Genomic DNA, 288,358 nt, shown 5'->3' on the forward strand with positions numbered 1-288,358 from the left:
TTTATTTAAAGTGACTCTAATATACTCTGTATTTCTGAAACTCAGAAAATGAGGTTCGATGAAGGGTAGTCCACTTGGAGAAGAAACAAAGTCGACGGCAAAGTGACACAGGGGAGCGCAGGAGCTATGCAAATTTGGCAATAACTCCTTGAGATCCTAATTGAGAACGTCCAACTGCAAGCCATAAAATAGCAACGAGGCTTTGAAAAGGTCTACCACAACAATAAACTCTTTGTTTTTATTGCATAGTTTGCATGTCATTATTTTTAACTGTTTATCATGAAAATTCCCAAACAAGCACAAAAGTAAAGAGTATGACAAACCCCCATGTGTCTCTCACCCAGCTTCAATATCCTTTAACATTTGTCAGTGTTTTTATCTCCTTTGAGAACCTGATGAAAACCATGGACCCCCCCACCTCCCACTCCCACCAAGACACACAACTGTACGTACCTTTTCAAGGGGGTTGTGGACTCCCTGAGGTGCATTCATGAGTCTCCTGGGACACGTGGGTCCTAGGTTAGGAGCTCTGGGCTGCAAGGATGCGGTAACATTGCAGTATATGGAGACTCCCCTCCCCTCCAAGCCATGAGCAAGTTCTGTTGACCCTCCGAACAGATCTCCAATAGACTCGCTTGTCTCATTCTCTGCTGCCACCATCATCTCCTGCCTGGACTCCTATAAGAGCCTCCCAACCGGCCTCCCTGTAACCACAGGACCAGGAACCGAATTTGCCGCCCCAAAATATGCATCTTCAGCCTAAGGGTTATTTTGAGCAGATGATTAGTGAGAAACAGCAGATACAGGAAGAGCTCTGAAAACCTAGCAGAAGCTACCCTTTTGTAAAGGAAATTTACATTGATAAGAGAAATCTCCATTTGTAAGGGTTCTCCCTCTCTGAGCCAGGAAGAGAAGGCTGACTCTAAATCTCTAGAAACTCAGCAATGGAGAAGGCCATGACTTAAATCTGCATAACAACTTCACCCTTGTTTACTGTACTTTTCCCAGTGACCTCCCGTAACTGACCCCATCTTAACAACAGAAGGTTAAGGCTGTTTTTCAGGGGCAAGGAGCCAGCCAGGAGCATGCACAGAAGAGAAAATTTTGACCTGCCAATCGAAACTCACCCTGCAGTGTTTCCACACACCAGCAGCCCTTCCTAATCACTTAGACTGTACCCCAAACTTTGGACGTGTGGGACAGACTTCAGAGCCCTGCTTCCTGCCTCCTTGCTGGTAGACCTCACAATAAAGCCTTTTCTTTTCTCAAAAGCTGCTGTGCCATGGTGTCAGCTTCTGTGCACAGCGGGTGGTGAGCCCTTGCTTGGTAACATCCCTGCTCCACTCTTGCCCGCCCTGCAATCCACTCTCCACACGGCAGCCAGAAACATGAATCAGACCATGTCATTTACCTACTTGAAGCCCTGCAGACTTCCCATCGCTGTGTGAATGCAATCTAAAGCCCTTCCCCCGGTGTGCAGGGCCCTGAGTGCTGTGGTACCCCTCTGCTCTCATCTCACGTTACTCTCACCCACACTCACTACTCTCTAGTCACCTTAGTCCTCGTAGGGGAGGAAAATGATTTTCCCTCTATCCTTCTAGATTCTTGGCTGAGACCCCCTGTAACAAAAGACAGATTAACAGGAGAAAAGCAAACAAAAGTTTAATAACGTGGATACCTCCTGTATACATGGGAGACGCCCAGGAAAACTGAGTTACTCTCCGAAATGGCCTGAGACACCCCCTTAAATACCATCTCCAGCTAAAGACAAAAGAAATCTTGGGTGGGATGGGGAGTCAGTTATGGGAGGTTATCAGTCAAAGCACAGGTATGGTGGTTCTGCAGATTTAAGTCACTGCCTTCTCCATTGATAAGAGTGTCTAGAGTTTTAATGTATTTCTTTTTCTTTTTTTTTTGAGGAAGATTAGCCCTGAGCTAACTGCTGCCAATCCTCCTCTTTTCGCTGAGGAAGGCTGGCCCTGAGCTAACATCTGTGCCCATCTTCCTCTACTTTATACGTGGGACGCCTACCACAGCATGGCTTTTGCCAGGCAGTGCCATGTCTGCACCCGGGATCCAAACTGGCAAACCCCGGGGCCACCGAAGCAGAACATGCGCACTTAACCACTGTGCCACTGGCCAGCCTGCGGGAATTATTTTTATGGATTCACTTCATCATTGGCTGCCTTCTAAGTAGGACATAAGCACAAGACAGTAGCTCCCTGATTTCTAAATCCTCAGACCATCCTGCACCCAGAGGAGGGGCTGCCATAGAGTGGGCACTCAATAACTATTTGTGCTTATTGTTCAACTCACCTTCTGTTAAGATTTGTCCTAATTAGAACCTTAGGACATTGGGTCAAGTCTGGCTTCCTGGCGAAAGGAAAATGGTGAGGAACCCGAGAATGTAGGAGAAGAAAAGGTAGTTGTTTTAGTCCGCTTGGGCCGCCATAACAAAATAGCACAGACTGAGTGGCTTATGTGACAGAAATGTATTTTCTCACAGTTCTGCAGGCTAGAAGTCTGAGATCGGGGTGCCAGCGTGGTCAGGTTCTGGTGAGAACTCTCTTCCTAGCTTGCAGATGGCCTCACATGGCAAACAGAGAGAGAAAGAAAGAGAGAGAGCAATCTCTCTTGTTCCTCCTCTTGTAAAGGAACTATCCCATCATGAGGGCCCCACCCTCATGACCCCATCCAATCCTAATCACCTCCCAAAGGCCCCCCTCCAAACACCATCACATTGGGGGTTAAGACTTCAACAGACGAATTTTGGGAGGACACAATTCAGTCCACTGCAGTAGCGGAATTCATTAGAAAAGGAATGAAGAGTGATTCACGGACTTTGAGCATGGACCCAACCACCATCCCATTCATTCATTTAACAAACATTTGTTGAGTTCCTAGTATGCGCTGAAATTATGGAGTTGAGCCTTGGGAAATATATAAGCATAGAGAAGACGGTGCTGGCACTCAAGGAGAGCACGTAAACATGTAAGCAGACACTATAATAAAGTATGGTGAGCACTAAATTAGAGAATTGAACAAAATGCCACCGGAGTACCCGAGAGAGAGTAGTGGCTTCTGCCTGGGGAAGGCAGCAAAGGCTTCAGGGAGGAGGTAACATCTGAGCTTTGACTTGAAGAGGGGGTAAGAGTTCACGACATGGAAAAGCAGGGCAAAGCATTCCAAACAATGGGAACAGAAGTGCATGGGTTGCTCCTCCCTCTTTTGTCCTTGCAATTTACTCATTGAAGAAGTGGACTTATTTCTCCTATAGAATGACCTGTTATGCTGCATTTTGCTTATTGCCTCCCCAGAATGTCTTTAACAGGTTCATCTTCCCCTGTACTTCCTATAAACTGGTAGTAGCATCTAGAGCTTTCTCCGAGTCAGGTTTGATTTTTTGGAAGAATACTCCATGGCTGATGTTTAAAGCTCCATCGGAAGGTACACAATATCTCCCTTTTTGTGACGTAGCCATTGATAATAAATGCCCAGATCCATACTTCATTAACGACTTGGAAAATGGTGATATTCTAATTCAAAAGTTCTCAAGCATTTTGGACTCAGAATTCTTTTATATTCTTAATAGTGAGGACTCCGAAGAGCTTTTGTTTATGTAGGTTATATCTATTGATATTTACCATGTGCAATATTAAACCTGAGAAACTTTAGAATGTATATATTAGTTCATTTTCAAGTAACAATAATAAGTATAGCACATATAACATATTATATGAGGAGCCAGCTTGGTGTCACCGCAGTTAAGTTCGCACGTTCCACTTCTCGGCCGCCCGGGGTTCACCGGTTCAGATCCCAGGTGCGGACATGGCACCACTTGGCAAGCCATGCTGTGGTAGGCGTCCCACATAGAAAGTAGAGGAAGATGGGCACAGATGTTAGCTCAGGGCCAGTCTTTCGCAGCAAAAAGAGGAGGATTGGCAGCAGTTAGCTCAGGGCTAATCTTCCTCAAAAAAAAAAAAAACTGAGAAATTTTAGGATGTGTATATTAGTTCATTTTCAAGTAACAATAAAAAGTATACCATATATAACATACTATATGAAAAATAACCAGGGGGCTGGCCCCATGGCCGAGTGGTTAAGGTCACACACTCTGATTCAGAGGCCCAGGGTTTCACCAGTTCTGATCCTGGGCACGGACATGGCACCGCTCATCAAGCCATGCTGAGGCGGCATCCCACATACCACAACTAGAAAGACCCACAACTAAAATACACAACTACGTACCGGGGGGCTCTGGGGAGAAAAAGGAAAAATTTTTTTAAATCTTAAAAAAAAAGAAAAAGAAAAAGAACCATACTTTTCAAGACAAAAACAACTAGTGAGAACAGATGTACGTTTGGGTAAATTTCTGTAATGCCTGGCTTAAGAGAAGATAGCTGAGTTCTCTTATCTTCTTCTATACTCAAACTGTTGTGAAATGTTGCTTTGATTAAAGTACATAAAGAATCCAGCCTCTCACAAATGTGTAGGTGGAAAAGGGAGGAGCATTTTAAAAGCTTCTACAGAAAATTGTGGCTATTCTTTTTTAAAAGAAGTAGTAGTTTCTTAAAGGTTAATTGGGATGCGGAATCTGAAACCACAGCAATGTACTTTTTAGACTCTGTTTCATAGAAATCTATGTTGTACTTTGAATGGATCTTTCACCCATCCATGATTTTGTAACATCATGCATTAGTCATTTCAAAAATATTGGTTCACTGAGTTATGCAAATATTGCAAATGTTGACACATTTCGTTGCACAATATCCAAAAAAAATCACAGTTGTTAATGTTACCACCAACCTCATGAGAAAAGTCTTTAAACACTGAGAAGATATTAAACTCACAGTGGTGGATACAAGTTTTCCAAAATTCCACTTTTCACTTGAAAGCTTGATTTTTATCATTGGCAATTAATACTAAGCTGTTTTCCTTGAAGTGACAAGGCTCACATCTTAATTTTCAAGAAAATGCCTGCCAAATACTGCTGTCTGAATAACCATAGTTGCCTGTCAGCGGTTCTTTTAAGTAAAAATTGTGTTCGCCAAAAAAAGTGGCTAGTTCAGCTCTCAACTAAATAATTGCGCAGTTGCTTTTCCTCAAGACAGCCATCATACTCCAGGGTACAGCAGCAGCGCCTTATCATACAGACTATTAAAAGGACGTGGACTCAAGGGTTGAGATTTAATAAAATTAATAATTTTTACTGTTTCAACAAAGACACTCTTAAGGGAAACTGACAGGGTCGTTACTGTGAACGTGGCAGTGAAGAATACAGAGACTACTAGTTCGGTCCGTACCATTGCCTTAATCCATGCTAGGGCACCAGCGCTTTTAGCCACTGTTGCTTTTCACCATCCATACCACGTCAACCCAGTGGAAAGGTAAATACCGTCTTAGTATTATTATGAAAAGAGTTTTGACTTATGGACCCCTGAAAGAATCCAGGGGCCCACACTTTGAAAACTACAGTTCTAATTTTGTAATTCCCTCTTCATTTTAAAATTAGAATACTTCTGGGGCCAGCCTGGTGGCGCAGCGGTTAAGTGTGCACATTCTGCTTCTCGGTGTCCTGGGTTTCGCCGGTTCGGATCCCGGGTGCAGACATGGCACCACTGGGCAAAAGCCATGCTGTGACAGGCGTCCCACATATAAAGTAGAGGAATATGGGCACGGATGTTAGCTCAGGGCCAGTCTTCCTCAGCAAAAAGAGGAGGATTGGCAGTAGCTAGCTCAGGGCTAATCTTCCAAAAAAAAAAAAAAGAAATAAAATTGGAATACTTCCATAGAGAGAAACTTTCCTTCATTAACTATTTGGTTTCCCTGAGCTCAGTTTGTACAAGAAAAGGCAAGTTAAATTCTTGATTTTTTCCTTTTATTTACCAGTTTAAAAAAAAATGATTCTCTAGGTGATCAATGAGAATTTTTGCTAGTTTGTTTCATTATGAACTTATGCATTTTAACATATTTGATGTATTTCTATCCATTGAAGTTATTATTGTTACTGATACTTAGCTTGTCCCATCATTTGCTAATGGGACTCTTCGCATTGACTACTGAGTCCTCTTGACATGATCCCAGCAATCTTTGGCAGCTTCCTTGCCTTCTTGTATGACAAGATGTTCTATGGTCATACTGTACTTTTCCTGACTCAGCCTTAGAATCAACCATTTCTCTAAGAGCCCTGGCTCCTTTCAGTAGGAAATGGTATTCAAAGACCATAGTCTGGGTGCTAGGACTGCTGTGCCGGTTATCAATGTATCCCCTCTTACATGCAAATTCATCCTTTTACACTGCTCTGTGAAAATGCATCTGGGCCCTTTAAATCTTTTTCCTTTGCCAGCTGGCACTGAAACATTGTCAGTAGAGGGCGCTGGACAGATATTGAGGGAAGACAGGTTTTGCTTCCTGCTTCCGGGGTGCTCTCTCAGCAGGCTCCTGCAGCATGGGTGGCATTGTCGAGTGCCAGACTCCTGCAGCCTGGGCAGCTTCTCCGATGCCCAACTCCCGTTGTGCGCAGTTGCCAGCAGGACCCAGTAATGATGGCTTTCTCAAGCACCCCAGGGGGTGAATTTCTGCCATGTTCCAGAGGGTAGATTTCCAGCAAGTTCCAGAGGGCTGTTTTCCAGAAATTTCCAGACTGTAGATTTCTAGCAACTTCCAGAATTGGGACACCACAATTTCTCTGCCATTCAGTGAGCCACAGCTGTGACCTCTCCAACACAGTGTTGATCTCAGGCCTGGGGGTAGAAGGGGGACTCTTTGTTGGGTGCTCCGTCTCAGCCCTGTTGGTAGTGATTGCACCTTATGTCTGCTACTTCTGTATTTAGAGTTATCTTTATTTCTTACTAGCGTATCCCTTGTTACCCTAATCTCCTTTTATCGTTAATCATTGTTTCTATTAAACTTTCCCTGGTCAAATTATTGTGTAATTTCTCTCTCATTGGACCCAGACTGATACAACTGCTCAATGTTACTAAGTTGGGCATTTTTGCTGTGCATTTCCATTGGCTCTAGCTAGGAAATACATACATACATACACATATATATATAATTTTTTTTTTTTTGGTGAGGAAGATTTGCCCTGAGCTAACATCCATTGCCAACCTTCCTCTTTTTTTCCATGAGGAAGATTAGCCAACATCTGTGCCAATCTTCCTCAGAAATGTACATTATTTTTAAAGAAAAATACATCAGAAGTTCATGCTGGCAGTTTCTGTTCACAAGATTAAAGAGCTTGATTTTATATTTTTTCTCTTCTATGCTGAAAATCTTGGTTCCTAATGACATTAACACAATTAATGATAAGCTTTAAGTTATATATATTATATATTAAATATATATTTAATTTAAATATCTAGTTAATATTTTTTAATATTAAATACATGTGTTTAATAATTGTAATATATAAATATGTATAATATTATCAGAAAAACAAAAACAACATATTACTCTCAGTTTAAGATTTTGTTTTTGTATTTCCTTTTTATCCTTAGGGTATATCCCATTGCTATCTTAAATCAGTTGAAATAATCTGTCTTCATGTGATTAAGCCATTAATTCAATACACAGCTCCATTTGTTTCATTTTGTTTGTGATTTTTAGATATTGCTTTTTAAATTTTTTGATTAATTTTACTTTTATAATTATGTAAGATATTGACTTGGTTCTAAAGTTAAATCTATAATTCAAAGTATCTTCTGAAAAATCTAGTCTGTCCCTCTGCTCTGTTTCCTTCCTCCTTCCATAGGTAACATTTTATTTTGTGGTCTGTCCTTTTGTTGTCTTTTTAAAATGCGGATACATACATATTTGCATCCTTCTCCCTTTCTTAGATAAACCATAGTAAACTATGTCCATTTATTTTTCCACCTTGGTTTTTTTACTTATTATATCTGGAGACTATTTCATAGCAGTGCCCTGAGATATTCTTTTTTCCCCTTTACACTTAAATAATATCTTATTGTGTAGATAGATCAGAATTTATTCAACTAGGCCCCCAATAGGCATTTGTGTTGTTTCCAGCTTTTTGCTACCATAATTAATGCTGCAATAAATATTTGTGCTTTCATCTTTTTATACTGTACTCTTGGGATAGATTCCTAAAAGTGCAAATACCAACGGAAAATGTTGTCAAACTGGATTTCTGCTACCTGATGGGAGAGAAAAGACACTTTAATGTAGTTTAAATTTGCATTTCTATTATGAGGAAGACCAAGCTCTTTCCATATGGTAAAGAGTCATTTGCATTTATCTCTCTTAAATTGATTGTTCATATCTTTAGCCTATTTTCTAGAATGTTTTTCCTTCTCTATTTTTAAAAGCTTATAATATATTAGGGATAGTAATTCTTTATCTGTGACACATGCAAGTATTTTTTCCCATTTTGTCATTTGTCTTTTTATTCTAGCTAAGGTTTTTTGGTTGGTTGTTTGGCTTTGCATGAAACAGTTATTTTAATGCAGCCGCATTTATCTATTTTTTCCTTATGGCTTTCGTATTTGGAGTCATGGTTGTAAAAGTTTTACCCTCTCTTGGATTATAGGGCAGCCCTGCTACCTAAGTGTGGTCCTCAGACGAGCAACGTAGGCATCCCGTGTTCTGTTAGAAACGCAGAGTCTCTGCTCTCCCTGCCAGACCTATTGAATCAGACTCTGCATTTTAACAAGATCTCCCTGGGTGGTTAATTTGCACATTAAAATTTGAGAAGCACTGTTCTCGAAAATTTCACCCACATTTTCTTCTAGAACTGGTGAGGTGGATAAATGGTTCTTAATTGGAAGTCATTGGTGAGTTCTTATCCACAGCTATTGAAGCAAAACACGGAAGAGATGAGGCCAACATCAGCAAAGGGTGTAGATGGAAGGTTGTCTAGACAAGCGATATTATTAAATACAGGTATGGGAATCATTTATTAAAATGGTCTTTAAAAATATATCTTTTGCAGTGCTAGGATTATTTGATCGAACTATTTATCCATCATTTTATGACAAATCTGTAGACAATATACTAGTGAAAAGGGGAGCTTTGGTTATTTTCCAAATGAATAGTGCCAGCTCTTGCTATTAAGCTTTTCACAATTCTCATGACCAGGGAGTTTGCAGAGGAAAAAACAAACCTCTTTAAGGCTTGCTGCACTGCACAAGCAAATTCTATTCCTCTCCCACAAACTGCAAAGATGGTCACGTGACCAGTGCTAAATAAATGGGTGGGTAAAGGATTCCATAGAAGGATTCTTGTCATGCCTTTGCGTCTAACACCACGTAGCCGGTTGTCAGTAATTTCCATTTCTGCCAGAATGTGTTATTCAATCTCCTTTGCCAAAAGGTTATGTAGACCTGAGTCAGTGAGAATGAAGGTACTGGAGCATTAGATCTTGACTCAGCTGTTTATAACAGCTTTTTGCATTTTTCATTGTCTTGGAATGCAAGAAGGGTTTGCAGGAATGATTAGAGCAGGAATCAGCCACCATAATATGGTGCTGTCATTCATTTTTAATACATGGGCTTGGATTCAAGAGCCACTGAGAGTTCCAAACCCTATTAGAGAGAAAAATAACCGCTCTGACGTACAAAACAGGGCCTGTGGACATGAGGAACATGCTGGTATGAATTTGACAAATGATTTCCTGCTCTAGTTCTCTTTTGACTTTTCTAGTATTTCTGAAGCAAAGTCCTTGAAATTTAGTATATCCTTTTAAACCTAGATTTTAGGTTCAGAGAAAGGTAGGTTTAAAAGGTATATGTGGGAAAACACTTCATAAACTATAAACAGCATCTTTATTTGGGTTATTGTAGTGGAATTATGGTTCACATTTCAGCTTTATAAAAGGCAGGAAATGTAATATTCCATATTGTAAAGATTACTTAGTTAATGAACTTCCCTAAATAAAGTCGCAGCTTTCTGCAACTTCCTGAAAGACGTGCTCTGCCCGGCTGTGCCTTACCTGGTGACCTATTCGTGTAGGAACGATTTCCATGAAATGTTTTCTGCAGTCATCGCATCAGCCTTTTCACAAAGATAAACTACACAGTTAAAATACTCAGTTGCTGGTTGCTCTCATAAATTGCTAGTGGCAGTGTAAATTGATATAATCCCAGAGTTTAATTTTGGAAAACTTATCAAAATTACAAATACATAAAGCTTTTGACCCGTCAACTCCACTTCTAGAGATTTATCCTACAGAAATAATTACAGATGTGTGAAATAATGTATGTACAAGACTATTTTAAACTCCAAAGATTAAAGACAACCTAAATATTCATCAGTGGGAGATGAGTTACATAAATCATGGTACATCTATGGAATACTATGCGACTATGAAAAAAAAATGAAGAAACCCTCTGTAGTAATATGGAAATATATCCAAGATATATTGTTAATGGAAAAAAGCAAGAAGCAGAACAATATAGTATGCTACCATTTAGGTAAAAGGGGTATATTGTATATACATACACAAACACAAAAGAGAAAATATATGTACACAAAGAAAAAACATGTATATATACACTAACAAAAAGCAGATACTATTGCTGCGAGGAGGAAACTGGATGTCTGGGGTAGAGGGATATGAAGGAGAATTTTCACTATACGCTCTTTCACGCTTTAAATTTACAACTAGGTGGATTCATTCCTTATTCAAAATGTTTAAATGTTGAAAAAGTCAATATATACATTTGTACTTATCTATTTCCTTTGAAACCACAATTGCCTACAGATTGTGGCGGAGTCTGACCAGTTGGCCGTATTGCCACCCCTTTGCTCCTTGCTGGCTGGACAATTTCTTCATCAGAGCCACTTCTCTGGGTTATGTGTGATCTTGCCAGTAGCCCACCTCTTCCCACAGCTCCAGTCTCTTCGAAGCACGTACAGGCTCAGCCTGACCCCAGTCCTGGGACCACACACCCACCTTGGGACCCAGCATCAAGTTGACCCAACTGCTATTTGACTCTTATGTGAGGACTGGTAAGGAGTTGCCCACATTGTTCTTGGCGAGTGGTCACCTTCCTTGTCCTGGGTATCCAACTCTCAGTGTTGGTATTTTGCCCCCTGTACAACTGGGTCCTGCCAGGCTCTTGTCATTACTTGTCCCAGGGACTAAAGTCCTTGCATCAGCTGGTAGATGTCCCTTAAATAGATTCCCTGCCTACCTGTCTGCCCACCTCAGTCTCTGAACATTGCCTTCCCCTAGAATTTTGGCCACTAAGTTCTGCCCTCTTGTTGAGAAACCCCATTTCTCTCTTCCCATGTTTGGTCCTCCCATGCTGACCATTTTATTCGTTGTTCCCTGTCAAACTCTTTAGTATGGTTGCTATTCTTACTTCCTTGCTGCGTTAGACCTGCTGGAATGAATTTTGTCTTTGTGCCTGGCGCTAGGGCACAAAGTCCAAGGTGCAGCCCAGTCTGGCCCATGCCGTTGCCCAAAACCAGACAAGCTGGACACTGGAAGCAAGTCCACTGGTAAAAACGTACATCTCTTATTGGAGGGTCTTCTGTGCCTCCTCTGAAATTTAGTCTGCTTGAAGTTTTATTTATTAAATGTCTATAATCTCTCATTCATTGGCAACATACACATTTAATGGAGGCTTACGATTTCAACGTGTAAAGACAATGCCAAGACGTAGATTAACTGTAATCGCTCACCATCACAAGAGACTTAGCAGAAGCCATGACAGGCATCACAGTGGCTTAGAACAGTGGTTCTCAGACTCGAGCGTGCACCGAGGGAGGGCTTGTTAAACTGGAGTGCTGGCCACCACTGCCAGGGGCTCTGATTCGGTATGTCTGGAGTGGGGCCAAGAATTTGTACTTTTAAAAACTTCCCAGGTGGTGCTGATGCTGCTGGTGCAGGCGCAGAGGTTAAGATGAGAAAACTGAAGTGTACAGAGGGGTTATGTGAATCGCCCAAGGTCACATAGCTAATAAGTAGTGGAACCAGAATTTTGAAGCTAGGTATGTTTTAGTCCAGAACTGTCACTACATCATTGTATACTTTTTGGTCAAAACAAAAAAAATTACAATATAAACAAATTTAAAATCTAAAATCTAAAGCAAAACATGATCTTTTTAGAATGATCATCGTGATTTAGCATTATTAAATGCATTGATTTTTTTGGCAACATCTATTTTTTCAGCAGCTTGACATTCTCCACTGAATGTTAATGCTATTAACAACTAAACATGTTTCCTCAAGAGTTTTAATTATTTTAGTTTAGAAGACAAATATTTATTGAGTATCTAATATGGTAATCAGAGATAGTAATTGTCAAAAATGTAATTAATAAACAGTACACTTCAGAAAAGCCTCTACTCTGCTCAGCAAAATAACAAATAATTAAAATTTTCTCTATTGAATTTTAATAGTTTAATGCAAAGCTATAATTTCATTGGCAATGACTCTATTGAACTTGAAATGTTCCTTGGTACTTTTTCTGGATTTTTCACAGTGGAACCTTTATGCGTTTGAAAAATTTGGAGTAAGAAATGCAAACAAGTCAGCAATTGTCTTACCCTTAAAATCACACATCTAGGAGGGTACTTACTCTATCAGTTACATGATTAAGAATAGTAAACTACGGGCTGGCCTAGCGGTGTGGTAATTGGGTTTCCATGCTCCGCTTTGACAGCCCAGGGTTTGCTGTTTCAGATCCTGGGCGCAGACCTACACACCATTCATTGAGCCATGCTGTGGCGGCATCCCACATACAAAATAATAGAGGAAGCTTGGCACACACATTAGCTCAGGGCCAATCTTCCTCACCAAAAATAAAAGAATAGTAAATTATAATTCGTTCCCCTAAAAAAAGTGCCAAAGTTATGGTGTTATCATATAAGCAGAGCAAAAATCTTTAAAGTATCATGAAATTTTGACAAGCATGTGACCAAAGGAGTCATCCATGCAGATAACATGAAAAAAATATAATTATCGCTTATGTTTTAAGACAATCCTTTATCTATTGTTAAATAATATATTTTACAATATGTAATTCCAACTGACTTCCTTATACTTGCAGCTAAGAAATGGCCAATTATTAATCCGCCTCTGCCACAGTGCTTTATCTTTACCTTACCAGCAAAGGCTTCAGAATCCTTTAGGCTGAAAAGCTAACATGCTTAGAAAGAACTGGGAAATGCTCTTGACACACCTGTGAAATATAGGTAGGCTTTTTGTGTACCTGCAAGGTTTGTTTCATTGCAACAATGAGGGCAGCAGTAACAATTGTAACAAGTATGCTCTTTGATGAAATGGAGATTCTGAATTATTCAAGGTAATTTTCCCAATAAAGTGATCTATTATGATACCAATTACATGTTTGTGTTCGTATTTTCATTGTACTATATAATTTGGTCTAGTAATGCTTAGATCATTAGACCTAAATGAAACTGCAAAACAAACAGAACGATTTATTATTGGATAGGCCATTAGAATAGAGATTAGACAATTTAGAACATTTACGGAATTTCACTCTCACCATTGTTCAGGGCACTAAGCTACAAAATAAAATTTGTGGGTCAGTACTGTAATAATAGAGTAGGCAGAATTCTAGGAGTTCCAGAAATCTGCATGGAGGTCCCACATAAAATAGAATGAAACTATATGGCTGGGCAAACAACAACTTCTGCAGAAAGAACTACCAGGAATTTGTATTCAGTCAATTCCCAGAGTTCACACAGGATCAGGGATGTTCAAGTTCTTACTAGCCCAAGGAGAGAGACTTTGATCCCAGAAATGTCATACCTTAGTGGTACAGCTAATCTAGCCCTAAAGGAAAGGTTATTCTAGACCCACCCTACAAATTCTTAAAACGAAATCATGAAGCGATCAAGGTGACCTACAAATAACCTAACTGCCTGCCAGAATGAAGTCCTACAGTATTTAAAGTAATATGGCAAATTCTAGGACTCAACTATGTAAAATTCATAATGCCTGACATCCAATCAGAAATTTCCTAGCATGCAAAGAAACAGAAAATATGACCCATAAGGAGAAAAATTAGTCAATAGAAACAGATGCAAGAATTACAAAATGATGGGGTTAACAGACAAGGATGATAGAACAGCTATTATAAATATTATCAATATAGTAAAGTAAAAATAGGAAGTATAGTAAAAGAAAATATGAACAGAATGAAAATAGAAATGTAACATATGGAAAAAAGAGCCAAATGAAAATTCTAGATTTGTAAAGCACAATACTTAAATTTATAATTTTACTTTTTGGGATTAACAGCAGATTAGACACTGCTGAAGAAAAGGCTAGAGAACTTGAAGACATAGCACACTATCCAAAATGAAGCACAAAGAGAAAAATGGCTAAGAAACAATACACAGAGACTCAACAATCTATAGGAAAATATCAAGCAGTTTAATGTATGTGCAATTGGAATCCCAAGAAAAGAGAAAGAAGGGGAACACAGAAATATTTGAGGAAATAATAGCCAAAAATTTTCCAAAATTAATTTTTAAAGTCTAATAAACCTCAGTAGGTGAATGGGTAAATAAACGTGGTACATTCAGACAATGGAATATTATTCAGTGCTAAAAAGAAATGCATTATCAAGCCATGAAAAGACATGGAGGACTCTTAAATGCATGTTACAAAGTGAAATCTGAGAATACTACATACTGCATGATTACAACTATATGACATTCTGGAAAAGACAAAACTATAGAGATAGTATGAGGCCAGCCCCATGGTCAAGTGGTTGAGTTCACACGCTCCACTTTGGTGGCCCAGGGTTCTACCACTTCAGATCCTGGGCACAGACATGGCACTGCTCGTCAAGCTATGCTGAGGCAGCGTCCCACATAGCACAACCAGAGGAACTCACAACTAGAATATACAACTATGTACTGGGGGGGTTTGGGGAGGAGAAGAAGAAAAACAAACAGATTGCAACAGATGTTAGCTCAGGTGCCAATCTTTAAAAAAACCCCAACTATTTAGAGATAGAAGAAAGATCAGTCATTGCCAGGCAGGGGTTGGGGGATGGGAGTGGAGACGAATAGGCAGAACACAGAGGATTTTAAGGGAAGTGAAAATACTTCGTATGATATTATAATGATAGATACGTCATTACACATTTGTCCAAACCCATTGAATGAACAATACCAAGAGTGAATTCTAATTTAAACTATGAACTTTGGGTGATTATAATGTTTCAATATAGGTTCATCCTTGGTAAAAAATGTACCATTTGGTAAGTGATATTGATAATGGAAGAGGCTATGCATCTATGGAGGCAAGGGGTATATGGGAAATCTCTGAACCTTCCTCTCAATTTTATTGAAAACCTAAAACTACTCTAAAAAATAAAGTCTTTTTTTAAAAAAAATCCTATAAACTCCTAGATCCAAATAGCACAACAAACCCAAAACATGATAAATACAAAGAAAACCACATCAAGACATATCAAAATCAAATTGTTAAAAAAAAAAAAAAAACAGTGATAAGGAGAAAATATTGAGAGTTCTCTGAAAGGTGACTGTCCACTTCATGAAGTATTAAACAAAGATTGTGGGCCCGCCCCGTGGCCAAGTTGTTAAGTTCGCACGCTCTGCTTCAGCGGCCAGGGGTTTCCTTGGTTTGGATCCTGGGCACGGACATGGCACCGCTCATCAGGCCACGCTGAGGTGGCATCCCACATGCCACAACTAGAAGGACCTAAAACTAAAATATACAACTATGTACTAGGGGGATTTGGGGAGAAAAAGCAGGAAAAAAAAATATTAAATAAAGTTTGTTTGTATCACCTAAAAAAAAGAGATAGAGAAAAATCTTAAAAGCAGCTAGAGAAGAAAGGCATATTACACACAAGTATACAAAGATAAACATCACCGTAGATTTTTCTTCACAGACTACGAAAGGTATAAAGGCAGGTCTTTACAGACCTGGAAAGGGGAAAAAAAGTCAACTTAGACTTCTCTACCTGGAAAATATATCCTTCAAAAATGAAGGTGAAAAAGAGTTTTCAGACAAACAAAAACAGAGGATTTGGCACCAGCACACCTGCACTACAAGAAATGTTAAAGAAGTTTTTCCAGCAGAGAGATATGATACCAGAAAGAAACTCAGATCTATACAAAGGAATGAAGAGTGCTGAAATGGTTAATATGTGCTTAAATCTAAAAGTCGTTTTTCTAATTTTTAATTCTTTTACAAGATCATTGTTTAAAGGAAAAATAATAATGATGTACTATGGGGTTTATCACATATATAGAAATTAACAGAAAGACCAGGAGGGGAGAAATGGAAGTACACTGTTGTAGCTAATTGTGCTGATACACTAAATGTAAATGGTCTAAACGCTCCAATTAAAACGCAGAAATTATCAGACATGGTTTAAAAAATAAAAAGCAAGACCCAACTATATGCTGTCTACAAGAAGCAAAAACTGATAGAAGAGAAAGAAGAAATAGATAAAGCCGAAATTATAATTGTAGATTTCAATGTAATTCCCATGGTAATTGATAAAAAAGCAGACAGAAAAATCAATAGGAGTAAAGAACACAATGTAATCATTCAACTTAATTGACATTTTTAAAATACTCTACACAACTACAGAATACACATTCTTTTCAAGTGCACATGAAACATTCACCAAAATAGACCATATGCTGGCCAATAAATTTAAGAGGATTATAATCATACAGAACATGCTCCTTAACCACAACAGAATTAAATTACAAACCAATAAGAGAAAGGTATCTGGAAAATGCCCAAATTTGGAAATTAGACAAAACATTTCTAAATAACACATGCCAAAGAAGAAATGATGAGAAAATGTTATAACTTTAAATACTTACATTAGAGGGGCCGGCCCTGTGGCTGAGTGGTTAAGTTTGCATGCTCCACTTCGGCGGCCCAGGGTTTCACTGGTGTGAATCCTGGGTGCAGACATGGCACTGCTCATCAGGCCACGCTGAGGTGGCATCCCACATGCCACAACTAGAAGGACCCTCGACTAAAATATACAACTATGTACTGGGAGGATTTGGGGAGAAAAAGAGAAAATAAAATCTTTAAATACTTACATTAGAAAAGAAGAAATATATAAAACTAATGATCTAAGCTTCCACCTTAAGAAGCTAGAAAAAGAAGAACATATTAGACCCAAAGTAATTAGAAGGAAGGGAAAAGTAAAGACAGGAACGGAAATCAATAAAATAGAAAATGGACAAACAATAAAGAAAATCAGTGAAACCCAAAGCTGGTTCTTTGAAAATGTCAATAGGGGGCCAGCCCCATGGCACCGTGATTAAGTTCTCACGTTCCACTTCGGCAGCCCGGGGTTCGTTGGTTCAGATCCCAAGTGAGGACATGGCACCGCGTGGCAAGCCATGCTGTGGTAGGTGTCCCACATATAAAGTGGAGGAAGATGGGCACAGACGTTAGCTCAGAGCCAGTCTTCCTCAGCAAAAAGAGGAAGATTGGCGGCAGTTGTTAGCTTGGGGCTAATATTCCTAAAAAAAAAAAAAAGAAAGAAAAAGAAAATGGAAAATAGCAATAAAATTGATAAACCTCCAGGTAGACTGATTAAGAACAAAAGAGAGAAGACACAAATTATCAATATGAGGAATATAAGAGAGTATATCATATAGATCATAGAGACTATATATATACATATATATAATGACAATGTCAATAAGTTTAAAAACTAGATGAAATGGACAAATTCCTTGAAAGACAAAAATTATGAAAACGGACTCAACAAGAAACAGTAAAGAAAAGCCCTATATCAATTATAAAAATTGAATTCACAAATAAGTATTCTGGGAAGAAAACTCCAGGCCCAGATGGCTTCACTGAATTCTACCAAACACATAAGGAAGATATAATACTAATCCTACTAAAATCTTTCAGAAAACAGAAGAGAAAGGAACATTTCCCAACTCCTTTTATGAGGCTAGCCTTATCCTGATATCCAAACCTTGTAAAGACATTACAAGAAAATAAAACTATGAGTATTCCTTATGACCATAGACACAAAAATCCTTAATAAAATATCAACAACTCAAATCCAGCAATATATAAAAAGGATAATACATGTGAACAAGTGGTTTTTATCTGAGAAAATAGGTTGGTTTACCATTTGAAAATCAACCAGTGAAATTGACCATATTAACAGACTAAAAAAAATCGTATAATCACCTCAATACAAAAAACCCCTACATTTGACAATTTTAGCATTCATTCATGATAAAATCTCTCAGAAAATTAGGAATAAAAGACAACTTCTTAACCTGATAAAGAACATCTATGTTCAACCTACAGCTAACGTCATATTTAACGTTAAAGAAAGAATGTTTTCCCAGTAAGACCAGGAACAGAATCAAAACACCAATCTCACCACTTCTATTTAATATTGTACTGCAAGTGCTAGTGAGCGCAATAAGTCAGGGAAAAGAAATAAATGGCACACAGATTGGAAAGTAAAAGGTAAAATTGTACTTATTCATAGATGACATGGTCATGTGCATAAAATATCCTAGGAAATTTACCACAAAGCTATTAGAACTAATAGGTAAGTTTAGCAAGTTTTCAAGAAACAAGGCAAAAATACAAAAATCAGTTATATGTCTATGTACAAGTAATGAACAATGAGAAATTGAAATTTTAAAAATACCATTTCCAATAGCATCCAAATACATGAAAGAGGAATAGATTTAACAAAACATGTTCAAGACCTATACACCAAAAACTTGAAAACATTGCATAAAAAATTAAAGAAGACAAATAAATGGAGAGATATACCATATTCACAGATTGGAAGGTTCAATATTGTTAAGATATCGGTTCTCTCCAAATTTACCTATAGATTCAATGCAATCCAAATAAAAATCCTACCAGTCTTTTTTTTTTAAAAGGAAATTAACAGGCTGTTTCTAAACTTTATGTGGAAATTCAAAGGAACTAGAATAGCCTAAACAAGTTTAAACAAGAAGAACAATGTTGGAGGTTTTACCTTACCTGATGTTAAGACTTAGTAAACCACTGGATATCCATATGGGAAAAACGCAGTTTCACCTTGCCTTATACATACAGAAAGATTAGCTCAAAGTGGACCATAGGCCTCAATGTAAAGCCTAAAATAGAAAACTTTAATAAGAGGGGAGAGAGGAGGGCAAAAAGGTAATAGGGCACATGTATACGGTAACGGATAGTATTTAGTCTCTGGGTAGTGATCATGATGTAATCTACACAGAAACTGAAATATAACGATGTACGCCTGAAATTTATATAATGTTATAAATCAGTGTTACCCCAACAAAAAATAAAATGCTCAAAAAAAAATAACTCTATGAAATTGAAAAAAAGCTTTTATAAGAAAACAGAGGAGAAATTTTTTGTGATCTTGGAATAAAGAGAGATTTCTTAGGACACGAGAAATGTGAACTGCACAAGAAAAAAATGAATACATCAAAATTAAAACTTTAATTCTAATCAAAATTAAAAACTACTGCCCATTGAAAATCACTAATAAGAAAATGCAAAAACAAGCTGTAGACTGAGAGAAAATATTCTCAATACCTATATCTGACAAAAGATTTGTATACAGAATGCATAAAGAACTCTTAAAACAGTCAAAAGAAAAAAACAGTCCCCCAAAATATAGCCAAAAACTTTGAGCAGATACTTTAGAAAAGAAGGTATACAAACGGTCTATAAATACATGAGAAGACGGTCAACATCATTGTTAATGGAAAAATGCAAACTCAGACCACAGCAAGGTACTATTGCACACCCACTAGAGGAGCTAAAATTCAAAAGACGAACAATGCTCAGAGTCGACAAGGACGTGAAGAAAGTGGAACTCTCATGCCTCGCAATTGGGAATAAAAAATGAGAACAATTTTGCAGATTCAAATGTAGACATACGCTTACCATACAATCCAGCAATTCCACTCTTAGGTATTTACCCAAAAGAAATGAAAACATACAAAGACTTGGGCACAAATGTGCATAGCAACTTTGTTCACAGGAGCCAAAAATTTGGAACAATATGAAAGTCTGTCAATAGAAAAATAGATAGAAAAATCATGGTGTATCCATATGAAGGAATACTTTTCAGAAAAACAAAAGGAATACTATTAAACAATAAAAAAGAAAAACCTATTTATACACACAACATAGATGACTCTCTGAGACGTTGTGATGAGTAATAGAAGTCAGCCATATTATGATTCCATTCATATGAAATTCTAGAATAAGTAAAACTGATCTAGAGTGACAGAAAGCAGGCCAATGGTTGTCTGGGGCCAGGGAGGAAGGTAGGCATTGACTGAAAAGATGAACAAGGGAGCTTATGGAAGGGATAGAAATATTCTATATCAGCGGTTGGCCAACCACACTCCCACGGGCCAAATCTGGCCTGCAGTCTATTTTGTACAGTCAGCTGGGAATGCCTTTTCCATTTTCCTTAAATGATTGAAAAAGCTCAAAAGAAACTTTATACAGAATTCATATTTCAGTGTCCATCAATAAACTGCTATTGGGATACAGAATACAATACAGCTGATTCTGTGTCCCAATACACCCACGCTTGTTCGTTTATGTACTGCCTATGGCTACTCTCATGCTATAACAGCAGGGTTGGGAAGTTGCAAGAGAGACCATACGGCCCACATACCTAACTATTTACTATCTGACCCTTTACAGAAAAAATGTGCTGAGCCCTGAGCTAAGCCACAAAATGCCATGCAGTTTCCACCTTGCTCACTGGCATACTCTCTCGGAGTCCTGAGCTGCCATGTAAGAAGTCTGACCACGCTGAAGCTACCCTGCTGTGGGCACCCGGGCCACAAGGGGAAACAAATGTAGGCATTCTGGCAGACAATACCGGCTGAGTCTAGACTTCAAACTATCTCATCCCAGGCACCAGATATATACATGAAAAGCATCCAAGTGATTCTCTTTGCCAGCTGTTGAAGTCATCCGCAGACATTTCAGGCTCCCAGCTGAGGCTCCAGGCATCATAGAGCAGACACAAGCCAACCCCACTGTGTCCTTTGTGCCTTCCTGATCCAACTATCATAAAATACTAGTTTTACACCACTAAGTTTGAGGTAGTTTGTTATATAGCAATGCATCACCAAAATAGATAATACCTACACCAATAAGAAAAGGATGGATAATCATGAATCTGGTTTTAATGCAGACAGACACATACACACACACACACACACACGCACACACTCACTCAAGCAAGAAACCAACCAGTAAATTTTGTTAGAGATTTCCCCCTTCAGGTTATTACCTCTTAGAGAATGAACTTTCCACAAAATTCCAGCACATAGCATCAGAAATATTCCAGGCTCTGGAGGGCCGCCACTGTGAGTCATCGTGACGCAGTCTGGGGAGAACTGGCAGAGATTGCCTTTTATTTTTATGAAAAAGAATATGTTTATTTCAGAACTGCAGGATTGGTGTACAACTTGAAAATAAATGCTGGTCACTGTATGAACAGAATAAAGGAGGAAAATTATGGGTATCTCAAAATGCATTGAAAGCATTTAGTATAATAGCCATTCACGATAAAAATTCTTAGAAAGCTCCAAATAGAAATGGGCTTCCTTAAAGTAACACCTACTAAAACCCTACAGCAAACATCACACACAACGAGAAACTATTGCAGGTTTGGAAATTGAAACAAGACAACGATGTCCACTCCTGCTGTTTAATCACCATTGTAATGTAGCCAGGACAATAAGGCCAAAAAAAATAAATGAGAAAGCAGTATGTCTAGCAAGGAAGAAATCAAACCGTCACTATTTGTTAGCAGCATGATTGTGTATGTGGAAGGTCAGCAAGGTGCAGCATAAAGTGTCAAAACACGAAGTCAGTTGCATTTTTATATGCCATCAAAAAATAATTTTTTTTTGGAGGGGCCGGCCCCGTGGCTGAGTGGTTAAGTTCCGTTGCTCTGCTTTGGTGGCCCAGCGTTTCGCCAGTTAGAATCCTGGGCGCGGACACGGCACTGCTCATAAGGTCATGCTGAGGCGGCATCCCACATGCCACAACTAGAAGGACCCACAACTAAAAATACACAACTATGTACTGGGGGCTTTGGGAGAAAAAGGAAAAAGAAAATCTTTAAAAATAATAATAATAATAATTAGGAAATGAAACTTAAAAGAAACTATATTAGCATCAAAAACACAAAATACCTAAATCTACCATAGTTGCACAAGGACTCTACAGCGAAAGCTATAAAATACCATTAATATTATTAATAGAAAGGCAAGGAAACCCAGATGGGAAGACAATATTGCGAAGATAGCAATTCTCCACAAATCCGCCAAACGTAAGCATCTATATATTGGGTCTATAAGGGCAGATTGGCTAGCTTATTCTTTTTTCCTAATAGCAATTTTAATATTTAAAGCTACCAGTGCCATTATTGAAAATATTAAGATGCTTTCATGTTGAAATGATTAAAATGACATTGGGAATAATGAATGACGTATAAAGCAAATAGCCCCCAACACTTTTTTCTTTTTTAAAAGTAGGAAAATTATAAATTATAATGGAAAGTCTTCAGAGGCATTCTTCTGGGAGACTCAGGATGGAGAAGCAGAAATACAGGGCCAGCAGGTCCTAGGAGGTGATCTATTACAAGACTTGGAGGCTCACCACCTACCTAGAAGGCTACAGAACTCTCGCCCCAGTAAAATGACCGGGAAGTTGAACTACGCTGGAACTCAGGATTCGTTTTCTTCCTGATTGTTCAAAGACTAAAGATGCCTGTGAAAATAGATCTTTATATTCTGGCAGGGAGAGTTTGCCAAGGTTGTCTGATTTTGAACCCAAATATTGCTTAAGCATTTAGGGCACAGTTCCCAATGTAGTGAGTTTTCTTCTCCCCCTTGCCAAAGTTGCATCAGGCCCTTTCAAAGCCATCTTGACTCCATTTTTCCAGCAGTATAGGTCACACACAGAGAGGTGCTTTGGTATGCAAAAGTATGCATACCAAAAAAGAACGCAAAGGTATCCTCCTGCTCCAGGAGGGAGCCCCGATGGTGCTGAAGGTTAGCCGAGCCCCAGCCTTGGCAGGGGGCTCCTTCCAGTGTGATGCTGGTCGACCTGCTGGCCTGTAGAAGAGCCTTCCTTAAGTACCAGTATAAACAGCTCACAACCCACCACGACTCCCAAGGCAAAGCTCCATGGAAGAGCTCAACAGGTTCCCCTCCCTGTCCCCACCCACAATGCACCCCAAAGCAGTAGCAAGGACTTGGGCAAAAAGGGTCCAGGTTAGCTCTGGAATAACCCTGGCGTAGAAGTGGAGATACGTCCACTCGCTCCCCCCACCACATCCCCATCAGCCTCTCATTTGCCACCAGAATAGCATTTTTCCTGCCGTCCTGTGGGTTGCTTAAACATTTTTTAGAATTCCATTTTGATTTATCCATAGTGTTCTTTGGGTGTATCTCTTTGTATAGCATTTTTAGTGGTGGTTCTAAGTATTAAATCGTATATACATAATTTATCAGTCTGCTGGTGTCAGTATTTTACCAGTTCAAGTAAAGTGTAGAAACCTTACTTCTTTTTACTACTCTTTACGCCCCCCCATTTATAACAGCATTGTCTTAAATATTTCCTCTACATACATTGAGAACTGCATAAACTAGTGTTATAATTTTCGCTTCAACCATCAAACATAATTTAGAAAACTCAAGAAGAAAATGAAAGTCTATTGTATTTACCCATATTTTTGCTCTGTCATCTTTTCTTCCTTTCTGTTGGGCCAAGATTTATTATTTTATCATTTTCTTTCCATTTAGAGAACTTCTTTTAGCCATTCAAAAGGATAGGTCTGCCGGCAAGAAATTCTCTTAGTTTTTGTCATCAGAGAATGTCTTGATTTCCCCTTCATTCCTGAATGATATTTTTGCTAACTATACAATTCTGCATTGAAAGTTTTTTTTTTTGACGAAGATCAGCCCTGAGCTAACTACTGCCAATCTTCCTCTTTTTGCTGAGGAAGGCTGGACCTGAGCTAACATCCGTGCCCATCTTCCTCCACTTTATATGTGGGACACCTACCACAGCATGGCTTGCCAAGCCGTGCCATGTCCACACCCAGGATCCAAACTGGCGAACCCCGGGCTGCCAAAGCGGAACATGCGCACTTAACCAATACGCCACCAGGCCAGCCCTCAAAGTTCTTTTCTTTGAGCACTTGAAAAATGTGCCATTTCCTTCTGGCCTCCATGGTTTCTGATGAGAAGAAATCTACCATCATTCAAATTGTTTTTCCCCTATAGGTAGTGTCATTTCTGTCCGGCTGCTTTGAAGACTTTTTCTTTGTCTTAATTTTCAGAAGTTTGGCTATGCTGAGCCTTGGCATGGATCTCTTTAGGTTTTTCCTATTTGGGGTTTGAATCTTCTTGAATCTGTAGGTTTATGCCTTTTGCCGTATTTTGGAAATTTTTAGCCATTATTTCTTTGAATACTGTTTCAGTTCCACCTTCTTACTCCTCTCCTTCTGAGACACCTGTGATCCAAACATTAGTTTTTTTGTTATAGTCTTGCATGTCTCTGAAGCGCTGTTCGTTTTTTTTCAGTTTATTTGCTCTCTGTTGTTCGGATTGGGTAATTTCTATTCTATCCTCAGATCCTCGGCTTCTGTCCTCTGTCCTCCGTATTCTGCTGTTGAGACTGCATTGATGTTTTTATTTCGGTTATTGCAATTTTTAGTTCTCAAATTTCCTTTTGTTTCTTCCTTATATCTTGGATTTCTCTGCTGAGGCTTTTTTTCTTTCCAGCATGTTTGTAATTGTTCCTTGAAGCACTTTTATGACAGCTGCTTTAAAATCCTTGTCAGATAATTCGAACAGTTCTGTCATGTTAGTTGTCTTTTCTCATTCAAATTGAGATCTTTCTGGTTCTTGGCATGACAAGTGATTCTTGATTGAATCCGGGACATATGGGACATGATGTTGTAAGATGACAAATATTAACTTAAATCTTGTGTTTTACCAAACCACCTCTGAAGTTGCTCAGGTGGGGGAAATGAGGACGCTGCTCTGCTATAGCCAGACGGAGGTGAAAGTCCGAGTTCTCCACTCAGCCTTTGTTGACGTGTGTGGGGGTGAGTTCCTCCTCACTGCTGAGCAGTGGGGGAGGTCAGGCTCCCCATAGGGCCCCACCGATGCCACCCTGGCTGGGAGGGTTAAAGGTGCTTCTTTACTGCCTTCTCTGACGCTGTGGTGGGGAGTGGCCTCATAACCACTGAGCCATGGTGAAAGTCCTGTTCCTCTGCTGGGTCTCCTCTGACACCGCCCGAGAGAGGAGATAGGGGGCCTGCTTGGGGTAGAAGTCCAGGCTCCCCATGTGATTTCCGCTGGCACTAAGGGGTGGAAGACTCCTTGTTACCCAGCAGGGATGTAAGGCCTGCCTGCCCACTCAGCCTCTCTTGATCCCACCTGAGGGCGGTGGGGCCACCTCCTGCCAGTCTGGCAAGGGTGGAAGTCTAGGTTCTCCACTTGGCCTTTGCTGGCAGAATGGGGCCACAGGTTTTTTTCTGTGGTATTTGGCTGGAGTAGAGCAATTATTGTCTAGAAGTTTTCTGTCCTGCTAGGCTATCCTTTTCCTGGTCTTTTGGCTAGGAAGAGCAGGCTTTTCCTGGAACTCTTTTTTTGGTCTGTGCCTGTTGATGTTTCTGGGTTGCTGGCCTCTCCAGCACTCAGTCAGGGAGACGTGAGACAAAAAGAAAACTCTGGGGATTTACCATCTTGTTGTTGCTTGGGTCCTGAGGCCCCTAACTGGTCTGCCTTTTTCTCTCCACCTTTCAGAGTCTGCTTATGCTTATTTTCCATATAAAAGCTAGGGAAAAGTATATTTACTCCATCTTCCCGGAAGCAGAAGTCCCAAAGGTTGTCTTTTGATATTTAGGCAGAGCCGGGACAGTATTGCTCCATTGCTCTGTACTGGGGCTTGCTGGGCCTCTTCTGTTGTAGGAGAATCCACGTGTGAATGAGAAGGAGTCTTAGAAAATGAATTATTGGATTTAAAAACAAATCTTGAAAAGATAAGTCACTGCCACAATTTTTCTGTCTCACTGCTCTCAAGATTATGTAAGACAACACAGATCCACTGGTTTGGGGGAGTGCTGAACCCAAGCTGGGGGGCTCTTTGCATGTTTTTATTGAGGTATAATTGATACACAAAAATCTGCACATGTTTAAAATGCACAATTTGAAAACTATATATACAGTTTTATATATAATATAAATATATAAGTAGTTTTATATTAATTAATTATGTATATATCCATGAAATCATCACCACAATCAATATAGTGAACATATCTTTCACCCTCAAAATTTTCCTGGTGCTCCTTTGTAATTCCTCCTTCCAGCTCCTCCCCACCTCACCCTGCCCCTGGCAACTGCTGATCTGCCTTCAGTCACTATAGGTTATTTTGCATTTTTTAGAATTTTATATAGATGGAATCATACCTTCTTCTCTGGCTTCTTTCACACAGCATAATTAGTTTGTGACTCATCCATGTTGTTGCATGTGTCAATACTTCATCCCTTTTATTGTTGAGTAGTATTCCATTGTATGGATACACCACAACTTGTTTGTCTATTCACCGGATGATGGACATCTGGGTTGTTTCCAATTTTTGGCTATTAGAGATAAAGCTGCTGTGAACACTCACATACAAGTCTTCGTATGGCTATATGCTTTCTTTTCTCTTGGGTAAATACATAGGAATAAAATAGCTAGATCATAAGGTAGGTGTATGTTTAACTTTTTAAAAACTGCCACATATTTTACAAAGTGGTTGCACCATTTTACATTTCCACCAGCAGTGTAGGAGAGTTCCAGTTCATCTGCATGCTTGCCAAAACTTGGTATAGTCAGTCTTTTTGATTTTTGCCATTCTACTAGGTATGTAGTGATATCGCATGGTTTTCATTTGCATTCCCCTAATGACAGTAATGATATTGAGCATCTTCTCAAGTGCTTTTTTGCCATCTGTATACCTTTTTTGGTGAAGTGTCTGTTCAAATTATTTGCCCTTATTTTCTAGTTTGTTTGTTTCCTTATTATTGAGTTTTAAGAGTTCTTTACATATCTTGGACACAAATTCCTTATAAAATATATGCTGTGAATTAAAAGTAGAATTACCGTGTGATCCAGCAATTTCACTTCTGGATATCAACCCCAAAACATTGAAAGCAGGAACTCAAAGAGATATTTGTATACCTATGTTCATAGCAGCATTATTCACAACAACCAAAAGGTGAAAGCAACCCATTGCTTTCCATTGATGGATAAATGGATAAATAAAATGTGGTCTATCCATAAAATGGAATGTTAGTCCACCTTAAAAGGGAAGGAAATTCTGATACATGCTACAACATGGATGAATCTTGAGGATATTATGCTAAGTGAAATAAGCCAGTCACAAAAAGACAAATACTATATGATTCCACTCATACGAGGTACCTAGAGTAGTCAAATTCACAGAGACAGAAAGTAGAATGGTGATTGCCGAGGGCGGTGGGGCAGGGAGAACAGAGAGTTGTTTAATGGGTATAGAGTTTCAGTTTTGCAAAATGAAAAGAGTTCTGGAGGTTGGTTTTACAACTATTTGAATGTACTTAACACTATTAAACTGTACACTTAAAAATGATTAAGATGGTAAATTTTGTTATGTGAATTTTGTCACAATTAAAAAATTTAGGGGCCAGCCCCATGGCATAGTGGTTAAGTTCAGCGTGCTCTGCTTCAGTGGCCCAGGTTCACGGGTTTGGATCCTGAGCGCAGACCTACACCACTTTTCAGCCATGCTGTGGTGGCAACCCACATATAAAGTGGAGGAAGATTGGCACAGATGTTAGCTCAGGGCTAATCTTCCTCAGAAAAAAAAAATTTCAATATGAATGTTTTATAAATATTTTTTTCCAGTCTGTGGCTTGTCTTTTCATTTTCTTATATCTTTCAAAGGACAAGTTTTTAATTTTGATGAAGTCCAATTTATCATTTGGGGAGGGATTATGCTTTTGGTATTGTAACTAAGAGATCTTTGCCTAACCTCAGTTCATATTTTCCTGCCTCTTTGCATGCCTAGTAATCTTTGATTCAATGCCAGACATTGTGAATTTTACCTTGTTGGGTGCTGGATATTTTTGTATTCCTATAAATATTCTTAAGCTTTGTTCTGAGATGCAGTTCATCTACCTGGACATAGTTTTATCCTTTTGGATCTTGCTGTCATGATTTGTTAGGTGTAAAGATGATTTGTTAGGTGGGTCTGGAGCAATTATCAGTTGAGGGCTAATTATTCCCCATCACTGAGGTAAGACCCTCCTGAGTACTTGAGTATCTCATAGGCAGCATATTTGTTGTTAGTGCCATCAAGTCAATTCTGACTCCTAGTGACCCTGTGTGCAGCAGAGCGGAACCCTGCCTGGTCTTTTTGCACCATCTTCTCACTTTCTGGGGCTCTATCAGACAATGCTCTGCTGCTGTTCATGGGGTTTTCATGGCCCATTTTTTCAGAAGTGGGTGGCCAGGTGCTTTTTCCTAGTCTGTCTTAGTCTGGAAGCTCTGCTGAAACCTGTCCACCATGGGTGACCCTGCTGGCATTTGAAATACTTGTGGCATAGTTTTCAGCATCACAGTAACACACAGCCACCACAGTATGACAACTGACAGATGGGTGGTGTGGTTCCTTGCCCGGGAAGTAAACCTGGGATGCAGTGTTCACAGCACCAAATCTTAACCACTAGACCACCAGGGCTGGTCATAGGCAACATATAGTTGCCTTTTAATTGAGATATTTTAAATCATTTACATGTAATATAATTTTTTATATGGTTAGGTTTGAGCCCAACATCTCAGAGTTGTCCCATCTGCTTTTTGTTCCCTTTTTCCTCTTTTTCTGATTATTTCTTTTGGTCTTAATTGAGTATTTTGTATGATTCCATTTTATCACCCTTGTTGGCTAATAGTAAAAGAGGAAGTCAAAGATTCAAAGCATAAGAAGAATTGATTGTGTTGTTATTGCCTTAAAGATGGAGGGGGCCATGTGTCAAGGAATATGGGCAGCTTCCAGGAGCCGAGAGTGGCCCCCACTGGACAGCTAGCAAGGAAACGCAGGCCTTAGTTCAACAAGCACAAGCAACTGAAGGCTGTCAATGATAAGAATTAACTTAGAAGTGGATTTTTCCCCAGAACTGCCAGACAAGAACTCTGCCTGGCCAACAACTTGATTTCAGCCTGTGACACCTTGAGCAGAGAACCTAGCCATGCTGTGCCTGACTTCTGACTTACAGGACTATGAGCTAATAAATGTGTGTTGTTTTAAGTTGCCAAATTTGTGGTAATTTGTTACGCAGCAAAAGAAAATAACTACATATTTTTTTAAATTTAGTCATTGTCTTAGGGTTTATAGTACACATATTTAACTTATCAGGCTACCTTTAAGTGACATCATATGACTTCACTTATATTATAAGAACCTTACAATAGTATACTTTCATTTGTCTCCTCTGGTCCTTTATGCTTTTGTTGCCATGCACTTAACTTTTATATATGTTATAAACCCCGTAATACACTGGGATTATTATTTTTTTTTTTTTTTCCTTTTTCTCCCCAAAGCCCCCCGGTACATAGTTGTGTATTCTTCGTTGTGGGTTCCTCTAGTTGTGGCATGTGGGACGCTGCCTCAGCGTGGCCTGACAAGCAGTGCCATGTCCGCGCCCAGGATTCGAACAGACGAAACACTGGGCCGCCTGCAGCGGAGCGCGCGAACTTAACCACTCGGCCACCGGGCCAGCCCCCACTGGGATTATTTTTGATTAAACAGTCAGTTATCCTTTAAAAAGATTTACATAATAAGAAAAAAGTCTTATATGTTTCCTCATTTAGTTAACCTGTTCTGGTGCTCTCATTCCTCTGTGTAGCTCCACGTTGCCACCTGGCATCACTTTCCTTCTGCCCGAAGGACTTCCTTTAACATTTCTTGCATTGCACGTGTGCTGGTGATGAATTCTTTCGGCTTTCATATGTCGGGGGGAAAGTGACTTTATATTGCTTTACTTTCTGAAAGATATTTTTCCCAGGTATAAAATTCTAGTTTTCTTCTTGTTTCCTGTGTTTGTTGAGTTTCCAGGATCTGTGGGTTTACAATTTTCTTGAAGTTTGGAATGTTTTGACCATTATTTCTTCAAATTTTTTTATGTCCTTCCTCCCTTTCAGGGGCTCCAGTTATCATGCACCAGACCACTGTAAGTTGTCAACATCTCACTGATGCTCTTTGAATTTTTTAAAATTCCTTTTTCTCTCTGTGTTTAATTTTGGATCGTTTCAATTACTATGTCTTCAAATTCACTAATTTCTTTCTTCTCCCAAATCATAAAGGGCACCTACAAAAGAACTTACAGCTAACATTATAGTTAATGGTGAAATATTGAACATTTTCTCCTTAAAATCAGGAACAGGGTAAGAATGCCATTTTCACCAGTTCTATTCAACATCATACTAGCATCCCGACCCAGTGCAACAAGGCAAGAAAAATAAAAGGCATACAAACCAGAAAGGAAACAGTAAAACTATGTCTATTTGCAGATGACATGATTGTTTATTTAGAAAACCCTAAGGAATACACACAACCACTACCTAATTTTTCAAAGTCACAGGATACAAAGTTAATTTTTAAAAACTTAATTGTATTTTTATATGCTACTAGCAACCAATTGCAAAATAAAATTAAAAGTGAATTTCATGTATAATAACATCAAAAAGCATGAAATACTTAGGAATAAATTTTTTTTTTTTTAGATTGGCACCTGAGCTAACAACTGTTGCCAATCTTCTTTTTTTTTCCTGCTTTTTCTCCTCAAATCCACCCAGTACATAGTTGCGTATTTTCAGTTGTGGGTCCTTCTAGTTGTGGCACGTGGGATGCCACCTCAGCATGGCCTGACGAGCGGTGCCATGTCCACGCCCAGGATCTGAACCAGTGAAACCCTGCGCTGCCAAGTGGAGTGTGTGAACTTAACCACTCGGCCCCTTAGGAATAAATTTAACATATGTAAGACCTCTACACTACAAAATATTTTTGATAGAAATTAGAGAAAAATTAAGGCAATGGGGAGATAGATCGTGTTCATGAATTGGAAGACTCAATGTTGTTAATGTGTCAATTCTCTCTAAATTGATCTATAGATTCAATGCAGTTCATATCCAAATACTAGGAGGTAATTTTGTAAATATTGAAAAGCTAGTTCTAAAGTTTATATGGAAATATAAAGGACCTAGAATATCCCAAGAATTTGAAAAGCAAGAACAAAGTTTTTTTTTTTTATTGAGTTATTGATAGGTTACAATCTTGTGAAATTTCAATTGTACATTAATGTTTGTCAGTCATGTTGTAGGTGCACCACTTCACCCTTTGTGCCCACCCCCCACCCCACCTTTCCCCTGGTATCCACTAAACTGTTCTTGGTCCATAGTTTTAAATTCCTCACATGAGTCGAGTCATACACAGATTATCTTTCTCTCGCTGGCTTATTTCACTTAACATAATTCTCTCAAGGTCCATCCATGTTATTGCAAATGGAATGATTTTGTTCTGTTTTGCAGCTGAGTAGTATTCCATTGTATATATGTACCACATCTTCTTTATCCATTCGTCTGTTGATGGGCACTTAGGTTGCTTCCACGTCTTGGCTATTGTAAACAGTGCTGCAATAAACATTGGGGTGCACAGGACTTTTGGGATTGCTGACTTCAGGCTCTTTGGATAAATACCCAGTAGTGGGATGGCTGGATCGTATGGTAGTTCTATTTTTAGTTTTTTGAGGAATCTCCATACTGTTTTCCATAGTGGCTGCACCAGTTTGCATTCCCACCAGCAGTGTATGAGGGTTCCTTTTTCTCGCAACCTCTCCAACATTAAGAACAAAGTTTGAGAACTTACACTACCTGACTTGAAGGCTTATTGTAAAGCTATGCTAATTAAGAGAGTATGGCGCGCAAATTGACAATAGAATAGAGAGCTGCAAATAGACTCACACTTATACAGTCATTTGATTTTTTACAAAAGCACCAAAACAATCCAGGAGAGAAAGGAAAGTTTGTGCAACAAATGATGCCATAATAACTGGCTATCCATATGGAAAAATATGAATGTCAACCTCTACCTCGTACCATATACAAAAATTAATCTGAGACAGATCACACACCTAAAGGTAAGTGGTAAAATCAGGCATTTTTTAAAGAAACCTTCAAAGAATATCTTCATGATTTGGGATAGATAAAGTTGGCTTAGCAGGTCACAGAAAGCAGTACCACAAAAGCAAACATTGAGAAATTAGATTTCATCAAAATTAAAAACTCTGTTCATTGAGAGACACCATTAAGAATATTGAAAGGCAATCTACAGACTAGGAAAAATTATTCAGAGAACATATATCTGACAAAGGACTGTTATGCAAGAAATATAAAGAATTCTATAACTCAGTAATAAAAAGACAAACAAGCCAACTTAAAATGGGCAAAAGATTTGAACAGATACTTATCCAAAGAAAATAAACAGGGCCCCGCCCCGTGGCACAGTCGTTAAGTTCTCACATTCTGCTTCTCAGTGGCCCAGGGTTCGCTGGTTCGGATCCCGGTTGCGGACATGGCACCGCTTGGCACACCATGCTGTGGTAGGCGTCCCACATATAAAGTAGAGGAAGACGGGCACGGATGCTAGCTCAGGGCCAGTCTTCCTCAGCAAAAAAGAGGAGGACTGGCAGTAGTTGGCTCAGGGCTAATCTTCCTCAAAAGAAAAGAAAAGAAAAGAAACAAATGGTCAATTATCACATGAAGAAGTGATCAAGTTCATTAGTCATTAGAGAAATACAAATTAAAGCCACAATGAAATACTACTATAGACCTATTAGAATGGCTACATTAAAATGACTGACAACCCTGAATGTTGGTGAGAATGTAGAGCGGCTGGAACTCTCAAATCCTGTTGGTGAGGATGTAAAATTGTATAACAACTTTGGAAAAAGATCTGGCAGTTTCTTATGAAACTAAATGTTTAATACCCTGTAACCCAGCAATTCCATTCTTAGATATTTACCCAAAAGAAATGAAAACATATGTCTACACGAAAACTTGTACATGAATATTCATAGCAGCTTTATTCATAATAGCCAAGATGAGGAAATATCGATAGGGCCATCGATGATCCCAGGTGTTCATCAATAGGAAATGGATAAACAAGCTCTCGTATATTCGTACAATGGCATACTCCTCAGAAGGAATGAACCGATAACACGCAAAAACACGAAGAATCTCAAAAACATAATGCTGAGTGAAAGAAGCCTTATACAAAAGGGTGCATACTGTATGAGTTCATTTATATGAAATTCTAGAATGAGCAAAACTGATCTATAGTGGAAAAAGTCAGAACAGTGGTTGCTTCTGGCATATGGGGTTGGGTAACGATGAGGAAAGAACATGCAGAAACTTTCATGAGTGATGGAGGTGTTCACTATCTTGATAGGGGTTTGGATAACACGTCATTTATCAAAAATCAGTGAATGTACTCTTAAAATTTTATATCAAAGAAACAAATGTTCAATTCTAGTTAATTATTTGCCTGCTGAAGTATTTAGTGGGACATGTACTGATGTCTACAGTTTACTTTAAAGTGCATTAAAAATAAGATAGATTAAGATGGATAGAGGGATGGATCAATGGATCTGTGATAAAAAAACAAGTCTGTAAAACGCTAATGGTAAAATCTAGATGGGGTATATCAAGGTGGACTATAAAATTCAACTTTGCTGTATGTTTGAAAATTTTCATAATAAAATGTTGAGAAAAAAATGACAAGAACACAGAAAAATATATAGTAAAAAGCAAAAGTCCCCTTTCTCCTGCCCCAACCTTTGCCCCTTTCCAGAATTAACCACTATTAACAGTTTGGTAGATATCATTCCCAGTCCTTTTCTTTGAATTTGCATATATGTATATGTTGAAATATATAGTGATCTTTTTAAAACATCAAAGGGATTATAATATTCACATATTGAGTAATTTGCTTTATTTACTTGATGCTTTGTCTTGGAGATCATTCCATGTCAGCACATACACATCAGCTTCTTTCTTTTTAACTGCTGCCTACTACCCCATAGAATGTGCCTTAGTTTATCCATTCCCCAGGAGAAATGTAGGTTGCTTAAATTTTTTGCTATTAAAAATTACTCTCCAAAAATCTGGGACAGATTACCCATAAAAAGGCTGCTTTTTATTATTATGTATCAATGTCTGATTCCCCACACTCTTGCCATCCAATGGGTGAAAACTGTTTTGCATTTTCCTGAGAGTGGGTGAGGTCGTGTCTCTTAATATTTTATTGGCCATGTATGTTTTTTCTTTTCTGAATTGCTTTTTCATATTCTTTGCCCTCTCCTCTTTGGATTTGACTTTTTCTAATTGATCCTTTATATATTCTAGATACAATCCTTTGTCAGTTATCATATTGAAAATATAAAAATATTATCTCCTAGTTTGTGGCTTATGGTTTCACTTTCTTTATAGTGTCCTTTGATTAACATAAGTTTTAATTTAAATGTATTCAAATGTACAAGCCTTTCTTTATGGTTTGCACTTTTTATCTCTTATTTAAGAAATTTTCCACCATCACAAGATCATAGAGACATTCTTATATTATCTCCTAAAAAGTTTTTCAGATATTTTTTCTCTGCAGCTGTATAATCTGTATAAGAAAACAGGATGACATCATGCATAGTTTTATAACCTGTTGTTCTGTCATTTAGCAATATATTTTGAACATCTTTTCATGTGAATAAATGTGTCAGTAGTGTTGTGCGTGGTGTTGCCCAGGAAACAGAGACAGAGATCTGCATGCAGGAAGTTTACTAGGTAGTGCTTTCAGGATCAACATGTATGGGGAAGGGAATGAAGTAGGTAGGATTAGACAGGAGGGCAAGCTAGGCAATGGCGCAAGAGCAACAAGGGCTCCAACTTTGTTTAGAGGGCCCTGGAACGTCTTGAACTGAAGAAAGAAGCCTGGGCCTTTAGACTCCCCTGATGTTAGATGTTGGCTGCCCCCCTCCCCCAAGGGGGCATGAAATTGGGCAAGGCAGCTGACTTCAACGGAGTACAATTCCTGGAGATAGCGGCAGCCTGTAGCACTCCCAATAGCTGGGAGTCCTCAAGGGGTATCGGAGCGGCACATCACAGAGTCTACCATAGCTAGGGTTGCTTTTGACTCCCAGCAGCAGAAAACCCATCGACCCTTGCTTCATAAGTAGGAGTCAGATTCACTTAACAGAAGGGCTGCGGTAGGTGATTGCTGGCGTCAGCAGTATCTGTCCTTTTCATCAGGAATGCAAAAACTTTCTCAGAAGTCCCCAGTAGACTTCCCCTTATATCTAAATGTCCCAAACTGGATCACAGGTCCATCCCTAGGTGCAGGGGAAGCTGGGAAAGTGGGAACAAGATTGTCATGATTTTGTGCCTGGAGCAGTGAACATCGCTGCCCTGAACAATTCTGGGTTCTGTTAACATAGAAGAAAAGGGGAAAGGATATTAGACATGCAACTAACAAGGCCTGCTGCAAACAGACCTCTACAAAATTATTTTGAATAATTGCACATGGATGTAACTTACTGAAACTATTTCCATATTGCTGGACATTTGGCTGTTTCCAGCTTTTACTGTACTGCAGTAAACATCCTTGTACCTTCCTCTGCCCATGTCCTCGATTATTTCTTCAGGATGAAATGCTACATATGTAATGGCTAGGCGGGGGAAATGTACCTTTTAAAGAATTTTGATGCAGATTACCAAGATGTACCTTAGAAAGGCTCTGCCAATTTATGTTTTTCCTGAGCAGCGAATGGAGAGGCCTATCCTTACTGATCCTGGATATTAGCATTCTCATTCACTTTCACCAATTTTATAATTCTTTTAAAAGTACCTAGTTTTCATTTGCACTTTGTTCTGATTTTTATTGGCCATATTTGCTAATCTTTGCCTTGTGGCCCACAAAAATGTGTTTTGGAGAGTTTTTGCTTTCTGGAAAGTATTGAGATATAATCAGTGTTTTGCTATTGTGCTGGGAGGGTTAATTCCAGCAGGCCTGAGTTGTTTTGCTCGTCAAGGCATGAAACATACTGAGGAACAGTGTCTCCTTTTCACCGTGGAATTTCAGGACATTATGACCCAGTTTGTTACAACTGCTTATTGATAACGATGAGAATGATGATTTGCAGGTGGTCTTGGTGTTACTGACCCCCACTCCCACCCCCCAGGCTCTGCTGTTGAGTCTGGTTACATTTCAGGAACATGGCTAGGTGTTACAAATACCTAAACATATATTCATAAATAGTATTCACAGCAGCAGGGGAGCTATGCAAAAGTACTTTATAACATGATTTTTTTTTTGTTTTTTGCTGAGGAACATTAGCCCTCAGCTAACAACATGAACATTTTTATTATCTATAAATTGTACTCTGTATAAGTGCTAAAATATTTTTAAAATATCATTCGAAAAGGTAAAAGAAGGAGAAAAAAGTAATTTTGCTAATTAATCCAATGAAGAATGATGACATGTGAATTTAGAAACATATGCCATAGCTATCTTACTGGGAAAATGGCAGTGCTGTTTTAAAAACTTTTATGAAGATGTAGTTCATGAATAATAGATCTCTAATTCCAGTTTATATTTTTAGTGAAAAAGGATTAACAGCTATTATTATAGCAAAAATAAAACCATAGTGCTATAAATCCGACAAAATAACTTGAAAATGTTACTACCTCTAAATATATGAATATGTTGTACTAAAAATTGCTGAAGTAATTTTTATGGCATTTTATATGACTCATATAATCATTGTTGCAGTTCATAATTTTTACACACATTATAGTCTTGCATGTAAGTACTAAATATTTACTAGCTCAGAAAAATATTCTCTAAGTCCACATGCACTTAAGGTTAAAGATATAGAAAAATAAATTCAAATAATCAAAAATAATATTTAATACAGTTTCTAAATTAGTAAGAGTTATCTTTGAAATACAGAGTAATAAAATAAATTAAGTTAGTGCTAAAGCATGATGTGAAAATACATGGCCATTATAAGACTATACTTAGGCATAGCTGTCAAAATAGTATAGGTTAAAAAGAATTAGACCACTCAATTCAGACAAGAATACAGAGAAAATGAGCATCTATACATAGTAGGTGGAAATGTAATGCAGGATAGCTCTTTTGTGAGCCAATTTAGCAATACATAAACAGAGCATAAAAATTATTCATACCTTTGACTTAATGAAGTCTAGTAGTCTAAGATAACAGTCCTACATCCAGAAAAACCTGTATACACAAAGATATTCGTTGCAGCATTATTTATAATGATGAAAATTACAAGCAACTTAGATGTCCAAAAATTGGAGAAGAATTAATAAATGACAAAGTCATTAAAATGTTACTTAAATGACAGTATATCTATATAATGGAGTTTAAGGAAATTGTAAAATGGAGTAAGGAAAATCTCTGTGTGTTGCTGTTAGGTGATCTGTAGGATATGTATTAACTGGAAAAAGCAAGGTGCAGAAAAGTTGTACAGTAGGGAATATATTTTGTGAATATAAACATAGGCACATATTTTCTGATATTTTTCAAAACAAAACAATGGAAAGATAAAACAAAACTAATAAAAGTGGTTTCCTAGATGGGGAGGGAGGGAATGCGGAAAGCACAAAGATGAAAGTTAGACCTCTCTGAATATACCTTGCTTTATCTTTTTGCTTTGTGTAAAAGATGGCCCCAAGGATCCCCACCCCCTGGTATTTACATCCTTGCAAGTGCCCTCTGAGTTGGTCTCTGTGACCAATAGAATTTGGTAGAAGTGATGCTAACTTCTAAGATTAGGCTCTGAAAGACCACGTGCCTTACGTTTTGCTCTTTCTTTCTTTTGAATCACTCGTTCTAGGGGAAGCCAGTTGCCCCGTTGAGCAGTCCCATGTAGTGAGGATCTAAGGTCTGCCAACCGCCACGCGGGCGAACCATCTTGGAAGCAGTTCGTACAGCCCCAGTTAAACCTCAAGATGACGGCAGCCCTGGCTGACATCTTGGCTGTCTTTCATGAGAGATTCTGAGCTAGAACCAGCCAGCTAGGCTATTCCAGATTTCTGACCCTCAGAAACCGTGGGATAGTAAATATTTGTTATTTTAAGCTGCGAAGTTTGGTTTAATTTATTATGCAGCAATAAATCACTAATACACATTGGAACCATAAAATTGTTTTAAATAATTTAAAAACTGAATATAATCGGAAAGAAAAAAAAGTAGTCCTGAAAAATTGAAGACGAACTGAAACAAGCGAACCTAATATATATCAAGTCAGTGGCAAAACTACACAGAGAATAATTATTTCAAGTGACTTGCAAACACAGTATTTTTACTGTACATCTCTAGTGGGCTGGATCTTAAGGACAAAAAGAACTGCACATAAATCTTAAATGGCATTCAGTGGTCTAATTGTTAGCAACAACATTGGTACTGTTACCCTGACACTGTTCTAGCTATGTGGTAGAATAAAGCAAATAAGTCATTATGTCAATATCATTAAGAACCAAGATTCTATACATGAGAGAAAAGAGATACAAGCACAAAATCAAAGAAATTAAGTAAAAATCCTTGAATTTTTTATTTGGATTGGAAATAGCAGTATTAATTCATAATTTATTTTTCTTTTTCTAAAAAAATGTCTTTCCGAGCTCTGTGCACTGAAAAGACACATAATAGCAATAAATACCCAGCACCCAGATTGTGGTGACTAAATATAATTTAAAACAAACATGCAGAACTCCTTAGGGAAATGGCTAATTTCAGTTCTAATGCTGGAAATGTAAAAGATGAACCTGGAATATCCTGTCTTACTAGAAATTACAGACTACAAGAGTCGTATTAAAAGACTAAGGAAGCAACTTTTTAAGGGGTTCCCAATGGCCCCAAGATAGGACAGTATGAGCATCAAAAAACATAATCACTGCAAAGTGATATATATATTTATACATCAAATATTTTAAAACTCCATGAGTTTATAATGATACTAAAAAATAAATAAAACCTCCCTGGTCACTTTTTGGAGGCAGCTAGGACACCAATTTATTAATCATAAAATTGGCAAAGAAAGGAAAAAAATGAAACATTTATCCTGCCTGAGCGTATTTCAGAGGATCCAGAATTGATGGGAAAGCTCATTATAAAAGAATTCAAGCTCTGAAAGAATGACAGGATTGGAGAATCACCATTTCATGAAGGAATGGTCGGGGTTATGGAAATGCTTTAATATTTTGATCTAAGTGGTGGTCACATGGATGCATAATATGTAAATATTCATCAAGCTGTTCACTTAATTTTTGTGCATTTTATTGTAGGTAAAGTATACCTCAATTTACTAATTTTACCTCAATTTAAAAAAGTTCTCATTGTGTCTTCCAGTGAGGAGTAATAAGAAATACACAGCATTCTATAAAATATCCTTGCAAAAAAATTGAATCTGAATCTGACCAGGGCTCCAGATGTAACTACCAGCTTACAGAAAATAAAGGGGACAGAGGAGCACGTTAAATGATACCAACAGGATACAATCAGACAAATTTAGAATATGGGACATTCTATAGGACAAATGACATAGTTTCTTTGGTGAATTAATGATACCAAAGAGAAAGGGAAGGGAGAAGGAAGTGTTATGGATCAAAAGGGACTTAAGAGACATATTAACCAAAACGATACACGGACGTTGTTTGGGCCTTGATTCTAACAAACCAATTGTGAAAAGCCCTTTTTGAGACAATCAGGAAAATTTGAACACAGACTGGGTATTAGATGATATTAAGGAATTAGTGTTAATTTTATTAGGTGTGATAATGGTATTGTGCTCTTAAAGTCCCTATCCTGGTAGATACTTAAGTATTTATGGGTGAAATCATGTCATTAGCTTTAAAATACTCCAGGGGGAGAATGTGGAGGGGAATAAGTGAAGCAAGAAAGCCAAAGTAGTAGTAACTGTTGAAGATGAGTGACAGATAAACCGGGACTCATGAGACTGTTCCCTTTATCTTTGTGCATGTTATTAAGCTGTTAAGTTATTAAACTGCACACTCACCCTTCTGTACTCTACCTTTCACTCCGGGAATGAGATTCCACCACGCACGGTTCGGCTTCGCCAGCGGCTCCCTGTTAGACTCCGCCTAGGGGGCGATAGAGGGAGACTCCAAGGCTGGAGGAGGGGGAAGGAACTTCAACTCCTTTCTGTTCTTCCTTGTTCCTTCTTGTCAGCTTCCTGCTTCTGTCAGCATCCCCCCAGGAGTATTTCTTCACCCTCGCACCAGCAGCACCTGTCCGTGTCTACAGCTGAATCCGGTTTGCAGTTTTCCAACCTTCACAGAACCAGCCTCATCACACTCCCATCAGAAACACCAGCATGAGGTGAGCAGCACCCCCTCCCCAGAGGTCTGGGCCCCAGCCCCATGGAGCCCTTCCTCCAAGCTTCTGGTTGTAATAATTCCATTCTCTTTCCTTTGTGCCTCAGCCCTGGGGGTGGGAGTGGCTTCCCGCGATCGCTCTCTTTATGATATCTTAGAGTTCTCTTTTCATTATTTGTTACCTACTTAACAACTTTATGCCTAGTTAACATTTTCTATGTTAAATCCTGTCTGTTCAAAGAACTAATATTAATATGGCTTCTGCCTCTCGACTGATCACTGACTGAGAGATACACCAGCACCCATCAGTCACTGATCCAGGGCTGCTCCCAGAGGGGTTCGTTGCCCAGCATTTCTGGGCTGCCACATGGGTGGCAAAGCCGACTCCGGCAGCAGAGCTGGCTCCAGTGGCAAGAGAAAGCCCTCGGGCGAGGTAATGCAAGAACTAGCAATTGGAATTTGGGCCAGTGTGCACTAACGTGATAAGGGAGAGCGGAGGGGGGGCGAGCATGATAGTGTTTGCTAAATGCCAAATGCTCTTTATAAAAAATTAATTTCCAATTACACAAGCATTCACTATCCTCAAAAGACAGTTATTAAGCATAAGGCTAAAGTCTTCTCAATCACCATTCCCACTCCTGATTCCCTTCTCTTCCTTTCTCCCCAGACGTAACCGCTGTTATCAGTTATCATTTACATGGGCTTTTCTACATATATATGCTTAGTCAAACATTTATGGTGTTATTTTGGAGAGTTTTGTTTTTATTTCACAGTGTACATATCTTTTTTGCAATTTGCTGTATTCACTAAACGATTTGTCTTGATGTCATTCCATATCATGACACATAGAGGCACCTCATTCTTTTTGACTGCTGCATAATATTTCCTAGTGTGCATATGCCATTGTTTATTTTGCTGTTGTCCTATGTTCACTATTAACACAATTCTGTGATTAATATTCATGTCCCTGTGTCTTTGTATCTGTTTAGGAGTAGTTCTCTAGAGTAGATAGAGAGTAGTAGAAATGCTGGGTCAGAGAGAGTACATATTTTAAAACTTGCATTAGATGTTAAAAATGTGTCCTCCGGGCCAGCCTGGTGGTGTACTGGTTAAGTTCCTGCACTCCACTTCAGGAGCCATGGGTTCAAAGGTTTGAATATTGATGCAGACCTATACACTGCTCATCAAGCCATGCTGTGGTGGCATCCCACATACAAAATAGGGGAAGATTGGCCAGATGTTAGCTCAGCAACAATCTTCCTCACCAAAAAGAAAAGACAAGTCCTCCAAAATGTAGTTCCTATTTGCAAGCTGTGGTATTGTGATTTATAATAAGAAATATATTTGTGATTTATAATAAGAAATGTAAATGAGGTCTCAGTCCCCATCCTAAAAGCTTTGGTGTTCCCTAAGTGATGAGAGCCACAAAGGCGTCTTTTGTTATGTTAATGAGATGGCTTTTGGACTGCACCTAAGGATGGGGGCTGGTTGCCAGGGGAACCAACCAATGATTAGAGGGCTGGAACTTTCAGTCCCACCCTCTGACATCCGGGGAGGGAGGGGGCTGGAGAGTGAATCAATCACCAATGGCCAATGATTTAATCAATCATGCCTATGTAATGAAGCCCCCATAAAAACCCGAAAGGATCGGGTTTGAGGAGCTTCCAGGTTGGTGAACACGTGGAGATTCAGGGAGAGTGGCGCTCCTGGAGAGGGCATGGAAGCTCTCCGCCCTTTCCCCACACATTGCCCTGTGCATCTCTTCCATCTGGCTGTTCCTGAGTTATGTCCTTTTATAATAAACCGATGATCTAGTAAGTAAAATGTTTCTCTGAGTTCTGTGAGCCGCTCTAGCAAATTAGTTGAGCCTAAGGATGGGGTCACTGGAACTTAGCCAGTCAGTCAGAAAAATACAGGTAACAACCTGGCCTTCTGACTGGTGTCTGAATTGAGTTTCGAGGGAGGGGGTCCTTGGAACTTCCAATCTATAGCTGGTCAGTCAGAAGCATGGGTAACAAGCCTGGGCTTGTGACTGGCATCTGAAGTGGAGTGAGGCTAAGGGCAGTCTTGTAGGACTGAACCCTTAACCTGTGGAATCTGATGCTATCTCTGGGTGGGTAGTGTCAGAACACAAGCAGGGAGCCGGAGAATTCCTTGGTGTTGTGTGGGAGGCCCCCCGGCCCCCGCCCCCGACACACACGCATTGGAAATTGGGTCCAGGAACCCCAAATAGTTGGTGTCAGTGAAGTGGGATTTGCTAGAACGGCGTGGCTCACAGAAACACGTGGTTTGGGAAGAGAAAGGATGAAAGGGCGGGGGATGAGGGACCTTTGATTCCTGGTGTCCACGTGGTCACCGTGGTCTGCAGCTGCAGCAGCGCTGCAATCCGTTACTCAGGTGGATCCAGCTCCCGGGGAGTTGGTTCACTGGCTGCACAAGGAAATGCAGGCTAATAAGAAAAAGGCAAAATATTCAACCCCTTGGCTATTATTACCTGTGACGGCTCAACTAAAAGTCAGAGAGAACGCTAGGTCAGACCTTGATGCTAGACCAAGCTAGATTTCAGTGAGTCTGAGCTTTGGCGGCGAGCGTCAAAGCCGCCCGCCAAGGGAAAAGTCAACACGGGGGAAGGGCGAACCCAAGAAACTGTTGAACCAGAGGGTGTAGCGTGAAGGAGCTGTTTCAGCGGCTTCCCGAGGAACCTTTACTCAAATGGATTACGGAGGGACTAACTTGGGGGCTGTGTCTTTGGGTTCCAGTGCTGCGGAGCGGAAGAGCCTGTTTGGGTTGACGCAGGACCCACAGCTCACTAGGGAACGATCCCAGATGGCTGTAGGTGATCCAGACACGGGAGGGTACTTGTGAGCAAATAGGCAGCCTGGTGGACTGGATAAAAGCCACTGTAAGGTCTGTTTACCCTGAGGAGGGGGACTGTCCATCCCCCCATGAATGCCAGGTGGAACCCCCCAGGTGAAGCAGCTGGTAGGCTTCGTATGCGAGCCCTGGGGGACTGGCCTTGTGATGACCAGGATATTCACCCGCTGAATATGCCCATTTCCCAGGTGGTGGTAAATGCTGTGGTTAAGGCGTCCCCTTCACATGGGCACTTCATATAATCTTATTACAAAACCAAAAAACAGTTCGGGGGCCTTATGAATTTGCTATTGCGGCTTCCTGAGGGTCTTATAGATGCTAATAGAAACATTAGGTTAATTAACAAGAGAATGGGAAGGGGCCTAGGGGAGAGAGAGTGCAGGGACTCTTGCCAACTAGGTGGAAATTTTTAAAATGTTGCTGAGAAATAAGATAAAGTGAATATTGCTAGGAGTGAAACAAAGAGGAAACAGAAAGGGGCGAGTCACAGGACTCCTCCCAGCAGGGTGGGAATCTTCAGATTGTTATCAAGAAATGGGACGAGGGGCCGCCCCGTGGCCGAGTGGTTAAGTTCGAGCGCTCTGCTTGGGCGACCCAGGATTTCGCTGGTTTGGATCCTGGGCGCGGACAATGGCACTGCTCATCAGGCCATGCCTAGGCGGCGTCCCACGTAGCACAACCAGAGGCACTCGCAACTGGAATATATAACTGTACTGGGGGGCTTTGGGGAGAAGAAAAAAATATATAGCACTACCTAAGATTAGGCTGGCCAAAGGGGCCCCCTGTTGGTCCCCCAATATCAAAGGGCCTCAAAAAAAGGCCGCTCTATTTACCCCAGTCTGGGGAAATTGAAAAAGCCGGAAGGGAGAGAGAGCTATGAGAGACCTGACCCACAATCGCTCGGGGCAGCGGTGGTCAGGTCTATTAATCAAGATAAAGATTGACAAAAGGGCCAGGGTCCCTTGGCTCGAGCCCTCCCTAGGAATCCAAAGCTTTTTGCACAAGAGTGGTTAAAATGGTCAAGGAGTGGAGATGAGCAGTTTCTAGGACTCACTGATACAGGAGTCTCCTGAACTGTGGTCCCAAAACCCACTGGTGAAGCCCTGACTCCTCCTGCAATTAGATGGAGAGAATATAAAAATGTCATGGGCCATAGGATTGTGAACGTTGGAATGTCTAAGCAGGAATTCTGTAAAGAAATTGTGTCAACTTTACCTAACTGTTTCACGGGAATGGATATTCTGTCTGGCTGGGGAACACCTCCCCTACCTGGTATTGTCAAACCGAAACCTGTGGATGAAGTCCTAAAGGAGGCCACATCAGGAGCACAAGAGCTGAGGGAATTACAGTAAAAGTTTGCAGGAGAATTGCATGTTGGAACAGGCTTTACGTGAGTGGTTGCGTCTCTTTTACCCAATTGTGATAGGGGCATGGACACTGTATCTGACTGGGGGATGTTTCCCCCGCCTAACATCGTAAGACAGAAGGCGCGTAAGTCCGCCCTTCAAGCGATACTCATCGGCGTGCTGAGTGGGAACCAGTAAGATGCCTGAGCCACGCTGTGGAATAGAAGCTGGAGGGCAGGTAGGGACAAATTCTCTGTGCAATGGCCCTACGCGGAGCTAGACTGGGGCTTATGGCAAGAGCCTGTGAGCGCCTCCCAGCGACCATGACTGGTCCTTTGAACAGAGAATTTCCATTTGAGCGGTAAGTCCTACCTTGCTGTTGGACGTTAATGGAAGCTACCCCGATGACCGAAGGACACACAATGATCCTGAAGCCTGGAATGCCCACAGTGTCTTGGGTGATGTCGGAGAAGCGCTCTAATGGGGCTGGCAGTGCCCAGAGGAGTTCCAAAGTAAAATGGAAATGGTTTCTCCAGGATCACGCTGCCTGGGGAAGGCAAGGGGAGATACTCACGGGCAGGGAGCCTCTCCCTGAGGACCGACTTGGGAACTGAGCGAGGAGCTGCAGGATGCTATCGTCACCTGGACAGGGCCCTGTAAACAGCTCTCGGCTGATCGACAAAGAGCTGCTTGTTTTGTGGACGCCAGTTCCACGTGGATGGACATCCTGTTTGGAAGGCTGCCACTCTGATGGAAGGAGGTAAAAACAAATCAGCTCGGTGGGCGGAACTGCATGCTGTTTTCCTGCAGTGATGGAAGAATCGAGCACTGGTAAAAGCGCCTATGTTTGGGTTTTTACTGACTCACGGCAGTGGCCAATGGCCTGGCCATATGGTCAGGCAGGAGGGCAATGGAAACCTGGCCTATTAAAGGGATGCCTGTATGGGGCACAGCCCCATGGGAATTTGAGGGTGCATTAGAGTAGGACATGCCAACGCCCATCAGAAGAACTCCCATCCAGGTCTGGAAGGTGACTGGAACAAACAAGCAGATGTCCTTGTGTACCTGCTTGAGACGGTCACCTGAGTCCGTGAGATGAGCGGACATGAGGACACCGCAGCAACGGGCTGATTCTAGAAACAGTCCTCTTGCACCCTCTGAGGCCCAAAAGGCCAATAAGCACTGTTCTGTCTGCCAGCGAGAGAGGCAGAGACTGCAGATGGCCATGCGGCAGAGTCCCTGGTGGGAAGCCCTGAGCTTAGCTGGCGAGTGAGACTGATGCTGGCAGCCCTGGGTCTACGAGCGAGTCCTCACAGGAGTCGACACCGACTCTAGACTGGGCTTTGCTTGCCTGGCGTAGGTGCAAATGCTCAGAGGATTGTGAAGGAACCGGAACAGAAGATACTGCGCCCGTTTGGACAACTGACCGTCATTTCTCCAGACCATGGGACTCACTCTGCAGCCCGTAATGTCCAACAATGGCCAGAGAGCTCCCTCAGGGGACTAGTTCCGTAGAGAATGGGAACAGGCACAGAAAACGTGGGCTGTCTAAAACGGGGAGATAAAAGCAAGAAGGGCTGGGTTACACGCCTTCACGAGTGTGCGCTCACACTCAACATGAACATGAGTGGGGCTGAAGGAGAGTCCCCACGGGATGGATTTCTCTCTTTTCCTGGTGGATCTGGAGAAGACGGGGTGGGGCCGTGCTGGTGTTGTTCCGCCCCACATCACCTCAACTTTTTTCCCCCTGCTTGATGCAGTGGTCACAGGACCAGGGCTGCAACTCCAAGGGCTGGGAGCAGAAGTGATTCCTAAGCAAGAAATGGTAACTATGTTTTTAACCCCTCTGTCAGACAGAATTCCTAAGGGCCTGATGGGGCAGGACGTGCCTCCCCCATCCGGCAACACTGCGGCTGACGGCGCAGGCAGCCGTGCTGCCCGGGGCGGGGGACAGCCCGCTGGTTCTGCGCCTGTGGCACCTTCGCTTCTCCGACAGGCAGTGGACTGAGGGAGAGGGACGTGCTAGACTAGCGTGGCTGCCTGCAGTCCAGCCCAGCATGGTGGCCGAACCGAATGTCCCTGCTGAAGGTGGGAAAGTTTGGGTATAAATGGAGAGAGAGACAAACAGTAACGGAGGGTAAGGGAGTGAATAAGTGGGTGTGTAATGAGGGAAAACCCATGTTACGTTAACATCTCAAAAGGGGCTCAGGGCCAGAGACATACTATCTCTTAGCTCGATGATGCCAGACGCCTGAAGGGGGAAGCTATGTACTGCTGAGACCACTCCTGCTATGGAACCTGGCAAGATGGAGTGGAAGCCTGCAAACCTGAGTGACCTCGGCCTGGGAGACACTCAGAGGACAGGGTGCTGGACTGGAGAGTTATTAATGACTGAATGAGAGTCCAGTAACGTGCCAGTATCTTTGGACTCGTGATTGTTTTGCTATTGGAGATGTGTGTTTGAAAGACCAGGGGGTGGATTGCAGTTTATGTATTGTGATATATAATAAGAAATATATATTTAATCTTTCTCCCCATTTCTGACACAGAGCTCCTAAAACCCTTGGAATTTCCTAAGTGATGAGAGCCACAAAGGTGTATGTTAATAAGGTGACTTTTGGAACTAACCTAAGGATAGGGGCTGGTTGCCAGGGGAACCAAACCCGTGATTCGAGGGCTGGAATTCTCAGTCCCATCTCCTGACCTCCGGGGACGAGAGAGGGGCTGGAGGTTAATCAATTACCAACGGTCAATGATTTAATCAATCATGCTTATGTAATGAAGCCCCCATAAAAACCCAAAAGGACGGGGTTGGGAGAGCTTCCTGGTCAGTGAACTCCTGGAGATGCAGGGAGAGTGGTGTGCCCTGAGAGGACGTGGCAGCTCCTCGCCCTGTCCCCACACCTTGCCCTGTGCATCTCTTCCATCTGGCTGTTCCTGAGTCATATCCTTTTGTAATAGAGCGGTGATCTAGTGAGTAAAATATTTCTCGAGTTCTGTGAACAGCTCTAGCAAATTCGTTGGACCCAAGGAGGGAGAAGTTGGAACCTAGCCAGCCATTCAGAAGTACAGGTAACAACCTGGCCTTGTGACTGGCGTCTGAATTGAGTTGCCAGGGAGGGCGTCGTTGGAACCTCCAATCTGTAGCCGGTTGGTTAGAAGCATAGGTAACAGCCTGGGCTTGTGACTGGTGGCTGAAGTGGGGGTGGGGGTGGGGACAGGCCTGTGGGACTGAGCCCTTAACCTCTGGGATCTAACGCTATCTCTGGGTGGACAGTGTCAGAACTGAGTTGAATTGTAGGACACCCTGGTGGTATAACACCGTGGGGAGAGAGCTGTTCACACCAAACACCCCATGAAGCACCAGGCACCTCCTGCCTGGTCCTGTCCAGGGGGCCACCAGGGCAGAACTACTATAATCCAGCGGGAGATACCAACACCCTCAGGGAGCCTTCGAGTGGCAGCAGTGTCTGTGGTCTCCAGCTGAGAGCAGAGTCCTACAGACTGTTGGAGTGCACTTGTTGCTGAGCACATGTGACAACCCCTAGCAACTCCTGGAAATAATTAGGTGCATTTTGTGGGGCTCTGAGGGCCTTGCATGACCAAGTGCCAGGGCAATCAGGTTATACCTAGCTTTTGTTTTATGCCATCAACAGTGGACCTGGTGCCTGAGGGAGTGGCAGCTGCCAGAGGAGAGCTAGACTGTTTATTTCAATTACCCCTAAGAATACCTGGGGCTGGGATCCATGGTGGGTTTGCCATGTGAATATCTGAAGAAAAGGTTTTTTCAGGCAGAGGAAACAGCAAAGGCCAAGGATGTGAGATAGAAATGTGCTTATGGTGTTCCAGGAACGGTAAGGAGGCTGGTTGGTACAGACGGAGTCACGGGGGCAAGGAGGGAACGAGGTCAGAGAGGTAATGATGGGGATCGCAGCTGTGTCAGCCTTCCCAGATCACTTCCTGCCCCAGCGTTGCTTTACACCTCGCATCTTTTTTAGGCCAGGCTCCTGGTTTCTTTGGTAATTCAGTTTCCTCAAAAACCTTAGTAGTCTTCTGATCTATTTGCTTCTAGGCAGTTCCATGTGCTGTAACCACATCCAAAGTTCTTTCCTAGACGTAATTGTAAAGTCTGCTTTATGTATTTGCCTCCTCGTTCCCATGCTTCTCTCTTTGCAAATTAATCACGGCTACCTTGATGCCATCTCAAACAACAGGCTTGCATGAGAGGGACACAACCACTCTAATCTGACTTTTGCTTCCGAGCTGAGTCCCTTGTTTAACTGAGGAGTCTTCATGCGTCTGTGTCAAGTGGTTGAGAGTCCCTAAGCGGCAGCTCGGGGGCTGACACTATTGCAGCTGTTAGGCTGATGGGAGATAATGCGGCCAAATGGATTTAGATGGTAAATTCAGAGACAACATAAGGAAGATCAAGATAGTGTCCGCTCCCTATGTCCCTGGTCCCACAGGGTGACACCAAACATGAGGAGCCAAATGACAGACCACCAGAACGGTATGTCACTTTGCTGTGGAGAAGCCAGTTCTAAACTAAAGCCAGGCAGTTGTACAGACAGCCACGGAAGCTGGCCTCTGTACCCTAACAGGAAAGTGGGGAAGGTGGAAGGGGTTGCCCTCCCCCAGACCAGGGAGCTGGATGAGAAATAGCCTTGTGGCAGTCTCCCACAAGATAGGGACAAGAAACTTTCTTGCAGCAACTCCCTGTCCTTATCTCCCTTTGTTCCAGGAGGAATCACAGCGTTCTGCTAAGAGTCAGGTCAGAGTGCAGACAAGCTTTGCTTCCGTGGCCTACGTGGACATGTACGAGGTCGCCAGCACGTCTGGACACAGCCCTTCTCCTACACTTTTTTACAAAAAGCCCTTTTCAGTCTTCTCTCTTGTTATTTGGGATACAGAAGCAGTCAGCTTTTCTAACCCTTTATTCCCCCAATTCTTATTTCTTTTCATTTCTGCCCTTGGATCAGTCAATTCTTGCCTAAGCTTATCTCTTTCTTGTAATACCTTGGTAAACACAGCAAGTAACCATCACTACACACTTCGAAACATTGCTTTCCGTCCTCCCCTAAAGCCATAGGTTCAGGAGGCATTTGGCCTGACTTCCTTATATTACAGTTAACATCTTAATCAAGCATTTTACTGCTGTTTAACAAGACTCTCCATCTTTCTATCCTCCAATATTAGTTCCTCATTGCTTACTGGCTCAAACACAACAGAAATTTCTTTATTGCTCATCTTTCAGTACCGAGTGAGTGACTAGCTCATTGGGATAGCCCTCCTCCTTGGAGTCATTCAGAAACCCAGGCGGACAGGGGCTTTTTATCCAACACATGGCTGCCAAGGTCACCCTTCGGGGTAAGGTACAGAGCCATCTCCGTTCTAGCAAGCTACAAGGGGAGAAAAGTATCTATAGTATGCTTGGAAAGTTTACATGGGCAGCCTGAAAGTGCCACATGAAATTTGTTCTCACATTCCATCACTTATAATTTCATCATAATGGCCACACCTAACTGCAAAGGAGGCTGGGAAATATGTGCCCAGGGAGAAGAGGAAAGCATGAATTAGGTGAGCAGCTAGCAATCTCTGCCCCACGGTGCTGTGGAGTAGTGTATTGGCAGTGCGGTTGGTGAGAAGTGGCTGAATTCTGGATTTATATTGAAGGTAGAAACATCAGAATTTGTTGACGCCAACCAAGGTTTTTGGCCTGAGTAATTGGAAGAATAGAGTTGTCGTATACCGAGATGGTAAAGACTATCAAGAACTCGGTTTTAGGCGTGTGATTTTTGAGGGGTCTGGGAACCGCTACCTGGAGACATTAAATAGTCAATTGTATATGCAGGTTTCACAGTTCAAAGGAGTGGTCAGGACTGAAAATATAAATTTTGGGGCCCTCAGGACATAGAAGTATTTAAAGTCATTGGCCAACACTAACTACAAAATTCTATATACAATAATACTGAATTTCACTCATTCTACAATGTACATTTTTTTCACATCTTCACATCTTTGAAATTGGAATACGTTTTACAACACTCAATACAGTCTTCGATTATTATGACTGACAGTGTTTTCTTTCTTTGTCAGTAGCATCTAAAATAATGATGTAGGGGCCGGCCCCGTGGCTGAGTGGTTAAGTTCGCGTGCTCTGCTTCAGTAGCCCAGGGTTTCGCCAGTTCGGATCCTGGGCGCGGACATGGCACTGCTCATCAGGCCATGCTGAGGCGGCATCCCACATGCCACAACTAGAAGGACCCACAACTAAAAATATACAACTATGCACCGGGGGGCTTTGTGGGGGTAAAAAGGAAAAATAAAATCTTTAAAAAAGAGTTTCCTAAGTTCAAAATGAAAAAAATAATAATAATGTATGTTATAATTGATGGCTCCTCAGATTCAATGAAATAGTAATAATAGCAGTAGACATGATGATGATAATATTGAGCACTTAATATTGTACGTCAGACACTGGGCTAAAGCCCCTTCCCTGATTATCTTTATATGTAGTTAGAGTATTGAAGTAAGAGCCCAGACACTGGAGCCTGACTGCATGAGTCTTAATTCTGGCTCTGAGCTACTTAACCACATGACCCTGGCCAAATGCTCAATCTATCTGTGCATGGTTTCCTCATCTCTAAAATGCGGCGATAATAGTATCTAACTTATAGGTTTATTATGAGGAGTAAAGGAATTAATACATGTAAAATGCTTAGAACAGTGCTTAAGCACATGATAACTGCTAAATTATTTGATAACGCTGTTAAAACAATGTGAAAAAGGTATGTATGTATGTAAAAATTCATCAAGCTATACTCTTTAATACATTTTACTCACATTACTGTATGCATTTTATACCACAATAAAAGAGGAAAACAAGACAAAACACAAAAGTTTAGAGGAAAAAAGATCATCTCGGGGCTGGCCCAGTGGCCAAGTGGTTAGGTTCGCACGCTCCACTTTGACGGCCCAGGGTTTCGCCAGTTTGGATCCTGGGTGTGGACATGGCACCGCTCATCAAGCCATGCTGAGGCGGCGTCCCACATGCCACAACTAGAAGGACCCACAACTGAAAATATGCAACTATGTACCGGAGGGCTGTGGGGAAAAAAAGGGAAAAATAAAATCTTTAAAAAAAAAAAAGATCATCTGTCTTCTAAACAAGAAAAAAAAAGTATATGTCCAATGATATTCAATGAAGCCTTTTTGTCTGAAATTAATATAGTTATTCCAGCTTTCTTTTGATGTGTTAGCATGGTATATCTTTCTACACCCCTTTACTTTTTTTTTTAATTTTTTTTTTTAGGAAGATTAGCCCTGAGCTAACTGCTGCCAATCCTCCTCTTTCTGCTGAGAAAGACTGGCCCTGAGCTAACATCCATGCCCATCTTTCTCTACTTTATATGTGGGATGCCTACCACAGCATGGCTTGGCAAGCGGTGCCATGTCCATACCTGGGATCCGAACCGGCAAACCCTGGGCCGCCAGTTGGAACGTGTACACTTAACTGCTGTGCCACCGGGCCAGCCCCATACATCCCTTTACTTTTAATTTATCTGTGTCTTTATATTTAAAGTGGGTTTCCTGTAGACAAGAAATAGCTGGGTCTTATTTTTTTTAATCCACTCTGACACTTTCTGTCTTTTATTTGGCGTATTTAGACCATTGATGTTTAAAGTGGTTATTGATATAGTTGGATTAATATTTACCATATTTGTTCCTTGTCTTTGTTTCCTTTTTTTCTGACTTCTCTGTTTGTTTGTTTTAAAGATTTGTATTTTTCCTTTTTCTCCCCACAGCCCCCCAGTACATAGTTGTGTATTTTTAGTTGTGGGTCCTTCTAGTTGTGGCATGTGGGATGCCGCCTCAACATGGCCTGATGAACGGTGCCATGTCTGCTCCCAGGATCCGAACCAGGAAAACCCTGAGCTGCCGAAGTGGAGTGCATGAACTTAACCACTCGGCCACGGGGCCTGCCCCTGTTTGTTTTTTGAGGTATAATTGACATACAACACTATATTAGTTTTAGGTGTACAACATAATGATTTGATATTTGTATATATTGTGAAATGGTCACCACAATAAGTCCAGCCAACATCCATCAACATACATAAAGAATTTTTTTTTTGTAATGAGAACTTTCAAGATTTACTCTCTCAGCAACCTTCAAATGTGCAATACAGTATATTAACTATAGTTGCTATGCTGTACATTACATCCCATGACTTATTTATTTTATAACTGAAAGTTTGTACCTTTTGACCCCCTTCACTCATTCTGCTCCCCTCCCCCACCTCTGGCAACGACCAATCTGTTCTCTTTATATCTATGAGCTTGTTTTTCTTTTTTAGATTCCACATACAAGTGAGATCATACGGTATTTATCTTTCTCTGTCTGACTTATTTCACTTAGCATAATGCCCTCAAGGTCCATCCACGTTGTTGCAAACAGCAAGATTTCGTTCTTTTTTGGTTGAATAACATATATATATATATACACCACATCTTCTTTATCCATTCATCTGTCGATGGACTCTTCGGTTGTTTCCATATCTTGGCTATTGTAAATAATGCTGCAATGAACATGGGGGTGCTGCCTTCTCTGGTTTTAACTGAATGTGTTATATGATTACATTTCCTCTCCTCTCTTAGCACATCAATTATACTTCTTAATTTGTTGGTTGCCATAGAGTTTGCAATATACATTTACAGCTAGGCCAAATCCACTTTTGAATAATGCTATGCCACTTCATGGGGTAGTGCAAGTACCTTATAACAAAGAATTCCCAATTCTTCCCTCTCGTTCCTTTAAACATTGCTGTCGTTCATTTCATTTATCTATAAGCTATCATACTTATTAAGTGTTGCTATTATTACTATTATTATTATTGCTAACATTATTATTTTGAACAAACTATTATCTGTTAGAGCAATTAAGAATAGGAAAAATAAAATATTTTATTTTACCTTCGTTTATCCTTCTCTAATGCTGTTTGATTTTGTACGTAGATACAAGCTTCTGACCTACATCATTTTCCTTCTTTGTGAAGCATTTCTTTTAACATTTCTTGCAAGGTAGGTCTACTGGCAACAAATCCCTTCAATTTTGCTTTATCTGAGAAAGTGTTTATTTCCACTTCACTTTTGAAGAATAATTGGCTGGATACAGAATTCTAGTTTGGTGGTTTTTTCTTTCAGTACTTTAAATATTTCACTCCACCCTTTTCTCTTCTTGTTTGCTTGGTTCCTGAAGAGAAATCCAATGTAATTCTTATTTTTGTTCCTCTATAAATAAGGTATTTTTTTCCTTTGGCTTCTTTCAAGATTTCCTCTTTGTCTTTGATTGTCTACAGTTTGAGTGTGATATGCCTATAGATTTGGGGTGGGCGCCATTTATTCTGCTTGGTATTCTCTGAGCCTCCTGGATCTGTGGTATGGTGTCTGTCATTAATATTAGAAAATTCTCAGTCTTTATTACTTCAAATATTTCTTCTGTTCCTTTTTCTTTCTTCTTCTATTTGTCCCATTATGTGTATCTTACACCTTTTGTAATTACTCCACAGTTCTTGGATATCCTGTTCTTTTTCATTCTTTTTTCCTCTTTGCATTTAAGTTTTGGAAGTTTCTGTTAACATATATTCAAGCTTACTAATTTTTTCCTTGGCTCTGTCCACTCTACTGATGAGCCCACTGAAGGCATTCTTCATTTCTGTTACCGTGTTTTTTATTTCTAGCATTTCCTTTTGATTCTTTCTTAGAATTTTCAACTCTTTGCTTACATTACTCATCTGTTCTTACATGTTGTCCACTTTTCCCACTAGAGCTCTTAGCATATTAATCATAGATTTTTTTAAAATTCCAGGTTTGATAATTCCAACATCTCTTCCATATCTGAGTTTGGTTCTAATGCTTGCTTTGTCTCTTCAAACTATGTTTTTTGCCTTTTGGTAAGCCTTGTAATTTTTGGTTGAAAGCTGGACGTGATGTACTGAGAAAAAGGAACTGAAGTAAATGGCCCTGTAGTAATGTGGTAATGTGTGGGCAAGGGGGAAGCATTCTATAGTCATATGATTAAGTCTCGGTCTTTTAGTGAGTCTGGACCCCTGAGCTGTGACCTTCACAAGTTCTTCTCATGCCTTTCCCCTGCACCCCTTTAGGTGAAACAGGAAGGCTAGAGGGGGCTGGATTTGAGTATTTCCCCTCCCCCTTGTAAAAGGTTAGAGTGCCCCCCCCCCCCCCCCAAGCATTAGGCTCTGGTAACACCCAAGGTTGTTAGGCACTGGTAAAAAAGTTTCCCTTGAGGACAAGCCTTTGTTAAGGAGAACAGAACGTTCAGGGCATTATCGAAAAGGTTAAGTTAATTTCCTCCTCCCCCTTAGGAGGGGGCCCTCCTAAGACTGGACCCCCCCCACCCCAACCCCAGCTGCAGTTTTTAACTCTCTAGTTTGTCGACACTGAGCCTCCAATTCATCAGTTACAGTGTTAAGTTTTCCTACCCTGGTACTGGCTCCAGCTGCAGGCTTCAGTTCCCAGGCTTCTGCTCTGATAAGCTGTGATTCTCTGTATTTGTATTTTCTGATGGATATAAGAGGAGTTGTTGATTTTCAGTCTGTTCAACTTTTTTCTTGTTGTGAGGATGGGAGTGTTGACTTCCAAGCTCCTTCCATGTTGGACTGGAAACTGAAAGTCAGCATTTTGTTATAATAGCAAAAGATTAAAAATGTGCCAAATGTGCATGAGTAAAGGACTGGCTTATCCAAATTATGCTGCATCCACCCAATATAATACTATGTAATCAAAAGTCAGCTCTAGATGTCCTAGCCTGCTAACATTTGCTGAATATTCTTTGAAGTGAACGAAGAACGTTTGTTTTAAAAAAGCATATGCATATACACCTACTGATCTTCAAAATAAAGAAAGATGAAATTTTACCAGATTAGTGGAAATTACACCAAAATTATGGCAGTCACATTTTAGCATTATGGGGGTTATTTGTTTCTCAATTTACCAAACATCCTTAATTTGATTGCATTATTCCTATAAATTTTTTAAGGGGCTATTCATACAAAAAACATCTGGAGGGAAGTACACAAAAATGATAGTGGTCATTGGTTTTGGTGATGGAAATAAGGAGAATTTCTCCCTTTTGCTAGACATTTTGTAATGTCATCATATTACATCTGCCATAATGTTTTTTGTTTGTGATAAACGTGCAGGTTTTGTTTGGTTTAGCCTCCTGGTGTCTAAATTAGGCAAGCTAAGTGAAAAACCCTTTTACAGAACGGTGTTTGGACCAGGCTTGCTTCTGTTGGTTATACCACCTGTTATACTACCATTTCTAGCACATATTTAAAAGCTATCATAAATCACGTTTGTGTGTGTGTGTGTGTGCGTGTGAGGAAGATTGGCCGTGAGCTAACAACACCTGTTGCCGATCTTCCTCTTTTTGCTTGAGGAAGAGTGGCCTTGAGCTAACATCTGTGCCAATCTTCCTCTATTTTGTGTGTGGGACGCCACCACAGCATGGCTGATGAGCAATGTGTAGGTCCGTGCCCAGGATGTGAGCCTGCCAACCCCATGCTGCTGAAGCAGAGTGTGCAAACTTAACCATTATGTCACCAGGCTGGCCCCATAAATCCCTCTTTTGATATGCAATCTCATGTTTGTTGAAGGACTTGACCAAGCAGAAAAGACTGGCTGATTTGGAAACAGTGTAGTTTTTCTCCAGTCCTTGAGCAAACTGAGTGAGCAGTGCAGCCACGAACCTTCTGCAGACGCTTGAGTCTGCAAACCCAAGACCAGAGCCGTGGTGGCCTAGGTCAACCCCAAAAAGAAGCAAAAGGTCCTGAAATGAGCCCACAAGTATAAAGAAGGGAGTGAATTGATGCTATAGAGTTGACAAATCATCGTTGGCATTTTTTCTAAAATGAATAAATTTTATCTAAAAGAATGAGGCAAAAAATATACCTAAGAGCCAAGAAAGAATAGCTGTATCTAGCAGTTAAAAATGCAATGTTTACAATACAAAAACAAATTAAGACAAAAAACCTCACCAATTTTGGCTGAAAGAAAGCCTCTTTGCATTTGTGAAAAGTTTGAATTGCAGAATATATTAAGACAAATAGCACTTTATTATATAGTATACATAATGCAATTATATATGAGTCTATATGTTACATATATATAATGTATATATTCTGAGCAAATGAGTCTTGTCTTAGAAGTCCTGAAGGACGTGAATCTTAACTTGAGCAGCCTGCAGTAGAATCACCTGGGGGAACCGCTTTATCTTGAACCCTTAGCCCTTCCTCTCTTGATTCTAGAAAGCTTTGTGTGAAACGGAGCCCTCGAGTCAGTCCTATGATTTTGTTATTTGCTCCAGTCATTTGCTATAATTTTGGTGTATTTTCCACTAATCTTTTAAAATGGTATTTTCTGGGGCTGGCCCCGTGGCCGAGTGGTTGAGTTCGCGCACTCCGCTTCGGCGGCCCAGGGTTTTGCCAGTTCAGATCCTGGGCGCGGACATGGCACGGCTCATCAAGCCATGCTGAGGCAGCGTTCCACATGACAGAGCCAGAAGGACCTACAACTAGAATATACAATTATATACTGGGGGACTTTGGAGAGAAGAAGAAGGGAAAAAAAAAGATTGGCAGCAGATGTTAGCTCAGGTGCCAATCTTAAAAGAAAAAAGTTGCATTTTCTTTGAAGACCGGCAGGTGTATACACATATCCTTTTTTAAAACAAACATTCACTTCCAAGGACATTCAGCAAATGTTAGCATGCTAGGACATCTAGAACTGACTTTTGATTACATAGCATTACGTGTAATACTTATAATACTTGAAGCTACTTTAATACTAAGAATGATTTAGGAGTTTAGTGACAGATTTTTCTAAAATGTTCAAAACAACTGTATTGAGAGACTAGATTGTAAATAATTCTCTTACAAATACTGTAGATTTGACAAATGCCATAAAGTTTCAGGGACTGAAATATTATGACAAAAGATGCTGCTCCTATTGCTGTTATCACTCAGGAAATTCCAAGGATTTTGGGAGCTGTGAGCCAGGAACCGTGGACAAAGACCAAATACATATGAGAAATACATTTTGTTCATCTGAATAACCAAGTTTATATTTCTTATAAATCACAGTATCGCAAGCTTATAAACAGACATGCTCATTTGCTACTAATTCATATACTACAAGATCATTAATTTGGATCTTACTAAATTAAAACATGGTATCCAGACAGAAACTGTCTAGAATTTTATGCTTGCCCTGTTATTGGAGGAAAGAAAAAAATCTAATAAGTAAAATGTTTCTCTGAATTCTGTGAGCCGCTCTAGCAAATTAATCAAAGCAAGCCTCCTTGGGAACCCCTGAATTATAACCGTTTGGTCAGAAGCATAGGTGACCTCCTGGATTTGGGACTGGCGTCTGAAGAGGGGCGGGCAGCGGTCTTGTAGGCCTGAGCCCTTAACCTGTAACCCAAAGAAGGGGTCATTCAAACCTCCAGTCTATAGGTGGTTGGTCAGAAGCACAGGTGACAACCAGGACTTGAAATTAGTATCTGAGGTAGATGGCAGTCCTGTGGGACGGACCCCTTCACCTGCGCGATCTGACGCTATCTCTGGGTGCGTAGTGTCAGAATTGAGTTGAATGGTAGGACACCCAGCTGGTGTCAGAGAGTCATTACTTGGTGATGTGAGAAAAACCACCTCCCACACACACGTTGAAATTGGTGATCAGACCTTAGGGCTTAACAGTGTTTGCTTTTTTCTGGGATATGCAATAATATTTGCAAATTAGAGTAGACTTTGAAGAAACTCTAGCAAAAGGAAGAGTTGGTCGAAAATTTGCCTTTTTACAAAACTTCCAGGCTGGCCAAGAAGAAATAGGAGCGTGTGCTAAAGCAGAAAGCAAGATGGAGCTGAAGCGTCACCAGGCTGCAATCCTGTAGAGAGACGGTCGTGAGAATTTGGCTTGATGTCTGACTTGACTTACCAAATGGTCGATTTAGACCAAAACTGCAGTGCAAATTTGATTGTGAAGGTGATTGAGAAAATCAGGTTGACTTTGCAGGTCTACATTTAAATCATGAGGCTTATATTTTAGGTAGAAAAATTGGAATCTTCTGGACAGACACGTGGACAGAGCTGAGTCAGACCACTGTTAAGGAGCTCTGAATTTACTAGAACTAGCATAGGGTCAGGAGTGAGGCACAGTGAGCAGCCCTAAATTGGGCTGAGGCACTTCACTTGTGCCACAAACTGGTGCTAGGGAAGATCCAGACTTCTCAGGAGGCGTAGATGTTATTTTCCAACTGGGAAAATATGGAGTTCTTAGACTAGATGAAATAAGCAAGACTGTGCCAGTAAAAACAAAAGGATCAGATGCTTTTGCACTGTGGTGGTTTACATAAAATACATGAAATAGAACCCTTCCAATTTGAAATAAAACCCGAGGTCCAAAAACTAGAGTAAAAGGAGTGAAATAATACTCTGGACTCTGCATCTAAGTCCCTGGCTGAGAATAGGTCAGTTTCAGAGAGGTTCTCTCACAGCAGGATGAACAGACTATTTTTAAGCATGTCTGTTCTAGGCACTGGTGTCTAAAATTCAATTGAATATCCATGAGCAATAGCATATTCTCAGCTGTGATCTTTTATATTGTACCTTGTCCTCCCTAGCTACGTTCTCTGCCTGTTGTCATCAAAGAAGATGAAATGGGACCATCTACTTAGATTCTTAGTTATCATATTTTTATATTAAAAATATTAAATCCTGTGGACTTTCCTCATTCCATTCAAATCACAAAGCCTTCTCTAGGGGACATATTATCAAAGCTGCCTCTTTTTTTTTTTTTCTTTGCTGAGGAAGATTAGCCCTGAGCTAACATCTGCACCAGTCTTCCTCCACTTTATATGTGGGTCACCACCACAGCATGGCTGACGAGTGGTGTAGGTCCATGCCCAGGATCCAATCCCATGAACCAGGGCTGCCAAAGCAGAGCACGCCAAACTTAACCACCAGGCCATGGGGCTGGCCCCACTCCCTCCTCTTTTATATTAGCTTGGTCATTAACCCAGAAAACATTTCCACAGGTATGAAGCATTTAACTCCTTGTCTATAGAACTTTGAAATTTGTAGCACTGAAAGTATTAAATACTATTAACTTATCCAGGAAATTCTGTCTATTCTTTAAGCTAAATGTCCTAGTAAACAATGAGTACACTTATCAAGCATTTCTGGAGAGAAAAATAAGAGTGCAATGGGAAACTTTATGAGGAAATATAACATAATAAGTCTTTGTCCTACAAAGGCAGAACCGGGAAGTAAAAAAATTACAATTTTAAAGTTAAAGGACAAGTGTTAGAAAAGAGAAACCAAAACAGGAAATAAGGAAGCCCTGGACTATATGGCCTTTAAACTGTGGCATTGAACCTAGCCTTTTAACTCAAGTTCATTTCCTATCCCATTAACTGAGTGGAAGGTATGAAAAGTGGGCAGTTCTGTAGGCCACACCCACCCTGGGAGCCAAGGTGTACACGGGTGCTCCACAGTGTAGGAAGGAGCTGGTTGCTGGTGAGCTTGACTTGACAGACTAGGTCTTCCTAGAACTGCTGGTGGGAGTGTAATTTATAGGCTAAACCATCTGAAATTCAATTTTTTTCCACTTTGTAAAAATTGGGGTAAAATAAGTATAACATAAAATTTACCATTTTAACCATTTTAAAGTATACCATTCATTGGTTTTAAGTACATTCATAACATTGTGCAACCATCACCACTTTCCATTTCCAGAACTTTTTCATCAGCCTAAACAGAAACGCCATTAATTACCCATTAAACAGTTACTCCCCATTCTGTCTCCCCCAGCCCCTGGTAATAACCTCTACTCTACTTGCCGTCTATGAATGTGTCTATTATAGGTGCCTCATTAAGTGGAATCACACAATATGTGACTTTTTAAGTCTAAATAATATTCCATTGTGTGTATATACCAAATTTTTTTCCCACTCATCTGTCGATGAACATTTAGACTTTCTCTGTATTTTGGCTATCGTGAATAATGCTGCTATGGACGTGGGTGAACAAGTATCCGTTTGAGCCCCTGCTTTCCATTCTTGTGAGTATATACTTAGTGGAATTGCTGGGTCATATGGTGATTTTATGTTTAGCTTTTTGAGGAACTGCCCAACTGTTTTCCACAGTGGCTGCACCGTTCTGCATTCCCACCAGCAATGTATAAGAGTTCTGGTTTCTACACATCGCTTGCCAACACTTTATTTTCCATTTCTTTGATAATAGCCATCCTAGTGGGTATGAAGTGGTATCTCATTGTGGTTTTCATTTGCATTCCCTAATGACTGGTGATGTTGAACATGTTTTCATGTGCTTATTGCAAAAAAGCCTGCTGGGATTTTCATAGGGGTGGGGTTGACTCTAGATCAATTTGGGGAGTATTGCTATCTTAACAATATTAAGTCTTCTAATCCTTGAACATGGGCTGTTTTTCCATTTATTTTGGTTATCTTTAATTTCTTTCAGTGATGTTTCATAGTTTTCAGCGTACAAATCTTGCACTTCTTTTGTTAAATTCATTCATTAGTATTTTATTCTTTTTGATGCTACTGTAAATGGAATTGTTTTCTTAATTTCACTTTCAGATTGTTTATTGCTAGTACATAAAAACATAATTGATGTTTTAATATCGATCTTATATCCTTCAACCTTGCTAAACTCGTTTATTAGCTCTAATAGTTTTTTATAATGGATTCCTCAGGAGTTTCTATTCACAGGACCATGTCATCTGCAACAGAGGTAGTTTACTTGTTCCTTTCTTACCTGGATGTCTTTTAGTTCTTTTTCTTGCCCTGGTTTGAACCACAAGTACAACGTCGAATAGAATTGGTGAGAGCAGGCAGCCTTGTTAAAGGTGCACTTTTGATAGGGTTAAAAGACCTGTGTTCAACACTTACCAATCCTGCCTGGTGACCACGGGCAAATCACTTACCCTTTCTGTTTCCTTATCTAGAATGAATGATGGCAATATCTGTTCTGGCTACCTCACAGGGTTCTGAGGATTAAATAAAACAACCATGCGCTTATCAAACCAACAGTGTACATGGATGGTAGTGTCCACCCTTTAGGAGCTCATAAGCTAGTGGAGAAGACAAGCCGTTCATGGAAGTAATTATAAAAACAAGATAAAATGTGCTATGAATTAGCGCTAGGAATTTTGTGTCTTGGACACCTTATTAGAAAATTTTTCTGGGTAAACCTTTGTATAGTCTAGTACTGTATTGAGAAATAGTTTTAAAGTTTAAGATACTAGTAATGTTTTGCTCTGTCACCCTAAATTAGCTTACATTCCACTTTAAGAACCCTTTATTACAAATTCACATAATTATAACTAAATCCAACTGTTCTATACAAAATATAATAACCTTATTTTATAGGATTTTGCTATGATTTTGCATACAAGTTGATGTCCACAAGCATTTTTAAATCAAAAGGAAATCGGTGGTAAATTAAGAACTGCATTTCTTTTCTCTTCATTTGGGCATCCGAGGGACTGTACAGAATTGTTCCAAGCCCTCCATCTATTTGAGATTAGCCTGTTAACCTTCACTTTGGAATATAAACATGTAGAAAATAGTCCATGACATAGTGAATGTCACGGGTTCACAAGGCCCTTCTGGGTTCTAACTGAATCGGGCCGATGATTTGGCAAAAGAGGCTGATCTTGCTACATTTAGTACTGCTTAGTCGCTATGCAGTCCGTGGCACTTTGTAGTTTTTTCTTTGTTGTTCTGTTTTAAGGGCACCTATGGTCGATCACAGTCGGGCTGTGCGGAAGCCCAAGTACATTCAGGTACTGCTGCTGCAGGATCATGTGAATGAGTTTCTCAGAGCACCTGCTTCCTAGGGTGGGGGGAAGGCCCCCACTCCTAACTCTCCCCCCTTCCCGCCGCAGTAGATAGCCACACCTTCCCTCTATCGGCGCGGAGCAGGTGGCCACGCTCTCGGGACCTTGTACTGCGACCGCCCCCAACGTCCCCGCCTCGTGGGCCTGGCCGGCCCAGGGGCCACGTGACGCGGGTCAGCAGTGCTGCCAAGACCCCCAGGCACCGTGGGTGCGACCGCCCCGCGCATGGGCTCCAGATCTCGTCTTTCCGCTACCCCTCCCCCCAATCCCGGAAAAGGGGGAGGCTGGTGACGTCATCATCCGGGCACTCGGCGGCGGGGCCACGGTTCACAATGGAACAAAAACAAGCGGCCCAAGTCAAACTCTGAGCGACGCAGCTGTGGCTCGCGCTGTTAACCCTGTCCTAGCCACACACCCTGCCAGTCCCGACCTCCCGGCTCCTTCTCTGGTGTGGTATGCCAGATCCTTTCGGGCCTCCCTTCCCCCACCCTTGCCCGTCCTCGTGCCACCCCTGCCCTGACACTGCTCCGGGGCCGAGGGGTATGGTACAGAGTTCCTGGCCGTAGCGCGACCCTGAAGGGCCGGCTGGAAGAAGCGGAACTGCATGAACATTCTTTACCGCATTGTCTTCCCTTCCCCCACCCCAGCTCTCCGGGTTCCAGGCGTCTCGCCAGGCCCGACTCCCCCGGCGGCACGCGCCACTCTCTGGCTCGACAGCCCTGGGCGGAGGGGGCGAAGCGGGCGCAAGCTGCAGGAGCAGCTGAGCGCCTGGAGGGTGGGCAAGGGGAGGAGGGCCGGGAGGCGGGCCCGGGGGGCGGGGCCTGTCGGGGGCGGGGCGCCTCGGGGCTTTGGGCGGTGCTGGGGCTAGTGGGAGTCTGCGCCGCCGCGCTGCTGCCGCCGCCGCCACTGCTGCTGCCGCCGTCGCTACCGCCGCCGCCACTGGCCGAGTCTTTTTTTTTTTTTTTTTGGTTTGCCGGATCCGCCATATTGACGAGGACGGGCATCCGCGGCTGCGGAAGCTAGTCTCCGCTGCCGCCGGAGCGGCAGCCTCTCCGCACCGGGCCCTGTGGGCCTCTGCCGCGCGGAGCCCCTCCCCGCCTTGCTCAGCTCCCGGGCCTCGCGGGAGCCCGCCGCCGCCGCCTCTCGCACGGGAGGCGGCCGCCTTAGCGCCCGGTGCTCGGGTCGGCGCCGGAGCGAGGAGCGAGCCGCTGCAAAGCGACCAGGCCCGGAGCGGGGACAGAGGCGGCGACCAGGGGAAGGTGAAGCCGCCACTGCGGGAGGAGGAGCAGGAGGAGGTGACGCAGGAGAAACGCACCGCCCGGAGCCCGTCTGCGCCCTGGGAGAGCCCCAGCCCGAGGGGAGAGGGGGAAGAGGGCCGCCGCCGGCGGCGGAGGAGGAGGAGGAGGCGGCCGCGGCCACCGCCGCTGCAGGGCGGGCGCGGCGAGCCGCTTGTCCCGGCGCCCCCGTGCAGCCCGCGGTCCTCCCGCCCGCAGTCCCGCGACACACTTTGTCGCCCGTCCCTCCTGGGCCTGGGATGCACCCAGGGCCGGCCCTGCCCCGGGACTGAGCCTTGCTGCCGCCTCTGAGTGCCCTGCTGCTGAAGAGAAGACGCCCGTGTCGTGCGGTGAGTAGCCAGCCGCGCCGGGACGACGCGCTTTTCCGGGGCCAACAGCTGGATCGAGGGGAGGGGAGGCGGCGAGGGGGGTGTGCGTGTGCGCGGGGCCTCCCTCCACGCCCGCGCCCGCGCCCGGGGGCTGCCCCGTGCCCCTCCGCCGCCGCAGGCCGGGGGCGCGCGGCGCGGGCGGGGGCGCGGGGCTGCGCTCCGGGCCGAGCCGGCGTCCCGGAGCGTGTGTGTGTGTGTTTTGGACTGGAAGGGAAAATGGCTGACGGCTCCGTCCCTCCCCCTCCTCCCCCTTTCCGTCCTGGCTGGGGCCGAGGGGGAGGATGGAGGCTCCCGGCGCGGCGTGCAGCCCCCGCATCCGCATCCCGGGCCAGCTCGGCGCCGGGGGCTCTTGGCCCCCGACCCTGGGGCTGCAGCCCGGCGCTCGGCGCACTCGCCGCCGCTCGCCTCCCCGGGCTCGTTCCACTTGACACCAAACGCCATTACTGAGGTGGAGTGATTTGGAGCCGGAGAGCTAGGCCTCGGCGACGCCTGGCTATCAGGCCCGACGACTTGTCCGCCTCCCCCCACCCTCCCGCGATAACCCGCAGCTTCTCCTGCGCCCTGTGGCCTGGGAGCCGGCGCCGGGTTATCGCCTCCCTCCACCTCCCGCACCCCCCTGCCTTTGCCCAGGGCCACAGCCGCGCAAGATGTTTTGCTGCCGAAATCGCTTCCAAGCCAGCCTAGATCCACCACTTTTCTATTTTTAACTGTTTCTGCAGAAATATTCGCTTGTGCGAGTTTGTGAATGATAAAGCCTTGCGATTGTTGGGATGCGAGGCTTCAGGTTTGAGAAACGGTGTATTTTTCATTCATTGTGAAATAAGCAGGTAAAGAGTTAGGGCGCAGGTGTACGCCTGTTGTGTAAGATCCGTATGCATTTCCGTGGCGACTGGAACTTATCCGGGAATTCTTAAGATGCCCGATAGAACCTGCTTAAATTAAGCATATTATTTTTTGAAAGTTTCACAGTTAGGGCGTTAATTGGATTTTCCACTGTGCAGTTTACAGGTGTGTGTAATTTCTTCGGATTGTCTTTGAATTTAACTGAGCGAGTTGTAGATGTAGGTTGAATATTCACGCTTTGATTTGGAGGGAGGGAAATATTTGTAGCGTTCTTTTACGTGGAAACTTGGGTCCCCTCAGTCTACCTAATTTTTGTTTCTATACCTTCCTTTTGAGGAAGGATCTGGGGTACCTTGATTAGGAAACTTTTTAGCAGGTACTTAACTCTCTCTTGGAGCTCATTAGCTGCTCTTAGTGATTATTTGGCAAGGGCTCGTTAACCATGACTAGCTTGGCTTGCTTAATCCGCACACTTGAACTTAAAAATAGAGACAACGTACTCTCCTTTAGGTCTCGCTGATGTACTGATTCAGTGGGCTGCCATTTTGGTTTCAGCGAATGCCTTCCAAGTTCTTAAAGATTTGTGTATTATATATACAAAGATGTCAGTATTTGTTTTCTCAATTTTAAAACTCATGTGCTTTGTCATTCTGGTGACTTTAACCCTTTAAGCTTTGTTGTTCCAATATTTCGATAGAGTGCAAACCAGAAGTATTTGTAATTGGTGTACCAAGGGTGAACTCAAAATGTTTCTGATATGTTTTGCTTTCTCTAATATAAAAATAAGACTTTCGGACCATACTTTTTTTTTTCTCCCTACCCTTTTTCCTTTATTTTTTGCACGAACGTTTAACTTGTAGTTCTTAACGTATTATCTTAATGTTCTCTTGCTGTTTCTTCCTTTTGTTTGCTGACCTTGGTAGTTTCTGAGGGGGAAAATTTCTGGAGAGATTAACAGCAAGAACAGTGCATGCGAGAATCTGAATTCTTCAGAAAGTAACTTTCAAGGGCAGATTTTACCTTTCACCAAATTATTGGGATCTCTCGTTGGTGTTCCATGGTTCTCTTGTTTTATCGATGGAATGCTCAAGTAGGATTTACTTTGGATCTTTTTTCTTCCAGGATCTTGAAATAAATTTTCTGACATCTCAAGAAGATGAGAGATTTCGTGGATATCTCCTCAAAGATAATTTTTCTTTGACGTCGTAGTAATAATGCTTACAGCTTTTGAAAATGGGTGTTTGTCATGAATTTGCTAGTTATCAGGTTCTTGATTAGTTGCACACAAGCAAGCATTCTTTTAGATTATTTTATAAGGTCAATTTTACAACTGATAAAGTTTTTATACTTTCAGAATTTTAATATTGAAACAAATCTTTGTTTAAATCAGGTTAAAGGAAGTTGTTTGAAATATATATGAGTGTGTATGTTAAAAAATTAGTCCTCTTGTCTGTCTTCTGGGTAATTACCTGGGGGGAATATCTTATTCTGTGGTTATTGAGCTAGTTGATGTTTTTTTAATTCTGAAAGAAAATAGTGCTTTGATGCTAGCCTGCAGTATATTTCCCGTTTTTCTGGTGAGTTTGCTGAATCTTGAAATTTTTTTTTTCAAAAATTGAAAAACAGAATTTTAGTTTTTATTTGCTGCTTTTAGGAGCTGTGTCTTTGAAAGCTGTTGTATTGCTAAGTGCTTGTCTTGTTTTAACAGGATGTAACGTTGGTATTTGGGAAAGGGTTAATGCTTTGGACCTCAATCTTGACTGCACATTAAAGTCACTTGGGGGAGTTTAAAAAAGATACACTGTGCCTGGGTCTCACTCCCGGAGACTGATTAATTGGTCTGATATGGGGCCTGGGCAAAGGTATATTTTAACAGCACTGTGGATAATTCTCATATGCAGTCAGGGTTGAAAACCGTTGGGTTGTTGCTGTTAGCATGTTCTTACTGAACTTTCAAATGGATAAATAAGATAGTTTTTTTCCTCAACTATTTTCAGTTATCAGCATAATTGTCATTTATTGAGCATTAATTATGTGCCCGCACTGTTAAACATTTTTCGTTTATTACCTTATGTAGATAGTGCTATCTCCATTATACAGATGAGGGACTCAGGTTGTCAGTCTCAACCAGTGGTGCTTCGACGACTGTGCCACATTAGTGAAATGACACTGGTTACTATTTTTAAAAAACATTTAGAACTTTTGGTTTGTTTCCTGTACTAGCGTAGCTTTAGATTAAAATTTTAATTAAAATATGACAATAGTCTGCAATTTGGGAGATATCTTGGTTGACCAAGGGAGATGCCAAAGCTTTGCAACAAATAGGTTCTTCCCCTTCCAGGTGTCTCCCAACATATTCAGGTTGATGGTTTAGCTGGTGAGTGTGTTTATGACTAAAATAGTGTTAGACAACTAATATTCCTAAAAGATGCAAAATCCAGGCATTTGTCTTCCAGTAACTTATTTAAATCATCCCATAAATGAACATTTAATATCATGTGAACTTCTATTATTTCAGTTTGAGAATTCCTAGTTTTATTTAGCTTAGTTAAAAATCTTAGAAACACTTAGAAAATCAGTGTAATTTTCACAAAAAGTTTTCAAAAGTAAGGCTTTCATTTTGCAGTTTTATAGTATTAGTTGATAATATAATGGAACGAATGAAACAGCAATAACAGCTCTATTTGGTGTTGATTTCTCCTAATTCCCTTGGTCCGCTGTGCTAAATTCTGTATGGGCTGGGGAAAGCTTGCTGATGAAGGATCTGTGAGCATTCTTAATGTGGCACAAGATTTATCAGAGATCTTTCTGTTGAATTAATGATCACTGTTGTCCTATTTTTTATGCTATGAAGTCTATCATAAGGAGAAAAGATTTCATGATACTTACGTGCATTGGAGTTTGAATTTATCATTTAAGCATTACTGTTGAATATAAAGTAATGGCCAGCGTAATCTACTTTGAAGGAATAAAATGTGAAAAAGTATACTGTTAAGATGAGATATCTTACCGAAATCGATTCTCCAAACGTGCCTGTGCTGGACTTGCAGGCTTCAGTGTGTGCGCACACACAATACACGTATTCGGCTGCAAATGGGTTTCCGATTCTATTTTCAGTCACTGTCCAACAGTGGTTTTCTACCTCACTTGGGGACAGAATCACATGTGGAGCTTTTCCAAAATGTATTTGCCTAGGTCTTACTCTGTGGACATTATAATTGAGTAGATTTGGGGTGGGAACTGGGTGTTAAAAAATTCAAAAGATGATTCGAATGTGCCACTGGGGATTTTTTTTTTGCAGTTCATTTTAGGGTAAGGGGAGATCTGAGACTCTGAGTTTTGTGTCCTACCATTAGGTAGTAACATTCTTGCTTGAGTTTAGTTTTTTCAGTCACACTGCCAAAAATTCCAGTGACTGAATTTGTAGTGAAAAGTTCAGAGACTACAAATATTAACACCAAATAGTTAATAGTTGAGAGAGACTGGAATTCCACTTAGGATTTTATACACGCACGCGTAAAATAGATTTGTTCATTCTCCCTTACCGAGCACCGTCTTAAGAGTTGTGGTTCCAGCTTTAATACTAACATTAATATCTGTTAAGGCATTAGTTTCCTTTTTATCCACTCAGCAAATATTTATTGGGCACCTACCATGTGCCAGACACTGTTGTAGAGATTACCATTATCCAGAAACTGACGTTGTACGAAATGAGGGGCATCGGACTGGCTGATCTCTAAAGTCCTTCCTAGCTCTAATTTTGTCATTCTTGTGTCTCATAGAAGGAGACTGAATTAAGTTGTTGTAAGAAATATACCTAGTTATGGTATAAGCCAATGGGATTTTCCTTTTACCTTTCAGTGTCTTTAAATAAGTTAAATAGAATTTTGTTCTGAGTGTCAGTCTTCTCCAGTGGACCCAGATGTCAAGTACAGTAGTAATTAATTCTTTCAGAATTCTTGCCTGTTGTCTTTAGGAATAGCTATACTTGATGTTTTTAATTTTGGGCCAGGAATTACATACTCTGGTGTCATCCCTTCCCCCTGCCATTCCTTTTCTGTATCGATGCTCTTTCAGTTCTCTCTACACTGTTTGTGTGGTTTTCTGTCTTTTTGTTTGTTTTGTGGTGTTCAGATGCTTTGATTAATTTTGTCCTCCGAATTCTTTCAGGTTGGTGGCGTCCCTCTGATGAGACTCAAGATCCTAAGTCGCTGATGTATCCCTAGCCCCTAGAAAGTGCTTGGCACACAGACATTCAGTAACTATTTGTTGGATGAATAATCAGTTCACGATATTATACTTCCAGTATGATTTCTCTATTTCTTTGCTAATTCTCCTTATTACTTGGAGTCACTTAACTTCATCTGATAATCCTTTTATGATTGAGCAGTCCTGGAAGGAATCTTAGATCTAGTCAAACTCCTTGTTTTTCAGATGAGGAACATGGCTCAAAGAGGTGAAGTAACTTGACTAAGGTAGCGTGCATAGACTGCCTTCTGAATGAAGGTATTTCCGTATCTAACAAGTCACATTAATTACTAAATTCTTTGAATTCCATTACCTTTGTGGTCACTCTCATAAAATTCACACTTAACTCTATCCCTCATAATACATGCTAAGGTCAGGGCTTCTGTCCTTTACGTTTGTGTATTAGAGAGCACATATAATAGGGTTGTTGACAGTAACTGCTTGATTGCCTTAATGGCAAAATCTGGGGGAGTATTTGACTTCACTGCCTGGAACTACTTGTACAAAATTTATGTATTGTCATATATGGCCCTTTTCAGTTTAGCCTTTCTGTAATTGATCAGTTGTGTAAGGTTTCAAAACTTTAGATCCATATTGACCAACCGTTATCCAAGGAATTGTTTTCCTTGGGATGATTTGGAGCTGGGTGTCTTGGATTTCATCCTCAACCACAGAGCCTGGGAAGTGCGAAGAGAAGGAAATTTAGGAAGAAAAGGAGTAGGAGAAGTCTTCCTTTCCTGTCCTATTTCTGCCCATTTCCTTCCTACTGACTTTGGTGGTTATTGAGAGTTGTAAGTGTAGGTTGTTGGTTACATTTCTCTTTTCTGGTCTTTTGTCTCAGCTAGTTACTTAGAACTTCTAAGCAAGTCTACTCAATTAACCTGGATACCAGAGAGCAGGAAATTAGTATATAGTGTTCGCCCCATGTTCTACCTAACAGAGTATTTCGTCTCTGATCAAGGTAGTGTAGAAAGATTTGGTTGCTAACACCTGAGTTCAGAGCAGGGATCAGCAAACTTTTTCTGTAAAGGGCCAGATTATAAATATGTCAGGCTTTGCGTGCTAAGAGGCAAAATCGAGGATATTGGGTAAATTTTCTATCAATGAAGTTCGAAATACAACGATAATTGAGTACTCTTATTGGTAATTCAGGTCTAATGAGAATAGAATTGGGGAGGCCTAATAATACAGTATTTTGTCTAATTGGGGTTTAAAGTTAGTATTACTTGTTATCAAATTGATTGTAAATGTTCCCCTGTGAAATCCGTTCTCAGCTCATGGGCTGTACGAAAACAGGAGGCTGGCTTTGGTCTGACCATAGTTTGCCAGCCTTTGTTTAGAGCAGTGGTTTTCAAGCCCTGAGGGCTTGTTAAAACAGATTACTGGGCCCTGCCCCCAGAGTTTGATTCAGTAAGTATGGAATAGGGCCCGAGAATATGCATTTCTAACAAATTCCCAAGTATGGACCCACCCTGGGAGAATTACTGTTTTAGAGATGAATTCCAGCATATCCTGCTTTTCTTCAGGCTTATCGCTTGATCTAATTTTTCTTGAATCTTTATTTTGTACTTTATTTTAAATTCATCACTTATATATTAAATGCCTATTATGTGCTAGGTATAGGTGATAGGGATACAAGGTGAGCAAAACAGAATTGTCGCTGTCATAGATACTGGTTAAGAGTGAATTTAAAAATCACTTTCCACAAACCCTTTAGAGCTAGAGTCTGTGAGACAAAGAGCGCCATTTTGAAAGCAGGGCAGTGGTGTTTCATACTCATGTTAAAGGGAAGCTAAATTGGAAGGAGACGTTATTAAAATATTTCAATAATTTGATGTCTTTGGGGATAATGTTCTGTATAAATGAATTTTTCAGAACATCAAAGCTTACTTTTAAATACTTAAACCAGTGTATTATTTGACGGGAAGCTTTCTAAAGAGGTTATGTACTTTCTTTTTATAATTTTTATCTGATTATGAAGTTAATGTATTGTTAAGAAAAAGTTTGGGGAGCATGAGGGAATAAAAGCAAAAAGTGAAACACCCAAACTCCACCTCTGATAATTCCATCATGTAGAAGCAACCACGTTAGTAGATGTGTGTTAAATCAAAAGTTCTCATCAGTTAGGTAATCAGATTACTAAGTTATGTTTCCTTATGTCCTTTGCCTCTACTTACTCCTGCCTCAGGACTTGAGTGTGTGCCATTTGTTCATCCTGCTTCAGAGACACTGTTTTCATTTTCCTCCTCCCTCCTCCAGTTTTCTTTTTTTGGGGGTATTGCTTTTATAAATACTGCTCAAAACTCTCATCATGAAGTTGATTTATTGTTTTGCTGAGGAAGATTAGCCCTGAGCTAACATTTGTGCCAGTCTTCCTCCACTTTATATGTGGGTCACCGCCTCAGCATGGCTCATGAGTGGTGTAGGTTCACACCCAGGATCCAAACCCTTGAACCCTGGGCCACTGAAGTGGAGTACGCTAAGCTTAACCTCTGTGCCACAGGGCCAGCCCCATGAAGTTGATTTTAATACAACTTTCCAACCTAATTTCCCATCGTCTTTTATTTATTTCTTCCCCCATCCTCCATTTACTGGACTCTACCAATTCTCCAGGAACACCTTATGTTCCCAGTTCTGTTACTGTGCTTCTTCAGTGTCCTTTTCAGAGGCTGCTTGTTCTTTGCTGGTGCCAGCTACACCATGAACATAATTGAATTGCTCTTTGGCCTCTTTGATTTTATACACCTGTCGCTTACCATCTTCAGTGGCTCTGGAGGTTTACAGGATGGTTCACATACACACTAAAAGGCCCCAGGCTTTTTTGAATTAATGTTTTTGCTTTTTTTTTTTTAAGATATCTCATTTTCTCAATAATGGTTATTTTCACTGTTGTCAGTTGTGGTTCCAGTCCTAATTTCCTCCTTTCTTTTTAATGTGCTGTGGACTGGGAAACGAGATAACAGTGCACATTACAAATGTGTATATAAAGAATGAGGATCTCTTACAAGAACTTTGTAATGAGCTCTGCTTCCTGTTTCTATACCTTTTTCCATTGAAAAATGTTAGCTAGTCCTCAGCTGTGATACATTTGACTTTTGTATAGTCTCTGTTTAATACAATATATGTTAACCCTGAAGCTCCCTTCCTTAAGTCAGATTCAGAGTTCTGTCCATTAGCTGATGAAAGAAGTTTCTTTTTATTGCCTGCCTGAGAACAGTTCTGTTTCAGCAGTCTGGCTGTCTTTGTACATTAGTGTCTTGTATGTTAATTTGCAAGTTCAGTTGTATTTTGTTCTTTTATAAAAATGAGTGGAAAACAAAAGTGCATCAGCTGGAGGTCTCAAACTTAATATCCTTGAGACAGGGAACTAATTAGGGATATGAATCTTTAACCTTAGCGTGTTAGGTTGTGCTCATTGGTTATGTTGGTTGATTTTGTTCAATGGTGAATGAAATAATTACAACGAAACAGCAAAGTATGGCAAATGTCTAATAAAGTTTATATGTGAACGGTGAAGTGTAATTAGGGATTTTTAATACTTTCCTGCACTCTGACTCTGAGAGTTGGAAAAACCCCTAGAAACATGTGAATCTGTTGTTTGGCTTTGAAATATGTGACTTCTGTCACATTTTCAGGACTGCATTATGTATGAAGAGGGACTGCCTCTGCATAGTGTTTGCCCAAACTCTTGTGGAAGTGATTACAGAAAATATCATTTCCTTCTATTTAATCATTAGTATGTATATATCTGTTTACTGTGTCCTAATGTAGATAAATATCAACTATCCAAAATTCTTGAGAGTTTTTGACTCGGAGCCTGCTGAGCTGGGGCGAGAGGGATTGTGGGTCCAGACTGAGGGCTGGAAGAAGAACAGACTGTAGTGCCTGCAGGTGTATTTCTTGTCTGATGGTGGATGTCGTTATGCGAGCGATATAAATGTCAGATGTCTTGAATTACTCCTACTCAAGGGTTACCTTAGTTATCCTCAGTCCATCCTGGGAAGAAGAATCGTCAGTGAAAGGAGAATCAGGGAAAGATTCTTTGGCTAATGTTCATCTCACAGCCACAAGAATCACGCTCTTCAAGTACCTCCTTATCTCTTCCTGCTCTCTCTCCAGACACTCCTCAGAACTCTTACCATGCCAGTCCTACCCAAAAAATGTCATTTTGATACAATTCCAATCTACTTTTCCAAAGTTGTTTCTCGTTCTCCCGCCTAATCCGACTGTCCATGGTTGAAACAGATGCCTTTAGCCTTTCCTTTTCCCATGGCTCTGCTCTGTCTCCTCTTTATGGCTCGCCTGCAATGCCCAGCTCACGTGCTGGCTTCATGAAGTGTTTTCTGATTCTCTCTAGTTGGAACTGGTCTTTACTTTCTCTGAATTCTGGTAACTTTTTTTATGCTTTTCTTTTGGTCTTAACTCATTCTACTACATTTTCTTTTCTTTGTGTTTCTTCAGAAACAGCCCCTGTGAAGGTGGCTCTGAGAAGTTTCCTGAGACTCAGTTGATAGTCTCTAAGTCTGAACTGTCCTTTGTGGGTGGTTAGAGCCTCCCTCAGTCTGATGAGCCACTGTAGTGGGTAGTGAAGAGCTCTAACCTCAGTCAAAAGGCTTGGGTTACAATTGTAACTATTCTATCAACTAGTGAGCCAGTTATTTAACCTCGACGAAATTGTAAAATGAAAGATTTGAACTGGGCAATTGCTGTCTTATAACAATTGAATTCATTCATTTAGTCCCATTCTAGCACAGGGGCATACAAAGATGATTAATCCTTACTTTTTAGGCTGTAATGTTAGTGGGCCAGACAATTAATTATATAGTGTGATAAGTGCTGTATTAAATGGAGTTCTGAAAAATGGAATGGTAGAAGAGATGATGAAATTCTCGTTTGGGGTTGAGTGAGTTTTGCTGGTCTTCGAAGGTGTCCTATTTGGTGGCCCTGTGAATTGGAGCAGGGACTTCTGGGCAAAGGGAGCAATTTGAGATTAGGGTTTTTAACCACAATACTTTGCGCCAGATAATTCTTTGTTTGGGGTGCTGTCCTATTGCTCTCTGGCCCGTCCCTATGAGATACCAGTAATATTCCTTCCCCTCAGTTGTGACAACTAAAATTGTCTCCAGACAGTGCCAAATGTGCCTTGGGGTCAAAATTTGAGAACCACTACTTGAAATGGAGGAATGGAAGTGTCAGTATAGTGTTTTTACAGAAAAGCCAGCAGAATGTAGAAGGAACACTGGAGATACTGGGAGGGAAGGATTATGGGAGATGAGACTAGAAGGGTAGTTTGAGTGAGGCTGGATCACAAGGGATGACCTTAAATGCCATGTTGGGGCACTTTAACGTTTTGTTCAGGTAACGAGATGGGCCTTCAGGTTTAAGTGAAAGGAGAGAGGATTAGATTTGTGTTTGTTTTTTGGAAGGTAATTCCTATGGCAGCATGGAGGGCGCGTTGGAGAGTTGGGTGGCAGAGGGATTGAGACAGCGTTTGAATAGTTCGGCTGAGAGATGGCTTAGGGCATGGAGTAAAGGAGTGAGGTGCCTGGGACTCCCCTTTATGAGGGAGGTGCTGCTAGTTTGACTTTGGCTTCTCTGTTGTTGAGCGGGGTGCTGAGCTGCAGAGCAGAAGACCTTGATTGTCTTTTCCTTCTTCAGCTCCTTCTCCCATCCCCAGTTCCCTTTCCCCACTGAGAGCTGCTGTCGAGATCTGTTGGAAGGTCATCTAGAGAAAGCAGTCTGGGTTATAGAATGACTGTATTTTCCTAATGTGGCTCCGGTACTTAACAGTGGATTATCAAAGCACATGCCTTCCTTACCACCCCCTACCCCAGCTGTAGGAGCTAGGATCTCAAATCCCGAGAACGTTAACTGTGGGCTCTCCATAGTTTGTATAGGTGTTATTTTACAGCTTTTAAAACAGATGGATACACAAGAATGGGTGAATAATCTTATTATTTAAATAGTTGCAATAAATTTTATTGGCTCCTATTTTGGAGGTTTTTTTGTTTGTTTTAAGCCAGCGGTCGTATCTTAAGTGAAAGTGGTGTGTTCAGTGGGAGGGAAGTGGACTCTGAGTCAGGGGCTGTATTTTAGTTTCAGTTATCCTGCTCTCTGTGTGTGAAGTCACTTAACTAACCTCTTGGGTCCTCACTACTCTTGTCTGTAAAATCCCAAGGTGTGGACAAGAGATGACTTAAGCTCCCCTTTTTTTTTTTTTAGGAGTTAGTAAATTTCATCTTTTATCCCTAGAGATGTGGAGAAAACTGGAGTCTGAAGAAGAGAAATTTTCAAGTAAAGGAAAATAGGAAAGGTAAAATGGGTTAGTAGGTTTAGGAGTTGTTGGATTGACAAGTAGAGGGAGGGATAATATTATAATTGGAATGTTTCCTCTCCCTTGTTTTTCTTTTGTGTCTGTCTGTCTGGAGGGCTTTATTTTATTGAGAGTCCTGTGGGTTAATTGTGCTTGTAGTGTGAATTTAGAGACCACAGACTTTCTCTGCTGACAGAGCAGCTTAAAGTTTGGTTAAGTGTTCATCTGAGGTCTAGTTTAAGCTTTAATAACTTACTGCTGTTAAAAAGTGATGTAGCTTGCTAGGGAAAATAATATTCAGGGGAAGTTGTTTTTTCTGAATTGAGGATGAAAGTATGCAGATAAATATAGTAGCAGTGATTTCGTCTGGCACAGATGGTTTCAGAGAAAATGTTGATACCTACTTTTTCATCACTGTAAGACAAGTAGCAAAAGAAGCTTACTGCTTTTATCGTCTGTCATTAGGCCAGCCTTTCTCAAACTTACTGGTCTGAGGACCCCTTTATAATTATTGAGAACCCCAAAGAGCTTTTGTTTATGTGGGGTTATATTCGTTGATATTTACTATATTAAAAATTAAAGTGGAAGCATTTTAGAAATTTGTGTCTGCATTTAAAAATAACAAAACTAACTGCATGTTAATGTAAATAATACTTTTACAGAAAATAACTTTTCCAAAGCAAAAATTAGAAGAGTGGCATTATTTTTGCAAATATCTATATCTGGCTTAATCGAAGACAGCTGGATTCTGTATATGCTTCTGCCTTCAATCTGTTGTGATATAATACATCATGTAGCCTCTGGAAGAACTCTACAGTATGCCTGAGAGAGAATGACAGTAACAATGGCAAATAACATCTTATTATGAAAATAATTTTGATCTCTTGAATCTCCTGAAAGGTCTCAGTGGACCACACTTTAAGAACCAGTGCCTTAGGCTCCCAGGGGAAGTTTGACATTATCTTTTGACTGGCTTACCTCCTATAATATATAACTTGCATACTGTCAAGTCCACAGATCTTAAGTGTGTAGCTTGATGAATTTTTACAAATGTGCACATCTGTATAACTACTGTTGAGATCAACATACAGAACGTTCCCAGTGTCTCAGAAGGCTGCCTCGTCGCTCTACCGCCACCCCCCAAAACGATATTCTGACTTCTGTCTTTCAATGAATTAGTTATGCCTGTTACTGAACTTCATATAAATGGGATGATACAGTATGCACTCTTGTGTCTCGTTTCTTTTGCCAAACACATAATTGATTAGTTTCTTCTTTTTCATTGCTATGTAGTCATTGTATGAAATATACCATGATTTATTTAGCCATTCTGCTGTGGGTGGACATTCAGATTGTTTACAGTGTTTTCACTAATTATAAAGTCTTGCCGTGATAATTTTAGTACATGTTTCTTAGGCACCTTTGGTACACACCCAGAAGTGGAATGGCTGGGTTATAGGGAATGTGTGTGTGTAGCTTTAGTAGATACTGCCAAATAGGTTTCCCCAGTAGTTGACTGGACCGGTTTAGAATCCTACAGCAATGTAGTTCAGGTTGCTCTTCCTTATCAGCACTTAGTATTGTTAGTCCTTTTAATTTTAGCCATTTTTGTGGAGATTTAGGAAGATCTAATTGTGGCTTAAATATTCATTTACCTGTGTCTAATGATGTTTAGAACCTTTTCGTGTGCTTGTTGGTCTTTTGGCTGTTTAAATTCTTGCTTGCCTATAAAATCTGAAGTTTGGCCCGTAGACAGCTTGAAGTCTCTTGTAGCTCAAAATCACTAGTTGAATGAATTCTCTGAAATAAGAGATTTTAAAAAATGAACTTAATTGATCTCTTAGTGATAAGGGGTTAAGTATTCCTAATAATTTTTTAAAAAATATATGTGTTTGGCTTTAGAATGTGTCTGTAAAGATCTTTGCTCTTGAGAAATTCAGTACTTCATATTAAAATCTGGCCTTTAGAAATAAACCAGGAAGACAAGAAATAACAAGTGTTGGTGAGGATGTAGAGAAAAGGGAACCCTGTGCACTGTTGGTGAGAATGTAAATTGGTGTAGCCACTATGGAAAACAGTATGGACGTTCCTCAAAAAATTAAAAATAGGGGCTGGCCCAATGGCGTAGTGGTTAAGTTCACATGCTCTCCTTTGGTGGCCCAGGGTTCACAGGTTCAGGTCCCAGGCACGGGCCTAGCACTGCTTGTCAAGCCATGATGTGGCAGCATCCCACACAAAATAGAGGAAGATCAGCATAGATCTTAGTTCGGTGGCAGTCTTCCTCAGGCAAAAAAAAGGGGGAAGGTTGGCATTGGATGTTAGCTCAGGGCCAATTTTCCTCACCAAGCTAAAAAATAAATAAATAAATAGAACTACCATACAACCAGCAATTCCACTTAGTCATATTTATCCGTCTGAAGAAAACGAAAACACCATCTTGAAAAGATATGTGCACCCCCATGTTCATTGCAGCACTATTTACAATAGCCAAGATATAGAAACAACCTAAGTGTCCATTGATGGATGAATGGATAAAGAAATTGTAGTATCTATATACAAGGGAATATTATTCAGCCATGAAAAAAAAAAGGAATGAAATCTTGCCATTTGGGACATCATGCATGGACCTCGAGGACATTATGCTAAGTGAAATAAGTCAGAGAAAGACAAATACCATATGATCTCTCATATGTGGAATCTAGGGAAAAAACCCAGCCTCACAGATGACAGAGAACAGGTTGTGGTGGCCAGAGGCAGGAAGTAGAGGGCGGGAGAAATGGATGAAGGGGGTCAAAAAGTAAAAAAATAAAATCATATATTGAATCTCAAATAAAAGAGAAAGAAAACAGGAAGCTTATTCTATTCTTTTTCTGTTCCACTGTTCAGGACTTTTTTATATATCCCAATAAATGTCTAAGCTTAACTATCATTCTTTTTTGTGTGAAATTCACACTTGTGAAATTCATTTTAAAGAATTTCCTTGCTACCTTGCTCCTCTGAGGGTGCCTAGACTGGTAACTTCCTTAAGGGCAGAACTGAGTCTTGTTTACTATTCTATCTTTCCAGGGTCTAGCACAAAGTAAGTATTCAGTCGTCACCAAGACAAGTTCTTTTTCCTACATATTTTTCACCCTTTAATTATTTAGCCAGATTTCGCATGATTGCATATATTTTACTCACCAGTGAACTTTTTGTATAGGCCAAATTTTCTTGGTTAAAATTTAACACCTAATGCCAGAGATAGGAGAAACGAGGTTATGCGTACCGCTCAGAGTGCTTGCCGTGACTGGCGCTGGTCTTTTGCTAGTTACTCTGAACTGCTGTTACATTGACTGCAGTAGGCCGTTCCCTTCTCCAGCCCTACACACGCTCACTTGGCCTACTACTCATCCTTATCCTTTAAGATTCAGCTCAAATGTTTGAGCAGCTTTTGTAGATATTCTCTACCCTCATGGAACTTATTCCCCCTCCCACCAAACTTTTTATTAAGGAAAAATCAAACATACAGGCAGATGTCACTTTATCGTGCTTTACTTTACTGTGCTTTGCAGATACTGCATTTTTTACAAATTGAAGATTGGTAGCAAGCCTGTGTCAAGCAAGTCTCTTGGCACCATTTGTCCAATAGCATTTGCTCATTTCCTGTTTCTGTCGCATTTCAGTAATTCTCGCAGTATTTCCAACATTTTCATCATTATTACTGTATTTGTTATGGTGATCTGTGATCACTGATCTTTGATGTTGCTACTGTAATTGTTTGGGGCACCACGAACCGCGCCCATGTGAGCTGGTGAACTTAATCAGTGAATGTTGCGTGTGCTCTGACTGCTCCACCCGCCGGCCGATCCCTTGTCTCTCTCCCCCTCCTCAGGCCTCCCTGCTCCCTGAGACAACAATGTTGAAATTGGGCCAGTGAATAACCCTACAGTGGCCTCTAAGTGTTCAAGTGAAAAGAGGAGTCACACGTCTCTCACTTTCAATCAAAAGCCAGAAATGATGAAGTTTAGTGAGGAAGGCATGTCAAAAGTCAAGATGAGCCAGAAACTAGGCCTCTTGCGCCAGTTAGCCAAGTTGTGAACGCAAAGGAAAAGTTCTTGAAGGAAATTTAAAAGCGCTACTCCAGTGAACACATGAATGATAAGAAAGTGAAACAGCCTTATCGCTGATATGGAGAAAGTTTTAGTGGTCTGGATAGAAGATCAACCAGCCACAACATTGCCTTAAGCCAAAGCCTAATCCAGAGCAAGGCCCTAACTCTTGTCAATTCTATGAAGGCTGAAAGAGGTGAGGAAGCTGCAGAAGAAAGGTTTGAAGCTAGCAGAGGTTGGTTCATGAGGTTTAAGGAAAGAAGCCGTCTCTGTAACATCAAAGTGCAAGGGGAAGCAGCAAGTTTCCAGAAGATCTAGGTAAGATAACAAAGCTGGCTACATTAAACAACAGATTTTCAATGCAGACAAAACAGCCTTCCATTGGAAGAAGATGCCATCTAGGACTTTGATAGCTAGAGAGGAGAAGTCAATGCCTGGCTTCAAAGCTTCAAAGGACAGGCTGACTCTCTTGTTAGGGGCTAATGCAGCTGGTGACTTTAAGTTGAAGCCAGTGTTCATTTACCATCCTGAAAACCCTCAAACTGAAGAATTATGCTAAATCTACTCAGCCTGTGTTCTGGAAATGGAACCACAAAGCCTGGATGACAGCTCATCTGTTTACAACATGGTTTACTGAATATTTTAAGCCCACTGTTGAGACCAACTGCTCAGAAAAGAAGGTTCCTTTCAAAATATGACTGCTCATTGACAATGCAAATGGTCACCCAAGAGCGCTGATGGAGATGTGCAACGAGATGAATGTTTTCATGCCTGCTAACACCACATCCATTCTGCAGCCCGTGGGTCAAGGAGTAATTTCGACTTTCAAGCCTTATTATTTAAGAAATACATTTCATAAGGCTATGGCTGCCAAAGGTAGTGATTCCTCTGTTGGATATGGGCAAAGTAAATTGAAAACCTTCGGAAGGATTCTTGAGGTGGAATCTACTCCTGGTGAAGGTGCTGAGAAGATTGTTGAAATGACACCAAAGGATTTAGAATGTTAGATAAACTTAGCTGATAAAGCAGTGACAGAGTTTGAGAGGATTGACTCCAATTTTGAAAGTAAGTCTGTGGGTAAAATGCCGTCAAGCAGCATTGCATGCTGCAGACAAATCGATTTGTTTGTGAAAAGAAGAGTCCGTCGATGAGGCAGACTTCATTGTGGTCTTGTTTTAGGAAGTTGCCACAGCCATCCCAGCCTTCAGGAACCGCCACCCTGATCAGTCAACAGCCACCAACACCGAGGCAAGACCCTCCGCCAGCAAAAAGATTACTGCTCACTGAAGGCTCAGATGATGCTTAGCGTTTTTCACCAATAAAGTATTTTTTAATTAAAGTATATAGTTTTTTTTAGACATAATGCTATTGCACACTTAATATACTATAGTGTAAACATAACTTTTATATGCACTGGGAAACAAAAAAATTGGTGTGACTCACTTTATTGTAATATTCCATTTTTTGCTGTGATCCGGAAGCAAAGCTACACTGTCTCTGAGGTCTCCCTGTGCACAGCTGTAGATCAGCTCCCATCAGCTGGCTTCAGTGCGTGGCTATTCTTTTTTATGTACACTCTCCATTCTGAAGCAAATCCCAGACAACATTTCATTTTAAATATTTTAGTATATCCCAGTCTAATTTAGATGTTTTTCCTTGATGCTCACATTGCCCTTCTCTGTTGTAAGTTACAGGTTCTTAATTTAGTTTTTCCTTATTCTCTTAGTCTATTTTGTATACCTCTCACAACAATAGGAAATACTTAGCACCTATATGTGAGGAACTGTAAAATTGCTTCACATGCATAAAAAGTGTTTTTATTCTTACAACAATCCTAAAAGGTAGATAGCACTATCTCCATTCTGTATAGAAGGAAACCAGGGCAGGGATGTTAAGGAACTTGTGCAGCTTGGACACCTAGATAAGTAGCAGAAAAGGAATTCAACTGAGGCAGTGTATCTTCAGTCTGTACTGGAAACCACTACACTATATAGTGTCTGAGTGAATGAGCTCTGTTAGTATTTTTTCCTTGTTATTTGGCCTTTTGCCTTGCATTTGCTAGTAGCACACAGGCATTATTTGCTCTTTCATAAAATACAGCTAGAAGGGACCTTAGCATGCAGCTCTCCCCCTGTTTTTTGCTGAGGAAGATTTGCCCTGAGCTAGCAACACCTGTTGCCAATCTTCCTGTTTTTGCTTGAGGGAGATTGTCCCTGAGCTAACATCTGTGCCAGTTGTTCTCTATTTTGTACATGGGTTGCCACCACAGCATGGCTGACGAGTGATGTAGGTCCGTGCCTGGGATCTGAACCCATGAACCCGGACCGCCGAAGCAGAGCACGCCTAACTTAACCACTATGCCACCAGGCCTGTCCAGCTCTCCTATTTTAGAGATGAAGTTCCCTTGCCTTTGGCTCTTCTGCTTTTCATTTCATTTGTGATTTGTCAAAATTGTCTACCTCTGGCCTCTTTGTTTAATGATAGTCTCTCAATATAATAAGGGGGAAAGTGCCATAATTGAATTAGAATGTTTTATTTTTATATATTTTACATTACATTTAAAAATTTTAATGTTGAGTTTTCATTTTTGCTTCAACATTGTATTCTTTAAAAATTTCATTTTCAGTAACTTGACATAGCTTTCACTTTTGATTATTAGCCTTTATGGTGTACTGTTGAGTATTATTTGGAAACTTTAGGATTGTATGAAGACATACAGACTTTAAAGGATACTTTTTCTCTTAGATCTCTCTTAATAGAATCTACATGTATAAAACTACATTACACAAACTGTGCAAATGTCCAGCTACTGAATGCATAAATAAGATGTGTACCTTATAATGGAGTATTTTTCAACAGTAGAAAGAAATGAAGTACTGATGTATGCTACAACTTGGATGAACCTTGAAAATAATTATGCCAAGTGAAAGAAGTCAGTCACAAAAGACTCCATATTGTATGATATTATTTGTGTAAAATGTCCAGAATAGGCAAATCTATAAAGAGAAAAAGTAAATTGGCTTGGGGCCGGGGGTGAGGGAAGAGGGAATACGGAGTGACTGCTACTGATGAGTATGGGGTTTCTTTTGGGGGTGATGAGACTGTTCTAAAATTGATTGTGGTGATAGCTGTACCACTGAATGAACTGAAAACAATTGAATTGTACACTTGGAATGATTTGTGTGGTATGTGAATTATATCAAGGCTGTTATTTAAAAAACTACTATATGTAACTTAAAATACAGTGAAGATAATCTCATTGACTAAAAGGAATTTCACATTCTTTGGTTTCCTTTTCAAAGTCTATTCTATAATTGTGACTTAATCTAATTGTGAAAGATTCAGACAAAAAGAGTACCCACTGGATGCACATTGAAAATGGTAATTATTGATAAGCTATCTGCCTTGCTTAAAATCCTGACTAAATGAGATGAGGTCTCTGTTTTCATTGTATTGGAGCAGTATTTCATGACGGGATTAGTAACTTCTAAGTGTTAAGTAATTTTGATAAAGATTGCTAAGAGCTGTTAGTAGCTTGAGTTGTTTATCTTAACCTGTCATCTAACAAAGAGTATACTGATAAGTAGGCATACCTTCTGTGACATTTGGTATGTGACTATGTCTAATATTTTAAGTCAACATTGCTCACTTGCTTATTGTTAATAGGCTGATTTGTTTAGGGACTGGAATTTATTGGGACCTTGCACCCTTTGTAAGGATTCAATAAATAAAGGAATATTTAAGTAAAAGTTTATCTTTCTTTTGACAAGTGATCTGGGTGTATGTACACTATAAATCTCAGTATTTTGAAGGATTATAGTGTGGAAAATAGTGAATATTTTCTGTTTGAGTGGGCAGAACTATAACCAATAGGGATCAGTGACAAGGGAAATAGACACTTGACTCAGAAGAAAGATCTTCCTATTGACAGCAATGGACTTCACGTTGTTCTAACAGAAAACATTCAAGGGGAGATTAGTTGTAGAATTCCTACATTTGGAGCAGTTAATTTCCAAAGCTTCCTAGTCTTTGAGCACCCCCACCCAATCCGTGCAAGCTTCTAGCCTTTTAAGTACCTCTTTGGTACCCTTTTTGTGCTCAGGTTAAAACAAGTATTTTCTTTTTAAAACAAGTCTGTTTTCATTTTTATGATATTCTTAAACATCAATACATGTATTTTGGGCTGTCTAGATGATTGCCTCGTGATCAAGACCTGCCACACCATTTCGGTACTTAGGTTAACTTTGTTTTTAATGCATTGGTGCTCAGTTGTACCGTTTGTGATTTGTGGGATAATGAGAACAATAGAAGCCAACTTAACATAGATGATGTCAGAGCACACCATGTGTACAGAGTGATATAGTAATTCAAGTAGGAGATCTGAGTCTCCCATATGCCATATGATGGTAGTAGGAGAGCCATGCAAAACTCAGGAACCCATGCTTTAGCAGTCAGTAATACACTGCCATCTGTCACACTATATTAATAGTAATAGTTTTGTTTGTATTTAGTTTGTAAATTTGTTGTGTAGAAGAGCAATAAGCATAAGGAGTTTAATTCTAATTTCATTTTTGCATATATTTAGCAGTATTAAAATAGAACGTAACTTAAATTAGTTTTTAGAAATTCTGTTAAGGTAGAACCAGAACTGGCAGGCTTGAGCCAGCTTAGTACTGTTGATGGAAATCTGGTGCTTGGAGTAAGATGGAGAGAACTGGGACTCCAATTCCACATTTACTGGGTTATTTCCCTGTTTATTAAATGAAAAATGTGCTTATGTTTCTACCTAAAAGGGTTCATTTGTTCATTCTCTTACTCAACAGATAATTATTAAGTTGTGTAGCACTGCATAATTTTGATGTCTCGTTACCAGTTTCTTCAGTTTCCCTATTGTCACATTTTCTTTAGAGTTAGCACAAATTCTGATAGGAATACTGTGCTATGAATTGTCTTACAGATGGTAAGATATCTTTGGAACTTTTTTAAAAGGACAAAATTTTGAAATGTAGGATTCTGTGTTATTGCAGTAGACTAATAAAAGCAGCTATGTTAGCAAAACTGTTGAAGCTGTTTGTTTTAAAGATCAATGTGAGCAGTTGCGATATGTCTATCAGGAGCAGAGAATTCTGGTAATGTGTAGTTGGGAGGATGCTTCTCGCCTGGACTGATCTAGAGCTCATGTTCGTAGGGAGTCTGGGAAGGTTCAGAAATAACTGTCGAGAGTACATAATAATATAATGAGCCTTTCAGGGGAGAAATAGCCAGCATTTGTAGAACCCCTGCTATTTGTTGGGTGTCTTCTATGTGCTAGGCACTTCACATACATTCTCCTCTTAAGCCTTCCCAGCAATTTCTGAAGATGTTAGCCTCCTTGAGAGAAAAAAAATGGTACTTCGAGTTGAAGCATTATCTTTATAGGCATATCTGTTATGTTACAGTTGCTGAAAAACCTCATGTTTTGCAAAATCACGCACCCAGAAGACTTCTGGGGAAAAATAGTATTAAGAAGAAACCGATCACTCGGAAGCTGTGTAACTTTGTAATTAGAGCACTAACAAAAACAATAAAAATTCTAATAAATAGCACAGTTAAAAAGATCCTAAATTCCTGACAAACTATAGTAAATATAGGACTTTAGAAAAGGTAACGTAATGGATCCCTTCCATGCAGAGAGGGGTTGAGGTTACTGAGTTAGGAACACAGGGCTGAAATAAATGCAGAAAGATCAGGGAGAACAGTCTTAAGTACTGCAAGACAGAGCGTGTGGCCAGACTGAGCCAAGAAGAATGTGCCGTGATAGCTACCTGGGCCCAAACCTTTATCTCCCGCCCTCATGCTGCACTCAGCTGCTGTTACTTAGAGCAAGACATTAATGTGTTGAGGGGGAAATTGCTTATGAATTAATGGAACTTGCAGGTGTATTTACTGGCATTTGCCAATGAGCTAAATCCCATTACAAAACTACATCTTTTGTAGCTGAACAGACTTCATATTGACCAAGTCTTTTCACTCCTAAACCCACACTCAGGTTCCATCCTTAGTACTAAATTACGAATAGTTGTCTTTAAAGTGTTTCACCTCCCCTCATGGACTGTTATTTGAGAGGAAAGGGAACTAATATTTAACTGGACACCTTTTGACATTTAAAGATAATTGTTACCTCATTTAATCACAACTATAGCCTTGTTTCCTCAGGTGAGGACACTGAGCCCCAAAGAGGTTTGGGAACTTTGCCTGAGATCACCCAGTAAGTACCAGAGTAGAAATTTAAATTCATGTATTTCTGATTCCAAAACTTGCTTTTGTATACCATACTGCTTCTGGCAAAATAATTTTACGAGGCCTTTAAACAAGAGTGGTTGATAACACACCTAAAAAGGTTGGTGAAGTCATTCTATTTCTCTTCTCTATGATCTCTCCTCCAAAGCACTGAAATAGACAAAAATAATGATTGATGTAGCTTAGCAAGGGGATGAGCAGAGCCGTTGGTACCAAGGTGTCTAGATTTGAAATCTGGATTTGCTAGCCTCGTCTCCTATTAGCTAGTTCATCCTAGTCAGATTACCTCTATGCACATCAGTTTTTACCATCTGGAAAATGGCAATAATGAGTACTTATCTTAGAAATCTTTTGAATACTAAATAAGTTAAATAGATTAAAACACTTTAAATGATACCTGGCACATGGTAAGTACTCCATAATGTTCATAAATGTTAACTGATTTGTCACCCCCATTGCTTTTATCTTCCGTTTTGGTTCTTTCTTTTCTCCTCTTATTCCATACTGTTTTCCTGATTTCTCCCCTCCCTCCCCATCTCTTCTCATCATTGATTTGAAATAGATTAAATATGGATTGTAGTTACTGAATATTGATGTTTTTAATACTTTGTGAGTTTTCATTGATGTTTTGGGTGTATATGTTTAGATGCCTGTTGTTAGCAGGGCTAGACCGTTTTAAAAAGTAGTGGTTCATGAGGACTTATGTTTTATTTCCTAAGGTAAGTGCTGTGGAGCTGAATACATAGGGTATACTACTTTAGTCTCATCTTTTGTGTATGCCTAAATTTCTTGCATTTTATATAAACATTGTGAAAAACAAGAAAAGAAATAGTGTTTCAGTGACTACATCTTGCCCTAGTTTTATTTTGTCTTTAAGGAGAATTCAGGATTTTTATTACTTGTAGATGTCAGGATTTTATATTAGGAAAATCAACTGAGTAACTAGTAGTGGTTTGGATATGATTACTGTGCCAAAATAAATTTCCCCATATTTGTGAATTTCCCAAATTTCCGTCAGTTGAATTCTAATTTTATTCTACTGTGTTCAACTTGGGACATACTTTCAATCCTTTAAGTTTATTGATTTACAGCCGAGCATATGGTCCTGGAGAATGTTCGTGTGCACTCAAGAAGAATGCATATTCATTCCGCTGTTGTTGGCTAGGATGTTCTAGAGATGTCTGTATGGTCTAGTTGGTGTATGGTGTTGTTAAAGTCTTCTCTTTCCTTGTTGATCTTTTGCTTAGTTGTTCTATCCATTATTGAAAGTAGAGAGTTGAAATCTTCAACTATTGTCGAATTGTCTATTTCCCCCTCCTTTTCTGTCATTTTTTGCTCCATGTAGTTTTGAAGCTCTGTTAGGTTGCATATATATATATATTTTTTATAGTTGTTACATCTTCTTGATGAGTGGACCCTTTTATTATTATAAAACGTTCCTCTTTAGTAATTTTCTTGTCATAGTCTTTTTTTCTGATAAATGTATAGCCACTCCAGCTTTCTTATGGTTGCTGTTTTGTATGATGCATGTTTTTCCATCCTTTTACTTTCAACCAATTTGTATTCTTGAATCTAAAATCCATCTCCCATTGACAGCATGTGGTTGGATTTTCCTTTTTAAATCCAGTCCATCTCTGCATTTTGATTGGATTTTATAAGCCATTCACATTTAATGTCATTATCAATATAGCCTGATTTATGTCTGCCATTTTACTTTGTTTTCTGTATCTTATGCCTTTTTTTGTTCCTCTCCTCCTCCTCTACTGATTTCTTTGGCCTTAAGTGAATATTTTTTAATGTTATATTTTAATTCCTTTTAATTTTTTCACTGTATTTTTTGTTAATGTTCTTTTAACACATTTATTGAAATATTCACATACCATACAATTCATTCATTTAAAGTGTACAATGGTTTTTGGGCCATCATTTTTAAAAATTGTGTTAAAACGATTATATCACAAAATTTGCTATTTTCACCTTTTTTTTTTTTAATATTTTATTTTTCCTTTTTCTCCCCAAAGCCCCCCGGTACATAGTTGTGTAATTTTAGCTGTGGGTCCTTCTAGTTGTGTCATATGGGATGACGCCTCAGCATGGCTTGTTGAGCGGTGCCATATCCGCACCCAGGATTCGAACCGGTGAAACCCTGGGCCACCAAAGTGGAGCATGTGAACTTAACAGCTTGGCCACAGGGCTGGCCCCTATTTTCGCCATTTTAAGTGTACAACTTAGTGGCATTATTTACATTCACAGTGTTGTACAACCATCACCATTATTTCCAAAACTTGTTCATCACTCCAAAGAGAAATTCTGTAACTGTTAACCAGTAATTCTCCATCTTCCCTTTCCCCCAGCCACTAGTAACCTCTACTTTCTGTCTCTGAATTTGCCTGTGCCAGACAATCATATAAGTGGGATCATACAGTGTTTGTCCTTTTGTATTTGGCTTATTTCACTTAGCATAGTGTTTTCAAGGCTCATCCATGTTGTAGCATGTATCAGAACTATATTCCTTTTTATGGCTGAAAAATATCCTATTGTGTATATATACTACATTTTGTTCATCAGTTGGTAGATATTTTGGTTGTTTACATGTTTTGGCTAGTATGAATAATGCTGCTGTAAACATTTGTGTACAAGTTTTAGATATGGGCTTTTTATTTCTCTTGGATATATACATAGGAGTGGAATGACTGGGTTGTATGTTAATTCTGTTTAACTTTTTGAGGAACTACCAAACTGTTTTTTAAAGGGCCTTACCTAAAAGTACCATTTTACATTCCTGCTATCAGTATTTGAAGGTTCCAATTTCTCCACATCCTCACCAGCACTTTTTATCTGTTCCTCTTATTTTGGTTGTAAAATACACCTAATGTAAAATTTACCATTTTAACCATTTTTGAGTGTACAGGTCAGTGGCATTAAGTACGTTCACATTGTTGTGCAGCCATCACCACCATCCATCTGTATAACTTTTTTCCCAACTGAAACTCTGTGCCCATGAAACACTAACTCCCCATGTCCCCTTCTCACCCCAGTCCCTGATAACCACCATGCTATTTTTGGTCTCTGAATTTGACTACTTTGTACCACATATAAGTACAATCCAACAATATTTGTCTCTCTGTGACTGGCTTATTTCACTTAGCATAATGTCTTCAGAGTTCATCTATGTTGTAGCACGTGTCCATTTCCTTTTTAAAGCTGACTGATATTCCATTGCTGGTGTATACCACATTTTGTTTATTCACTCATCTGTTGATGGACAATTGGATTACTTCTACCTTTTGGCTGTTGTGAATAATGCTATTATGAACATGGATGTAGAGATATTTGTTTGAGCCCTTGTTTTCAATTCTTTTTGGTATATACCCAGCAGTGAAATTGTTGGGTCGTCTGGTACTTCTATGTTGAATTTTTTTGAGGAACTACCATACCATTTTCCACAGTGGCTGCACCTTTTCACGTTCCCACCAGCAATGCACAAAGGTTTCGATTTCAGTACATCTTTGCCAACATGTTTTTTTCCCCTGTCTTAATGATAACCATCCTAGTGGGTGTATCTCACTGGGGTTTTTGATTTGCATTTCCCTAATAGCTAATGTTGAGCATCTTTTCATGTGCTTACTGGCCATTTGTATATCTTCTTTGGAGAAATGCCTATTAAGATCCTTTGTAACCCCCCCCCTTTTTTTTTTTGCTGAGGAAGATTTGCCCTGAGCTAACATCTGTGCCAGTCTTCCTCTATTTTGTATGTGGGTCACCACCACAGCATGGCCAACAAGTGGTGTAGGTTCATGCCCAGGAACCAAACCCAGGCCAAACTTAACCACTAGACCACAGGGCCAGCCCCCTCCTTTGCCAATTTTTAAGTTGGGTTGTCTTTTTATTACAATCATGTGCCACGTAACATTTCAGTCAATGGCAGACTGCATATATGACAGTGGGTCCTATAAGATTAGTACCATATAGCCCATGTGTGCTGTACCATCTGGCTTTGTGTAAGTACACTTGATGTTTGCACGACAACAGAATTGCCTAACTGCATTTCTCAGAATGTATCACCATTGTTAAGCAATGTATGACTGTATTGAGTTGTCTGAGTTCTTTGTATTTTCTGGATACAGGTCCCTTAATAGATTCATGATTTGTAATTTTTGTTTTTCCTCATTTTATCGGTTCTTGTAACTGTCCTTCTAGTGCCCTTTGAAGCAGAAAAATTTTTAACTTTGATGAAATCCATTTAATCTGTTTTGTTGCTCCTGTTTTTGATGTCATATCTGTAAGAATCCATTGCTAAATCCTGGGTTATGGAGATTTACCCCTATGTTTTCTCCTAAGAATTTTATAGTTTTTCATCTTATGTTTATTTCTTTGATCTATCTTGACTTAATTCATTCTATTTGAGAAATATCTTTCTATATGTAATAGGCCCAATCGTGTATTATATACATATTGTTTTATACAATGCTTTTTAAATCAGAGACGAATGGAGAAGAAATGTATTTATACTGTTTGTAATTGTATTTACCAGTGCTCTTTCACTGGGGATTAGGTCTGCCAAGCCCCTTATGCTCTCGTGCTAGAAGTTGATTTCTGACTTCGTTTTTGAAAAGTTTCATTTTGAATTTTGGTTGACAGGTTTTTTTCTTGCAGTACTTTGAATATCTCATCCCAGTGCCTTCTGTCCTCCATGTTTTCTGATGAGAAATCAGCTGCTAATCTTATTGAGGAACGTTTACATGTGATGATTTCCTTTTTCTTGTGTTTGAGATTTCCTTTGTATTTGGCTTTGCCATTTTGATTATGATGTTTCTCAGTCTGGTCTCTCTGCATTTATCCTACTTGTTTGTTGAGTTTCTTAGATGTGTAGATTACCGTTTTCTTTGAATTTGGGGTAGTTTGGGCCATAATTTCTTCAAATACCTCTTCCTTTCTTTTTTGGAACTCCATTATGCATATGTTGATATGCTTAATCATGTCCCACCTTTCTCTCAAACTCTACTCGTTTGTGTCTCTCTGTTCTTCAGATTGCTTAATCTGGTGATCTGCCTTCTAGTTTGCTCATTGTTTGTTCTGACAGTTCGTATCTTCTGTTGAACCACTTCAGGGGATTTTTCATTCCAGTTATTGTACTTTTTGACTCCAGAATTTTCATTTGGTTGGGGTTTTTTTCTGTTAATGTCTAACTCTTTTATCTCTATTGATAGTCTGTTTAAACATCATCATCCTATTTTCCTTTAGCTCTTTGAACATACTCATAATAGCTGTTTTGAAGTCTTTGCTAAGTCTGACATGTGGACCCTCTCAAAACCAGTTTCTTTTGCCTGCTTAACCCTCCCCCCCTCCCCCGCCAGTGTATGGGCCACACTTTCCTGTTTCTTTGCACATCTTGTAATTTTTTTGGTGAAAACTGGACCTTTCGTAGAACGTAGCAACTTTGGATACTGATTCCCCACTGCTCCCCATCCACAGGGGCTTCTTGTGATTTGCTTGCTTATTTGCCTAGTGACTGGCTAGAGTGCTTTAATGAAGTCTATATAAGTCTATTTTCCCTGCAATGTGCAGCCTGTGATTTTGCTCTTCAGAGCCTTAGTCATGCACTCTGTCACCCTGGGATGACAGTGTTTTTAGCCATAATATCTCTGTTAGGTGTCACCCTCTGTTGGTATCACTTGCAAATGTTAGTCTCCACTAATTGTTGGCTGATGGCTCTGTTATTTAAAGTGATGCCCTGGGATTTAATTGTCCCACAGTCTGATCCAATTCATTTTTCCTGCTTTCCAGAGAATCTTTGCGGTCAGTCTTTGAGATTTGTTCTGACCCCTGAGAGGCGTCTTAGCTGTCTTTTCCCTGGTTCTTTCTGGTAAACTGCTACCTGGTTTAAAGTTTAGCTTGTTCATCTCTTGAAACAACCTTCCTCTTAATTGCTTATTGCCTCAGTCTCCATTGTTTTCTAGTGCACCCTCAGGCTTCAACTTCTCTGTCCTCTGTTCTAAATAAGTCAGTTCACTTTGAGAGAACTTCAAAGCTCTCTTATGGTCTGCCTCTCCCCGGGGCAAAACCATTGCTTCAGAACTGGGGTGCAACAATGGCCCATTTCTGTCTGTGATACCCCAGCTTCCTGAGCAGGGTGCTGGGTGGGAGTGGCAGCCTCTGGTCTTCTCAGCTTGTCTCTCCTGATGTAGACCCTCAGTCTTATGAGTGAGACGGAGTGGAAGCCAGTAGGACCACATTATTCTTGATCTGCTGAACCTGGGGTTGAGGTTCTGCTCCACAAGTGGGGCCTGGATGGAGGAAAAGAGCCCAAGACTTGTCAGCCCCTCTTGCTTGCAATAGAGGCTCTGTGCAGCTCAGAGTTGGGGTTGATGAGAGATGCTGACTGCCTTCCTCTCCTGGGGAGGTACCTTGACTGGGAGTTTGGGGAGAGAGCCCTGTGTTCTTGGCTGCACCCACCTGGAATGGAGCTTCTTTCCTACTGAGCTGGCTCAAAATGCCAGACTCTGTTCTTACTGAGATAGAATGGATTTTCTTTAGTGTTTCTTCATTTGCTGTATACTTTTAGGACAATTTCTAGAGACTTTAATTTTTTTTCTTAATAATTTTCACCACTTATGGTTGTTTCACTGGGCAGAGTGTCCAGAACGTCTGATGCTACCATTCCAGAAATCATTTTTAATTTAAAACTACTCATTGCCTACAGCAACTTAAAAAGTCGTGTTTGAGAACGCCTTGGAAAGGATGCTGGAATTTATTAAAGCTTTTATATACATATAAAAGCCTCCAGTACCTTAATTGTGTACATACGACTTGACAGACACTTAGTATGGAGACATTTTGAATAAGTGTGTTTGGCTGATTACTTAGCATTTCTAAATGAATAGATTTCTGCTGCCACAAAGTTTAGAACGCAGAACGCCTTTCTATTGTGATGACTTCTAAGAAGTAGCAGTAGATGTACATAGTGATTTAGTGACAAAAACTAGGAGTGTATGTGTGTTTAATAGTGGTGCTAATAGAATGTGGGCATTTAGCTCAAGTCATAGATTTGAATTTAAGAAAAATTAATTGGATATCTTCATTTGCATTAGCCTGAGTTATTGATTGGACATGATACTGTCTAGAGCTAGCATCACACTTGGCTCTGCGGGGGACACCTGTGCTTAATATAGCTGCCTTGACTGGTTTTGTGTATAATTTAGCATAATAATGTGTGATAAGAATGATGAGTCCCGTGCTAATGATAATGGCAGTGCTGGTGGAGCTAGGAAAAGAAAGGCCTTTACTCTTGAGCAAAGGCTACATTTGGAAATTACTTAGGGATATTTAGGTTTGTAGCTGTGGACTCAGCTATTGAAAATAACTTGCTGGGTTTCAAACTCCTTAACATATGAAATCTCGTCTCCCCATTGAAGAAGTTTTTATAACATGTTTTTTGATTATGCCATATTTTTTAAGGAATATAGCTGTTGCGTTTTAGAAGAGAATTCTGTGGTATGTAGCTGTTAATGATGATGTAGAAGAAGAGTTAACATGGGGAAATTGTAAATTAAGTGAAAAATCCAGTTTTTTAAGATATGGTTCTGCATCAGAAATATTTTGATAGAGTTTATCTTGGAAGTGGGGCTGTGGTGAGATTAATAGTAGTTTTTTCCACCATGGTTAATGTATGGCCTGGTTGTTAAAGCTGTAGAAGCCTGCAGCTTGTACTCCCTGGGTTAGAATCCTGGCTCTACCACTTTGCCTGCCTGTTCACTCTGCCCCAGTTTCTTTACTCCTGAAATGGAGCTAATAATAGACCTGGTCTGAGGCTTGGATCAATTTATACATATAAGCTGCTTAGAATAGTGCATGACACAAAGTAAACTCAAATGTTAGCTATTATCATCACTATTAATAAGAAAGATTTTATTTAAAATTTAGGGTATGTCACCTGGTGCTGATAATACTGAAATTGGGGAACGAGCGACAACTTTGAAAAAATAGGGCAGATTGTGAATGACCCTGAATAATAGTACTTACGTAAAAGGTGGAGAGAAGGAAGCCACTCAAGGTTTGAGAGACTGAAAGTGTTAGGAGATTAATTGAGCGCTAATATACCAAACAGGTTGGTAGTGCGGAGACCAGGCAAGTTGCTGTTAAAATTGGAGTCTAGCCTAGGGTATGAATGGGGGTAGGAAAGATAATGTTGGACACATCATGAAGAGGAGTTGATGGAGATAGGAAGGCAGAGGCTGTTGACCTTGTCGATTTTACTACCCCCCCCCCCTCCGCTGCCATTTTTGTTTTGAGCACCTACCTGTTGTGTGCCAAGGAATCTTTGGGATTCAATGATGAACAAAGTTCATCTAGTTTCTGCCCTTAGAGAGTTTGAGTTTTTGGTAGGGAGAGAGATCATCACACAGGTGCTATGAAAGAAAAGTGCGGTGGCCCAGGAGAGTCAAGAGCTGGTGAATCAGTATGGGCAAAACTAAGCAGGCTGCTTGTACAAAGGCCCCAGAGTTGGCATGAGAGAGTACATTTGGAAGGAACAACAGGAAGGTGAGTTAGAACAAGCTTTGAGTTGGGGTAGTTGCAAGATGAGGTTGGAGTTGGGTGTGCGAGGGCCTTCTAGACCTTTAGAGAAGTATTTTGGCCTTCATCCTGGTCTTTGAAGATTTTTACGCAGTGGAGGGCTGTGATGTCATATGGTTTGCATTTTAATAAGACTCATAGTGGTCATTTCTAACGCCAGAAAAGATAAAACATAATTGGAGGGGTGGACGCAGGCCTGACAGTAACCATGCTATTTTTTTTTTTTTGAAGGAAGATTAGCCCTGAGCTAATATCTATCGCCAATCCTCCTCTTTTTGCTGAGGAAGACTGGCCCTGAGCTAACATCCGTGCCCATCTTCCTCTACTTTATATGTGGGACGCCTAGCACAGGATGACTTGCCAAGCGGTGCCATGTCCGCACCTGGGATCCGGGCCGGCCCTAGTAACCATGCTTTTAAGAGAAAGATCAGTCCCTTATCCATGTCCCCCTTTTTTCCCCTCTTGATTTTCTGCCTTCAGAGAGAACATCAGTATCTTGGGAGCTGTAGAGAACCATTATGGTATAATGGAAGAGGCAGTGGCTTTGGAGTCTTAACACATGTCACTAACTGCCATCTTGGATAAGGTCAAGTTACTTAATCTCTTAGCTTCTGTTTATGTCTGTTAAATTGACTGATAGCCGTGTGGGACAGGTATCCTGATGATTAAATGAGGTTATACAAATAAAGCACCTACTACTGTGCCCTGATACACAAGTGCTCATAACTTTTCTAGAGTAATGAGAAAATGTATAAATGTAGAGTAATGAACAAATTAAGATGGGACAGGAGAAGTGGGCGGAGCGAAATGGCGGGGTGAGCTGACCCGGGATTCTCTCCCCTCCAAAATACAACAGAAGATTGGAAGAACTGAATTTCAGAGAATAAACATAATGCCAGCTCGTTAGAGACCTACAATACCAAGAAGGCGGAGATCATAAACCTTGCAGACGGCCTCAGAGGCGCTGGAACGGTAGGAGAGGACATCACTCCCTTCCCGAGAGTCTGCAATCGCTGCCGCGTGGGTCAGAAAGGAGCGGGGGAGGGGCCACGCGACTGGGGGATCATCCAGGACTCCTGACGCAGATTCAGTGGAGACCCACTGACGGGGGGAAAGCTTCTGTCCGCGGGGACCCTATAAATCAAGGACCTTGGGAGACCAGAGAACAGAACTGATCTGAACCCAGACCGGCGGGTGTGAGTAACAGCCCCTCCCCCCCAACAAAGCCAGTGGGCGCAGCCATCTTGCCCCAAGGCGGAGAGCTAACACGCCGCTCTCGACCCCCATCTAGTGGCGACAGGCTGTAACTGCAACCGAATTCTACCACCATGGGAAAAAACTGCTCCTCTACCATCCAGCAATTTATAAAAGCCCCAGACCAGAAGGAAAACAATAAAAACACAGAATTAAGTCCTGAGGACTTGGAATTAGGTAAACTAAGTGATAATGAATTCAGAGCAGCTATAATAAAAAAACTCAATGAGGTAGAGAGAAAGATAGAGAAACAAGCCGAGTTCTGGAGTTACTTCACAAAAGAGATTGAAATCATAAAGAAGAATCAAACAGAATTACTTGAGATGAAAAACACAATGGACCAGATAAAACAGAATACGGATTCCCTGAATGCCCGTATAGACCACATAGAGGAGCAAATCAGCATAATCGAGGACAGACAGGTTGAATGGCACCAGACAGAGGAAGAAAGAGAACTAAGAATTAAAAAAAGTGAGGAAAATCTCCGAGAGAGAATGGATTCAATGAGGAGTAAGAACATAAGGATCATAGGAATTCCCGAGAATATGGAAAAGGAAAATGGAGCAGAAAGTGTGCTTAACGAAATTATTGAAGAGAACTTCCCAAATCTAGGGATCAACGGAGAAATGTGTGTAGAGGAGGGTTTTAGATCTCCTAGATTTGTCAGTGTAAAAAGACCCACCGCAAGGCACATAATAGTAAAGTTGGCAAATAGGAATGATAAAGAAAGAATACTCAGGGAAGTAAGAAAAAAAAAAGAGAATAACCTGTAAAGGAGCCCCTATCAGACTGTCAGCAGATTTCACTACAGAAACCCTACAAGCTAGGAGAGAATGGAGTGATAGATTCAAAGCTTTAAAGGATAAAAATCTTCAGCCAAGAATACTCTATCCAGCAAGAATTTCCTTCAGATATGAGGGAGAAATTAAATGTTTTCCAGACAAACAAAAGGTAAGGGAATTTGTAACTAAAAGCCCTCCATTACAAGAAATCCTCAAGAAGGCTCTCATACTTGAAAAAAGAAAAAAGGGAGAAAGGGGTCACAATCCACAGACTTGGGAGACCGATGGATAGAACCAGAACAGGATAGCAAATATTCAACTATAGCATTAGGGTAAAAATAAGGAAACTACCAAAACAAGGACGATCTTAGCACTCTAACTACAAATTAATAAGACGAGTTGGAATAAAAAATGAAAATAATTATTTAGGAGGGGAAGAACAAAGGGTCTAAATCAGTATTGGTCGAGTAAGAGACCACCAGAGAATAGACTATCTTATACATGAGATTCTAAATACAAACTTCAAGGTAGACACTAAAATAAAGCACAGAACAGAGTCACAAATCATAGATAAGGAAAAATCTAAGAAACCCAGCATAAGAAATTGCAGTATTAAATGGGTAGTCTAAAGCACACAGGAAAAGAAACACAGGAAAACAAGATAATGAGCGACAGATCGACAGCATTAAGTCCACATGCATCAATAGTCACTCTCAATGTGAACGGATTGAACTCTCCAATAAAAAGACCCAGAGTGGCAAAATGGATTAAAGAACAAGATCCAACAATTTGTTGCCTCCAGGAAACACACCTCAGCCCCAAGGACAAACACAGACTCAGGGTGAAGGGGTGGAGGACAATACTTCAAGCAAATAGCAAGGGAAAAAAGGCAGGTGTTGCAATTCTCATATCAGACCAAGTGGATTTCAAAATAAGACAGATAAAGAGAGACACAGAGGGACAATATATAATGATCAAAGGGACACTTCATCAAGAAGAAATAACGCTTATAAATATCTATGCACCCAACACAGGAGCACCAAGATTCATAAAGCAACTATTAACAGACCTAAAGGAAGATGTTAAAAATAACACAATAATAGTAGGGGACCTCAACACCCCACTCACATCAATGGACAGATCATCCAGACAGAAAATCAACAAGGAAATAGTGGAGCTGAATGAAAAACTAAAACAATTGGACTCAATAGACATATATAGATCACTCCAGCCTGAAGGAGCTGAATACACATTCTTCTCAAGTGCACATGGAACATTCTCTAGGATAGACCATATGTTGGGAAACAAGGCAAGCCTCTGCAAATTTAAAAAAATTGAAATAATAACAAGCATGTTCTCAGATCATAGTGCTATAAGGCTAGAAATTAATTACAAGAAAAAAGCTGAGAAAGGCACAAAGATGTGGAGACTAAACAACACACTACTGAACAAGCAATGGATCATTGAAGAAATTAAAGAAGAAATAAAAAAATACCTGGAAACAAATGAAAATGATAGCATGCCATACCAACTCATATGGGATACAGCAAAAGCTGTATTAAGAGGAAAATTCATCACAATACAGGCACATCTTAACAAACAAGAAAAATCCCAAATAAGCAACCTTAAAGCACACCTAACTGAACTAGAGAAAAAAGAACAAATGAAGCCCAAAGTCAGCAGGAGAGAAATAATAAAAATCAGAGCAGAAATAAATACTATTGAAATGAAAAAGGCAGTAGAAAGGATCAATGAGACAAAGAGCTGGTTTTTTGAGAAGATAAATAAAATTGACAAACCACTAGCCAGACTTACAAAGAAAAAAGGGGAGAAAGCTCAAATCAACAAAATCAGAAATGAGCGAGGAGAAATAACAACAGACTCTGCAGAAATACAATGGATTATAAGAGAATACTACAAAAAACTATATGCCAACAGAATGGATAACCTAGAGGAAATGGATAAATTCCTGGACTCCTACAATCTCCCAAAGCTCACTCAAGAAGAGGCAATTTGAACAGACCCATCACAAGGAAAGAGATTGAAACAGCAATCAAAAACATCCCAAAGAATAAAACCCCAGGACCAGATGGCTTTCCTGGGGAATTCTACCAAACTTTCAGAGAGGATTTAATACCTATCCTTTTCAAGCTATTCCAAAAAATTAGGGAAGATGGAACACTTCCTAACACATTCTATGAGGCCAACATCACGCTGATCCCAAAACCTGACAAGGACACCACAAAAAAAGAGAACTACAGGCCAATATCACTGATGAACATAGATGCAAAAATTCTAAACAAAATTTTGGCAACCAGAATTCAGCAATTCATCAAAAGACTCATACATCAGGATCAGGTGGGATTCATACCAGAGACACAGGGATGGTTCAACATCCGCAAATCAATCAATGTGATACACCACATCAACAAACTGAGGAATAAAAACCACATGATCATCTCAATAGATGCAGAGAAGGCATTTGACAAGATCCAACAGCCATTTATGATAAAAACTCTGAAGAAAATGGGCGTAGAAGGAAACTACCTCAACATAATAAAGGCCATATACGACAAACCCATAGCCAACATCATACTCAATGGGCAAAAACTGAACCCCATCCCCCTGAAAACAGGAACAAGACAAGCATGCCCTCTATCACCACTCTTATTTAACATAGTACTGGAGGTCCTGGCCAGAGCAATCAGGCAAGAAAAAGGAATAAAAGGAATCCAAATAGGGAGGGAAGAAGTGAAACTCTCGCTGTTTGCAGACGACATGATCTTATATATAGAAAACCCCAAAGAATCCATTGGAAAACAGTTAGAAGTAATCAACAACTACAGCAAAGTTGCAGGGTATAAAATCAATTTGCATAAATCAGTAGCATTCCTATACTCCAGTAATGAACCAATAGAAAAAGAACTCAAGAATACAATACCATTCACAATCGCAACAAAAAGAATAAAATACCTTGGGGTAAATTTAACTAAGGAAGTGAAGGACCTATATAATGAAAATTACAAGGCCTTTCTGAGAGAATTGGATGACGACGTAAGGAGATGGAAAGACATTCCATGTACATGGATTGGAAGAATAAACATAGTTAAAATGTCCATTCTACCTAAAGCAATCTACAGATTCAACGCCATCCCAATCAGAATCCCCATGGCATTCTTTACAGAATTAGAACAAAGAATCGTAAAATTCATATGGGGCAACAAAAGACCCCGAATTGCTAAGGCAATCCTGAGAAAAAAGAACAAAACGGGAGGCATCACAATCCCTGACTTCAAAACATACTACAAAGCTACAGTAATCAAAACAGCATGGTACTGGTACAAAAACAGGTGCACAGATCAATGGAACAGAATTGAAAACCCAGAAATAAAAGCACACATCTATGGACAGCTTATCTTTGACAAAGGAGCTGAGGGCATACAATGGAGAAAAGAAAGTCTTTTCAACAAATGGTGCTGGGAAAACTGGAAAGCCACATGTAAAAGAATGAAAATTGACCATTCTTTTTCACCATTCACCAAAATAAACTCAAAATGGATTAAAGACCTAAAGGTGAGACCTGAAACCATAAGGCTTCTGGAAGAAAACGTAGGCAGTACACTCTTTGACATCAGTATTAAAAGGATCTTTTCGGACACCATGCCTTCTCAGAGAAGGGAAACAATAGAAAGAATAAACAAATGGGACTTCATCAGATTAAAGAGCTTCTCCAAGGCAAATGAAAACAGGATTGAAACAAAAAAACAACCCACGAACTGGGAAAAAATATTTGCAAGTCATATATCTGACAAAGGCTTAATATCCTTAATATATAAAGAACTCTCACAACTCAACCACAAAACATCAAACAACCCAATCAAAAAATGGGCTGGAGACATGAACAGACATTTCTCCAAAGAAGATATACGGATGGCCAATAGGCACATGAAAAGATGCTCATCATCGCTGATCATCAGGGAAATGCAAATCAAAACTACACTAAGATATCACCTTACACCCGTTAGAATGACAAAAATATCTAAAACTAATAGCAACAAATGTTGGAGAGGTTGCGGAGAAGAAGGAACCCTCATACACTGCTGGTGGGAATGCAAAGTGGTGCAGCCACTATGGAAAACAGTATGGAGATTCCTCAAAAAACTAAAAATAGCACTACCATACGATCCAGCCATCCCACTACTGGGTATTTATCCAAAGAGCCTGAAGTCAGCAATCCCAAAAGTCCTGTGCACCCCAATGTTTATTGCAGCACTGTTTACAATAGCCAAGACGTGGAAGCAACCTAAGTGCCCATCAACAGACGAATGGATAAAGAAGATGTGGTACATATATACAATGGAATACTACTCAGCTGCAAAACAGAACAAAATCATTCCATTTGCAATAACATGGATGGACCTTGAGAGAATTATGTTAAGTGAAATAAGTCAGGGAGAGAAATATAATCTGTGTATGACTCCACTCATGAGGAATTTAAAACTATGGACCAAGAACAGTTTAGTGGATACCAGGGGAAAGGTGGGGTGGGGGGTGAGCACAAAGGGTGAAGTGGTGCACCTACAACATGACTGACAAACATTAATGTACAATTGAAATTTCACAAGATTGTAACCTATCAATAACTCAATAATAATAATAAAAAAAAAGATGGGACAGGAAAGGAGCCTGTGGTATTGTGATTTTTAATAAGAAATATATACTTGGTCTTCACCCCAGTTTCTGGCCCAGAGCTTTTAAAAGTGTTGGAATTTCTTAAGTGGTAAGAGCCATAAAGGTGTCTTTTGTTATGTTAATGATGCGACTCTGAAAGCTCCTAGGCCCCCCTGGGATGGGGGCTGGTTGCCAGGGGAACCTGGATAGTTGGTACTTTCTGTCCTGCCCCTGCACCCCCCTTGGGGGAGGGGATCAGGGCTAGATCTTGAGCTCAATCCTCTTGGACCACCGATTTAATCAATTGTGCCTGTGTAATAAAGCCCCCATAAAAACCCAAAAGGACGGGGTTGGGAGAGCTTCCTGGTCAGTGAACTCCTGGAGATGCAGGGAGAGTGGTGTGCCCTGAGAGGACGTGGCAGCTCCTCGCCCTGTCCCCACACCTTGCCCTGTGCATCTCTTCCATCTGGCTATTCCTGAGTCATATCCTTTTGTAATAGAGCGGTGATCTAGTGAGTAAAATATTTCTCGAGTTCTGTGAACAGCTCTAGCAAATTCGTTGGACCCAAGGAGGGAGAAGTTGGAGCCTAGCCAGCCATTTCAGAAGTACAGGTAACAACCTGGCCTTGTGACTGGCATCTGAATTGAGTTGCCAGGGAGGGCGTCATTGGAACCTCCAATCTATAGCCAGTTGGTTAGAAGCGTAGGTAACAGCCTGGGCTTGTGACTGGTGGCTGAAGTGGGGGTGGGGGTGGGGACAGGCCTGTGGGACTGAGCCCTTAACCTGTGGGATCTGACGCTGTCTCTGGGTGGGCAGTGTCAGAATTGAGTTGAATTGTAGGACACCCAGCTGGTGTGAAGAATTGCTTAGTGTGTGGGGGGAAAACCCACACATTGTAATGGGGTGCAGAATCGTAGAACCACAGAGAAAGTTTGAATGGAAGGGAACCAACAAGTCCAGAAAACAAAAAAATTCCTTGGATAGCATAAATACTGAAACCTGTTTTGCCTTACCCACTAGAGTGGTTATAGATCCTAGTGTCTGAATATAACTGAAGTGTGTCACAAGTAATAATAATGAGTAGTTGAGTAATTAGTGAAAACAAATATAATACCAGTGTTTGCAAATGAGATTACCTAAAAATTAGAGTCAGAGTGTCCCTCAATAATTATTTTTACTCACGTATCAATATATTTTCTTCGAAGGAATTTTAAAAAACCCTGGAAGTTCAGCTCTTACATAGATAATTAACAGCACGTGAGTGTTTTGTTACTTCTTTTGTGTTGTGTTTCATACACTTTTGGGGTTTTGGCAATTTCTCTGTATCTATGAGAATGTGTCAAGCCTGCAGTACCCTGTGTCATTCTCATGTTGTGGTAGAAAAGCTGCCACGTAGGATAGGATATTTCTTCCAGACAATAATGCATAAAAAGTTGGCCTTTAAGCATATTGAATCTGTCATAGCGACAGAAATTCCAATTTAAAATTCAAAAAGGTCTGAGTACTATTGGCTTAAAAAATAAGTATTTTCATGCTCTAAAGTGGTGGTTATTTTGAAATAAAACTGAGTACTTAAAAGATCCTTCAGAGTGGATTATAATAAAGATGGAACAATTATTTATACATTTTACATTAAAACTTTGTCAACATAATTTAAGTTCTGCCTTCTTTGTATGCTAGTGTAATAATTGCAAAATAATAGTTTGTCTAAGGCAGTTGTAAGTAGTTTTAATTTTTAGTGATCAGCAAAAGTAGTGAGGTGTAGTGCCTAGTGAAGGCTGAAAGTACAGCTTGTGTTTCACAGTTATGTCTCTCACTGGTAAGTCAAGTATTTTAAGAAGGGAAAACCAAGGGTTGTGGATGTCAGTCAAACATACAAGGCATTAGAAAGGAAAACAAATAATTGAATAGTTTTTCCCCTTTGACTTTGGTACATAAAACCAGAATAGGTAAAAGTCACGGGTTAATTTCCATGGATGAGTTTAAGCATGATCCGTCAAATTGTTTTCTAAGAAGCTCAGCTCATTTTGATGCCTGGTAAGGGAAGTAATTTGGGGGCGTGTTGGAGCTGTTGCTTCTTTATTGTTTCTATCCTCAATCTGTAATGTTAATTCCTCAAGAGCAGAGAGTTGTGCACTGCCATATTCCCTTATGCTGAAAACAATATGTGGCCCATTGTAGATGGCTTAGCACATATTTCTTGAATGATTAAGCTTTGAGTTTTTATTTAAACATAGATGTTTTTTTGGATGAAGAGAGAAAAATTTAGAAAGAGACGAATTCTTTAAGTATCCTGGGATCATAGATACGGAATTGTAGAGAAGAGAGGTTCAGTGTGCTGTACAAAAGGAGAGAGAGATTCTGGAATACAGGAAAGTTTGAGCAGAGATGGAGTGACTGGGTAGAGAAGGACTAGTGTTTGTCCTGAGAGTTTGTCTGATATTAGGCCCCTCCTTGAAAGCAGCTGTAGAAATTCAGTTCTGCAGAGTTTAAAATAAATAGAAATGGTTGCCTCTTATGAAATAGAATACTAGGTTATTTAAAAGAACATGATGTTACCCTTTTATCCAGGTAAAAATGATGCTTTTCCCATCTTGGAAGATGTTGAGATGCTAAGTTTGTGAAAAAATGCTGTGTATTCTAAAGGCAGTCTCATACTGCCATTTTGGTTAGGTTTTGCATTGCAGGAAATCCAATATGCATTCCGGTAAAATCTGAATGAAGGGGAGGGAGGGCAGTGACCCTTAAAGTACTTTTGTTTTTCTAAAATAAAACTTTAAGCTTTATGTAAAGCTTAAAACTTTACTTCATATACTAAATTTTCACACTGATTTGCTTGAGCCTTCCTATGGGAAGGGTTTGTTGTTATGTCGAATTCTAAATGATTTGAATGATTATTGAGTTGCTCAGTTCTGTGTAGGATACTGCTGCTCTGACTTGGTAGAAAGCTTGTTCTAGCCCCGTTAGATAATGCCTAAATATCCTTGACTTGGAAAACCAGCTCCCTTAGAGCCTTGAGACTGCTTCTTGAAATCAGGTAAAGCAGTGTGGTACCCATCTGTTAACTCCACTTGGATTGAATGGGATTTAAGAAAGGTGGCGGTGTTATTCTTGGATAACTTAGTTGTAGTGCATCTTTGATATTTTTTTTCCATTCAAACCGTTCCAAATTATATCTGAAAACGTTATTTTCAAATTCTTAAACTTCAAATATTCAAGAACCCAGTACATTATAGAAACGGAAAAGAAAATTACATTTTTTGAGAATTACTGTGTGTTTGGTGTTTGCGAAACATGTTTATTAAAAAAAATTCTCCTGGTGTTTTTGTGCGTAGCTTTATCTCAGTTTTAAAGACCTGGAAAAATAGTGAGAGTGGTTGTTACTGGCCTTTAGGCTAGGCAGCTTGTAAGCAGCAGACGTGAGATTTTGCAGGAGTTATGTTTGAATCCAGAAATAATTTTTTTATTGCTCCATACCTATTTCTTGCTCTTAATCTCTCAAGGTAGCAAATGAGGAAAAGGTTTCCAATTCTTTTTTTTTTTTTCTTTTTTCTCCCCAAAGCTCCCCACTACATAGTTGTATATTCTTAGTTGTGGGTCCTTCTAGTTGTGGCATGTGGGATGCTGCCTCAGCATGGCTCCATGAGCGGTGCCATGTCTGCGCCCAGGATTCGAACCTACAAAACACTGGGCCGCCTGCAGCGGAGCCCGCAAACCTAACCACTCAGCCACGGGGTCGGTCCCAAGGTTTCCAATTCTTATGTAGTGGTAGGGAGGTAGCTGTTAAAAATAGTAGAGTAGAGCAGAGTATGCTATGCTGAGACCTGACGTTCTTGCCCAGCAGTACTGGAAATCTAGAAATGTGGAGAACTTGACAGGTAGAAGAAACCGAGAAACCGAGAGAGAGAAAGGTGAGACTATGTGAGGTAGGGATGGCAAGCAACTTGAGGCTTTGCTGATGGAATGTTCTGCAAGAAGCAGATGATTTAGTTCTGTGGGTCTGAGAGCAAAGTTGTTTTCGTTTGGGGGAGAGGTTACACGCTACCACCTTTTCCATTTACCTTAAAGTTATTTTGTTTAAAGGGATAGTCCCCTGGTTATCCATAGAATATTTCTGTCTAGAATAATTGAGCCCCTGACTTTTGTCAGATATTTTTGATTTGTCTATAGATGGAGGGTTATTGGGATATGTATAGATGCAAGGATTTTGAGCATAAACAAAACAACACAAGAATATAATTTTAAGTTATTTTAAATCAAATGATCTGCAAAGCAAGAGAGCAGTCCGTGCTATATATAACTGTGGGGAAAATATATATGACAAAATAGACCATTTTAATCATTTTTAAGTGTACTGGTCACAGTGGTATTAAGTACATTCACATTGTTGTGCACCCGTCTCCACCATCCGTCTCCAGAACCTTTTCATTTTCCCAGCCTGAACTCTGTACCCCTTAGATAATAATTCCCTGTTCCCCTTCCCCAATCCCTGATAACCACCGTTCTGCTTTCTGTCTCTAGGAGTGTAGGTGCCTCATGTAAGTGGAATCATGGGATATTTGTCCCTTTGTAACTGGCTTATTTCACTTAGCATAATGTCCTCAAGGTTCATCCATGTTATAGCAGGTGTTGTAATTTCTTTCCTTTTTCATGCTAAATAATATTCAGTTGTATGTATATTCCACATTTTGTTTATCCGTTCATTCATCCTCGGGTTACTTCCTGGAAAGACTTTTTACGGAGAGAGAGTATGTTTTAATGGACAAGATAATAAAATTAATTCTAGACTTTCCTACCTGTGCTTTGGTTAAGTCACTCCTTAGAGCCTTGGTTTTCTAATTTATAGAAAAATACCACAAATTCTGTGTAAACTGTGAAGATTTATCCAAAACAATACCTCTTCGATGTTGATGTGCCTCAGGACTCATCCCCTCTGCCCAACTTGCCCCACATCTGGGAATATATGATGCTGCTTCCCACCCCCGCCCCCGAGATCGTGACCGCTTCACTCTCAGAAGGACGTGGGAGGGAGTAGAGGTTGTGTTTATTTTGGGGGAGAGGGAGAAAAACCCTCCCAGGTGATGCTAATGAATCCATCTTCTCGCACCCCTTGTGAATACCTAGAACCAGTCAACTAAGGTTCACAGTCTTGTGGCACCACAGTCTCGTGGCACGTTAGAACCAGTCACTGGGGGAGATTTTTTGAAAAGTACTGATGCCTAGACTTCACTCCCAAATATTGTAATTTATTCAATCTGGAGACTGGTTTGGAGGTCAATGTTTTTTAAAGCACGTCAGGCGATTTTACTATGCAGCTAATGATGAGGCCCATTGGTCTAATGAATAGAGAATTGAGGGTTTGGTTGCTTTCCTGTACACCTTTGTTAGTCAGGTAGCGAAGAATTCCTTGTTAAACACTTGTAGTCTGTAGCCTTGTCTTGGCTCTGGGAGTGCCTGTAGCTAAAACCTTGTCAAAAGTGGGATGTCAGGGTCACTTGACAAATTCAGTTGTATCGGAGTAGCAGTATATAGTTTGAACCCTCTCCAAAGAAAAGTTGACCCAAAGTTTTGAAGTTTCTGTTAAAACCACTTGTGAGGTTGTTTTAAAAATGGTTTATAATGCCCTAGTATCCGTGATAAATGTTAGTTGTGTAATCCTTTCTGAAATGTTTTTGAAAATCAGATTTTATTACCTGGTTTATGTCTTGAGTATACACATTTTTAAGGTGCATTTAAGGCATTGGCAAATTGAAGACAGTTTTCGCCATTCCATAATTGAATTAACAAGGCAACTAACTAAGTGCCTTGATAATGTCTTTTGAATCCCAGGAGAAAAGTGAAATATTATGTCATAAGGCTTTACTTGTATGTTTTCTTGATATAACAGCTGATGTGCCATTATCAGTTTATGAAGTTGAATAAAGCATTCATGAAACTGTAGCTTTTCACCTTGCCCTCTCATTTATATAGCCACCTCCTCCTAACTAGATTGACTGGTAATATTTTATTTGAACAGTTCCTTTATTTGTGTTTTTTATATCTAAAACAAATGTACTTTTTCCTTCTATTTGTAGGTTATGCAATGGTCTCTGCAAGATGGTTTATTCTTGAATTGGAGCTTTTTAAGACTGACAAATGCTGGTACTTCATCTTCTATAAGTGGACTATAATTTCTTTTCTCAAGACAACTACATAAGCAGACAAAATTGCAAAGATCTGCCCTGTGTCGAGTATGACAGCCACGACTCGTGGCTCTCCAGTAGGAGGGAATGACAGCCAGGGCCAGGCTCCTGACGGACAGTCTCAGCCACCCCTCCAACAGAATCAGGTAGGACGTTTAAGATACTAGTTAAAGCTACGTGGGTATTTATACGGTGGGATACTAAATAATGCAGCATGTTCTGAATAATTTGCAAAGTAACCATAAAACTGTTATTTTAAGAAAAGTAAATGGAAGTCTTACATAGTAACAAGAAAGCTCAAGTGCTATATAGATGGTGATGCTTGAATATGTAGCCCTTCTTCTGGTGTCTTATAGTGACATTCATCGTTAAATTAAGTATTTAAGCCCTGTGTCAATTCCGGAGCAAAGCATTAAATCATTTAGCGTAGCCTGGAAGGTTAAGAGCACAGACTCAAGTCTACTGCTTGTCTTCAAATTTCAGCTTTGCGCCACACTAGCTTTATGACTCTGGGTAAATTAATATAGCCTCCAAGCCTCAGCTGTTCATGTGTGAAATGGGGATAACAGTAGTGTAACTACTTGGTAGGATTGTTAAGAGGATCAAGTGCAATAATGTTTGCTAAGAGCTTAAAATAGATTTTGGCATTAAGATTTTGTGTTGGCCTCATAACTCATAGGGTAGTAGTCTTTCTTTTTCTATTCTCTGGATGAATTTGTGTAAGATTTCTATTTCTTCATTAATCATTTGGAAGATTTTACCGTGAAACCATCTAGCCTCAGGTTTTATTTGCGGAAAGGTTTTAATTGCACATCTAACTTTTCTTTTAATAAGGGAATTTTCTGATTTGTGTGTGTGTGTCTTTTGGTAAGTTGTGTTTTTCAAGGAATTTGTCTATTTCATCTAGATTGTCAGATTTGTTGGGGTAAAGTTGTTTATAATACCCTTTTTATTTGTTTAATGTCTTAAGATCTGTGGTAACATCTCCTTTTTCATTTCTGATACTGCTAATTTGTATTCTCTCTCTGCTAGGAATTTATCAATTTCATTAAACCTTCCTCCAAACTAACTTTTGGCTTTAATATTCTCCCCTCCCCACTTGTTTGCTTTTACCCTTATCTCTTTGTTTGTTTTATTTCCTTTGGATTTGGATTGCTGTTCTTTTTCTCGTTTCTTGAAAGTTCAATAATTGATTTTTCAACCTTCTTTTCTAATTTATACAGTTTTATATTGCAAAACATAAAACTGAATAAGACAGACATACTAAAATTTGTGATATGCAGCTCAGACAGCGCCTAGAGGTGAATTTATAGCTGAGGTACATGCACGTGAATCACAAACGTGCTGCTTACAGCTGGTATGTGTTTATCTAGAATTCTGTAGGGATAAGTTTTTAGGCAAAGATATTGTTATTGCACGGGGCTTACATTTGTCATTTCTCGATAAGTTTTGATTGTCCAGCTCTTACAGATTAGATACTCTCTATTACAAGTATGCTAGAAAAGAGCTGCGCATGCGCTCTCCCTCTGCTCCCCCCATTTCTTCCTCTCCCTCTGCCATTTTAGAGAAGTGAGTGAGTCAGGTTTTAATTTTTTTTTCCCCAAATAAATGTGTCAGCTTTATTTCCTTTCCTCTCTGGTTCCCACTTTTAAGACATAAAATACTTAAGTATATTGTCACAGGTCTTGGACAGAGTTGTTAAGTCTTTCCTGTGTCATAAATTTGTTAGTCAGTGTTCAGGTTTCTTTAAACATAGTCAAAGGTTTGTGTTGGATGCCAGAGATTTCTATTTTTAAACCAGGAGCTAGTAGTTAGAGTTGCAGTATCTTTCGCTCTCTCTTTTCCGTGTTATACTTGCATTGTACATGGACTCCTAACATCTTTTGCATTGTTTGTGGCTTGTATGACTTTAGACAAAAATTAAACCTCTATTCTAAACTTACTTTTATTTTAAAGTGTTGGTGATAATTTTTAGAGCTCTTGGGTTTGTGATATTCAACTTAACATAATGCCTCCACATTATGTCCTAATAGTTGTTTATGTGTTTGAAGATGACTGGTAATTAAAACAACAGAGGAACAAACGAATTCCATTCTTAACTCTCTGTAGAATCCCTCGCTCTTTCAGTTTCTTATTCTCTACTTTTTAATGTTAGGATTTAAGTTATTTCACGAGATTTAACACTACTGGACCAAGAGAACGCAACCATAGCATTTAATCACTGCCAATTTAAGGGTCACTTTTGGAATATGCTTTTTACATATTGGCATAAAGGGAATTTCTCCAATCAGTCTGGTTTTTCACCTAATGTATGATATTGCTTTAAAAGGGCGTTCCCACAGGAGAGAATTTTGGGCTCTAATGTGTGGTAAAACTCAGTGATAAATGAAATAGCCTCTGCGAAGGCACTGTGTGATGAACACTCTTGGGTGCTGCTATTGGGAGGGTATAAACTTTCTGGAATGGAATTTGGCAAAATATATGTCAGTGGCCCTAAAAAAAACCACTTTATGCTGTTGTTGTAGTAATTACATTTCCAGGATCCTATTGTAAGGAAAACTTGAAGTTCAGTACAAAGATTTATATATGAGAAGATTCATTACAGCTCTCTTTATGTTGGCAATAAAAATCGCAAAATACTAAATGTTCCTTAATTTTGTTTAATTCATTTGATACCCTGTGGCCATTAATCAACTTTAAAAAAAATATTCTTAATGATGTGGGAAAATACTCAAATGTTAAATGGACACAGACTTAAGCAGGTATAATCCCAATTTTATTGAAAATTCATGCATATACATAGGCGGCTTTTTGTTTTTTCACTGGTAGAACAAAGATTATAAGGAAATAATTGAAAATGTCATTGGCTCTTATCTGTCGGTGTGGTATTACAGGTGTTTTAATTGTTATTTTTGTCTTTACGATTTTTATGAGCATGTATGTAATATTTATATATACTGGAAGGGGAGGTTTTTTTTTTAAATAATAAAGCAGACTTCCTAAATTACGTATTTCACATACAAATACTTATATTAGGCTTCTAAAACTGGAATTCTGTGCTGCTGTAGATTCTTTTTCCTTGAGACTAGCTCTGTAGCACCTGCACGGTGTTCACCATCTTAAGTAGAAGTTCGCCATTTAGTTACACATTGGTTCTACATGTTCGTATATACACTGTGTAAGTGAGGAGGATTAATGGTGGTGTACCCAGCTGTCTTCAATACAGACGTTTACTTATGTACCTAATAGGTGCTAAAATGATAGGGAAAAGGGCCATCAGTCTACAGTGGGTAGAAAATTCAAGAACAGAGAAGTAAAAATCAGCTTAAAATTTAGATTGGTTTCAGTTTGAAAGGGAGAATACCATCTGCTTTCTAAATTAAGAATAAAAGTCATAAAGTTCGTTCATTTAGTTGCAAAATATTATGCACAGCTAACATAGGGTGGTAAGAGAAAAATGTGCTAAAAAGGAAGAATGAAAGAATAAAATTAGCCTTATTAGTTGAAAATGACATGAACTATTTAGAAACCACAATCATAAAGTTTTTAATAATTGGATAATAGTTTGAGACTAGGGAAATTACAGAGTAAAATTTTTCCCCCTTTAAATTAAAAAATAAAACTTATAAGTCGAACTTTTTAATCTGTAAAATGTGATTTCATATTTGTATAGTAATTTCTATTATGACAGGGCTTATATAATGGGAAACGTAAGCAGAGAAGCAGTGTACATTGTGGTTAAGAACACCAACTTTAGAATTAGACCTGGATTCAAATCCTGACCAGACTTGGAGCTGTGTGACCTTGGGCCAATTACTTATTGTTGGAGTTTTTCCTATCTGTTAAATGGCAGTAGAATACTTCCTTATGCTGTTGAGAATCAATTGAAATTATTTTAAAGCAAAGTCACACAGAGACTGCCTGAAACATCAGAAGTTTACAATGATCGTATCTTCTTTAAAAATTTACGTTGTTTCCCCCTGATCTGTGCTGGTGTTTGAGTTATTAGATGTTATAGAAACCTAAATCTGGAATATCTGATTTTTAATTAAGACTTCATCGCCTGATTCTTCCAATGAAAATTCCCCGGCAACTCCCCCAGATGAGCAAGGTCAAGGTGATGCCCCACCACAGCTTGAAGATGAGGAACCTGCATTTCCACATACTGACCTGGCAAAGTTAGACGACATGATCAATAGGTGAGTTGATTTTGTCTTGTTTTTTAGTGTGTGTCGTACGTAGGAAAACCAACTGAATTTCTCAGCATAGTAATTAGTAGTAGATAAGAGAGTGAACAGGAATATCACAGTAACCACACTGCCTCCTTAATAGCCTTGACATCTTAGTCATTGCCAAGTGCTCTGTAACCCATGGTTCTTTGTGGATTTTAAAAATGAAAGGGAGTAACGATGTCAATGGTTTTCAGATTGACGATGACCCTAGCTGGTATGTTTTCTGTAGTAGAGCCATATGTGTGATTTCCATTTTTGAGAGTTTATGAAGATTTTTTCCTTACTAGTGTGTTGGCTGCTGGGGTTGCTAGATGACTTTAGTAATTTTTGCATGGCCCTGAGGTAAACCAGGCTGTAAGGAGATTGAGTTCCTTGGAGCCTGCCCCTCGTGAACCCTTGCCTAGGCTGAGGCATTTAACCATCTCAGCGATTTGTTTCTCTTGATCTTCATCTCGGGGCAGTTCAGAGTGTAAGTTTTCACACTTGTAGGACAAACATCTCTCCCCCGCACACACGCACTTTGGTTATTTGGAGGAAGACTCTGAGAGAGTGAAAATTTAAGCTTAGGTGCAGGGAATTAGAAAGAATTAAAGAAGATAAGGGAAAAGCATCTCCAAAGAGGAAAGCAAGGAAAACACACTTATGGGCACTTGCCTTACTGAGTTGTTTTGTTGTATTTCACTTTCTAAAAAATAGCTTAACACCATTACATGTAATGACAGGGGAAATAGAAACATTGTGTGTTGTTTCATTTTGTTTTAATTCTGATTACATAAGTATGCATTGTTAAACATAGAAATATATTATGTTGATAAAGTTCTCTATAATTTCTTCCTTACATACACACATCCCAACCAAAAATTCCTAACAATCAGGAGTACATTCTTCCAGAATATCTTTCTGTTTATTATCATATGTATTGATTTTTCTACAAATATAGGATTTTTACTATAATATCATTTTATGACTTGCTTTTCTCACTTCATTTATCTTCAGTATTTTTTCTATGAATAAATATATATATAATTCATTGTTTTTAATGGTATTTTTGAAAGAACACATTAAATGTGATTCTGGCACATGCCTATAGTAATGGCATATAATGAATTATAGTCAAACAAAGAAAAATTATGTGAAGTTGTTTGTAATGTCCCTGGCGTCATTCTCTATAGCAGAGACATCATAGCGAGTGATTGTGCAGTGCTGCCTTTTGTCTGGTGATGGGTGATTGTTAGTAAAGTGTACCTATGTGGATTCGAGGATGAAGTTGCATATTAGCAAATCCTCAGGGGAAGAGAAATACAAATGATGTTTTTTATCTAAATAAAAACAAGGGCAAAGATAGTATACATTGCTTTCTAATAGATTATGTGATCATGGAGCACTTTTTATCAAAACGAGAGTTCTTGGGGCAGTGGGTGAAGTTGAGTGGTGGTGAGGAGGAAGGGGTAAGAAAAAGGATGGACTCTAGATGATTGGGCTGCCAGCCACTGGGACCACAGGAAACCCCACCTGGGCGTGTGCTGCATCCTTGTTTGAGGGTGCAAGGGTGCCTTTGGATTCATCGAGACTTGGAGAGCCAGGTTTCACTTAACCTTCAGGAAAAGTTGAGGAATTATGATGAATTGAGGCAGAAATCAGTCATCTGCCACCTAAACTTTTTCTTGGTGAAGAAGTTGAAGACAACTAAGAGGTTCATCATAATGTCTCCTCTAACCTGAATCCTGAAAGAGCACTTTCCTATGAACTTTCACAATAGGTATCAATTAATTAATATTTGATTATGTAATAGTTTGATATTCTGTTATTAAAATAATTTCATTTTTTCCCTCTCATTGCTATATGTTTGACAGTTCCTTAAAAAAAATCTTTTTGTAGACACAACTTTTTGTAGAGACAACAGATGTCACTTAGTCCCACAAAGCAGATAGTCTGTGAACCTTTGTTTTACTATTTTAATGTTATTTTAATATTTAATATTTTCATGCTGATATAAGTGAGTAATTAGTAACTCATTTATAGTGCCTCTTTTAGTGTGCAACCAATAAACATCTTTTTATATTATTAAAACTCTTAGGCCTCGATGGGTGGTTCCAGTTTTGCCAAAAGGGGAATTAGAAGTGCTTTTAGAAGCTGCTATTGATCTTAGTAAAAAAGGTAAGTTTGGATGTTGTTATGCTTTCCAAAATGTGTGCTACTACATACACTTTCATTTCATCCCTGAAAACTTTGTTTTCCTCTCTTATAAACACTTACTGTATATTCCTAGATTAGAACTTGTAACTAAGCTTTCTTCTTCTTTTTTTCTTTTTAGATTTTTTTTATTTTTCCTTTTTCTCCCTAAAGCCCCCGGTACATAGTTGTATATTTTTAATTGTGGCATGTGGGACACTGCCTCAGCTTAGCCTGACGAGTGGTGCCATGTCCGCGCCCTGGATCCGAACTGGTGAAACCCTGGGCCGCCGAAGCGGAGTGCACAAACTTAACCACGAGGCCAGCCCCTAACTAAGCTTTCTTGATACGGCTTATGATACATATCTAGAGTGAGAGTTTATATCCTTTGGACAGCCTTCAGGGGTATTTGTGAACTCTCTGAAGCTATACTTAAAATTTGTGTATATTCCAAATTTGTGTGTATTCATATTTAAAGTAAACTCTCTAGCTCATATGTTGATTATTTTTTTAATGCACAGAAAATCTTTGATTTTTCTCTAAAAGAAAAAAAACTTGAAAGATGAGGTTCTATTTTTTTTTTAATTTTTATTGAGTTAATGATAGGTTACAATCTTGTGAAATTTCAGTTGTACATTATTGTCTGTCAGTCGTGTTGTAGGTGCACCCCTTCACCCTTTGTGTCCACCCCCCACCCCACCTTTCCCCTGGTAGCCACTAATCTGTTCTCTCTGTCCACGTTTTTAAATTCCTCATATGAGTGGAGTCATACAGAGATTATCCTTCTCTAACTGGCTTATTTTAACATAATTCCCTCAAGGTCCATCCATGTTCTTGCAAATGGGATGATTTTGTTCTTTTTTTACAGCTGAGTAGTATTCCGTTGTATATACCACATCTTCTTTATCCAATCATCTGTTGATGGGCATTTAGGTTGCTTCCACGTCTTGGCTATTGTAAATAATGCTGCAGTGAACATTGGGGTGCATGGGACTTTTGGAATTGCTGACTTCAAGCTCTTAGTGGGATACCTGGGTCGTATGGTAATTCTATTTTTAATTTTTTGAGGAATCCCCATACTGTTTTCCACAGTGGCTGCACCGGTTTGCATTCCCACCAGCAGTGTATGAGGGTTCCTTTTTCTCCACAACCTCTCCAACATTTGTTACTATTTGTTTTAGTTATTTTTATCATTCTAATGGGTGTAAGGTGATATCTTAGTGTAGTTTTGATTTGCATTTCCCTGATGCACAGCGATGATGAACATCTTTTCATGTGCCTATTGGCCATCCGTATATCTTCTTTGGAGAAATGTCTGTTTATATCCTCTGCCCATTGTTTGATCAGGTGGTTTGTCTTTTTGTTGTTGGGTTGTGTGAATTCTTTATATATTTTGGAGATTAACTCCTTGTCAGATATATGATTTGCAAATATTTTCTCCTGGTTAGTGGATTGTCTTTTAGTTTTGTTCCTGGTTTCCTTTGCCTTGCTGAAGCTCTTTAGTCTGATGTAGTCTCCTTTGTTTATTTTTCTTTTCTTTACCTTGCCTGAGTAGACATGGTACTCGATACTTTTAAGACCGATGTCAAAGATTGTACTGCCTATATTTTCTTCTAGAAGTTTTATGGTTTCACATCTTGCTTTCAAGTCTTTAATCCATTTTGAGTTAATTTTTGTGTATGGTGAAGTATAATGGTCTGGTTTGTTTTGTTTTGTTTTTTAAAGCTTCATAGGTTTTTTTTTTTTTACAGGCTTTTTTGGTAAGGAAGATTGGCCCTGAACTAACATCTCTTGCCAATCTTCCTCTTTTTTTTGTTCTCCCCACAGCCCCAGTACATAGTTGTATATCCTAGTTGTAATTCCTTCTAGTTCTTCTGTGTGGGATGTCACCACAACATGGCTTGACAAGCAGTGTGTAGGTCCGTGCCCAGGATCTGAACTGGCAAATCCCAGGCTGCCAAAGCAGAGTGTGCAAACTTAACCACTATGCCATCAGGCCGGCCCCTTCTTTCATTCTTTTGCATGTGGCTGTCCAGTTTTCCCAGCACCATTTATGGAAAAGACTTTCCTTTCTCCATTGTATGTTCTTGGCTCCCTTGTTGAAGAGCTGTCCATAGACGTGTGGTTTTATTTCTGGGCTCTCACTCCTGTTCCATTGATCTGTGTGTCTGTTTTTGTGCCAGTACCGTGCTGTTTTGATTACTGTAGCTTTGTAGTATATTTTGAAATCAGGGATTGTGATGCCTCCAGCTTTGTTCTTTTTTCTCTGGATTGCTTTAGCTATTTGGGGTCTTTTATTGCCCTATGTGAATTTTAGGATTCTTTGTTCTATTTCCGTGGAGAATGTCACTGGGATTCTGAATGGGATTTCATTGAATCTGTAGATTGCTTTAGGTAGTATGGAAATTTTAACTATGTTTATTCTTCCAATCCATGAGCCTGGAACCTCTTTGCATTTCTTTATGTCATCATCAGTTTCTCTCAATAATGTCTTATAGTTTTCATTGTATAGGTCTTTCACTTCTTTGGTTAAATTTATACCTAGGTATTTTCAGAGAGTAAAACGCTATGAAGTATTTAGATTCCCTATCACATGGTACTGGTAACCATTTTGTGTTTAAGGTCCTGTGTCATAATTTGAAATATTTTCAATTCATCTTAATATTGCTTGATTTAATGTACTTTTATAAAGTTAAGTATTTTTGAAGTTCATTCAAGGTTATTTTTGTTTCTGAATCAGTTACCTTTTGACACATAGGAACTTTGATAATACTTGCAATATGATTACCTTTTTGACCTCTCACAATAGATAATGCTGTGAGTTTTTTTCCAAGGCTAGTCTGCATTTGTTAGCTGTCAGTGAACAGTTTACAATTATTTGTTACCTTTTATCATATAATTGGACATTGAAAGGTAATCAGAGAAATGTTTTGTTTACATTAATTTTTCTTCCCTTTTCTTAGGCCTTGATGTTAAAAGTGAAGCATGTCAGCGATTTTTTCGAGATGGACTAACAATATCATTCACTAAAATCCTTACAGATGAGGCAGTGAGTGGCTGGAAGTTTGAAATTCATGTGAGTCTTGCATTTGATTTTAAAAAATCAGATTTACATGGTGATACTTGTGAGTGTTTTCTCATTTATATATACATAAAATGTATATTTGGTTATATATTTGATCCGTCAATTGAATTAAAGGGTCTCAAAATGAGAAACTTTTAAAATAGCTTTTATAAATTACACTTTATATTGACGGAAGTATGATCATTTAGAATGTGAGATTTAGAGTTAGGAAACTTTGGTTTACTTTGTCTCCTGGGTTCTCAAGTGCCTTGTGACCTTAAGTCACCACATTTCATTGAAAATATGATGGTATCAATTTTGAGATGTACCAATCACTCATTTTATGTACCACTAAGGAAGAGAAACACCCAAGCTGAGGAATCTAATATCTGGGACACAAAGGGGTCAATGCAGAGCAATGAAGTTAACCATACAGAAAGAGACAGCAAAGAAATCTATATGTCTCAACCTTTGCACCAGTTAGATGGGGGAAAATATCTTTAAAATTTAAACCACAAGGCAGTATTCAAACAGTTTTGTAGTCTGAATTCAAATTATAAGTGTGATACAAAAAATCCTCAAACGGAGAATTTAAACTGGTCTCAGTTTGGTGGTGTCCCCAAGTGACTGGCAAAAGCAAAGACAAATCTTCTCTACAAACACCTTCAGTCTAGGAAAATGGACTATGCATTGATTATAAGATACAGTCAGATTCCAGAGATCTTAAAAAGTGAAAAAATGTGCATCTTAGATTGATGAAATGCCCTAGTTACTCCAAGTCTCTGTTCCTTGTTTATACTGTGGAAATAGGGTCATAATTTGTGAAGGAGGTACTTTTGTGCTCTGAACTGTTTCTCACAGAGAACGATAGCATAAAAATCCCAACTTCTCCTGATTCAACATGTAACTTTATAGGTATAGAAATGGAAATTTTGGAAGTCGTGTCAGACTTTTGCATTGAGGCTTAGATAGCAAATGTACTCCTTGAATAATTAATATGTTGTTTAGATTTTAGAATTATTGCCTCTAGTGTATAAATTCCAAAGGAAAAACAATGGTAATTTGCATCATGTTTGTGGACATAGAGTAGTGCCTACTTGATTTTATAAGCCATTACAAATGGCTTTTGAAAGTAGGTAGTATATATAAATTATAAAATAAATGCTAATTTGTCTTTCTTGATATATCAGTTTGGTCCTCCTATTAGTGAAATGAAACATAATTCAAATGATTTGTATAGAAAAATAGATCATTATTAAGATATAATTAATTAAGATGGGAAACATTTCTGTTTGGAATTGTAGTGTTTTGATCTTATAAATCACCTTTTTCCTTTATATAACAGAGGTGTATTATCAACAATACTCACCGCCTGGTGGAGCTATGTGTGGCCAAGTTGTCCCAAGACTGGTTTCCACTTTTAGAACTTCTCTCCATGGCCTTAAATCCTCATTGCAAATTCCATATCTACAATGGTACACGTCCATGTGAATCCGTTTCCTCAAATGTTCAGTTGCCTGAAGATGAACTCTTTGCTCGTTCACCAGACCCTCGATCACCAAAAGTGCGTTGGTTTGTTATTTTCAAAATTAAATATTATAGTTACTTTGCTCTGCCACAAAACTTTAAATGATCTGAACCTCCTGTTAAGATGGGGAAGAATAATTTCATATTACTCTTAAAAGGATTCTGCATTATTTTGTATTTTAGAATCTTTTTTCCCCCCTCAGCTTTATTGAGATGTAGTTGGCAAATAAAATTATTATTTTTTCTTTCTTTTTTTTCGTTCTCCATGTAGTTAGTCACCATTGTCTTCTGCCTAGCCTCTTGGCAAATAGACATAATTTGGGTTAATATGAAACAGACGATGTTTTTCCTTTTAAATACGAGTAGAGTAGGTGGTTACTTCTTTGACCAAAGCCATGATTATTTTAGACATTCTAAGATTTTGACTCCCAGATCAAGTACATCCTATAAATGTCTAATAATGTCATAAAACTAAAATTATAGAAATTATAAATGAAAGCAAAATAGTTAAGTGTTAATGAAATATATTTTATATACATAAATGTGAAAGTTCTCCAGGATAAATTTTCTATAGCAACATAAACAGTATACACTTTAAACAATGTTTCCCTAAACTATATTTCTTTTACTAAGTTTTAAATAATTAACAATATATAGTTTTCAAATTTCAGATTTTAGGGAGACATTTTTAATATTATGGGCCTTATAAAACCAGCCAGGAAGATTTGAATTTATACATACAATGCTTGGTTTCTTCTGTCAAAGGTGGCTATCATCAGGGTGTGTTGAACTTAGAGCTGAGATTTTCAGGTATTTCCCAAGGGTCATGTTATCTAATTCAGGCTTACTTTTATTTAAGTAAATCAAATTAATGTCTAAATAATGTCAGTCTCCGAAATATACCTGTATTCCTTTTTTATTTTATTTTTTGCTCTATAGGTCAGTAAAGAGACTCACAGAGAATAACTTGATTTAAGATGGTTTCTGGTTGAAGATATTTTTATATTTTCCTTTGAAGCCTAGCTCTTCTTGAGTATTACTACTGAGTATTCCTAATTTCTTAAATATACGTTGCTGCTGAAAACATGAGAAGATTAGCTTTAGACTAACTCTTTACTTTGTGCATGTGTGCTATTTTATATATATCATATGTAACTGTTGAGTATATCAGCCTAATAGTTTCATTCCAGTTATTGGAGAAATAAAAATACATACTGCATAATGAATATGTACTATCTTAGAATTGCTGAATACCAAAAGGGACCTGGTGAATTAAATGCTCAGATTTTTAATTGTTTTGAATAAGCTTTTTAAGACCAAATAAAAATGTAGGAAAATCCTGTAATTATATAGAAATATGGTAGTTGATTTATTAGAGAATTTGATTTAGATTATCATAAAATCATATCAAAACTACCCTTAGCTACAATATTCTCTCTTTAAAGCATTTACCTTTTATTTAGCATTTACCTTTGTCTTGGACCTGTGTTTTTTTGTTTTTAAATCATTGTAGAAATTATTTTTCCTTAAGGCTTAGTAGACAAATTGCCCCCCCTTGTTTTTCCCTCAGTGGCTTCTAAAATGTGGCCGTTTAGAAGAAAGCAAGGTATAAAAGGTTGTCTTGAGTACATAAATTTTTAGATGCATTTGATTCTTATACAGTCAGCCCTCCATATCCATGGGTTCCACATCTGCACATTCAACTAACTGCCTGTCGAAAGGCCTACGGTGGTTCTGTCCGGACTGAATATGTACAGACCTTTTTTTCTTGTCTTTACTCACTGAACCATACAGTAAAACAACGATTTACATTGTATTAGGTGTTATAAGTAATGTAGAGATTATTTAAAGTATACAGGAGGATGTGCGTTGGTTACATGCAAATACCATGCCATTTTATGTTAGGGACTTGAGCATCCTTGGACTTGGGTGTCTGCGGGGGAGGGAGGATCCTAGAACCAGTCCCCCATGGATACTGAGGGACAACTGTATCCATATACTCTTTTAATTCATTTTAAGTTTTTACATATAGGCGTACGTTTCACTACACGAAACGTTCCATAGCGCAGCTGCATTGGTCTCCGAGATGCTGCTATTCCTTAGGGCAAAGATTGAAAGACAGTCCATACTATTCTGTCGTCGCACCTCTGCGATGAGAACTGGGTTCATTCACGTGAGTCAGCGAAAGCATGAAGCAGCATATTCTAGTTAGGACCAACAGATAGAATACCAGGGGTTAGTTTTTAATGGATAGATCACTCTTGGGCTTTAAGACTATTATTTATATGGAATTTTTAGTTATTTAAAACTACCACAAAAAATGAATTCAAACATTATCTTGGGTTACCAAATATCTTACTTTTCTTAAACAGTTTTTTTACTCCCTTACATTTTTTAAAACATATTTTTAGATAATCAGAAGATATTGTACAATGATGGGATTGCTGAAATAGAAGCATGGCTTCTCATTTCTGCTCACCAGCTATATTGGTATAAACAGCCAGCTGTGCCGTAGCCATCTGATCTGTACTGCTGCTGATCTTCTCTGTCGCAGACAGGATTACTGTGAAGAATATGCACTGGTTTTGTGTTTTTTTCAAAGATGGGTTTACATAATAATTTTCTTGTAATGAATTTCCTGTTCCTAGTATGTTCCAATCAAGAACTTACTTCAGATAGTACTTGTTTTCCCCCCTAAAAGCAGGAAGTTAACATTTTTCATTTACTGTTTTGCAGGGTTGGCTAGTGGATCTTCTCAACAAATTCGGCACTTTAAATGGGTTCCAGATTTTGCATGATCGTTTTATTAATGGATCAGCATTAAATGTTCAAATAATTGCAGCTCTTATTAAGTAAGTTATGTTTTAGAATGAATTTTAAGTGCATTATAGAAATTGCTACTTTATTGCTTAATAAAAATTGAGTTTCTTTTTTCGAGCATGGTTTCTTCTTTAATTGGTAACTTGGATTTTTTAAAGTAATATTAATAATCTGAGTTCAGTCCTAGTTGATTTTAAGAAATTGAGTATTACAAGAATTTTTTGTCTTTCCTATTTCAGACCATTTGGACAGTGCTATGAGTTTCTCACTCTTCATACAGTGAAAAAGTACTTTCTTCCAGTAATAGAAATGGTTCCACAGTTTTTAGAAAACTTAACTGATGAAGAACTGAAAAAAGAAGCAAAGAATGAAGCCAAGAATGATGCCCTTTCAATGATTATTAAATCTTTGAAGAATTTGGCTTCAAGGGTTCCAGGACAAGAGGAAACTGTAAAAAATTTAGAAATATTTAGGTTAAAAATGATACTTAGGTAAGATATTTACCTCTTGAAATAATTATGTGAACATTTAGAATCATACTTAACTCTGAATTTCTCTTCTAGATTATTGCAAATTTCTTCTTTCAATGGGAAGATGAACGCCCTGAATGAGGTTAACAAGGTGATATCTAGTGTCTCGTACTACACTCATCGGCATGGTAACCCTGAGGAGGAGGAGTGGCTCACGGCTGAACGAATGGCAGTAAGTCCGTGGATTCTTCTTTCATGAATAAGAATCTACCTAAGGCAAAATTTAGAATAGCTTTACATAAGTTAGCAATATTAACATTTTAAAGAAAACCATGAAATTGGGAGGTGTTTGGATTGATTTACAACTCTGTTAATCCTAAGAATTTTTTTAAGATTTTATTTTTCCTTTTTCTCCCAAATCCCCTCAGTACATAGTTGTATATTTTACTTGTGAATCCTTCTAGTTGTGGCATGAAGGACGCTGCCTCAGCGTGGCCTGATGAGTGGTGCCATGTCCATGCCCAGCATCCAAACCGGCGAAACCCTGGGCCGCTTCAGCGGAGCATGCGAACTTAACCACTGGGCCACGGGGCTGGCCCCCTAAGAATTTTTTGTAGTAACATAGTTTATTATTTGGTGGTGATACTGGTAGTAGCATAGCACATCTGAATGTTGGTGTTTGAAGGAATTATTAGCTTGCTGTGGGGAGTTGGTTGAAATGGAGTAGATAAAGGTGATCTTGGGAATAGATTGGGTAGTATCTAGTACCTAATAAATGAAGTGGCCTATTTTTCATTTGACCAATTCCACTTAAAAGATTTTAAATTAGGATATATAATTACTGGAATAAGATCTGCATGGATTAATGTTTTATCATTTTAAGAACTGCACTTAAAGTTGCATCATTTTGACATTGAAAATTTAGGAAACTTTATTTACCATAGACATTTGTATATGTTGTAGTTTTAAAATGAATAAGTATGCCCCTTAAAAAATATTGGTTGAGTAACTTTAGTGCCTGCTGTCTGACAGTACTGGGGAGACATCTGTAAAAGAACTGTCCTTGCCCTGAAGGCGGCCTCGGTTTCATAGGGGAGACAGTGCTTAGAATGTCATCAGAAGTATGTGGAGGATGCCTAGACACTGGCCTCGTATTAGGGGTCAGGTGGTAGACATTTGGTTTTGTGTATGTGATTCGCCTGTCCACCTTGTGGGAAGTCAAGCACAGAGCTACTCATAGTGTGTTCCAAGGGCTGGTTCTGGTCCTTGAGCTGTTGCCAGTCCTACATGAGTACAGGAAATAGCATTAAGTGTTTAGAAACTTTCAGAGCAATTTTATATTGTCACGTTTTTAGTGTATTTTACAAAAATGTCTGCCTGCAACAGATTAGAAATAAAAAGGTACCTTTAACAATTGAAAAGTATACTTTTCTAGCACATTTTGGTGCTAAATACTTTTTATTCTCATTCGCTTGAATACTGTATAATCATACAGTGGGGACTATTACCTTTTTGTATCATAAGTTATAGTGTAATATCTATTGGTATAGATATTAAATAAATGCCAAACAACATTGCATAGTATTATAGAAACACAGACGTGGGAAGCATACAGCCTTGATTCAGATTCCAGTTCCAATTCCAATACTTCCAAGCCTGTTTACCGTTCTGTAGCAGGATAATACATCCCTCGTTAGGATTGTTTGGAAGATTCAGGAGCTAATGGATAAGCAATACTAGTGTAATTGGTTAATAAGTAAAAGCAAAAAATAGCCTTTTCACCCAAATCAAAACTCGTATAAGGAATCCAAAGACTCTAAAATAGGTCATGTTCCCACCCTGTTTAAACCGTGGTGATTGCTGTGCTTAGGTAATATTTTTCTGAGTAAATGCTGGAGTAGAATCTTTAATGCTTTCACCGTTTGTAATTCCTGGAAGCATTTCTGTATGTGCAAAATTAAATTGTTTTTAATGAAGCTATTTCCATGAAGTTACTGTGATCTTTTCCTAATTTTGTATTAAAACACCTAAGCATATTACATGAGTGTATTGTATTTTGTGAGTGCTTTTCAGTTCCTACTAATGTTGTTGAAAAGTGTGAACAATACTTTATTTTTCTAAAAGCTGTGTTGTAGTTTCTGCTTTGAAAACAATTTTTGACTTCTATTTAGGAATGGATCCAGCAGAACAATATCTTATCCATAGTCTTGCGAGATAGTCTTCATCAACCGCAATATGTAGAAAAGCTGGAGAAGATTCTTCGTTTTGTCATCAAAGAAAAGGCTCTGACCTTACAAGATCTTGATAATATCTGGGCGGCACAGGTAAGCAATTTAAGTTGGTGGTATTTGGTTTGTAAAAGAAAGATACTAAAAGCCAAAGAAATATAGTAGTCGTGAAATGGGATGAAGGCTTATATTGTTTGAGTTTTTGTATGTTTAGGTGCTTGTTTTCAGAAATCCTGCCAAGAATCTTTTTGAAATAGCCACTAATATTTTAAAAATGAAAATATTTCATCATCTACTCTATGTTTTTGGTAAAAGTTGGCAGTTTGTAGATGGTTTTAAATCAGAGGTAAACAGTAAAATAGTTAGGAATGTCTATTGAAAGAGCATAAGACATCTGTAATTGATTTCTTCATAAACTTAATACGAAGACAACTCCAATGCCTGCAGAGTCACTAACCCACTAGATCCCTTGCCGAGACTGTGGGATGTAAAGGATGCATAGCTTGTCAGAAGGCCAGTCACCTTTTTGGTTTCACAGCTAGAAACTTTATAATTCCTTTGATTATCTTAATGACAAGTTTCTGCTCATGGATCACTCGGGAAGTATGGAGTTCTAGGTTACAAAGCTTTGTTTTTTGAGTATATAGCCACCAAGAAAACATTCAGTTTTGCCTTTGAGTGTTTAAAATTCCAGTTTTGAAACAATACCATTGGTGTGCTTTATTTTTCTCCTCTTGCAGTGTTAAAATTGGCACACTAAATTCAATAAACTAATAAAGTTCACATCACTTCCCAAGGTATACATTAACCATGTATATCAAGAAATTGAATTGTCAGGTTTTAGGTGGCAGTTCTGAAGCATGTAAAATGTTAGTTTTCTTATGTTACACCGTAAGATGAAGGAGATGGGAATGCTTCATTAATTTAATAGTTGTCAGCAGGCAGTAGACACTACTTATCTGCTGTTCAGATTCTAGTATCCTATGATGTTCTTTGTCTTTTCAATAGGCAGGGAAACATGAAGCCATTGTGAAGAATGTACATGATCTACTGGCAAAGCTGGCATGGGATTTTTCTCCTGAACAACTTGATCATCTTTTTGATTGCTTTAAGGTAATAGTTAACAAAGTAAAGTATTACCATTTCATTTTTAATAGAATTAATTCATTAGATCTGTGAGTAGCTCTTAGCCAAGAAATATTTAAATAGAAATCATTAAATAGTCTCTAGTGTGAAGGAATTGGCCATTGTTTTCTTTTCCAATGAGAACTTGATGTTCATTTTTGTAATAGTAGCCCTCATAAACAAGGATTTTCTTTTAACTCAGGTTGTCAATTTGGACTTATTTCCTGTAGCAGTTTGTATTTTTATTATAGGTTCAGGTGAAGTGTAGGACTGTGGGGAAGAATGATTAGTTACAATGGAAACTGAGGAGGAGACAGCAAGGGATGAGCAGGGCCTCGGTATTCTGGGGTGATATGCATAGGCAGATTGGAAATGTAATTCATAAGGTAGCCCGAGAGCCCCTGCAGTCACACCTGCATTGGTGCCGTCATGTCGTGTAGTAGTCTCTCTCCACTTGCTGGTATTGGGTTTGTAAAAGCCAAATGATTGGTGAATTTGTGGATTAAGAAAATAGGACCTTATAAGGTGTTCCATTAACAATTTGCATTAGATCACAGAGGTATGTTGTGTAGAAATAACATTTCTACTGCCTGCTGGTAGGAACACAAGTTGCTACAACCTCTTTGGAAAATAGTTTGGTATTTCTGGAGAAGCGTAAGATTCTCATGACTCATCAGTTTGACTTCTGAATATATACTCTAGGGAAACTTCTGCAACTGCTGCACACGTGCAACAGGATACATGTTCAGCATTTGTAGTGGAATTATTTAATAACAAAAAATCGCTATGTAGAGTGGATCAATAAATTGTGGAATGTTCATATAATGAAACAATTCACGATAATGAGAAGGCAAATTCTAGCAACTCAACCACATACATGGTTGAAGAAAGGAATGAAGTCACACAAGTATTCATATGCCTTGATTGCATTAACATAAACTGCAGGAATAGACCCAGCTGGCTTCTGGAGTGCTGCTTATCATGTGTTATTTTTGACCTGGGTAGTAGTTACACAGGTGTTTACATTACACACTATAATGTATATATTTATACCTTCCTTGATATGTATTTCACCATAGGAGAAAAAAAATAATACCAATTATTGGTTTCCACCGCAGATTAATTAAATCCACATTGCTAGATATGGGGCCTAGGAGTCTGTATTTTTAAGACAGATTCTCAGATGAATCTTAAGCACATTAACGTTGTAAATCACTGCCTTATGGAGAAATTCAGTTTCAAGTACCTCAAAGGCACCTGAGGAGAGAATAGAATCAGTTATCATGGGTGCGCTAAAGTTAATTGCCATTCACTTTTAATCTTGAGATGACTTCTGAAATGGTGGTGCGTGACCAATGATTGCCATGATGGGAGAAAGAAAGAAGAGGTGGACTGTCATTACATTCGCTGAACACGCCTCTTTTAAGGATGGTCTAAATGCAGTCATAGTCTAAATATAAAAATCTCTTATCTATTTTTCCCCCCTTTGGCTTAACAGATGTTTATTGAGCACTTGTTTGGTAACAAGCACTATTTTTTGAAGTGTTGGTAAATCAAGCAATTCTTATGGAATGCGCCTTAACTTCTTTCTACTAAAGCCAAGTCAAAGGAAACATGAAGTCCAGGTCACTTTGCAGTTCTTTATAGACTGCAACCAGATGATTTCAAACTTGTTGATTGGACTTTGCTGACGTATGTGCCTCGTCTAGTTTTTAAATGTTTGAATTCTAAGTAAGTCTTGGTTCTTCAGAGCGGTCCCACCAGTTTGCGGTCCCACCAAGAGTTTCACATCCTTGTCAACACTTGTTTTTGTCAGAACTCTGGATTTTTGACAGTCTGCTTGGTGTGAAATGTTACGTCATTGAGGTATTGGTTTTTATATCCTTGATCATTATGAGGTTGAATATCTTTTCATATGTTTGTATTCTTTTTTGTGTGTGTGAAAAGCCTTATTCAAGTCTTTTGCCTAATTTTTCGCTATCGGATTGTTTGTATTTTTCTTGTTGATTCGTAGGAATTCTTGACATATTCTGAATGCTAGTTCTTATCAGTTCAGGTGTTGCAAATAATTTCTCCCACTTTGTGGTTGTCTTTTATATTCTCCTTATGGTAGTTTTTTGTTTTCTCTTTTGTTTTTTCACTGAGAATGATTTGCCGTGAGCTAACATCTATTGCCAGTCTTCCTCTTTTTTTGCTTGAAGAAGATTCACGCTGAGCTAACATCTGTGCCAGTCTACCTCTGTTTTGTATGTGGGTTGCCACTGCAGTATGACCACTGATGCGTGGTCTAGGTCGTTGCCCACTGAAGCGGAGCGTGCCAAGCTTAACCAGTAGGCCGTAGGGCCTGCCCCATCCTTACAGTGGTTTTTGATGAACAGATGTTCTTAATTGATTTCTCCTTTTTATATGTAATTATTTTACTATATATCCCTTAGAGATGAGTACACAAAAAATTCACAATAGCATTGTCATACCTAAAAAGCGAATAATTCCATAATATCATCAGATAGTGTTAAAACTTCCAGTTGTCTCAGATCATACTTTATTTTTGATGTTTGTTTCCATCAGGATCCATACTTTGTAACTGGTTGCATATGTGTTTCAAGTCTCTTCGAATCTGTAGTTTCCCCCTTTATCTTTTTCTTTCCTTGCAATTTATTTGTTGACGAAAGTGGATTGATTGTTGCCTTTTTGTATGTCAAAAGTAGAATATAATTCCCCCTCCTTGTGCTAGAATACATTATAGGTTTCGATGTGCTCTTCCTTCAGGAGGCATGCAATGCTGGGTTAGCTCTCTTTTTAAGATCTTCTTAATTTTAATCTTTCAGTCTTATACACTTAGTAGTTTTCATATTCCTTTCCTAATTTTGAGCGGCTAGGAGGAATTGAAAGGATGCATTCAAGTCATTTTCCAAGACATCCTGTATTTATTTCAAACGTCTGTGTAATAATTCCATTGTAAGGATTTTCTGTAATTAATCATCCTTCTACTGTTTGCCACTAGTTTGATTTCAGTTTATTTTCTAAGAAACACTGATTAGCCACTTTAAACATATAGTTTTCCTTATTGCATGCTGACCTCTACCCACTAGATGCCACTAGCAAATACCTCTCCCCCCTAATTGTATAAACTGGGCTTTTTGAAAAATAGCATTTTAGAGAGGGTTTTTTCCATTTTAGAGTTTAAAATGAGTATTTCATCTTCCAAATTTAAATAGCATTGTATCATTTCTATCTCAGTTAGAAATTATTTTTCTTGGTTAATAGCAAACCTTGCCACAGACTTTTGTTTTCAAATGCGTAATATGCGTTGCTCTATAAGCAGCTTTTTTCATTTATTATGAAAATTGTTCTCTATCTAATCGTCTGTATCATCTCTTAAGATAACTTAAAAGTCACAAATAGACTGAATCTAAGGCAGTGGTTTTCAACACGGGTTGATCTGTGGCCACCGTGCCCCCCTCCCGATATTTGGCAATATCTGGAGACATTTTTGGTTGTCACAGCTAGATGGAGGAGTTGCTACTGGCTTCCATTAGGTAGAGGCCAGAGATGCTGCTAAACTTCCTACAATGCATGGGACAGACCCCCACGACAAAGAATTTTCCTGCCCAAATGTCAGTAGTACCAAGGTTGAGAAAGCCTGATCCTGAGGTATTTAACTATAAATGGAGATTCCTGTTTCCTGCAGTTTGCCTTATCTCTCAGGTATCACTTAAATAATCGTGTGCTCAGCTATGTTGTTTTTCCAATCCAGTGACACTTATTTTAAGCAGTGAGAAATAAATATGTTTTCATGTCATTTAAAAATTTTTTCTAGGCCAGTTGGACAAATGCAAGTAAAAAGCAACGTGAAAAACTACTTGAGCTGATACGCCGTCTTGCAGAAGATGACAAAGATGGTGTGATGGCACACAAAGTGTTGAACCTCCTCTGGAACCTGGCCCACAGTGATGATGTGCCTGTAGACATCATGGACCTGGCTCTCAGTGCCCACATAAAAATACTAGATTATAGTTGTTCCCAGGTAAGTGTGTGCTGCTTTGTTTGCTTTTTTTTTTTTTTTTTAAAGATTGGCACCTGAGCTAACAGCTGTTGCCAATCTTTTTGTTGTTGTTGTTGTTTATTTGTTTCTTTTGCTTTTTATCCCAAATCTCCCCAGTACATAGTTGTATGTTTTAGTTGTGGGTCCTTCTAGTTGTGGCATGTGGGATGCCGCCTCAACATGGCCTGATGAGCGGGGCCATGTCCGCACCCAGGATCCGAACTGGCGAAACCCTGGGCCATCGAAGTGGTGCTTGCAAACTTAACCAGTCGGCCACAGGGCCAGCCCCTGCTTTGTTCACTTTTTGTGACCCTTCACAATTAGGATAGCTTAGATACAGAATAGTTCCAGGTTTTTCTGACATTGTCGTTTTTGAAGTGACTTGAAAATTATTTTCTTCATGTAAGTCTGCCTTCCTCTTCCTAGGTCTCTATGTCAAAGTTTTGTGTATCATCTGAAAAGCATTTTAGTCTCCTTGGGAGCAAGACAATATAAACAAAACAGGTTATGTAGTGGTAGTACTGTCAAATGTTTGCTGCTGAAATACCAGTTTCAAATAGATCCTAAGATACTAAAGCTGGGGCCGGCCCGTGGCCTAGTGGTTAAGTTCGCACACTCCACTTCGGCGGCCCAGGGATTTGCTGGTTCAGATCCTGGGTGCAGACACGGCGCTGCTCGTCAAGCCGTGTTGTGGCAGCATCCTGGGTGCCACAACTAGAAGGACCTACAACTACAATATACAACTATGTACCAGTGGGCTTTGGGAGAAAAAGGAAAAATGAAATCTTTAAAAAAAAAAAAGCTGTTTAAGGACTTTAAAGGTAAGAGAAGTTAGGTTTTCTTTGCTCTTAGGGAAGTTAAGAAAAATTAGTAGAATTTCCTAAACAATAAAACATTATTGCCTTTCCTGTGAGCAAATCACACAGCAGCTCCCCTGCATTCTGATTTGTCAAGTGTGTATCTTTTAACTCATGGTAAAATGAACGTTGCTGAATAACTGATTTCCCACTTGTTAAGCCTGTTTGCTATACTGGTGAGCTGCAATTTAGGTAAGGTTAAAGAAAAGAAGCTCACGTAGGTGTATGTGATTCAGATGCTACTCCCTTTTTGCCTATACTTGCTTGTGACAGTTCATTAACTATTTGGTATATCAAATAGTAATAAGAACTTTGTGTTTAAATTATTTCATTGAACAGAGATACATATGCACAAATAATTCAAACTTAAAATTGTTGGGTACACAAACCTGCATTTCTGATTACTATTGACTTAGGGGAAGGAGTAAAGTAAATGAGGAGAGAAGTAAAATATCGTATGTGAGATAATTTTGAGTTTAGAACATTATTTTTTAACTGCTTATACTGTTTCTATTCCTTTCTCTCCCTCTGTGTATGTGGATATGTCCTTATTTTGATTTTTGCTGAATTTTTTAAACTTATTTGCCATACCATTATTTTCTTGGTAGAATACAAATTTTCAATGTTCCTCACTGTGCTAAAAAACCTATATAGAGTAACAATTAGGGTTGTATGTTATTGCTCAATTTTATTATGTGATAGAGTCTCTTAAAATATTGGATAAAAGCTAAACGCCCACCTTCTGTGTGCCTAATATTTAGGATCTATACCTTTGTGTGGATATATCTGAGTCCAGGTCATGTTGAGCTTTTATTACAGTATTTTACGCTTTTGGAGTTTTGGTAGTAAATGTGAAATACAAAGGTACTTAAAGCAGCTTTTTCTTTTTAATTACTATTAAACTTTTTATTGCGCTTATGGCAAAATGTATGTGATGCGAACCTTACAAGAAAAGCTCTATTTTGTAATTCTCAAAATAAGTTGTGAAGGCGGGATTCTCTTGAGTATTGACCTATATAAAACAGTGTAATTGTTTGTTTAAGGACCGTGACACACAGAAGATCCAGTGGATAGATCGCTTTATAGAAGAACTTCGTACTAATGACAAATGGGTTATTCCCGCGCTGAAGCAAATCAGAGAAATCTGTAGTTTGTTTGGTGAAGCACCTCAAAATTTGAGGTAAGGCTTTTAACAGAGAATTTCAATATTTTCATTGATGTATTTTATTGAAAAGAAACAACATTATCAGTTGTAAAAGCAAATTTTAAAAAAGAAAATTAGAGTGGGGTGACAGGAGGCTGAGAGAAGGGTTAATGTGGATGAAAGAAGATTCCTGTATCATATACAGCTCTGATTTTATTAACGAGGAAATAAGCCACAATTAAGTGAGAAGTATCAGAATCAAGATGATAATACTGCCTTTCAAAAGGTTCTTGGTTCACAATTATCTCTATTTCCAGCAAGTATGACGGACAGTTTCATGGCATGTGTTGTATCTGTTAATCTCATTTATCATTTCATTTTATCTTTCTTGCTTTGTTTTCTCTTTGTGCAGTGGCCATCCTTTCTATCTCGTATTATATATTTCTCATAGACCTTATTGTTTCCTTAATTGGCTCACTCTGAAATATTTAACATTTTAGTAACTTCAAAACATCATACTACAGAAGCTTTCAAAGTAAAATAAACCTGTTTCTTATTTTTTTAAAATAGTTAATTTTTAAATTTAATTTCAGAGATTAGACTGCAAGTATGTTTAAATTATGAAAGATATAAAAATACGTTTTTCTGATTTATTTTAGCTAAATTTCTGTTAAATAGCTGTCTTTGAATACATTATCTTACATGCCAAATTCTAGTTACCGGAATAATTTGTCTTTGTATTTTCTGGTTATAAGAGTTGCAACTGATAACATGCAAAGGAAGAATAAGGAAGAGAGAGAGCTAGGTATAGTGCAAAGAATATTAACAGTGGAGTTAGGATTCCTGGGCATGACTCTTGTGTGTAACCAGTCGTATCATCTTGTAAAGATTCTCTAATCTGAAGACATATATTTTTCTGTGTATAAAATTAAATGATTACCAAGATCTTTTACAGCTCTAGATTATTATGATTTATGCCTAAGGCAGAAGTAGAAAAGTTCGTGTATACTTTGGTTTTAACAGTTGAACTTTGTATCATTTTTTCCCAAAGCTGGATAAATAATATGAAATTAGAAAAGCTATAGGGATAAACAGTGGAGAAAATTCAGACGTATATCTTATTAACAGTAACATTTATTTGAGGGACGTATTTTGATTGCGTTTTGCCCGCTGTACATAGTGCCTCTTGGCCTTTCTCAAGTGAATTCATCTGTTGTAGATAGACACAGTAGCTTACATACTCTTCCTAAGGAGCAGTGGCTTCATCTCCACAAGAGTACTCATGGCTATGAAAGTTGATTGATGTCCCTGTAGGTGGCAAAACAGGTTGGCAAGGGACTAGATACCTTTCTGGTGCTATCTCTGGGCAAACTTGGCTACAAACCAAGTGTCCCAGAATGTGCCGTTAATGGATAATAAATAAAGCTTTACTGAAAGCATTTTCTTTGATTAAATTCTTCACTGCAATTAAAGCATAATCTTTGTAGTGCTAATCTTGCAAGGGGTGTTTCTATTTTATAATTCTGGGAATAATCATGTGAGTTTATACAAGTGCTGTGGTACTACTGTAGTATAGGAGGAAATAGCAGTCATTGAAGTAGACTCCCATGGTTTGAAATTGGAGAATGTTAATGCATAGTTTTCACGTGAAAAAGAATAATGGGATAAACGTCTCATTTTTCGACACATCAATTATTTTCTTTTAAATTGCTTGATATTGTCATTAGAGTAAATGGCCAAAAGTGTAATTCAGTTATAAAGGAAACCATTCTAAGTTTTTAAATTAGTAGGTAAGAATTTAGAGTTTATAAGCTCTTGTGATTACAACAGAGTTTAATTGCCTAATTATATTGTTAAGTTCTTCTCGTTTCAGTCAAACTCAGCGAAGTCCCCATGTATTTTATCGCCATGACTTAATCAATCAACTTCAGCACAATCATGCTCTAGTTACTTTGGTAGCAGAAAACCTCGCAACTTATATGGAAAGCATGAGACTGTATGCTAGAGGTATGTATTGTAAGCTGGCGTGAACTATGGAGAAGAACAGCAACTTCCTTACTAGCATCCTTTGGGGGCGTTAATTACCTTAGGAATGACAACAGAGGTATTTTTAAAGATACAAGATAATTGGGTTTATAAATTGTGTTTCTTTTAGAGTTTATGATCCACTTTACTCCCAACTCTTACACGCCCTAAATTCCAGGCCAGCATTCCAAGGCTCTTTACTAAGTGCGTGCCTTCCCCACTCTCTTTGTAAATTCATTTCTTTTTGTTCCCTGCCTGGGAACTCTGCCTGTCTATACTACAATTGGTTGTTACCTTCTTAGGTATGTACTTGCCTCATTTTCAACCTTTGTTTCCTTGCTACCACCACCTTTATCTTTTCAAGAAAACTTATTGAGGTCTATTCTTTTTTTTAAAGATTTTATTTTTCCTTTTTCTCCCAAAGACCCCCGAGTACACAATTGTGTATTTTTAGTTGTGGGTCCTTCTAGTTGTGGTATGTGGGGTGCCGCCTCAGCATGGCTTGACGAGCGGTACCATGTCTGTGCCCAGTATTCGAACCACCGAAACCCTGGTCCGCTGAAGCAGAGTGCGTGAACTTAACCACTTGGCCACAGGGCCGGCCCCTGTTCTTGAATATATTATAATCTAATAATCTGTTATAATCCTAAATCTATGTTTCATATAAGTGCTTCAGACTTTATTAATTAAAATTTCACAAGAATAGAGATGCAAGGCTTCAAGAATCCACATGTTTAATCGGTTTCCAAAATGTGAATTTGTCTAGCCATATTAGGGTAAAGTTTCCTGTGGTTTCAACATCCAGTCTTTAAGTGCCTGCCATATGTGGAAGTCTGTTTCAGTGCTCTTTTGCCCTCTGACAGTTGTGTCTGAGTTTGTGCTAGAGTACAGATGGGTTCTTAGTACATATTCCTCTGTCTTACGCCAGATTCGTAGGTCCCAAAAACTAGTTTATAGGCTTGTTTGTTCCCGAAGCTGTAGAAATTAAACTTTATGTTACCAGTGTTAAAGATAGACTTGAGCATAATGGTTACTGAACACACCACTCGCATAACATGGTATAATAGAATCTGCAGAAGCCAATAGTAGATATTAAAAATGAGGATACTTCTGATACTCATTATTTAAAGAGTAGACTCTTGGCATTATTGAATAAAACCCCAAGGTGCTTATAAATCATGAGAGTTATGCTTAACACATATAGTATGTACATTCCCATATAAAATTCAGATAAACATAATTGAAAAATTAAGCAGGTCTTCATATACCCCTAGTGATTTTGTTGACCTATTCTTCCATTTACCTCCTCTGGGCCTGCTGAGTCCTAGTAGGCAGTAGGTTGTAGAGCTAGGTAAGCAGTCTATGCATCAGGCAGCTGGTAAGCACCAGGTAATGATCTTTTATCATTTCAATCCTAAGGTTTTTCTACGCAGCATGATAGAACAATCAGGGCAGTGTAGGCATGTGACCCTGTGAATTATATTCTGTACCAAATGCAAGCAAAATCAGAGAGTGGCACAAAAGGTTTCCATGTAGTTATACCCAAGTATGCAAGCATCTGGGCTCAGTTTAACCTAACTCCAGTTTTGTGTTATGGTCTCTTCTTTCTGGTACAAAGCCCTCACAGATGGCAATGCATGCCTTCCCTCAGAATGGAACATAAATCATATGTGCTGCAGTGCTGATTTTTACTTGCTTCACTTGTACATGGTGTTTCACTTAATTTTATCATCAGAGGTTGGGGACCCTGTTATCAGGGCAATCAGGAGATGGTGCATGTGCATTTCAGCTTCACTCGAGTTTTCTGCTCTGTTGTAGTCAAATTCTACATGAATCATTGCTTCATCTCAATTTCATGGCCACAAGAATGTTTTCAGTCTTCAGTTTCACCTCCTTTTGTTGTCTGTATCTCCACAAAGTAAGAGATGTGAATCTGCATGGTCAGATTGCCTCGATTTGAAACGTGACCCAAACATTAGCTCTGTGACCTTGGAGAAGTTATTTATGCTAGAACAATGCCTGGCACTTAGTAAACTCTTGAATTTTTGTTCTTATTGATATGTTCGCTTGAATTCATTGACACCCTTTTCTCCCCTGCCTTCTGTTTCTCCTACCTTTGATACCTTTTCATCCTGTATTACAGTACTCTGCTGAAAAATACTGATCAGTCTACAGATACTTAAATATGGGGCGGAAAGTAATTTTTAAAACTAGTAAAATTCTCCTGTTAAACTTTTCACAGCATTAAATCACTTCTGTGGTAACATCAACCAATTTGTGAATTTGCAATTCTAAATTAAATTATAATTCTGCCTCCATATAATAAAAATGTTGCATGGATCCCATTAGGTATGAGACATTTTATTTAGCCGAATAACTCGTGCCTCCACAGTTCAATGATAATCTCAATTTCTGATAACTTTTTCACCAATATTAAGTTTTTGTTCTGCCCATATTTCATCTCCACTATCATCCTCGGCTCTGGGAAAACATTTCGTCAGTTGTATGGTCAGCTGATCCTACCTCTTGTTCTAACAGTAGTTAGTGAAAGTAATGAACTTATTATTATTCTCTACAGTATTGACTCGTGTTCTTACTACTAGTGCTTTTAGGCACTGGTACTTAACAAATCCTTTCTTAAAAGCTTTTTATGTGTATATAGCAAAGTGTAAAACCGTCTTTCAGTTTTCGCTCAAGGTTTACTTCATTGGTAGGATAGTCATTGTACTGACTTGAACACTTATGGGAAGTTTTATTTACCATTTTTCCTGTTTTGTGGATAGAGTTGGAGGACTTGTCTTCATTGCACATCCCATTTTTGCATTCCGTTTTCTAAGAACTGCCACTTTGAATGACCTCTTCCCCAGTCTCTTACATCCAAAACTGGCAGTTTTTAAGAACTCTTGATGAGTTGTCATTCACCAACTGTGCTCTGTGTTAGGATGCACATCCTAGGCTAGATTTTCTCGGTAGTGCTGGCTCATTCCTACACATCAGCCGTGAAATACTGTTAAGTCTGTGTGGGTTCTTTGTGATTTAAAAACATTAAACTAGTATCCATTTTATGAACCATTTATAGTTCTCTGGAGTAATGGCTATTTCCAGGCTTGGTGCAGGGACAGTACAAGATGATCCTTGACCATCTGATTCTAGAAAGTGAGAAAGTGCTTGAGGAATCATAGTGACATGTCAAAGAAACACAGGAGTTGGCTCTCACTGGCCAAAACTGGGTCAAAAGAAATAATGAAAATAACTAAACCCATTAAGTGAAATATGAACCCTTCAGTCTATACCGAAAGAAAGGAAAATACCAACTAATAAATATAGAACATATGATGATGATAAAAAACCGAGGGATGAGGGATTTAACTTCTGGAGTGGTGGGAATAAGATGCCCATTGGACCTTCTCCTTAACAAAACAACCATTTAACTAGAGATAATTATTTTAAAAATAATCATTTAAAGTATATGGGAATTGTCTTAAGGGGGTACAGCAAATGGGGAAACATTTACTCAAGAAAATCTACGAAATCGCAGAAGGAACAGCAAGAATCTATAGCATTTGAGCCACACCTCACTCCCTTCTGCCGGTCTAGGGCTGTGGTTCCACCACAGGAAGGGCAAGCTATTGGTATTTGTCTTCCCCTGTCCTGTGTTGCAGAAACTCTATTCTAGGCAATCATGGCAGGAGGACTAAGACTCGCTTATCTTACCCAGCGCCTACTCATAGGGCGGAAGCTTTACTCCAGGTATGGCAGGCTGAGAATACTGGAGTCCTGGTTACCCCTGCTACAGCTTGCTCAGAAGATAGAAGTTCCATGCCAGGAGGGGCATACTGAGAAAACCGGGGGCTATGACCAGCACCACTCATAGAGCCAGGGGTATCACTCTGAGAGAAGCTTCCTGCTGTGTTGCCACCAGCTCCTATGCGGTGGTACAGAAGTTCTGCCCAGTCAGAGAGACAAGCTGTGAGAATGAAGAGCTCAGCAGTTAGGCTTGAAGAGACTAACTTTATTTGGACCGGATCATGCCATTCCTAAGGGTGTTATCAAAACCAGTGGAAATTTTGGCGCAGAGCAATTAAGAGGGTACTTGTAGCTCCGTGTACTCATATCAACAAGCAAAAACAGCTGAGCAACCAGCAGTTTAACAGAGAGATCTAGATAAAGAAACAACCAAGGTGAGCCCTCCTGGGCTCAGTCAGGCCAGGGAGGTCAGGAATGCTGTGCACATGCATTCGACTGCACCCATTCAGAAGCAGTCAGAGCAGGACGTGTGGGACAAGTTGTATGCATTACACAATCTACACATAGATCCATCAACAAAGGCTCGAAGCTTCACTAGCACAGGTACTTAAATTCAACTTCTGACCAAATACTGCATGAATGATAAACTACCCAGACCCAGGGGCAACCACTAGGAAGCTTGCTTAAAATATAATTGCATGTATCCCTGGCAGTCTGGAAGACTACATGTCATGCCCAAGACTGCACCCTCTCAGGAGTAATTGGAAAGAGAATATCTGAGCTACCAGTCCCTGACTGAATGTGAAACAAAGGAATAAACTCCTTGGACAGTGATGGTAAATTCCAGACCACACACGTGTCCAATGATAAGGGTGAAAATCTAACTTGCCAAAGGGACTTACTTAAGCACAACCTTTGAGCAATAAGGGGATTATGCTGACCCAGGAGCAACCCATAGGTAGCCAGGCTAAAAGATAAGAACAAGGGGAAAGCACTGTGGATGAGATAGACTTCACAGAGTTAGTGAAGCCCCGTCACTAAACAGCCAGGCAAACAGTGTCACCCTGGGAGGGTGTGGTGTCTGTCTCCAAGTTGCTACAATATATCTAAGATTCCTGTATTTTAACAAAAAAAGATGCCAAGTGTCACCCATACATACACAGACAACAGAAACTGCCTCTGAAGGGGCCCAGATGGTGGACTTTGGAGACAGATACTTGAAAGTAGCTGTTACAAGTATGTCACAGAAATTAATGAACTCTTGTCTAAAGAATTAAAGGAAGGTATCATGACATTGTTTTAGTTAAAAATGCCAGTACAGAGATAGAAACTATTTTAAAAAAGAAAGAACGAAGCAAATGGAAATTTTGGAGTTGAAAAGTACAATAGCCAAAATGAAAATTTCACTAGGGGCTGAACAGTAGATTTGAGGGGCAGAAGAAAGAATTGGTGAGTTATAGATCAGTAGAGATTACACAGTCTGAAGAACAAGGGAAAGAGGATGAATAAAAATGAATAGATTCTTAGGGAAGTATGGGACAGCATTAATAGTGCCAACAGGGGCTGGCCCTATGGCCGAGTGGTTAACTTCACATGCTCCGTTTTGGCGGCCCAGGGTTTCATTGGTTCGGATCCTGGGTGTGGATGTGGCATCACTCATCAGGCCATGCTGAGGTGGCATCCCACATTGCACAACTAGAAGGATCTACAACTAGAATATGTAACTATGTACCGGGGGGCTTTGGGGAGAAGAAGGAAAAGAAGAAAAAAGATTGGCAACAATTGTTAGCTCAGGTGCCAATCTTTTAAAAAAAGAAAAGAAAAATGCCAACACATGTAATGGGAATACCAGAAGGATAGGGGGGAGAGAGAAGGGGGCGGAAAAACATAATTGCTGAAAGCTTCCCAAATTCAGTGAAAGACATTAACCTACACATCCAAGAAGCTCGACTCCAAGTAGGTTAAATGCAGAGAGACTCAGGTGCAGACACATCATAGTAAAAAAGAAAACCTTGAAGGTAGTAAGAGAGAAATGACTGTTCGTCCATAAGGAAACCCTAATAAAAATAACAACTGATTTCTTATGAGAACATTCGAGGCCAGAAGGCAATAGGACAACATATCACAGTGCTCGGGGCAGGGGAGGAACCTGACAACTAAGATTCTTTTATTCAGCAAAACTGTCTTTCAGAAACGAAGGCAGGATAAAGACATTCCCAGATAAATGCTGAGAAAATTTGTTGCTAGCAGATGTGCCTTCCAAGGAATACTAAAGGAAGTGACACCAGATAGTAATACAAAGCTGCAGAAAAAAGGAAATTTGGAAATTTTGCAAGTGTATGGAAATTATATACTCCTAACTAACCAGTGGGTCAAGGAAGAAATGACAGAGCCAGCCGTGATGGCCTAGTGGTTAAAGTTCGGCACTCACTACTTTCGTGGCCCAGGTTTGCTTCCTGGTCGTGGAACCACACCACCTGTCAGTTGCCATTCTGTGGTGGCAGCTCACATAGAAGAACTAGAACAACAAGGATATACAAACATAAACTGAGGCTTTGGGGAGGTAAAAACCTAAAAAAAGAGGAAGGTTGGCAACAGATATTAGCTCAGGGCGAATCTTTCCCTGTTAAAAAAAAGAAGAAGAAGAAAGGACAAGTGAAAGGAGAATATACGGAGATGAATGAAAACACAAAATGCCAAAACTTATAGAGCATTGCTAAATCAGTGCTTAGAAGAAAATTTATGGCTCTGAATGCCTGTATTAAGGAAGGAGGCAAATCAGTAACTAACTTTTCACCTTCAGAAACTAGAATAGAGCAAACTAAACCCACCCAAAGCTAGAAGGAGGAAGGAAATAATGGTTAGAGTGGAAATAAATGAAATAGGGAAGAGGAAAATGCAGAAAATCAATGAAGCTGAAAGCTGGTTCTTTGAAAAGATCAGCACAATTGACAGATCTTTAGCTAGGCTAAGAGGACTCAATTATGAAAATCAAAAATGAGAAGGCATCACTACCAACCTTACAAAAAGAAAAAGTATGAGAGAATAGCAAATTACTGAAATTGACTCAAGAAGCAATTAAAAAGTTGAATAGGTATAACAAGTAAAGATTGAATTAATAATCAAAAGACATTCTCACTGAGAAGCCCAGGACCAAATGGCTTCATTGGTGAATTTTACTGAGCATTTAAAGAATTAACACTGATCCTTCAGAACTTCTTTCCAAAAAAATAAAAGAACACTTCCCAACTCATTCTATGAAACTTATTGCCCTGATATTTAAAAAAAGCACAAAGACATCAAGAAAATTACAGCCCACTATCCTTTGTGAATATATACTCAGAAGTCCTCAAAAAAGACCAGGGACTGGGGTCGGCATCATGGCTGGGTGGTTAAGCTCGCACTCTCTGCTTCAGGGGCCCAGGGTTTCACTGGTTCAGGTCCTGGGTGCAGACCTAGCACCACTCCTCAAGCCATGCTGAGGTGGCGTCCCATGTAGCAGAACTAGAAGGACCTACAACTAGCATATACACCTATGTACTCGGGGGCTTTGGGGAGAAGGGGGGGAAAAGGAAAATTGGCAACAGATGGTTAGTTCAGGGCCAGTCTTTAAAAAGAAAAGGAAAAATGAATTCAGCAACATACAGAAAGTATGCTCCGTGACCCAATGGAATGTGTCCCTGGATCACAGTGTTGATTTGACACCCAAAAGTCAATTGTAATATACCATATTAATAGACCAAACGGACCAAAATTACATGATCTTTTCAGTAAATGCAGAAAAAGCATTTGACAAAATCTAACACTTTTCATTGTAAGAAAACATTCAACAGACTAGGAATGGAAAGGAATTTCTCCAGCTAATGAAGGGCATCTTGAAAAACCCACAGCTAACATCATACTTAATGGTGGAAGACTGTCTCCTTTACCCCTGGGATCACTTCTATTTAACATTCTACTGGAGATTCTAGCCACGGCAACTAGCCAAGGAAGAGAAAGAAGCATCTTGTTTGGAAAGGAAGTAAAGCTATCTCTAATCACAGATAACATTATTTTGTGTATAGAAAATCTTAAAGAATCCACTAAAGTCTGTTAAAACTAATAAATGAGTTCAGCTAGGTTGCAAACGTTAATATCAATATACGAAAATCAGTTGTCTTTCTATACACTAGCAATGAACAACCTGAAAATGAAATTAAGAAATTAATTCCATTTACAATAGCTGTAAAAAGCATAAAATACTTGGGGATAACTTGAACAAAAGAAGTATAGAACTTGTACACTGAAAACTATAAAGGAACATTGTTAAGCAATTTAAAGATCTAAAAACATGGGAGGACGTCCCATTTTCATGGAATGGAAGACTTAATATTGTTACGATGGCAATACTCAACAAAATTCCTGTAAAAATACCCCAATTTGGGGCTGGCCCCGTGGCCGAGCGGTTAAGTTCATGCGCTCCACTGCAGGCGGCCCAGTGTTTCGTTGGTTCGAATCCTGGGCGCGGACATGGCACTGCTCATCAAACCATGCTGAGGGAGCATCCCACATGCCACAACTAGAAGGACCCACAATGAAGAGTATACAACTATGCACCGGGGGGCTTTGGGGAGAAAAAGGAAAAAATAAAATCTTTAAAAAAAAAAACCCCAATTTTTTCTTTTTACAGACATTGCCAAGTTGATTCTCAAAATCATGGAAATGTAAGGCACCCTAATTGCCAAAACAATCTTGATGATAAAAACCAAAGTTGGCTGACTCATACTTCCTATTCAAAACTTAGTACAAAATAATAGTAATTAAGATGGTGTCATACTGACATAAGGATAGATGTATGCATCAGTGAAATGTAATTGACAGTCCAGAAATAAACCGTTTTGTTTATGGTCAATTGATTTTTATAAGGGTGCCAAGAATATTCAGTGGGAAAGAAATAGGTCTCTCATAAATGTTGCTGGAAAAACTGGATACCCACATCTAAAAGAATGAAATTGAATCCCCTACCTCACACCATGCACAAAAATTAACTCAAAATGGATCATAGGATTAAAAGTAAAACTCTTAGGAAAAAAATAGGAAGAAATCTTTGTGGCCTTGGGTTACACAATGCAAAATTGTTAGGGGGGAAAAGTGACATATTGGACTATGCCAAAACTAAGAGAAAAATAGTAACTTTACAGTGGAGAAACCTGGTGGAAACCACCTTGACCAAATGCTCAAAGAAATGGGCTGAGGATCTGTATAAACACTTATCCAAAGATGTATAGATGGCCAATGGGCACATTAAAAATTGCTCAGTATCATTAGTTATTAGGGAAATACAAATCAAAACCACACTGAGATATTAGATACCTATCTACTAGGATGACAAAACTAAAGACAACAGCAAGTGTTGGCAGGAATGTGGACAAATTGGCGCCTTCGTATGTTTCTTCTGGGATCATAAAGTAGTACAGCCACCTTGCTAAACAAATTGGCAGTTCCACAAAAGGGTAAACTTAGACTTTACCATATGATCCACTCCTAGTTATATACCCAAGTGAAATGAAAACACAGATCCATGCAAAAGCTTGTACATGAATGTTCATAACAGCATTGTTCATTATAGCCACAAGGTGGAAACACCCTAATGTCCATCATTTGATGAATGGATAAACAATATGTCATATATCCATACAATGGAATACTATTCAGTGATAAAAAGGATGCTACAGCATGGATGAACCCTGAAAAATATTAAGCTAAGTGGAAAAAAAACAGGAAAGACCACATATTGTATGATTCCATTTGTATGACATGTCTCAAATAGACTAAGGGCTGGGGACAGGAGAAAATGGGGAATGATTGTGCAGGACTTCTTTTTGAGTTCATGCAAAATCTTGTAAAAGTAGATTGTGATGGTGGTTACACAGCTCTGACTATATTAAAAACCATTGAATTGTACATTTTAAGTGGGTGGATTTTATGGTATTTCAATTATGTCTCAATAAAGATGCTTATTAAAAAGGTAGCCTTCTCTTTTATAATGAATTCTGAAAAGAACTCTAGACAACCTGCAGTTTATAATGACAAGAAACTGTTAGCTTTAGCATAGATACTTGAGTTAATTTAGTCTCATCTAATTTCTCCTCCTCTTTTCAGTGGGGTATCTACTAGCTAGGCAGCATGAGTAAAAAATGGATCATCCTCTTTATTTGACTACTAACTAATCACAGTATTTGTTTGGTGCTCACTGTTTACAAGGAAAACCAACCATCTTGTTTCTGTTTTGACAGCCCGGAAGCTTCTCTGTAGCAAAGTGTAAGGCCTCTCCATTCCTATTTAGCATAGAGGGATCTTCGTATTTCTTGACTTTTGACTTTCATTGAATGTTTTCAGAATTTTTCCCTGTGTTCAGAGTCCCAGTTCTTGAAACATCTGGCACCTAAATAAAAAAGGAGGAATGCTGAAACTATTGGGTAAAAGTTTGATAGGAAACAAGATTATTTTCATAGTCTCGAAGTGTCTCCCCACAGATTATTTACTGATTATGAAGAGAAAAATAGTAACCTTAGAGTGGAGAGACACCTGGTGAAAACCACTTTGACCAAGTGATCAAAGTTAACATTACGAATATTGCCACAAAGTGAGATGATGTTACTCCTGATAATGATACACTGAGGAGGACCACTTCTATGGTTCTTTGCCAAAGTGCCTAGCCTGGATCTAATCATGTGGAAGCATCAGAGAAGCCCAAATTAAGCAATATGCAACAAAATTGGCTCATAGTTTCCTAAAAAGTCGAGAAACACAAAGAAAGGATAATGAGTTGTCCAGATTAAAGAATAGAAAGGCGCGAGAACTAATTGCAATGTGTATTTAATATGGGATTTGGAGAAAAGAAAGTATAAATGGACATTATTGAGAGAATTAAAATTGTGTGGAGGTATTTTTGGGAGGGTGGTTGGGCAAGGATGCTACTGGAATCTAGTGGATAGAGGCCTGGGTTGCTGGTAGATGTCCTAAAATACACAGGACAGTTCCACACAACAAAGCATTATCCAGCTCAAAATGTTGATAGTGTGCTGTTGAGAAACCTTGGGTTAGATAATAGTATGGTATCAGTGTTAATTTGATAAGTGTACTGTGGTTATGTAAAAAAATGTCCTCCTTATTCAGAAATGTTCATTGAAGTATTTAGGGGTAAAGGGACGTGTCTCCAACTCTAAAATGATTGAGAAATATACATACACATGCATGCACGTGTAGCAACTAATGAAGCAAATGGGGCAAAAGGTGAACAACTGGCGAATATGGGTAAAGATTATAAGGGAATTTTTATATTGTTTTTGAAACTTGTCAAGTTGGAAATTATTAAAATTTAGCATTTCCCCTAAAAAAGAACTTGCCGAGTGAACAAAGCTTACATAAACTCCTTGTTTTCAAAAAAAAGAGCAGCTGAAGTCTATTGTTTATTCAGGTACTTCAAGACTAGCGCTCTGAAACAGAAATTTTCTGCATAGTAAAATAGAATTTGATATTTTCTCCAGTTTCTTGAGAAAATTTCTTGTGAAGTAATGCTTCAGGTCTTGAGGCCCGTTGAAATTGACTTTCATGAAAGTAGACGATATGTGTTTAGGACTTGGGTAGATGATAATATATGTGGAAGTAGAAAGTAGTTAGTCATAATGTATTGGGCTTCTTTTCTTCACCAAAGCATCAAAAGCAGATGTTTCTAAACATTGTAAATATTCCATCTTTACGACATGTCAAGATTTTGTTCAGAGAAGAAACCTTACTGTTTTTGAAGACTTCGATTAGCTTTACTATTTCCAAAGGGTCTCATACAATTAGAATTCTATGAGACCAGCCCACACGTACCGTAAGGTCCAGGATCTGGTATGGAAATGTTAGTAACCAATGCTAAAAGGAAATTACACAATTTCTTATTCCTCTATAATGTGCCTGAACTTTCTGGAAGAGGACTTGTCAGAGCATTTGCTTCAGCTTTCTTGTACTCCAAACCACAAATCAACTTGACCATTTCTGGGGCATACAGCTTTTTCCAATAAAATTTAAAAAACAAGAAACTGTCCATGGTATTTTTAGGACAGTAGGTGCTTTTTAAGATGTTCTGCTGTGCTCTTTCATTGCAAGCGCCTTTTCACCCATTGTATGCTGTGATGAAAGTGAAACCAAAGAGTTTGCTCACTTTATTTTATTTTTTAGTTCTTTTTATAAAGGAATTTCCAACTTAAAGGGTAGATTTTCTTGAACTTCTGTCTGAAACTTTCATAACATGCTGGTGATAACTGTTACGATAACTTCATTATATAGAGTAGCATCTTGTGTTACTCTAACTTCGTAGGTAGAAATTAGTAATATAACTTATTTTTATAACTTTTTTTTTCCTCCATAATGACAGTTTTCAGTATAACAGGAAGGAAATTGAAGAAAAAGCTTTGTCTTGGTGGTTAGTTTATGTTCACAGACCCCTCAGGTCAGTTTTGGGCTGTGATCAGAAATTTCTTCATTGTGTATGAAGATTGGGCGAAGGGGTTGTGGTGAAAAATTATTTGACAGCACATTAAACAGATCACTTTCTTTTGGTTATATAAAAGGAAAGTTTATTTTTGTGGGGAATAGGAGATGGGTAGAAACCACCAATAATTAATTAATAGACTTCAGGTTGCCTTTTAATGATAAAGGATTAATGACTTTTTAACTGACTTAATTTCCTTTGGTTAAAGTCAGCAGTGATGTGGGTGTCCATGTGTATAATGCCTGATTTTTCTTTATTTGCAGACCATGAAGACTATGACCCACAAACTGTGAGGCTGGGAAGTAGATATAGTCATGTTCAAGAAGTCCAAGAACGGCTTAACTTCCTTAGGTTTGTTTTAAAGAATTAGTGTTGCTCTCTTTAAGACACAGATAAAGAATGCCAAGTTAATATGCTGTATAGCTAGGTCTTTGTTAGGTGGCCTTTTCCCCTTGGCACTTTTTATTTTCCAACATGGAGATCATTACCTAAAAGTCACCGAACATTTCCCTATCTGTTCATTATTAAATATTTTAAATGACTGGCTGACTTTTAGCTTGTCGTCTTCACAGTGTTTGAAGGGAACACATTTTAAGCTTTTGTATAGACTTCTGTTATTCATATTTGCTTACGCTGAAAATGCTTATTTTTTAAAGAACAAATTTTTGTATTTTGACACAACTGACTAGAGAACCATACTGACCTTAATGATATCATAGACACTAAGGAAATGGAGCCCAAAGGCTGCTGAACCAGCGCCCCAAAAGAGTGGTTGAGTCCTGTGGTGCCTTGTGTATCCTAGCAGTGGCTGACCAAGGCCGTCTGAAGTCGTGCGTTAATGCTGTTATTCTGATGGCGATGAGGAAAAGAGGTCTATTGCCTTAAGCCGAAGCTAAATGTAGTCCCAGACTAGATTTGCTCAGTGATGATTTAGCTTTTAATGATAACACCCTTATAGATTTGAAATTAAACCTTTTGATGCCGAGAGGTTTCTTGTGAATTCGGAAACCACATCATATAGCAAAAGAGCTTATTCAGATCATGAGTGTGCTAAGGGAACTGCGCAGATTAGATCTATTATGTTTATTATTTCAACACACTGGGGAATTTTCTCCTGGGCTGTGTTAATTATGGGCTCAAGTTTATTGAACTGTGTGCTTACTTTTTGGGAAACATTTACATAGGTAGTTAAATAATTTTAACTTCAGGAAAAACTCTAGCCACCAGATTTTAAGAAATCTGACATTTTGTTTAAAATGAAGTGTTTTGTGTGTGTCTGTTTTGTTTTTCAACCACCTGGATAGAAGGACCTACCTCCCCAGATTGAGAATCACTGCCATCGTGAGCCATTGTTACTGATTGGTGTATGTTGTATCCCTTAGATTTCCTAGAAGAGAAAAGTTGTTAAGAGTTCCTTTTGCTATATTAAAGTTTGGAATCAGAAGACTTATTCTAGCCCCTGCTCTATTAGTACCTGTCTACATGACCTACAGCAACTCAATCAAGGGAAGAGAACTAACTTCAGCCACTGTACACTCGACCTGTGTTAAACCCTTTACATTTGCATTGAATCCTCATAGCAATGCATTCAGGGAGGTATTATGCCCATTTGATTAGTAAGAAAGCTGAGATTCACATTCTTGTTTGAAATCACACAGCCAGTATGTAATGGCATTGCACTCTGCAACCAAGTCTGACTTCAGAGGTTGCGCTCTTTCTATTCAGTGATTTTTCAAACCTACCTTGGAGCCTTAGGCTTCTAAGGAGCTTCCTCCAAGGTGTCTGAACAAGCAGTGGAGGTTTTGTTCCCATTTCTCCTTTCTTTCCTCCTCCTGCTCTTCCCAACAACTGGAGCAGCTCTGCTTTCATTTTATACGTCAGACTTCCAAATGGAATTTTTGCTTGAAAAAAGTTTTCTGCTGTTGTCTTTAAAAACGGCAATTAAACTTTGAAAACAACTGTACGTGCGTTTGATCATCACATTGGATCTCAGTTTCTTCTCTGTAAATTAGGGTGGCAAGGTTAGGTAGGACTAGGTGCTAGAAGCCACCTTCAGGGTCTGCAATCCTGTGAGAATATCAAAGACCCTAGGATTGAGACCTCAAAATGCTTTGAAATGGAGAGGACATTAAGTACATGCCCCATACTCTGTAACTGGGTGTGGAGCCACCATAGTGTTAGCCAAAAATTATTTGTTCTCACAATAAAATGAGGTGTTCTCTTTCTTTGTCATTCAAAGATAATGGCAGGCAGGGCGGGTGGATGAATGCTAAAAGAAATAGAAAACTTAATGAAGAAAGAGAGGTTAGTTGTAACAATTCACTTTCATTATTGTCATATTTTAATGACCAAACCAACAGTCACAAAAAAGACCCTAGAGAACATCACTGAATAATCGATAAGCCTCCTGTTGAATATTGACATAAAAAGTTTAACTCATGTGTAGGTTATTGTGCTTAATGTGGCCAGATACTGAGTGATGAATATTAGGTCATCATAAAGTATTAAAACTGAAGCAGTTTTAACTCTTAAATGTCAGTGAGTTGGTATGTGTGAAAGTGGCTTGGTAGAATACCTCATTCTCCAGTGATGTCGTGTAAGCAGAATGCTAAAACGCAAACAGCGTATTAAACGTGCTTGCAAAAGGACTGGTTTCAAAGACTAAACTTTAAATTCAAGAAACAAATCTTTTATTCAGTTTAGGTGCAGTCATCTAGCAGAATTCCTGGCACATCGTAGGTGCCCAATATGTGCTTGTTAAATAAATGAATTAATATGGGGTACTTGTTTAGTACCAGATAAAGGTTGAGAAATAAGTTCTTTTAAATGTCAATGAGAACTGACATCTTTTTACCTGTAGTTAAAATATAATTGCGGTAAATGGTTTATATTTCGCTTATATATATATAGATAGATTGTCTTTCAAGATAAAAATTATGTATGTCTAATTGCTAATTTTTTATGTTTTTCCAAGATTTTTATTGAAGGATGGCCAACTGTGGCTGTGTGCTCCTCAGGCAAAACAAATCTGGAAATGCTTAGCAGAGAATGCAGTTTACCTTTGTGACCGTGAAGCCTGTTTTAAGTGGTATTCCAAGTTGATGGGGGATGAACCAGACTTGGATCCTGATATTAATAAGGACTTCTTTGAAAGTAATGTGCTTCAGCTTGATCCTTCCCTATTAACTGAAAATGGGATGAAATGTTTTGAGCGATTCTTCAAAGCTGTGAATTGTCGAGAAGGAAAACTAGTAGCAAAAAGGAGAGCATATATGATGGATGATTTGGAGTTAATAGGATTAGATTACCTTTGGAGGGTAAGTGGAAACTAGGAACTTTGTAGACAGTTGTTTCTGATGTAGTTTTTCAAATAGGTAAGGAATCACAATTTTGCAAATAAAGTTTATGTATGTATGCTGCTCTGATGCTTGTCCCAGGAGGTGGTGATCGTTCATCTTTATACTATTGTTCATGTCATTTGTCATCGGGTTTTTTCTTCTCTCTCTCCCTTTCCCTCCCTCTCCTTCTGCCCCACTGCTGCTCCTTTTGTCTTGACTTAGAATCTGTCTGTTCCAGACGTGTTTAGGAGTGCACTAACCATACAAATCTTTCATGCCTCCCCATGGAAGTTATTGTTCTTCCCTTTTTTCATTCAATGTAGATCTATTTCTTCTCTTCAATGTTAATTTTAGGGTATTATACATTTAATACTAAAATAAATAGAGGACAGAAGAGAAGACTTGACTTAGAAGGTATTATGATTGTCTACTTTATTGGCACTGTTTAACTTGGTATTTTTAAGTACCTGAGGGAGTAAAATATTATCATCTATTTAAGGGTAATCTTTTCACTTTTGTAGTAACATATATATATATTTTTAATAGAGATATTATTGATGTAGAACATTAGTTTAAGGTGTATAACATAATGATTCGATATATGTATATATTAGAAGATGTTCACCACAATACTGGTTAACATCCATCGCCACATATAGTTACAATTTGTTTTTCTTGTGATGAGAACTTTTAAGATTTACTCAGCAACTTTCAGATATGCAGTATAGTATTATTAATTATAGTTGCCGTGCTGTACATTGCATCCCTAGGAGTTACTTGTTTTATAACTGAAAGTTTGTACCTTTTGACTCCCTTCACCCATTCGGTCCACTCCCCAGCCCCTGCCTCGTAACCACTGATCTGTTCTTTGTATCTGAGTTCGGTTGTTTGTGGGTTTTGTTGTTGTTTTTTAGATTCCACGTATAAGTGAGATCATGTGGTATTTGTCTTTCTCTGATTTATTTCACTTAGCATAATGCCCTCAAGGCCCATTCATGTTGTAGCAATGTACGATTAATATATTATTCCTATCTTTAAAAATATGTTCTGTTCACAGCAGTTCATATTATTCTTTGGATGGGAAATATTTTTCTTGCAAACAGACTAAGATGTTTACTGTAGTATTTGATTGTTCAAACTTTTTTTTAAGTGGTTTTCAACATATTTAAACAGAAACCCTTTTTAAAAATCAAAATTTATGTAATACTCCAAAATGTAAAACTAATTGAAGTAACAAGGGAAAGCCCTTGTTTTCCTGCTCCGTCTGCCTGTGCTTCAGCCCCTGCCGCCTCCCCAAGCCTATTACAGGGTCAGCCCTAAGACACTTCCGCCAAGCCCTAGAGTTCCACACGTAGTTTGAAAACCACTGCTAGAATTAGATGAGTGCTAAAGATCTGTAGAAATGGAATAAGTAGCCTTTTATACTAAGCTATTTCATGTAATCTTTTATTTCCTCTTAACCAATTTGAATTCCTCCTTTAACGTCTCACAGCTTGGCTCCCAAGGTGTTCAGTGCACGGTTAAATAATAGTGGTAAAAGCATATTTTATCCTTACTAAAATGTGTCTTCTATTCTTAAATTCCTTTATTGAAAGACTTGAGTTTTGCATTTACTATTCTTCCTTTTGGTCTGTTTTCACACCTTAATTTTACTTGATTTACTTGGTTATCAAAGTCAGTCGACCCTTAAATTATTGAATACTGTATTAGAAATAACTGAGGGTATGGTTTGAATTGAATTAAACCCATTTTAGTTTGATGCCCAACTGAAATATTTCTTGAAAGGTATTTACGCTTGAATCTTTTTGAATCTAGGTCGTGATTCAGAGTAATGATGATATTGCCAGCAGAGCTATAGATCTCCTTAAAGAGATATACACAAACCTTGGTCCAAGGCTGCAGGTCAATCAGGTGAGTATTGAAGTGCATTAAAACTTCCACAAATTGGAATTCTGATTGAAGAACTCTTGCTGATAAGAGTTTTTCCTTTAATTCAAAGTTAACTAGAAATTGTTTGTTTCATCTCTTATTAAAATATACCTAAAATATTTGGTCCATATTTCACCCATACAAAATGCTGTCTAAGTGAGTGTTGTTTTGGTGCTTATCTTGAAGTGATGGTTTTGATAAGGAGGGCGGATATTCTCAGTCTACCCTCCTTATCCGTGGGTTCTGCATCCATGAATTCAACCAGCTACAGATCTGAAGGCCTACGATGGTTGTGTCCATACTGAACGTGTACAGGCTTTTTTTTCTTTTCTTTATTCCATAAACAATACAGTATAACTACTCACATAGCATTTACATTGTATTAGGTATTATAAGTAACCTAGAGATGACTGAAAGTACACGGGAGGCTATGCGTAGGTTATATGCAAATACTGCATCATTTTCTGTGAGGAACTTGAGCATCCACAGACACCGAGGGGCGACTGTGAGTATAGCAAGAGGTTTTGACTGAATTTCTTTTGATTCTAACACCGAATCCTCAAGTTCATTTTTGGGGTATCTAGTTTATACTTGTTAACTTACATAACTCTAGCTTCCTTTGACAAAACAGTGTGTTTTATTATCACTATAGACTGTCTGGTTAAATATGGTGTGGTTTATTGAGAGCTACCTCTAAATTACTTGTTCCCATCATTAATGTTTATATATATGTTTAACTTTCACATTTCAAAGCAACTTGAACTCTTTATTTGACACATTGCTTGTAGGTTGTGATCCATGAAGACTTCATTCAGTCTTGCTTTGATCGTTTGAAAGCCTCATATGACACGTTGTGTGTTTTGGATGGTGACAAAGACAGTATTAATTGTGCAAGACAGGAAGCTGTTCGAATGGTTCGAGTATTAACTGTGTTAAGAGAGTATATAAATGAGTGTGACAGCGATTATCACGAGGAAAGAACAATTCTACCTATGTCAAGGTTTGTGAATAACTGATCACTGATCTACTAGTTGTCTTTCTTAATTATTTGGTATTTTCCTAGCCATTTTATCTTCAGAAAGTGACAGTATACAGGAAAAAGGAGACTGGGGAAAGTTTTTGTTTTTGAAAATGTTGATGTCTTGCCCATTAAAAACATTTGCATCTTATAGAATCTACTTTCTTTTTTTGTTTTTGCTTTTGTTATTTTGCTGAGGAAGGTTCACCCTGAGTGAATCTGTGTCAATCTTCCTTCATTTTGTATGTGAGTGGCTGTGGACAAAGTGTAGATCTGCCCCCAGCAACTGAACCCGGGCTGCTGAAGCAGATTGCATTGAACTTAACCACTAGGCCACAGGCCGGCCCTTAGAATCTTTTTAATGGTAGACCTTTGTTTGTTTTCCAGGGTCTGTTTTGTGTGTTCCTGTGTGGGTTTTTGTAGGGCATTCTCATTCATTAAGACTAGTCTGCTCTTCTCATTCTTTTTTTGCCGTTGACTTTATTGCCTGTGAAGTGTCATCAGGGATATTTCGCAGTTGAAGTGTTTTGATGCAGTTTGTTTACACTGTTACAAATAATAGAATAGTCTTTTGGAAAGTAATTGGAAAGAGTTCTTAAAAGCCACCTTGAGAAGATAGCCAGTAAAGCAAGAAATATTTTCAAATGGTCTACTAACATTTCTCCTAAGGTCTCACCAGTTAGTAATTCAAATAGTTATAATTTAGAGATGTCTATAGAATGAGTGCCATCAGTATTTGTTTTAAAGGGTTCTCTTTCTTTCTTTCTTTTTTTTTTTTGGAGGAAGATTAGCCCTGAGCTAACTGCTGCCAATCCTCTTCTTTTTGCTGAGGAAGACTGGCCCTGAGCTAACATCCATGCCCATCTTCCTCTACTTTATATGTGGGACGCCTACCACAGCATGGCGTGCCAAGCGGTGCCGTTTCCGCACCCGGGATCCGAACCGGCGAACCCCAGGCCGCCAAAGCAGAACGTGTGCACTTAACTGCTGTGCCATCAGGCTTGCCCCAAGAGTTCTCTTTCTTAACCATGAAATTATTTAAAGTCACTCCTTGAATATCATTTTTATCTTATGCATCTTGCAAGAAGATAATATAGTAACATAAATATCATTTTGGGGGATGAAGTTTGATATTAAGACTTTTTCAGAAAAAATGTACATCTTAGCATTTTTGTTGTTAGTCTCAAGATGAAGTTTATCTTCCACATTTAAAAATAGTGAGTTGGGATTTTATAGCATAAAAACATTGATGTATTACTCACGTCTCTGTTTTAATTTCTTAAAACTTAGACTCCTCATTTTCTGCAACCACAGGGACAAGAGTAACAGCAATGGAATATGATTGTTGTGTTTTGAAGATTACTTGTAGTACTTGTAGTTGAAAGGAGCAATAGATTTTTTTTCTAAGAACCTAAAAATAAGTATCTTCAACTCTCTTCTCTTGTTTAATAAGATATTCAATATTAAATTCCTAGCTTTATTTTCTTTACAAGAAGCTTTGAAAATCTGCTGAATATAATGTTTTCCCTTTTTTTCCTCCAGAGCTTTCCGTGGTAAACACCTCTCTTTTATAGTTCGATTTCCAAACCAGGGCAGGCAGGTTGATGACTTGGACGTATGGTCTCATACAAATGATACAATTGGTTCAGTACGACGATATATTCTCAATCGTATTAAAGCCAATGTAGCGCATACAAAAATTGAGCTCTTTGTGGGCGGTGAACTGATAGATCCTGCAGATGATAGGAAGTTGATTGGACAATTAAACTTAAAAGATAAGTCGGTAAGTATCTATAATTAAATTTTCAAGAAAATCAAGCCTGAGACTTTTTCATTTCAGTATTCATCTTTCATTCAAAAAATGTTAGTTGAGTATCTGTTATATCTGAGGCTCTGTATTAGGTGTTTGGATTATAACACGAAATAAGACAGGCATCATGGTACCTACAACATAGCAGAAGAAAGTAGTTCTAAAACTATTTAAGTGATTATGTTAGACAACATTTATGGTATTTCTAGAAGTATAGTGTGTAGTTTTTTTATTTCTTGGTATGTCACTAACGTCTGTTTTGTATATTTTTTTCTTGTCTTTGATACTAACATAGTATATCATTTTCAGCTAATTACAGCCAAACTTACACAGATAAGTTCCAATATGCCTTCAAGCCCTGATAGCTCTTCTGATTCCTCAACTGGATCTCCTGGAAACCATGGTAATCATTACAGTGATGGTCCTAACCCGGAAGTGGAAAGCTGTTTGCCCGGGGTGGTGAGTAGATAGTTTTGAGCTACTGTATGCAAGGCATTATGCTAGGTTCTTCAAGAACATAGAAGTATGTAGAATAGTTTTTTTCTTAAGCAGCTTATGATTTAATGTGAGAAAACATCAAATAACTGTACAGTTAACCATCAACTTCAGAATGGATCCCTCTGAGGGGATTTTAACTTGGTTGAGATTTAAAATGACGTTTCCCTGTAGATACAGTATTGCTATGTTTACATAAAGTTAATCTGTTATACAACTTAATTATAACTATTGAATATGTAAATTTAGAGAAATACCACTGTGTTTTGTATTCGTACCACAAAAATGAATCCTCCTTCAGAATAAGAATTTTAATGGCTTTAATAATACCAGCCACTCCAGTGTCAGAAGGATTGGCTGCCTACAGCAGTTAGGTTAGGAATTTAACTATTAGTGGGCATGGCAGCCTTTTGTATATACAGAGTCTAACTTGTTTGTATGAGAGAAGTAGTTTAACAAAATAGTAAAAGAGCTATCACACAGAGATTACTGGAGTTGCCTTGGATAATGTATTCAGTCTGCATCACGAAGGATTTGTAAAGGTGAGAAGATAGGGAAGGCAAACCATTTCAGAGCAGTGGAGATGAACAAACAATTTATGTGTGGGCTCTTTGGGGGACGTATAATTTACAGGTAAATATTTTGTGTATTTTATATTCTAGATAATGTCACTGCATCCCAGATACATCTCTTTCCTTTGGCAAGTTGCGGACTTAGGCAGCAGCCTGAATATGCCGCCTCTTAGAGATGGAGCAAGAGTACTTATGAAACTTATGCCACCTGGTAAGAATTTCTTTAAAAATAATAATAATGTTAATAAAACACATACTGGACAATAATGGGGTATGTTAGCAAGTTCTGTTCCTAGATAGAACATGCTTTGTGGTATACACCAGAATAGGAGTTGGCAAACTATAGCCCACAGACCAAATCCAGCCCACTGCCTGTTTTTGTACAGACCATGGGCTAAGGATGGTTTGTTCGTTTTTAAATGGCTGAAGAAAAAAATCAAAACAATCATATTTTTTGATTCATGAAAACTATATGAAATTTAAATTTTAGTATCCATAAACCAAGGTTTATTGGTGTACAGCCATGCTCAGTCACTTACATACTGTCTATAGCTGCTTGTATCTTAAAGCAGCGGAGCTCGGTAGTTGTGGCAGAGACCATGAGGCCTACAAAGTCGTAAATATTTACTGTCTGGCCCTTTACAGGAAACCTTTGCTGACCCCTGGACTATATTTTGGGTCATGTGTCGTCTATAGCATTGTTCCTTTTTTATTCCTTAGAAACACCCACTTAACTCTTGACTCCCACATCCTCCCAGCTTTTGTTTAAATTCACATTCAGCATTTTCGTTTTCAAGAGTGTGAAAAGTAGTTCACTGGAATACTGACACCTTTTTTTCCTGGATTTCATAATTTCCCCTTTTCAGTGTTTTGATCTCCTATACAACTATCACTGATTGTTCCCACATGTGCTCTCATAACCTCTCAAAGTCATTTTCCATTAATATGTGCATTGTATAATATGTCAGCTCCACCGTTATCCTAGAACTTTTCTTCTTCCTCCTCTCATCTGATTGTTGTTTGCTACGTGGCTACCTTTTGGGGGCTTCTTTCTTCACCTTTCCTATGGTGTATCCCTGTCACTGGCTCTTAGGCCTTTCTTGAGGTTCTCTCTCATTTTGCTGAAGCATGCCCTCCTGCAGTTATCTCAGAAAGGGCACATGGGAGATAGTTTTGTTTTTTGTTTTTGAGATATTGCTTATCTGAATGTAGCTAAAACCTCACATTTGATTCGTAGTTTGGGTATAGAATTCTAAGTTAGACATTCACCCTGTCTACTTGGTAATGTTGCTGGTGTGAAGACCAAAACCCACCTGTTTTCTCTTCCTTTGTGTGTGATCTCTGTTTCTGGAAGTTTGGGTTTGAAATTTCATGATGAGATGACTTGGAGTAGGTCTGTTTTGTGGTGGGCCTAGAGAGTCCTTATTTGTGAGAGAGATGTATTCTTTCTTTGCTCATTTTCTTCTGAGCGTTTTGCTTTTTGTGTGTCTTTAAAATGTCTATGACTGTGGTGTTGGCTTGACTAAATCTGTTTTTCTTACCTTGTCTGTCTCCTTTCTCTCATTAACTTTATTCCATCTTTGGGGTTGTTTTCTTAGCTCTTTCCAGCTCTTCTGTTGACTTTTCGCACCCAGATATTCTAGTGTTAAATTTTCCAGGCCTTCCTCCAAGTGATCCCCTTCCATATGATTTTGTTTTCCATGAACACATTTCAGTGTTTCTGCTCTAATGTATGTTTTCCTCCAAAACCTAATGTTTTGCAAAATTAGGCATTAAAAGTAACAGGGTTTGTTGAAAAAAAGAGAGTTGGGGCAGATCATTCAATTCTGTACAACTTAAAAAAAAAATTTGTTTCTTTTTTAAACGTTTACAACCTTACAGAAAAGTTGGAAGTACAATTTAAGAACTTCTTTGAGAACCATGTGAGAGTAATTGGCTGGTCTGATGTCCCATCGCCCTTAAACACTTTATTGTGTATTCCCAACAAACAAAGATGTTTGTATAGCCAAAATGCAGCCGTCTAAACCAGGGCGTTAACATTGATTCATTACTACTATCTAGTTAGCAATCCCCATTAAAGGTTCTTCAGTACTCTCCTTTAGAGCAAAAAGATCCAATTCATAAATCATGTATTGTACTTAGTTGACATGTATCTCCTTAGTTTCCTTCTGGAGTAGTTCCTCATTCTATCTTTGACTTTCATCACCTTGACAGTTTTGAGGATTATAGGCCAGCTATTTTGTAGAATATCCTTCACCTTAGATTTATCTCTTTTCATCATGCTAAGCTTCCCATAGGCACGAGGGAACGCCACAGAAGTGAGCCTCTGTTCTTCCCAGTGCTTCCTGTCACGTGGGCAATTTCAGGTTTTCCCTTTACTGCCGATGAGCACTGTGGATCGCTTGAGCATTTGCCATGCTTCTCCACTTTAAAATAACTCTTTTCCCTTTCTTATTAAGTATTATGTGGGGAGGTACTTTGAAACTGTTTATGCTGTTCCCCATCAGGCTTTCCATTTGTTCTTTCATTTATAACTCTATAAACTCATGGTTTCCTGTTATATTCAAGAGGTTATAATCCGTCACTATGATTGATTTGGATGCTCAAATTATCTCTAATTTGGCCAGTGGGAGCCTCTTCAAGCTGATTTCCGTGTTATTTTCACATATTCCCGTCATTCTTTGAGCACTTGTGTGCTTTCTGGCTCACGATCTTCCAGCCTAACATCATGTGCTCTCTCTGCCGCAGTCTGCAGTGAGCCGTTTCTCTAGGGAGCCCTGGTTGCTTTTCCTGGAAAATAATATTTAGAAGGGAAGAGCACTATTGTGCTCATTGCTATTGGTATGTTGCTGCTCCTGGGCTCTCGTTGGATAGAACTAAGCAATATGTGTATGTACATCCACATTTACATCTGTATTTTATACATCCATCCATATGTATACACACACATATGGATACATAGATTAAAAACTCATATCATAGAGTCATACCAGTTCCTTCAATTCAAGTCTGATATCACAAGGTTCATTTTCGTTTTCTCCCTTTCCGTATTTGTAACTCCCTTCTCTGACAGTGAACAACCTGGGTCCCGTTACCCTTTAATGTATTTTCCTATTTAATCAGCCCTCCTTATGTAATCAGTCATCTCTACACCCATGCATTTCTCTGTGTGGAAGGACTCTGGCTTTCAGTTTATCGAGCGTGTGTATTTTATATTCATTCATGCTGAGCCTCACTGCACCACATGGACACCCTCCTCACTCTGCCTGAGTTGAATCCTCATGCTGAGCTACCCCATTGTTTGTACTTTCTTCCTCTCCTACTTGGCTTCTTAGTCGCTACGTGGGAATGTGCCCCACCGTGTGGACATCCTCCTCACCCTGCTTGGGCTCTTACACCCTAGGCTAGGCAGCCCTTTCACATCGAGTTTAAACAGGTTGCTAATAAAAATAATTAGTATCTTCGGTGGTAACTTGGACAGCACACGCAGGTAGTTCATTGTGGCCGAAGGCTGCCTCAGGAGATAATAAAAAGACATGAAACCAATAAAGAGAAAATGCTGGCTTGACAGTGCTGAGATAATACAGATGGAAGTGGAACTCTGAGACAGATGGGCTACCATTAAGGTGGGCACAGCACAAGGGAAAATCTGCCAAGAGTGTTGAAAGTCTGGAAGTACACCTTCCAGGATGAGCCCCAGGTCCAGGTGCTCACTTTTAATTTTCCTGGAAGAGAAAAAGGGGTTCTTCCTGTGCAGCTGCCAGGCTGAGGGGTTTTTGTTTGGTTGGCTTTGGTTTTAGTTGTTGTTGGAAATTACAATTCTTCTCCTGCCGTACTGACTCCCATTGCCTGGGCACAATCACATATGAACACACTTCACCATTTTACTGACATGGTTCTATTTGCCAATTGAAAATGAGCTAATTGGGGTTCTGGAAACACACGTTACCACATAAGAGACTGTACTTATTTCTCTGGAGGCTATTACTGATAGATGTTTTATTTGTTTTCTCCTGTTTCTTGCGTGTCTCTTGTGTTCAAAGAGGGTTTTTTTTCCTGTTAAAGAAAACTTTTTCTATTGAAGTAATTTCAAACTTACAAAGAATAGTACAATCTCAGTTACCCTTCCCCAATCAATAGTTAACATTTTGCCATAGTTGTTCTATTGTTCTATGATAGGATTTTTTTCTAACCTTTACAGAACAAGTTGTAAATACCATATCTTTTTATCCGTAAATACTTAGTGCTTTCTAAGAACAAGGACGTTCTGTTATTACCACAGTATTAAACAAAATCAGAAAATTTAACATTGATACATTACTATTATCTGATTTACAGACTGTACTAATATTTTACTACTTTTCCCAATAATGTTCCTTATAACAGTGTGTTCTGGTTGAGGGTCCAATTGATGTTCATACATAGCATGATTAGTTAGTATATCTCTTTAATCTGCAACAGTTCCTCAGTCTTTGTCTTTTATAACCTTGGTGGTTTTGAAAAGCACAGATCAGTTTGATGTCGAATGTGTCTCTTTGGATTTTGTCTGTTTCCTGATGATTATATACAGGTTGTGCTTTTTTTTCCCTCCCCAAAGCCCCAGTACATAGTTGTATATTCTAGTTGTAGGTCCTTCTAGTTCTTCTAGGTGGGACGCCACCACAGCATGGCTACTGACAGACAAGTGGTGTGGTTCCACGCCCAGGAACCAAACCCGGGCCACTCAAGTGGAGCGTGCCAAACTTTAACCACTAGGCCATCAGGGCTGCCTCAGTTGTACGTTTTTTGCCAGACTGCTAATGTGATGCTCTGTCTTCCTCAGAGCATCACACCAGGAGGCACATATCAGTTTGTCCCTAATGGTGACATTATCACCGATGACTTAATTGATGTCTACCAGGTTTCTCCTCTGCAAAGTTATTTTTCCTTTTGTGGGGAGATGCTTTGATACTCTGTAACTTTTTCCTCATCAGACTTTTACTTACTGATTTTATCATTCATTGTGATTACTGCCTGAATCAGTTTTCCTATGATGATTGCAAAATGATTTTGTTTTAAGTTGGTCGTTCTTTATGCATTTATTAGTTGGTATTCTATAAGATAGAGCTTTACCTTCTCCCCTATTTGTTATGTATCATCACTATTTACTCATGGATTCTTATTTTATCCATTGGACTATAATCATTATTTATTTTGTTGCTGTTGTCCCAGATATGGTCAGTGGATGGACCCACTGTTTTTTTACATAGACCCAATGCCCTTTTTATATTGCCTCATCATTTTTTGAGTACTTTCTTACTTTCTGACACAAGATGTTTAAAGCTCTTCTAGTACTTTCTGTATCCCAGCCCTGGAATCAGCCATTTCTCCTTTTGGCGAGAGAGAGGATATTTAGAAACCAAAATCTGAGGGCTAAATTGTGCTCATTACTACAAGGATGTCCTTGTTTCTAGGTCTTTTCATTGGACTGAGGAAGTAATACACACATCTCTATCAATTTTTGTATCTGTCTCTATTAGGAAAAAACAAACATAGATTCATACTGGTGTTAATCCAGCTTCTTGGTCTTTCTCCATTCCATATTTGTATCTATCTCTACATTAGTGAGGAATCTGCTCCCCAACCTAGTTGATCTTTTCAGGGATGGGGGGGCACAGAGTAGAAACTCGCTTCTTATACAGACCTCAGCCACTCTGTTTTTAGGTCTTTGATTGATCTGTAACTTCTCAAGTACCTGTTGTTTTCATACCCTTAGATTTTCTAGAATTTGGTGGGGTGCTAACTTATGCTCTCCTCCTCCCTCTAACCCCGCAAGTGCTTCTTGGTTCAGCTGAGCCAGCTATCTACCTTCTATCCCCTCTACTCCTTCAGTGATTCACTGACATCTCTCCAGTGTTCCTTCATCTCCTGTTTGTTTGTTTATCCTTTTGAGTTTATATATTTTATATTCACTTATTCTCATTTTAGTGGGGTTTGTGGGTGCATTGCTGATACGGTTCAATAATTGGTCCAGTTCATTTTTAAAACTGTCTTGTTTCCATTATCACCTTTTTCTGAAGTAAACACCCTGTTAGCCTTTCCCATCTTGCTTTCTGATCCCTGTGGGACAGATTCAGTTCAAATATTACTTAGATTCTTGATTAAGGTTTCTCTCAACGATTTAATTTAATCCTTGTCTGTTGTATTGTTTAGAATTTGTATTTTATTTACTAGTAGCTGAGTAACAGTTGTTGCTTTATGTATGCAAATTCAACCTTCAGAACGTATTTTAACATAAACCCACTTCAGAATCCCTGATCTTGTGATTTGAGCATAATGCCACCAGATGGCAGGAGTGAGCTCTCGCCAGGCAGCTCAAGCAAGAAATTTGAGGGTGGTTTTTTTTTTCATATTTTATATAGTCAAAGTATAGTACCTAAATTTGAAACAGCCAACTTTGAAATAGCCAGTAATGATTGTATTATAGTAGACAAATCATAGGCTTTGGACTCAAATGGACTTGAGTGCAAATCCTGCTTCTTCTAGTTGCTACCACGTGGCCTTAGACACAAATTTTTTTAGTTTTTCAGAGCTTCCTTAGCTGTAAAACTGGCCTTAATAACTACTTCATAGAATCGCAGGGACTCACTGGGGTGATGTATGGAGAACCCTTAGCCCAGACTGGTATTTAATCAGTATTCAACAAATGTTAATTTACTCTGTGTCACTGTCGTTGCTGCATACACGTCTGAGCGAGCACACACACACTTCTTTGAGAAAGGAAGCAGGGGCTCTCTGAAAAGGAAGTAGGTATAAATTTTGTTTCTAGCTATGTAACATTTGGATAATCATTTAGTGTTTGTGCACATGTGCGTGTATTTTAAAGTGGGGGGGGACCAAGATGGAATTAGTAGCTTTTTTTCTAGTCCTTAGCTTTACCTCTGTTAGTTCATTCTGACTGCCTGAAGTCAAGCACTTCCATTATGATTTACGATTAAACTTAGAACTTTTATAGTCTTCTCTGTAGGTAATTTAATCTCTTGTAACCTTCACTGTACTCAGGCGCTCCTGTAACCTTTCTGGTACTACTTACATCTGGAAAACAGACTCTCGCTTGATACTGAGTGGTTAAAACGTATAGTGCGATACCAAGCAGAAGGACTTGCTTTTCCTCTTCAGAGCTTTTTTTTTTTTCCTAGAAGTTTGGTCTGACTAATATCTTAAAATATGCCAAAGTCTATTATAAGCGCTTTACACTTGTTCCCTCATTTAAACCTCACAACATTCCTCTGAGGGAATTACTATTTTTATCTGTATTTTAAAGATGGGAAAACTGACGCACAGAGAGAGTAAGTTACTTGATCAGGGACACGTAGCTTAAATGACAGTTCTCAGGTTCAGATGCATGCACTTGGGCTTCACAGTTTCTGCTGTTAACCCGTGTTACTGCTCATCATTTTCTATACTTTTAAATAATCCACTGTTAGAATCATATAATCGATTAGGCTAAAATATCTTTTAAAAACACTAGAAAGGGGGGCTGGCCCCGTGGCCGAGTGGTTAAGTTCGCACGCTTCGCTGCAGGCGACCCAGTGTTTCGTTGGTTCAAATCCTGGGCGCGGACATGGCACTGCTCGTCAAACCACGCTGAGGCAGCGTCCCACATGCCACAACTAGAAGGGCCCACAATGTCCCGGGGGGCTTTGGGGAGAAAAAGGAAAAAAATAAAAAATCTGAAAACACTAGAAAGGAATAAACTAAAATCTTACTATATCTGGATGACAGGATTATGGGTGGTTTAAATTTTTCTGTTTTCCGTATTTTGTAAAGTGAACATGTCTAATCAGGGACCTAAAATGCTTTAGGTTCATGAATGCTAAAGGTCGAATGGCCACTACTGATGATTTGGTTGAGATCCCTCAGGTGAATAAACTATAATCCAACAAAATGAAATGATTGGCTTAGAATTTACTGCTTCCTTTTCTTAGAGCTCTTATTTCTTTTCTCCTGCTCTCTTTTGCTTCCATCCTTCACTGAGAATATTTTTCACCGAAGCAGGACATTCTCAAATATAACACATGAATTGGTTTGTTTTTGGAGAGTAATTTGGTTATGTGTGTCAGAAGTCTTGGATCTTGCAGTTCTTTCTGCTCTCAGGTTTTTTTTCCTGATGAAATAATTGCAAAGATTTAGCTGCTAGGACCTTTAAGTAGTAAAACAAAATTGTGGAAAAAGCCTAAATGCCCAATAATAGAGATTAAACTTGGTATACTGGTAAAAATGATATGATGTCATTTTAAACGTTAATTAAAAATGAAAACAAAGAGGAAGATTGGCAACAGATATTAGCTCAGGGCAAATCTTTCCCTGGGTGGAAAAAAAAAATGTAGGAGATGAATATTTAATAACATGAGAAGATATTCACAAGTGTTACATTATAAAAATTTAATATTTCATTTAGTTATATGTCACTATCCCTTCAGAATAGGGAAAACCAACAATTTTAACACAAATTGAAGATTTTTTGTATTTCCAGGCCTGTAAAAATTAGCTCACCCTAAGGAAATTATAGTAATTTTCAGTTATCATCTTTATTCTTCAAAAAAAGCTTTTACTTAAAAAAAATTCTTGTTTATCAAGTGGTGTTTTAGTCATAGGGCATTTACTTTGGGAATAGTTTGATTATCAAAGTACTTTCTAAAGTTGATTGACTGTTCTTAACTTTTGAGTGTTGGTATTATCTTTTTTTTTCTTACTGTATCTTTTCACTGTGATTTAAAAGAAATTCATCTTTTAATATTATGACCAAAAAAAATCAAAACTATGCTTACTCTAAGGCGAACATTAGGCACTATGCATTTTTTTCTTTGCTTTTTTTTTTTTTTTTTTTTAATATTTCCTTTTTAAGGTTCCGTTTCTAGGATACCACTAAGGCTCTTTGAGTAAAACAAACCGGTTAATACATAGTGTCATGGAAGTGAACAGTAGAGAAGTTGGAGAGCAGAGCTTGTCGTTTTTTCTCTTTTGGTATTTTCTTCTGTCTCCAGTGGCTGAGGAGAGCATGTAGATTTGAGGCTCGTGAGTAGCAGGAGACTGATTCCTTTGTGCTTCGGTTGACTGATGAAGGAGCCCTGCTGGATTTGGATTTTGATTTTTTCTTTTTTAATCCAGATCTGGTTATGTCTTGAAGTTTGAGCCTATAACTCAACTGAATTGATTGTTACTCCATACTAAAGTAGTCTTCAGAATATCAAAAGTGAAATATTAGGAGCATATCAATTATGTTTTGTTTTTAAAAGACTGTCTCTTTTTTTCTTACAGATAGCACAACAATAGAAAAATTAAGAGCTATTTGTTTGGACCACGCTAAACTTGGAGAAAGCAGCCTTAGTCCATCTCTTGACTCACTTTTCTTTGGTCCTTCGGCCTCACAAGTGCTCTACCTAACAGAGGTTGGTTTTTTCCTTTTAAATTTCTTTCATGTTCTTTAAATTTGACCTTTTATGTGGTAATGTGAAGAACATGGATAAAATTGTAATGAAATACTTTTGAAATGGTCAAAAATGTCTTAGCAATGATGATAGGGAAAAGAGAAGTTGCCTTTTTACAACCTTTTAATACAGTCCTTCTCCTTTTTCTTCCAGGTAGTCTATGCCTTGTTAATGCCTGCTGGTGCACCTCTGGCTGACGATTCCTCTGATTTTCAATTTCATTTCTTGAAAAGTGGTGGCCTACCCCTCGTTCTGAGTATGCTAACCAGAAATAACTTCCTACCAAATGCAGATATGGAAACTCGAAGGGGTGCCTACCTCAATGCTCTTAAAATAGCCAAACTGTTGCTAACTGCCATTGGCTATGGCCACGTTCGAGCTGTAGCAGAAGCTTGTCAGCCAGGTGTGGAAGGCGTGAATCCCATGTCATCGGTAATACCGACGTTTTAAAAATCTTCTTTATAACAACAGATGGTGATTTTTAAAATTAAACTCAGCAACTTTTAAAGTATACCATTCAAAGTAGATTCAAAATGTTTCAAGTTCCATTATAGTGGTACCTCCTTTTAGAGATTTCCTTCTCTTAAATTATATTTGTATGAAAAGTGCAAGCGCTTTTCACTGACTACACTCGGAGAGGACAGTTCCCCACTACCCCCTTACATCCTGTTTGACTTTCAATTATTTTAAACCCAATAAAAGTTCCAGATGAATCTCTTGTTAACTTGTACTTGGCAGATGCATAGCGACACAAATGGTAATAAAGATGCAGTTGAGTTAGCCTGTTGCCAGCGTCTCTTCCCACCCTGACGGGCTTCAACTCCAGTTTGGAGCTTATTTTGACTCCGTCTTTGCCTTGGTGGCATCTTGGATCCATTTCTCCAAAAGTTCTCAAGACATGCCAGAATTTGATGCCTATTAATGAGAGGTCAAACTATGCATGTAATTCTGACTAAAATTTGATTTATTTGCAGCATAAGTTTTGGTTTACCGAGTTACTGATAGAAGATAAAATCTTCAGTAATATAGATTTTCTTTTTTAGAAATGTCTTAGATCTTAGAGAGCTTGGAATGTTAGTGAGATATATTATCAGATAATATCACATGGAATTGTGATAGCACTTATAATAGTTCTAGGTGTGATAGTGATACTGTGGTTATGTTTAAAAGAAAGAGCTGGTGCTGGCCCCATGGCCGACTGCTTTCATTCACACCCTCCACTTCGGCAGCCCAGGGTTTCACTGGTTCGGATCCTGGGCGCGGACATGGCACTGCTTGTCAGGCCATGCTGAGGTGGTGTCCGACATGCCACAACTAGAAGGACTCACAACTAAAAATACACAACTATGTACTGGCGGGCTTTGGGGAGAAGAATATAAAAAAAAAGAGCTTCCCTCTTTTTTTAAAAAAATAATTGCTGAAATATTTGCAGATGAAATTATCTGATAATCCAGGATCTGCTTCAGAATAATCCTGGGATAGAGAGGGGATGGAAAGTGAGGGAGAGTGGCTAGGTAAAACAGTTTTGGTTCTCTGTTCATAATTGTTGAAGCTGGGAAATGGGTACATGGGAGTTCATAATACTATTCTCTCCACTTTCATATATGTTAGAAATTTTCCATTAAAAAAGATAATGAAAAAAATGAACTAAGTTTTATGTTGTTTTGTATTAAGGGTCCCATATTTATTAGGATAAGAAAAGTGGTTCTTTCTAAGATAAAAACAGGTTCTTATCGTGATCTCTGACACAGGTGCTTAATGAAGCACACAGAAAACAATTACAATGCTTTCCTCTTTCACTTTTCTCCAATATTTATTCAGAAAATGTGCCACTGTAGATACAAAGGTACACGAGAGCCTCTAGTCTTAAAGAGCACACAGTCAGTAGGGAGCTAAAAGCAAAATTAGTACAACAGACATGTCTTAAATACTGTTGTGGAAATACAATATAGAGAAAGGGGAGTTACAACTTGAAAGGCAGTCTGAATTGCCTCGCTTAAAAGTCATATGTTTGTTCTTGGGGATTTAAGAAGTTGGTTATGCTAGTCAGTAAAACACTGGTACCTTTCATACATTAGTATTTTCATTCTGTCACTGATATTCCTTAATCTTTCTCCTGTTCAAAGGAGAATTTGATGACCAGAGGGAATGGGACCAGGGTCTGCCCAGGAGCAGCATGTAAAAGATGTGGAGTACTTGACTGAATCTCTAGATAGGGTTGGAACCAGTTAGTCCAGTTACAAGTTATGCTGATCCCAGACTAAGATTGATGTAGAATGGGGGTTTACAGAGGGATAATGTGGCACTCCAGTGCACAAGAAAAAGAGGAAACCTACGTTGCTGGCATTGTGAAGTGCTTTTTGTGTAAGTCACCATGGGTTGTACAGTACATGTATGGAAGAGTGATGATGGGTGAGGAGCAAATGATTGGGTCTGGTTAAGTACAAATTATTTTCTCCAGGTGAAATGTTATCTTTTTTCAGGTCAACCAAGTTACTCATGATCAAGCCGTGGTGCTACAAAGTGCCCTTCAGAGCATTCCAAATCCATCATCTGAATGCATGCTTAGAAACGTGTCAATTCGTCTTGCTCAGCAAATATCTGATGAGGTTAGTATTAAACCTTTAAAGCTCTGAAATCCTAGAAGGTTTATTTCTTTCTACTTTTGACCCTCTCTTTAATTTAGAAAGAGCCCTTACCACAATTTGGTGCTTGATTTTCCTAGGCCCACTTACTTTAATCGCTGTCTCAGTCTAGATAAAATTCCCTTAACATGAACTTTATCGAATATTAATATTAGTACTTTCTGGTTTTGATTATCTTTATGTAAAATAAACAGCATCATTTTAAAGTATATAATTCAATGAATTTTGACAAATGCATGTATGTGTGAAACCACTGACGCAATCAAGACACAGAACATTTCCATCACTCTTTCCATATGCCCCTTTGCAGTCCATTTTTCTGTCTCCCTCTGGCTCCAGGTAACCACTGATCTTTTGCCACTATATAGTAGTTTTCATTTTTTAGAATTTTATGCAAGTGAAATATCATACAAGTGTGTGTGCTTTTGTGTCTGGCTTCTGTAACTCAGAATAATGGCTGAGAATGATCTGTATTTTGCGGACCATTAGTCCATTCCTTTTTATTGCTGAGTAGTATCCCATTATGAATATTCCACGTTGTTTATCAGCGTACTTGGTGAAGGACATTGGATTGTTTCCCCTTTTTGGCTGTGAATAAACCTGCTGCGAGCATTCTGTACAAGTGTTTGTATGGACATAGGTTTTTATTTCTCTTGGGTAAAAACACTAGGCTTGCAATGGTTGGATCACCTTTGTAGTCTTTTTAAGAGTCTTCTGAAAGTAGTTCAGTAGTCCCCCCTTTTCCTCAGGGAGACATTCCAAGACCCCCAGTGGATGCCTAAATCCTCGAATAGTGCCAAACCCTATGTACACTCTGTTTTTTCCTATATGTACATATGACTATGATGAAGTTTAATTTATAAATTAGGCACAGTAGAAGATTAACAACAGTAACTTCTCTTCAGCATATTCGAATTATCAGCATCACTACTCTTGCACTTTGAGGCCATTATTAAGTAAAACAAAGGTTACTTGAACACAGGCACTGCAATACTGAGACAATTGATCTGATAACTGAGGTGGCTACTAAATGGCTAAAAGGCAGGTAAGGTATACCGCGTGGATACGCTGGCCAAAGGGATGATTCATGTCCTGGGTGGGATGGAGCAGGACAGCGAGAGATTTCATCACACAACTCAGGATGGCGCACAATTTAAAACTTATGAATTGTTTATTTCTGGAATTTTCCGTTTACTATTTTCGGACCATGGTTGACTACAAGTAACTGAAACCTCGGAGAGTGAAACCGCAGATAATGGGGGGACTACTATATAGAGCCAGATAATAACTTGGAGAGCATACTTTTTGGTGTTGCTCTTAAACTAAACAATGGGACAAAGGCAACTTGGGAACCTAAAGACAGTGGTACTCCTTCACAGCCCTTCCTGTTTCCTTTACAGGGAGAAGAAACGTTTTTGCTTGTCTAATGATTATTCCACTCTCACACTCTGTCAATAGTTTTAATTACTCTTTATCTTGCAGGCTTCAAGATATATGCCGGATATTTGTGTAATTAGAGCTATACAAAAAATTACCTGGGCATCAGGATGTGGGGCATTACAGCTAGTATTTAGCCCAAATGAAGAAATCACTAAAATTTATGAGAAGGTAAGAGTTACCACAGAAATATATTCCTTTTAAATAAATGTTTGTGTGTGAGGCTGAATTATGATGTCTGCTATCTTTAAAAATCCAATCATTTGCATCTTAATGATTGAAAATTAACTAGTAGCTATAATTAAGATGAGAATACAGTAAAGCTTTACTTTGAAAATAAAGTACTTCAGAATCCTGCCATGAGCCCCCCCCCCTGCCCCGCCCTTTTTTTCCCTCTTCCCAAAGCCCCGGTGCATAGTTGTATATCATAGTTGTTAAGTCATTCTAGTTCTTCTATGTGGGATGCCACCACAGCATGGCTTGACGAACGGTGTGTAGGTGCACCCCTAGGATCCTAACCAGTGAACCCTGGGCTGCCAAAGCAGAGTACACGAACTTAACCACTACGCCACTCGGCCAGTTCCCTCCTTTTTTTTTCCTTTCTTTTTAATATGCACCAGTTTTTTCTACTTCTCACTGGGGCCAGACATAATTGTCTCATACTAAATTTACTTTGTCCCATTCTCTTTATTCTTCTTTGATCATCTTTCTGTCCTGTGTGAATTTTAGTTTAGGTAACTGTCAGTTTTAGTATCGTGGCATTTAAGTATTTTTGATTCTCTTAAAGCAGTCAAAAGTAGGAAGAGTATCAGTCGATTAGGTATCATCCCTGACCTCTCGTTAGGGTTAAGCAAATTATTTGCAGAAGAGAGGCTATGTTTAACTCTGATTTCTTATCATTTGTACCTGCCTCTGAAGCCACTGCTGCAAATTTAGAAGAGGAAATTAAGTTACAGGAACTTTTCTGGCTGGGTAGAGCTTACCTTTTGTGGCCAGCATAACCCTGATTTGCCCAGGATATATGTTGGTGTCCTCTGGTATCTGTCTGGTATAGTGCTGGCTGTTCAGTCAGCTGCTATTTCAATGCCTATTCATTTTCAGGCATGTACTGTAGTTATTTTTGAAACAGTAAGATTAGAATTTATTAGCTATCTACGCAAGTATATTTTAGGTTATAAAACCTTCAAAACCTTCCTAAACAATTGTCCAAGGCAGTTGCTTTCAAATAAAATGGCACTTTAGGTAAGCTACGTAATGGAACCCAGCCAGAAATATCTAATTGCACTGCTGGAGTGGTTCTTGAGAAAGGAATGATTGTTGGTTCAGAAGGTCTCCAGGAGCCTGAAGCACAAAGAATCTGGTGGTGTGCTCAGTGGGTTCCTTCGGCCCTCCTTGGGACATAGCAAAATACTGTAGTTAGACTTCACTGTCTATTATAGTCATTTCCATACTATTCCAAAGGGGCCTCAAGAGTTGCAGGAAAGAGGCCGAGGCCAAATGGTTTAAACGAGTAGGTAAGTTTTAAGCACTAACTTGAAGTTGTATGAGATTTTTTTCTTAAATGCATCTCTAGGTAATTTGCCCGACTGTAATTTTACAGACCAATGCAGGCAATGAGCCGGACTTGGAAGATGAACAGGTTTGCTGTGAAGCATTGGAAGTGATGACGTTATGTTTTGCCTTGATTCCAACAGCCTTAGATGCTCTTAGTAAAGAAAAGGCTTGGCAGACATTCATTATTGACTTACTATTACACTGTCACAGCAAGTAAGTGTCTTCTTTAATTGTAATAAACTTATTTTTGTAAGCAGAAATGAGTTAATTTATGCTGGCAGAATTTATCCCAGAATTCAAATATTTATTGTCTCCATAGCCCATTAATGTTTAGGAAATTTTTATTTAACCATGTTTTGTGTAGAGCTAAATTTGTTTGGTTTTAGTCTCTGCAAAATGCCAACGTCAATTGTCAAAGTAAAATTAATTTTTCGTTAATTTCAGAATTTAGTTTCTCCTAAGAGGTATATATATTTTAAGCCATTTTTAAAATCTGGTTTACAAGATTTAAATAGGATATCAGCTGCCTATCTCAGATACCTAGATGACCAGGTTTCTGGGTTTTTTTGGTCTTTTTTTGTTTTTTATTGAAGTTGTTAATTCAGTATGAAATTCGCAAGGCAGGTTTATGGTAAGAACTGTACACTTTACACTGAGAGTTAAGACCAACTATAAAGCCCTAATTTCAATTCAAGAGCATTTAATTAATTACGTTTATTTTGTTTCGGGCTTCTGTTTATTCATGTTGGTCAGATTTTTAGAAAATGTTGGTTTCCATCCTCTTATGTCAATCTCATCCTGACCTTCATAAGGTAACTTTTTAAACTCGAGTGCTAATTAGTGCCACTGTTATGTGTAATTAATCTCTTATATACATTTTGTGAAAAGAGAAAATGTTCACTTTGTTTATTCTGTCACATGCCATTGTGAGGAATCCCTGATGAAAAGCTATTGTAAAGTCAAAATAAGTATTTTGCTAAAATGAAGCCTAATGATAAGTGAAACTTTTTAAAAAAAAATGTACATGATATAAGGGAGTAGGTTCAACTTGCTAACTCCAGAGGATGCTATAAAGTGATTTAGTGGGCCTCAAGTGGGAATGTCTATTATTTTAGAAATTCCTTGGTAATTTTCTTGAAGACATCTAGTCCAGCCTATTCAGAAAATCCTTTGACAGGATCCCCCCAGAAAAGGTTGAGCTTGCTATCTCCTTGAGAAGACGTTATCATCATTGGCCAGCTACGTATGTTACGAAAGATAAATAGGTTGAGTAAGTCCAGTTGCATTTAAAGAGGAAAGATGATTAGCTAACAGTTTAAATCAAGTCAAACCTGGAGGTAACAGATTTCTTATTTATGTTGATTTTTTAAAAAATCTTAAACTATTTAGGGAACTTATTTCACTTCCTTGGCTACTGAGCGTTAAGGAACTTGGTTTAACAGGTTCCCTCTACCCTTTGTGAAAATTCCCCTTGTAGGAAGTTAGAACCGTTTCTCTCCTCTCCTCCCTGAAACTTGGCACACAATGAAATACTCTACTGTAGCAGCACTTTGTCTCGTTACGCCTGTCATCCTGTCTTCAGCACCAAAGGGAGTCTTCTAAGCTTAAGATCTTTTTGAGCTTTAGGTATCTGATTTTCTTGTCTAGTACTGATTCTTACCCTGCCCTGTAGTTTTCAATCATGTTGTAACCTGACCTGAACATTATTTGTTATCATTGCCTTTTTAAAATCGGAATCCCGAAACACATCTGGCCCCGAGGGTTTCAGATAGGGATTGTGGGCATATATACACGAGGCTGCCCTTCAGGTAGGGTTTATACTTGAATAATCGCATTACTAACCAGTATAGCTATTTACAGATCATTTCCCACATAGATTTTCTCACTTAATTCTGTAGCAACTGAGAAGTAGATTTTGCTGATGGAGGGCCTAAGACTGAAGTTAAATGACAAGGTCATATCTCTTGAGTTCTAACTTATTTCTGCCACACAATCTGACTCTGTGTAATTATAATCCCCCAGCAAATTATATGAGTTCTTACGGTGTGCTTAGCAATTGTCAAGCTTGTCCAAAGTCAAATAAGATAGTTTCTGCACTCGAGGAACTTTGAGACAGAAATTAGTGTCATAAAAGGGAAAAAGTGCTTTGGAAATCGGAGGAGGAATTCAAGTTATTTTCTTCCTGGAAGGAGCACAAGTGAAGGTTCTGTGCAGAATGTAGCATGTGAGCTTATGTTTGCATAAGATTTATGTGTGCGTAAAAATGTAAGATGGACATTGGTGGTGTCCTCTCTCACACCTTCACTCCCCGTTGTCTTGTTTTTACTTCGTGTATTTTTGGATTCCATACACTTTTCTCCTTGCTACTTCTTCCCCTGTCTAAGCACCCAGCGCCCATTACCTGGACAACTGCAGTATCCTTAATCTTCCCACGCCTAGTGTTGCACGACTAAGGTGTTACTCTGATCTGTGGACCACACTGCAGACCAAGTGATCTTTGCAAAATATGATCATGTTGTTTTCCTGCTTAAAATCTTTCCATGTCTTCCCATTGCCTTTAAATTAAGTCTAAACATTTAAATTTGATTTATAGGCACTCCACAGTTTGACTCTTGGTTCTAATCATAAGTTTCAACTTAAATGCCACATTTTCCATTAAGTTTTCCTTATCCCCAGACTCGGAAGGTTTCCCAGACATCTGTTCCTATTAGATGAGATCTGCTTCCACCTCGTAACACTGACTTTATTTTATTGTAATCACTCACAATCAGATTTGTATTCCTTTAGGTGGATATGGTTTTTTCCAGCCCCTTCCAGCACCCGTTGCTTTATACCCTGCCTATTTAACTCCTTGTGTTACCTCTCTAATGCATGGAGGCAGTTGAGTTTGCCACTCCTGGCATAGTGCTTTCAGGACAGAGCCGAGTAGCCTGGTTTGATGTGTAGAAAAGAGGAGTAAAAGATAATACTGTAAAGGAGATTAGTAGGAGTCAGTTTACAGAAAGCCTTTGATGCTGAGATCTAAGTAGTGTTAGATTTTAATATGGTAGGCAGTCTCATTGTTAAATAATTTATCGAGTACCTATTATGTACTAGGCTCTATTCTAGCTACTGGGGATATAACAAACAAAACAGACAAAATGTCAGCCTTCTTGGAGTCTACATACTATTGGGGGTGAGGAGTAGGGAGGGAAGACATACAGGAAAATATATTGTGTGTAGGTAGTAATAAATGCTATAGAGAGAAATAAAGCAGGAAAGAGGATAAGGAGTGGGGGCTTAGTGTCATTCGGTTTTATATAGGATAGTCAGAGAAGGCTTCCCTAAGCAAGTGACCTTTAAACAAAGCTCTGAAAGAGTATCATTCGTGTAGAGAATGGAGGAAGTGTGTTTTAAGCAGAAGGAACAACAGGTGTAAATGTCCCAAGGTAGGGACATGCCTGACATGTTAAGGAACAGCAGGGAGCCCAGTGTGGCTGGAGCAGAGTGCATGAGGGAGGGCACTTGTAGGGGGTAAGATCACAGAAGTAACAAGCAGCCTGTAAGGATCTTAGACATCATTGTGAGGACACTGACTTTTACCCTAAGTGAGATTGGAATCCATAGGAGGGTTTTGAGCAGAGGAATGATGTGGTCTGAGTTAACATTTTAAGTTTGTTCTGGTTGCTTTATTGAAAATAAGTTATAGAGTGGCAGGAAAAGCAGACTGTTTCATTAATCCAAAGAATAGATGTCCGAGACTGGAAACATGGCAGTGATATGGTAGAAGTGGTAAGAAGTGATCAGATTTTGAGTATTTTGTGAAGATACTGGCAACAGGATTTGTTGATAGACATGTGTTTCATTTGAAGCGTTAAAGAGGTCTGCATGTGTGACAGGTTTCATCAGGAACTGACAAGCACCAGCTCTTTATAGACCCCTACTCTATTGGGGCTGCATGCCTAACTTTTTAAAAAATAAACTAGGGCAGCATGAATAACATAATACCTTTGAAAATCTGATAAACATTAATGACCTTATCCCAGAAAACTAGGCACTCTTGACTTCGATTTTCTTGGGTTCCACCAAACTCAACCCAAAGCTTCTAAAGTCCTTCTGGTTTATAGGACCATGTACGGGTTTCAGAAACCTAAAAAATATCTAGGAAGAGGTTGGTACACAGAAGATTCAGGTTCTTTACATTGAACTGTAAATTTGCTTCTAAGCTCTCTGTCAGCTAGCACAAAGACGGAAACATAGCTAACCGTGAAATGTAGTTTGTAATGTCTGTAAGATACACAAATGCTTAAGTTAGCACACATCTTCCATATGTCAGATGTTGTTCTAGGTGCCAGAAACTCTGGCATCAATAAAGCAGAGCCCTGCCCTGAAAGAGGTTACTTTCTACTGGAGACAGACCACCATCTTATAAACAAAAATAGTATTTATACGTTTGATAACTGGTTCTTGGCACCTAGTGAATGCGAAACACTATTCTAGATTCTAGAGGGAATATTGTATAATACAGTGGTTCTCATCTTTAGCGTGCGTTGGAATCATCTGAAGGATTTATGAAAATACAGGTTGCTGGGACCCACCGTCAGTGTTTCTCATTCAGCAGGTCTGAGATAGAGCCTGAGGTTTTGTATGTTTAACAAGTTCCCAGATGATCCTGATGCTGATGTGGGGACCATGCTCTGGGAACTGCTGGTATAATCTAAGGGACATATGCAGCAATGTCCTTATTGTAATTGCAGCAGAATTCCTGTAGAGTTGTTTGCCTCAAAGCCCAATTGAATAAAAATCCTGTGGAAGGCCAAAAAGATGCATAATGCTCACTGTAGACCATCCTGTACCTAGAGGAGCATTTCCAGCCTGTTCCAGAAAAGGGGTATTAGAAGGTATCCCTCAAACTCTTCGGTGGCAATTTGAGACTATAGTTCTTGACGCACAGCCTAAGTTCATCTGTTATGTGTTGCTGGCTTAAGGGAGTGTTACCTCATATTTTTACTTAGAATTTACCTACTCCTTATTCCCACCCCCACCCCCAAGAGAGAACAGTGTTGGCATCTTTTCTTTTTTTTTATTTCAGAACTGTTCGCCAGGTGGCACAGGAGCAATTCTTTTTAATGTGCACCAGATGTTGCATGGGACACAGGCCTCTGCTTTTCTTCATTACTCTGCTCTTTACCGTTTTGGGGGTGAGATCTTTTAATATGTTTATCAATGTAATTCCTTGTTTAAACAAGGAACATTCAGGAATTTATGGTTTTAGCTGATATTAAAGTTAGAGCAGCTGGGGGGTGAGGTGACTGGGCACATCTGTATGGTGATGGATAGTAATTAGTCTTTGGGTGGTGAACATGGTGTGGTCCACACAGAAATCGAAATAGAGTGATGTACACCTGAAATTTATATAATGTTATAAACTAATGTTACCTCAATAAAAGAAAAAGAGAAAATCAAAGTGGCCCCACAACTTCGGAAAATGAGGACCAGAATATAGGTCATTGTATCCCCAGACCACTAGCTATTTTAGTAGTTGTTTGTTGTTATGGAAATAATTTTTTTATGGACAAATAAGATTGAGCAATGTCTAAATTTTATTTTTCAGAATTTTGTTGTATTTGTCATTTTCGATGTGTGATCATAAATATTTTCTTTCTTACCTAAAAAAGTTAGAGCAGTCCATATTTATTTAATAAATAAAATATTAGTGATTTCCCATACTCTTTTAGTCACCTATTCTAGTTTTTAAAAAGTGGATTCTAAGCACGGACATAAAAAATTCATATTATTCTACTTTATTGTTTCAGAGCACAGCGAGAGAGAGAGCTAAACATTCAGGCGACTACTTCACTCTTTTAAGGCATCTTCTTAATTATGCTTACAACAGTAATATTAATATACCCAACGCTGAAGTTCTTCTCAATAATGAAATTGATTGGCTTAAAAGAATTAGGGTAAGTTGCATTAGGTACTGTGTTTACCATATCAATAAGTAGTATTTTATTAATAGTTTGTAGTTTTGAGCATTTTGGTTAAATGAAAAACACCAAAGAGTAATAAAAAGGACCAAAGAAGACAAGCTCTGTTGGTAAATAGTAGTAACTGATGATTCACAGAATAAATGCATAACTAGTTTTGTAAAATGCTTTGTTTTACTGGAGATTTGGAATACTGATTTTCAGCTGCTTCCATTTGAGAATCTTCGGCCTTTTTGCATATTTTCATCTTTTAAAAAGAATTCTTGAATTGTTGTCATCAAAATATACTAGCACTTAATTTAACTCTTGATCTTAACACCTGATAATCTTAGAATTGTATAAGAATATATTTCTGAAGAGATTTGCAGCTTTTAGCATTTCTTCTAGTAGTTTGTAAAGCCTACTTCTAGAAAGTTCTAGAGAACTTAAACTTGCTTAGAATAGAAAAGTTTGGGGAAATCCTCATGTCCTTCCAGCCCTCTCTTATTCTGGCTTCTCCCTCCATCTCTACCTCCCTTTCGTAAGTTAGGCATTTGGCATTTTGTCTTTGGCAGGATGATGTTAAAAGAACCGGTGAAACGGGTGTTGAAGAGACGATCTTGGAAGGCCACCTTGGGGTAACAAAAGAGTTACTGGCCTTTCAAACCCCTGAGAAAAAGTATCATATTGGTTGTGAAAAAGGAGGTGCTAATCTCATTAAAGTAAGTTCTGTTGTCCTGGTCCTAAACTAGATATCATAACTTTCTAAATGTTTATTAGAAAGTTATATCATAACTTTCTAAATGTTTATTAGAAAGTTATATCATAACATTCTAAATGTTTGTTAGCAAATCTGTCAGATTAATTTATAGTGTCATATCAGTATATTATCTTGATCTTTTTTCTACTTTTTAAGAATCAATGTGGAGGTTATAGTAATGTTTAAAATATAATTTCTGAGTTTTGTATAAATAAAATTTCAATACAATGTATTTTATAAAGTAAATAAGCACTATTTTTCTCTTGGGAAAATCTGAGTTTTTCACTTCGTTGAACTTTTCAAAATGAGATAAACCTCTGTTTTGTAAGATTGTGCTGCTTGTTTATCGTATTTCTTTAATGAGTTTCTTCACATTCATAGTAACTCAAGAAAAAAAATTAGCATTATTTTTATTTAAAACGTAAGTTTTTTAAGTGTTACAATCAGATTGCTCTTGATACTTAAATTTTTAGCCTGAGAAACTGGGTGTATTTGTTAATTATAGTAAATAGTGTTTTGAAGTGAGATCTTTTTGTTAGAAAATCCAAGTTTTCTGAGATGTAATGAGATCTTGAATTCTGATGGTAATTTAACATTATTTCCTTCTAAGAGACATTTTTCTTTCCTTAAAAAAAAATGTATATACATAACTTTCTGTATGTCACATATTTATATATAAATGTCATGTAAGTATGTATAACGTATAACATAGTGATTATGTATGTCATTGTTAATACGTAATCCTTTTTTCAACTCTTGTAGGAATTAATTGATGATTTCATCTTCCCTGCATCCAATGTTTACCTGCAGTATATGAGAAATGGAGAGCTGCCAGCCGAGCAGGCTATTCCAGTCTGTAGTTCACCAGCTACCATTAATGCTGGTTTTGAGTTACTTGTAGCATTAGCTGTTGGCTGTGTGAGGAATCTCAAACAGATTGTAGATTCTTTGACTGAAATGTATTACATTGGCACAGCAATAACTAGTAAGTATTTTAAAGTACAAAGTTGTGATGACAATTCTCTTATGTGTTCAAATCCTGTTTTCCTGTTTTTCTTTTAATAAACATCTTCAACTCATGTTTTTCTATCTGCGAAGCTTAAGGATACAGTTGATTATAGTAAATCCTTAAGAACATGTCAGCCTATTTTTTGATACTTGTATTTCAGAATATAAGGATGTTTTTAATAACATTTTAGGAGATTCTGATTCAACTGACTGCTTAAAAGGTTAGACCTTAGGCTATTTATTTTACCAAATGTATATATAGTAAGGCAGGTTTTGTTTTAACTTAAAGGGGGGTTTTTTGTTTGTTCATTTTTTCAAACTAATCCACACTTTGACTTATTTAGTTTTCAATAAGTTTAAACCCCCAAGGGATATGGCATCCCAAGGAGTCTGTGTCCAGTGGCCCTGGCAGAAAGGTTGCTTTGGAATTTGGCATGGACCATGTCACTGTTTTCATGGGCATGAGTTATCTTTCCCCAGATTCCTCTGGTTTTGTTCAGTTTGCGGCCATGAGTCACTGTGTTGTTCTTTGCTTTTGTACACATGAGTACCTCTCTTAAATACGTAGAATTCAATTTCACCTTGGGCATGAACACCTTCAGTTTTAGGAAGAGGAGCTATGTGCTCCCTCTGGTTTTATAGCCAACAAAAGATAGAAAAAATAGCCTTGGACCACAGCTTTCCAGATGTATTTGCTGTTTTAGAAATCCTCTTCCCAGCACACCTCCACAGGCTCCAAGATGGCAGAAAGAGAAAGTCCACTTGTGTTTTCTGGTTTTTGGGTTTTTTTGGTGAGGAAGACTGGCCCTGAGCTAACATCTTTGCCAACCTTCCTCTATTTTGTATGTGAGATGCTGCCACAGCGTGCCTGATGAGCCATGGTAGGTAGGTCCACACCCAGGACCCACCTGGGTGAACCCACAAACCCTGGGCCACTGAAGGGGAGTGTGCAAACTTAACCGCTATGCCACTGGGTCAGCCCCTAGGCCTCTTGTTTGTAAGTAGTACATTTGCATGGTAAAAATTTCAAGTACCAAAGACAGTATATACTAAAAAGTATGTTTCCTGCCCATTCCAGTCTCCCAGTCCCCCATTGATAACTGTAACCAATATCCTCAGTTCATGTCTGTCCTCCCAGCATCTCTGTGTATGAAAGATCTTTTTTGTTTAGTTTTTTAACCACAGATTAGCATGTAGTACACACATTGTTCTTCACTTTCTTTTCCCCCAATATATCTGTGATTGTTCACTATCAACACACAAATATTTACCTAGTTTCATTTATTGGCTATATACCTTTCAGTTCAATATGCTATAATTTGTTTAACCGGTCCTGTAGACACTTGATAGTATGGTAGAGGGAGATGTATGGTGATTTACAATTCTCTCAGAACTTTCAAATCCACTATCTCATTTGCTCCTCAAAATATCATTGTGATTATAGGCAAAGCAGGTGTTACTCTTATTACTAAATTAAAAAAAAAATTAAAGTTCATAATGACTAAACAGTAAAGCTAAAAAGTAAGGTTAACACGTAGAAATCAGCATCATACCATCTTGTGAGATTGCCATAGAACAACTCCAGATAAAACGTGGGTTCGTGGATGCTGGGGTAAGAACCTGTGGAGTGGTACGTGTTCTTGTATACTTAGGTTTGTGGAGGGTGAGGTGCACGCTTGGAGCACTGCTTCAGGCAACTATAGGAGTGTGCACTTGATGGTGATGTTAATTTATCAACTAATAGAGCTAAAAGTGGACAAAATGGTTCTATGCATACTACAAGAATCTTTTATCTTCTCTCAGCTTGTGAAGCACTTACTGAGTGGGAATATCTGCCACCTGTTGGGCCCCGCCCACCCAAAGGATTTGTGGGGCTGAAGAATGCTGGTGCTACTTGTTATATGAATTCTGTGATTCAGCAACTCTACATGATTCCCTCCATCAGGAACGGTATTCTTGCAATTGAAGGCACAGGTAGTGATGTAGATGATGATATGTCTGGGGATGAGAAGCAGGACAATGAGGTAAATTTTATTTAGTGCTTTTGTTTTCTGTGTTTGAAGTTCTGATGCTAGATCCGGTTGTTCTCTCTTAGAGAGTGTGGTACTTTCATTGCACCCGTTGACGTGTATTTGAAAATAAAGCTAGACTCTTCCAGCGTGACTGCTACCTCTTGATGTAATATAGTGCTCACTGTCTCCCACACTTTAAACTAGAGTTAATTTTTATGACAGTTAGGTATCTTTAAAGCAACAGTTAATATACTCACTTTTCTGTATGAACTGTTTAGTATAATCTGGAGTTTGTATAATGATAAGAATCTTCATTTTTAATAATAGTTTAAATTATATTTTTACTTTTCTATTTGATGTTTTAAATTATATATTTCCATTAATTTACGCCAAGTTGTATACTATACCAGTTTCATTATCCGTGCTTACTGTTAGGTTAGTTTTACATTTACCCAACATCATAGCTCTTCTTGCGTAGGGAACAAACTTCTCTCTGTTTTAAATATTATGTGGTCTCTTGGCAAAATTAAGGCTGCCTACGAAGTAGAGAAAATGCAGAAAAAAGCTATGGGAAAGTTCAGGCTGTGGTGGTGGATCAGAGTTGACATGACTATGGCATGGCTCTTTAAAGAAGAGAATATGGCAAGACTTAAGTTGTAGTCATGTGTCTATCCACCCTCCATTGCTTTGTTTTTATTTTACCTTTTCCTGTTCATAGTGTTGCTGAGAATCTGGAGTGTGTTCTAATTGTAGTAAATATCTTGAATGGTTCTTTTCTCTTTCAGTCACTGGAACTATTTGCTCTGAGGTAGTTTATCATTTACAGACCTTCTGAAACATACGCTTGCCTCAACTCTTGTCCCAGATCTACTGAAGCACGTCATTCAGAAGTTGGGGTCTAAGCGTTTTTACTTTTTTTAAAAAGGCTTCATAGGGGATGCTGACACCCATGCCTGGTTAAGAACCACTGCTCTGAGTGAAAATTGAAATTGAAATTCTAGTTCTGTAGCCCATCACATCTCTGAGATGTTGAGTTAATCACAAGTAGAGATAGCTAATTGTACCAGCAAGAAGTAAACAAGGCAGGCAAAATATGATACAATTTGAAATAAGGTGTCCCACCTCTACTCTCATGGTACCCTCTACTCTCTGTTGTCTCGGCACCCACTGCACTGTGGGTTTCTTCAGTTTTTTGTTTTTTGCCTCTGTGCTCGTTTCCTTCTCTAGATTTCAGCTTTCTCATTGTAGGGACTAGATATTGTCTATTTCTATATCAGAGTTCTCAGACCTTTGATCTGCCACCAGCATTCTCTATCTCAAAGAATTTGACTATTCTAGGTACCTCATATAGGTGGAGTCATATATTATTTGTCCTTTTCTGATTGGCTTATTTCACTGAACATAATGTTCTCAAGGTTTATCCATGTCATAGCATGTGTCATAATTTCCTTTTTAAGGCTGAATAATATTCCATCGTATGGGTATACCACATTTTGTTTATCCATTTATCTATCGATGGACACTTGGGTTGCTTCTGCCTTTTGGGCTATTGGGAATCATGCTGCTATGAACATGAGTGTACAGGTACCTCTTTGAGACCTTCCCTTGAGTACTTTTGGGTGTAAACTCAGAAGTGGAATTGCTGGATCATGTAGTAATTCTATTCTTAGTGTTTTGAGGAACTGCTGTCCATAGTGGCTGCATCAATTTGTATTCCCATCAACAGTGCACAAGGGTTCCAATTTCTTTGTACAAAAGTTTTTAATTTTCATGAGGTTCAATATATCTCTTTTTGTTTCATTGCTTGTGCCCTTGGTATCATATCCAGTAAATCATGGCTGAATCCAATGTTGTGGCGCTTTTACCCTCTGGTTTCTTTTGAGAGTTTCATAGTTTTAGCTCTTGCGTACAGGTGTTTGATCCCTGTTGAGTTAATTTTTGTACACAGTGTTAGGGAAGAGTTCAACTTGATTCTTTTGCTTATGGATATCTAATTTTTCCACCACCATTTGTTGAAGAGTGCTACTGCTGTTAATATGTATATTTTATTGAATTTTATTGAATGTTTACACTTCTGAGTGCTTTATATACATTATCTCATAATCCTCACAACAGCTACATGAAGACTGTATATCCCTATTTACACATGAGGAAACTGATGCTTAGAAAAGTTAAGTAACTTACTTGCTCTAAGATACTTAGCTTCTAAGTGGCAGAGCCTGCCTTTGTGTCCAGTTCAGTCTTAGTTAATCACTGAACTCTACTCCGGTATATTATCTAGCTCTCCAGTACATAGGATTATTCCTTTATGACCACTCCTTATGCGAAGTGGTGGGAATAAGCACCAATATTATAAATTAAAATTTATAAATTAAAAGTTAAGTGCTTTGGAGATAAGAAATAGAGGTACAGATCATTCTGTTTGGCATTTGTTTCAACATATTTTATCATACTTTAAAGTTAGATTCACTCAGTAATGATCTTTTTTACTTCTAGAGCAATGTTGATCCCAGAGATGATGTATTTGGATATCCTCAACAATTTGAAGACAAACCAGCATTAAGTAAAACAGAAGATAGGAAAGAGTACAATATTGGTGTTCTAAGACACCTTCAAGTCATCTTTGGTCATTTAGCTGCTTCTCGACTACAGTACTATGTGCCAAGAGGATTTTGGAAACAGTTCAGGTAAACTATGGATGGAGAATAATAAGGATACTGCTTAAACCTTTATGAACATCTCAATACACTAATGTTAAACTTCTAAAGTATATGTTGGAAGGCATTTTTTATTTAATATTCAAGCAATAGTAATATTCAAACCCTGCTTCTCAGTTGTTGTTTTTTTTGTCATTGTCCCCAAAGGAGGATGTAGAAAGTGTCATAGTAAGGAGAGGCAGCATTCTGTAGTCTCTGAAGATGTTAATAACTTTTTATTTGGAAAACTTCTAATATATATAGAAGTAGAGAGAATAGTATAAACCCTTATGTATTCATCACCCAACTTCAACAGTTGTCAGCTCATGGGCAATCTTATTTAATCTTCTTCTTTCCAGATTGTTCTGAAGCAAATCTTAAATACATAGTTTCATCCATAAATATTTCAGTATGTATCTCTCTTTTTTTAAACATAACCATGATACTATCATGTCTTTTAAAAATTCCTTAATATTCTTGTTAGTGTTGGAATTTACCCAATTTTCTCAATTATTTTTTACTGTTTTTTGAAATCAGGATCCAAGTGAAGTCCATATATGGCAGATGTAGGTATGACTCTTGAGTCTCTTCTAATCTTTTGAGGAAGACTAGTCCTGAGCTAACGTCCACCGCCAGTCCTCCTCTTTTTGCTGAGGAAGACTGACCCTGAGCTAACGTCCGTGCCCATCTTCCTGTACTTTATACATGGGACGCCTGCCACAGCATGGCTTGATAAGCAGTGCCATGTCCGCACCAGGGATCCAAACCGGCGAACCCCATGCCGCCGAAGCAGAGCGTGCAAACTCAACCACTACGCCATTGGGCCAGTCCCTCTTCTAATCTTTTTTCACCCTTGGAATTATTTGTTGAAAGCAAAAAATAAAACAGGTAGTTTACCCTGTAAATTTTCCCACCATCTCGATTTTATTAATGGGATCCCTGTGGTATTTTAGTATTTTCTAGTTTCCTCAGTCCCCTGTATTTCCTATAAATAGATAGTGAGATATAGAGGCTTGATCACATTGAGGTGTTGTTTTTCTTTTTTTGGAATGGATAGTCAAAGCTGCTTCTTAGGTGGTAACGTTTAACGTTTACCTCGGTGAGGAGAGGTATAGTGTCTGTCTCTTCCCCTTCTTATGATAACAGCCATTGATCATCGTTGCCTAAATACAGTATTTCATTGGGGTTACAAAGTGGCAATATTCTAATTTTATATTAGCTGGACTAGATCTCAAAAGGGAAACTTTCCTTCACCAACTGTTTGACCATTCTAGTGTGCAATTTTATAAGAAAGGTGGGATAAATTTGTTTTCTCTTCTGTTTTTTTATTTTAAAAAATCCTTGATTGCACTTTGACTTGATTTATTTCACTTTTTTTTAATCATTGCCTGTTATGTGTCATGCGCTGTTAAAATACAACACTACAACCACAGAACTCTTTACCATGTAGGAACAAAGCTATAATCCTTCATAACAGTGGGTTTTAAAATAATACTCCTTAGAATGCCTTCCCGGGATCTCCCAGACAGCTGAGAACGGGGCAGCAAAGGCTCACCTGGCACTGCCACTCCCGTCCACCTTCCCTGCTTCGACCAGAGCAGCTCCTTTCCCTACAAGGATGCTACTTGGATTTCTTTTTGAAACCAATGCTTTATAGTACGATAGTCTACCTATGACTTCTCATGTAAATTCCTCTGACACCCCTGCCTAGGCCCCTACTTAATCTGTATTCCCGGCTTGCCTGCACCACCCTTCTTCCCGCCTCTGCTCTTGCTCCTTCAGTCCTATCACGTGGCACACCCTCGCCCTCCTCTCTCGCTGTTCTGTTCTCTTTCCTTCCCTAGCTGGTCCCATCTCTGCCATAAGGCTATTAGCATTTCTGTTCTTCCTCTTCCAAATTACTCTCATGCTTTTTGATCTTTTATCTCAAAATTTGTCATTTAGTTAATAGTTTTCTCTCTTCTTAGAATGCATTTGCATTTTTGACTTCTCATTTACTCCCTGTGCTAGTGGATCTTGCAGTTTGTGTAGACGAGCACTTTGGGATTATCCACACTTTAGATATGAAATACAGTCCTGATACATGTGGGTTAGTTAACCACATTCCCCTCCCCAGCCCTAATTTTTTATTTGGAAAAATTTCAAACCAACAGAAAAGGTGAAGAAGTAGTACAATAATCACCTTTATGTTATATTCTTTACCCAGATTACCAATTGTTAACATTTTGCCATATTTGCTGGTATGTATACTTGGGTTTTGGTTTTTGTTTGATTTTTTTTTCCTAAACCAGTTGATACTAAGTTGTAAACACGATACTTTACCCCCGTACATGCTTCAACATTTATCTTCTAAGAATAAGGACATTTTCCTACTTATGTATAATACAATTATCACACCCACAGAATTTAATGTTGATTAACAATGTCTAATATTCATCAATGTGTATTCCAATTTCCCCGAAATATTCTTTATGACTTTTGTTCCCCCCCCCCCCCCCCCCGATCCTAGTCTGATACCCTGGAAGGAATCACAAGAATTTGGTTGTTAACTCTTTAGTTTTCTCTAAAACAGTGACTTTTGTGGCACTGAAATTTTTGAAGAGTCTAAGCCAGTTGTCTTGCGGTGTCTCACTTTCTTGATTTGTGCAGTTGTTTCTTCATGATTTGATTCAGTTAAACATGTTTTTGTTTTTTTGGCAAGAAAATTGTGTAGGTGATGTTATATGCCTCAGTTGCACTGCGTTCGGAGGCATGTGGTATCAGTTTATCTGATTATTGGTGAGATTTACTTTGATCACTTGGGTTCTTAACAGACCTCTCATTGTAAAGGTGCCTTTTCCCTTTTGTAGTTAATAGTTGACTACTTTTGAAATTATGAGGAGTTGACTGCAATTTCAAAGTAAATAGAATGGATTGGTGTCATCTCCAATAGTGAAACAAATAGATTTTAACAAATAATTATGTATTTTCTTTTAAACTCACTATATGCAAATTTAAAGTCTAAAATCTAATTGGAATGAGATTATCTGCTACATAGAAAAAGTGTTACACAAGAATTTATCAATAGACAATTAGTACCTCTAGCATATTTAAAATACATTTGTCGGTGATGGATGGCAACTAGACTGGATGGTGCACACGATGTAGTCTACACAGAAGTCAAAATATAATGATGTACACCTGATATTTACCTAATGTTATAAACCAACATTGCCTCAATAAAAATTAAATTTAAAAAGAGAAGAAATGCATTTTTCATATCTCTCGCTTAAAATGAATTCACTTATATTCTCTATGTATATTACTCTGTAAATACAAAATTCGATGTCATTGATAGTTTCCAACAGTGCCTAATTTTTAGCAGTATCAGTTCTCATTTTGTGGTATACACAATTGATAGTTTGTTTTCTCAGGATTGATTTGCCTAATTTAAGTCCTCAGTTTATTCGAAAGAGGTCAACTCTGGAGCAAGTCAGATCTTCTCTTTTCACTTGGGAAAATCAATGTAATTCAGAGTAAATAGATATAACCTTTGCACTGTATCTATAACCCGAAATTTAAAGAAAAAGGGAAGAAAGAAAACAGTAATTATAACATCTACGTAAGAGTGAGGTCCACCACCCCATTTTAATAGCATCTTCAGTTGGATTCAAAATGCACGCATATACCATATCAGTTAAAGCAGCCATCCTTCTTAGAGCCATACTGTCCATCACCCGCCCCAGTAGTTTCATGGTAATTCTTCCCGCTGTAGTACTGCTTTTACTGTGAGCCTCACTTTCTCCCCCACTGCACTCTGTGCAGAAAGAGCATTTTTTTTCCTAATTCCTCATGTAATTAAGGAATATAATCTGAGTTAAATACTGTCATTTGTGATTATATTGCTTTTTTTCCCTGAAAAATATTTGTGTATACTGTTTGGGAGTATTGCACATTACATATTTTATTCCATCCCTTCTTAGGCTTTGGGGTGAGCCTGTTAATCTGCGTGAGCAACATGATGCTTTAGAATTTTTTAATTCCTTGGTGGATAGTTTAGATGAAGCTTTGAAAGCCTTAGGACATCCAGCTATGCTAAGTAAAGTCTTAGGAGGTTCCTTTGCTGATCAGAAGATTTGCCAAGGCTGCCCACATAGGTAAGTGCCAGTTAGATATTTAAAGTGTATGTTGTACTGTTTATTTGCTAACTAAGATTTTTACTAGTAATTATATATAAAAGTGAAGTATACCACCAATTACTAAATACCTGAGACTGGATGAATTATATACTGTACATACCTTAGCAATGGGCGGGGGGGTTGTTTGTTTTTTGCCATAACTTTTGGTTCCTTTTACTCCACTTAGTCTCTTAACTATTTCATACTCTTACCTTCTTTCACGTATGGTCGTTCCTGGGGAAATAAAATGGCATTTTACATATAGCCACAGGTGTTACTTTATAAATTTGCCCTTTATTTTAGAATTAATATATTTACAATATTATAATTATTTTAAGTTTAGAAGATGACAGCCAGACATGGAGGACTATTTCCTATACAAGTGAAATACTGACTTTTAAAATAGCATTGATTATTGTCGTTATCCTTAAAGTATGTTTTCCACACAAAACGTTCACAGCAAGAGTTGCGTAAACAAATGTTGTTTTGACTTAAAAGGGAAATTGTTTGATTAAGGGCCCTTACTGAAAATAGTTAAATAACTGTTAAAGTTCATTCCTGATAGATTCACATTTATCCCTATTACATGGAAGTTTTGCTTTGAAACTTCTCTTGTATGTTATCAATTAATGTTGGTTTGAAATCTTCTTTCACCAAAATATCACAGTAAGATAGTATTTTCTACAAGCCCAAACAGTATTATTTGTAGTCATGGGTTGTGTGTATATGTGGTTGGCAGGGGTGCTCCATTTTTGAACATGGGGAAATGAGTGGGGGAGAGGTAATACTATATACAAGAGAAATTTCCATTGGGTTATAACATTCCTTCAAAACGAGAGCATGTAATTGTTCACGTAGCCTGGACAACTTTTCATCCTTATGAAAGACCTTTTGTATTAGGTGGGCAGTACAATTATCCTTTTAACCTCTTGTTTTTGATTACAGATAGAATGGCCAACTTTCTGGTCATCTGTTCTTGTCAGTCCTTCTAGCTTTGTTTTAGACAGTTTTCTTTTTTTTTTTTTTTTTAAAGATTGGCACCTGAGCTAACAACTGTTGCCAATCTTCTTTTTTTTTTTTTTTTTTTTCCCTCTGCTTTTTCTCCCCAAAGCCCCCCAGTACATAGTTATATATTCTAGATGTGGGTCCTTCTAGTTGTGGCATGTGGGACGCCGCCTCAGCTGGCTTGATGAGTGGTGCCATGTCTGCTCCCAGGATCCGAACTGGCGAAACCCTGGGCCACAGAAGCGGAATGTGCGAACCTAACCACTCGGCCACGGGACCAGCCCCTAGACAGTTTTCAAAATTATTTGGAAGTTCTTGGTTTTCTTTGCTAGGTGAAAATGTCCAGAGAGCATGATCTTAAAGATCCCCAAAGTTCAAATCCCTGCTCTATAACTAGTCTTGTTCTGGTTATATTGCAGAAGGTAACAGTCCCGAGTCTATCTGTTTTAAGGCATTATTTGTCTAGAACGGGTAATAAACTGTGGACCGTGGGTCAATTCCAGTCTGACGTCTGTCTCCGTAAGGCTTTATTGGAACGTCCCCACCCCTTTGCCTGTTGTCTCGCTGCTTTCACTATAACAGCAGAGTGGTCGAGTGGTTGCACAGAGACTTCATGGTCCTCAAAAGTGTGTGATATTACTGCCTGGCCTTTTACAGAAAAACTTTGCACATTTCTTGTCTTGGAACGTCCTACTTTTTAACTGGAGTTATAAGGTCTGACTTCCTTTTTCTCTTCTATGGGCTGTTCCCCGATTATAGTAGCAATTTGCTTAATATCCACTTCATATTCCATTCATGTCACTTATAAATGCCTTTTGTGCACCTGTCTTTTCTCCCTAACTAATTGAAAAGCCCTAAATATGAGGGACTATCTTAACATTGACTATTCCACAGTGCTTTACACATGGAAGGCATCCTCAATATATTTGTTGAATGAATGAATTGGATGTTTGAGAATGTACTCCCCACGTCCCATGTTCTGAATTTATGAATGTCTCATCAGAAATCTGAAAATTCCTTTGGTGGGAAATTGCCGGAATATGAGATTCTGGCTCCTACTCAGATTGCTTATCCTCTGTTTGTGTTCAAACTTGTGCTTGAGTAAGGTTTCCATTACAGAAAAGGAGGAACATTTAAAAATTCAGCCCAGTGATAGTTTAAAATATCCTTTTCAGAAGTTGATGAATTCATGCTTTGGCCTTGGCATGAATTACTATCTAAATAGATAACGGAGGAAGCAGCATGGTAGACTATAAAGAGCTGAAGCTGTGACACCAGACAGACCAGGCTTCAAAACACCGTTTTGCCTAATCTTGACCAAATTAATCTTTCTGAACCTCTGTCCCCTCATCTCTGAAGTGGAGCTCCTGATAGTGCTCTAGCAGGCTTGTCATGAAGGCTGAGAACCTGGTCTATATAGTGTGTAAACAACCTAATGTGATGCCCAGCACAGGATAAGTTAACCAATAAATATTTACTGTCATTTTCTGATAACATTCTCTGACTTACAGGTTTTGTATTATATTGTAAATATTGCAAATGTAGTTTTCGGTAAGTCCATAACTAACTAAAATGTTTTAAAAACTAAGGAATAAGTCCATTTTGGTTGTTTCTTAAATATCTTTAGATACGAGTGTGAAGAATCTTTTACGACTTTGAATGTAGACATTAGAAATCACCAAAATCTTCTTGATTCTTTGGAACAATATGTCAAAGGAGATTTATTAGAAGGTGCAAATGCATATCATTGTGAAAAGTGTAATAAAAAGGTACGAATTATCCAGTTTTCTTTAAAATACTTATGACTAAATTTAATGGATTTGCAAGAAGCTGGTTGTTTTGGTCTGTCTTCAGCAGTCCCCCTCCTTGTGTCCCCTACCCTGCTTTGTTATAGTGGTAGCAGAGAGGTAGTTAAGATAACGGATTTAAAGACTTATCAGGGAAAGAAGATCGAGAGAAAGTTGTGCCAGAAGGGCTAGGGAAAACAGGTAAATAAGAGTGGGTGAATCATTTTAGAGGTCTTACTATCACATTCTCTTTTCTGAATTACACATTTTCCGTCTGTACCCAGTCAAACTGCGGTTGAACTCCTCGCCATTACAGAGCCCACAGCAGAAAGCATTTCTTCTCTCATGTCCAGAGTTACTTGTGAAGACCAAGACATTTGCTGAGACCATTACTTTATTCAGCCACATAAGATTTCTTCTCCCACCTGTGTTTTTAAACCACTTGGATCCGACTTTTAGACCCACCTGCTTAGTTTTTATCTGTGGGCACTTAACAGCTCTTGGGGGGAGAGAGTTCACACATACGGAAAGTAAATAACGTGTATCTTTCTGGGCTTCCTCCCCTCTCACCTCCAAGTCCCTCTGCTGTGACGTTATACACCATTTAAAGAGAGCTTTTAAAGTCTAGAGGTTGAGACCTTGAGTTGTAGAGCCGTACTGCCTCCCACCCACCCACAGCTCTGAGACTTGAGGCCAGTTACTTAACCTCTTTGCTACTCGTAATCCTCATCTTAAGGTTCAGTGGTACTGGGAAGCACTTAGCATATTACCTGGCACCTGATTTCCCAGTAACTGTTAGCTGCTTTATTCTCTTTCTTCAGTTTGCTCACAGCGGACCACTTTCATTAGAATAACAGTAAATATCAAACAAGTAATGGTGAGATAGCAATGACAATATGGAAACCAGGCAGCGAGTAACGTCTATATCACTAATTTTTGCAATTTGTAATAAATGGCATAAGCCATTTTCATATTATTTTAGTTAACGTTTTGAAAAATAGCAACTGTGGCAGCATTACCTTGATTATGTTCATTATCCTCTATTTGTTTAGTTTACACTTATAATTTCAGATTAGTCTTAAGAGAATTTAATAATAGAATTTTAAAGTTCATTTGTTTTTTGCAGTGGATTATAAGAGAACATCCAGTAACTCACTCTGTTTATTTTAGGTTGATACTGTAAAGCGCTTGCTAATTAAAAAATTACCTCCTGTTCTTGCTATCCAATTAAAACGATTCGACTATGACTGGGAAAGAGAATGTGCAATCAAGTTCAATGATTATTTTGAATTTCCTCGAGAGCTGGACATGGAACCTTACACAGTTGCAGGTGTTGCAAAGCTGGAAGGAGATAATGTGAACCCAGAGAGTCAGTTGATACAACAGAACGAGCAGTCTGAAAGTGAGACGGCAGGAAGCACAAGATACAGACTTGTGGGTGTGCTTGTACACAGTGGTCAAGCGAGTGGGGGACATTATTATTCTTATATCATTCAAAGGAATGGTGGAGATGGTGAGAGAAACCGCTGGTATAAATTTGATGATGGAGATGTAACAGAGTGTAAAATGGATGATGATGAAGAAATGAAAAACCAGTGCTTTGGTGGGGAGTACATGGGAGAAGTATTTGATCACATGATGAAACGCATGTCCTACAGGCGCCAGAAAAGGTGGTGGAATGCGTATATACTTTTTTATGAACGATTGGACACAATAGACCAAGGTGATGAGTTGATAAAATATATATCAGAGCTTGCTATCAGCACAAGGCCCCATCAGATCGTTATGCCATCAGCCATTGAGAGAAGTGTTCGGAAACAGAATGTGCAGTTCATGCATAACCGAATGCAGTACAGTTTGGAGTATTTTCAGTTTATGAAAAAACTGCTTACATGTAATAGTGTTTACTTAAATCCTCCTCCAGGTAAGTATCAAGCAGTCAGCTTCTTGATGATAAAGCATAATTCTTATTTTACTTGTGGGATTTCTTCGCAGGCATTAACATGTTTGTTTGTTTGTTTTACTTTGGGTTGTTTTAAAGTCATTTCAGATGACTACAGTCATGCGTCGCGTACTGACATTTCGCTCAGCCACGACCCGCATGCACCACGGTGGTCTCATAGATTAGGACCATGTAGCCTAGGTGTGTGGTAGGCTGTACCATCTAGGTTTGTGTAAGTGCACTCTGTGGTGTTCACACAACGACAAAATCGCCTAACAATGCATTTCTCAGAACATAGCCCCATCGTTAAGGGCGCGTGACTGTGTTGTCTTTGAGCGGTATATATTGTCTTGCTATTTGGAAACAGAGGAGTTTTTGTTGATTTTAACAGTTTGTTTTTGACTCAAGCATTAGTTTGAAACGTGCTTTAGTGAACTGCTAAGAATTATTTCATAAGCAACCTGAGAGAGGTTTTAGCAAAGTTAGGACTTCTGAAAATTAGTGGAAATGCAGACTTGGTTGAAAATGGGGCTTGAACATAGATACTTGAACTTTTTTTAATCTGCATTTTATTTATAGGGCAAGATCACCTGTTGCCTGAAGCAGAAGAAATCACTATGATTAGTATTCAGCTTGCTGCTAGGTTCCTCTTTACCACGGGATTCCACACCAAGAAGATAATCCGCGGCTCTGCCAGTGATTGGTACACTGCTTTGACTTCTCATTCCTCTTACACTAACATTTAGTTTGGTTCTTGAATATGCTGCTTGATTCTTGCCAAACCATGATAATTCTTTTTTCAGCTTTGGAATGTAGAATAAAAAACTTGGTAGCAGTGAGAGAAATGCATCTTGAAATAATTACTTAGATTAAACATGGCCTTTGGTCATTCAAAAACTGGCTTCTCGTTGTATTACTTTGTATCGTGTTGTTTACATCTCTGTACAAAAGATTATAGGATGATGCTTAAAAGTCTAAGCTATTTAACCATGAAATTATTAAGTTTTGGCATCCCTAGATTAAATTCTGCTATAGATTAAAAAGGTAAAAAATTAAAATGTTTCATGATTATGGAAGGACAGAAGCCATCGTGACAGCTTGATGTAACAGTTTATACTTACTTATCCGATGTAAGATGTTCGTGGAAGGTGGAGGGGTGGATATTGTTTTGTCGTAACACCTAGGAAGAGTCTGGTAATGGATCTGTAGAGAACTGAATAAGCTTTTGTCTATCTATTTTGTCACTCTGAGAACAGACCAAGTCATAGTATTCATCTGTCCTTTTAATATCAGTACTAGAAGCAACCATTGCTGGTTTGCTCACTCGGGTAGTAAAAGAAGATCTTTGATTTTTATTTGGTTCATAGAAAGAGACCCATCCGTATACTATAAGAAACATGTTACTGAATTGATACTCAGAGATTCTTGTTTGCTTTGCCTTAGGTATGATGCATTGTGTATTCTCCTTCGTCACAGCAAGAACGTACGTTTTTGGTTTGCTCATAATGTCCTTTTTAATGTTTCAAATCGTTTCTCTGAATACCTTCTGGAGTGCCCTAGTGCAGAAGTGAGGGGTGCATTTGCAAAACTTATAGTTTTTATTGCACATTTTTCCTTGCAAGATGGACCGTGTCCTTCACCTTTTGCATCTCCTGGACCTTCTAGTCAGGTATGCACAGCTTTCTTTCTAAGGATTAAATGCTTACAAATTAATTCTGTCTCCTGGAATTTTAAGTCACAAATATGTATACATCTAATTGATATGTTTACCTAACGTGTGTGCACGTGAACACACACAACACACAATCTGATGTATATGAGTTCCGTTAAAAGTACTTCAGGGGCCAGCCCAATGGCATAGTGGTTAGGTTTGCACGCTTAGCTTTGGCAGCCCAGGGTTTGCAGGTTCATGTCCCAGATGTGGACCTGCACACTGCTCATCAAGCCATGCTGTGGCAGTGTCCCACATATGAAATAGAGGAAGATCGGTACAGATGTTAACTTAGCAACAGTCTTCCTCAAGCAAAAAATGGAAGACTGGCAACAGATGTTAGCTCAGGGCCAGTCTTCTGAAAAAGTATGGCACAGCAATGAATAGTGATTAATTGGGTCTTTAAAAACATAACAAAATTTTCTCTGTTCATTCAGTTTCATGCAGTGGCTTAATTATACACTTACTGTAATATAAATGATTTTTAAAGTCTTTTTAAAATGAACTTGCATTTAAAAAAAAATTAGAACAGCACGAAGGCTCTGTAATGAAATCTACCTGGGATCTTCATTCCCCTTCCCAAGAAGTAATCCTTTTTTAATAGTTCTTTGTGGTTTTTTTCTTTTTCGTTGCTGAGGAAGATTCACCCTGAGCTAACATCCATTGCCAGTCTTACTCTTTTTTCTTTTTTATGTTTGCCACCACCCATAGCATGGCTGCTAACAGATGAGTGGCGTAGGTCCGTGCCAGGGCCACTGCAGCAGAGCACACCAAACTTAACCGCTAGGTCACTGGGGCTGGCCCTTTAATAGTTTTCTTGTGTGATCAGTCCTTCCAGAAACTTCTGCTTATATTCTCTGTATGTGTGTGTGTGTGAGAGAGTATGTATATCCCTTTCTTATGTAAATAGAATTATGTCATACCTGCACCTTGTTGCTGAAAAAACAGCCAATGTTTTATCCTTTATAGGCTTATGACAACTTAAGCCTGAGCGATCATTTGCTAAGAGCAGTACTAAATCTCTTGAGAAGAGAAGTTTCGGAGCATGGGCGTCATTTACAGCAATATTTCAACCTGTTTGTAATGTATGCCAATTTAGGTAAGAATTCGTTTTCATAGTTCTGTTTTAATGTATTATATGAAGTGATGAAGTCATTTAAGTCAAGTGATGAAACGTAACCTGATCTGGAATAGAAACAATATTCCATAAAACCTAGTGTGAATTTTATCTGAAACTTTTTTTGACTGTACTTTTCACCTTGTACTTGATAGTTATTTATGCATTTTCTTATGTCTGTAGTAGACACAGGTCAGGATCTGTGTGTTAATCATATCTTTATCTCCTAAAGCAGTGCTGCCAGATGTCTCTGGTTTTTGAAAATACTAATTCCTAGGCCTCATCTCACACCAGCTGAATCGTAATTCTCCGAGCTGGTGAAAGGAACCCATGTTTTCAGAAGGTCCAGGTGCTCGTGATACTCACCAAGTTTGGGTGGAGGACTTAGTTTGTACATAAGTGTTTGTTGAGGTAAACTAAATTAAAATTAAGGATAATACAAATGGTCACTTAAGGGATTCAGTTCAATCACCCTGTTACTGACATGGTACAGCCTCTGTATAACAGCAGTCTCCTCCTCACAGTAACCTGCTCTTCATAGCATCACCTGATCATTTGTTTCCAGTGATTCTATAATACTTACCTAAAAAGTATGCTATACTATCTCAGGCTTACCCTCTTGTTTTTCATAACATTCAGATTTTTGTGTTGCTCTCTGACTAGATTGCAAAGATCAGAGCTTTGCACGATAGCATTCAGCAAATGTTTGTTGAACCAACAGATGGATAGTTAGGAATATCATTTTGGTGTTTGTTAATTGGCTTGGGGGTTTAACTTTCCTATAATTGAAATTATTAAGAATTACAAATGTTAGTGCACTGGTCCCAAATGACTAATTCACTGAGACATTCCAGTTAGAACTTTAGTGATGATAATGTATATTTAGCCAGATTGGGAACTGATTCAGAGACTTAGCAGATAGTTTTGAATAACTTCTTAAAAGTAAAAAAAATTTTACCTATTAATAAGTTCTGTACCCAAACATCCCTGTGATTCCAGGTTTTTTCTATGTGAACTTACTAATCACCAACTGATCAGTGGCCCTTTTGACATAACATTCTCCTTTCTGTGTGTCTCCTTTTCCCTTTCCTTTCATGCTGGAGATGCTTGGGTATCTGTAGTTGAGAAGGAAGAGAATGTTTATTACATAAACAAGCATATGTGGAATCTGTATTTCAAACTTAGAAATGCCAGATTTAGGCCATCACAAAAATCCTCTTCTGTTTAACTCCCTTTTTAGCTATTGCCTGTTCACAAAGCATACGTCATTGATCCATAATATAATCTAATTAAAATTTCCCTGCTAAAAGCAAATATGTGTCTATAAACTTTAATATGAAATCCTTAAGACAGATATGTTTTGGGGTTCACAATTGTTTGGATTTAAGAAAGGTAAGGCAGTTCATATACCATGTGTCATGTAACATCCCTTTAGCAGGATCTGAGGCAGCACCTTATAGTCATACATATTAATATTTCTGTGATAAAACATGGATATTCACACTGAGAGGATAAATGAAGACCATAAATAGCTTCTTGTCGGTTCAAGCCACGTGTTCTCACCAAACACATTTCGATACCAACTTTATGAAAGAACTTTGTTTATATTCATGATAAGAGCTTTTTGAATCTCAGGATTTCAGATACGGGACTGTGAACCTGTATTATACTTCTGGGAACATGACAGTAAATAAGACAATCTACTGTCTAATGGGGTATAGAAGCAAATCAAAAGGTAGTTGCTATAAAGTATGTTGATGGCTGTAACAGAGAAAATACAAAGTGCTCTGGAAGTACATCGTGGTACCTGATCAGATGTGGGGAGTACAGGAACTTAATGGAGAAGTTGATGTGGGAATTGGTTGGTTGAGTTTTCTATCCAGAGTGAACAGCAGATGCAAAGACTTTGGAACAAACTCAGCATGGCTCATTGGCGGAAACAGAAGTTATTCCGTCTGGCAAATTGGTGTAAGATGGGGATGGCAGGAGTGGTGAGCAGGATTCTCTGATGGTGCTATTTTGGCAAGCCTTGTGAGGGATTCGAGAGTTTACCCTGAGAGCAGTGGTGAGCCATTGTAGAGTTTTGAATAGACATATCTTCTAGAAAGATCACTCTGGCTACAGTGTGGAATGGATTACAGGGGGAGTAAGCTAGCGATTGTTAAAATGATCTGTAGGCAGAAGATCATTGTGGCCTGTATTGGGGATGCAGTGAGAGGGACAGGAATAGGACAGATTCTGATGCTTTTTATCAGGGGTCGAGTCAGGGGGATTTGGTGATTGGATATACAGGGGAGGGGAACACAGAAGAGATGTTAAGAATGATGCCCAGGATTCTGACTTGATGAACTGAGCAGAGATTGGTGCTGTGTGCTGAGAGGGGAAACACCTGAGGAAGAACAGGGATGGGGGAGAAAAATGATGAGTTCATTTTGGGCAAATTGAGTTTGAGCCTGTGGCACCCAAATGGAGATGTCCAGTAGAACAGTAAGATGAATCATCTGAGTGGAAGTAGCTGAAACTTGAAGCCCTTAGAGTAGATTTGATCGTCCAGGGAAGGCATACAGTGTGCGGTGATAACGTGGCCTGGTAACTTTGAGGAGCAGCAGTTGTCAAGAGACAGGGGAAGGGGGACTTAACAAATGAGACCAAGGAGAAGAGGTAGAAAGAAAGGAGGAGGAAGTGGCTATGGTTTGAGAACGATTCCTTAGCTTTACAACAGGAAAGAGGGCAGAAACCAGATTGGCATGGGTTGAGGAGTGGGAAAATGAGAAAGTAGAGACCAAACTTACGCATCTTTTTCAAGAGGCTTGACTGTGGAAGAAAGAAGAGAGACAGCAGTTAACAAAAAAATTCTTACTTCTCGGGGTGGGGCTGGCCCAGTGGCGCAACGGTTAAGTGCGCACGTTCCTCTTCAGCAGCCCGGGGTTCGCTGGTTCAGATCCCGGGTGCGGACATGGCACCACTTGGCAAAAGCCATGCTGGTGGTAGGCGTCCCACATACAAAGTAGAGGAAGATGGGCGTGGATGTTAGCTCAGGGCCAGTCTTCCTCAGCAAAAAAAAAGAGGAAGATTGGCAGCAGTTAGCTCAGGGATAGTCTTCCTCAAAAAGAAAAAAATTCTTTTTTTTTTTTTTTTTTTAAATTTTATTTTTTCCTTTTTCTCCCCAAAGCCCCCCGGTACATAGTTGTATATTCTTCGTTCTGGGTCCTTCTAGTTGTGGCATGTGGGACGCTGCCTCAGCGTGGTTTGATGAGCAGTGCCATGTCTGTGCCCAGGATTCGAACCAACGAAACACTGGGCCACCTGCAGCAGAGCAGACGAACTTAACCACTCGGCCACTGGGCCAGCCCCTAATTTAGTTTTTATCATGCTACCTAATGAGGAGGATTGTAATATATGTTAGTCCCCCAGACTCTCCAGGCCATAAAAAGTGTTCATCTTTCTTATGGCCCAGTATGATTGGAGTGTCATGGTCATACTTAAATACAGTTATACTAACTCAGTGGGTTTTCTGTTCTGGTTAAATAATTCTCTGAATGCTCAGTAAATGATCATAAAAGTTATAGAAAAATATTTTTTAGATAACTACTTTATTATGAAGCCATTGCCTTCCTAATTCTTTCCTCTCGTATAATTCTTATCCCTCATTTCCCACTTCTCCCTTCCTTGTAGGTGTGGCGGAGAAGACACAGCTTCTGAAATTGAGCGTACCTGCTACGTTCATGCTTGTGTCTTTAGATGAAGGTCCAGGTCCTCCAATCAAATATCAGTATGCTGAATTGGGCAAATTATACTCAGTAGTGTCACAGCTGATCCGCTGTTGCAATGTCTCATCGAGAATGCAGTCTTCAATCAATGGTAAAGTTGAATACTGTGTTCTGTACATTGGTTTTAAAATACTGCTGAGCGTATGCAGGACTTGATTAAAAGTAATTCTGAAGATGTTTACGTATAAAACAAGAGTCTCAAAGGACCATACTTTGGAATATTTTATAGTATTTTTGAGTCGTATGCCTTTTTCACTTATTTAAGGAGCTCTATTTCTGTCTACTTGCTGCTGAGGATACCTTGTTTATGAGGTAGTTTAACAATTATATAGGTAAATGCCAGTGTTGTCATTTAAATTTTACATTTTATCATCTTGGTATATCTGATCATTGTAATGCCTAATATATTACTTTCTTCATTGTACTTAGGAAACTTAAAATGTTATTTTTCTAAAAGAAAAAACTCAGAAGCTGTTTTCTATGGTGAAAGCTGTATGTTACTGTGGAGAAGCCTATTAGTTTTTCATTGATGACAAATCTGTATTCTAGGTAATCCTCCTCTTCCCAATCCTTTTGGTGATCCTAATTTGTCACAGCCTATAATGCCAATTCAGCAGAATGTGGCAGACATTTTATTTGTGAGAACAAGTTATGTGAAGAAAATCATTGAGGACTGCAGTAACTCAGAGGAAACTGTCAAATTGCTTCGTTTTTGCTGCTGGGAGAATCCTCAGTTCTCATCTACTGTCCTCAGTGAACTTCTCTGGCAGGTTAAAGGAACATAAACATTCGTATGTCTCTATAATTGGATTTGTTACTCCTTTAATTAAGTTATTCACCATGTCTTACCTGTTTTTAGGTTGCGTATTCCTACACTTATGAGCTCCGGCCCTATCTGGATCTGCTTTTGCAGATCTTACTGATTGAGGACTCCTGGCAGACTCACAGGTAGATAGCCCTTTGTGATTACTTGCCCAGCTGTAGTCAGAACTGAAATTGCCAGTCAGCATATATGATTTTTTACCTCTTGGAGAGCTGATAAATGTTTTATCTTAAATAAAAACTTAAGACAAGAATCAATAAGTTCGCACCTTCCCACACAATTTTATTTCATTTTTTATTCTTTTCTCATTGCCCAAGTTGCATACTTAATATACTCTTTTCTTACAATTGACTATTTTTTAAATTAAGGAAAACTAGCTTTTGGTGACTATTTTAATTTCATTAATGATGCCCTAGGGTTGTTTTAGGATTAGATTACATTAGTTGGGGTGTTTTTTGTTGTTTTTTGGGCTTTTTGGGGGGGGTGTTTTTGCTGAGGAAGAATCACCCTGAGCTAACATCTGTGCCAATTTCCCCTATTTTGTGTGTGGGTCACTGCCACAGCTTGGCTGCCAATGAGTAGTGTAGGTCTTGTATCCAGGAACCAAACCCAGGCTGCTGAAGCAGATCACACCAAACTTAACCACTAGGCCCCAGGACCAGCCCAGATTACATTAGTTTTAGAATTAGTCACAAGAGATAACATTTGGTTATCTAGAAATAGTCCTTAGGTAAGTATAGTCAATTCCCATTATTCGTGATAGTTACATTCTGTAAATTCATTTGGAACACCAAATGAAACACACTCTTAGCAGAAACACAGGGTTAGGTTCCTACAGGCCTCCAGTTACATTTTTTTTTATCAACCAGTCAATATATAACCTTTTGTTATGTGTGTTTCTGTTTAAAGACACCATATTTAATATATATTGGTGACTCGTTAATGCTGCACTCATGATAACTCAGTATCTGAACAAAGCTTATCTAACACGTTATTTTCTCTGCGAGGCACATCACAGCCTTCTTGGGCTTAGGAATACTAGATAGCACTTCAGCAGTACACATTTGAGGTCCATCGTAAACAGTGAAATCAACAGAAAGCACAAAAATATGGAAAGGGCGGCACTAAATAGACAAAAGGACACTTGTTTACAGAGTGAGCTGAAACACGCAGAGCGTCACTTTGTTCTACTTCAGCTGAGAACATGGTGTTTTGGGCAACTCATTTTTTGCCGCCGTGCACATGACCATGAAGGCACCTTGAGTGTTGATTTTTACCGTTATAAATAAAGTTGAGCAAGTAGGCAAATTCACAAATATGGAATCTGTGAATAATGAGCATCAACTATAATTTGGTTTCCAGTATATGAGAAGTTTAGAGTGCAATTTTTTCTTTCTTTTTTTTTTAAGAACTAAGACTATCCAGACTATCCCACAGGCTTCTTCTAGAGGTCCTCTATTTGTTTATTTACAGTAAAAGCTTAATATATTATCTTTAATCCCAAGAGTTATACTGATGATGATAAACTATGGAATTAGGTGACAGCTCTGCCAGATTTTATAGCTTCCCTCCCCACATGAACATTAGTATCATAGTTTATATAGATTTTAAATTGTTTCCCAAAATAATATACTGCCTCCCATCTGTCAATATAATAAGTAAAACAGAAGCTTGAAAACAAGTTCTGTAACAACAAAGTGCTTAAAGAGAAATTACAGTCTTGAATCTTAGTGGAGATTGCAAATGCCAGAATTCATGAATTAATATTTTCAAATTATCTCCAAAATTACCATCATAGATTTCAAATAGTCAAATTAATATTGTAAAAATACATTAAACCAGGGGGCCAGCTCTGTGGCATAGTGGTTAAGTTCAGCATGCTCCACTTCGGCAGCCCAGGTTCGCAGGCTCAGATCCTGGGTACAGACCTACACCATTCATCAGCTATGCTGTGGTGGCAACCCACACATAAAGTGGAGGAAGATTGGCACAGATGTTAGCTCAGGGCTAATCTTCCTCGGAAAAAGAAAAAAAAAACATTAAACCAGAAATCAATTTTCATGAGACAGAAAATTTAGTAGTTCCAAAACTATAGATAGCCATTTATTTTGCACACTATGCAGCAGCCTTTTCAATATGATCAAAGGATTTGAAACTTTTCTTAAGAGTTGGTTTTAATGGAGTCTAACTTTTACTATTTTTTAAAAAAAAATATTTTAGGCATTTTTACCTTTAAACCAGTTAGTCACATCTTAGCCACCTTGTTTCATTAGAGCAAGTGATAAAGGTAAAGAAGGCACATATGCTGGATTAAACATGGGCAGTTGACTTTTGTGTGACGAGATTGTAAGGTATTGTTATTATAAGTCGCTTGGCCCAAGCTCGAAAATAATCTTCTCATGGTGAGCTTTTTTAGTTGGTTCAGTGAACATGTTCAAATATTTATGGAGCATCTGCCATGTGCCTGGCGCAGCTAGGCATTGGGGAGTAAGGCAGACAAAGATAATATTGATAAAAAATAGCATATAAATGCAGTTAATACTAATGGGAAGAAAACATGATGTGGCAGAAATGGCTTACACTTCATCATCACTTGACAAAACTGAAGGTAAAAACGGAATATACACTGACTGCAGTGTTTCAGATTAAACAGCGAGAAGCCTCTATATGGTTGATTATTTGGTCGGAAATGATTAAATTTTTGCAAAATTGCTGAAGTAATAATTTCCAAACAAAACATTTTATGAATGTGTGTAATTCAAAAAACTACTTGCATTTTGATTTGGAACATTCTATTAAGTAAAATACGTGGTGTACATAAGATTTTTTTTTTTTTTTTTCCTTTGGTAAGATTTTATTTTTCCTTTTTCACCAAAGCCCCCTGGTACATATTGGTATATTTTTAGTTGTGGGTCCTTCTAGCTGTGGCATGTGGGACACCGCCTCAGCATGGCCTGATGAGCGATGCCATGTCCACACCCAGGATCCAAACCAGCGAGACCCTGGGCCGTCGAAGCGGAGCATGCAAACTTAACCACTTGGCCGCGGGGCCGGCCTCTTTTTTTTTTTTTTTTTACTGACTGTACAGGTAATGTTTCTTTTTTGAGATAAAATTCACCATTTTTAGGGTATTATGTTAAGTGAAATAAGTCAGTTAGAGAAAGACGAACTCTGTTTGACTCCATTCATAGGTGGAAGTTAAACATACAGACAGAGAACTGATTGGTGGTTACCAGGGGAAAGGGGGGGTGGGGGATGAAGTGGTACATCTACAACATGACTAACAATAATGTACAACTGAAATTTCACAAGGTTGTAAACTATCATAATCTTAATAAAAAGTTAAAAAAAAGAGTCACCATTTTTACCATTTTAAAGCATGCAGTTCAGTGGCTTTTAGTACATTCACAGTGTTGTGCAACCACTAACCACTATCTAATTCCCGAACATTTTCATCACTGCAAAAGGAAACCCCATGCAGTCACTCCCTATTCCCCCATCCCCCAGCAGCCACTGATAGGCTTTCTGTCTCTATGGATTTGTCTGTCCACAGGCAAAATGTCTAGGATTTGCCTGGACACTTCATGTGAATGGAATCGTACAATGTGTCCTTACGTGTCTGGCTTCTTTCACTTAGTATAATGTTTTCAAGTTCATCCATGTTAGAGCATGTCAATACTTCATTCCTTTTTATGGCTGAATAATACTCCACTGTGTGGATATACCACATTTTATTTATCCATTCATCCATTAATAGACACTTGGGTTGTTTCCACCTTTTGACTCTTGTGATAATGCTGCTGTGGACGTTTGTGTTCAAGTTTTTGCTTTAACTCTAGTTTTCAATTGTCTTGGATATCTATACCTTGGAGTAGAATTGCAGGCAGATAATGGAGGGGGAAGGGTCTCCGTTTTTTTCTAAGCTTTTTTTTTTTTAATTGCAAAATATTCACAACATAAAATTTACCATTTTAGCCATTTTCAAGCATACGGTTCAGTGGTAATTAAGTACATCAGCAGTGTTGCGTCACCATCACCACTGTCTGCCCCCAGAACTTGTTCATCATCCCAAATTGAAACTATACCCATTCAACCACCTCCTCATTCCTCTCCCTCCAGCCCCTGGTGTAACCACTGTTCTTTCTGATTTCGCCTGGTCCACATACCTCATATAAATGGAATCGTACAACATTTGTCCTTTTGTGTTGATTTTACTTAATGTCTTCAAGGCTCATCCGTGTTGTAGTGTGTCCAAATTCCATTCCTTTTTAAGGCTGAATAATATTCCACTGTATGGATATACCACATTTTGTTTACTGTCAGGTAATGTTTTTCACACAAAAGAAACTAGGAATGTTTTTGCCCCTACAATCATTTTTTGATTTGTTAGAGGGGGAAGAACAAGAAATCATTAACTGTATATTCTGTTTGGCAAGAGCTAAAATGAAATCAGCCAAATTGTACTATTGCTGGTGAAAATTGCTTTGCCTCCCATGTATTCTCATTATTAGAATTCAAGTTAATTTTATACTTCCAAATTATATCGCTGTTTCATCGTTACTGGATCCTAACTTACCTTCAGAAATGCAGTTTTATAAACAGAACTGACTTGAAGCAAATTCTTCTCAAGTACAACAGCTATAAACCCAGTTGTTAACTTTAATTTTTAAAAGTCTCTTACTCTCAGTGCCCTGAATTCTCTTCTGGTAATGTATTTGAATGAGATGTATAGCAAAAGGCTTTCGGATTGGTAATGAGTTGGTAAGAGTACAGACTCCAGAGTCAGACTGCTGGGCAGCTGTACGACCTTGGGCAAGCTGTTTGACCTCTCCGCACCCATTCTTATCTCTTCAAGGCTTTTCGTAACAGTACCTACTGTCTAGCATTAGATGACAAGACTACACCAAAGACATTTATTGAGCAGCTCATAGTAGGCACTCAGTAAATGTTAGCTGCTATGTGATTTTGGAAGTTGTTATTTTGTAATCTGGTTCTCTTTCAGAATTCATAATGCACTTAAAGGAATCCCAGATGACCGAGATGGGCTCTTCGACACAATCCAGCGCTCTAAGAATCACTATCAGAAAAGAGCATACCAGTGTATAAAATGCATGGTAGCTCTCTTCAGCAATTGTCCTGTTGCTTACCAGATTCTCCAGGTGAGGGCTTTGGGGTTTTTTACTAATTTTGTAGAAATCTGAATCAGAATTAAGGATTCTGTTTTAAAAGATGAGAATTTGGAGTTGTTGTTGTAAGTTAACTTTGAAAAGCATTCTGAAACCTTTGATGTATTTTTTTAATTTCTTTTGAAGGGCAATGGAGATCTTAAAAGAAAGTGGACCTGGGCAGTGGAATGGCTTGGAGATGAACTTGAAAGACGACCATACACTGGCAATCCTCAGTACACGTACAACAATTGGTCTCCTCCGGTGCAAAGCAATGAAACGTCCAATGGTTATTTCCTGGAGAGATCGCATAGCGCTAGGATGACACTTGCAAAAGCTTGTGAACTCTGTCCAGAGGAGGTAAAAAAAGCCGCCAGTGTGCAGCAGATAGGAATGGAAGAAAGCAAAGTAATTCTTTACTTTATAGGCCAGTGTTTATGTATTAATGATAATGTAAAAAAAATATGTTTAAGTTTTGTTTGTTTTAATGTTTGCTTCATGTGGCCTTAAGTTGATGAGGGAGCCTTCTTTTAGAGAAATTTCTGTGAAATTGCCTGAAACGTAGCATTTCTAAGAGAACCCAGATTAGGTTTTTTTCAGTTGCTTTATTTGTTTATCTGCGGTAAAAGGAAAGTTTTTAGTGGGTCAGTTTTGTAGATGTTTTTTAAAACATTTATTTTGAATCCAAAAAAAAACAGAAATAAATTTGAATTTGCCTACAAAATTCTTTATCTTTACGTATTTTCGATTAGGAGCCAGATGACCAAGATGCCCCAGATGAGCATGAGTCGCCTCCGCCTGAAGACGCCCCGTTATACCCCCACTCCCCTGGCTCTCAGTATCAGCAGGTGAGTAGGCCTTGGTCTGGGTTTTGTCCCTGACCCCATGTTATGCTTGCATGAAAGCATGGCTAGGTTTGGTCGTGACCGTAAAGTTCCAGAGGGACTATCTAAGCTAGCTTTGGGGGCATGATCAGAAGAGGAGTGGCTGCAGTGGGGTCCGTGTGGCGTGTTGGAACTGGCCCCGGGGTGTTTTCCTTGTCAAATAGGTGCCCCTCTTGTACTAGTAATTAAAGGTAGTAAAACTGTGTGATAATTCCCGGCAACGTAGAATGATAACCTTTAGTACCATGGATTATGACGGCATTTTCTGTTAGGCTAAATCTGCAGATGGATTCCGAAGACATTAAGATGTGGCAATGAAGGAAGAAGATCTTAGGTTACTTAGCCTAACCAAGACTTCAGTGACACAAAAATTGTTGGAAAAAATTCAAGGATTTGACAGATTTCCATAAAACTTCCTGTAAAATCAAGAACTAAATAAATTAAAGTGAAATTTAGGTGCAGGACTCTCTAAATGAGGACTTCTTTTTCTGAAACCCAGATGTGACTAATTCAGACCTTTTGAGGCAGTGGTGCTCAAACTCCATTGAGCATCAGAATCCCCTGGTGGTTTTGTTACAGCACAGAGTTCTGGGGCGGGACCAGAAATTCCACATTTCTAACAAGTTCCCAGGGGATGCCACTGCTGGTCTCGGAACCATACTTTCAGAAATACTATTTAAGGTATTCTTCTTATATTTCAGCATGGAAATAGAAGCATGCTGAATAGTTAGAAAATGCATATTCACTGTATTTATTTTCATAATACAAACAGTAGAAAGTAAAGCCTAAAATCTTCTTGGCTTGGCTGGTGAGAATGTGCAGAAAACTCAGGAGGGTTCAGGGATTGTGAAAGGTTGAGGAACCAAATCCACAAGGGGAAAAATTACTTTCCACGGCCCTGAGGAAGCTCATATGTTAGTAATGCCTGGTTAATCCATTATTATCTTCAGCATTGTTTTCTTTCCATTGACATCATTCGGTGTTCAGGATTATTGCTTATGCCGACTTCAAACGCTGAAATCAGATTTATCATTTGGAAGTTTCAGGATGCTTGGAAGAGTCGGAATAGATGTAGTCTAGCTCACAAATCTCTTTTTTTTGTGAATATTTGTGACCATGAGCTGTGATCCCTTGTTTGTCGAACTTGGGTCTAAATAACGTTTGGCACTAAAAGTCTCTTTGGCCAAAGATTTATACAGACCTACACTGCTCTTATTTGGGGCTTTGGGGTTTGCATTTAGGGTAGCTTTTCTCTTTTCAAACCAATTATTTTTTCTTTTCACCATTATCCCAAGTGTATTTACTCTTTGTAAGTCCCAAGAATAAAAGAAATGTGTACATTTCCACAAACTTCAGCCCGTGATTAAGTTTAGTATGTGGGAAGTTTTAACGTGCCGCTCTCTCCTCCCCTCCCAGAATAACCATGTGCATGGACAGCCATACACGGGCCCAGCAGCACATCACATGAACAACCCTCAGAGAACCGGCCAACGAGCACAAGAAAACTATGAAGGCAGTGAAGAAGTAGCCCCGCCTCAGACAAAGGATCAGTGAAATGCGCGTAGTGAACTGGTTCCACCAAGACTGTGCACCCAGGCCTTACAGTCCAACCTTTTTCTGTGTCTGGCTAATATTTAAAACTAGAAAAACTATTCCTAATCAACATGGAGTGGAGAGTTTATTCACTGTCTTATCTGCAGAAATTTGCTGTCAATATATAACCCGCCTGCAGTGGAAAGTGTATAGTGTTTTGTAATAAATGGCCTGATGCTAATGTGTAAATGGCAAAGGTGTATATAGTATATTAATGTTTGACTGTTAATTCTTAAGCAAGAAACTTTTTTCTTGATGAGACTCACAAATCTACAAAAACTACAAAAGTTAATTTTCTTGTTATACCCATTGCACTCTGCAACCAGTGTTGCCTGCCTCATGGCAGTTGGATCAACTCCTTTACAAAAACAAAAAATAAACCAACAGCAACAAAACAGAGCCCATCCATGTCAACCACACCAATAGTTTCATGTTAATTCTTTGCCACTGGAGTCAGTTTTACTATGCGCAATGTAAGGCTGGTAACCTTTAAATTATTTGGTTGATGTGGAAAATTGGTGATGTAACATTGTTTCTAGATCTTTTTCATTGCCTTTTTATTCTGATATTAGGTTAATCACTTTGAAGCTATAGTTATGCTGTAACATTTAGCATGGCTTCACACCAGGGTAGTGTAGCCAACGAGGAAAAAATTACCATAATGACAGCAGTTGTCCCGGTGTGACAGCTGTGTTGCTCAGAGCTTTTCCTTACACCTAGAATATAAAATATAAAACAAGGGGAGAAATGTGATAAACAGGTGGTTTTTCAGTTACACATATGTTGCTTACATCTAATGTTTGACAGTTCAATCTCTGGGTGGGATAAAGAAACTTAAGTATCAGTGATGGGAATTTTAAAAGATTTAAAACAAATATGCAAAACTTTGCTGTGCCCGGCTGCTCGGCGCGTCATAGAAGACTGTGTTTGGTGTGCTTGTTTTGTTTCTTTGGTAGAGCTCGTTAGGTGAATCTTGTAAAACTTTCCTCCTGCTGGAGCCCAGTGAAGTGGAAGTCGTCAGAAGCCTGCAGTGCTTGGAGCACCATTGCACCAAGATGTCTGGCTGGCTTTCCCTTCGGTCACAGTTTTACTTGAAAGCAAGAATTGTCCTCGCTCCTTTTCCATTATTCCAAAAATTTTAACGTTCGAAGCAGGGTCTAATTAAAAAGGAAACTACTGGTTAGTTAATATAATTGAGGTATCATAATTTCAGAATAAACATTTAATTAAAGATAGGGAACTCAGTTAATACTGTATTTAAAAGAGAATTGGTAACTTGAATGTGTGTAATTTTTTGGAACCTGTCTAAAAACCAAATACCCCTGCAAACAGATACAGTCCACCCTATTCTATTTAAATATTTTGCTGTTTTATTTTATAGAAATTATTTTGCTGAATTCACAAATAGAATTTGATTTAAGAAGAACTTTTTGTCCTGTGGTGTGTTTTTGGTTTTTTGGTTACTTTTTTGTCCTTTTTTTTTTTTTTCCTGAAGGACTGCATATTAAAATTAATTCTGTGCATAACATGCCAAGGCATGACACTGAATTCAGGGGTTCAGTCACATCGAGTTTTTGTGCACAGAAAGATTTGACCTTTGGCCCATTACTAAAGATTTAGAGAAAACAGGATGTTGACACTGTAAAAGTTTCCTAACATAATCAATCTTGTACTTTTTGTATGTTTTTTATATACATGTATATTTAATGAGCACAAGCTTGGTTGTATTTTTTACAATTCAGTTAATAGGAAAATGTCTTGTCAAAAAGGCTGTAGTTGGAACTGAACAAAGCAGAAACAAAAGTGAGAATTGCATTATTTTGTGATTAAAAGGGGCAGGTATTTAAGATCAAGCTTTGGGTATCTTATTTGCAGTCCTCTGAGTCAACCTATGATCCTAGGTTTTCTGTAACATTAGTAAATTTTGACACCAGATAGATCCTGTTTTTACCTTAAGTGTATTACACCTGAATTTGTTGAGTTTGAGCAAAAGCTGTACGCAGTTTGCAATTCCAATTGGTAATTTTAATTTAAAAGTTCCTCAATTCCTAGCTTCCTTAACAATGAGCAGAATAGGTTAACTTTATTTGGACAAGTTGCTATCCTTAAATATATCCTCTCTCCATCTGAGAGGTGGTTTTTATATTTCCTGCTCCTTAACAAAAGTATGTAATGTACTTAATTTAAAAACTTTGCTGACATCCTAGACACGAAAAACTTGACATTTTAAAAGGCTGTGAATTTTTCTTCTTGGAGGGAGATCCCACCTTGGTTGCTTTGAGTTTGAGCCCCCTTGTGCCAGGTGAGGGCTTGTGAAGCATGTTCCCTCCACTGGAGGAACATGGTCTGTGTTGTGACCAGGATCGAGGTAAAGTGAATGGAGAGAGTTATTTTTGTTTGTTTGTTTGTGCAAATTATTTTCTATATTTAACTCTTGAGCAAGCATTAATGTATAACCGGAAATTTTAAGATGCATGTTATTGTAAGAGCAACATAGTGGTGATTTTGAGGTTTTTTCTGAACATAAATGGCACATTTTAAACTTCAAGTCTTCAAAGTGCCTAAAGATTATTTAATTCTCCCTCAACTGATTTCTTGAGCCATATATATATTTCCTACTTTAAATTGTTTGTTGCAGAATCGCTAGTCTTCCTTGCAAAGAAGTAACCCCAGAATTCTAAATGGCATGATTACTTTCTAGAAGACAGTAGAATCTCTTAACACAAAGACTGAAGATATTTTTGTTGTTAATCTCTGCGAACAAGGGCTTGGCCCTGCCGGCTCTAAGTGTTTCAGTGCACAACTTGGTAAAGACCATATTGCTGCTGTTTCTAAGCCCTCCACCAACCAAATTTTCGTGTTCAACATGGTAGAGGCGGAAATAAGAACATAGTCATATTTGGGGTTTTTGTCTTTCGTTGATTTTTCTCTCTGATAATTTCCCAACCTTGTGTCTTCTAGCTGTTATGAATACAAATTTAGAATTATTAAAATGTTTTATATTTTTTTCATGATTAACTTTTATTAGTGAATAAGTATTTAATCCTAGTAGTTAAAAAGATGAAGAGCCTTTTTTTATTTGAATTACATTTGTAAATGGAAGCAACAGTCGGAATATTCATGTGACCACTCCAGAATAGTCCCTTTCAGTGTTTTCTTAGTATTTTTCCAGCTTATGTTCTCCCATGAACTCTTACTTTGCTGAACTTTGTGGTTAATTTGGTGGCTATATCCTGCCTTACTTAGAATCATAACTGGGTAAGCAAATTGCCTTTTCATTATAAGTGCCCCGTTCTGGCCTCGAGTTTGAAAGTTGGACATGACTGCTGAGAGAGGCACACAGCACTCCCCTCCCTCCAGTTTTTGTGTCACTGAGAAAAAAACCATTCAGTACTGGCTTCATGGGAGAGCTCAGCCAAAATTGGTCCTGCACCTCTGTGAGTGTTTAGTGTTCGAAAATAAGGTTTTGGGTGTGATAAATCACCACAGGAGTGCTAAATGTATTACGAACTTTCTGCCGATTGTATTTATAATGATTATTTTACGTTTGCAGAAATGTAGCACTGTTCCTCCAGATTTATAGGTTTAAGAAAAAAGGGGGAAAGGTGCACCATGTTTTAAACTTGCAAATGAGTGAAATTTTATTTTGAAATCCAGATTCCCAGAAGGCAATTTCACCACCCAGCTCACACACTTCTCAGCCTTTTACGAGCCGACAGACTGAAGACTGTCCACAGGTCCTAAGATTTAGCGCACACAAAAATAAAACTTTATAAAGTAAATTTCGGTTTTCCCTTTTATTTATTAAAACAAGGTTTCTAAACGGAAGGTAAATTAGAGGTGTAATAGATTTGAAGGGAACTTAAAAAGGGAAATGTTGACAAGTAGGGGATTCGGCCCTCATTGTGTGTGTCACGTCTCAGCAGTGCCAAAGCTAAGTTGTGATTCCAGTTGCTGGCCTACCTTTCATTCTAAAACCAAGATTCGGCAGACACTTCGCTGTTTCAAGGTTCATTTAAATAATCAGAAATAAAGGAGGTCACATGTTTTGAGGGGAGTTAGAGAAGGGAAGATTCAGGTAATTCAACAGCACGTGCCATCTGCTCTGCTTTTTAGTATCTGAAAAGTATTTCTTTGTTGCCGTGTTCCAAAGAAATAGGACTTCCGTAGAAACCTGTTGGTCCTTCCCTAAAGTTGGGTTACTTCAAGCACTGCTGCTAAAGAAAGACACACATCCCAGATTTTCATCAGATTTTATGTATTCCTTAAAAACAGAATCAGAGAAGTAATATTTAACACACTAGTGTCCTGCAGTTTGGGAAACTCCAGTTGCATTGCACCGTTTGAATTCCAAGTATTTTTACCTGCATGAATCATTTAATATTAACATAGCCACCGATATTTTGAACTCCTTCATTGTAATCTGATAATTTACAGGTAGGTAAGAAATCGACGGCTCAATTTTTATCTGTATACCTCAAAGTTTAAAGTTGGGGTTACATAAAAGGTTTTAATAACTCTTTCTTTAGGGATGTGAAGTGTCAAGGCAAGTGTTCTCAAACCATACTAAGAAACTGCTCCATAAAACAAATTTCAGGCCCATGTAAAAGTCAGTTGATTATTTTAAAGGCATGCCATTAAGATGGGTGGAACTCACGAGTAGGATGGGACTGCTTTTAGCTGTCCTCTGAAAACGAGAGAAGTCATCTCACTGCTCAGTGTTAGGATATACTGCATTTCATCGAGTCACAGGTGCGCCAGTAAGCAAACTCACTGACTGAGGGATATTAAAAGGGGAATCCCATTTGGTAGTAATCCATGTCATGGCAAATACCTTTTTAATATCTGAAAATAGAAGTTTTTCATTGTAGTGGGTTTTTCTCACTTTGCCCGTTTTTCCATTAACCTGATGGAATACAGTAACCCTATTTTTATGTGTGATTAGTAACAAAGCTGGCCACTTTACAAGTTTATGAGGAAAAACCTTGATGGAACTAAAGCTTTAAGGAGTCGTCTATTAACGGAGTGCCGTACATAAGCAGTCCTTTTGACATAGTCGGTGTCGTAGCCCCCCCCGTTGTCTTTTCACATCCATTATAGTTAAGACACCAAGCAGACTTTCTGGCTCCACCAGTGTTCTGCAGCTGCCCTGGCCTCATTTTTGACCGTCAGAGCACTCCTTGTCAGAGAAGGATAGCAGCCAGCTTCCTTGCCCTTCTCACCCCTACCCTCCCTCCCCAAAGGTAACATTAGTGGGCGCCACCTTGCAAGATGGTAAGAATTGTATTCATTTTCTATTTTCAATTGTGTAGATGTAAAAGCATCCAAAATGGACGCTTTGGACCCTGGAAAGTTTTTCCATGAGTCCTCTGGAGGGATTCACTTGGGTGAGGATTAGAAAGGTATTCTTACAGTGTTGCTGTGAGCCACCTCCATTCTGTCAAGTTCTCATCCAGTCCCCCGCCCATCCAAACACTGGGTACACCTTTGGAATTCAGAAGTCAAGATAATGCGCGGTCTTAAATCTGGTGATGGGGGGTGGAGCAGAGAAGGAAGCGTTTGCATCACGAAGGTTCAGAATCTCCCGCTGGATCTGCCCAAGCACCGCCTGCCCCGCGGCTGTCGGCAAGAGGAAGCGTTTGCAGAGCGCCAAGGAAGTAGTCAACACTCAGGGCTGTGGAAGAAAAGCCCTTCGTCATCCACTTCCTGTACGTTTAGGATGCGTCCCTGACACAGTTCTTGATGTCAGTCAGTGTGTGCTGTTGGGTGAAAAGGGAAACAGCTTTTTCAGGCTGTGTGTTTAAAATCACAAAGCTAGATGGTGACTGCTTAAATTTGGCGAGTACCTTCCCTTATTGAAAATATTAATCAGTAGTACTAGTAATTAGTTCTTTCAGCCATCTACTTTCAGGGTGTCTTCTTAAGCATTTAGTATAAATTCTTTCTTAGCCAAATGGACCTTATGCAGATTCCCAAAAGGCTGTGTTAAACATCTGACTTAGTCAAAGACTGAGACCATGAATGTACCAAAGAGATTTTTTTTAAAGCTACTAAGTTTTAAATCCCAAGCTCTTAAATTGTCGTTAGTCTTCTCTATTGCCCCAAGGTTGGCATTTCCCATTAAAAAGCAAAAACCAAAAATTCAAATTTGCCGTAAAATACGAACAAATGAGTCTTTCTAATAGCCACTGGAGCTTGGTTTAGTAATTGTCCCTAGTAACGTAACTGCAAGATAAACTGGATGTCCGGTTATTGTTTAGCACTTAGCGATGACACAGCATTAGACGCTTAAAGTGAGCTGCTTACACTGAGGTTAGCAGATACTCCATTCTTACAGGGAAAAGAATCTAACCTACTGTTTTGGAAGGAGTGCAGGCGGAGAAGAATGTAGTGTTGAAAAACCCTTAGGACTCGTGATAAAATAGAAATGGCTATAGGATGTCTCTCTCCTCGCGTTTTTGTCTCTAGAAAAGCACAGTGCCAAGTAACCAGGAGCAACACTTATATTTTCAGGTGCTTCTGAGCGGTAATAATTTATCAATATGCAATTCACATTTCAGTTTTTAATTGTCACTCTGCTATGCCAAAGTGTGATGGGCAATAGTCAACACAAAATCAGTTGGAGGCTGAAATGTAAGAAGAGTAATAATTTATATCATAGGGAAGCTGGCTTAACTCTAGAATGCTTACATTTAAATGCTTTTTTAAAGTCAAGAATGAACTGAAAATGGAAAGCTAGAACCAAAGGAAGATGTAGATAATGTCATACCTGAATCTCCTATGAAATCTTGACGTTTGGTGTTAGGCTGGTTTAACAGCAGTTAGTAAAACTTGGCCTTCTAAACTTGATTAGTGAATAAGGGAAAAAAAAGTAAGGTTTGTTTTTTGTGTTCTGAATTTGTTTACAGATGTATATATTAAATCTGAAATGTGGTGCTATATTTTGTGTCTAGATTAAAAGAGAAAATACAGGGGCCAGCCCAGTGGCATAGCAGTTAAGTTCACACTCTCCACTTCGGTGGCCCCAGGTTTGCCAGTTCGGATCCTGGGCGTGGACCCACACACCGCTCATCAAGCCATGCTGTGGTGGCATCCCACATAGAGGAACTAGAAGGACTTACAACTAGGATATACAACTGTGTACTTGGGCTTTGGGGAGGAAAAAAAAGGAAAATTGGCAACAGATGTTAACTCAGAGCCAATCTTCCTCACCAAAAAGCATACAAAAAAAAAGGCTTTGCTTTAAAAAAAAAAGAAAATAGGGATTCTTCCAAGATGGCGCCGTGAGTAGTCCTCTTTGTCTCTCGCCCTTCGAGTCTACAATTATTTGGACACTTATCGCTTGACAAGGGATATCCAGACAGCATCTCAGGACGTCTGAGACACCCACGCGACTATACATCGGAAGGCGGACGGACTTTCCTCCGGGAGGATGTGGAAATAGGTGAAAACTCTCCGACCCCGACGGGCAGCCTAGTACCCGCAAGCGGCTTTCTTCCAACGGACGCCCCCAGAGGATCCACACACATCTAGGGCAGGAGCGAGAACACAACAGAGGAGCGACGGTGGAAACAGGTGACCAGAACCCTACTTAAACCCCCCGCAATTACTCCTAAACGCAGAGGGAAACTTTGGAGTTGCACACCTGAGCCCGCGGGGAGAGTCTCTCCCCGCCATTGGCGGGGAGACCCGGCCTGGTGCTCGGGGCGCCCGGAGGGTCCCAGAGAGAGACACGGTGGGCACGGAGGTCTCCCAGCTGCCGTTGCCCGCCCCGTGGGACTAGGGATTGCCGGAGATCTCGGAGAGGACCGGGGCGGGGGATCTTTCAAAGGCGGGTCCGGCGACCCGGTGGGGAAGCGCCGGAGCTCCGCCAGGCAGCAGACAAAACTCTCTGTCTGCCGGTAGCAGAGGGGCCACGCTGAGCATTCAGAGCTCCCGGCAGAGGCCCGGACAGAAGCCCAGAGGGCGGGGCGACCCCCAGCTGCCTTTGCCCGCCCCGTGGGACTAGGGATTGCCGGAGATCTCGGAGAGGACCGGGGCGGGGGAATTTTCAAAGGCCGGATCGGCGACCCGGAGGGGAAGTGCCGGAGCTCCCCCAGGCAGCAGACAAAACTCTCTGTCTGCCGGTAGCAGAGGGGCCACGCTGAGCATTCAGAGCTCCCGGCAGAGGCCCGGAGAGAAGCCCAGAGGGCGGGGCGACCCCCAGCTGCCGTTGCCCGCCCCGTGGGACTAGGGATTGCCGGAGATCTCGGAGAGGACCGGGGCGGGGGAACTTTCAAAGGCGGGTCCGGCGATCCGGTGGAGAAGCGCCGGAGCTCCGCCCGGGCAGCAGACAAAACTCTCTGTCTGCCAGTAGCAGAGGGGCCACGCTGAGCATTCAGAGCTCCCGGCAGAGGCCCGGAGAGAAGCCCAGAGGGCGGGGCGACCCCCAGCTGCCGTTGCCCGCCCCGTGGGACTAGGGATTGCCGGAGATCTCGGAGAGGACCGGGGCGGGGGAACATTCAAAGGCGGGTCCGGCGATCCGGTGGAGAAGCGCCGGAGCTCCGCCCGGGCAGCAGACAAAACTCTCTGTCTGCCGGTAGCAGAGGGGCCACGCTGAGCATTCAGAGCTCCCGGCAGAGGCCCAGAGAGAAGCCCAGAGGGCGGGGCGACCCCCAGCTGCCGTTGCCCACCAGGTGAGGCTAGGGATTGCCGGAGATCTCGGAGAGGACTGGGGCTGGAGAGAGTTCCAGAGACCCAGCTTAGTAGCCTAGGGGGAAACCCTACAGGCTCACAGAAGCCTTAGGGAAAGCCTCTGCACAGCACCAGTAGAAGGCACCCAGCCGCCAGCCACAAGGCTGGAAGACCCCAGGGCAAAAGCAGCATAGCTAGGTGTACTAACCACAGACTGTAGAATATGCCAATAGCTCTCCTGCGACCCATAGAGGACAAGTGAGATTTGGTGGGTGCCGACAGCAACCGAGCGACAAATAAAAGTGATCCCACCCCTGGCCGCTGGAAAAGCCCATAACACCGTTGCAGACCCCAAGGAGAGAGCGCATCTAGGTGGGCAACAACAGTAGGCACCTGCAGTCTGAAGCCCCCCGTGACGGCCCCCACGGCAGAGGAGGGAATCCAAAGGGCCACTGTGGCTACGAAGAGGGGCCCAGGCCCAGTTAGCAACTACGGACAGGGTTCCTGGTTGGTGAAGTATAAACAGCTGCTCCCCCCACCGCAGCAGCTGAAACAAGTGAAAGGAGCAACTAAACTCTATCTCCATGCGGAGGCACAAATCAACATCATCAAGCAATATGAAAAAATACATCAAATCTCCAGAACAGAAAGAAAGTAACAAATACACAGAAAACAATCCCAAAGAAAATGAGATATATAACCTAAATGATGATGACTTCAAAACAGCCATCATTAAAATACTCACTGAGTTAAGAGAGAATTCTGACCGACAACTCAACGAGTTCAGGAGCTATGTCACAAAAGAGTTTGATACGATAAAGAAGAACCAAACAGAAATACTGGAAATGAAGAACACAATAGAGGAGATTAAGAAAAATCTAGATGCTCTGAACAGTAGGGCCGATAATATGGAGGAAAGAATTAGCAATTTGGAAGATGGCAATATAGAATTGTTGCAGGCAGAGGAGGAGAGAGAAGCAAGACTTAAAAGAAATGAAGAAACTCTCCGAGAATTATCAGACACAATTAGGAGATGCAACGTAAGGATTATAGGTATACCAGAGGGAGAAGAGAAGGAGAAAGGGGCAGAAAACCTATTCAAAGAAATAATGGCTGAGAACTTCCCAAATCTGGTGAGGGAGATGGATCTTCAGGTGACAGAAGCCAATAGATCTCCAAACTTTATCAATGCAAGAAGACCAACTCCACGGCATATAGTAGTGAAGCTAGCAAAAGTCAACGACAAGGAGAAAATATTAAGGACAGCCAGGCAAAAGAAACTAACCTACAAAGGAACCCCCATCAGGCTATCAGCAGATTTCTCAGCAGAAACTTTACAGGCTAGAACAGAGTGGAATGATATATTCAAAAATCTGAAGGACAAAAACCTACAGCCGAGAATTCTCTACCCAGCGAAAATATCCTTCAAATACGATGGAGAAATAAAAACTTTCCCAGATAAACAAAAATTAAGGGAGTTCATTGCCACAAAACCTCCTCTTCAGGAAATCCTCAGGAAAACCCTCATTCCTGAAAAATCCAAAAAAGGAAAGGGACTACAAAACCAAGAGCAGAGGAGATAAGTAGAAGGACAACAACAGAGAGTAGCAGCTCTACATCAGAACAGATTAAACCATGGGACGAGAAACAAAGGAAACTGAAGAAAACCGGAAAACAAGACACAAAATGGTAGTGGTAGGCCACCACGTCTCAATAATCACTCTAAATGTAAACGGATTGAACTCCCCAATCAAAAGACACAGAGTGGCAGGATGGATCAAAGAACAAGATCCAACAATATGCTGCCTCCAGGAAACACACCTCAGCCCCAAAGACAAACACAGACTCAGAGTGAAGGGATGGAGAACAATACTCCAAGCTAATAATGAACAAAAGAAAGCAGGTGTCGCTATACTAATATCAGACAAGGTAGATTTCAAAGCAAAACAGATAAAGAAAGACAAAGAGGGACAGTATATAATGATAAAAGGGACTCTCCACCAAGAAGACATAACACTTATAAATATATACGCACCCAACACAGGAGCACCAAAATTTGTAAAGCAACTCTTAATAGAACTAAAAGAAGACATCAACAACAATACAATAATAGTAGGGGACCTCAACACACCATTAACACCAATGGACAGAACATCCAGACAGAAAATCAACAAGGAAATAATAGAATTAAATGAAAAATTAGACCAGATGGACTTAATAGATATATATAGAACACTTCATCCAAAAACAGCAGGTTACACATTCTTCTCAAGTGCACATGGAACATTCTCAAGGATTGACCATATTTTGGGAACCAAAGCAAACATCAATAAATACAAGAGAGTTGAAATAATATCAAGCATCTTTTCTGATCATAACGCTATTAAACTAGAAATCAACTACAAGAAAAAAGCAGAGAAAGGTGCAAAAATGTGGAGACTAAACAACACGCTTCTCAACAAACAATGGATCATTGAAGAAATTAAAGAAGAAATCAAATATTATCTGGAGACAAATGAAAATGAGAACACGACATACCAAATCATTTGGGATGCAGCAAAAGCAGTCCTAAGAGGGAAATTCATCGCAATACAGGCTCACCTCACTAAACAAGAAAAAGCTCACGTAAGCAACCTCAAACGACACCTAACAGAACTAGAAAAAGAAGAACAAACAAGGCCCAGAGTCAGTAGAAGGAGGGAAATAATAAAAATAAGAGCAGAAATAAACGATATTGAAACAAAAAAGACAATAGAAAGGATCAATGAAACAAAGAGTTGGTTCTTCGAAAGAATTAACAAAATTGACAAACCCCTAGCCAGACTCACCAAGAAAAGAAGAGAGAAATCGCAAATTAATAAAATCAGGAATGACAGAGGAGAAATCACAACAGATACCAATGAAATACAAGAGATCATAAGAGAATACTATGAAAAACTATATGCCAACAAATTGAACAACCTGGAAGAAATGGACAAATTCCTAGACTCCTACAATCTCCCCAAACTGAATCAGGAAGAAATGGAGAATCTGAATAGACCAATCACAAGTAAGGAAATAGAAACGGTAATCAAAAACCTCCCCAAAAACAAGAGTCCAGGACCAGACGGCTTCTCTGGAGAATTCTACCAAACATTCAAAGAAGACTTAATACCTATTCTCCTCAAACTGTTCCAGAAAATTGAGAAAGATGGAGAACTCCCTAACACATTCTATGAAGCCAACATCACTCTGATCCCCAAACCTGACAAGGACAACACAAAGAAGGAGAACTACAGGCCGATATCACTGATGAACATAGATGCAAAAATCCTCAACAAAATTTTGGCAAACCGATTACAGCAATACATCAAAAAGATTATACACCATGATCAAGTGGGATTTATACCAGGGACACAGGGATGGTTCAACATCCGCAAGTCAATCAACGTGATACACTACATTAACAAAATGAAAACCAAAAACCACATGATCATCTCAATAGATGCAGAGAAAGCATTCGACAAGATCCAACACCCATTTATGATAAAAACCCTCAGTAAAATGGGTATAGAAGGAAAGTACCTCAACATAATAAAGGCCATATATGATAGACCCACAGCCAACATCATACTCAATGGACAAAAGCTGAAAGCCATCCCTCTGAGGACAGGAACAAGACAAGGGTGCCCACTTTCACCACTCCTATTCAACATAGTTCTGGAGGTGCTGGCCAGAGCAATTCGGCAGGAAAAAGAAATAAAAGGAATCCAAATAGGTAACGAAGAAGTAAAACTCTCGTTGTTTGCAGACGACATGATCTTATACATAGAAAACCCCAAAGAATCCACAGAAAAACTATTAGAAATAATCAACAACTACAGCAAAGTAGCAGGGTATAAAATTAACGTGCATAAATCAGTAGCATTTCTATACACTAACAATAAACTAACAGAAAAAGAACTCAAGAACTCTATCCCATTCACAATAGCAACGAAAAGAATAAAATACCTTGGGATAAACTTAACCAAGGAAGTGAAGGATCTATACAATGAAAACTACAAGACTCTCTTGAAAGAAATAGGCGATGACATAAAGAGATGGAAAGACATCCCTTGCACATGGATCGGAAGAATAAACATAGTTAAAATGTCCATACTACCTAAAGCAATATACAGATTCAATGCTATCCCAATCAGAATCCCAAGAACATTCTTCACAGAAATTGAACAAACAATCCTAAAATTCATATGGGGCAACAAAAGACCGCGAATTGCTAAAGCAATCCTGAGCAAGAAAAACAAAGCCGGCGGAATCACAATCCCCGATTTCAAAACATACTACAAAGCTACAGTGATCAAAACAGCATGGTACTGGTACAAAAACAGGTCCACAGATCAATGGAACAGAATTGAAAGCCCAGAGATAAAACCACACATCTATGGACAGCTAATCTTCGACAAAGGAGCAGAGGGCCTACAATGGAGAAAAGAAAGTCTCTTCAACAAATGGTGCTGGGAAAACTGGACAGCCACATGCAAAAGATTGAAAATTGACCATTCTTTTTCTCCACACACCAAAATAAACTCAAAATGGATCAAAGACCTAAAGATTAGGCCTGAGACAATAAGTCTTTTGGAAGAGAATATAGGCAGTACACTCTTTGACATCAGTTTCAAAAGAATCTTTTCGGACACTGTAACTCCTCAGTTGAGGGAAACAATAGAAAGAATAAACAAATGGGACTTCATCAGACTAAAGAGCTTCTTCAAGGCAAGGGAAAACAGGATTGAAACAAAAAAACAGCTCACTAATTGGGAAAAAATATTTACAAGCCACTTATCCGACAAAGGGTTAATCTCCATAATATACAAAGAACTCACACTGCTTAACAACAAAAAAACAAACAACCCGATCAAAAAATGGGCAGAGGACATGAACAGACATTTCTCAAAAGAAGATATGAATATGGCCAATAGACACATGAAAAGATGTTCATCATCGCTAATCATCAGGGAAATGCAAATCAAAACTACACTAAGATATCACCTTACCCCCGTTAGATTGGCAAAAACATCCAAAACCAAGAACGACAAATGTTGGAGGGGTTGTGGAGAAAGAGGAACCCTCATACACTGTTGGTGGGAATGCAAACTGGTACAGCCACTATGGAAAACAGTATGGAGATTTCTCAAAAAGTTAAAAATAGAAATACCCTATGACCCAGCCATCCCATTACTGGGTATCTATCCTAAGAACCTGATATCAGATATCTCAAGAGTCCGTTGCACCCCTATGTTCATTGCAGCATTATTTACAATAGCCAAGACGTGGAACCAGCCTACATGCCCAGAAACTAATGATTGGATAAAGAAGATGTGGTATATATACACAATGGAATACTACTCAGCCATAAAAAAAGACGAAATTGGCCCATTCACAACAATGTGGATGGACCTCGAGGGTATTATGTTAAGCAAAATAAGTCAGTCAGAGAAAGACGAACTCTATATGACTCCACTCATAGGTGGAAATTAGTATATTGAGAAGGAGATCTGATTGGTGGTTACCAGGGAAAAGGGGGGGTGGGGGGAGGGTACGGAGGGGGAAGTGGTGTACCCACAACATGACTAACAAAAATGTACAACTGAAATCTCACAAGGTTGTAATCTATCATAACATTAATAAAAAAAAAAAAAAAAAAAAAAAAAAAGAAAATACAGCTGCCTAAAATAATATATTATCCCGTAATTTAAAAGATGCTATCTGTGTATCAACTGCAATAGTTCTTTGCCAAGCCTTTAGTGTGAGCCCCCCTCCGGCAAGGGACAGCTTTTCTTAGGAATTTGATGTGAGGTTACAACTTGAAAACTGACATATGCTTTTTACTTTTTCTTGGCTCTGATTTAAAAATCGGTACATCGAAAAGTTATACTGAAGCGTTTCTGGTAGCTCAGATGAGGGGTTTCTTGTAGCCACTACTTGGAATGAGAAGAAAAAGCGCTAATGTGATCTTCAAAAAACAGGTCTGTTTGGGGGCCGGCCCGATGGCGCAGCAGTTAAGTTTGCACATTCTGCTTCTCTGCAGCCTGGAGTTCGCTGGTTCAGATCCCAGGTATGGACATGGCACTGCTTGGCAAAAGCCATGCTGTGCTAGGCGTCCCACGTATAAAGTAGAGGAAGATGGGCATGGATGTTAGCTCAGGGCCAGTCTTCCTCAGCAAAAAGAGGAGGATTGGCAGCACTTAGCTCAGGGCTAATCTTCCTCAAAAAAAAAAAAAAACAGGTCCGTGGGGAAAAGAAAATTGCAACTCATTTTCAAGTGACAGCAGGATGTGCCCTGACCCAGCAGCAATCCGTGCAATTTCCTCGGCAGCTGTAAACTGTGAATGTCCCGGGCCCCGGTGGTGACTTCAGTACCACACCAAACGGAAGAGGCGAGCCTGTGAGCTCTGTGCTCTTGCCTAGCCAAATAGCAAGGCCCGAACTGAGAAAGCAGGCTCTCCTTGTGTGTGGTTCTTAGGTTGGATCTCAACTATGAATGTTTTCCCCCTGAAAAAGTAATAAGCTTGTCAGGGCTGGCCCCGTGGCCGAGTGGTTAAGTTCGCGCGCTCCGCTGCAGGTGGCCCAGTGTTTCGTTGGTTCGAATCCTGGGCGCGGACATGGCACTGCTCATCAGACCACGCTGAGGCAGCATCCCACATGCCACAACTAGAAGGACCCACAACGAAGAATATACAATTATGTACCCGGGGGCTTTGGGGAGAAAAAGGAAAAAATAAAATCTTTAAAAAAAAAAAGTAATAAGCTTGTCTATTCATATTAAACCTTACCATGATAATTTTGATTAAAGACCCACCTCCTTTAAAGATTTCTGAAATGGTCTAAACTACACATCGGTAGCCTCGGGGCAGGAATTTTTCTCATTTGCATTTCACTGGTCTTTATTAAAACAAGTTTTAGACAGAAGTTAACGCTGCTATAACGGTCTCTCAGAAATGATAATATTACGAACACGGGCACTGAGAAAATAACGTAAAGAAAGGAGTTGAGGCTAGTTCTCAGAGCTGAAGCACACGTGCTCTGTGCGAAGTGCACTTCTCCCTCAAACTCAGATTTTTTTTCTCCCCAAAGTCCAGGTACACAGTTGTATATTCTAGTTGTGAGTCCTTCTAGTTCTGTGTGAGCCGCCACCACAGCAGGGCTACTGACAGACGGGTGGTGTGGTTCCATGCCCAGGAACCAAACCCAGGCCACCAAAGTGGAATGTGCTGAACTTTAACTGGTAAGCCATCAGGGCTGGCTCTCAAACTCAAATTCTTTTGATAATGCCTTAAATTGCATTCTGTCCCAGTTGCTCTCTTGATTTGAATATGGGGACTTGGGGCCCAACTTGGCCTCTGGAAAGTTCTGGTCTCTGTCCCCAGGTGCACAGTCATTAATCCTGTGTAAAGTCATTTGTATTTGTATTGGTCCAGAGAAATGCTAGTGTCAGGCATGTCCTTGCTAGATTTTTTCAGTGTAATGTGTCTTCTTATAAGAAACGTCAACTTTCTTTACAGACACAGTTGATGCAACTTTCATGTGTAAAGAAAGGCAGCTGATAAAATCTCTCAGCTTAGAATTAAAATTGAAAATTGCTAAGTTTAGGATTGCCTGTAAATAAAATCTTACATTGAGCTGGTCACCTGGATAGGTTGATACAACCCCAAGTGGTTTGTTTGTCCTATATTTACTTTTTTTCTTTAATATCTTATTCAGATTTTGAACATATACACATTTAAGGAATATTATTTTGTCCAACTTTGGCCACTTCTCTTTATATTTGTTTGAATCAATTTGCATTGAAAATGATTGAACTCTTTGCTGTTCTAACGCTTCTGTAGACTTGAACTTGCTTTCCTTTTTCTAATGTTATAAAATCAAGAAACCAGCAAGGGCCACAGTGGCCCTTAAGAAAGGCCTGGAGGAGCTGGCCCCATGGCGTAGTGGTTAAGTTCGGCACACTCCAGTGGCCTGGGTTTGGATCCTGGGCATGGACCTACACCATTTGTCGGCCATGCCGTGGTGGCGACTGGCACAGATGTTAGCTCAGGGCTAATCTTCCTCAGCAAAACAAAATAAAAGAAAAAAAGAAAGGCCTGGAGCCAGACAAAAACAGCAGGGACACTTCACACAAGTACTAGCACGTCACTAGTTCTCTGGCTCTGCTCTTGTAATAAGCCTTTCCATATCAGTGAAGCTGTAAACAAATCATAGGATAGAATTTTATATTCAGACAAAGGGAGTCTGCTCAATTTGGGCTATTTACTAAAGTGTGTGGATGACACTGTTGGACACGTGACAGGTGCCCCAGGAAGACCTGATGATTTCTGCTGAGTTGGGTCAAGAACCTGCCCCACCTCAAGCGGGACAGCCTCACTGGCACCCTCATCCCAAATATGGTCCTGAAAGCCGGGCCTGAGGGGCCCCTTTGAACCTGGAAGTTCTTCCGACCTGTTACAGGATTGATCTTAAATTGTAAAAGAAAAAGAAAAAGGCAACCCAGGCTTAGCTGTCATGATGGAAGCAAGCCATAAAATATGCTTGTTAGAAAGCCATAGATGGGTGTAAAGTTGTCTTGGTTTTCATTTATTAGTTTTAGCTGCCTGGTACCAAGCTACTGTTGAGTGGCAAAGAGGACTATTTAATTTCACTTGTTTCACTGCTCAGCATTTGATGGAGAATGGGGGTAACGGCAAAAAAATAACATTAAATAAGAAGCAAGAACTCAGTGAGGGACTTCAAGTGTGCAACTAGGTCCCCAGCGCCGGGGCGTGACTGTGTGTGCATGTAAACGTAGCTACACGTATGGTGAGTTTAAACTCATTACCTTCAAAACATGAAAAATCATTGAGTGGTCATGAGAGAAGAAAGAAAGTTAAAGCTACAAATTAAGACAATCAGAAGAAAACCTTGTGTACAATTCTGTCATATCCACTCCTACCGTGAAAAAGATGCTGTTGTCGATTTGCACTGCCCTAAGGCTGGCGGAATTAAAGCTCCAGATTGTCTGAGAAGGAAACTCCGTTTATACTGGAATGCCATATACAGATTTTGTTGTCATCTAAGCTATTAAACTTTAAAACTTTAGGTTTAAAACTGCATGAGGATCCTAGTCTATATGTCGTCAAATGAGTTTTGACCCAATTTTCACATAGAGACTTAAAAAGAGACCTTTTTGGGGGCTGGCCCTGTGGCCGAGTGGTTAAGTTTGTGCGCTCCGCTGCAGGCGGCCCAGTGTTTTGTTGGTTCGAGTCCTGGGCGCGGACATGGCACTGCTCATCAAACCACGCTGAGGCAGCCTCCCACGTGCCACAACTAGAAGGACCCACAACGAAGAATATACAACTATGTACCGGGGGGCTTTGGGGAGAAAAAGGAAAAAAATAAAATCTTTAAAAAAAAAAGAGACCTTTTTGTTGTTAAACGATTTACGCTACATTAGAGGGATTGAATCTCCACGTGGGCAGAAACACTGCTGGATTGTTGTTTTTGCTAAGTATGTGAGTTAATACAGTTGGGGGCGTTGTATGGGGTGACTTATAAGCATACACAGGGTGACTTCTGCAAGGCAGTGGGGCTTCAAAGCTGCTCTGAGGGCTGCGCTGGAATGGCTGAATGAGGATTATCCGGGGAACTTTTTAAAAACCCACCTTCTGGATCCCTCTCCTGGGAACTGAGTACAGGTGTAGCATGGCCAGGAATCTAACATTGTTTAAGTTCCCCATGTAACGGCAGTTGGGTTTGACAACTATTTCCATAGCGCCCTGCTGTTCTTAAAGGGGGGGGGGGGGCGGTACCAAACTTTAAAAATATACAGAAGTATACAAATAGATCACTCATGTACCTACTACCTGGAACTCGCATATTTACTTCAAGTCGTATTTTCATTAAGACAAGTCAGCTACTATAATAAAGCGCTGCCCCGCCGCCCCCCCCCCCCCCCCCCCCCCGCACCGTCCTCAGTCTCATTCCCTCCCCCTCCTTCAGGAGCCTCCACCGTCACGATTCGTCGTGCATCCTTCGGGCGCAGTTTGTAACGGTGCCCAGGCTTCCTGACAGTTGGCCAAGCCGGGATGCCGCAGCACCCCCAGGTGGGGAATTTCACAGGGAAAACTCGAAGTAGTGTTTCACCAGAGAAGGACTAGGAGGCTCTTCCTTAAAGAATTCCAAGAAAAAAGAAAAAGACTTGGTAAATTCAGGAACATTGACAACGTTCTGTGTGAGCAAAATGACCTTAGCGTAGTATTTTCTAGGCAAAGGTGTCGAAGTCCAAAGGAATTGATGGGGTTTCTCCAGAAGCCGGAGCGGGTCTGGGTTAGAAGTGGCGTTCTTCTCCAGTCGTGGGCTATGACACGACTGCCTTCTGCCACTTGTGGAAACAAGATTTCTAGTCATCCCATCTTCCTCACGTGTGGTTAGAGTCCCGGGAGCAACAAGAGGATGCTTTCTGTGTCTGTCGCATTTTCCTTTTAAAAAAGGAAAGTACTGAGCCCCAGCTTTGCGGCAAGGGGTCTTTGATTCCGCGTGAGACAATTCTTCTAGAATTAAGCCTGCAATCCCAGCAACCCAACTTGACGACATCCCCCAAACAAATAATGACAAATGAAATAGCACTGCGAGCCATCTGTTCGAGTTGGTGCATTTCGCCTCTGGTGTTTATAAACCTGCTTCAATAAAAAGCAAAAACAAAGCCCAGAGTTTTGCAAAAAGCATGGTTGGGTGAGCAGCCAAAGCAATCTCCATCTCAGAAAGAATCACAACTTAATTTATTTTTACCCAAGATGTTTTGGTAACGCGTGACTTGCTTTAGAGCAAGAAATGCAGCGTGCTCTGGGATTGCTGGGGCCCCGCTCCCTTTGAAGAAAAGCAAGGAAAATATGGAGATGGCACAACTTTGAGGTTATGTTTTTATGTTGAAATTTGGCTTTGTTGCTGAAATTAGCAATAAGAATCTTCTGGAACAACGGCCTAACTAGTTCACCAAGTGGCTCTTGGTAATGCATGGGAAAAGACTTTCATGGATGATAATGGTGGTTTGCTTTACTTGCTGTTCGCTTTGGGAAATTCCAATGGGGATTTGTTTCCTATTGATTCGCTAAATGATTATCAAAGATAGTATTATATTTATTTTGTCTTTTCTGTAGAAGAGGACACATGAGAAGATTGAATTCTTTAGTTCTCAGCCAGCAGTAGGACGGCCCTAATCCTTCCAACCCCATAAGGGAGGTGAAAATAGCCTCATCTTCTACGTGGAGAAATTTCAGCTCAAAGGGCTTAAAAGAGTCCTCTGGAGTTGCTCAGCAGGGAGAGAGAAAAACGAGAAATTGCTTTCTTTGTATTAAACTATTGGTCAAATAAATAAAACGAACGGGAGGTAACATTTCGAATGGACTACATGGTTTACGAACACGGCGCTGGCAATCTGTCAGCGTTTCATCGTGAAAGGTTTCACTTGCAGCATTGGGGACAAAAATAGATGGTTTTACTTCTTTGAGGAGATCATTGGCATTTCACAGCTCTGTGGCTACTATTTGTTAATCAATTGTACCCCCCGCAAGATAACAGCCACATCCCCAGAGGAGAAAATATTGAAGATGTTTTTGTCCAGAAACAGGTTACGCTATCTTTCAGAAAACAAAGGAAAAAATTGAGCTTTAAATTTACACAATGTTATGTGTCAAATATATTTCAATAGAAAAAATTGAGCTGCAAGGATTAAAGTTATCCTGAAGAGATGATATTGGTAAATAGAATCTCATAAGTGTTGCATTTTGAAATATGTGATATTTTTTCTTCTGCTGTCTAAATTTACTACCAAAGCAGAAAATCTAATGAAATTGCATAAAACTGGAAATGCAGAAAATACAACAAGCGCAACTTCCGTAGTTTTCATGGCCTCTAATAAATGAGATCTGCGGTGCCGCAGGTTCCAGAGAAAGCTCCATTTTCAGGATTTTTTAAATGATTTTTTAACAATGAAAACCCGTTTGAGAATGAAGGCCTGGCAGACAATTCTATTTCATGTTGAGAGAGTAAAGAACATTCTTGCTTGAAACTGTAAGCGTAAGGAAATGAATTTTGAAGCGTCTCGGCCTGGATCATGTCATTTCTCCAGGTTTTCTGTATCCTCCGTCTGTCTCTCCTCTGCCATATCACTAATAACAGTTCCCATATTGGACATCTTGCTGACTCCCTCCCCCTCCACCGGCCCTGGTGTGAGTCCCTCTGCGCCAGGAGCGAGAGCACCGCGGGAACGAGATTGAGTAACAGTGCTTTCTTGAGGATTCCAACCCAGACAGCGTGACCCCAGAGTGCAAACTCAGGCGCCTGGGCATTAAATGGATCAAACCTTTGTATCAGAGCTTTGGTCAGCTGGGACCGACTCGACTAATGCAGCAAACAGATGTTTCAACCACACAATAATTTGAGTTATGATCTGTATGTCAGATCTGCTTGCTAACACAGAAGCACTTATTTTTGTAACAGCGGTGTAATAACAACACGCAGAATTCTTAATAAGTTGGTTTCCTGTATTGGAGAAAAACAAGTCGACGCCGGTACTAGATGGTTTTGTGCCCCTCTATCGATCTATCCCTTTAGCCTGTCAACTAATTTCGGGTAAAAAATTAGAAAGCTCCCTCTATGTGACTAGTTCTCAGCTAGGCCGGATGTTACCATTTCAGGAGCTGGAAAGCAGCCCCGTTTGCTCATTAGCATAAACCCACTTGATTGCACGGGCATTCTGCCCTGGAAGAAAATACATTTTCCCCCCCTCGGGACTCAAAGCTATTTTCATTTGGAATGAAAATAAATACAGCCCATAAGCATCATTTTTTCCCCTAAATTGGCTCGTGTAGGGGAAAATAAAGGTTGCTCACCACTAATATGGAGATTTCTAGAAGCTACAAGAAGTTCTGATTTGAGCAGCATGATTTCTAATTAAGCAAAGACCCCGTGAATGCCTGATGAAGAAAACTGGGGGGATGGGGGGGATATGTAGGTCAAAGGGTACAAATTTCCAGTTACAAGAAGAACACGTTCTAAGGGTCTAATGTACAGCATGGTGCCTAGTTAATAACATGGCATTACGTACTTGAAAGTTGTTGAAAGTAAATCTTCAGCATTCTGACCACACCAAAAAAAAAAGTGTTAACTATGTGAGAGGATGGATGTAATTATGTTGATCTTGGTAATCATTCCACAATGTCTGTATAGCAAATCATCATGTTAGGGGCCGGCCTGGTGGTGCAGCAGTTAAGTGCGCACGTTCTGCTTCGGTGGCCTGGGGTTCAAGTTTCGGATCCTGGGTTCAGCCATGGCACTGCTTGGCAAGCCGTGCTGTGGTAGGAGTCCCACATATAAAGTAGAGGAAGATGGGCACGGATGTTAGCTCAGGGCCAGTCTTCCTCAGCAAAAAAAAAAAAAAAAAGGATTGGCAGTAGTTAGCTCAGGGCTAATCTTCTTCAAAAAAAGAAAAAAAATCATCATGTTATGCACTTTAAGTATATACATTATATTTGTCTGTTATTCCTCAATAAAGATTTAAAAAAAATTTTTTTTAAGATTTATTTTCCCTTTTTCTCCCCAAAGTCCCCCAGTACATAGTTGTATATTTCAGTTGTGGGTCCTTCTAGTTGTGGCATGTGGGACGCTGCCTCAGCATGGCCTGATGAGCGGTGCCATGTCCGCGCCCAGGATCCCAACCGGCAAAACCCTGGGCCACCGAAGCGGAGCACGAACTTAACCACTCGGCCACGGGGTCGGCTCTCCTAAAGATTTTTTTAAAAATCTTGGAATTGGAAGAACAATTGAAGAAGGAAACAGGAAAACCAGATGGGAGGCTCCCAGGGGCCCTGGGGGTGAGATTTAGGGCAGGGGTTTCGAAACACTGGGCTGGTCCCCAAACCTCATACTCTGAGGATTTGTCTGGTTGGAATGAGGCAGAATGAGAGAAATTAGGACAAAATAGTAAGATCTTCATAAAACTGAATTTTCCCCATTTAAAAGACCGTCCTATGAGGCTGGGCTCTTTGAATCTTTTGAAATTCAAATGCCTGTCCTCATATGATCGTGGTAGTGGTGGGGTGCTGTTTTTTGCTTCTCTAACTTGGGAGAACACGAAGTAGGCAAGCCAATGTTGGTCCCCTTTAAAAAACAAAATGAAACCCGGAGAGCAGCTGTCTCTGGCAGTCAGTAAATGCTGAATTCCAAATGAGGCGAGCTGGCATGGGGCTGCTCCTGTTCACTTCAACAGGCGATCTAGAGTCTTGCAAAGGCAGGGTGGGAGGAGAGGACAGAGGCGGCTTCATTTCCTGTAACTAGAGGCCTGGACAGGTCACAGGACCCCAGGCCATCCAATCCTAGCTTGATAGGCTTTGTTCACTGATCGCCGACCTGCCTGTGGATTTGGGGAGAGTTCCCCTTCAGGGCCCTTTGGCTACCTTTTCTAGGACTGGCAATCACAATTTGCCCATCTCCCTTGGCAAGGAAGAGTCTGCTTGTCCAGGCAGGGCCTCCCCAGTCACTTCCCAGCCCACATACACACACAGTCTCCCCATTCTTGCTGCATCTCAGGGCCTGGGCAGACTGGCTGCGCTGAGTAGGGAGATGGCCCTTCACAGTCTCCCCTCCCCCTTTTCCTGGGCTGGTCGTGGCCTACATGTCCCACCCTCCAATCATTTATACAAGTTGTCATCCAAAAGAGAGTAAATAAAGATAGAAACATGCAGGATCATGTTCCTCCAGGCCCCTCTACCTTCCAGAATTTCCCGTCGTCCCTGGCCTGTGCCCCCTCTCGTCATGGCAGCAGCCAGACCAGCCTTGTTCTTTGCCCCAGGGATGTAATGGCAGAAAGAGAAAAAGGAGCTGCTTCTGGCCTCTGAGTTGTGAAGGCCTAGCCCCTGAGAAGAAGCAAAAATAACTCCGGGTGGACTCTCTCTGTTTGAGGTGGTGCCTGATGAGTGCGAGCCCCCAGACCACACGAAGGTTCCCTGGGCTGGGGTGGGAGGCAGGGGGAGGTGTAGGCGCCGGAAGACCTGCTCACAGCCGGGCATTAGCAGAGAGCACTGGACCCAGAGAGGCGGGCAGATGAGGGCAGGACACAGACGAAAAGGTCTATGTGTTTCTGTTCACAGTGGCCAAAAGGTGGAAAGAGCCTGAGTGCCCATCAATAGATGAAGGGACAGACAAAATACGGTGCATCCACACGGTGGAATACTACTCAGCCCTAACACGGAATGAAGCACGGATACGTGCTGTGACACGGCCGACCTTTGGAAACATTACACTGAGCGAAAGGAGCCACACACAAAGGAGCACATGTTGTATGATTCCATCCACACGAAATGTCCAGGATAGGCAAATCTATAAGGACAGAGGGTAGGGGGGGCCTGGTGGCACAGTGGTTAAGTTCGAACATTCTGCTTCGGCAGCCCGGGGTTCGCCGGTTCAGATCCCAGGTGCGGACATGGCACCGCTTGGCAAAAGCCATGCTGTGCTAGGCGTCCCACCTATAAAGTAGGGGAAGATGGGCACGGATGTTAGCTCAGGGCCAGTCTTCCTCAGCAAAAAGAGGAGGATTGGCAGTAGTTAGCTCAGGACTAATCTTCCTCAAAAAAAAACTAAAATAAAATAAGGAGAGAGTAGATTGGTGGTTGCCAGGAGCTGGGAGAGGGGAACGGGGAGTGACTGCTAATGGTATGGGTTTCCTTTTGAGGTGATGAAAATGTTCTGGAACTAGGTAATGTCAATGGTTGTACAACATTGTGAATGTACTTTTTTTAAAGATTTTATTATTTTTCCTTTTTCTCCCCAAAGTCCCCCAGTTACATAGTTGCATTTTATTTTTTTAAGATTTTATTTTTTTCCTTCTTCTTCCCAAAGCCCCCCGGTACATGGTTGCATATTTTTAGTTGTGGGTCCTTCTAGTTATGGCATGTGGGACGCGGCCTCAGCGTGGCTTGATGAGCGCGGCCATGTCCACGCCCAGGATCCAAACCGGCAAAACTCTGGGCTACCGAAGCAGAGCATTCCAACTTAGCCACTAGGCCATGGGGCCGGCCCCAATTGTACCCTTTTAAATGAGGATGACTTTTATGTTATAGCTATTTTACCACAATAAAAAAATACGTATGCCTTCCCTGTGTGCTCTTGCCCCCCCCCCCCCCCCCCCCACACACACACACACTGGTTCCAGGCACAAAGGGCCAGGCCCAGCAGCCTCCCACCCCTGAACCGGGGCTGTCCCAGGGTTCCGCTGCGGGGACTGACAATTGTCATATTCATCAGAGTGATTTTCTCGCCTAAATCCTTTGCTTCTGCCTCACCGGCCCACCCCTTCTCCCCTGACATGGGAGGGGAGCGCCGGACAGTCCCCCCGAGGCCCCTCCCGCCCCTGAGGCCCAGAGGTCACAGAGGAAATCCCCTTGAAGACACAGCTATCACATGGTCCCAGATGGCAGCCAGTCACCCTCTGAGGGCCCTCACCCTCTGAGGGGCCTGGGCGTAGGCCGAGCCCTCCTCCCGGCGCTTGGCCCGACCTCCAAAGGGGGGCTCTGCGGAACCCCCAGATCGGGCGCCGCCGCCAACACACACCCTGCGGGGAGGGCGGCCGCTGGGGGCCCTGCGCCCCCCCGCCCAACGAGCACCGGTGGTCACCTGCGGGGCGCCCCATCCCAGACACCCCAAATCCAGAGCCGGAGGCCCGTGCGCTTCGAGATCCTGCAGGGCTGCAAAGTCCCCGGGGGTGAGGGGCGGTGGCTGATGGCAGGGAAGGCCCCTCGCAGCCCTCAGCAGGGGTCACGGCCCTGAAAACGCTGCCGTGCACCCCAAGCAGCTCCACGACCGTCGACGGGGAAGCCGGCTCGCTCCCGGAGGCCCCCGCCCCCTCCCGAGCAGCCGTTCAAAGCCCAGGGGGCTGCGTGAGGCCCCGCCGGCTCCCCCGCTGCCCGCCCGCTGGGACGTTTCGCGCGGAGCACGATGGCGCGCAAAGCGTCGGCGGGTCCCGGAGCCCGTGCAGCCGCCAGACACCGCCCCGGCCGGCGGGGCTGTGACGCCCCCTGGAGGCCGCGGGCTTCCACCTGCGCGGCGGCGGCCGGCAGGGGCGGGACCCGGGCGGGCGCACCGAGGGCGAAGCATCCGTTCAAGGTCACAGGCAGACCCAGATCCGAGCCTTCCGGAAGCGGCCCCTGGGGATTCCGCTGCCGCTTGTTAATTTAAAGCAAAAAGAACCCTCGCACACTCATACCTACATAGAGCTAATGATGCTGAAGGGTCGGGGCCCCTCATTTGCAGAAGACCCTTGGTGGGGCCCCAGAAATATATTCATCTGGTCGTAGGTGTTTGTAAAATCTGCAGATGCGAACTGCAAATTGGCTAACATCTGTATTGGACTGTCATCGGTTAAGATCGTTCTCTTCCCACCCTGACTGTCACCCTCCCCCTCCGGCCCTGTAGCAGTGGAGGGGCCTTGGGCCTCGGGGAGCTGGCGAAGGGGAAGTTGAGTTGGGGAAACATTTAGTGTGACTTTCATGGGATCTGTTTACATAGCGAGTTATTACTGGCCATCCTGGGGTAAGAATGACTTCCAGGAATAATCCCACTGCCCACCTGGCGTCATGACGCTGAGCTCTACAGCAGCTGGGACGGAGGAGGAGAAACAAGGTTTGAAATGTACAGAGCCGGAAGCTAGTCTGTGGAAAATTCTTCCAATTATCAAATGCCTAAATTTGTGAGCAGATCAAAACGGAAGATTTTTCTGTCAGGAATATCATCAATAATGCAGTGAATATAATGGCAAACTTCCTGTAAAATGAAATTGTTTTCAAGTGTGTCTATATGTAACCAATAGAAACTATTCTGGCACGAAGTAAATTGCAGCAAAATCTTTTTCAGATCGTACCAAAAGGGAAAGAGAAATTTTGAATAGAGGTAATATATATGAGTTTTTGGATTGTATAATAATCTACTTGATGAGAAGAAGTGAAGTATTTGAACACAGTGGGAAAGAATTTAAATTTCTTGCTGATTTGGCCAGAATACTGACATTGACAAAGATAACATAAATCTCAAACCAGACTTCTACAAGTTGGTTGGTGAATATCGTCAATTCAGAGTATTTAAGATTGGTCTCTGAATACGAAACTTCGATACGCCCTGAAAATTTACAACTTTATATTGAAAGAAACTTGATAGAGGTTTCCCCAAATTTGACAGCCGTCCTAAAAACGTATACAGCATTACTAATAACAAATTGTAAAGCTGCAAGTTTTCTAAACCATCAATAACGTAAACCAAATCTGCATCAACCATGCTAGAAGAAAACCAGAATGAATTATCTTTCTATCCTCTTGCTGGAAAATGATATTACAAAATTGTCGTCACGTGAAAAGGCAATCAGAGTCTACAGCCAAAAATTGTAGGGCAGAAAATTGTTGTAAGAGTTTGTCAAGCAGTTAACAAAACCTTATGTCAGTTTTCTGAATCATATGAGATTTGAGATCTTTCTCAGCTTTTAAAGTGTTATTATTGTGTTTTCTTTCTGATTCTAAATAACCTTCCTTTCCTACCTAATTCTGTGTTCATAATTTTCTTTCCTTTTTTTTTTTTTTTGCTGAGGAAGACTAGGCCTGAGCTAACATCCGTGCCCATCTTCCTCTACTTTATATGTGGGACACCTGCCACACCATGGCTTGATGAGCAGTGCCATGTCCACACCCGGGATTGGAACCGGCGAACCTGGGCCCCGGAGAAGCAGAAGTGCGTGCTTAACCGCTGCGCCACCAGGCTGGCCCCTCTGTTTTCTGTTTAAAGGCCCCCCAAATTACACAATCTTCAGAAAGCGAAAAACCCTGGATCCATCCCACACATAAATGTGCACCCCGCCCCCCCGCACACCCCCCCCATCTCACATACAGAACTAAGAACTGTGGGCTCACGGGGTAAAAAGAGGCACAAGACCCCTCCCCTAGAAAATTCACAGAATCACAAAATTACCACAGATTTATTAAAAGCTTGATCTAATGAGAATTATTTTTACTAATGAAGCTAATTTTACTAACCAAGCTAATTTTCCTGTTGGTTCCCCCAGTGCCTTCCATTCTTTTAGTGTCACCACCAAAGAAACTGCAGAGGACAGCTTTGGGCCATTATTTCACATTCCCTTCGACAGAAGGACTGCTTTTTCTTCCTCGTTAGTCTCTTGGGTATTTTAAGATTGTCATCATCTGTTATGCAAAAAAAAAAAAAAAAAATCAAACTTTCATTTTTTACCTTAATATTTCATGAGCTAAACTTCTTTTACTTTGTTCTATTGACATTTGTAGAAAGAGTTTTTTTGAAGTCTGTTGCTCGGGGTTAAGCGGGTGCAACCTGAAGAGAGGGAGGCACCGTGTCCATTTGAATGCACAATAATAGCCTCGTAGGTAGGGAGCTTCCAGTCCCACGATGGTTTTTTCCTGTCAGGCTGTACTAGAAGAAATATAAGAGGCATAAGGCTATGCCAGATGGTGAAAAATAGGTTTACAGCACCAAAATAGTGCTGTTTTTATTAAAAACTAGGCTAGTATTGAATGCCAGAAGGCGTGAAACCCAGCTCTGAGTAAGAATCGCCGCATTTAGCATGAATCTTGGCCCTTCTGAACCTCCCACCCGGCAAAGCAAGGTGGGCCCACCAGCCCGCCTGGGGTGCTGCTGCAGGGCCCCCGCACAGGATCCCGGAGACTCACGGGAAAGGCGTGGGCCTGCTTCTCGGGGGGCCAGCTGGGCTCCCCAGCCGCTTCCTATCCCCACGCCCCCCACCATTACACCGGAAGTCCTCAGCCAGCCGCCTTGTGACTCACTCCTCTTTCCTTCATGCTGGATTCTGCTGTCCAAGAACCCAGAGGCTGGAACCTTGAATCTGGTGAGGCTGGAACCTTGACCTCCAAGGCGTTCTAGGCTTCTCCAGCATCAGTGAGGCTAACAGCTATCTCCAAAAGTTTTCCCGAAACCCATTAGCAACCAGTGTCTCTCAAACTCTGCAACTAAGGGAAACCAGCACCGGAGAGGGTAGGCTCCTCACCAAGAAGGTCCTTCTTGACCTCCATCACCACGCTCTGAGTCAGTTAGCTTTTGCTGCCAAACAAACCCGCCACAAAGCTTAGCGCCTTAAGACGCCGACTGTTAGTTTAGCTCTCCACTCTGCGGACTGGCAACCTGGGCTGAGCTCCGCCGAGGCCCCCGGCTCACGCCGGCGTCTGCAATATCCGCGGCCGGATGGGCTGGGGGTCCGGGACCCTCTCGGCTGGTCAGATCGTCTTTCTTCCGCACGGTCTCGCATCCTCCCGCAGGCTAGCCTGGGTTTGTTCACAGGGAGGCGGCTGGGTTGCAAGCCCAAACAGAAAAACGCTCAAGGCTTCTTGAGATCGGCCTGGACAGGGACCACGTTTTATATTCGGTTGGTCAGAGCCGGTTCCAAGACCAGCCCAGGTCCAAGGGCTCCACCGCTTGATGGGAGGAGCCACTCTGCGTTGAAAAGGGGCGCAGGTACAGGGAGGGTAACAGTTGGGGCCATGTGTTTTCTTTAAAATTGTGGTATTATGGTAAAATACACATAACATAAAAATTACCATTTTATCCATCTTTAGGTGTACAGTTCACATTGCCATTAAATACACTCATTCACACTGCTATGCCACCGTCACCACCATCCCTTTCCAGAACTTTTCCTTTGAGACTTTTCTTATTAAATGCTACCTTCCATTCATTTAGCACTTTCACAGTTGGAACAGGACCATTTTTTTTCACTGCCCTAAGAGTCCTCTGTGCTCGCCCATTCACTCCTCCTCTCCCCAGCCCCCAGCCCCCAGCAACCGCTCATCTGTTTACTGTCTCCATAGTTTTGCCTTTTCCAGAATGTCATAGAGTGAATCATACAGTATGTAGCCTTTTCACATTGGCTTCTTTCACTTCATAATATGCTAAGGTTCCTCCATGTCTTTTCATGACTTGACAGCTCATTTCTTTTTAGCGCTGAATCGTATTCCACTGTCTGGAGGAACCACAGTTTATTTATCCCTTCACCTGCTGAAAGACATCTTGGTTGCTTCTGAGTTTTGGTAACTACGAATAACCTGCTATAAACATCCATGTGCAGGTTTTCGTGTGGATGTAAGTCTTCAACTCCTTTGGGTAAATACCCAGGAGCACAATTGCTAGGTCGTATGATAAATCTGTATGTTTAATTTTTTAAGAAACTGCCAAACTGTCTTCCAAAGTGGCCGTACCATTTTGCATTCTCACCGGCAGTGAAGGAGAGTTGCCGCTGTTCCACATCCTCGCCAGCATTAGATGTTGTCAACTCCGGAACTTTTCATCATCCCCAGCAGAAACTCTGTACCCGTTAAACAGTGACTGTCCCCTCCCCCTTCCCCAGCCCCTGGTGGCCTCTATTCTACTGTCTGTCTCTATGAATTCGACTATTCTAGATATCTCATATAAGTGGAATTGTGGCCATTTTTGCAAACAGGGTGTCCCCTACTTTTAAAAACAGGTAGGTTTATGGGGCTCCGAGTTCTTCATCATCCACTTCTTTTTTTTTGAGGAAGATCAGCCCTGAGCTAACATCTGCCAATCCTCCTCTTTTTGCTGAGGAAGACTGGCCCTGAGCTAACATCCATGCCCATCTTCCTCTACTTTATATGTGGGATGCCTACCACAGCATGGCTTGCCAAGCGGTGCCATGTCCACACCCGGGATCTGAACCGGCGAACCCTGGGCCGCCGAAGTGGAATGTGCGCACTTAACTGCTGCGCCACCAGGCCGGCCCCATCATCCACTTCTGTCTCGCCTTCTGGACGCAGCCATCCTTCCCAGAGTCACGTGTAATCTCCAAGACGCCTGGCCTCCTAGGGTGTGGTAATGGGAGATCTGATTCTGCCTGAAGCTCGGGGTTCAACTTGGACTTGGGTATGGTGGTGAGTGCCACAGGCAACTTAGCTCAGACCTGCTCAGGCCCCTCTCTCTGTCCCTTCGTGTCAGTTCCTTCACACTCCAGGGAGCAGGCATGATGCCTGTGACATGCCCCAGCTGGCCAGGTCATGGGGGGGATCAAGAGCCCCACTTACTGCGTAGACCCACTGTACTCTCTGCACCCACGTGCTGTCTCCCTGAGCTCACCTAGCAGACAGCAGTGTGGCTGGCCTCTGCCGCATGGTGCCCTGGACACAAAGCTGTGGAGACCCTGGGGAGGGAACTACTGAGGCGCCCTATCCCATTCATTGACCTTCAACCCCCCTGTGATAACAGTGTGACCTCCCAGCCTAGCACAGAGGAGAGGTGGGAGGGAAAGGGATGTGGAGAAAGGGAGAGAGAGGAAAAGCAGAATGAGGAGTGTGCAGTAAAGAATGACCCTTGCCCAAAGAAAGGTCTGCCCTTTGCCCCTAGCTCCTGGGAGGTGATCTCTAAACCCCTGGAATGTCTTGCCTGACAACAGTGTCTGTTTACCTGGGGGCCCTGCGCCACACCAGATAGCCAAACAATGTGATTTCTGGTGGGAGCTTTGGGTCACACAGTATCGGCTCAGCCTCCAGAGGGTGGGCAACCAGCCATGCCTATGTGACTGAGCCCCAGTAAGAACTCTGGACATCAAGGCTTGGGTGAGCTTTCTGGTTGGCAATACTCCATGGGTGTTGTCACATATAGGTGCTGGGAGGAGTTCATGACACCACTAGGAGAGCACAACTGGAAGCTCTGTGTTTGGACCTCTCTGGACTCTGCCCCGAGTCTCTTCCCTTGACTGATTTTAATTGGTATCCTTTCACTGTAACCATGAGTATAACAGCTTCAGGTAAGTTCTGTAAGTTCTGCAAATAATCAAACCTGAGGGTGGTCTTGGGGACCCCTGAACTCTGCAGTTGGTGTTGGAAGTGAGGGTGGTCTTGTAGATTGTTGCCTAGTTTTACAAGGGGGTGCACAGAAGGAGCTATCCTGTTAATAGTAAATGCAAGAATAATGGTCATAGCGCCCTGGGTCAGATGGGGCACAGAGACGTGTTTGGGAAAAGCTTCACGATGGTGGCCCAAGGAGAATCACAAGTTCAGTTCACACTTGTATTGGTTGCACTGGTGTTGGAGAAACTACCTTCGTGAAACCTCATTTGGTGAAGTGGAGAAGCATGTGGCCACAGTGAGTGTTGAGATCTCTGTCCTTGTGTTCCACACCAACAGAGGACCTGTTAAGTTCAATATAGGGATACAGCTGGTCAGGAGAAATTTGGTGGGCTGGAAGAGACTGCCATTATATCCAAACCCAGTGTGCCATTAGAATGTTTGATGTAACATGTGAGAGTTACTTACAAGAACGTGCCTAACTGATATAGAGATCTGGTACAAGCGTGTGAAAACATCCCCATCACGTTGTTTGACAACAAAGTGAAAATTAACGACAGGAAATTTAAGGCAAAATCCATCACCTTCCATTGAAAGAAGAATCTTCAGTACTATGACATTTCTTGCTAAAAGTAAGTACAACTTTGAAAAGTTCGTCCTTTGGCTTGTTTTCAAACTACCTGGAGACCCTAACTTGGTGTTTGTCCCCATGCCTGCTCTTGCCCCCACGGACCCAGCCTGGGCAGTACAGCGTGAGGCTGGGGGGGCAGGGCCCCCGCAGTGCGCCCTGACACATCATCCCCACAGGTATCAGGTACCTCCATCCTTTTGTGGCTGATGGGCTGCTAATAATGCATGTGCCTTCTGCAAATTAGACCTGCATCTTTATTTTCAAGTGCCTGATAGGAAAAGATAGGTTTGGATTCAAAATCTATTCCCGTTGCTACCAGAAATGTCAATGTGTCATCTGTCCACAAAAGGAAGAACTGCCAGCCTCTTTAAATATAATTCCAACTGTTGCGCAATTTTAAATGGATGATAAACAAAAATGTCACTTGCTTACCTGTGCTAACAAAGTTTCTCCTTGATGGTGACCATCAAGCATTCGAAGTGTTCATCATTACAAAGCCTAGATTAGGAATCGTGTGTGGCTTTTGCAAGCATAAATCCTCATATAAAAAGTTATGTTGATGAAAGTAAACTGTGGCAGATTGTTAAAGGCCACCAATCTCTCCCATGCTAGTATTCACTTTGCAATGTGTCCCTCCCCTTTGTTCCTCCCATCCAGAAATATCCACGGCGATATTCCTCTATCCCTCCCACCCCAGAGTCTGGGCTGGCCTTGTGACTACTTGCTTTGGCCAACCGAAGAGGGCGGAAGTGACTTGGGACTCCCACTGTCAGGAAGCTTGAGGCCTTGATTCTCTTTGAAGGCTCTGGTTGTCACATAAGGAAGTCCATCTAGCCTTCTAGAGCATGAGAAGCCATGGAGGAGAGACCTGAGGGTCCTAGTCCACAGGCAGACACAGGACTGAGGCCTTCCCGGGCCTCCCAGCCCAGCTGACCCTCCCTCCTGAGTCCAGTCAAACAAGCAAAGGAAGTGCCCAGCCAACCACCACAGTCCTGAGAAAAAATGCACTATTGTTGTTTGGGGACATGAGGCCTTGAGACGGCTTGTTACACAGCAAAGGCTGACTAAAACACAAGCTCAACTTGACACTAAAAAGTGCAAGAGACAACAGGAGGGGGAAGTGGCTGGGGGTGGAGATGCAACAAACCCAGCCCCACCTTGACAGTTGCTGCAGCTGGGGGTTCATGATCTACTCCTCTATTTTCGTATATGTTTGAAATTTTCCATAGTAAAAGCTAAAAAATAAAAGGGAAGCTTGGAAAAATTTCACTAGAAAAATATATATACACACTTGCCATTTAACACCTTTTCTAATAGTTTGTATTTAATTTCTTTACATGATTGCATGATACACAGAATGAAATACATTCCTTTCCCACCAGACCCCATTTGGACCCTCCAAGTACTCTCCAGTTCACCGCTGAAGGTCACAGAGATATTATCTACATTTTCTGGGTGTGTCACGAGGTGAACAAGGATGAGGCCTGGTGAACAAGGCGAACAAGGTTGTGGGCCTGACCCCACCTCCAAAACCCACTGCAAAGGCTGCTCTCGCCCCCTCCCCGCCGGGCGAGGCTCCAGCACTGCAGGAGCCCGGGTCCCCAGGCCCAGGCGCGGGCTGGGAGGGGGCGACCGGGAAGTGCAGCCTCGCGGGCAGCCGGCTCGTCCCGCTCCTTTCCCCGCCTGCCGCCGCCCGGGCTCGCCTGCCCGACGGCGCGGGCTGCGGCCTCGGGGTGGGGGTGGGGGTGCTGGGAGGGGCCGGAAAAGGCGGGCCAGCCTCGATTACGAACCGTTCCAAGTCATCCGGGGCGGGGCCAGAAGCTTCTCTCGGATCGATCGGGCCATCCTTCGATCCCCGCGTCCCTCCTTGCGAGGGGACGGGTGGCAGGCGCGCCGCCCTGGGGCTCACGGTCGCACTGGGGCGCCCAGGCTTTGGGGAGCGGAGACCCCCTGCCCCTCGGAGTCACACTCTCCGGGAGCCCCGGCACCCCTGGGCTCCCGTCCTCGACTACTGTAAGCCCCGCACCGTGGGATCCGAGGAGCCCGAGGCAGCCCCGAAGTGAAGGGGCGCACACGGGTGGCCGGTGGCGGCGGCCGGCGCGGTCCCCAGGAGGGCGCCGGGCGGGGTGGGGGTGGGGATGGGGGTGAGGGCGGGGAGGCGCGGCGAGCGCCCCCGAGGCCGTCTAGAACCCGAGTCTCAACCTCCTTGTTGATACCGTCCCCGCTTCCAAAGACGTTTGGAATGACTGATGCGGGTCCTCCGGCCTCGAAGCCACCCTCCCAGTAAGCCCTCTTTCCTTCCAAGGACGCCCAGCACCCGCAGGGGGAGCAGGGAGGGAGGGGTGAGCGGGGGGAGGGAGGGAGAGGAATGACTCGCATTGGCCCCGCGCGTCCGCAGCGGAAGATGCTGCCACCCGGGCCCGGCCCCCTCCCCCGGGCCCGGCGTTCCTGCTCCCCACGCCAGGGCCAGGCTGCAGACAAGTGAGCACACAGAACAGGGGAGCAGAACATAAACAAGGTTATTCTATTACTTCCTTTTTATTTTTTTGCACACGAATTAATAAACTACTGCATCCGGGGGGAAAAAGCAGAATCCAAACATCCTCTCGGTTGCCATTTAGTTATATAAGAAGGACGCATTCAGGATGGTTGGCAGTAAGAATTCCTCCAACGCCACGCTCCAAATCAGAGCCCCTGCTCCGGCCTTGAGTCCAAAGGGACAGCGGCGCCAGCACAGCACAGAAAGTGGGGCAGAGTTCTGCCGGCTAAGGTTCCTGCTCCTGGGGGCGCAACTGCCCCATGTCACAGAACTAGGCCCAGCTGAAAGGCACCATCCCCACACACCTCCTCGTAGGCCCCCCTCCCACACACGCGCACGCACAGACACATTCGCTTCCTTGCAGGGATGGGTTCCAGCAGCTTCCTTTGTGCCACGGTCCCACCTCCAGCCCCCATGGCCAGAGTTGCTGGAGCAGGGAGCTGACATCTGCCCCAAGATACTGGGCCACCAGAGTCCCCTTGCCCAGGAATTTAGAATTGGAATGGAGAAAAAGAAAGTGTCTGCGCAGAGGGAGAGACCATTCTGTGTAAATAGGGGAGCAGTGGGAGGCTGCGGCCCCCAGGAGGCGGAGGGAGCACCCTAGGGTAGGAGGCTGAGGGAGGAAGACAGAGGGAATCAAGAGATGCTGGCATAGATGGGGCAGGCCGCAGGAACTCCGCCTCAGCCTGTGCTCCCTGCCGCCTTCCAGGCCTGTCTGAGGTCCACTGCAGCATCCTCCCATCTTCCATAACAATAATTCCCGTCTTGTGGTTCACCAGGCACCTATGACCAAGAAACTGAGGTTCAGTGAGCTTGAAACTTCTGTTACTTGCACTCAGTGGAGTTTGAAATAACATGTCCTCAAATCAAAGCTTTCTCATTTTACTTTTTTTCAAAAATAGCTTTTACGTGTTAGAGCAGTTTTCGGTTCATAGCAAGATCGAGAGGAAGGTACAGAGATTTCCCATATCGCCCCTGCCCTAATACATGCACAGCCTCCCCCGTTATCAACATCCCCCACCAGAGTGGTGCATTTGTTACCACGGATGAACCCTCCACCGACACATCGTCATCACCCAGAGTCCGTAGTTCACCCTGGACTTCACTCTCAGTGTCGGCCATTCTATGGGACTGGACAAATATGTAATGACATGTATCTCTCATGACAGGATCAAAAATAGTTTCGTTGTCCCAAAAATCCTCTGTGCTCTGCCTCTTCACCACCCCACCCCAGCAGCCACTGCTCCTTTGACCGTCTCCACAGTTTCGTCTTTTCTAGAATGCCATGTAGTTGGAGCTATACAGTATGCAGCCTTTCAGATTGGCCTCTTTCACTTTGTAACTCGCTTTGCTTTCATGGGCAATGTTTCCTGCTTACCTTTTTCCAACCCTTCTCTTATTTAGTGTGCACCATATATAATACCTTCCAATTGTGGGAAACAGCTTTTTTCAGGCCTGCAAATAAATTGGAATCAAATGTTTTTCCTTTGGGAAAAGGGAAAATAACACTGAATACTGGAAACTAGAAATCGCAGCATTTCTAGTTTCAGCCACAGTCCATCCTGTCTAGGGCATTCTCTGACATCATCTTCCAGAGCAGGGATGTTACAAACCCAGGACACATGCTCAGCATAGCGGCTGCTCTGCCCAGGGATGGGCATGACCCCGAGGCCTGGCCTCCAGGAACCGTCCCGAGGGCTCCTCTGTGCAGCCCGGCAGCAGCGCAGTCCCATTTGCAGTGAGAAGAGCCCCGCAATGCTCCGCATGGAGGCAAAGCCACGACCCTGTTCCGGGGCGCCTGGAAAGACTCATCATGCCATCTTCCTCTGGAGGTCGGGAGCACCATGCTGCCGACAGGGGCTTCCTCCTGAGTCCCCACACGTCTCTGCAGCATTCTCCCATCAACCATGATAAGAACAACGACAAGAGCAGCTGACATTTGCTGACTGCTAATTGTATGCCCGGCACCTTGCCAAGCACTTGATATGGATTTATTTAATCCTCACAACCTTATGAGGTAGATACTAGGAGTATGCCCCAGTTTGTAATTGAGGAAGCTGAGGCACAGAAAAGTTAAGTTACATGCTCAAGGTCACACAGCTTGCAAGTGGCCTAACGAGGATTTGAGTCCAGACTGTATTTCCCGAGGTTCCACTGTTAAGCCCTGGACTGTGATGGGAAGATATTAGTTATATATGGCTGTGTGATTACTCCGAAATGTAGCAGCTTAAAACAACGGGCAGGTATTATGGCACATGATTTCTGAGGGGGAGGACCCTGGGCGCTCGGGCTCAGGGGTCTGTGGGGAGGGCTGCAGTCAGGCTGTGGGCCAGGGCTGCGCTCTGCCAAGACTTGCCTGGGCCCGGAGGATCTGCCGCTGAGCTCACTCATGCGGCTGTTGGCAGGAGGCCTCAGTTCCTTGCCTGGGCCTCTCCACAGGCCTACTCTGGGGACACTTGCCCCAGTGTGAGTGACGAGGGGGGAAGAGAGATTGAGAGATGAGCCACTCTGCCTTTTATGACCTAGTCTCCCAATAGCATGTCACTTCTGTCTTCTATTAAAGTCCAGCCCACCCCAGCAGGAGGGGATTACAGACAGGTGTGGCCCAGGAAGCAGAGACCCCTGGAGGCCATCTTGGAGGCTGGGTACCGCAGGTGTGAAGAGAAGCTAAACAGAGACGGAGCTTGCCCTCAGAACAACCTTAAACCTGCTCTAGAGGTGACAGCAAAAAGCTACCTAGCCCTGTGCAAGTGTTGGTCACCACACCACAAGCCCTTGCCCTGTGTCTGACACAGTTCACCAGGCACTAAGACTCATCTAGAACATGAGTTCTGTGTGGACAGGTTCTATGTCTTAGATGCCAAATGGCGGTCAGGCTTCCATGAATATTTTTAATTGACTGACACTAAAGAAGTAAAAGATGCACTCACTGCTCTTAGAAAGTTAACCCGGTTTTAAAAAATCTGAATTACATTCATTTGCATACTTTTTGTGGTAAAAAACAAATAACACAAAGTTTACCACTTGAACCATTTTTAAGTGTACCGTTTAGTGTAATCAAATACAGTCACATTGTTGTGCAACCATCATCACCATCCATCTCTAGAAGTTTTTGATCACCCCAGATTGAAACTCTGTGCCCCTTAAACACTGACTCCCCACGCCCCTCCTCCTCGTAGCCCCTGGCAACCACCATCCTACTTTCTGTCTCTATGAGTTTGGCAACTCTAGGTATCTGATACAAGCGGGACCATACGATATTTGTCCTTCTGTGTCTGGCTTATTTTACTTAGCGTAATGTCTTCAAGGTTCATCCGTGTTGTAGCATGTGTCAGAATTTCATTCCTTTTTAAGGCTGAATAATATTCCATTGTATGTATATACCACATTTTATCTATTCATCCATGAGTGGACATTTGGGTTGCTGCCATGTTTTGGCTATTGTGAATAATGCTGCTATGAACATGGGTGTGCAAATCCCTGTTTGAGCCCTCGTTTTCAGTTCTTTTGAGTGTATACCCAGAAGTGGAATTGCTGGATCATCTAGTAATTCTATGTTTAATTATTATTTTTTTTTTCAGGAAGATTAGCCCTGAGCTAACTGCCGCCAATCCTCCTCTTTTTGCTGAGGAAGACTGGCCCTGAGCGAACATCCATGCCCATCTTCCTCTACTTTATACATGGGATGCCTACCACAGCATGGCTTGCCAAGCGGTGCCATGTCCACACCCGGGATCCGAACCGCTGCCAAGAAGCGGAACGTGTGCACTTAACCACTGTGCCACCGGGCCGGCCCTAATTTTTTTTTATGTTTAGTTTTTGAGGAACCACCATACTGTTTTCCTAACAACCTAGTTGTAGCAATAATAAATGCTACCAGGTTTTGGATCCTTGTGCTAGGCCCTTTGCACACTTTACCTCAAACCAACACTGCCAGGTAATGTTATCCTCACTTTTCAACAGATGAGCTAATTTGCTCAATATCACACAATTAGTTGGGAGATACACAACACGGGTTGATCACTTAGCAAGGCAAGTGGCTACAAGTCCAGTTTAATGAAACACAATTTCAGTCCAAAAAACTTGAGGCCACAGAGTGTAGTTATCTATGGAAAGTTCCTGAACGTAAGTGGTGAACCAAATTTTGCAGATGTTCCACGATCAGGCGTACAGTGGGGATCTAGGAAGCACTTGACAGCAGAAGAGGCCACAACCCCGCCTCAAACCCCAGGGGTCTGTGTGCGAATCTCTTCTCTGGGCTTGCCAGGGCCTCCAGACAGCACGCCTATTTGCCAGAGACTTTTTGAGCACCATCGGCCCAAGTGGCAGAGCAGCTGTACTGAAGCCTTGACTGTCGCAGAGCCGTCTCTTGCTCTGCATCCCCTCAGAACTGGCTGCCTCTGGGTTATTTGGCAATTGGGTCAGAGCAGCTGGCTCGAATGGGGTGTGTGTTGCCCCTAAAATCCAAAATGACACCAAACAGTGTGCCTTTTTCTTGACAGTAGGTGGTACAATGTGCTACAACTTGTTTCACTTTGGAAGTGACATCCCACTTCCTTGAGGTGGTAGTGAAACCAGGGGCCAACTTGCTTTAGCTATGCTCAGTTAGCTGTCTGTTTGCAAAGTAGTTAGATAGTGCACTACTAAGCCCACCCTATGGAGACTGTAGGGGAGGAAGACTTTTCCTCTGCCTAGTGTGGGTTCGTCTGGCTGGAGAACAAATTAAATTCACAGGAGACAGAATAGCAGAAGAAAATTAAACAAAGCTTTATGAGGACCATGGCCTGGGGCCTTTCTTCCCGAAGGAAGAAAGGGCACTGAAGAAGTGGGGTGCACAGAGTGGTTATATACCCCCAAACGGGGTGTTTCACATGTGATTGAAACGTCCCTCCCACAGTAGTCACAAGATTGCCCTGTGGGCACAGCACTTGATGGACACAGCAGGTAGTGGGTCTGCTATCTCAGAGGGCATAGCAGGAGGCAAGTCTATTGTCTTGAGCTGGGTGGTCACAGGTGAGCGCAGCAATCAGTTCCTAGCCTAAGGAAAGATGCTTAATCCAGAAGGAAATGCCAATGTTGGGAGGGGGAGGGAAGTCAGTTACAGGAGGTTACCAGACAAGCACAATAAACAAATGCAGATTTAAGTCCTTGCCTTCCCTGTTGATTAACAGTTTCTAGAGACAAGGGCATCTCCCCTTCTTCCTGGTACAGAGGGAGATATCTTTACAGATGGAGAGTTCCTTTACAATGTAAATATCTCTTACAAAGGGTAAGTAAATTCTACTTTCCAGTTGTTTTCCTGTCTGCAAAGGAACCAGCCTCAAATAATCATCATGCCAAAGAGACATATCTTGGGGTGGCCAATTCCAGGTCCCCACAAGAACATCTCTGACACTTGGGTCACCATGGTAATGGGTGCTTAATTTTCTCAGGAACTGAGAGTTGACTCTGTGTCCAGTTCAGGCTGGTTAAGACCATCGACTCATCAACTGGCCCTGAGAGGATGACCGATAGGTGACCTTTTGATGTCAGGGAGCTGAAAACTCCACCCTCAGATCATGGTAACTCTGCCATCTTGTGAACATGCAGCCTATGAAGAGCCATGAAGCTGGATTACACTTGTGCAGATCATGAACTGCCTCACTTCTCCTCACCTCCAATCATCTATTCCTACACTTCACACCGCCCTGCACCCTTATCCCATAAATATCCCTAATCCGCATTTTTCGGGGAGGCGGATTTGAGATTGGTTCTCCTGTCTCCTCACTTGACTGCCTGTGATTAAACCCTTTCTCTTTCAATCTTGTTGTCTTAGTGATTGGTATAATCGTGTGGTGGGCAAAATGAACCTGGTTCAGGGGCCGCCCGTTGGCGCAACAGTTAACTGCGCACGTTCCATTTCAGCAGCCCGGGGGTTGCTGGTTCAGATCCCGGGTGCGGACATGGCACCACTTGGCAAAAGCCATGCTGTGGTAGGCGTCCCACGTATAAAGTAGAGGAAGACAGGCACAGATGTTAGCTCAGGGCCAGTTTGCCTCAGCAAAAAGAGGAGGATTGGCAGCGGATGTTAGCTCAGGGCTAATCTTCCTGAAAAAAAAAAAAATGAACCTGGTTCAGTAACAGTAGGAATTTCTGTAAGTGAATAGTAAATCAAATTTTCAAGAAGTGATGAGAAAGGAGAGGGAAGGGAGAGAATGGCATTCTTGGCAGAGTAAGGGCAGCAGAGACACGGTGACGCAGACAAGTAAATTACAAATGATTTACCAAGTGGATGCATGAAGAGAGAGCAAAGAAGCTCATGGGAAAGAGGCCGGAGATAGAAGAGAAGAAGGAGAGAGAGGTGGCAGAACAGGACTAAGTGAGCTTTAGGATATGCGTTCTGTGTGACCCAGCAAGTCCCCTCCTGGACGTGCGTATTGAGGGTCTCCAGACCACCCCCAGGTTCAATGACTCCCTGGGAGGGCTCACAGGACTCAGCATATAATTGTCTTCACAGCTAAGATTGATCACAGTGAAAGGACGCAAAGCACGATCAGCACAGGGAGGAGGAGCATGGGATGAGGTCAAGGGGAGACCAGGCACAAGTTTCCAAGAGTCTTCTCCCTGTGGGGTCACACAGGACATGCCTCCTTCCCCCAGCAATGAGTTGTGACAACACGTGTGAAATGTTGTCCACCAGGGAAGCTCATTAGAAACTCAGCGCCCAGGATTTTTGTTGGGGGCTGGTCACATAGTCACCCTCTGCCTGTCAGGTACCCAAATTCCAGACTCCCAGAAGGAAAGCAGGTGTTCAGCATAGACCTCAATGTTTGCAAACATCTAGGCATGATGAGCCACCCTCATCAGCTGGAATGGTGGGAGCTCTCCTGAAATCCAAGTTCCCAGACGCCAGCCAAGGGCCAACTTTGCAAGCAGGCCTTTCTAAGGATAAGCAGTCAGGCCTGCCGTGTTAACCCCTTTTTGTATAACGTGTATCCCACGGGACTGCTCACAGGTCTGAAGCCGGGTTCCTGAACGTTACTATAAATATTCAATAAGAACATGATTACCCTTCAGCCTTGCTCCCAACACAGACGCAGATGAAAAGACGACGGATGAAAAGCTCCCTGGCAGGGATTCCCAGGTAATCTGGGCATCCGTCACCCAGGACGTGGTTCGGTATCGTGGGGGCACATCCTGGAATATCACACAGCAATTAGAAGCAGGGCATTATATGTACAGGTAGTAACAGGAATGGATCTGAAAAACCTAGTGCTCAGTGAAAAAAGGTAAAAAACAGGAGCAAATATATAACCCAATACCATTAGTGTAGATTTAAAATTTATACATACGGGTGCCATTTATCTAAATTTCAGAAACAGAAAACCTAATCTGTGCTGTTGTAAATCCAGATACAAATTACCCTTGGAGAGGTAATGATTTAAAGGAAGCGTGAGGCACTTCTGGAGCGTTGGTCATGTTCTTTTGCTTGAGCTGGAAGCTGGTTACACAGGTGTGTTCACTTTGTGAAAGTCTATCCAGCTGTGCACTTATGATGTGTGCATTTTTCCGTATGTATGTTACACAGCTATACAAATTACATTAAAACAAAAACTAGGGGCCAGCCCCGTGGGCGAATGGTTAAGTTCGCGCGCTCCGCTGCAGCGGCCCCGGGTTTCGTTCGTTTGAATCCTGCGTGTGGACATGGCACAGCTCATCAGGCCATGCTGAGGCGGCGTCCCAAATGCCACAACTAGAAGGACCCACAACTAAAAATACACAGCTATGTACCAGGGGGCTTTGGGAGAAAAAGGAAAAATAAAAATCTTTAAAACAAAAACTATATTCACAGGAAAACAGGAATACCCATTTTGCGAGAGAATAAGTGAAGGAAAAGATATACACTAAAATGATTGTCTGTGGGGGGAGGGGAGCGGGAGTGCGGATTGGAAATACAATGAAATAAACACACGTGAGCGTCCGCACATGCACACACACAACAGGCCTTCTGTGGATCAATGTTGTTACTATGCACAAACAGAGGAGTATTATTAATTTGACCCTCTGCACCTGAGATTGTTACCACACAAAGTTGGGGTTGGTTTTCTTGCCTGATGTACATTAAAAAAGCCAATTATTTTGGTATCAGCCTTTGGGAAAAGCCATGTAGCTTTATTTTGCGAGATGGATGTGCAAGGAGACGGGGGCATGTGCCTCAGATCTGTCTCCCCGATCCAGAGTTTGGGGCACAATTTATGGGATGAAGTGTGGCGGTAGATGATTGGAGGTAAGGAGATCGGAGGTAAGAAGTGAGGTAATTGATGACCTGCTCAAGCGTGGTCAAGCTTCGTGCCTCTTCACAGGACATGTGTTCACAAAATGGTGGCCTATGATCCGAGGGTGGAGTTTTTCACTCCTTGACGTCAAAAAGGTCACTTATCGAGCATTTGTGCAGGCCCAGTTGATGGGTTGGTGGTCTCAACCAGCCTGAACTGGACAATGGGTCTTGGTTTCTGAAAGACAACTCTTATTTGCTCTGTTGATAAGATGGGGTCACTTGAACTGGTCCTGGAGGGCTTGCAGTTACAAGGTTGAAAACAAAAAGAATGATGCAAAAAAGCTCTACTTCTGGTCTCGCCATTCAGAGGACCCACTGTAGAACTTGACTTCTTTGCCGTGTTTATGAGTCTGTCTCCATCTACCCAGTTTCCTCAGGGATTAGTGACCCCCACCCCCACACTCTCCCCAACCGGGAAGAGCTCTGGGGTTACCTAGCAGTGCTGAGATCCCAGAGGGCCCGCCAGCCTAGCTCCAGAACTGCTCTGGTCCACGCTAACCCTGCTGAGTGACTCAGCGAGGAAGAAAGAAGCACTCTAATCAAATCCCCGGAAAGAATTAAAAGAGCTTTGCGAGTTCTCACCCTTGAGCTGCATCCGAAACCCCTGGAGGGCTTATTAAAACCCAAAGTGCTGGGCCCCACCCCCAGAGTTTCTGATTCAATAGGTCTCGGCTGAGGCCAGAGAATTTGCATTTCTAACAAGTTCTAGGTGCTGCTGCTGCTGGTGGTCCTGGAAGCTCACCTTGAGGACCACTGATGCTACAAAGGAAGAGGAGGAGAAGTATAGCTACCAGCCATTTCTGATTAGCAAGCTTTCCTTCCCCGGGGCTACCCAAGGTTCCAGAACAAACCTCAGCCCAGCTGCTATCTAACTGGGTGGTACGGCCTGAGGAGTGGAGCGAGTCCCACAGACAATGGAGGAAGCTTTGCGAAGGGGAGGTATGTGGGCTTGGAGACATCAACAGGCAACTTCTGCAAGCAGCCCCACCCTCCATCCTGTGCAAGAGGTGATGGGCTGAGCTTTCAGAGAAGTCTGGGCCACAGCCAAGTTCACTAGAGTGGTAGTCTGAGGGAAATGTGGGTGCACATCCAAGAAGGGGGTTCCCTCGGTAATTACGTCATGGCCCTACTCAAAGGAAGAACATGTTACAGACGGGAGTGGGCAGTGGGCAGCCTAGCCCGGGGCTTCCTAACCTTTTCACGCACCAAAAATGATAATATTTGCATTATTCATTTGAGAGTGCCTATAAGAGGCTTGGTAAAAGAAAAAACTATTACATTTTCTTTATAGCATAAAATTATGGTAATAAAAAAGGACTGGTGATGATATAAAACATTGACTTTATATAAAATTCAAATAAAATTACCATAAAACGTACAACCATCAGTTCTTGGGGCAGGCCTGTGGCCCATTCCCAGCACCTAGAGAGCCACGGCACTTGGGCTGGCAAGAGAGCTCCAGAGCCCACCGGCCCACACAGCAGGAATCTGGCAGTGTCCCACCTGCTGGGGGTGAGACAAGCCGGCTGAGAAGTCCCCGTGTGGTGGTGTATTGGTTAGCTATGGCTGTGTAACAAAACTTAGCTTAAAACAACAATGAGCACTTATTATCTGACAAGAGATTCTCACATATTGATGTATATGGGGTAGCTATTCTTCTTCAAAACTGATTCAGCTTGAATAGAGAAGTCTGACTTATGGCCTATCGCACATACATAGAACATCTGCTTTAACCATTAAAGTAAGAATGCACTCTCTTAAGATAAGATTGCATGCTTCCTTCCTAGGCAATGCCCTATTCGTACTCCTGAAGTTCCCTTTCCAGGACATCAGGGTCATGTTGATCTGTTAATTTGCAGCTGAATACCTTTTTGAAACTCTGATGAAAATGTATCCTGGGCATGTTTAATGGATGTTCTTTGTTCTAAAAAGATGTAAGACTTACTGAAAACCATATATGTCCAGAACGCTTTCTTCCTTTGTGGATACTGCCTTCCCGGATTGTAATCCTCACCCTGGCTCAAGTAAAACTCACTTTTCTCTCTTATCTAGAGAAGGGTTATTGGTTATTTTGCCTCGACATATCTTACAATGTCTGTAGGTCAGGAGTCTGGCAGTGGCTCTCAGGGTGCTTCTGACTTGGGGTCTCTCACAAGGTTGCAGTAAAGCTTGGGCTGCAGTCTCTGGGGACTTGACTGGGGCTGGCGTATCCACTTCCAAGATGGCTGACGCATGTGGCTGGCTGTTGGCAGAGGCCCCAGTTCTTCACCACATGGGCCTCTCCATAAGACTGTGAGAGTGTCCTCATAGCATGGCAGTTGGCTCTCCCCAGAATGAGTGATCCGAGAGAGAGTGAGGCAAAAGCTGCTGTGTCCCTTATGGCCTAACCTCAGAAGCCATGCACTGTCACTTCCACAGTATCCTATCGCCTATACAGGCCAGCCCTATTCATTGTGACAGGGGTGTACACAAGAGAGTGAACACCAAGGGATGGGGATCCTTGGGGCCATCTTTGAGGCTCCTGCCACAGGTGGACAGTTAAGGCTCTGCACTCATACTCTGGCCTGCGTGTACTATTCCTCCGGGCTATTCTCTTTCCTAAACTCTGATTTTGTGCTTGCTTTACCAGTTAGGATTAGATATGGCTGGTAAAACAGAAAACAAATAAGTGACTTAAACAAGATAGAAGTTGATTTCTCTTGCATTCAAAAGAAGTCCAGAGATAAGCAGACCAAGGCTGATATGGTGGCTCCACAGGCATCTGGGACCCAGGTTCTTTCTATCTTTCTACTCCTTCATCCTTAGGGCATGACTTCCACCCCTCAGATCACAAAACTGTTGCTGGAATTGTATCATCACAGCGACATTCTAGGCAGGAGGTAGGGGAAGGGGAAGGGACAAAAGACCTTTCCTAGAAACCTCACCCATCAGCTTCCACTTACATCCCAATGGTCATCCTTGGATGCAAGGGAGGCTGGGAACGTCTTTTTCTATGTGGCACATTGCTACCCCCAATAATATCAGAGTACTGTTGGTAAAGGGGAAGGGAGAAAGGGCGCTGGGTAGGCACGTCTGCCACTTTAGCTAAGCAAGCTTCCCACAAGACAATTTGGCCTCCACGTTTCCTTTGTTCAGAACAGGAGGGCTCTTAATGGGGAACATGGATGTTTCTGGTCCATGTAAACTTACGTTCAGCGTAAAGGAACATGTCCTTCTTTAAGTCAATATAGTGGCACCCAGATTACATAGCAGATTCGGGGCCTTAGGATATTCAAAGACAGTGCTTGGCTTGATGGTGGGGGTCTTGCAATCTTTTTCAGGCTGGCAGTCCTGGGGACTGGAGTCCAGCCCCTCACTGTGCCACCCAGCCAGCTCTCTTGTGTCTAGCCACCTTCCCAGGGCTCTGCCACGGAGCAGAGCACCCTGACTGCTCACAAGATTGCCGACCTCTATCCCTCCATCTGTCCTTGGGATTCTCTGCCCCCTCGTGCCCACTCCGAGGGACGCTCCTCCTTCCCTGCTCCTCCCTTGTCACCTAGCAGGACCTCTTCTGTCAGCCTAGGCTTTTCCTAAAGACTGGAAAGAGGACTTGCCTTGGGCAGCTCAGCTTTCCTCCCTCTAAAGCTCCTGAGGCAAGGAACTACGCAGGCCTGGCTAGGCCTCCCCAGAGGGCGTATCAAATAATAGTTCAGTACATTATCCTGCTTTGAGTGACAGGGCGAGATCAACCCGGTGTCAACACAAATAACCAGTAACCATTCTAGACATAGAAGAGATAAGGTGACTGTCACTGGAGCCAGGCTGAGGATTGTAACCCGGGAGAGCAGCCTTCACAAAGGAAGAAAGCGCTCTGGAGAAGCGTGATTTTCACTACAGTTTCATGCCTTTTTAGAACAAAGGACATGCATTAAACATGCCCAGACTGCATTTCAAAGAGATCTTCAGTTGCAGATTAGCAGGTCGCCATGACCCTGATGTCTGGGAAAGGAAACTTATCTTCAGGAGTCCTGGTACTGGCCTGTAGGAAAGGAAGCGTGCATCCTTATCTTCAGAGAGAGCATTCTTTCACCTTGAGATAATGTCCAGTGCATTCTTTACTTCAATGCTTACAGCAGATGCACAATGTATGCTTGACAGCCCATTAATCAGGCTTCTTTAGTTCAAACTCAGTCAGGTTGAATCCAGAATAGCTAGCCCATATCCCTCAATATGTGAACATTTCTTATCACTGGGAGTGCCACGGAGCTTAAACTTTATTCTGCAGGCATGGGAAGCTACTGGAGTTTTCTCGAGAAGGAAAGTGACGTGACCAGAGGTACCTTTGAGAAAAATGATTCTGGAGGCAGCAGGGAGACTGGACCGGAGTGGGGAAACGTGAAAGCAAGGAGTGGGGAGGTGCCTGCCAGATTCTCACGGAGAAACGATGAGGCAGTCAAGGTGATATCTTCACAGGGATTTTCGTTATAGAATTGACAGAATGTAGGGACATCGGAAGTGGGAGACGTTGACACAAAATAACCAACCGCCATCTTATAGATAAGAGAGAGAAGGTGAATTTTACTTGAGCCAGAGTGAGCATTATAACCCAGGAAGGCAGTATCCACAAAAGAAGAAAGTGTTCCAGAGGAGCATGGTTTTCAGTGCAGTCTTCGATCTTTTTAGAACAAAGAACATACATTAAATACTCTCAGGATACATATTCATCAAAGTTTCAAAGAGGTATTCAGTTGCAAATTAGCAGGTCAACAATACCCTGTGTTGGCAAAGGGACTAATATGGACATTACCAATAGGGTGTTACTAATAGGGCATTAGTGACAAGGCATAGGAGGGGAAGTATGCATTCTTGTCTTAAGAGAGTGTATTCTTGGGGCTGGCCCCGTGGCCGAGTGGTTAAGTTCGCGTGCTCCGCTGCAGGCGGCCCAGTGTTTCGTTGATTCGAATCCTGGGCGCGGACATGGCACTGCTCATCAAGCCACGCTGAGGCAGCGTCCCACATGCCACAACTAGAAGGACCCACAATGAAGAATATACAACTATGTACTGGAGGGCTTTGGGGAGAAAAAGGGAAAAAAAATAAAATCTTAAAAAAACAAAAGAGAGTGTATTCTTTAATGGTTAAAACAGATGTACAGTGTATGTTTAATAGGCCATAAGTCAGGCTTCTTCTTCTCCTTTTTTTTGGTGAGGAATATTAGCCCTGAGTTAACATCTGTGCCAATCTTCCTCTATTTTGTATGTGGGATGCTTCCACAGCATGGCTTGATGAGCGGTGTGTAGGTCTGCACCCAGGATCCGAACCTGTGAACCCCAGGCCACTGAAGCAGAGCACGTGAACTTAATCACTACGCCACCAGGCTAGCCCCCTGTAAGTCAGGCTTCTCCCATTCAAGTTGAATCAGTTTTGAACCAGAAGTTACCCCATATACCTCAATATGTGAAAATCTCTTGTCAGAGATATAAAGAGAAGAGAGTAAAAAGTGAGCCTACATTTTCCACCTTCAGTGGCTGGAGAATGATTTCTAGCATTTATTGAGCACTTCTCAGATACCTGACACTGTTCTAAGCACTTTATGTGCACTAATTCTTTTTTTTTTTTTTTTGAGGAAGATTAGCCCTGAGCTAACTGCTGCCAGTCCTCCTCTTTTTGCTGAGGAAGACTGGCCCTGAGCTAACATCCATGCCCATCTTCCTCTACTTTATATGTGGGACGCCTACCACAGTATGGCTTGCTGAGCAGTGCCATGTCCACAACCAGGATTTGAACCGGCGAACCCCCGGCCGCCTAAGTGGAACATGTGCACTTAACCGCTGCGCCACCCGGCCGGCCCCAGCACTAATTCATTTAATCCTCCTTCAGTGAGTCTAATTATTACCACCATTCTCATTTTACAGATAAGGAAACTGAGGCTCCAACAGGTTAACTTGCCCAAGGACACATAACTCGTAAGTGGAGGAGCTGGGACACAAATTCAGGCAGTTTAGCTTGACACTGTACCCTTAAGCATTAGGCTCTACCATAGCGTGCGACAGTCCTAGAGATGTCGTTCATGATGTCTGCCAATTCTCAGCACCTTCTGAGTGAGACTGTCCCACCCGCAGCCCCTGGAAGGTTTTTTAGTGGACACCTGACTCCACCCTACTCCCTTGGCAAAAGCTGATTGGACCAGAGTGAGCATGTGACCTGAGACAAGTAAATCCACAGGCTGAATGGCATCCTGTGAGGTGGCCTGCAAGAGAAGATGAGCCCGGACAGATTTCCTCTCACTGGGGATTGAGACTAGGACACACTGGGGGACTCATCAGTTAACTAAAGGAGCAGAAGCTAAAAGGTCACGATGTGGGTGGGCCACGAGTAAGCAGAGGTTATGAGGGAACAGAAGGGATGAATGAGTAAGCAGAGGACGTGGTCATCAGGGAGAGAACACAGCGGATCCCCAGGAGCAGGGGAGCAGCTGTGAGATGGCGGCCTGGAGGTGTCTCAGGCTCTGGGTACCCGGCCTCCTTTCTGCCTCTTGCGGCCTAACGAGGCCTTGAGGCCTGACTCCCTAATTGCCCCACATGGAACCTACAGGTGACCTCACTGAGGAGTAACTGTCTCCTATAACCTAAAAAGTCCCAGTTCGACTGGAGATGTTGTCAGCAGAGACAGGCACAACAGGAAGAGGAGGAGCTGAGGAAGCGGCTGTCCAGAGGGGGCTTTGAAAAACTCTGACATATTTCTGGAAATCTAGAAGGCCACTTTAAATGGGTGAACTATATGATATGTAAATTATCTTAATAAAGTTGCTTAAAAAAAAGAAATGCTGGGGCTCGCCCTGTGGCCGAGTGGTTAAGTTCATGCGCTCCGCTGCAGGCGGCCCAGTGTTTCATTGGTTCGAATCCTGGGCGTAGACATGGCACTGCTTATCAAACCACGCTGAGGCAGCGTCCCACATGCCACAACTAGAAGGACCCACAACGAAGAATACACAACTATGTACTGGGGGGCTTTGGGGAGAAAAAGGAAAAAAAAAATCTTAAAAAAAAAAGAAATGCTTCACCACTTCATACTTTACACTGAATTTTCTGATTTTAAAAAACGTGCCCATTTGGTGTTGTAGAAGATGTAGAGAAAAGGGAACCCTCACACACTGCTGGTGGGAGTGCAAACTGGTGCAGCCACTGCGGAAAACAGTATAGAGATTTCTCAAAAAATTAACAATAGAAATATCATACAATCCAGCTATCCCACTACTGGGTATTTACCCAGAGAACTTGAAATCAACAATACAAAGAGATATATGCACCCCAATGTTCACTGCAGCATTATTCACAATAGCCAAGATGTGGAAGCAACCCAAGTGCCCATCAACAGATGATTGGATAAAGAAGATGTCGTGTATATAAATATATACAGCCATAAAAAATGCAAAATTGTCCCATTTGCAACAACATGGATGGACCTTGAGGGTATTATGTTAAGCAAAATAAGCCAGACAGAGAAAGACATGATTTCACTCAGATGTAGAAGATAAACACACACATGGATAAGAAGAACAGATTAGTGGTTACCAGAGGGGACGAGGTGGGGGGAGGGCGAAGGGGGTAGAGGGCACATATGTAAGGTGATGGATAAAAACCAGACACTTAGTAGCGAACATGATGCAGTCTATACAGAAACTGATACATAATAACACACACTTCAAATGCACACAATGTTATAAGCCAATATGACCTTAACAAAATAACTTTTTAAAAATGTGCTCATTCAGGGGTTGGTCCCATGGCATAGCGGTTGAGTTTGGCACACTCCATTTCAGCAGCCTGGGTTCACGGGTTCAGATCCCGGGCATGGACCTACACCACACATCAGCCATGCTGTGGCAGCGACCCCCATATAAAGTGGAGGAAGACTGGCACAGATGTGAGCTCAGGGCTAATCTTCCTCAGGGAAAAAAAAGTGCTCATTTGGAAAAATATTAATCAAGATTAAATAATTATTTAAGCCAAATATTGATGTTGCTAGCCACTAAAATTCACTGAAATTTATTAAATTGCTGATGGTTGGCTTAACGAAATTCTTTCTTTTTTTTTTTTTAAAGGTTTTTTTTCCCTTTTTCTCCCCAAAGCCCCCCGGTACATAGTTGTATATTCTTCGTTGTGGGTCCTTCTAGTTGTGGCATGTGGGATGCTGCCTCAGCATGGTTTGATGAGCAGTACCATGTCCGCACCCAGGATTTGAACCAATGAAACACCAGGCCGCCTGCAGCGGAGCGCGCAAACTTAACCACTCGGCCACGGGGCCAGCCCCAATGAAATTATTTCTAAGGTCAAAAGTAAATTTGCTCCTATGAAAGTAGACCATTATCTTTCCCCATGCACAAAAATAGACTCAAAATGGACCAAAGACTTGAAGGTAAGACCTGAAACCATAAAACTTCTGGAAGAGAATATAGGGAGTACATTCTTTGATATCAGACTTAAAAGGATCTTTTCGAATACCATGTCTACTTAGACAAGGGAAACAAAAGGAAAAATAAACAAGTGGGACTTCATCAGACTAAAGAGCTTCTGGAAGGCAAAGGAAACCAAGATCAAAATGAAAAAACAACCCACCAACTGGGAGAAAATATTTGCAAATCATATATCTGATAAGGGGTTAATCTCCATAATATATAAAGAGCTCACACAAATGAACTACCAAAAAACAAACAACTCAATCAAAAAGTGGGCAGAAGACATGAACAGACATTTTTCCAAAGAAGATATACAGATGGCCAACAGGCACATGAAAAGATGCTCAACATCACTTATCATCAGGGAAATGCAAACCAAAACTACACTTAGATACCATCTTACACCCATTAGAATGGCTATAATCACCAAGACGAATAACAACAAATGTTGGAGAGGTTGTGGAGAAAAGGGAACCTTCATCCACTGCTGGTGGGAATGCAAACTGGTTCAGCCACTGTGGAAAACAGTATGGAGATTTCTCAAAAAATTAAAAATAGAAATACCATATGACCCAGCTATCTCACTACTAGGTATTTACCCAAAGAACCTGAAATCAACAATTCAAAGAGACTTATGCACCCCTATGTTCATTGCAGCATTACTCACAATAGCCAAGACGTGGAAGCAACCCAAGTGCCCATCGACTGATGACTGGATAAAGAAGATGTGGTATATATACACAATGGAATACTACTCAGCCAGAAAAAAGACAAAATTGTCCCATTTGAAACCACATGGATGAAGTTTGAGGGCATCATGTTAAGCAAAATAAGCCAGACAGAGAAAGACAAACACCAGATGATTTCACTCATATGTGGAATATAAACAAACTTACTGACAAAGAGAATAAATTAGTGGTTATGGGGGGAAGGGAGGTGGAGGGTGGGCACAAGGGGTGAAGGGGCATACTTACATGGTGTATGACAAACAATAATGTACAACTGAAATCCCACTGTTATAAGCTATTACGACCACAATAAAAATAAATAAAAAAATATTAAATTCTCTCCTCAAATAAGATGTAAAAATATGATTGTACAGCACATGGAATTTTCAATAGACTCTCAGCATAAATAGAAATTAGAAGAAGCAATCATGGCAAAATGTTGACATTTGATGAAGCTAGGTGCTGGGTACATGGGTATTTGTTATATTATTTTCTCAACATTTCAAACACTGAAAATATTTCATGACAAAAATTTAAAAGAAAACAGAGTGCCACTACACACCAATTAGAATGGCTAAAATTAGACTGACAATACCAAGTGCTGACAAGGATATGGAGCAACTGGATCACTCATACCCTGCTGACAGGAATGTCAAATGTTACAGCAACTCTGGAAAATGATTTAGCACTTCTTTATCAATTTAAAGAGAGAATCACCATATGACTTGGCCATTTTATTCTTAGATATTTACCCAAGAGAAATGAAAACATATGTCCACCCAAATACTTGTATACAAAGGCTCCTGGCAGCTTTATTCATGATAGCTTAAAAAAAATTGGAAGTAGCACAAAATCCATCAACAGTTAAACGGATAGACAAATTGTGGTATAACCACATGATGGAATACTACTCATCAATAAAAAGGGATGAGCTATTGACACACGCAACAACACGGACGAATCTCCAAAAACAGGCCAAGTGAGAAAAACAAGACACAAAAAGGTACTTACTGTATGATTCCATTTGTATGGAAGTCTAGAAAGACAAATTTAATGTAGAATGACAGAAAGCAGATCCATGGCTGCCTGGGGATGGGGGTGGCAGGAGAAGTTTGGGAAGGAACAGGATGGAACTTTTCAGGGTAATGAAACCTTTACCTTGATTGTGATGGTGGTTACACGTGTGTGTACATTCGTCAAAACTCATCCAAATGTGCACTTAAAGTTGGTTCATTTGCTTGTAGATAAAGTATACTTTAATACAATTGGTTTTTAAAAAAGAATACGGAATGCATGGAAGGTGTCCAGGAGACTTGTGTTTGAGCCATGTATCAGCTTGTAGTGGCTCTGGGGCAAGAAGGAGATGAGAGACGTGATATGGCCTCGGACAGAGGCTGCACTAAGGTCACAATTCGGGGTTTTAGTTTTTCAAGGACAGATCACATGTACAGCCTGTGAGGATCAAGTCTGGTGCAGGAGAGAGAAAACAGAGGAGAGACTAGGGAAGTCGTGAAGGGCCTCAGAGATGGCTACCCAGAAGGACGGGTTCAAGGGCACAGGTGCTGGGCCAGCTTTGGGAAGGTGCACGCCACTCAGCCAGTCTCTGCATCAGGAAGGACCTGACAGGCATGGAGACACCCAGGAGCTGAGAGTTCCCCAGGCCTGGGTGGAGGAGGGCCCAGTCACGTGGCGGCCTGCGCTGGGGGAGCCTGCGGCCGGGGAGAAGCACGAGGCTCGGAACCTGCCGTTAGGAGGAGCAGGAGCACGGAGCCGCCTGGTTCACGTCCAAGGATTCGCAGAAATAAAGCTGAAGCTCATTACTCAGTAATGAAGCCAGTCAGTGTGTTTATGGATTTTACCCTGGCAACCTGGGAGCAAAGCGGAGAAACGAACATTTCAAACGCCAGTTCCCTCCAGCCCCCTGGACCGCGCTGGCTTCTCCCACCGGCGGGTCTCCAGCGGGTGGGGAGGCTGGAGCGCAGCCCCGGTGCCCGCGTCCCGGGGCCTCTGCTTGGGTGTCTCTCAGCTGCTGTGCACTTGGCCCCCTCAGACCCCTGGCCAGGCCCCGGGTTGGTGGGGGGGGGGGGGGGGGGGGGGGGGGGCGGGGGGTATATTTACTCTGCTGACTGCCAGCCACCAAGTCCCCTCTGCTCAAGGAGGAGAATCGCCAGAAGTTGCAGCGGGTCAGCTTCCTCTGGGGCCCTAACCTTTTGTCTGGCGCCACCCCCCCCCCACCCCGCTTCTCACTCGTCCCCTGGGGTGTGAGCGAAAGCAGACCCCTTCCCTCCTCCAAAGTAGGAAAACCCTCCTCTTCTGAAGTGACTTTCAGCCGGAGCACAGGCACTTTTCATGTAATCCATCACATTGCATCCTCTGCTGGAGTTTTTTCATCTTTAATTATCTTGTGATTACAAAATGACATGCTCCTTGGAAGACGTTCAAACAGTGTGGAAATGTATAATATAGAATATTCTCTGCGCTTCCACCTTGCAGAAAGAACCCCTGCTCACTCTGGTCTATATTCCTTAGGATATATACATATATTCTTATATATAAGAATGTACTTATTTTGGTTTTTTTTATTGTGATAAAACATACATGACATTTTAAAAATGTATAACATTGTATAAAATATAAAAATAAAAAATTTTAAATTTTTATAAAATTTAAAATAAAAATTTAAATTTACCATTTTAACCATTTTTAAGCACATAGTTCAGTGGCATGAAGTACATTCACGTTATTGTACAACCATCACCACCATCCATCTCCAGAACTTTTTCATTTTTCCGAACTGAAACTCTATACCTCATTCTCTCCTCTCCCCAGCCCTCGGCAACCACCATTCTACTTTCTGTCTCTGTGAGTTTGGCTACTCTAGGGACCCCATATAAGGAGAATCACACAGGATTTGTCCTTTTGTGACTAGCTTATTTCACATAGTAGAATGTCTTCAAGTTTCATCCGTGTTGTAGCATGTGTCAGAATTTCATTCGTTTTTAGGGCTGAATGAGATTCCATTGTATGGCTATACCACATTTTGTTTATCCATTCATCCATTGATGGACATTTGGGTTGTTTGCATGAGAACGTATTCTTATACATAAGAATTTATTTTGGGCCAGCCTGGTGGCACAGTGGTTAAGCCTGCACATTCCACTTTGGCGACCTGGGGTTTGCTGGTTTGGATCCCGGGTGCAGACATGGCACCACTTGGCAAGCCATGCTGTGGTAGGCGTCCCACATATAAAGTGGAGGAAGATGGGCACAGGTGTTAGCTCAGGGTCAGCCTTCCTCAGCAAAAAGAGGAGGATGGGTGGCAGATGTTAGCTCAGAGCTGATCTTCCTCAAAAAAAAAAAAAAAGAATTTATTCTTACATGGAAGATCAGTTAATCCCGTTGATTCTCTCTCTCACCTCGATCTAGTGTTTACACAGAAGGATCAGCAGGCATGCCTTCTCGCCTTCCGTGTCCATAATCCATAATCAGGTGGCCCCCTAGGCCAAGCCCCTCTGACATTCTGTATCCTGTAGTGCTTTTTGCCTCTGTCCCACTGATTTTGCCTTTCTTCTACCAGTTTCTATTGCCTAAAACTCTCCGTGCTCCCCCTGCCTAGCCAATCCCTTCTTGGCCTCCCCAACTCATCCAACTCTCCCCTCGTCCAGTGGCTCCTGCTGTTTGTATCCACAGCAGCACTTTACAGATTAGCACATAATTTACCTCTTTTTTTTCTTCTTTTTCTTCTCCCCAAAGTCCCCAAGTATATAGTTGCATATTCTAGTTGTAGGTCCTTCTGGTTGTGCTATGTGGGATGCTGCCTCAGCACGGCTTGATGAGCAATGCTACGTCCACGCCCAGGATCTGAACCAGCAAAACCCTTGAATATGTAGTTGTTGTCTCTATATTCTCCCTGGCTTTAAGTTCAATACTTGGCACAGAGATTTATGGAGGACTGATTCCATAGGATCCTGAGAGCTTGGCCAAACAAGTTAGAGTCAGTGCTGGGGGGCATTCTTAAGCATGGCAGTGACAAAACCAAGCAGTATTTTATACAGATTTGTGTTTCCTATGGTGGAAAAAAACTAAACTAAACTAAATATCCTTTGCAAGCCCTAAGAACTGTGGCTTTCTCTCCAGATCTGGTTAACACTCCCCATCTCATCAATATATGGACAATACACATTTACTGCACATTTGGGGTTGGCATTCAGACAGGACTACAAAGTCATTATGGAGGCCTTGTGGCACAGGACTGGACAGGAGTCAGCAGAATTGAGAGGAAAGTATGCTGGAAGAGATTTGAAAATCATATGCAATCGCTATGAACAAGTTTATGTCAATAAATTTGGAAAATTAGATGAAAGAAACAATCTTGTAATGTAAAACAACAAAATCAATTCAATAGGAAATGGAATATCAGAATAAAACAATAACTTAAAAAAAATTAAACAGGGGGGCTGGCCCCGTGGCTGAGTGGTCAAGTTCGTGTGCTCTGCTGCAGGTGGCCCAGTGTTTCATTAGTTCGAATCCTGGGTGCGGACATGGCACTGCTCATCAAGCCATGCTGAGGCAGCGTCCCACATGCCACAACTAGAAGGACCCACAACGAAGAATATACAACTATGTACTGGGGGGCTTTGGGGAGAAAAAGGAAAAAAATAAAATCTTTAAAAAAAAAAATTAAACAGGGGGCCAGCCCGGTGGCGCAGTGGTTAAGTGTGCATGTTCTGCTTCAGCGGCCCAGGGTTTGCCAGTTCAGATCCCGGGTGCAGACGTGGCACCACGTGGCAAGCCATGTTGTGGTAGGCATCCCACATATAAAGTAGAGGAGGATGGGCACGGATGTTAGCTCAGGGCCAGTCTTCCTCAGTCTCTCCCAAAGCCCCCACTCTGCCATCTACAAAAGAAAGAAAGAAAAAGAGAAAGAAAGAAAGAGAAAGAAAGGAAAAAAGGAAGGAAGGAAGGAAGAGAACCAGGTTCAGACACTTTCATGGATGTATTTTACCCAATCTTCAAAAAACAGGAAATCCTACCTTATATAAATTGTTACATAAAATAGAAAAGAAGGAAAGCTGCCCAACTCATTTTATGGGGCTATTAGAATCTTGATATCCATATCAGACAAGTACAATAAGAAGACAGGAAAGAAATGGACTAAACTAACTTATGAATGCAAATTCAAAAATCCTGAATAAAATATTAGTAAGTTGAATCCAGCAGTATATAAGACATTAAAACATTATGGATGCCAAGCAGAGCTATTGCAGGAATGCAAGGATGGTTCAACATCAGCAAATCTATCATGGAATTCACAGTGTTGATAGAAGAAAGACAAAAGAACACTGGTGTGGGCATTAGGAGACAGAGTTAAGTTCTATCTTTGTTCAGCCATTAACTAGTTGTATAACCTTTTGCCACCCCCCTCCCTCTTCCAAAGGGGTTCTCAGGAGGGGCTCTTCACTGAGAAGGGGAGCACAGCTTTGAGAAGCAGCCTGCTCCCCTCCCTGCTCCATGTTCTTCACCTGTAAAATGAAGAAATATTCTAATTTCATGATTTTATAAGCTTTGTGAAAAAACACAATGGAGTTCAACCAAACAAGAAGGGAAAAATTGCTGTGTAGCTGGGTCTTGGCTAAGTAATTGTGTCCATGGTGCTGGTGGGCTCCTCAGAGGAGGTCAGGCCCACAGTGCCACCCTGTGGCCTGTCAGGAAATGCATAAAAGGCATAAACACCACGAGAGCAGACTGATTGCAGACAAGAAGAAATAAATTTGGACCACATACAGTGGTGAATGATGGAAGTACATATCGCCACTGAAATAGTTTTGAAAACAAAACAAAACTGAGGGGCCGGCCCAGCGGTGTGGTGGTTAAGTTCACATGTTCCTCTTCAGCAGCCCAGGGTTCGCTGGTTCAGATCCTGGGTGTGGACATGGCACCGCTTGTCAAGCCATGCTGTGGTAGGTGTCCCACATATAAAGTAGAGGAAGATAGGCACGGATGTTAGCTCAGGGCCAGTCTTCCTCAGTGAAAAGAGGAGGATTGGTGGCAGATGTTAGCTCAGAGCTAATCTTCCTCAAAAAAGCCCACAAAAAGCAAAAAAAAACCAAAACTGAATCCGATCAAGCCTCTAGATCTGCATTGTCCAATGCAATAGTCACTGGTTGCATGTGGCTATTTATATTTAACTGAATTAAAATTACATGAAGTTAAAAATTCAGTTTCTTAGGGGCCAGCCCTGTGGCTGAGTGGTTAAGTTCGCTTGCTCTGCTGCAGCAGCCCGGGTTTTCACTAGTTTGGATCCTGGGCACAGACATGGCACTGCTCATCAGGCCACGTTGAGGTGGCATTCCATATGCCACAACCAGAAGGACCTGCAACTAAGATATACAACTATGTACCAGGGGGGATTTGGGGAGATAAAGCAGAAAAAAAAAAAAAAAAAAGATTGGCCACAGTTGTTAGCTCAGGTGCCAATCTTTAAAAAAAAAAAAATTCAGTTTCTTAGACAATGGCCACATCTCAAGTGCTCAATACCCATATGTGGCTAGTGGTTACCATATTGGACAGTGCAGATATAGAACATTTCTGTCATTGCAGAAAGTTCTATTTGACAGCACTGGCCTAGCTCTAACTACCAGTTTACAGGAAATACAGAGGACAGAGGAACACGTCAAACCATACCATGAGGATGCACTAAGCAATATTCAGGCTTTGGGAAACTCTTATGGACAAATTATCCAGTTTCTTCAACAATGACAACAAATTGCAAGAAAAAAATGAGATGGAAGGTCAACCTATAGACTGACAGACTTAAGAAACATATCAGCCAAATGCAATGTATGGACTTATTTATAGCTTGATTCAAACGAACTATTAAAATTGTATAAGACAATTGGGAAAACGTGAACACTGACTAGATAGTTGACGATCTGGACTGATTATTGTTATAGGGAGCATTAATGGTATTGTAGTTATGTTCTTTTATTAAAGTCTTAACTCTTAGAGATACATTGAAAAATCTGCAGATGAAATGCTATGATGTCTGGGATTTGCGTCAAAGCATTCTGAGGTGGGGAAGTGAGTGAAAGTATAGAGGATATAAGATTGGCCATGAGTTGATAATTTTTTAAACTGGGGCATAAGTACATAGGGGTTTATTATACTGTTTTCTCTACTTGGGTATATGTTGAAATTTTTCATTATAAAAAGTTGAAACGTTTTTAAATAAAAGTTTATGCATAAATACGTACAGCTGCTTTCCTTGTGGCACCACACTTCACATCGGACCGAATCCAGGGAACCCACAGGAAGAGAAGAGGAGATGGAGCAAGGGCGTTCCTAGAACAGCAGGCCCACTGCAGGTCGACTCTCAGCCACGTGGCAAAGGAGAGAAAGAAAAGAGAAGCTGGGATGATGAGAAGAGGTAAGAAAAGAGAGGAGGGGTTGTGGAAAGAGAGTTCTACAGACAAGGTAGGGAGAGGAGAGCAAGCCGAGAGGAGGCACAAGAACACTGGGAGTCAGGCCGGCTGTTGGCTGCAGAAGAGCCACTGTTTCTGGGAGACATCGGCCTGTCCCCTCACCCCCGGGGTGGCCTCACCACCACACAGTCCAATCCTTGGCAATGGAGTGGAGAGACAGCATGCATTTCCAGGCCTCTTGCCCCCCAGGCGTCCTCCTCTGGACCTATTCTAATCCGCCTCTGTCTCTCGTAACGGAGTCCACGTTCCTCAGCACGGCATTCAAGGCCCGTACAACCTGCCTCTCTCCCCCTGCACATACACCCCTCTCCAGCTGTCCTTTCCACCTGCTTTGTACTCTTCTTCAACCCCGGCTGCCATGTCATGTCTCTCAGCCTTGGCACAGGCCTGGAATGTTCTCTTCCCAGCCTCTTTACCCAAAGACTCCATCTGCTTCTTAAAAACCCAACTCAAACTGTCTGTCCACTGGGGAGCTGTAGCAGACACTTTGGGAGCCCCACCCAGAACCCCCGAGATCGCTTTAACCAGTTCACCGGCTGTTCTCTGAGTGGTCCGGGTGCTGCTGCTAATGGTCCACACCTGCAACCTTGACCTGCTTGCCCTTAGGTGATTGAGCCACTCAGGCCACAGGGTCCTCAGAGGAGGCATCTTCAAGGAGTGATTCGGACAGGGGCATTAAAGCTCCTTTCCCTCGTCTCAGGGCAGGACACATTCTGAGGGACAAGGTGTGCTCTGCAGCCACCCGTGGGATCCGGCTGAGTCTAGGCTTCTGAAAGCTCGTCCTTGCTGGGCTTCTTCTCCTTCCCTCGCCTGCTTCCCTCACTCCCTTGCAGCAGACACACATGCGCGCACACACATGCACACACACTAACACACACGCATGCGCACACACAGTTTATGCCTCTCTCGATTTTCAGCCTCAGAGCACAGTGTGGTAATTATAAGTTTATTTCTGCCCGAGGCAGAAACCCAGTGTCATAAATATTTGTTTCCTCCATCCGACCTGGAATGGTCGAAACCAAAAAGATCCTGGCTTGAAGTACCCACTGCAGAGGATTTGCAAGTGCTGGAGCTACTGGTTAACAAAGGAAGCCTTTTGACAGCTTGGTCCAAGCTGTGTAGGAAAAAGTTAAAAAAAGACAGAGTTCCTGTGGATTTTCACAGCCAAGCTAAGTCACTAGAATTCGGCTTGGGGACCTCTTTGGCTGACAACTGCCTGGTGTTACTGCAACCACTAGGCTGTTTTGGAAGAGAGTGTTGCGTCTCTCAGCATGTTGAGGAGAACCATCTCGAATGATGCTGAGACCGTGTCTGACGGAGGGTTCATTAGGGTTGCGACTATGGAGACACTGCTCCGGGGCTGCGGGGCATGCTGCCTGCTCTTCAGAGGGTGGAGCCCCAAACCCGGAGCCAGGAAGCTACTAAGCATGCGTCAAGACGAAGGAGGGAGGCAGAGGGGACAGGGTAGCCAAGGGTCCAGGCCAGCTTTACCAGTCCCCACGGGAGGTCCTGAGCTAGTTCCAAGAATGTAACTGGAAGGTCGTCTATGCTTGGCTCGTACATAATGAAACACTACTTTTATTGAGTCTCCTTGAAAATCCGTTCAGTGGACATTACCTGGATGTGATGGTTTATTTTATATGTCAACTTGACTGGGCCATGGGTACCCAAATTTTTGGTCAAACATGATTCTGGGTGTATCCCTGGGAGTGTTTTTGGATGAGCTTAACCCTTGAATCAGTAGACTGAATAAAGCAGATCGATTTTCCCAATGTGGGTGGGCCTCATCCAATCAGTTGAAGGCCTGAGTAGAACAAAAAGGCTGAGTAAGGGGGAACTCCTCCTGCCTGACCGCCTTTGAACCAGGACATTGTTTTTTTTCCGCCTTCAGATTGGAACTGAAACATCGGCTCTTCTTGGGTCTCGAGACTGCTGTCACTTGGACTGGAAGGACACCATTGGCTCTGTGGGTCTCCAGCTTGCCCACTGCAGATCTTGGGACTTGTCAGCCTCCATAATTGCATGAGCCAATTCCTTATAATAAACCTCTTTCTATATATATGCATACACATCCTATTGGTTCTGTTTTTCTGGAGAACCCTAACACACTGGATAAATAAACCCCGTTACTAGATAAATACTCCAGGAGGCCCCATGACTTTCCAGCTCAGTCCCTGGTAATACACAGCCTTATAGTCCCTCAAAGTCACAAACACAGCCTCTCTTCCATAATTAGAGTCTCCAGCCCAAGATAATCTTCATAACTTCTCCCCTCCCCCTGCTCAGGCCTGCTTCCGGTTGGACTCCTCCATCAGTCAGTAGGCGTGGCTGGCTCCCGTCTACTTCTCCACCTTGCACTTCCCCTTCCCTCCCCCTCTCCAGCTCCTCAGGGGCAGGGTGGAGTGGAGGGAGGCATGGTGGCTCTCGTGACCTGGTTCTCTCTCTGGGCCTGGCAGGTGTCCAAAGCTGATTCTTTCTCTCCTGGGAGTTTTCCTGGGCTCTTCAAAGATTCTCACTGGGGGGTCCTCTCCTCATCCCTGGGCCTTGGGCAGTGCCCTCCGACTTCTTAATGTCTCCTCACTCCCCAAACCGGAAGTCCTCTTGGGCAGTCTGTAAGACAACCCCAAGGAGGCTGTCTCCTTTGAGGGCCAAGGAAGCACCCAGACAGCCTTTCTGCCAACACACTCTGGAAGGGTAGGCTGATCCAGTGCTGCAGTGCTCGCTGTCTTGGCCACCATGGCAATGAGCCCACTGTCATCTGCCCTTTAGAAGTCCCAGGTGGGAGCAGACCCCCGGCCAAAGGCCGCTTTAGCCTTCTCAAGTGTGGAGCTGACACGGGTCCTCTATGGCCCAGGACAGCAGTGTGTCCCTCTGCTGTACTCACACCTCGCACCTCTCGCTCCGGCCCTGGGCTTCTTTGTGGCTGGGTGGGGGCCGGGGGAACCCACTGTGGCACTCTGACATGTGTGCAAACACCCTGGGGGTGGCCCTTGACCTCTTCGGGCTTGGAGCCTGGGCATAAATACCATCTTTTTCCATCCCTTGGCCAGACAACTCTGAGGCTCCTCAGAAAGTGCCAGGTGACATCAGGCCCAGTTACCTACAATAATGATGAGCTGGGATTGGTGTTCCCTACCTCCCTGTTTCACTCTTCCCTGTCGTCACTCCTGTTCCTTGGGACCATGCGACACATAAACTGTGCAAGGCAGCCATTTCTTCAGGCTCCGCTTTCAGGGGATGGTGAGGAGACAGCTCAGACGGCCACCTCACTAGGCTTTGGGTTAAAAGGCACTCCCTCCCCGCATCCATCCTCCCCCACACAACTTCTCATTTTTAGGGGTGGGTGGGGCCTCAGACACAGCAACCACTCCCGCCGTGCCCCCTAAATCTCTTCATCTATTTTCCTCTTCCCACTCTCGGACTTTTCCTATCCTTGACTCCCCAGATTCGCTGAATGGGTCTGGGAACCATTTCTTTTGTAAATCTCTCTCTGGTGATCCATGCCAACTTGGCATCTCACTCTGAAAGTTCATATTTACTGTAACTTGGTGTCTCTGTAGAAGCTTCCTTTTTCATACCCTGTCACACACTAATCATTTAACCCAGAGTTCCTTTTCCGGAACACAATGATGTCTGGTTTTTTTAGTGTACGTAACACGACTTCCAGCTCTCCTACCATCCTGGTTGCCTCCGCCCGCCCTCGGACCTGTTCCGAGTTGGGTTACTGACGTCAGTCTGAAACTATGCCCACTCCCTCCTCACTGCTTTGGCACGAATGAGGCGCTCTCCACCTCAGACCTGACTGGCCGACAGTGGATGGTTACCTCTGTCTCAATACTCTGCAGCGGGAAATGCAGTCTAAGGCTGTGTTCGTTTTAGCAGCCACGTCGTCTGGCTACTTAGTAGCTCCTGATCCCTGTTTCCTAATGCCCGCCGGACGGTTCCACGTGGATACCTGCAGTTCCTCACACGAACAAGCCCGCAGTGGCTCATGATGCCCTCCCGCTGAGCTCTGCGGGTCTCGGTGGATGGAGTCATCCAAACAGTGTCCCAGGCTAGCCCCCTCAGAGACTTTCCTAAGGCTCTGACTCCTCCTCCCCTCCCCATCTGATCCCACCTGTCCCCAGATCCTCTGTGTCCTACGCCTCAGACATCTCCCATCTCTCCGTCCTGCAGCCTCCTCTGACCTCCTATCTCTAGTTATCTTTCTCCAAGTCAGCTCAGATCACTTTTAGGGTTAGAAACTTCTGCAGCCTTTTTTGTGGCTGTATGATCAGCAAGCTTTCAATTCGTGAGCAAGAGATACGAGTCTTCACAAACTGGCCTCCTCAGCCTCAGCCTGTGCCCACGTGTGAGGTCCAGGGAGGAGGTCTTCCCCCAAGGTCGATGCCTCCAGTCCAGTGGGACTGTGGAGTGAAGCTCTATGTCCCTCTCCACTTCCACTGCCAGGTCCCTGAATTCCGGTTTCTGACAGCAGCCCGGCAGGCATGCTTTTCCAGTCCTCAGGTATTACTTTCTGCTTTCTCTCTCTCTCTCTTTTTTTTTTAAAGATTGGCACCTGAGCTAACAATTGTTGCCAATCTTTTTTTTTTTTCCTGCTTTTTCTCCCCAAATCCCCCCAGTGCATAGTTGCATATTTTAGTTATGGGTCCTTCCAGTTGTGGCATGTGGGACGCCGCCTCAGCATGGCCTGATGAGCGGTGCCATGTCTGCACCCAGGATCCGAACCTGCGAAACCCTGGGCCGCTGAAGCGGAGCACGCGAACTTAACCACTCGGCCACGGGGCCGGCCCCTGCTCTCGTTTTATTCCTGTATTGAGTCAGGTTTCTCAATGATGACTGCTTGCTATTAATTTTCAAAGTCTCAGGGTCGTGCTGACTGCATCCAAATAAGAGTCACCTGAGTACATGCTCCTCCACCCCCTTGGGAGCACCGAGCGGCCAAGGCTCATTCGGAAGCTACACAAGTGGCCTGCCTGCTCCACTCTCCCCACCCTGGCTCTGAGGGCAGGGCTCTGGAGCACCGTGATCTCCTCCACCACACCTCTCAGTTGTCGATGTCATCCCGCGAGACTAACCTGGGCGCTTTCAAAGTACTTGCTGGGTCTATGGATCTGCGGAGGCTGATGGGCAGGCCCAGCCTGCTCTTGGAGTGGCAAAGGGGACTCTGGCACCACTGGAGTATTGCAAAGAGTGACCAGATCCACAGAGTGAGAGCCACCTGGACTGTGGGTGGACAGTTCTTTTTTTTTTTTTTTTTTGAGGAAGATTAGCCCTGAGCTAACTACTGCCAATCCTCTTTTTGCTGAGGAAGACTGGCCCTGAGCTAACATCCATGCCCATCTTCCTCTCCTTTATACGTGGGATGCCTACCACAGCATGGCTTTTGCCAAGCAGTGCCATGTCCGCACCCGGGATCCAAACCAGTGAACCCCGGGCCACCGAGAAGTGGAGTGTGTGAACTTAACTGCTGCACCACCGGGCCGGCCCCCTGGGTGGACAGTTCTTAACGCGGGACCTATGAACTCCTGGGTGGTGAATCCCTAGAAATTATTGGTAAAATATGACAATGGGTATTTGTGCTTCTTGGGAGGAGATTCACAATTTTCACCAGCTTCTCAAAGGGATTTGTGACACAAATGAGGTTCAGAGAAGTAGAACAAAGGGGCCTTACAGAACCACTACTTTGTGAGAATATGTTTCATCCTGATTATATCAGTAATCTGTATTCACTGTAAAGCTGAAAAATAAGAAGAGAGTAAAGAAGACTAAAATCACCCTTGATTCCAGCATCCAGAGAGAACCATGTGGACATTTTAGCGCGCAGCCCTCTTACCGTTTCTTTGTGCAAACATAAGCACACATTGTCCCTCTAAATCTGGGCAAGATGCTGCTTTGTGACCAGCTTCTTTCCACTTAAAATACCATGGACATTTTCCCAGCTCATTAAATATCCTCCCAGAACTATGACTTAAATGACTTCATAGTATTCAATCATTTGGGTGCCTTATTTATTTTACGTTGCTTTCTGGGTTTTTTTTTTTTTTTTGATATTATAAATAACATTGTGATAAACATCCACTTACATACATTTAAAAAATATTTTTGTTTTCTCTTAATACAATTCTAGAAGTGAAATTTTTGAATTAAAGAGTGTGAATGCTTTTATTTAAGGATTTGATATTGACAAATTATTCTCTATAAAGGTTGACTGCAATTTATTCTTCCACAGCAGCTTGGGAGAATTCATATTCCTTTGCATCCTCATGTGATCAATAATCGTTGGGTGTTATCTTCTTGGGGGACTGGGAGGGGAATATTTGCAATTTGATGGGTGACATATGGCATCGCAGGTTTTACTGGCGTCTCCTGTGGAAGCTGGTCCATGCTCTAGCTGTGGATTGCACACTTAACATTGCCTGAGAATTTGCTTTAGAGTTTTGGCAATCCTTTGACAGGTGCTATGCAACAGAAGATGACTCTGCTTTTTTTCGTCTGTTTAGGAGACCTGAGACATGGTGACAGCTTAATTCCAGGCAGTAATTAGATTCCACGAAATTGAGTGGCAGCAAATAAATATCTGGTAGTTCTTTAAAAAGATTCTCTCTTCTCACTTCCAGCTTAAGTCAAAATTTCTGTGTCCTGTGAAAGTTTAAGAATTGTGGCTCATCCCAGAGCTCCCCTGACATGCTCTAATTTTCTGGATAATTCGAGGGAAAATGAGCATGTCTGAATAAAAGCCATTCATAATTAACAAACATCTGCATAAAGGCATTTCTTATTTTACATAACCGACATGTTGGGGATTCCAGAATGTTGTATGTAACTAAAATCCTATTTCTAATTTCTCTAGGATTGCCCAGGGTGATTTGGCTTGTAAAGTAAATAAGAACATTTGTTGCAAATCCACATTTTTGTTTAGCTGGGGTGCTGACCGTCATTTCGCCAGTCAGTTGGCTTACGGGAGCTTACGTGTGAAGGGCATTGTTCTAGGAGCTGTGGGAGGGATTTTGCTTTTGGTTTTGGGTCTCGGTCCTGTCCCTTGGGGCTTTATGGAACAGTGTGGCAGAGTCCCTGACCGGCTGGGTCTCCTACTGTCCCTCCTTCTTGCTGGGGGCACTGCTGCTGTCACAACTGTTCCCACTGTCTTTTCCGCCATTGGGTACCAACAGCCGGAAGGGCACAGCTGAGGGAAAGCAGATAGATGTGGAAAATGACCCCAGAGGTCACCAGTCCAGACAGTAGTGTCCCAAAACTGGCCAGCAATGTTAACCAGCAGTTTCTGTTTAAATGGAAACGTGTTCCTAAAGGGAAATTCCTGCCCCTCTGTGGTTTACAGTAAGGCTAAAGGTCTACACGGATGGAGACGGCATGGCAGGGAGACCAGCAACTTGGTCCTGAACCAACACAGAACATTCCTTAAAGCCCCCACCAACTTTGCTTTTCAATACCTTAAGGTAATGCGACCACAGCCAAGTTCACGACATGACTCCACGGAAAGAAGGAAACAAGCAGGCAAGAGTCAGATACAAATGGGGCGTGTTCACAAAATGCCATTTTGAAGTTTGTGGTTTGGAGCTTGGAATGTTTTTTCCCAGAGAAAAACAGAGCAATGTTTAAAATGGTTGTTAGATTCTTGGGCCAGACCTCAGAATTCTATATAATTCATATTATGGCTGAAATACCCATCTTTTATAATGGAAACTCAGTAGCAAACAAAATGTCATTTTGCAATAATAATTCAAAAAAAACAAAGAAAAGATGTCAAAACAGAAAATAAGACAGGTTTTATTCATCTGAAGCATTAGTGCTTAAAGAAATCAGACTTAGGGGCTGGCCCCATGGCCAAGTGGTTAAGTTCGCGCGCTCCGCTTCAGCGGCCCAGGGTTTCGCTCGGTTCGGATCCTGGGCGTGGACATGGTACCGCTCATCAGGCCGCTGAGGCGGCATCCCACATGCCACAACTAGAAGGACCCACAACTAAAAATACACAACTATGTACCAGGGGGCTTTAGGGAGCAAAAGGAAAAATAAAATCTTAAAAAAGAAATCAGACAATAGAAAGCAGGGAAGAAGCCACCAACTTTGGGGAAGATTTTAATAGGTACTTCTGGGACCCCTCAAAGGGTTTAGGACTTGAAGTCACAGGTTCTTTTTGTCTAATTTTACTTCACAATTTATGGCCTTTCTTTCTTTTTTTTTTTGAGGAAGATTAGCCCTGGGCTAACTATTGCCAGTCCTCCTCTTTTTGCTGAGGAAGACTGGCCCTGAGCTAACATCGTGCCCGTCTTCCTCTACTTTACACGTGGGACGCCTACCACAGCATGGCTGTTGCCAAGCGGTGCCATGTCCACACCCGGGATCCAAACCGGCGAACCCTGAGCTGCCAAAGCAGAACATGCGCACTTAACTGCTGTGCCACCAGGCTGGCCCCTGGCCTTTCTTTTTTAAATACAATCATAACACTAAAACCACTCTGATTTAACATCAGCCATGATCAGGAGGGGTTTGGGCTCCTACATGGAATTAAAAGAGGGGGAGATTTGACTGAAGTAACTACATACTGGTTGGAAAGAAGCTCTAGGAGATAAAGGGGAAAAGTGAAAGAGGCCTTAAGTGATAAAAGATCGTCTGAGGTGGAATTACTTCGCCCAACATGATGGCAGATGGTGGTGAGGAGAAAGCATAGTGAGGGTGAAGAACGCTTGGGTCCACCAGTGCCCTGGGCCTGCAGGATGGCTCCAGCCAAGCCTGAGAGCTTGGGTGCTGTCCCTAGAGTGTTGGCAAAGGGATGCAAGGCACCACGTGCGTCCAGCCATTCACTGCCAAGACCTGCTTCAATACCCGGTGTTTGAAGCTGAGCACGTGCCGGCTCTGTAGTTTATCAGAGCTCCTCGCCACAGATGCTGCCTCCCCAGTGGACTGGGATTCATGCTCTTGCATCCTGGCTGACCCTGGGACTTGCTTTTTGGCTAATAGAATGCTGTGGAATGACACTGCATGACTTCCAAGGCTAGATCCTTAGAAGTCTTGCAGCTACCACCTAGGTCTCCCGGAATCCGCGCTCTAGGGGAAGCCAGCTGCCCTGCTGGCTTAGGGCAGGCCAAGCTCTCTTAGACTGCTATACCGTAAGGAAGCCCACAGCTGCGTTCCAGCCACTCCAGCCCAGGTGCCAGACGTGAGGGAAGAAGATTCAGGGAAGTCCCGCCTTATCTGCCATTTGACTGCAACCGAATTCAGAACCTCAAGGATGAACCACGTAGCTGAGCCTGTTATCATCCCCCAGAACTATGAGGAATACTAAATAAATGGTTGTTCTAAGCCACTAACTTTTGGGGTGTCGTTTACACAGCAAGAGATAACCGGCCCCCAGATTAAGCCCAAAACTTGCTTTCCTACAAAGCACACCACCATTTCAGTTCCAAACTACTGTCTAACTCCCATGCGGACGTGTTGCCACGTCCTTCCATGTGCTTCGTGCAAGGGAACCTCAAGAATCCCCCAGCATGCTCAGCTTTTAGACCTCGATTCGTTTCTCCTTAAATCTCACTTGTGGGCCCTTTGCTACGTTAGAAGGCTAATGATTACAATTAAGGAAAAGAAATTAATAACGGCCAGGAACCTCTTCTGTGAATAAAGGTAACATTAGCTACTCGTAGCCTTCTAGTGGGGCAGCCTTGGTGGAACCCCGGAAGTAACCCTGGGCCAGCGTTCCGTAGCTGACTGGAGAAACAGCTTTCTGTCTCTACAATTTCACTGCTATTAGTTAAAATCTCTCACATGTTTCTCTATGATCTCTTTCTAAGAACCGGGTCCTTCTGGAGACAGAGCAGTGCAGGTGTGTTTCAGAGCCTCGCTTGAGGAATTAAGTAAAGAAAGACCATCTGGGCACACTGCCCGAGATTCTTTGCGCTGTGGAAGCGACTTTAACAAAGCAGCCATTTTCTTGGTGAGTTTTCACTGAGTCGTTGTTTTTATGACAAGGTTGGTAGACTCATTGTTGAACAAATCTACAAATTAAGACAGTCGAGACAACACAGTCGTCGAGCTGACCAAGAGATCCCAGGTTCACCAATTCCTTCCTCTCAGAACAACGACACATGTGTTGATGTTAGAGGAGTTGACAAGACACAAAGACTCTGGCCCAGGTCAGTTCCCTCTACAAGGCAGGTCATCAACAGCAGTCGCTTTCCTCCTCTACCTGGAATACTGTCATGAAACACAGATGGTACTCAAAAATGTCTGCCTAATGAATGCATCTGTGACTTAGAAGCCCTGAAACTGAGTACCTTGGAGTCAGGTAACCCACAGGGACACTATAAATAGGCAGGCTTAACACAGCTCCATTCATGCTGTAATTGAGTTACACCCTAGCTAACTATACAGGGTATTCATCTAGGCTGGAAAGAGGCAAAAATATAGAATGTCATCAAGGACATCTTCAGAATAAAAAAAGTATCTACGTTTCCAGACTTTGTGGACACCCCTGTATATTGACATCAAACATTTCTGATCTTTTACCGGTTTGACCTGGGAGGCTGTAACAACTTTTCTGTTTTGGAAGGCTTTGTTCAAAACCTTGTGTGGCATAAACCCTGTTGTCAGCACTGCCAAGGAGCCTCGCACAGAGGAGGGACTCAGAAGTGACAAAGGTGCTTGTGAGCCGGCTGTGACAGCTGGTTTCTCTTGGGCTCCCGGGAGGCATTGCGAGGACAGAAGCAGGCAGCCCGAGAAGCAGCAGGAGGACCAACGGCCGGTCCCTCAGAAGCAGTAATGGTGACAGTGATGGCAGGGAAGGCAGGAGTGGAACAAGACGGGGCCTGGTCCCACCCCTACAGCTGCCAACTCTCAGGTCTTTCTCAAGAAACATTTCCATTCCCCAAAGGGAACTTGCCTTTCTTTTCTCTCTGCTTCACCACCCAACCAGCGTGAGGTGTCATGTCAAACTGGAGGACCTAGGAGAACTGTCCTTGCTATGGACTGAATATTTGTATCCCCCCCATTCATATGTTGAAATCCTAACCCACCATGCGACAGTAGTAGGAGGTGGGGCCTGTGGGAGCCCTCCTGAATGGGATCAGTGCCTTACGAAAGGGACCCCAGAGAGCTTCCTAGCCCCACCACCGTGTGAGGACACAGCGAGAAGATGGCCGTCTATGAATCAGGAAGCGAGTTCTCACCAGACACCAAATCTGCCGGTGCCTTGATCTTGGACTTCCAGCGTCCAGAACCGTGAGAAACACACGTGTACTGGTTATGAGGTACCCAGTCTGTGGTATTTTGTTACAGCAGCCCTAACGGACCAAGACAGTTCTCCAGCTGTCCTTGTGATGAGGTCAAGAAATAAAACAAGTAGGTTGTGATGGTTAATTAACTACCAAGTAAGGAGGCCCAGCTGCTAGTAAGGTTAGGTTAATTGAAGAGCATAATTGTCCAATAAACCTTTGCGGGAAATGACAGAAGGGAGGTTCAGCATGTATGTTGCTGACTAGCTCACATTTCTGACATTCTATTAACCTTCCAGGATCCTCAGAAAACAGTTCATCCAACATTTGTCAGGAGAGTTTACCAAGGAGGAAGGTGATGATGATTTCAATAACCAGGAAGGAAGGAGAGGAGAAAGAACCGGTACTGGGTCTTTAAAGAAGTCTGCTCGCGCTGTTACCGCCACGAAACGATAACAAAAGGATTACAACTTTAAAGGCGCCTTTGAGGGCTCTGGATATATTTTAACTGCCTCGAGGTTCTCACACATCATGACGTAAGAAGCAGTATTTAAAAGAGAGGGCGTGCATAAAGAAAAAACCAAGTTGCAAGTGAGAAAGGCTGACTGGTTTCATTTTTTAAATAACTTTTAATACTGAAATAATTATAAATTCACAAGAAGTTGCATAATTATAGTACAAGAAAACCAGGAAGTGTACAATCCACAAGCCTTATTCAGATTTCGCCAGTTTTACGTGTGTGTGTGTGTGTGTGTGTGTGTAGCTCTATGCAATGCTATCACGTGTTGCTTTGTGCAACCACCATGATGAAGACAAGGAGCCCTACCATCTCCAGGATGCTCCATCAGCTTATCCCTCCATAGCCACATCCATTCCCCTCACCTCCCCATCCCTAACCCCCCGCAATACTAAGCTGTTCTCCAGGTCGAGAATTATGTAATCCCACGAATGTCGTATAAACGGAATCATGCAGTGTGTATCCTTTTGAGGTTGGCTTTTTTTCTTCACTCAACATAATTCCCTGAAGATCTGTCCACGTTGTTATGTGTATCAACATGTCTCAGTCAGCATGGGCTGCTGTAACAGAATACCATAGACTGGGTGGCTTAAACAATAGACCTTTATTTCTCACAGTTCTGGAGTCCGGAAGTCCACGATCAAGGTGCTAGCATACTCAGTTCTTGGTGAGGGCCCTCTTTCTGGCTTGCGGACGGCAGCCTTCTTGGTGTACCCTCACATGGCCTTTCCTCTGTGCGAGGGGGGTGGGGGAGAGGGAGGTGGGAGAGCTCTGATGTCTCTTCCTCTTCCTATAAGAGCACTAATCCCATAATGAGGGCAGCACCCTCATGACCTCATCTAAACCTAATTACCTCCCAAAGGCCCCACCTCCAAACACCATCACATCGGGAGTTAGGGCTTCAACAGATGAACTTTGGGGGCGCACAAACATTCAGTCCATGATATAATAGTTCCTTCCTTTTTATTGCCGAGTATTCCATGGTACGGTGTAACAGTGTGTTTGACCAGTCACCCACTGGAGGACATTTCGGTAGCTTTCAGTCTTTGGCTATTACAAATAAAGTTGCTATGAACATTTGTGTAGAAGTTTCTGTGTGAAAATAAGTTTTCATTTCTCTGGGATAAATGCCTGAGTGCAAGTGCTGGGTCATGTGATACGCCCATTTTTAGGTCTGAAAGGACCTGCTCAATTGTTTTCCAGAGTGGCTGCATTATTTTACATTCCCACCAGCAATGTATGAGAGATCCCATTTCTTTGCATCTTCTTCAGCATTTGGTGTTGTCACTATTTTTTCTTTTAGCCATTCTGATAGGTATGTGATGCTATCTCACTTTTTTTTTAATTTTTAAAATTTCTTTCTTTCTTTTTTTTAAGATTGGCACCTGAACTAACAACGTAGCCAATCTTTTTCTTTTTCTGCTTTTTCTCCCCAAATCCCCCCAGTATATAGTTGTGTGTATATATATATATATATATAATTTTTTTTTTTGGAAGATTAGCCCTGAGCTAACATCTGCTGCCAATCCTCCTTTTTGCTGAGGAAGACTGGCCCTGAGCTAACATCCATGCCCATCTTCCTCTACTTTATATGTGGGATGCCTACCATAGCATGGCTTGCCAAGCGGTGCCATGTCTGCGCCCAGGATCCGAACCAGTGAACCCCGGGCCGCCAAAGTGGAACATGCACACTTAACTGCTGTGCCACCGGGCCGGCCCCTAGTTGTATATTTTATTTTAGCTGTGAGTCCTTTTAGTTGTGGCATGTGGGATGCCGCCTCAGCGTGGCCTGATGAGCAGTACCATGTCCACGCCCAGGATCCAAACCAATGAAACCCTGGGCGGCCGAAGCGGAGAGCACGAACTTAACCACTTGGCCACAGGGCTGGCCCCTCACTGTGGTTTTAATTTGTATTTCTCTAATGACTAAGGATGTTGATCATCTTTTCATGTGCTTATTTGCCATCTATATATCCCCTTCAGTGAAATATCTGCTCATGTCTTTTCCCCATTTTCTAATTGGATTGTTTATTACCATTGAGGTTTGAGAGCTCTTTATATATTCTAGACACAAGTCCTTTGTCAGATGTGTGATTTGCAAATATTTTCTCCCAGTCTTTAAGTTAAAGTCTTTTTATCCTCTTATCAGGGTCTTCAGCAGATCGAAGTTTTTAATTTTGATGTGGTTTCATTTTAAAGTTAAAAAAAAATAGCGACCTCCTAGCCTGCCCTGTATTCCATGCCAAATAAGGGCATGTACATATTTCATCCATCAGTGTGTCCACCCATCTGTTCATTCACGTCAATGTTTATCGAGCACCTATGATGTTTCAGGTTCAGGACCAGGTACTAGTGATCTGAAAAGGAATAAAATACCTTGCCTTCAAGTGTTCACAGTCTAGTGGGGACAGGGACATGGAGCACATGCCTTCTATTGGAGTGTGGTAAGGCATGTAAAGCTGGCTGTGGGAGCCCAAGACAGAGCACCTGCTCTGGCCAGGGGAGGTGAGGAAGGCCGCTCCTTGCTGTCTCCTCCTCTCCTTCACACAGCTTACGAGGGACTGTCAGTTATGGACCAGTTGAAATCTTAGTATTTCACCTATATGTAGGTCATAGTGTATTGTGTAAAAACATTTTCATCCATTCTTTTCATCAAAATTACCACTGGTTCATTTTCTAGAATGTTCTATCCACATCCCCAAATGACTAATACCAAAACTGAGATCCCATGAGATTAACAGAGAACCCACCCCTGGATGCGATCATTTTTCAAAAATAAAATGACACCTGTTAGTTCAACAGGTGGTCTTCATTATGAAGTGCAGGCATCACAGAAAGGTGTAGCTGGGTCTTGTTGCATAACAGTTCTCGGTCCTAATATAGCAACGTTCATCTGAGAAGCTTAGCGGACTTGACTCACATGACAAGCTGCCTCGTTTCGCACTGACTCTTCAAGGAAGGCACGACAAGATTTATTATGCAGTGGCCTATATTCCAAGTAGAGTATGATGTTCCCTTTCCAGGTAACTAGAAAAGTATGTCCAGTGACACATTTGGGAGGAACCTAAAGATCCTTAAGTAAGAAGAGAGGACCGAACCATCGGTTCAGGTCACGGTTCTCTTCCAAGAACTTTTTCAAGTGTAAGGCCTGATCCCGCTTATATAGGACTGATCAAATTATCATTATAACAAGTACCGGAGGCTCAAAACCTGAGAATGCTTTTTGTTCTCAAGTCTAATCAATACCACATCCCGTCAATTCTCCTTGGGTGATGTCCCCCCTTCTATTCTTCCTTCCTTCTTGCTCTTACTACAGTTTGGTCCCGGGACACTTGACATCCAGCTGCCTAGCCCCAGCTTCTCTTTGCCCCAACCCACCCTGTACACAACTGCTATAGACTGAATGTTTGTGTTCCCCCCAAATTCACATGTTGAGCTTGATCCCCAGTGTGATGATATTAGGAGATAGGCCCTTTGGGAGGTGATTAGGTCCTGAGGGTGGAGCTCTTATAGAATAGGATTAGTGCCCTTATAAAAGAGACCCCAGAGAGCTCCCTTACCTCTTCTGCCATGTGAGGACGCAGTGAGAAGGCATCGTCTATGAAGGAAGATGGCCTTCACTAGATCCTAAATCTGCTGGCGCCTTGATTTTGGACTTCCAGCCTCCAGCACCAGTGAGAAATAAATGTCTGTTGTTTATAAGCTACCCAGTCTATGGCATGCCGTTATAGCAGCCCGAACTGACTAAGACAGCAACAGGACAGATTTATATTCTAAATGCAACATTTCCTCCTGTCACTCCCCCACTTAGAAATCTTTAGTTGCTCCCTACTGCTTACAAAATAAAGTCCAAATGCTTCACTCTCCATGATCAGCCCCAATCTGCCTTTCCAACCTACCTTTTTATCTCCCACTATTTTTCTAAATACACATTTAAACATATTTAAACATGGTCAACAGATGGTCAGCTCCACGGCGTTGAGGACTGGTGTCTTTCTCATTTACTGTATTTCTGTGTTGTGAGTTTTCTTGATGAAATGTCCCCTCCAACCATTGTTTCCAAAACTCAAGTGTTTCCAAAAGCTCCTCGGCCATTCCTACCCCCAACCCCAAAGTTTCCATACACTAAGTGTCGTCTCCCGCATCCCCACAGCTAGAAACAGCCTTTCCTCTTCCCTCTGATTATCTGAATCCTATCATGTCTACAGGTTTGACACAAGCTCCAACTTTGAAGGCTTCTGGAACTTTCTAGCCCACCATGGTCTCTTCCTCCTTAGAACAGCTACTGAACTTTTGGTACCACTCATTCGTTCATTCCACATTTACTCAGATGAGCAGGATGCAGGCTCTGCGGTAGAGGAGCTCACAGTCTGGACGGCATTTACCACATATTGCCTCATGCTGGGTCAACGACCTTTTTGTGTGTATATCTTGTCTCTCCAATTCTGTGATGGCAGAGGCCATGCTTTAAATTAGTCTCCCCACCAGCCCTTAGCATGGTGTTCAATAAACATGTTTTGCATGATTAAAATAATGATTTGATTTATTTTCCCCTCTCTGTGGTTTTCTTCCTCCCCCCAGATAAAATAATTTCCTATCACCCATATGTGGTACTTACGGGATGACTCTCATTATCCTTATTTTATCAAGGAGGAAACTGAGGCACAGAATGGTGAAGTAACTTGTTCTCGACTGCAAGTGGGTCACGGTTGCTTCATTCAAAATAGAGGTTGAACAGTTTTGGAACCAAAGACAGCTCTATCTCCATGGTGCCAGTATTTAGATATCTTTCTTAGACGCTGAGTACAAATCGTGCCCTATTAAACACACACAGAGACTTCATCAAAATCACAAAGAGGAACATGTATATGTTTGAAGTCAGTTTGGTTTGTGCAGAATAATTAATATTCTTACATTTAAGATCAAGTTGTGTGAAAGGTAACATATGATAGATTCAAAAACATTCCAGAGAGGAAAGAGTGGGTGGCAGTTGGTGAGCTGAAACATTTTTCCTTTCATAGAACAATTCTTGTGGAAGAAATAGCATTGCTTCCTTTTTCTATTTCCAGCACAAAGTAACACTTCATTAATCTGATTATTATTCTAGTGAAGGTGAGTAGCCACAAACCTTCATTTAATCTGCAAGTTTTGCAAAACAACAAACTAACATACAGCAGAGGATGCAAATGGGTGGTCTGCTGGCAAAATGGGACTCACATAAAGGGTTTGCAGATTTTTCCATTTAATTTGGAATACATATAAAAGGATATTTATAACATATCTAAGAGGCAAGAAGAATACAGGAAAAACAAATCCTCATGTACCCATCACCCCAGGTTAACAAACAGAACTGTACCAACAGCGCTGAAGCCTTCTAGGCACACACAGTAATGCAAGTACCTGAATGAGCTGCCAACAGTTAAAAATCGGGATATTTCACATGAAAGTCTGGACATCCAGCCTCTCTTTAAAAACCTGGCACTGCTGGCCTGCATTCCCGTGGGGAAATAATGCGCTGGCGCTGCGTTGGGTTGCCCCTCCAGTTTACCGCAGTCTGCTCCCTGTCTGCTATCTGGCTGTCTTCCTTCACCCATTTGACCTGTCTGGCCCTGAGGGATCTGAGTTCGCAACCCCTGGCACGTGTGTTTCCTTTTTGGCTTGGTTTTCTCTCCTTTGACACAGTCCGAGCTCTCAATCGCCCTAGTTCTCCTGCCTCTGCTTTGGGGCATCTCTGTTCTGGGTGGAGCAGGACATTTAAGAGGCACCAGGCTCCACGGAGATGTGCCGATGAGAAGAAACTGCCTCTGCCCTCAGAGGCTGTGTACCCATGGAGGAAACTGACCTGTGTACAACTGCGTATTAAACAACACAGGCAGCAGTGGGAATGGAAAAAGGGTTGCAGGAGCACAGAGCAGGGAGAAACCGTGTGTTAGTCAGGCTTCCCCAGAGAAACAGAACCAATAGGCTGTGTCTGTCTGTCTATCCATCCATCCATCTATCTGTCTACCGAGAGACTGACTTTAAGGAATTGGCTCATTGACTTTAAGGAATTGTGGGGGCTGGCAAGTCCGGAATCTGCACAGTAGGCTGACAAGCTAGAGACCCGGGGAAGAGCTGATGTTGCAGCTTGAGTCCAACGCCCACCTGCTGGCAGAATCCCCTCTTCCTTGGGGGGACATATCTTTTTCTCTGAAGGCTTACACCTAATTGGATGTAACCCACCTACATGATGGAGGGTAATCTGCCTTATTCAAAGTCTACTGACTTAAATGTTAATCTCATCGGAAAAGTACCTTCACAGCAACATCTAGACTGAGTTTGACCAAATCTCTGGGTCTTGTGGCCCACCCAAGTTGACACATTAAAATGAACCATCATAGACTGGATAAGTGCGTGCATACACGTGTGCATGTGTATGTGAAGATTCCGGTAGGAATCTGAGAGGCAGGAAGCACAGGGGAAGAGCATTTTGTATGGAGGGAACCTTGTGAACAAAGAAACAGAGATGGGGAAATCTGAATATGTTCAGAGAATAACGAGCAGTGCCGTGGAGGAGCAAAAAGTGCAAGACTGGTGCTGGGGGTCATGGCAGGGGGCAAGGTGGACAAGAGGGGTGGGGAATGTGGAGGGGGACAGAGGCAAATGTGATTGGAGACCTCCATGGGAGCTAGGTTGGGCACCACCTTGAATGCAATGGGAGGTGTCAAAGGTTTTTGAGCAGGGCAGTGGCACAATAGGACTGTTTTAAGAAGAAAATCCTGGGGGCCAGCCTGGTGGGGTGGCAGTTAAGTTCACACGCTCCGCTTCAGCAGCCTAGAGTTTGGATCCCGGGCGTGGACATATGTCCCACTCATCAAGCCATGCTGTGGCAGTCATCCTACATATAAAAAACATAGAGGAAGATGGGCACAGATATTAGCTCAGGGCCAGTCTTCCTCAGCAAAAAGAGGAGGATTGGTGGCAGATGTTAGCTCAGGGCCAACCTTCCTCAAAAAAAGAAGAAGAAGAAAACTCTGGCAGCTCTGTAAAGGGTAGGGTAGAGGGGGAGAGAGTGAGGCAGGAGGGCAGTGAGGAAGTCCCTGGGATAATCGGGAGCAGGCTTGAACTTTTCCCCTAGGTGAAAAAAAACCGCTTATAAACATGGATGTAGTTCTTAAACTGGCACTCATACAAAAAAAAAAAAAAAGAGCGAGAGAGAGGGGGAGAGTTTTCTCAGTACTGCTGCAGAGGTAAATAAAGGCCTGAGCCAGGCAGTGAGACAAGGAGACCGAGTCGAGAGGCACAGGGTGGGAAGCAGGAAGGGTCTGTTTATGGAGAGTGGGTAGGATGGAAGAAAAATGGAGTCAAAAAGTCAGTGAGGTTTTAAGTCTGGGTGTGAGAAACGATGATGCCATTATCTGAGATAAAGCCCAGAGGAGGAAGTTGTTTTGGGAGAAGATGATGAATCCTGTTTAGGACTTGCTAAGTTTGAGGCGTATGTGGGGCCCTGGTTCAGGGCAGGGCCCCGGTTTGACTCCCAGCTCAGCCACTCACTAGCTGGGTGAAGGACAGCACGTCCTTGGGCCTCCATCTGCACAGTGCGGGGAACGGTGCCTTCCTTCTAGGGCTGCCGTGAGGATTAGACGAGCTAATAATACGTGGGAAGCATTTAGAACAGTGCTTCTAAACAGACACAGAAAACAGACAGTTGAAAATGCAGCTCTTTATCTTCCCAGGGAATGTAAAGAAGAGTTCCAGAGCGCCTGCGCTGCTGGCGTCCACATGCCGGGAGGGGTCATCTGCCCTGTGTGGGTGGTGATGCTCAGAGACTGTCTGTAATTAAACTGTATTTCCAGACAAATCTTACCTGACTTTTGCTTCATAACATTAGGATGGCCAACATGGAGGGAGAACTGGCAGGTCCGGGATTCTACCCGAGTACACAATTCTATATTTCTTAACAGACAACACTGGGTTGGACAGTAGGATTCTGACTCCAATTAAAATGTGTGGTTTTTCCCCACACAACACCAAGCAATTCTCTGTCACCAGCTGGGTGTCCTACAATTCAACTCAATTTGACACTATCTACCTGGAGATAGCATCAGATGCCAGAGGTTAAGGGCTCAGTCCTACAAGACTGCCCCTCCACCCCGACTTCAGACGCCAGTGGCAAATCTTGATTATCACCTGTGCTTCTGACCTATCGGCTATAGACTGGAGGTTCCAAGGACCCCCCCCCCCCCTCGGGTTCGAGTAATTTGCTAGAGCGGCTCACAGATGGAAGAGATGCACAGGGCAAGGTGTGGGGAGAGGGCACGGAGCTTCCATGCCCTCTCCGGGTGCCGCTCTCCCACTCTCCACGTGTTCACCAACCTGGAAGCTCTCCAAACCCTGCCTTTTTTGGGTGTTGATAGAGGCTTGTTACAAAGGCATGGCTGATTAAATCATTGGCCATTGGTGACTGAACTCAATCTCCTGTCCCTCCCCCCCCCCCCAGAGATGGGGGGAGGGTGGGACTGAATGTTCCAACCCTCTGATCTATAGTCAGCTCCACTGGCAACCAGCCCCCCATCCTTAGGTGCATCTCAAAAGTCACCTTATTAACATAGCAAAAGCCCTTTATCTCTCTCGTCACAAGAACTTCCGAGGGTTTTAAAAAAAAAAAATTTCTTTTTCCTTCTTCTCCCCCAAGCCCCCCAGTACGTAGCTGCAAATTCTGGTTGTAGGTCCTTCAGGTTGTGGCATGTGGGACGCTGCCTCAGCATGACTTGATGAGCCGTGCCATGTCTGCGCCCAGGATCCGAACCGGCGAAACCCTGGGCCGCCGAAGCGGAGCACGAGAACTTAACCACTCGGCCACGGGGCCGGCCCTGAGGAACTACCAAGGGTTTAAGGAGCTCTGTGCCAGGAACAGGGTCAAAGACCAAATATATATTTCTTATTATAAATCACAATATCACAGACAGGCATAACAAGATGTCTCTAATGAAATAAAAATTAAAACACTGAAAAGGTTTAGGGGCCGCCCCGTGGCCGACTGGTAAAGTTCGCACGCTCCGCTTGGGCGGCCCGGGGTTTCGCTCGTTCGGATCCTGGGCGCGGACATGGCACTGCTCGTCAGGCCATGCTGAGGTGGCGTCCCGCATAGCACAACCAGAGACACTCACAACTAGAATATACAACTATGTACTGGGGGGCTTTGGGGAGAAAAAGAGGGAATAAACAAAGATTGGCAGCAGATGTTAGCTCAGGGCCAATCTTTAAAAAAAAGAAAGAAAAGGTTTAACAAACTTTAAAAATGATTCAACTTAGTAGCCACCAAGGTTGGTAGGACAACGACAGCAATAACCACTAAGGAGGAAGGGGTAGGGGAAAGGGTGAATTCGTTTTACAAGGCACAGAGTACGCAATTCCAACCCAGAACTGCTAGTCGGCCCTACCTGTGAGGTCATGGCCCGGCTTCAAGCACTACTCACCTGAGAGGGACATTGCTCAAAATGCCCCTACTGCCTAAGGTGCAGCGTGGAATCTTGAAGGCCTGTGGCCCTCTTCACCGTGTTTCCGAGACTCCTCGGCTTCTCTCCCAGGGCGAGGCAGCCTCCTTCCCCGTTGCCTCCGGCGCAGAGCCTCTACCGCAGGCTTCCCTCTTACTAACGCCTTGTACTGCCCCATCACTTCGCTCAAATGAAGGCAGAGGCACACTGGATTTTTCTGTTTGAAAATATTTTTAGCAATGTTAGTGGTCGAGAAGATGTCCTCCGATACAATTTTGTTGTTTGTCTTGCGATCTTTGTGGGAGGAAAGCGGCTTGCACGCCAGATCTGCTATTTGGGAGCATAATAATTGCCTCAAATATTCCTGGTTTTGTATGTACCAGCTCTCACCCTTGGAGAATAGGGGTGTGCAGCAGTATCCTAGGTTCTAGGACTCCCCTTTTCCTTGTAGAACTTTTATCAGCCTTCACAGGAACGTTTTCCTAATTACCAGAAGTTACCTGGCATTGGAAACGAATCTGCAGTATGTGAAGCCCCCAACAAACAGAAACCCAAACAGGCGATTACACTTTAAAACATAAAAAGAGACTCCGTAGGCAACTGCTTTTACCTCCGCACCTAGAATGATCCTTCCGATGACCAGGGAGTTCCTCCCTCCTTGAACTTCAGTCCCTAGCCACACTGAAGGGAAATACCGGCCAGCTTGCACCCAGGAGGACTTTCCCCTGGACCTTGCCGAGAAACTACTGGCAATCATGAAGTTCATTAAAGGCCCTGAGGTTTCTATCTCTTGGAATCCCTTTTACTACTGCTTTTCTTCGAGCTGCAGAATAGTCTAATTATCTTTCTACAAGGTTTTAGGTTACTTGGGCACATTATTAATTTGCATCACGATAGTGTAATTTCAGTCTATCTCAGTCTCAGAGAATGGTGATGAAATTTGCTTTAAGCCATCTGTGCACGCAAGATAATGGATCTAGACCCTTAACATGCCCCACATTACAACGTATTCACCCAGCATCAAACATCTATCGGGCATCCATGTGCCATACCTTGTGCAGTCCTGGGGTGTGACAAGTTCCCTCTGCTCTGTGGGCTCACACATAGCTGCCGTACAGCACGGTGAGCGTTAGAGTGGAGACTTGAACAGTGAGTGTGCTCTGGGAGCCCAGCGCCACAGCAACGCATTCTGCCGGGCGAGCCAAGACAATGGGGAAACAGACACGCGGCTATGTACATGTATCCACCGTGTGCTAAGATCTTACTCCTTGCAAAGCA

The 288,358-nt window shown here is 41.0% G+C and overlaps 1 protein-coding gene and 1 long non-coding RNA gene across 13 annotated transcripts; one reads left to right on the forward strand and one right to left on the reverse strand.

Annotated features, from left to right (window-relative positions):
* Window positions 1-32,650: 32,650 nt before the first annotated feature.
* On the reverse strand, window positions 32,651-40,294 carry LOC138921729 (uncharacterized). Its single transcript, XR_011434578.1, has 3 exons — window positions 40,168-40,294; window positions 37,313-37,367; window positions 32,651-32,785 (listed from the first exon to the last, which is right to left on the reverse strand). It is a non-coding gene; the product is annotated as an uncharacterized lncRNA (long non-coding RNA).
* A 58-nt stretch (window positions 40,295-40,352) lies between these two features.
* Window positions 40,353-207,593, forward strand: USP9X (ubiquitin specific peptidase 9 X-linked). 12 transcript variants are annotated; one of them, XM_070256585.1, is made up of 45 exons: window positions 40,353-40,490; window positions 107,440-107,693; window positions 111,601-111,746; window positions 113,857-113,936; window positions 116,915-117,027; window positions 118,361-118,579; window positions 121,279-121,394; window positions 121,602-121,853; window positions 121,926-122,064; window positions 124,004-124,156; window positions 125,069-125,173; window positions 129,006-129,212; window positions 131,131-131,267; window positions 133,090-133,238; window positions 145,788-145,875; window positions 148,499-148,841; window positions 150,678-150,773; window positions 151,580-151,791; window positions 153,352-153,592; window positions 153,929-154,078; window positions 154,777-154,897; window positions 163,987-164,117; window positions 164,310-164,588; window positions 166,640-166,765; window positions 168,284-168,409; window positions 169,812-170,005; window positions 174,864-174,972; window positions 175,588-175,734; window positions 176,313-176,459; window positions 177,260-177,482; window positions 179,309-179,529; window positions 182,014-182,204; window positions 186,176-186,349; window positions 189,003-189,144; window positions 190,333-191,086; window positions 191,684-191,807; window positions 192,548-192,773; window positions 193,785-193,914; window positions 197,608-197,793; window positions 198,252-198,472; window positions 198,562-198,650; window positions 203,528-203,684; window positions 203,838-204,050; window positions 204,443-204,538; window positions 205,991-207,593. In XM_070256585.1, exons 2-45 carry the CDS (start codon window positions 107,598-107,600, stop codon window positions 206,126-206,128), a joined length of 7,707 nt encoding a protein of 2,568 aa, XP_070112686.1. In that variant the 5' UTR covers window positions 40,353-40,490; window positions 107,440-107,597; the 3' UTR covers window positions 206,129-207,593. The 12 variants fall into 12 exon arrangements, with proteins under 12 accessions (XP_070112686.1, XP_070112692.1, XP_070112689.1 ...); XM_070256591.1 differs by having other exon boundaries at window positions 169,839-170,005; XM_070256588.1 differs by having other exon boundaries at window positions 133,105-133,238.
* The last annotated feature ends 80,765 nt before the right edge of the window (window positions 207,594-288,358 follow it).

The sequence above is a fragment of the Equus caballus genome, chromosome X, assembly GCF_041296265.1.
Source record: "Equus caballus isolate H_3958 breed thoroughbred chromosome X, TB-T2T, whole genome shotgun sequence".
NCBI lineage: Eukaryota > Metazoa > Chordata > Mammalia > Perissodactyla > Equidae > Equus > Equus caballus.

What these genes read in the sequence shown, in the direction of transcription:
- USP9X (NM_001301148.2), top strand. Translation starts at nt 107,598, where the DNA reads ATGACAGCCACGACTCGTGGCTCTCCAGTAGGAGGGAATGACAGCCAG. An exon ending in GAAGCACCTCAAAATTTGAG is followed by an intron (nt 131,268 to 133,104) that starts GTAAGGCTTTTA and finishes TTCTCGTTTCAG; the next exon opens with TCAAACTCAGCGAAGTCCCC. An exon ending in TATGAAACTTATGCCACCTG is followed by an intron (nt 154,898 to 163,986) that starts GTAAGAATTTCT and finishes TTTTTCTTACAG; the next exon opens with ATAGCACAACAATAGAAAAA.